Source organism: Primulina tabacum, chromosome 1, assembly GCF_025594145.1.
Source record: "Primulina tabacum isolate GXHZ01 chromosome 1, ASM2559414v2, whole genome shotgun sequence".
NCBI lineage: Eukaryota > Viridiplantae > Streptophyta > Magnoliopsida > Lamiales > Gesneriaceae > Primulina > Primulina tabacum.
The window spans coordinates 8580981-8867682 of NC_134550.1; the positions used below are offsets into that span (position 1 = coordinate 8580981).

The window sequence follows — 286702 nt, forward strand, 5'->3', positions numbered from 1 at the left end:
GTACTCCAATGCTTGTTAGATCATTAAACATAGAAAAGGATCCATTCCGTCCATGTGAAGATGATGAAGATATTCTTGGTCCAGAAGTACCATATCTAAGTGCTATCGGTGCTCTTATGTATCTTACAAATTGTACGAGGCCCGATATATCTTTTGCCGTAAATTTGTTGGCAAGATTTAGCACATGTCCAACAAAGAGACACTGGAACGGAATTAAACATATATTCCGTTATCTACGAGGAACGACAGACTTGAGACTTTTGTATTTAAAAGATGCTAATCCAAGTATAATTGGTTATGCCGATGCTGGATACTTATCTGATCCACACAAGGCACGTTCCCAAACTGGATATGTATTTACTCGTGGAGGCACTGCAATTTCTTGGCGTTCACAGAAACAAACGCTCGTAACAACTTCATCAAATCATGCCGAGATTATTGCACTACATGAAGCAAGTCGTGAATGTGTGTTGTTAAAATCAATGACCCAACATATCCAAATCTCATGCGGATTATCATTCGACGAGAAGCCTGTGATACTATATGAAGATAATGCTGCATGTGTTGCTCAAATGAAAGAAGGATACATAAAAAGCGACAGAACTAAACATATTCCTCCTAAGTTCTTCGCATTCACCAAGGAGCTTGAGAAGAATAAATGTATTGATGTTCGTCACATTCAATCAAGTGAAAACTCATCAGATCTCTTCACAAAGGCACTTCCTACGTCAATATTCAGAAAGCATATATATAATATTGGGATGCGAAATCTACGAAATTTGTGAAGAATTGTTCGTGTCAACATGAGGGGGAGTTTACGTGACTGCACTCTTTTTCCCTTGATATGGTTTTTATCCCAATGGGTTTTTCCTAGTAAGGTTTTTAACGAGGCAGTATAAAAACACGTAATGAAGACAATCATTATGATCATCATCACAAGGGGGAGTGTTGAAAAATAATATTTAAAATGTGTGTATTGACTTGAATGTTGAAAATAAGAGTTGTAAATATTGAAAATTAGTGTGTGATGATGTAGGTAATGATGTATTTTATTTTTGGATTATTTGTAAAGATTTCCTATAAATAGATATCTCATTTGTGAAGAAAATCACAATTGAGTAGAGAGAAAAATATTATAAAGTGTGTAGTTTGGTAAATTTTGAGAGTTTGAGATTTTTACTTTTTACCATAAATTTTTACTTTTTCACAACAATTATTAAATTATGTAATATAAATATTTAGCTCATGTTTTAGAATAGTGTTAAATTGTTGATGTGCTATATATATATATATATATATGTGTGTGTGTGTGTGTGTGTGTGTGTATGTGTGTGTGTACATGCTAATACGGTCAGAACGGTTTAGCGGGGTGAACCAACATGTTATTTTGCGAAAAATAATCAATCCAACTTATTTATTTTATATGACAGAATAGACCGATCGGACGAAACTAGCTCGTTTTGACCTTTTTTAATCTAATGCATTCCTATTTATTTATATTATACTTTTGATGTAGTTGTGGGTCATATTAATCATTTAACTTCGTTAAATATTAATTTGATCTTAGAAAGTATATTAAAATATAGAATCAAACAAATTCTTTGGATGCTGTTCAAGATCCACAGGAATATGGCTTTGCTGCCACAATCATTTTAGAGGTTTATGGTCTCGAGTCAGTCTATCATTGACTAAATTTTTCAAATTTTTATCGCCATATATAATTTAAATAACTTTTCGTTCAGTAATTAACTTAGTTTTCCGAATAAAACAAGTGTGAGGATAGGTGGGATCTCTGACAGAATCCTAAGCAGTGTCTTATAGTATTAGAAAAAAAGGCAGAAACCAAACAAATGGCGCTCAGACAAAGTTTTACGATGCTGCCGGTTTGCAAAGTATGCTCAAACAATTGAGAAATTTGAGATAGATGTGGCCCTCTTGCAAACCACGCGAAAGAGAGCCAGCTTTCGTGCTCGAATTCAGTTCGAATTAGTCTGAGTGACGCTATAGTGTATTTATGAATCAGCCACATGGACTCATCCAATAATGATATTTTTGAAAATATAATTTTAGAACTAATGATTTATTGTTACTTTTATTTCATAATTGAAATCCATAATTTTTAAAATTTATATTTTATAAGTTACGAGACTAGTCATGTGTGTATATATATTATATGCACGTATATATATTTACAAGATAACAATTTTTAAAAAAATTTCTCACGGAATTTAATTTTGAACTAAAAGCCAAGAAAAGCGACAGGAGCGTGGAGGCGACGTTTCCAAAAATTTTATTTTGTAGTAACGTGTGCTTAATATCGTAGGAAGAATTTTGCAGCACACAAAGGACAATGTCGGAAGAGTCGCTTTTGTATTTTATGTCGCCAAACTTCCAAAAATTCAAATATATATATATATAGAAAACATGAATATTAATGATAATATTGTAATTTACTCACGATTTATTTTATTTTTATTGTATTATATAGTTTCATGACACGTAGTAAAATAAATTAAACAACACCTGCACTATATAAAATCCATTTTATTGACAGCTCTCTCCATTCGTAATGGATTCTAGCTCAAATTATTATTACTCGTGATTCATTTTGTGGACCATGTTTTTTTCTCATGGCTTTTTCAAATGTCAAAATTAGGGAGTATTTATATTTAAAAAAAAATTAATTCTTCAATTTTCCTTTTCCCCAATTTCAAAATTTAGAATCATTATCGATAATTAGATATCTAATGGTATACGTGGTGTTTAATCGATGATCTCACGATTTAAGATGCATTTAACATATTTAAATAATCATACTATAAAAAGATAAAATTTGAAATTGCAAAATTGCCCTCGAATCATATTTATGTTATTCCATTATCTACAAATTTAACAACATATCCCACTTCTTCAACTATTTGCATCCGTTTACGTACCCTACACCCCACAAAACATAGATTATATACATATATTTTTTTAAACATTATTTCATGCCTGTAGATCAAACAAAACTAGCGATCCCTAATTGAAAATCAAACTTTAACTTCTGATATATTAATAAACCCTAACTTGCTAGGGTTCAAGAATTAATATATCAGGTCCGGATCGTCTTTTTTTCTTTTTTGCGTTGTTCTTGTTGTCGGATCCAAACGGAAAAATTGTTAAGCGTGTTCATGTCGGCTCTGTAGTGTTTCTGCGTAAACTCGAGGAGGTTTGGCCATCTGAAATCTGGATATATTCTAGGATAATTGGAGTCCACCAATTCAGGTGGTGGGCACACCACCTTATCCTTCTTAGGACAGAGGAAAAAAGCTAGAGATTTCCTAGTACATTTGCTGTTCACCACTGCCCTGTGCAAGCAACTTTTGTATCTCCCATTTGTAAGTGCCTGTCCCGAAAAAACCCACAATTCTTTTTAGGAAAATGATCCGTTTAACTTATATTCGGGTGGTCATATATTGTAGCGAGTACATTAGAGCAAGCTGATCAAAAGATGAGTCAAATGAAATTCTAGAAATCAATCTTGATTACCATGAAAGTGTCACCTATGTTGACGACGAAAGCATCGAAGTTCGGAGTGATCGATAGCCATTCTTCGTCGACGAACACTTGGAGTCCACTGACTTTGTCTTGGTGAAGAATGGTTAGCGACGTGGGGTCGCAATGAGGTCCCGTGCCAAGGGTCTGATCTGGTTTTTGGCACGGAGGGTAGTAGTTTAATCTCATTATAGATTCATTTTCTTCGAAGAATTCTTTGAAATGGCTCTGGCTCACTCCGAGGCTCATCCCCAAGAGTTCCACAATCCCTAGAGAAAGTGTGCTCATGGCATTACAATAGTCTTGGTATACTTTCCTGAAATTATATGTTCAACACTTTAATGATTGAGAATTTTGATAGAAAAATAAACTTTAAAAAGTGTTGGGCACGTGAACGAAAAAGTGGGAGCATATATTGAATGGTCTTACTAATTATTGTGAGACAATAATTATTAGTCGACGCTGGTGACATATATCAATCATTTCCTGTCTTAAAAGAAAATTCAAGAACTTAAAAAAGGCAACATTCTAACTCACCCCAAGTGTAAGAAATCGTCGCCCAATGTCTCTTGAAAGTAGTCTTCCACAACCTGCGATGACTCCTTGTCCGCGGAGTAGTGAAACGAGAGTGTTTCTTTCCATGGTAGCTTCGACGAAAATCTTCCCGTGAAGCTACTAGCATAACCACAATGCTCGCCAAGTTTCCTTTGAGCCCTTTGCTTCTCATGAAGCGGTTTCTCGAAGAAACAATCCATGTAACGGTGAGCATCCGATATGAGTTTAGGGTTAACTCCATGATTCGTCACTAGGAAGAAACCGTGCTTTCGGCACGCTTCTCCCACGATCTCGGATGCTTTGGTAGTGGCGATAGGGTCACCGGAGAGGAAGCCTCCGAGGTCGATGAGGGGAATATTGAGCTCCTGGGGATTCGCGCTAGGCTTCTCATGATCGGGCCACACGAATTGCGACGGTATGTTGGATTGTTGTTGGAGCAATGATGCATCGAAAATGAGTGACTTCCCTTGCTCGTCTCCGTGTTTGTGGGCAAGCTTATTCTCGATCACGCACTCTATCGTCATTGCATAAGTTTCGCGAGTACCTTGAAGAACCGGAACCGTTATTTAACGATAATATATAAAGAAACGGAATCACAGAGAATGAAGACGAGAACAAGAGAGGGAATGAAAGAAAATTTAAGAGTTGTGATAAAGGAAAAGCCAAGGCCGCTCGTAGGTGAGCAAATCTTGGAATCTTTATAGTCTCCCTCGTCGTGTCCCCAACATATACAACAAAAGTTGGATACTTGCAAGGAAGGGCTTGGTGAGATTTTTATTCCAAAAAGAGACCCCAGATTTTCAGAAAATTACGATTTGGTCCATCGTGCATTAACTATTTTGTAAAATTTTGGAAGATGATCATTCCTTGATGGCTTTTGGCGTTTCCTTTGGTAGGGAGGAATGATTAATTAACTAACCTTATATTGCAAGGGACACTATAGGAATAATTAATTTTTTTAATAGACATTATCAAAATATTTGAAAAATGTATTTTAGCTGATCATTCATAAAATTGATCTAAATAATAAATTTTTTTGTGAGAGTATCGAAAAATCATGTTCTTAACTTGAATGAAAGACAATTGACGAAGATAAACATTACCCCCGGCCATCGATATTCGAGCAAGCTCGGGATGATATTTTGATATTAAATCTTTCTAACTTTTAATTAGCTTGTAAGCCTTCTAAACACTCTCAATATATGATTGAATTTTTCTTTGAAGATATGTGCTAAAGGACCCCTCAAATGTCAGTATTTATAGACATACTTATTTACTATAGTCAATTAAAATCTGGGATTGTAATCAATCAAAAAAAAATAAAATTATGAATTTGAGGAATCAAAAATAAAATTATAATGAGATTATGCATATGAGGAGAGATTAGTGATGAGATTATGTAATGAAGATTAGATTATAACAAGATTATGCCTAGAAAAATCTCCACAAATTTTAATAGAGTCAAAAAAAATAATGGATAAGATTAGTGAGTTTGGATAAAATTTGATAGGGTATTTGAAGGGATGATTCGAAATGACTCTGTATTGAGTGAATTTAAGATTCACTGTAATAATTCAAAAAATAAATAGTTAAAATCTGAAATTCATAGTAAAGAGATTTTGTCAAATTAATTAATAGATTTAAAATCTCGAAATTCTAATTCGTTCATTTGAATACAACCTTAGCATACGCGCGTGATACATATATTATAAAAAAATGTATACATGTATTTGGATCTAACGTCGACACATGTTATATTATCACATATTATTTCGACGATCAATTTTTAGCTTTCAAAGTCACGAGTATCGACATGATGAACTTCAAGTCATTCATGAAAAACGTAAAATATCAAGTGTAATAGGTAAGCCACACGAGATCCATAAAGAATTATTTAATTACAATAGATATAAATTTCATATGTTATGAAGATGGTTGACTTTGACTAGCTAGGTAGGTAGTAGGGTATTTGGAGATATTTTGTGTTCCGAATGATGGATGGTATTTTCAACTTCCCATGTTTGTTTCCCCACAATGCTACAAGGTTGTACCGTTGGAGCATGTATGTTGCCAAAACACAAAGGAGGATTGAACAATGTTTCCATCAATCTTGTCGTGGATAATGTTATAAATTTAAACCCCAACTTCTATACTGTCCTCCAAATATCGCATGCCACAATATATATATATATATATACACACACACACAAACCAATCTAATCTTGAATTGCAAATTTTGCTTCAAAATTTGCAATTTATTTTGGGAAAATTAAATTTTTGGTCCAATATTTGTTTTTGTTTTTTTTTTTCAATTTTGGTTATTTAATATGTTAAATTTTAGTCCTAGCATGTTGCATTGTTTTTTTTTTTTAGTATTTTAGTTATTTTTTCCAACGTGAAGTGATATTGACCTCACGTCGAAGCGACGGTCACGTTTGCGGTTGCATATCAACACTCCGATCAAAGAAAATTAAATTGCAAAAAAATAGAAGAGACGAGATTAAAATTTAATTTTGACAGCATGAAGGATCAAAATACAAATAGACAACACTTGAATCATAAATTTCTAATTGAACAGTAATTAACTATAATATTGTATTTTAGTTGGTGCATAATATTCCTTGATTTAAATATAGTTAATTTGGAACCATTTAGTGGAACTCTTAGCATTACCCCACAAACAAAACGAAGAACACAAAATATAAATGAATTTCATTAAATATGATTCCTTCATTATTGTTAGGTAGTATGCTTTAAACCAGCAAATTTGGTTTGCTTCTGTATTTAAGAACGCTGGACAACAAACAAATTCAAAATTAACAGAATTATTCCTTCTTGTAAATACATATGAACCATCTATTGGAATCAACCACCTTATTCAATCTACTGAATTAAGTGCATGATTAGAAACTAAATTCTTAGCATTGATCTAAACGAAACTTGTGTCGAGCGTTGATCGTCAAAATTTTAAAATTCCGGTGGCGGTGTGGCGGCAGCGGTATGGGAGAAGGGGTTTCAGTCTTTGTAAGAGGAGAGAGGGAGAGAGAAAAATTGTTGTGTAACAATTGTTGTGTTTTTCCAACTATTGTTTACACACACACACACATATATACATATATATTCTCTAAACTCTTCTAGAATTGTTACATAAGAATTTTGCGCTTAATAGTCACTACTACTAATTTGTTATTTAATTAATATCTTCTAAATTTATGAAATAAAAAATTGAGAACTAGCTCATTTTAATCACGATCGATAATCAGCCAGAGTTGATGTATCCAAGGTACAAATCTCGTTCACATAATGAAAAATAAAAAAAATTCACTAATCCATTTTAGCATCTACTAGGTTTGTGAACTCCTTCATTAAAACAGCCAGATCCACTTTTCTCACTTAACTAACAGTTAAGCTAAATTCTACAGCTTTCATTACATGGAATCAATTCATAAATTCTTTTATAAGAAATATGAGGATATCCATCAAACTGCATTTGTCAAATTTAACTTCATGAATTTGATTATCTCAATTGGAACACAGAATATAATAATTGTCTGATCCCTAATGGTTCAAGGATATAGTCAGTCGTGACTTCATAACTTCATGTGATTCAGAGCAACATTTGTTCATATTTATCTTAATTAGCCTCAGTCTTTTCATCAACCCCTTAATCAAGAATGTCAGAAATGAAGTTTGGTTATATCCATCGGATCATGATAAGGAACGTATAGTAGCATCATCTCATGTTCCCTTAGGTGTCACTGATAGTGTCTGCAAGAACCTTAAGTTATGGTTAGTGTATAATTTGCTCTCTTCAACTGTATATCCCGGTCGAATCTGAAATCAATAGTATACCGAGAGTTGCAAATGAATTCAATAACAATGTGATGTATCTTTGAGTAATAATAGTGACATGGTATGTGCAACTGATGAAACCTAATTCCAAAATGCACATGTCTTAATTTGAACAGATCTTTTACTACACTATTAACTTATCAGACTACATATGATATTTTCACCCGTAGATGAGCGATGAATCCCCAATTACAATACAATGACTCCTACGTATTTTGAAATTGCACCTAACCTCACCGCTTGATGACCCTCAATGGAATCGGTAAACTTATCAAAGTGTATGTTAGTACATAGAACCTCCGCATTGTCTCAGGTCAAAAGATATATACAACATAACCGCGGACTTTTTCACTCGATAAGTAATAACCACTTAGAAATTTCGAGGGAGAATTGTTCAGTACATTACCAAATGATCACTTATCTGTATGAATGAACATTTTCATGCCTTACCAATTAAACGTGACATTCACATCACAATGTTAGTCTCAGTATCGAGTGATCTTGATCTTTATTTTATGCGACTGAATCGACTAGAAACCAGTTTAGAGAAATTTTGATCTTGATACATTTTCTTGTATCATTGTATCGGGAAAAAATCTCAGAGACTCATTCGTGCAGTTGGTCTTAAAATAAATAAAAGATATGGAACACTACAATTTTATTTTTTATGTTTGATTTTATGCGATTTTGATCATCAATATATTATAAAATCTCAATTTAGTATGCTATATTTGTATAGATATGAATATCTAGTGTTCTAAAAATAGACAAGAAACCTTGAAAATCATTCTACTTACACCATATGAATGTGAAACTCCACGGTTTTGAAAAGGGCTCCACATATTTATTATGTTGAGTACTCTCCGAATATTGGGTGGACATGATTGATGAATTAATACAGTGGATATGGGGCTGATATACAATATGTGAAACCCCGATTTTTTTTTGGAGATAAGAATTTTGAGACTGGAATTTTGTCCCATCACTTTAGGCTTCAGAATCTAATCTCCAACGTTCAAAATATACTTTCCTATGTTTTGAAAAACATATCCACAATTCAGTAAAATCCAACAGTTAGTTTTTACGATATAGTCGTTTCAAAAATACTGCTCAAATTCTACGTCGGAACAATATATCTACGATTTCTTGTCCATAATATGGTGCAAAAAAAGTCCAAACACAATCTATACCCTTCATATTTTAAATAACTTACTTTAAAACGTGATGTACAAGTTAGAGCTCGATCCAACGGTTCATTAAGTCGCAAACGTGCCGGAAAATTGGCTGATTTTTGGGAGACAAATTTCAGCTTGTTCCTTCAATTTTTTCTTCAAGCAAGATCTAAGATAAATGAGTTTTTGCTATATTATAATTTGCATAGTTGTCCTTCGTAAGTTGGTTTTTGTTATATTATAATTTGCACATCGTAAATGGGCTTTTGTTATGTATATATTATTTCGTAAGTGAATTTTTGTTTGTCTCACTTATTCTTTGAATTGGGAATGCGTTTAAAAAAAATTATAATTTGTATACGAATCTCCTTTCAGTTTTTGAAAGTTCGTCCGAGCATAATTCCTTGTTCATGATATATTTTCTTCAATATTTGTCAAATTATATGTTCAAAGCACTGTTAGGATTCGATTGGATATGGGAAAAGATTTCTGAACTATGACTCTTATACTGTGGGATAGTAACCGTTGTATGGTCTCACTCCATAGAGGATTAACATATTGGACATGACTTCACACCTTAGAGGATTAATATATAGGAAACCGATATCGAGAAACCATGGAAATGAGATGACTTTCAGTGCTAAACGAGTATGTTATACGAGTATGATATGTTATGATTATGAAGTATGAATATTCGTTATGGTTCAAGTTATGATATGCTATGTAAAATTTGAATTCAAGTATATGTATATATTGCCATATGTCTCGAACGGCCCGCACTTGTTGAGTATTTTCAAAATACTCACCGCCTTAATCTACCCTCCCAGATAAGTCAGAGGATCAATTAGATGAGGAAGAACAAGACCAATTTTGCGGATGATAATGATGAAGTACTGAAAAAGTTTAATTAAGTTTTACGTTTTAATTTATTTTAATTTGTAAAAAAACGCTTCCGCATATTTTTATTAAGTTGTAAAGACAATGATTTTTAATAGACTTGTTTTGATTTATATCATACTACGAGACTTGTTGTTTGATGATTATGTGATCGTTGAACAACGTCGATGTCGAATAATCCCGGTCTCGGGGCGTGACACAATATGAGTTAATTTATAAGTTTAAAAAGATGTTTTGTGCTACTTTTTTTTTTATATAATTTTAAGAGATATACGTTTGTTATTTTATAAAAAAAATATACTTATTTATAATTGTTCAATTTCAATTTTATAAACTATATAAATAGTCTAATGGTCATAGTTTGATTGTTATCCTAGTTGAGACAATTATTGCACATTCAACAATTCAGTGCACGAAAATTGAATATGTCATGTTGGTTTTGATATCAGTTGTAGGACCGATAATTTGTCGATCGACCAAAACTATATCTAATGATAACTATACAATTTCAATATTTTAAAGATTGTTTTCTGAGCAAAGACAATTGTTAAACTCAACAACATCGTTTTTTGTTGTGCTTTATATTACATTTCTTTGAAAATAATTTTATATTAAATTTTTAGCATATGAATGTGTGTGTGTGGGGTGTAACTATTAAATCAATAATCTTATAATTATCTTCTCATATAATAAATAAATGAGTAGGTTTTTGTAAGTCAATTGCACGATTTTTTTATTCGTAAAACGAGTTGATTTGATCAACATTTATAATGAAAAATACTACTTTAACATTAAAAAAATATTTTTTATAAATTGAATCACAAAATTATTTTATGAAAGGATTAAGTGAGTTTTTATATAAATAATAATGAGTGTAAGATTTAATATCAGTTGTACACCCAATAAATGCATGATATCAAGTAGTCATTTATACGCAACCCGATAAAATAATGCATGAACAAATTTATATAAAATATCTATAATATTCATAGAACTTAGCCAAGTTTTTACCCAATCAATCAAAATTGAAATCTTTACAACAAAAAATATTCAACGGGTTCCCATTGAATATGGTCTAATATGATCACAACACATATCAATTCGATTAGACCACCACTTCGAGATCTTCCTTCCAAAAAAATTTATATAATTTGATAAGAAAAAATGCACTTTATCTTTACATAAATATTATTCCTTTTAGGTTGGTAGGCTTTTTAATCTCAATCTTTCTTTTCTTCTCACACATTATGCATAAATACATATTTTTTTTAAAAAAAAACCTAATTCGATTAATGAAAAAACTTAACCCGGACTCAAGCTTGAAGTACGGACCCGTATGGTATATGACTTACTCGACTCGAACTCGGTTAAAATCAAGTTCAAATAGAATTTTGATCGGTATAAACTGTTTGGTTCGATAATACCCATACAAACAGGCAAAATTATTGAGGAATATGATTATTCATGCTACAATTTACTTAATGTGTTGCTGCTTTGCATACATTTTTCACTATTTTTGTGAGTCTGATTCTTTACCTATTTTTATATTGTCTTTGAAAGGACTTGTTGTATTAGAAACACAGAGATAATGATACCTCAAATTAAGAAAATAGTACTATTTTCTCTTTGTTTTTTTGACACTATTCCGGACAAGGTTGAGAAGGTGAAAAATAAAGTGTTATGCAATAATGCAAACTCCGTTTTTAACTCCAAAAAAAATAGTAGATATCTTGTGAGACGGTATCACGAATCTTTATCCGTGAAACGGGTCAACTCTACTGATATTCACAATAAAAAGTAATACTCTTAGCATAAAAAGTAATATTTTTTCATGGATGGCCCAAATAAGAGATCCGTCTCACAAAATACAATCTGTGAGACCGTCTCACACAATTTTTTGACCCAAAAAAAAGTAAATAAATATGTACACACTTCTGCGGTCTAAAAGGGAAAAAAAAACCTTGTATAGCTCCCAGAGTGAGTTTCAATATTATATATTTCATGTTCAGTAGGTCTCTTGTGAGACGATCTCACAAATTTTTATCTGTGAGACGGGTCAACCCTATCGATATTCACAAGAAAAAGTAACACTCTTAGCATAAAAAAATAATATTTTTTCATGGATGACCCAAATAAGAGATATGTCTTACAAAATACGACCCGTGAGATCGTCTTACACAAGTTTTTGCCTTTCACGTTTTGACAATTTTAGTTTTTGCGTTATTGTCATAGTTCGCCTTTCATGGTTGCTGAGGACATCACAGAGGCTGTTGTTATAGTTCCAGTGACATTTTGCGAATTGTTTTGATTATTGTCACGGTTTTTAAATATAACGAACTAAAAATGAGATTTGAACATATAGTTAACCAAAATCGACAAACATACAAGATCAAAATAGACATAAAATATAGACTTTCATTAAAGAAGAATAAACATACAAAATCAAAATAGCAATTATCCGAAATTTAAATAAGATCCGAAATAGTGTTCAGAGACAAACAAGGAAGAGGTCCACAGGTGCAAACAACTAACATGGTGATGGAACGGTACCATCCTCTTGCAGATCAAAGGTGGGGCAAACGAGCACACACGATGAATAAATCCCAATTAAATAAGATCCCAGTCTCACATCGCAAAAGCAAAAAATAAATTTTTTTAAAAGATAATTTTTTCTATAAAATCCCGATAAAAATTTTTTATATATTATTTGAGAACTTACAGACTTAATTAAAGTCGTAGGTCTTGGGCTCGAACGAATGGCATGCACAAGATTTGATCTAAGTACCAAAAAATTCCGATTATCGTTATGTGAGTTAGCCACACACACACACACACACACACTGTCTTTTTTCCCTTTTTTATGCTATCAAAAGCGGTCGGATTAGGTCGAGCTCAAGCAAAAATATCTTTCGAATAATATTACAATATCTTGCACGCGTTTCACCTAAGTTAACAATGTCGACAATTAATTTAAATATGTTCAACACGTGCCTCAACTTGAGCCGTTAAGGCGCGGTAACCTGTGCTTAATTCACATCGCTGCACGCTTTACTAGAGACAGACTTGGACCGATATGAGTCGAGTGAGTTCGTCGTCAGGCCTAGGTTTAAGAGAAAGCCCAAAAAAATTTTAGTTACAATATACTACATGTTTGCGTTCTCTTCTCCCTTACATTCGTGATAGCCTGATGAAAAATATTTTAAGTATATTTTAAAAAAATTATTATGATGATATTCATGAATAATACATATTTATATATAACGTGTTGTTAGGTATATATTTGATAAACAATGCCACTATATCATTATTTGTTTTCATAATTGAGTCTTACACTCCATAAGTTTAGTTATGAAAAATCCTATTTAATCACAAGGAAAAAAAAAGCACACTTTATCGGCTCGACTCAGCTCATGGAAATATCAAGTACGACATTGAGTAGAGACTAATGCCTTTTGCGGATTGAGCTCGGTTCAAGAAATATTAACTCAGTTATACAAAAGATTGTCGCTTGCATAAATGACTTTAATTAATAGAGATTGATTGAAAACTGAAACAAGAATATTAAATTTATAGTTCGAATAAGTTGTAAAACTGGCATGTTTCTTCATTGCAAGTGATATGATGAATAATAGAGCTTGTCTAGCTAAGTGTAACCCATTCACATGGCAAGTGACCTTTTGGAGGGCTCACTATGATTCTTGAAAATCCCCTGGCTTAAAGACAAGGAAATGACTTTTTGAAAAACAACTTAACCCGGCCAGCTTTCATTAATAGTCGAAAAGGGATGTATCCAAAACATATGAGGTGATGGTGATGATCCTTTTTATATCCGAACTTAACGATACCCCGAGAAGACATGAAAAACATTGATTAAATTGTCTCTTATAGTCCAAAATCTTTGGTTCGTCCCTGGTTTGAACGAAAGAAACTAATCATCCGGTGTTGGGGGAATGAAAAGATCTGCCTATTATCTGTCAAATAGAATGGTGAATTAAGTACCATATGATAGAAGGGGATACAAATAGGCCCATTCAACATACTTTCAAAGGTGTGGCTACAACTTGGAGTTGAAGGTGACTGAGATATTTGACTCATATAGTTCAAATGTGTCAGATTTTATCAGAATATGTTACTTAGGTTGGACACTATGTATAAAGATAATGAAAGTGACATTATGCCAAAAAAAAGAGGGGACACTTGAAGGACATATACCCTAGAATGAGCATGACTGTCAAAGAAATTGTGCCGACGAGTATCCTAAGTAGTATGCGGCCCCCTAGTTAGTTAGTCATATAACATAAAAATTACACACATTGTTAGAAATTGTAATGGTTGAAACATAAAATATATCGATTCTAAGATCGATCCAATGAATTCATTGAACTTTCGATGTTCTTGATGTCAAAAAGAGATTTTATTCTTTCTTGCACTTTACAGTGACACAGTACCATAATATATATTACACGGAAGGCTTGTTCTAAGGAATATATAATCTAAGGCTATAATTATGGGTGACACTTTAATTTAGGGATTTACAATTATATACTTTCTATAAGTACTAGAAGATTCTAAATTAACTTGTATGACAGCTCATGTTTACACTCCCCCTCAAGTTGGTGCATATATGTCTTTGATGCCCAACTTGTGAAGTGAGATGTAGAAGTTTCTGCTGGACAAAGCCTTTGTGAGGACATCTGCCAGCTGGTCTTCTGACTTGACAAATGGGAACCGAATAATTTTCTCTTCAAGATTTTGTTTGATGAAGTGCCGATCAACTTTCACATGCTTAGTTCGATCATGCTGGATTGGATTGTGAGAGATGTCAATGGCTGCCTTATTGTCGCAGAACAAGTTCATTTCTGAGCTGGGGCAAAGCCTATCTCAGTTAGTAATCTTTTTAACCAGAGTAGTTACCTCGAAACTCTGCTTCGGGACTAGATAGAGCCACAACCTTTTGTTTCTTGCTCCTCCACGTAACAAGATTTTCTCCTACAAATGTGAAGTAACCTGAAGTAGACTTCCTATCAGAGATATTTCCTGCCCAATCTGCGTCTGTATACCCATCAATATTCAAGTGATTATTATTTTTGAATATTAGTCCTTTCCCGGGAGAGAACTTTAAATACCGAAGAATCCTAGTTACTGCATTCATATGTGCTTCACTAGGACAGTGCATGAATTGGCTCACTTACGCTTACTGCGTAGGCAATGTCTGGTCGAGTATATGACAAGTAGATAAGCTTGCCAACTATCCCTTCGTACCTCTCTTTATCAGTGGGCACTTGATCGGCATACATTCCAAGTTGATGATTTTGGACAATAGGAGTATCTGTTGGCTTGCACTCTAACATCCCCACCATCTGATAGTAAGTGTAAAATATATTTTCTTTGAGATAAAAATATGCCTTGTTTTGATCGGGATACCTCGATTCCCAAGAAGTATTTGAGTCCTCCTAAGTTCTTCATCTCAAACTCAGTCGACAATTGTTTTTGAAGCTTGGTGATTTCTTCTTCGTCATCCCCTGTGATGATCATGTCATCTACGTAAACAATCAGTGTGGTCACCTTTCCTGATTGGTGTTTTAGGAAAAGGGTATGGTCTGAATTACTTTGCTGGAATCCATATTTTTCATCGCTACACTGAATCTGCTGAACCATGCACGGGGAGATTGCTTCAAACCGTACAGTGCTTTTTGTAGTTTGCATACTACTTTCTAATCAGGATTTATCGAGTATCCATGTGAGATGTCCATGAAGACTTCTTCTTCTAAATTACCATGAAGGAATGTGTTCTTCACATCAAGTTGATGTAGTGGCCAATTTAAATTAGCTGCAACAGATAATAACACCCTAACAGTATTTAATTTTGCTACTGGTGAGAACGTTTCTTGATAATCTATACCATATGTCTGTGTGTAGCCTTTCGCCACGAGCCTTGCCTTGTACCTGTCAATGGATCCATTAGCATCGTATTTAATGGAGAAGACTCATTTGCACCCTACTGTTTTTTTCCCTTCGGGTAATGGGACCAACTTCCAAGTCTTGTTTTTTTCTAAGGCCTTCAGCTCTTCTTTTATCGCTTGACTCCATTGTGGATCGCGTAGTGCTTCTTCTATATTTTGAGGAATATAATCTGAGGACAGTTTATGTGCAAAAGCCTTGAGTGGTTCGGATAGCCTATGAGTGGACACATAGTTGGCTATAGGATATTTGGATATTCTATCTTCTACCTCCGGAGAGTATCGGCTTGGTGGTTTTCCCCGGTTATGTCTGTTAGGCAAGGAGTATTGTACAATACTATTTAAATTATCAACAAAAGGAGATATGGCATGGGAACTTACCTCAGTGATATTCTCAGGAGAAGGGCCTTCGGGTACTAAAGGAGGGGGGCCATCTCTAGTTGGTTCTTCAGCTGTAGGATGTTCTTCAGTCAGCCTTCCCTCAGTATTTCCATCATTTGGTTGTTCTGAGATCCCTTCCGATTCTAGCCATGTTGTTGCTAGCCAATTCACCTCTTCATTTGGAGGCTCCCCTTGAAGAGATGACTTGGTGGCAAGCGATGGATAGAAGGTATCTGCTTCAAGAAATGTGACATCCATGGTGATGTATGTACGTTTAGTGATGGGATCGAAACATCTATACCCTTTTTGATGCATAGCGTAGCCTAAGAAAATACAACGGATTGCACATGGATCTAACTTGGTTCGCTGATTTTTATGGAGATGAACGAAGGCAACACATCCAAAGATTCGAGGTGAAAGCATTAACACCGTGGGTAGAGACGTATGGCTCGAGAGAGCCTGCAGGGGGGGTCTGAAATTGTAGGATTTTGGAAGGCATTCTATTAAGCAAGTAGACGGCTGTTGTAACTGCATCACCCCAATGTCGAGAGGGCACATGTGCTCCAATCAACAAAGCTCGTGTTGTTTCTAATATATGTCTATTTTTTCTCTCAACGATGCTGTTTTGTTGAGGAGTATGGGAACATGAAGTTTCATGAATGAGACCGTGGTGCTGAAAGTAAGTATTTAATTTTGTATTGACATATTCACCGCCATTGTCGGTACGTAGGATCTGAATCTTTGCTGAAAATTGTGTTTGAATCATTACATGAAAAGATTGGAACACACCAAACACCTCTTCTTTCCGTTGAAGTAGATACAACCATGTCATTCGAGTACAATCATCAATGAACGTAACAAACCATTTATTTCCAGATTGAGTAGTAACATGAGAGGGTCCCCATACATCCGAGTGAATTAAAAAAAAAAAGGCATGTCTCTTTTGGTGTGGCTTATTAGGTACGGAACTCTATGGCTCTTGGCTACAATACATGTTTCACATTTAAAAGATGATGGTTGTAATGTAGAAAATAGGGTAGGAAAAAGGTGCTGCAAGTATCCAAAAGACGGATGTCCCAAGCGTTTATGTAGAAACCAAATTTGATGTTCTTTATCACTGGTGTGCTGAGTGTGTTGCGCTTTCCCTGAACTGAAGTCATCCATGTAGTACAGTCCCCCTTTCTTAGTACCACGCCCAATGATCTCCTTGGTGAGAATATCCTGAAGAAGACAGAAATTGGGATACATTAACACAACACAATTGAGATCAGTTGTAACTTGATTGATAGAGAGCAATTTATTTGACAAAGATGGAACAAGTAAGGTATGGTTCAGGGAAATAGATGAGGATAGGGCCACTGTTCCAGCTCTTGTGACTGGGTATTGAACTCCATTGGCATTTGCAATACAAGTTCTCCTTTGTTGAGTGCTATGTGAGAAATTATGGGAATCAAAAGTCATGTGATCAGTAGCCCCAGAGTCTATAATCCACTTGCTTTCATTGTGGTCATGACATGTGACCAACGCTTGTCCGCAGTTACCTTGATCCCCGAGGACGGTAAACATATTTGTTGATTCTGGTTGAGTCGTGAGAGAGGATTGAGAGTCTGCACTTGCAATTGCTGCCCTTCCCGTGTCTTCATTTGTATCAGTCCCCTCACATTTTTTCCGAGCCTGGAACTCACTCCACCACTCAGGGTACCCATGTAACTTAAAGCACGTTTCACGGGTATGCTTTGGGTTCCCACAGTGAGTGCATTTCAGAGCTCCAAATTGGGGTTTTGATTTTTGTTTTCCTGGTTTGAATCCTTTTGATGCCATAACCGCGCCGGGAGCAATGTCACTACTTGATGTCATGACTGCTTGCCTAATGTCTTCACGTCGGACATGAGCATACGCCTGCTCAACTGTAGGGAAGGTTTGTAATTGAAGAACATCACTTCGAGTCTTATCTAGTCGATCATCTAAGCCATCAAGGAAGACATAGACTCTATCTTCCTGTAAGATGGAATTATACTTCTGAATATCTCCTGGACATTTCATTGGATTAGGACGACGAAAGTCAATTTCGCGCCATAAGCCTTGAAGATCATTATAGTATTTTTCAATAGAGCCACCCGCCTGCTTCATGCGAGTTACACGCCGTCGAAGGTCATATACTTGAGACGTATCAGTGCCATCAAAGAAATTTATAGCGATTGAGTCCCATACCTGTTTAACAGTTGGGAATCGAATAAAATTACCGATCAACGAAGGGTCCATCGAGTTGATCAACCATCCTTTGACAATGGCATTTTCAGTTCTCCATTTCCGGAATGATGGATCAGTTTCGAGCGGTTGTTCCGAGTCACCGGTGATATATCCCAGTTTGTCTTTTCCTGAGATATACATCTCAACGACTTGAGACCACAAGGCATAGTTGGAACCATCCAACTTAATGCCAATTGGAGCATTGGAGAAATTAGATGGGGTTTGAGGTGAGATTTGAACTTTGTTCAGGGCCTCTGTTATTTTAGTTGTCCAGTCCTCGAGACTGGAGTCTGCCATGGTTGCTGTATGTTAGAAGTTTGGATCAGTGGGTGGAGGTAGCAACGATCCTAGGGACCTGCTTTGATACCATGTCAAAAAGAGATTTTATTCTTTCTTGCACTTTACAGTGGCAGAGTACCATAATATATATTACACGGAAGGCTTGTTCTAAGGAATATATAATCTAAGGCTATAATTATGGGTGACACTTCAATTTAGGGATTTACAATTATATACTTTCTATAAGTAATAGAAGATTCTAAATTAACTTGTATGACAGCTCATGTTAACACTTGACTCTATGCATAAAGTAAGGGTTACAGGTATAAGCATTTAGAACAAGGATTAAAAATGTAGTACTTCTTCTTTACAAGAACTCAATCTTAAAGTCTGTGTTCTGAAAATGCAAACTGCACAAGTCAAGGATGGCTAGAGCCATCTTGCTCCATTTCTTTCAAAGAAAACAGTGTCGTCGGGCTAGTTGTTGAAGGTAAACTGATGACTATCGCGTAGATACATACAAGGCTAAAAGCCAAAATCGAATAGAACGGATTGATGAAGAACATGGTTGACATATTTAACCACAAAAGGATAGTTTTAATCGAGAGATTTAGTATATAAAAGCAAAAATGGACCAACTGCTGCTAATTATTGGCAGTATTTATGCATGTGTTTGATCTTGTAGGAAATGATATGAACACTGCTCCTAGAATATCATAACCCCGCGCCACGCTTAACCCCGCGTAGCGTACAACGTTAGATGTAAGTAAAAAAAAATAAAATTGTGGGCTTTAATTAATGTACTTACACATCTAACAATTTATATGTTATAGATACATTAGTTTTCTCGATGCAGGATAAACTTGACCATGTGTCAATTTAATTGAATAACATGGATAGCTCTTATTGACTAAAATTTACATCCAAATTGTTACATTATTGTGCGTTGAAGGAATTCATGTGGATTGCTTGGTCATAAATAAATAAATTCGTGCTCAAGCTGCACTCGATGTAGGTTGAGTCCAAAGCATATATTGGGCCATTAGCCTAGAGTCCTAGAACTGACTATCTACTCTCTACTCTTGATATTCTTATTGGTCTCAACACAAGTAAAGAATGAGAAATTATTTTATTTTGTCCATTAACTTGTCTCGATTTTTGTTATTAGTTCACTTAGTATTTGAAATTTAATTTTGATATGATAACTTTAATTTTTTTGGCTTTTACACATATTTCGTCGTAGTACTGACGTGAGACCGAAAAATGCTTAGTGTCTAGCACCATCATGTCACCATTTTGGCCAAAATAATTAGAAATTAAAAGTTAATCCACCAAAACCGAAATTTGATAAGTTAATGGACTAAGCCGAAAATGAGACAAGTTAGTAGATAAAAAAACCATCTCCACGATACGAAAAAAGTGGATTAGATTTGTCTGTGTGTGATTTTTCAACTTATAGATAAGTGATTATAATGTTTTGTGGCTCTTGTATAATACAGAGAGAGATTAAATCTCTTTCAAAATTTCAAGATTAACCCATTGAAGGAGTTGCATCTTCGAACTTCTTTTTTGCAACGTGACCGGCCGGTTCGAGTATCGGTTCGAAGATCTGGCTGGCTATAGATGCATGAATGCATATGATCAGTATCTTGTGTGTAAATATTTGAACTGCCATACATATAAATCACTGGCCGTAACGCTTCGCAGACCAAGAAATTTATTAGATTGCTGAAATTTGTACAATAATTTGCGGATTTTATTGCTGAGTACTGAGGCATTTCTGCAGGTGCTTGCAATGGTAAATATTGAAAAACATCATTAACTATCTTGTTTCCAAATTGAATAGTTTCTGCCATTCACATGGTTTATAGGTGTGGTAGTAAATTTCATGCATCTTCAGTATTGTCCATACATTAATTTCCAGTACTTTTGTTTGGTGAATCTATTATTTTCTATACTAGTTGGTAAAATAATATATGCGATTGAAATGTAAGCACAAATGGGGAAAGAGGGTTTGATTTATTAGGACATCCTGGGAAATAAATTGGTTTTCCATAGAGCAGGTTGACAATAAGAAAAATATCCGATCGATCGGCCTTTTCACATATGGCAAAATTGATCAAATAGTTCGATTCACCGATCCAAGAAAATACGTTACAGGATCGTTCGATATCCCTATAAAGTCTCTCTGATGCTCAAGTCATAAACGAAATTCAAAAAAAAAAGGCATCTATGAATCGTAATCGTTTGCGTCAAACACTTGGGGATGAGTCAGGGAAAATCTTGGATAGCCCATGCATGTTACGGACAAAAAATCCAAGTTAAATCGGTCCAACATTCTATTAATTGCTCCCCTCCTCCAAATTCTATAGTTTTCCCTTGATAGTGACCAGTTCTTGTTGGTACATTTTGTTTCGTTTATTTTTGCTATGGCCAAAACTTTGGAGAGCTCTCGCATTAATATATTTTCTGAAAGTAGACCCAACTCCCCAAATTTTCGGCATAATTTCAAAGCCTGCAGAGGAAAGGAAACATGAAAACTCCGAGTTGGTGTCCTCACACTCGCCTTATTCTGCAAATTATCCAGTTTTAATGAGTTACTTTGGGTCTATCCTCAGGCTACGTATTACATTCAGATATAATATGTTTGTGTCCATATATATAATAAGGAATTTTCACAAAATTTTCCTTGAGCTCGACCGATCACGTAGCCGGTCTGTATTCAAATTCGACTTGTGTGCATCATGCTATGAAATGGCTAGAACTGACTTTCCTCGAGGTTGATCGAGTGGTCAATTTTTGGATTCATATTCGAGTTGTAGGTGTGTATCATGTAAGAGCTTAAATAACTTATGAAGTTTTTGTTGATCTTTGCTCGTATGATTATAGTCTATAGATGCATGCTAATTTGCTATTTTTTAATTATTTGGATTAAAATTTCACATTTTTAACCTTAAAAAACTTATGGTATTGACTTAATTTTTATTAAAAAAAAAATTGGAGATGCTTTAAAATATAAAATTTTATTTATATATGAGTTTTTAAGAGTTTTGAATTCATAAACTCGAATCATATTTTATTACAAATATTTATTTATAAAAAAATATGTTGTATTTTTTTATAATTTTCATTTCTAGTTTTTTTTTATACAAAATTTGCGCATCTGTACAGATTGGCATTTGTTTTTTATTTTATTAATTTTTTTGTAAATTTTCGAGCACTCATTTTATAACAACAGTAAATTAATTTTGATATAAAATATTTAAAATATAATAATTATTATATAAATACATTGTTGATATTGCTTGTACCCAAATTTAGATAATTGAAAGAGATTAATATTATATAGGTTAAGAATATCGTTGTCGTTTTACTAAAAATTAATCTCGAAAGAAATTTGATTTCAAACATACAAACAAACTTTATCTAAAATTAGTTTTTAACATTTATTTTCAAAACCCCCCAACTTTTGATTTTCACTCATTTCTCTCCAAAAAAATCACTTCAAAATAAGTATAAATTCTTCAAAACACTCCTTTATGATGCCGTAAAGTTTAAAATATCATAATTATATTATCGTCGTCGACTATAACTTTTGATAAAACACACGACGAACTCTCGATCCTACTATTTTTATGACTTATAGGTCAAACGACTCGTATAGGCAAATTCTTCTCATTAATAGTCCCGAATTTTCGTCTAAGTTTTTTTTTTTTTTAAGGTGATTCAACTTGGATATATGATGATGGCCTTTCCCAAAGAGCCCGAGTATTATTGAAAAAGTCAGAGCTTTCAGTTCCTGGTTCTCTTTTTAAAGCATTAATGTTAATCCATCAACCAATTTATTATTTTTGGCCCAACAACCATTGGTAATTGATTGCCTCACTAGCCTTTCCAACCCACATTTATTTCAAGATTCCACCACAATTTTTTTTATTTATTTATTGGATCGAGATCATCGGTCTCCGATCCAATGATTTTTCCACGATGGAATCACCATGACTTGATTATATGTTGTATTTAAATTTAAGAAAATAATTTCAACTTTTGATTTGAAATCCGACAAAGTCAAACATATCTAAATATAACGAACCATGGATTTTCCGATTTTAGAGAGCTCCCATCATTCCATTCAGACTTAATCTCAAGTTACTTCAGGTCATCTTGATTGTAATACGATTACAAGTCTTGGATTCGATCGGATCACGTTGAGTGTATCCGCGAGTAGATTTTTCGAGATGACGAGTGATATATTGAGTGTGCTCAACTCGGTCAACGGGGGGTTTTTCGATCCTGTAGAGTGTTTTCTATATTTAAGAGACGATTGATTAATAATGCATGACTTTGAGATTTCAACATCAAATAATTGAAATCAATTGTGATTCAAGAACATGGTATTATTTTGGTTTTTTCAGTGTTGTCAAGAGTTGAACAATAGTTTTTCGTTTTGTCAAATATTTAAACAATGAAAATAGATGGAGAGAGGCTGATCGAATTGATTATGTCATGTAAGAACAAGGTTGCAAATATAATTTTATTTTTTATAGAAATTTTGGCACGCTAAATACGGTTAGCCTGTAGCTCAAAGTTTTTGGTATACATATAGATTAAGGTATACATAATCTATGACAAAACAAATTGTTGAATATATGTTTAGAAATTTATAGGCAGAGATCGTGGTCCATCCGAGCCAACCCATTATGTCTCGCCCCCGATTCAGAAATTAGGAAAACACTATATTTTCGCTTTCAAAACATCGATATTTTTTGGTTGGTGAGGTTTACAACATTAAAAGAAATGTATTCATTTTAAAAAAAAATGGATCAAATTTAATAGAAAAAAAGTTATTATTTTTAAAAAATATATATATAATAAACCCTTAATTCAGAAATAGGACCAGGCTATCTGAAAAATAGAGTGTGTATATGTATATATAGTAATAATATATTGCCGGAATCACTGCAGTTTGTGTCTGGTGGCCTTATCTGTAATTTTAAATATTTCTGCTTATTTTTCCCTCTTATATTCCTCAATTCAAATTAGAAACACTCCACGGCTTTAAAAATCTGTATATTTACAATATTTTAATTTTAATATTGTTAATATAATCGGATCTATGTGTGTGTTTAATTTTATTTAACTATTATACTATTTTATTGTCTTTAGGCTGTATCACTGCAACTTTGAGATATCGTTTTAGTTTCTTTTTCTTAGTATTTGAAGTGTATATCCAACCGCGGTTCGATTCTTGTTAAAAATAGAGAGCGTAAACCGAAATCGGAACTAGAAGTCTAGAACCATGTTGGGACGTGTCACTGGACCAAGAGGCTGGTGTCATGCCCCAAACTTGAGACGTGCTAACGGTGTTGTTTTCAAATAAAAAACAACAAGTTTCGTGTAACAAAATTTAAACTAACCGTGTATTAATTTATGATGAAATATGCTCTTACATCCAAACTTTAAAAACATAATTTGTAGTCAAAGTGTTCGAACTCAATACATCAATGGAAGCTAAGACATAACAACAGTAAATTGAAATGACAGAAGAAGCTCTAAAATTCTCTTATTGATCTGTCCTAAACATAGGTTTACTCTTTATCTTTGAGTTCCTCTTCACTCTTATCTGGAGATGGAAAGTAACAGGTGAGTGCTTGCGAAAACACTCATATGGGGTCGATTGAACATGATATAATAACATATATAATTTTTGAAAAACATAAATATATTCGAACAAAAAATATAGCATCGTTGTTTCTTACATAATAATTCAGAAACGAAATCGACACATACAAGCACTGAAAATTTTCTAATTTCCTCTTGGAACTAGGGATGTAAATGAACCAAACTGTTTGTGAGCTATTCGAAGTTCGGTTTGATAAAAAGCTCGTTTGAGTTCGTTTGTTAATCATATCAAGTCAAGCTCAAGCTCGATTTTGAGCTCGAAAATTTAATCAAACCAAGTTCAAGCCTAAAGATATTCGGCTCGTGAGCTCGCAAACATGTTTGATAATAGGCTCGCGAGCTCGAGCTCGAGCTCGGCTCGTTTAGGTGGCTCGTAAGCTTGAGCTTGACTCATTTGTTGAGTTGACAAATAATAATATTAGTAATAATGTCAATGGAAGGAATTGAACATAAGAAAAATAAAAATATTGGTACTAATGTTATTATGAACTTTGCAGGATACTTGACTAGTTGTTATTGAAGATGATTTTGTAATTCCTGATTTTAATGGATTCTTAGACGTCCTCTCTACTTTCTCACTAAACTTAGTTGAAGTATTAAAGGGGTGAAATTATTTTATTGTTATTTATATGTGATATCAGTGTATGATAAATATTCTAGATGTATTATTTTGGAATGTTCAATAATATATTGATTTATGTTTTTTTAGCTCTTATTTGTGTCTTGGTTATTTATGAATGAATTTAAATTTTTATGTTTGATTTAAAATTAGTTTATAAATATATTTAATTTTTAACAAGCTCGAATCAAGCTCAAACTCGAGCTCAATTCTATGCTTTACGAGCTCGAAAACGAGCCGAGCTCAAGTAATGCTTGTTAAACATGTTAAACGAGCTATTAATGAATCAAGCTCGAGTCTGGCTTAATTAACATGCCAAACGAGCTTTTAACGAGCCGAGCTCGAGCTTTTCTCGAGCTTGGTAATTTCAAGACAAATCAAATTCGAGCCTGATAATAAAAGCTCGAATCGAGCTCGAGCTTCAAACAATCTTAAACGAGCCAAGTTCAAGCCTAATAATATTTGATTTGATTTAATTTGGATCGTTTACGTCCCTAATTGAAACAAAGATACAATTTAATAATTACAAGGAAAATATTGCTTCCTTTCGGGGGGAAACACGTAGAATAGAAGAAAATTTATATACTAATAGAATAAATCCCCTCGTGTGGACCTCCCTAGTTCCACTCGCTTTTCACTGTATCCAAGGACGGGCTTCCCGGAAATCGGGGTCCGATAAAACCAAACGATGGCATCTCGCCACTTGGAAGCCGCCACATGAGATCTGCCACTATTTGTCTAGATTCCTCCGTCGTACCGGAACCCACATCCGCCACCGTCTCACGCATCAACCACTCCGTAATTTCACCAGCGATCTCACACATTATGTTATCCCCTTCTTCCTCGAAGGATCTTTGCAATGGTAAATTACAGAAATCTCTCTCGATCAAGCCATCAATATCTTCAAGAATCTCGCATTTCGCCGCCGGGAAACCCTCGATTTTCTTACACAGTTCATCGACCAGGTAGGAATGATCGTTAATGGGAGAAGCCAATTTCATAAAACCGAGACGGGGTCTCAAGATTTCGCCCAAAAGTTCATCTACCAGCTGAAAAATAAGCTTCCGGTTGCTGCGGCGGCTTAAAACGGCAGCGGAGATGGTGCCGGTGGTGGGGTGGAACAGTTCAAGGTAGTGGAAGATTGTCGGGTCTAGGGGATGTGAACAAGAGTGCCACTTTTTGCGGGTGCGTCTGAGGATTTTCTGTATGTAATTTTCGTACTCGGCGGCGGCGGAGAGAGCGGTGGCGCAACCGTTAGTGCTGTCTGGGTCGACGTTTTCTAGGACGTCGAATATTTTATCTGTGTGCAGCTGCAGCTTGTACGAATGGCTCGGTGTACTAGATAACTGTGCGCGCCTTTTCGATGCAAGAGCATCTGATACCTGTGACCGCATTTTCACCCATAAGAAAAATATATATAATTTTTTTTTAATGTCAAACAGATGACAATGACGCAATTCTAGATCACAAAATCATTGATTTTATCTTCAAGATAAAATGGGTTTTGAATATTTTAAAATAATGTAAAGAAAAAGAAAGTAGAAATCACGAGTACCTGTTTTTGAGGTAATTTTGTGACCGGGGGAGATGGATCAGTCTTGACTGGTAAAAGAATTGGGGCACTGATATAAAAAACATCGCTTGAAAATGGAGTTTTCTTGCACTTTTTATCAGTTAGCCTGGCTATACTTTTAGCCGGTGAACGCACAAATGGCTCCTCTCTCTTGTTTTTGATGCCATGATCAGAGCCTTGAGGGGGCAAACATTTCTTCAGACTTGATGATTTACATCTTCTTCTACTAGCTACTTTCTTGCAATCCTTCTGTCGGTGTTCTTGAAATGTTTGAATCTTTGGAGGTAACGAATTCGAAATCCCTAGTGATGATGGATTATAATTAGAAGATGTTGAGTTTCTTAGAGTTTTGGTGTTTGCCACTGCGAGTGGTTTATTCTTGGTGGTTTCTAAAAATCTTAGCTTTGGGGAACAAGATGGAGTTAAATCATCTCCGAATCTTGAAAAAATGGTGGGATTACGTTTATTCGGCTTGAGAAGCACGAGATTTTCATCTTTTCTAATTGGTTCCGATATGTTTCTGTTAGTGATATCAACCCCAACTCTTCTGCTCACATTTTCTTTAACTTGCTTCACAATTTGCTTAGCATAGTTACCTGGACTTATAGCATTCTCGTCCAGCACTTTGAATCGTGATCCCTTTCTTGTCCTCCCCCGTTCAGCCGAGTTTCCAAATTCATCACTCGCATTCTCTTTATTTAACTGAAGGGACAACCTGTGAATATCGGAATCAGACCTTCTGGATGATGAGGTTCTCGGTGTCTCCGGCAAGGACCAGGCAGTGCCAGTACTCGAGTCATCATCGAAAACTGTTCTATTCGACCTGAACCGGAGAAGGACTGTCTCTGTTTTTCGGAGGTTTTCGGGGAAATGGGATTTTGTTTTCAGCTTGGGATTCGAAGGAGAGGTGCATTCTGGGAGCAAATCAAGTCCCATAAGCCGGGCTACAAGATTTGGAGTCTTTGTTCCCGGGGAATAGCTGCTGCATTCTGAAGAAACATCAATATCTGTTCTTGATTTCAATGCAGATGAGGGGATTCTTGATTTTGGTGTTTTGATTTTAATTCCCACCTGAACAACATATTACATTTCCATAATCAAGAAAGTTGGCAGCGTAAACTTTATCCATAATTTCATAAAAAATGAAAAATAGCAGTTCAAATTTTTCTCTCTTTTATGTTTATGCAATGAAGAAGCTAAATGCCCACAATAAAACAACACTTTTAAAGTAAAATTAAGATCTTAAACAAAAAAAAAAACTCAAACCTGTATCCTACTTATTTACCTATAATTATAATCATCACGATGAATTTGGAATCTTGTCATCTAAAATTCATTGTAATTAGTATAATTATTATGTTAATATAAGTAGGAATGTATTTTAATTCATTTTGTTTAAGTTGTATAAACAATAAAAATATTTTTTAAACTCATGCACTCAACTTAAATAAATGGATAATAATATAACCACCATTACTTACAGGGAAGTTCAAATTCTCTTCTTCTTGTTTCATAGCTAATGACAGAGACATCGAAGCAGCTTTCATGGCCGCTGCAGGCTCTTCTAATTCCAAGCTGTTTCTTGGAGCTTCCACTCCTATATCACATCAAAGTACACAAAAAAAAACTCATCACCAACTCAATACCATTAACAGTAGTAAATTCACCTAAAAAAAGTGATCCAAAACTTAATATATAAATGTATTTTATTTTATTCTGAAACCTTTTGATATAGAAGCTTCTTCTTGAAGAAAGGAGTCGTCAGGCTTAAACTCAGAGTGATGCGTAGTCAAAGGGAACTGAAAATTATTCGAATCAAACAGCTGAAACACAGCACACATGCATCCAGCAGAAGCTGCCGTCGCCGCCGCCGCCTCCTCCATTCCTTCGGCCATTCTTCCTCTCCTTCCGGCGGATCCACCACCTCCACCGACCCAAAACAGCCATTCTTTCCCCATACCTGCTCCTCCTCCTTCACACCACTTGTTTTATAACACAATCAACAAGAAAAAAAAATCTTTAATAATAATCCCTCCAAGAAAAAAGAATCACCAGTGAAAATAACGCAACTGGTACTGTTGCTTCTTCACAAGATGAATCCCTGAAAAGGAGTCAAGAAAAAGCTGAAAATCAATGGTCCTATGAAAGCGAAAAGCGCGGTAGACGAAGAAAAATCAAATTTAATTATTTTCTTCACACAGTAACACAAAGAATTCATGAGAAATTTCGTCCCGCTATATCATCAAACAGTTTGATTACGATCACTCACTCCCAAGAATTAACAGAACATGGCAACCAAATTCTCTCTCTCTATCTCTCGGGAATGGAAAGGATGACGAAATGACGACGCTCTCTCTCGTTTTTTTATAACAGTGTTTGTCCACCATGTTACCCTCCTGAAATCCGAAATATGGCCTTTCTGCAGTTAAAAATATTATTCAACAAAAAAAGCTTTTTTTTTTATTACTCCCTCACAAACATTTAATTAATTTAAATCATTTTTAAAATTAGTTAATTAAATTAAAAAAATTTAAGAAAAAATAACTTTTTTAGTCCACAATCTTGTCCCATTTTGGATTTAATCCATTAATTCATCAAACTTGGATCTTGTTACGCTAAATTTTAATTTTTGCTATTGTGTATTAATTGCCGACATAGTACCAAAAAATTCAGCATTTTTATGTTACTACATCAGCACAAGTGGATATTTGCAGATGCCAAGTCTGTATTCCAGTATCACGTTAACATTCCGATAAAAATAGATTAAAAACAAAAAAAATCAAAATTATTGTAGCAAAATCGAACTTTAAATACTTATTAGTATACTATAACCCAAAATTAGACAAGTTAGTAAACCAAAAAATTATTTCCATTATCCTAAAATATTTTGAATGTTATTAATTCTTATCATATAAGATTTGAATTTTTAAGTTCTCTAAAAATCTTAATAATTGATAAGCTAGATTTCAATAATCATAAAATTAAAAGCTAAATCACGTGCTATAATTAAAAAGATATAACCCTAAAAAATAGAACCCTAAAAAATAGAATTCACTTTCATACAATATATCTATATTATTGTGAGACTCCTCCTATAGTTAATTTTATTTCTCTCTAAAACATATCAATTTGTATCATATTATTATCGATATGCATTTTTTTTATCATCGTACGTTTGATAAACATATTTATATCCACTATGTTATGCAATTAATTAGATATTTTCACATTTTTGACAATAAATGGGTAATTAATTGACTTTTTGGTCTGTTTAGGTTTTGTTTCATTAAACATTCAAATTTTGATTAATGGGCAATAACTTTGGATTTTTTGTCCAATTTTACTAAAGTGCTGACGTGACACTAAAAAAATATTGACATGATATTGAAAATTATTACACCTGCATGGAGAAATGTCAATGTGTTCAGCACCATGTCCACGATAGGATTGTAATAGCCGAAAATTAAAAGTTATTTTTCATTAAAAACAAAATTTTGAAAAACTAATTGATTAAAACTCAAAATTGAATAATTTCATGGACCAAATAAATATATTTTTTATTATTTGAAGAATTTTTTTTTAAAAATGAATTATTTGAAGAAAATTCATCTTCTATATATACATATATAATTACTAGGGATCTCTGCAATATCATTGCAATGTGATTGTGACTCCTCATGTATATTCGTGATGTGACATTATATTATTATTCTTTTATTACCATTTATTATATAACCATATACAAAAAAATATTCCCGTAACCCAATTTGAATGCAGGGTGAATTTGATTTAAATCCTCCAAATCAAACTTATTTTTACATTCATTTTTTCTCTTAAAAAATACGTGTTTACAATTTTTTATCCAAAAAAATTATTTATGTATTCACCGGGTTGGCATTTTTTTCACTCCATAAAAATCAGCATAGAATATTGAAAATATGATATCAATATATAATATTTTAGTATCAATTGTTTTAAATCAAATACAAAATATAAGTTTTGAGTATAAAATTGTAACAAATTTATTAATATAATAAACATTTGTTATGTTAAGATTGAAACTTGGACTAACTCGACCCCAAAAGCTAGCTCAAGAGGGAGGATTGTCTAAGTCCATATATGGTATTTTATCCAACTGACGTGGGACAACAAACATATCCCTCTCACACCCAATAATGAACATATGAAGCGTGAAGTTTACAAATGACCCAACTATGGGCGGAACAAGTGGCCCAACTATAGGCAGCCCAACACATATATGTGGAACCTGAGTTTTGATATCATGTTAAGATTGGAACTTGGACCTAACTCAACCTCAAAAGTTAGCTCAAAGGAAAAGGATTGTTCAAATTCATATATGCAATTCTCATGTATTTTATCCAATCTATTTGAGACACGTGACGGAAGACTTACAAAAATCATTTAATTAATTAATTATGTGTTGGGCCATCGGAGGATGTGATAGTCAAATTTTGTCATTAATAAAAATTGAATTCTTATTCGTATGAATATACACGTCAACCACTGTAATGTATTCAATTATATCATTTTTCAAATAATGAGATCATTTACACCTATTTAATTAATATCATGATGATACCCCGGGACGTCCCGGGTCATGGATAATACCCGAGATGTCCCGGGCCATTGGTAGTGCCCGGGTCTGAAGGGTAGATTATTCCCGGGTCAATAAGAAGATAATTTGAATGGAGGCCCAGATCTCTAGCTGCCCGGGACGGTGACAGTGACAGTGACTTAACATGGGAAACTTTATGGAAAGGCCGAGTTATTGGAACACCCGGACTTAAACTACCCGGGCTATGAGATGCCCGGGCTCTCATGTAAAATGCCCAGGAGGCACTTACCCGGGCCACTTCGATAAACATGCCACATTTAGTTACACCGACAAAATACGGTGTGTGCGGCTGACCTATCTCTGACACTAGTGCAAGTGGTTGACAAAATCAAGTAGGCTGGATGTGAGTAGTATGAGATTTGACATGTCAGAACAATAGGGTATAATCAGCCGTCCTACCATAATTAATGCTCAACACAAAGAACGAGGTCATCGTTACATCTCCTACTATAAATATCAGGTTCACTCTTTGCATTTTTACTCTCTATTTTCGGATATTAAACACTCATTTATTGTGCATTTACTACACTTTCCATACCAATCTCACAACCATCACTTGGTTACATTGGTTTCTTGTTTGAGTTTCTCACTGACTTAAGCATCGGAGTGGTCATGCCGGACACCCCTCCGGCGTCCATTCACGTGGTTATACTTGGTTGCAGATCTTCACATCTATTCTGGAAGCAAGTTTTTAATCCAGACGTCTTGTTCTTATTTTCCCCAACATCTTGATAGTAGATTCGGTGGAACACCCGAGCCGGCTCGTTCGTTTTACCCGGATCACATCATTGGCGCCGTCTGTGGGAAATTCTGAGTTATAAGGCATTGATATAGCTCCTACTAGGAGAGCAAACCAAGACACCTCCCGGATCCAGGAAGAGAACAACACTCGTCTCTCTGATATAGGTGGTCAACCACCCAATGGTCCCCAGCCGACCATCCATTTAACACCCGAGGAGTTGACTGAGATTGTGGCTGATGCTGTTAAGATAGCCCTGGTGAAAAAGATCCCTACTCATCATTCCAGCCACCCCGAGCAGGAGCGTGAGCAGCTGCGAGAGGAAGAGAGAGGAGAGGAAGAGAGGGAGTCAAGTGCAGGTTCTAAATCCCCTACTGTGGCAGAGGAATTAGAAGAATTGAGGAAGAAGGTGAGAATATTGGAGGGACAAGTTGGTTCTAAAAGCATTGCTCAAATTGCCAAGGGTTGCCTGTTCTCTGATATCATTGTGCGGGAACCACTTCCTGGGCACTTCAAGTCAGCCAAAATCAAAGATTATGATGAGAGCTCTGACCCTGAAGAACATTTGGTTCGATTCGAAAACATGGCTATGTTACATTGCTATGGAGATCAAATCAAATGTAAAGTATTCCAGACCACCCTGGTCGACTCGGTCCAGAGATGGTTCGAAGGGCTGGCACCTCAGAGCATTCATTCTTTTGAAGACTTCCAAAAAATATTCTTGCATTAGTTCAGTAGCAGCAAGAAATACAAGAAGACTACCTTCAGTCTGTTTGAAGTAAGGCAGGACCAAGATGAAACTCTAAGAGCCTACATCAAGCGATTTAATCGAGTAGCTTTGGAGGTCCCTGCATGTGCTCCAGAGACGAAAGTTACAGCTTTTATGCAAGGATTGTGGGAGGGAGATTTCTTTCGATCCTGACCAAATAGTTGTCCGGGAACTTCGAAGATCTCTTGTCCCGGGCAGAGAAATACATCAACATGGAAGAGGCGCAGAACCAAAAAATGGAAGCCTTGAAAAGAGCCAGAGGAGACCGGGTTGTCAGACCCGAGGAGAGAGCTCACAAGAAAAGTGGTCCATGGCATTTCTCCCACGTCCCTTTGAGAATTGCTCGAGATCGGGAAATCCAAGAATGTAGCTCGGATATGATTCCTCGTCCAAATCCAGTAGCACCACCATCAAGATCAGAAAAGAAAGGGTTCTGCACCCTTCACAAAGAATGTTCTCACAATACCAATGAGTGTCGGACACTAAGGAAGGAGTCTGGTACGCGTCCTGTGCCAGAATCTCATCCCCCCCGAGATAGGTCTAGACAACCACCTTGGTTGTCTCGACGTCCCGGACCCAATATTCCCCGGAAAACAGCAGATAGCCCGAGTGGAAGTGGGAGAGAAGAAGGAAGTTCCCGGGAAGAAAGAAATAGACAGTCGGAGAAAAGAAACACCTCCCCAAGTCGAGGAGTAATAAAGATGATTTCAGAAGGATCTACATATGGTGATTCCAATCGGGCTCGAAAAGCAAGAAGTAGGAGGAAGTGCCTGGAAGTTGATGGGAGAGGGAGGAATGAGCCATTTATAAGCATTGGTCCAGAAGACCTCAGAGGAGTCAGTCTACCCCAGAATGATGCTCTTGTTATCCAAGCCCGGGTGGCTAATTACGATGCATTAAGAGTATTTGTTGACAATAGCAGCTCTGTCAATATCATCTTCAAGGAAGCATTGGTTCAGATGGATTTACACGAGTATCAATTAGAGGCGGTTGAGACTGCCCTATTTGGCTTTGCGGGTCATGCAGTGTACCCTGAAGGGGAAATAACCTTGCCCCTGACCTTGGGAACTGGGGATTTGAGGAAGACAGTCATGACAATCTTTACAGTGGTGGATGTCCCGTCCTCGTACAACATCATCCTGGGGAGGCCGGCTATGAATGAGATGAGAGCCGTGGTCTCCACTTATCATCAAAAAATTAAATTTCCAGTACGAGGGCAAGTTGGGGAAGTCAATGGAGATCAGCCCTCTTCTCGGAAGTGTTATGGGGAGATTGTCCGAGTAGATCAGAAGAAGGCAAGGAGAGAAGACAAGGGGAAGGTAGTGAATCAAGTGGAGGAGGCGGCCGAGGAAAGGGAAGTACATTTTGTTGCAGAAGAAGAGCAAGAAGCGTTGCAGATTGAGCCACGGAAAGCTTAACCGGGTGGCCCGGGATCTTGAAGTTTCCACTACGGGTAAGACTCTTGAATTGTTTAAAAACTAACATTAATGTTTTCGCCTTGTCTCAACAGGAACTCGCCGGGATCTCGCCACAGGTGGCTGAGCATAAATTAAATATCCTCCCGGGATCTCGGCCCGTGAAGCAGAAAATAGGCATTTTGGCCCGGAAAAAGATAAAGTCATTGATGAGCAGGTGGGAGAGCTGCTACGAGCCGGCCACATTCAGGAGGTTCAATTCCCCACTTGGCTCTTGAATGTGGTTCTTGTTCCAAAAGCTACTGGAAAATGGAGGATGTGCGTATATTTCCGGGACCTGAATAAAGCCTGCCCCAAGGACTGTTATCCATTCCCCCGGATTGATCAATTGGTGGACTCAACGTCCGGGTGCGAGTTATTAAGCTTTCTGGATGCTTACCAAGGATACCACCAAATCCCTTTAGCTCATGAAGATCAAGATAAAGCCAGTTTTATCACTTCCGGGGGCACTTTTTGCTACGTAGTTATGCCCTTTGAATTGAAGAATGCTGGGGCCACGTATCAATGCTTGATGAATCACGTTTTTCAGAAATAGATAGACAAGAACAGTTGAAGTGTATGTGGATGATATCCTGGCAAGACCCGGGAAGTCTCCTGCTTCATTGATGATTTGGCCGAGACCTTCACCACTCTGAAACAATATGGAATACAGCTCAACCCGGCAAAATGTGTGTTTGGGGTCAGGAGTGGAAAATTCTTGGGTTTCCTGGTAACTGATCGGAGAATTGAAGTAAACCCAGAAAAGATCAAAGCAATAGTTGACATGCCTTCCCCCCGCTTCGTCCGAGAAGTACAAAAATTGACGGGGAGAATTGCGGCCCTGTCACGTTTTATCTCCCGGTCCGCCCATCGAAGTTATCCATTTTTTCAGGTTTTGAGAAAAGCACAAAAATTTGGCTGGGACGAGAAATGTGAGCAAGCTTTCAAAGACTTGAAGAAGCATTTGGTCGAGTTGCCTGTTTTAGTGAAACCAGACCCCGGGGAAAAACTATGGATTTATTTATCTGCTACTGAGCACGCCGTTAGCTCCGTACTTATCAGGGAAGAAGAAACCAACCAAAAGCCCGTGTATTATGTCAGTCATGCCCTTCGAGGAGCAGAATTGAAATACAGTGAAGCAGAAAAAATAGCCCTGGCCCTGGTGATGACTGCCAGGAAACTGAGGCCTTATTCCTCTCACATCCAATTGTGGTTCTGACTAATTCTCCACTCGGGAGAATCATGACACATGCTGAAATCTCGGGAAGAATGGTTAAGTGGACTATAGAGCTCGGGGAATATGACATTGAATATAAACCCCGAGTTGCTATAAAAGCCCAAGCATTGACAGACTTCTTGATAGAGATGATTCAATCGGGAGGAGAGGAAGTATGGAGAATTTTTGTTGATGGGGCATCAAATTTGTCGGGGTGTGGAGTTGGGGTGGTTTTAATCGCTCCATCAGGAGAGAAAAACAAGTTGGCTCTAAGAATCGATTCCAGGGTCACCAACAACGAAGCTGAGTATGAAGCCGTTCTGGCAGGGTTGCAAGCTGTCCGGGAAGTCGGTGCTTCCCGGGTCATTATTTATTCTGATTCTCAACTAGTCACCCAGCAAATAAAAGGGATGTATGAGGCCAAGAATGAAAAAATGCTCAAGTATCTAGGGCTCATCGCGGCCCGGACAGCATCTCTAACCGACTGGAGCATTGAACAGATTCCTAGAGAAGAGAATAAGGAGGCTGATACCTTAGCCAAATTGGCTGCCTCTATCATGGACACAAGCACCCGGGAAGTCATGTGTTTTACCCTGTTAGTACTTTCTGTTGATGAGGAAGCACCACCGACTCGGAAAAGCTCATGGATGACCCCTCTAATTGAGTATATGATCCATGCCAAGCTCCCGGACGATAAAACTCAAGCTTGAAAAATAAAAAAAAAGCACCCAGGTTTGTCCTTTTGAATGATGTTTTGTACAGGCGATCATATCAGGGCCCTTTGCTCAAATGCTTATCAGAAGATGAAGTAGAATATGTCCTCCAAGAAATACACGAAGGGTGCTATGGTGAACATCTCGGTGGAACTGCCCTGTCTCGAAAAGCTATATTAGCTGGATTTTGGTGGCCCTAGATGATTCAAGATGCTGCCCGACTTGTTCAGAAATGCAAGAGCTGCCAGTACCACTCTAATTTTCATCATCGCCCAGCTGTCGGCATGCAACCCATCTCAGCATCATGTCCCTTTGATCAATGGGGATTGGATATCGTGGGCCCATTCCCAATAGCCCGGGCACAGAAAAAAATTCTTTTTGGTGGCTGTAGATTATTTCTCTAAGTGGGTGGAGGCCGAGCCATTAGCCAAAATTACTGAGGAAGAGATCATGAAATTTCTTTGGAAAAATATTGTTTGCAGATATGGCATCCCAAAAAAATTGATTTCAGACAATGGAAGGCAATTCCAGGGAAATAAAATCACATCTTGGTGTCAAGAAATGAAGATCATTCAATCCTTCACCTTAGTGACCTACCCCCAAGCCAATGGTCAAACTGAAGTGAACAATAGAATCATTGTACAAGCGTTAAAGGCCCGACTCCATGGAAAAGGAAAGGACTGGGTGGAAGAATTACCAAGTATATTATGGGCATATCGAACTACACCCCGAACAACTACCGGGGAAACTCCATACATCTTAGTCTATGGTTCAGAAGCAGTCTTATCTGTGGAGATCGGACAATCTTCCACTCGGATAGAATCTTATCCCAGCAACAATGATCAGACCCGGGCCATTGAGCTTGACTTGGTTGAAGAAAAAAGAGACCAGGCAGCCATTCGAATGGAAGCTTATCGCAGCCGGGTAATGAAATCCTATAATAAGAATGTTCGATCGCGAGATTTTCAGGTTGGAGACCCAGTCATGAAAAAATCAAAGCCAGTGGATGACGTGGGAAAATTAGAAGCACGGTGGGAAGGACCCTTCAAATTAATTCAGAGAGTTAGCTCGGGGGCGGCTTATTATCTAGAAGACTCTCAGGGACATACCCTTAAAAGGCCATGAAATGCATTTCATTTGAAGAAATATTATATCTGAAGCTTTTGTATATATTGCTTATACATCAAATAAATAAATTGCTCAAAGAAGTGTCTATCAAGTCCAGGGACCCGTACCCTGGCCCGGGGACTCACACCCCGGTCATATATCAAGTCCAGGGACCCGTACCTTGGCCCGGGGACCCGCACCCCGGTCATTTATCAAGTCCAGGGACCCGTACCCTGGCTCGAGGACCCGCACCCCGGTCATCTATCAAGTCCAGGGACCCGTACCTTGGCCCGAGGACCCGTACCTCGGTTATCTCCTAAGCCCAGAGACCCGCACCCTTGCCCGAGGACCCGCACCCCGGTCATCTCCTAAGTCCGAGGATCCGTACCCTGGCCCGGGGATCCGCCCTTTGGGATGACTCCAACTCCGCTCGAGTTTCAGCCATCTCTGTTTGAACCAGGTCTACTTGTTGTTTCAAGCCAGCCTTTTCTCGGGCCAAGACATGTTCATGAAGCTCAGTTAGCCGGCCTACGTCCTCTTGCAGTCTGTCATGCGTCTCCCGGGCAGAGGTGGCTTGTGTATGGGCTCTTTTGGCAGCCTGAGCCACTCGCTCAAAGGCTGACATAAACATTTGCATGCCCTGAAAATATAAAGAAGGTCAGAACCGATACATAATTAAAAAACGAAACAAATAGAAAGGAACTTACGGAGAAAGACCGGGCCACTTCTTCGCACAACATCTCGTTGGGATGGAGTCCTTGAAGATGCGTCACCTCATCAGGGCGCAGAAGACCCCGGATCATCTTAACGAGATCCGAGATGATCTCATCCCCAAAGATATTGGGAATAACCCAGGACCTCCCGCCCTGAGGACCAGCAGATGAACCGGGAGGAAATGGTCGGACAAGATCCTCAGTTTCGTCCTCCACGATAACTGTTTCGAGAACCGGCTCTGTCACGGCTTTTCTCTTACGCTGATTCAGAGGGTCCGAGTCCTCCTCGTTGGCCAGGGAAGTGGTCTCTTCCCGAGCCTTAGCCTCTGTCTCTGCCCAGCGCTCCTCTACTTCCCGGGCTTCAGCCTCCGCCCGGGCTTGTCACTCTTCCTGCTCTTGGGCTTCCCGGGCCCTCTTCTCTGCCCGAGATTGTTTTTGCTCGGCCTTCTTTTTAGCAGCTGCTTCAAGTAGGCTTGCCTTGATCATGTCTTCTTCTACTGCACCAAAGTAAAGGGTTAGAAAAATAAAATACAAATAGTAGAAGAACTAAGGAAAGGTAATTTACCAGCCCGTGACCCAGTCTGGCCAAATTCATCTATCATCTGGTCCACAGGGTCTTCAGGCCGGTGCCCGATCCCATAATAAACCAGATTATCCCACCTATCAACACTGAAGATAGAAAAGATTGGCTCTCTAGGGCATCTCGGGCCTGAGTAAAAGGGGAAAGAAGTTTGAAATCGCGTGGAAGCTCGGGTTGCGTGGGCATCGAGGGCAAGAAGCCGGTTGCGCACGTAAGAGGAGTCGGAAGTTGTAAAAAGAAAAATTTCGTCTTTTACCCTTTCAGGGAAGAAGGGATGTCAGTTAAAAATCGGTGATGCATCCGGGCCATGAAAGAGAAGACCCCGTCATTAAAACGACACGAGTAGAAATAATGAAAGATGGGAGAGTTGATGAGGATGTTTTTCATGCGGAATAGAATGAAAGTAGTGGCCATGATTCGAAAAGCGTTGGGATGAAGGTGATTGATCGGGAGCCCGAAGAACCGAGCAATCCCTTCGAAGAAATAGTGAAACGGGAACCGTAACCTGCTCTTGAGTTGTTCTACGAAGAAAGTTTGAAAACCCAGAGGTGGGGTGTCCGGCTGATCATCTGGTCCAGGTATTTTAATCTTGTAGGTAGAGGGAATCGATCCTAAGGACCTAATTTCATCATAGGACCCGGGACGAAGAGTAGAGGTCACTGTAGAGACTCTGTCCTTCTCTTTCCCTCGGGCACTAGTGGCTCGGGAGGAAGTAGTGGTTTCTTGGTTCTTTGTGATGGATCGAAAAGCTGGGATAGGGATGGCTACGGGAATATGGACAGAAGTTTTGGAGGGGGACGGGGAGATGTCCTCCGACAGACCCTTGGAATTTCGACTAGAGGTGGAGGAGGTGGAGTTTGACATGATGAAAAGAAGAGAATAGTTTAAAAAGACTTACAAGATGAAAGGACGACGAGTGACTGGAAAATGTAAAGATCGCCGAAGAAGAACGTAGCGTGTGGAAAAGCTCGAGAGGGAAAATTGCAAGATTTCGGCCGCCTTTTTGATTTTGAAAATGGTTTTTGAAAAACTCTTGTGCTACTATATATAGGTGGTAGGAAGTAATCTTGATCGTCGATGGGAGGACACGTGGGCGGCTCAGATATGCCTCGGAAGTTGTACCGGACAGTCGAAAAGACAAGCGCGGGATTCGAGGCGCCATGATATTTATCTTCTCGGAAAGCGAAAAGTCTCTGACAACTTTAATGCTAGGGCTTACGTCAGCATTGATAAGGTGACATCATCCCTATCATCTCGGGGAAATTAAACGACAAATATTTTTCCTGACCGGGCACACAAGATTAATCGGGACAGCAAGTACGACTCTAGCCCGACTATTTAAGGAGGGGGTGATGATACCCCGGGATGTCCCGGGTCATGGATAATACCTGGGATGTCCCGGGCCATTGGTAGTGCCCGGGTCAGGAGGGTGGATTAATCCCGGGTCAATAAGAAGATAATTTGAATGGAGGCCCAGATCTCTAGCTGCCCGGGACGGTGACAGTGACTTAACAGGGAAACTTTATGGAAAGACCGAGTTATTGGAACACCCAGACTTAAACTACCCTGGCTATGAGATGCCCGGGCTCTCATGTAAAATGCCCGAGAGGCACTTTACCCGGGCCACTTCGATAAACGTGCCACATTTTTAATTACGCCAACAAAATAGGATGTGTGCGGCCGACCTATATCTGACACTAGTGCAAGTGGTTGACAAAATCAAGTAGGCTGGATGTGACTGATATGAGATTTGACATGTCAGAACAATAGGGTATAATCAGCCGCCCTACCATAATTAATGCTCAACACAAAGAACGAGGTCATCATTACATCTCCTACTATAAATATCAGGTTCATTCTTTGCATTTACTCTTTATTTTCGGATATTAAACACTCATTTATTGTGCATTTACTACACCTTCCACACCAATCTCACAACCATCACTTGGTTACATTAGTTTCTTGCTTGAGTTCCTCACTGACTTAAGCATCGGAGTGGTCACTGCCGGACACCCCTCCGACGCCCATTCACGTGATTATTCTTGGTTGCAGATCTTCACATCTATTCTAGGAAGCAAGTTTTTAATCCAGACGTCTTGTTCGTATTTTCCCCAACATCTTGATAGTAGATTCGGTGGAACACCCGACCTGGCTCGTTCATTTTACCCGGATCACATCAATAATATAAAATAGAATTTATACATAATATCAATATCCGGAATTTCGATAGCAAGTGTTTATAAACGAAATTTGCGAGTCCATAGGCTTTATATATACCGATATTTAACTTCATGAATATACTAAATATTATTTGTATTAAATTAACAAAACTGAAAAAAAACAATAGTAAAAATGAATGCTAATGCCTGGAGGATTCCCGACAGCACAGGCGCTCCATGAATGGACATATTCGCCCCTGCTACATGAACCATATCCCCGGAATTTTTTTATTTTTTTTTCAACCTATTTTAAATGCATATATTTTCTAAATTCATTATTGTGTTTTGACTTACAAATAATTAAATTATTCCAAAAAAAACTTATGTAAATAAAATAACATAAAAAATTTCCATTACATCGTCTCACAATTCAATTTTGAGATACATGTCTCCAATTCGATCTAATCCATAACAAAATTAATATAAATATAGATCAAGTTAACTCATCTCACGTATACGAAATATGTTCCATAAATAATAATAAAAATTGTATAATTTTTATTGAAATAATAGTCATTGCCGTACGAGGTATGTCCCACTATATTCTCGAATATCTCGTATGGTTGATTGGGGATCATTTTCAATTCTTCCTTTCATAAGCACATTTTTTCTCCTTAAAAATAAATTTACTGGAAAAATTTGTGAGAAAGATGATTAATATAGAGGTTTTTTTTTAACTCGGGAAGTAATTATTAATCTAGTAAGAAGTGGGAGGATGATTGAAATGTGATATAATTGAGTTTTAGCACAGATTTAAAAGGAGAAGATTACATTTTTGATTTTATCTTCACATTTTTCATTTTTTATCATTTTTTTTACAATTCACCGTCTTAGTATATTAATTTACAATTTTTTTTCGATTTTAGTATTTTTTCATCGGAGTATTGATGGAACGCTTAAAAATGCTAATGTGGCAAGTTGATATTGCTGATATGTCTGATACAATGTCGGCTCCTATGAAAAATGACTGAAATAAAAAAAAATTGCAAGTAACAAGCTAAGGAGCATTATTATGGATCGATAACAAGATAAAAAGTTATATGATTAAAAAAAAAATCCTCAATTAAAAAGAATTTGAGTTGTTCAACTAAGATCAACATTAATTTTTAGAAAAACGTCAAATTCATTACTACAATTGATATCCGAGTCAATATTATGATTTTGATTCTCATAAATTATAAGCTAGTGCAACTATTGTGAAGGACATTATTTAACAGCAATAATTAGTTATAATGTGAATTCAATCGAAACATGATATTTTAATTGTTCTACAATTAAAAATTTTGAGTTGTATTATTATTATCGATAATAATTTTTTAAAGCGAAAAATGCTATATTTTATTTGTTATTAGTTATTAATTAAAATAATATATGGAGTAAATGACTATAGTAATACATATATTTTTTACATAGTAAATATAAATATGATAGAAATGAAATTCACGTTTTTTGACTATCGTAATATCTATATGTTGCGATAAATAAGTCCTCGTTTATAATAGAAGAAAGCAATCAATATAATGTTTTACGCAAGTGAAAACTTGAAGGGAAAAAAAATTCATTATAAAATTTAAAGAAATTTTAATTCGATTACATAATTTTTTTTAAAAATATTATAAACTAAATTATTGGGCGAAAAAAAATATCGATAAAATTTAAAAATTTTGTTGTTGAATAATATTTGTTGAAATAAATGCCATACACAATACCAATTATAGCTAAAATTACATTTAAATGGTACCATAATATAAAAAATTAATTGATCCTTGAACTTCGAAATTAGGTGAAAAACCATAATTGATCGATCATTCATTCGATCTTAGTTTCTGTATATTTGAGTGTTGATTTTTTTTTTCTTGAGTTGAGACTTGGAGGAGGGATTGTTATTATTGGGTATTTGACTCAAGATTTCGTCTCAGACGTGGAATATTGATGTCAAATGGACTATAAGTTATCAAAAGTACGAAGTATTTTGGTATTATATAATATTGATGTCAAATGAAAGTATTTGATTAAAAGTCTAGATATATTTAAATTAAGTTGATGAATTAGGGAATATATATTAAATTAAGATGTTTTAACCATTTTTATTTTTGACAGATGAAAAACCATAACAATATTTTAAAATAAATTTACAAATTTGATAATTTATATTTGTCTTTATGCGATTTTGGTCATTATATGTTATCAAATTTCAGTTTTAATAATTTTAGGTAGTGTTTTCAAATACTTAAAAATAAATTGTTGTGAAATTTTCCATTACAAATTTGCAAAACTTTGTAAAGAAAAAGTTCGTAATCATTTTTTCAGAGTATTTGAAAACACTGCCTTAGTCTTATTTAATTCTATGTGGCTTTGATTAGCTCGATGACATGTAAGCACTTCCATGAAAAAAACTACAATTTCAAAACAAAGCATCAAAATTGCCAAAAGAAATTGAAAGATACGTAACTATAACAACTCAATTCTGACAACGTAACTAATCAAAATCACAAAGAAGCAAATATAAATGACGAAAAAGCAATTATCTTGAAAATAACCTTGGACTAAATTTTGTGAAATTCTCGTAATCAAAATACAAAAGTATGTATAAGTATAACATGTCTACTGTCCAGATTCAAAATTTCAAGTTAAGAGTTCTATCCTAGTGACAACGACCTACGAAAATGTCAATAATTCTTATATAGATATGTCCAAGTTATTATATAATTTATCATAATTAGCTATAACTTTGGTTAAATCATAAATCGTTTGATCCCACGATTGACATCGAAGTAAATTTCAATTATTCGATTTTCTTAAATCGTACATTCGTGTAATTACGGGAGAATGATATATATATGATCGGAAAGTGATAAATATATCTTCCAAAATATCAATTGAATCAATCTTACCGTGATATTTGGTCACCATTAAATGAAATTCCACTTCAAAATTTTATTATTCACTTTTGTAATCAAGTGAAATTTGAATTTTGAAGCAATTTGTGTTCCCATGCTGCAAGATGAGTGGATTGAATCATTGGCAGCTATTAACGACAACTTTTTTAAATTTTTATTTTTAAAAAATAATAAAAAATAGTGTTTTGACAATAGGGAGTTTCTTGAAATGAAACCTTGATATTATTTAATTTCGCATTTAATCTATATATCAGTGGAAAATCTAATCAGACATGGTATTTATATTTAAAAATTAATAGAATCGAAACAAATCTGAATTTGTACAAAAGAAAAAAATAAGTTTATTCGATAATAATATTTAACAACTGAATGTTATTTATATTTTAAAAAAAATTTGAATCACTTTCCAAATGGGTTTAAATCAAATTTCAATTTCTTCTCATTTTTCGATGTCACGTGGTAAATTAACTATTAACATGAAAAAAATGGATAATGTATAATTTGTAAAGCCAGAAATATAAATACCCTGAAAAATAATAAAGCATCCCCTACTTTGCCCCATGGCCATAACCATTCTCTTTTTCGAGCATATATTCTCCGTTTTTGGATTTCTTGTAAATGAACTTTTAACCAAACTTTGTAGAATATTTTTGAGACTTCAATCTCCATCAACAAAGATTTTCATCCTTAATATCCCTCTTGTTATAATTTTGGTCATGTTCTAAAATTATGTTTTAAAAATTTATATTTCAATTCTTTTATAATTTTAGTTATTTTTCAACAGAAGTGCTGATGTGACACTGCATACGTGAGGAGCCCGAACTAGATTGCCGCCAAAAAGAACCAAAATTGGGAAAAACAAAAAAACAAAAAAAAAAAACAAATATAACAAACTAACACTTGAATTTGACAATATTATCACTTTAACTTACAAAAAGTAACGAAAACGTGTACAATCATTTAATTCACAAAAGATAACAAAAATATGAATTTAACAGAAAATTCATTGCCTTGCTAAGCCAACATTTTCATTTTCACAATTTGCATCATATTTAGAGTTCTGAAATCATATATATGAAATTATAATAAATAGAAAGAAAATTTAGGTTAAGTCTTTAGGGACTTGGTGAGAGAATAAATTGATCTTATATATAGTTAACAAATCAAACAATAATATATTAGTTCAGTAATTCAACATGAGATGATATGTGTACCAGTATTAACATATCGTTATGAAAATATAATGTTAAATGACATCAAGTGACTGTTCAGGACTTTGAAATGAATATCGTTGTCTAAAAAGGTGACTTCCATCAACGCTCGTTGTAGCACTTTTCCCTACATACTCAAGTAGGATCCGTATAATCAATCATTCACAAGCCAAAGCGAACTCATATTTTTGGACTAAAATCACGTTGTTCAGCTGAACCATATGTCTGATTTTAAACTCGTTGTTCATTAGAATCATATTTCTATTTCGAAGCCGCATTGTCCAATGGACTAGCAATCCAGTACATAAATCGTTGTTCAGGATCAGTTCATTCAGTCATTCAATTAGTAGTCGCTGAACGATAACCAGTCAAGAGCCAATAAATCCAAAAATCCAATATAAAATACAACATGACCGATAAATTAAGAAATGTATAATATGATATAATATATGACTGAATCATTAGTATATGAACTATAAATTTCATGTCAGATATCAAATATCAAACTCTATTGTTGAATAAATTGATAGAAATCCTCACGTAGTTAGCATAATTTCGTTTCGGTTTAAATATCAAGCTAAGATAATTTCTTATAAATATAATTTGTGTGATTTTACATGGTTCGGACCGGTAGTAGACAATAGAACCTTTAAAAACTCTTTTTGTACAAAACTTGTACTGGTTAGTTATGAATAAAGTTTTAAAAATTTATATAAATTAAAATACAAATCCAAAAGTCAACAATCTTTCCAGGATTCTTAAAAATACGCAGAAGTGGTCGGAAATCAGAAATCAAATTAAACTCGTCAGTGCGTGAACCACATGCTCCGGCTGCCACGCACGGTCGGTAATTTTATAGAAGATGCATCAAGCCATTTCCAAAAACTTTTATGTTGAACACATTTCAAAATTCGGAACCAATTAACATCAGATTTTGTAAAACAAAAATTTCTCTCAAGCTCATTTTAGATGGCTAAAAACAGTACCTCCGACGACTGTGAGGATGATCGGCCGACATATATGTAAACTAAGAAACATTTTGGAGATTGTTTATTTTATAACCGAAGTGAAACTTGTTCAAGAAAAAAAGAATAAAACGAGTTAGAAATGGCTACCTGAAACACATGTTTTTAAAATCTTCCAAAAACTCTTCTTCATTATTCTGATTTTTTGGGCGGAAGTGGTTGATGATTTTGTTACACCACCTATGTGAGAACCTGAAATTCCAGCAGTAGCAGCAGTTAGCAAAATTCCAGCAGCAACTCATATTTTAGAAGATGGTATTTTCCAGCAGACCAAAATCCAGCAGACAAAATCCAGCAGACGGAACCCAGCAGCAGAAGAGTTCAGTAGCGAGATTACAGCAGATAGCTACTGTTTCTGCTCAGGACTTGTAACTGAAGCATTTAATATGGAATAAAAGCTGTTAATGGCAGATTATGGTCATTAATTGGAAGGCTAATAGTCAGATTTTGGCCTATAAATAGCACCCTCAATCTCTGAAATAGTTGTTACCAAAATCTTGAGTTATCACTTAAAATTAGAGCTAAGAGAGTGCATTTTTCGAAGCTGTAATATCCAGTAGCGAGGCAAGCAGATTTCCAGACTTCAACCGAAATTCTTTAAGCAAATTAAGGTAAGTGGACTTATATATAAATATCTTGAAATCCGTTTGATAATTCTGTTTTAAAGTTCAGTTTCTGTATGTTTGATTTCTGATATATGATTTTGAAGCACTGAAACTCCCTAGTGAACTATGGTAGGAATATATATTCTGAACATTTCTGAATTCTGATTCTGATTCTGGCCTCACCCCTTAGAGGAAGAGAACATATAGGGGACTGATATCAGTTTAGCCATGAAATTCACTAACGTGCTCAGTGCTTACTAATTATGATTTCTGTTCTGAAACCTCTGATTTCTGAATTCTGATTTCTGTTCTGAAAATAAGAGTTTTCTGCATATTACTGTTTTACTGTTCTGTTGAAAATGATTTCGAAAATTGGGAGTTATTCCCGCCCCTGCTTACTGAGTGACAACCATATCACTCACCCACCAAACCCATCTCAGATAAGAAAGAGGAAGAAAAATTAGAAGAAGAAGAGCAGATCCAGTTCTGGGACTGGTGTAGAAGATTATTGTTTTCAGTTTATTTTTATGTTAATTTCGCTGTATCTGTTAATACACTGTTAAGTTTGGTTTTACATTTCCGCTGTAAAACGTCAGTATTCGAGTTGTAATAGACAATTAATTTATTTCGTATTATGAATAAAAGACTGGTTTCTGAATTCTGTACTCTGAGGCTGGTTGTTTTCGAATGTAAATTTGAGAGCAACGTCGGTGTCAACCAACCCCCGTCCCGGGACGTGACTTTGAAGTGGTATCAGAGCGAAACCGGGTTTCATAATCTGGGGAGGAGGAACTAAAAATAATAAGTTCTAATAGACTTCCGAAAATAGGCTCTGAAAGTTACTGAAATTAACTACTGTAATAGACTTCTGAAAATTTACTACTGTAATAGACTACTGAAAATATAGACTAACTACGTACAGTTGAGAAAAATCAGTAAGGGAAACAAATCAGAATACAATAGAGCTCTGAGTGTTTCAGTAGCATGTCTGAAATGAGTAGAAAAAAAAAATTCAGTAGGCCAAAAATCAGTAGTGTTTAACCAGTAGACCGAAAAACAGTAGGATCAAACCAGTAGTCTGAAACCAGAACCAGAAGATGGAAACCAGTATATCTGAATGCAGAAGACTGGGTCAGTAGACTCGGAATGCAGCAGACTGGTTCTATCAGTGCTGGAAAGAAGCAGACAGTGCTGGAAAAGCAGCAGACTGATTGCAGTAGCATCAGAATTGCAGTAGAAAGTGTATTCCAGCAAGAGCATGCAGTAGACTTGCAAAATGGCATGGAAATTGAAGTGTTTTTCGCGCAAATTTCAAACGGCCATAACTTTTGATCCAGGAGAAATTTTTACTATTAAGAGTAGGCGTTGGAAAGCTCTCAACGAGGAGAACCAAACCTAGAACGACGAACCCCAAAATCCTTCGTTAAGATAGGGATATCATCATTTCCGTAAAATTTTCCAGATTTTTGAAACTTTGAGGAATTTTAATTTCCAAATGGCTTAGCATTTTTACACCAAACTTGGAACCATTCATGTTCTTGATGTGAAGGATTTTTAGTAAAATTTTCACGCCATTCTGAGACCAAAAAATTTTTGAGCCATTTTCTTCTACTAAATGTTATAGGCATATTGATTCTGTTCATTCCAGTAATTGTCTATAGTTCGACTTGTATTCTTGATATCGTTTCTGAACCTTCACTCTCATGTTTTGGATGTAGGATATGGCTGACCAGAGTAGCTACATTAAGAGCCTAGAGAGAAAGCTAGAAAAACTCAAAGAACATAACTACTGCCTAGAGCTGGACAAAGATGAATTAGAGCGTCGAACAGAACAATTGAGAAGTGATGTTCAACGTTATGCTCACTATCTGCATGAAGCAGAAGAGAGGAGTAGGAAGGCTCAAGAAGAGTTTGAAACCTCCCAAGAGACTGTGGCAGAATTCATCGAGTTACGTGATACACTAGTTGAGAATATCCAAATACTCAAGGATCAAAATCACCAACTCGTGCACCAACATAATCAGTACAGTGAACAGAATGATGCACAGATTCATGAGTTGCAGAGTAGCTGTTGAAGTTCTTAGTGACCAGGATGCAGTTCTGCATGGTCATATTGAACACCTACAAGCAGTAATAGCCAACCAAGACGAACCTGAGGAGGATCCTGAAGAAGAAGAAGACATCGAAGAGGATCCTATGAATTTGGGATTAGGAGAAGTGATAGATTAGGACATTCACTAGTAGTCCTTTGTAATACCACGTGTTCCATTTGCATTTATGTTCTCATTTTCGATGTTTCGTTGTAATTGCACTTTCTTGAGGAATCAATAAAAATATATTTCTATCCATTGGTTCATATTTAATTTTTGGAGCAATTACTTGATCATTGTGATTCCTTTGTTTAGTCTATATTCTGCCATCAACCCTAGAACTTTCTTAATTGTAGGAAATGGACGAACGACCAATTAGAAACAATCACAATCCTCGCTATGGCAACCGCAACAATAACCACAATGATGAGGATGCACAACAACAACCACCACAACCACCACCAGCAGTTGGCTTCAGTCAGGTGGACTTGATGGCTATAGCCACGATTGTGACAACCACGCTGCAAGGGTTAGTGAACCCTAATACTAATCAGCCACCTCCACCACCTCCAGCTCAAAATGGGGCGAAACAGCACTATGAGGCTCTCCGAAGAGCAAGAGTCCCAAACTTCGATGGAAGCTCCGATCCCGAGGTCGGACATAATTGGATGAAAGAGGTGGAGAATCATCTTCGACTACTTGAAGTTCCACAAGGGATCAGAGTAGATGTGATTATTCCTTTTCTTGTGGATAAAGCAGCCAAATGGTGGGAATGAGTCTCACCAGCTATGGTAAGAGCGGGACCTATCACCTGGCAAAGGTTCCGAGAGGCATTCCTGAGGCAGTACTTTCCGACAGCAGTTCGAGTGCAGAAGCTGTCAGAATTTGAAAGCTTGGTTCAAGAACCAAACATGACAGTGGTGGAGTATTCGTCCAAGTTCCACTCATTGGGAACTTACTCCCCAACCATCATGGGAGACGAGGCCTTGAAGATGCATCGCTTCAAGAAGGGATTGAACAGCCGTATTCAATCTTCTCTTGCCGTTATCGAGCCCAATAGTTTTGATGAATTGATGGGAGCCGCCATCAGAGCTGAGAATGACATCAAGAGGCGTGAAGGCGAGAACAAACTCAAACGTCCTCAGTCAAGCCAGTACCAATCGGGCCAGCAATTCAAGAGGCCTAGGTTTTCAAGCAACCAATTCACCAGTGCTCCATCCAAAGGAACCACTTCTTCTCAATCAAGCAAAGAAGGAGTCAAGTGCCAAACTTGCGGATTCACACACACTGGTGAATGTCGTAGGAATTCTGGAGCTTGTTTCCGTTGTGGAAAGATGGACCATCGCATTGCTCAATGTCCTCTTCCAGATCCAATGAATGGACCAGCAGGAGGAACAACTCCAAACAAGCCTAAGGAGAACAAGCCAAATGCTCGAGTTTATGCTATCACTCAAGAAGAGGCTGACAACTCAAGTGATGTCGTAGCTGGTACCATTCTAATCAATAATATACCTGCTTATGTGTTAATTTGATCGTGCTGCTATGCATTCATTCATGTCTAAGAGATTTGCCAAGAAGTTAGAAGCTAAGCCTTATAACTCAGAAGAACCATATAGAGTAGCAACTCGAGCAAATCGAATTTTAGAAACTCGCACTCTATATCGGGATATTGATGTTCTCATAGATAATCAGAATTTCAAGGCAAACCTGATTCAACTAAACATGGTGGAATTCGACGTAATTCTTGGAATGGATTGGTTAGCCAAGAATCATGCTTTAGTAGAAAGACTTTTATTTCATGGCAAGACAAAAGAACGAAAGACTCTTCTTTCTGCTTCTCAAACGTGGAAAGCCATGAAAAGTGGAGAAGAAGTTTACTTAGCTATGTTAAGCGAGGTAAAGAGAGAAACCACACTTACACTAGAAGAGATTCCGGTAGTACAAGAATTCCCGGATGTTTTTCCTGAAGAACTCCCTGGCGAACTTTCCGACCGTGAAGTGGAATTTGAGATCAATTTAGTGCCCAATGCTACACCAATCTCAAAAGCACCATACCGAATGGCTCCGGCAGAGTTGAAAGAACTCAAAGAGCAACTTCAAGAATTGTTGGATAATAAGCAAATCCGACCAAGTGCATCTCCGTGGGGAGCTCCTGTCCTATTTGTAAAGAAGAAAGACGGAAGCATGAGGATGTGTTGATTACAGAGAGCTGAATAAGATCACAATCAAGAATAAATACCCACTTCCGAGAATAGATTACCTGTTTGACCAACTCAAAGGAGCTTCAGTCTTTTCCAAGCTTGACTTAAGGTCAGGCTATCACCAACTGAAGGTCAAGACAGACGATATTCCGAAGACAGCCTTCAGAACAAGATATGGACACTATGAGTTCATGGTAATGCCATTCTGGTTAACCAATGCTCCGGCAGTATTCATGGATCTCATGAACAGGGTGTTCAAACCATTTCTTGACAAATTTGTTGTGGTATTCATCGATGATATTCTGGTATATTCGTCAAGTGAAGAAGACCACAAAGTACATCTTCATCTCACCCTCCAGACACTGAGAGAAAAGGAACTGTACGTCAAGTTCAAGAAATGCGAATTTTGGCTAGAGAGCGTCACATTCTTGGGACACATAATATCAGCAGCGGGAGTATCTGTGGACCCTAAGAAAGTAGAAGCAATCTCAGATTGGCCTAGACCAAAGAATGTGACAGAAATTCGAAGCTTTTTGGGACTAGCAGGCTATTATCGAAAATTTGTTGAAGGATTCTCGTCAATATCCATACCCCTCACCAAGCTCACACCCCTCACCAAGCTCACACAGAAGAACTCTAAATTTCAATGGAGTAAAATGTGAGCAAAGCTTCGAGACTTTGAAGATGAAGCTTACATCCACGCCAATGTTGGTATTGCCAACTGAAGGCAAAGACTTCACCATCTACAGTGATGCATCTAAAGAAGGTTTAGGATGTGTACTCATGCAAGAGGGAAGGGTGATTTCATACGCATCAAGGCAGTTGAAGCCGTATGAACAAAATTACCCAACGCATGACCTCGAACGAGCTGCAGTGGTATTCGCACTAAAGATTTGGAGACATTATCTTTATGGAGCCAAGTGTGAGATTTTCACCGATCACCAAAGTCTCAAATATTTGTTCACACAAAAGGAACTAAATATGAGACAAAGACGATGAATCGAACTCATGAAGGATTACGACTTGACAATAAGCTACCATCAAGGACAAAGCCAACAAGGTAGCAGATGCTTTAAATCGAAAGAATATGAGTAAGGTGATCCTGACATCACTTTCAGCACAACCATGTCTTCGAGAGACAATCAAGATAAGTCAAGATAGAGATTCCGCTTTGGTGAAACTAAAAGAGCAAGTTAAAGAAGGGAAATCACCAGATTTCGAGACGGATAACAAAGGAATCTTGTAGATGAAAGGACGATTGTGCGTACCAGACATCGATAACCTTCGACAATAAGTAATGTCTGAGGCACATAAGTCGAAATTTTGAGTCCATCCTGGCAGTACCAAGATGTACAGAGATTTGAAGAAAAATTTTTGGTGGAGTGGAATGAAGAAAGACGTGGCAATATTTGTTTCCAAGTGTCACGTGTGCCAGCAAGTCAAGGCAGAGCACCAAAGACCTGGAGGACTTCTGCAACCTCTAGATGGGAGCATATTTCTATGGATTTCGTAGTGGGTTTACCAAAGACGAGACAAGGTCATGACGGAATATGGGTAATCGTAGATAGACTCACAAAATCTGCGCATTTCTTACATGTCCGCATGAATTATAATTTGGACAAGCTAGCCACCTTGTACATGAACGAGATCGTGCGATTACATGGAGTACCGGCTAGTATACTATCAGACAGAGATCCTAGATTTACATCTCGATTTTGGAAGAGCTTTCAACAAGCTATGGGGACTAAGGTTACTCTTAGTACGGCATATCACCCTCAGACCGTTAGCCAAACAGAGAGGACAATTCAAACTCTAGAAGATATGCTGAGAGCATGTGCTCTATATTTCAGTGGTAATTGGAGCGAACATCTGCCCTTAATTGAGTTCGCGTACAATAATAGTTACCACAGCAGTATTGAAATGGCACCATACGAAGCTCTGTATGGACGAAAGTGTCGATCGCCACTGTATTGGGATGAGGTAGGGGAAAAAGCCATTGTTGGACCCGAAATGATCCAAGAAACAGTGGATAAAGTCGCTTGGATCAAGGAGAGATTAAAAGCTGCACAAGATCGACAGAAAAGCTTGGCTGATCAGAAAAGACAACCCGTGGAATTTGAAGTTGGAGAAAAGGCATATGTGAAAGTGTCACCCATGAAGGGTGTAATCCGATTCAATAAGGCTGGGAAACTGAATCCCAGATACGTCGGTCCATTTGAAATTCTTGAGAAAGTGGGAACACTTGCTTATAGATTAGCACTTCCACCCGACATGTCAAGAATTCACAATGTATTCCACGTTTCGCAGCTGAGGAGATATATTTCCGATCCTAGTAATATCCTTGAAGCTGGACCACTGTTGGTTGAGGGAAATTTAAATGAAGGACTGAAATATGAAGAGATTCCAATTCGAATTGTGGATAACAAAGACCAAGTACTGAGGCGACGAACTATTCCATATGTCAAAGTACAATGGTCCAACCATACCGAAAGAGAAGCTACTTGGGAGTTGGAAGAAAAGATGCGAGCACAATACCCTTATCTCTTTGAAGATCATGCATAGCCAAGTTTCGAGGACGAAACTTCTCATAAGGAGGGAGGGATGTGAGAACCTGAAATTCCAACAGTAGCAGTAGCTAGCAAAATTCCAGCAGCAACTCATATTTTAGAAGATGGTATTTTCCAGCAGACCAAAATCCAGCAGACAAAATCCAGCAGACGGAACCCAGCAGCAGAAGAGTTCAGTAGCGATATTACAGCAGATAGCTACTGGTTCTGCTCAGAACTTGTATCTGAAGCATTTAACATGAAATAAAAGCTATTAATGGCAGATTATGGTCATTAATTGGAAGGCGTTAGTCGGATTTTGGCCTATAAATAGCACCCTCAATCTCTGAAATAGTTGTTATCAAAATCTTGAGTTATCACTTGAAATTAGAGCTAAGAGAGTGCATTTTTCGAAGCTGTAAAATCCAGTAGCGAGACAAGCAGATTTCCAGACTTCAACCGAAATTCTTTAAGCAAATTACGGTAAGTGGGCTTATATATAAATATCTTGAAATCCGTTTGATAATTCTGTTTTAAAGTTCAGTTTCTGTATGTTTGATTTCTGATATATGATTTTAAAGCACTGAAACTCCCTAGTGAACTAATGGTAGGAATATATATTCTGAACATTTCTGAATTCTGATTCTGATTCTGGCCTCACCCTTAGAGGAGAGAACATATAGGGGACTGATATCAGTTTAGCCATGAAATTCACTAACGTGCTCAGTGCTTACTAATTATGATTTCTGTTCTGAAACCTGTGATTTCTGAATTCTGATTTCTGTTATGAAAATAAGAGTTTTCTGCATATTACTGTTTTACTGTTCTGTTGAAAATGATTTCGAAAATTGGGAGTTATTCTCCGCCCCTGCTTACTGAGTGACAACCATATCACTCACCACCAAACCCATCTCAGATAAGAAATAGGAAGAAAAATTAGAAGAAGAAGAGCAGATCCAGTTCTGGGGCTGGTGAAGAAGATTATTGTTCTCAGTTTATTTTTATGTTAATTCCGCTGTATCTGTTAAGACACTGTTATGTCTGGTTTTACATTTCGCTGTAAAACGTCAGTATTCGAGTTGTAATAGACAATTAATTTATTTCGTATTATGAATAAAAGACTGGTTTCTGAATTCTGTACTCTGAGGCTGGTTGTTTTCGAATGTAAATTTGAGAGCAACGCCGGTGTCAACCAACCCCCGTCCCGGGGCGTGACAACCTAAACATCTTTGTTTATGTGTAGGAAATGGCTGCTGTATAAAAATTTGTGAATTTTTGGAAATGGTTTGCTATTTTTCTTTATTTTCCTTCTTACTTTTTCCTTATTTTTGCTCTTTCTTCCCCAAAAATCTTATTTCTAAGACCCATGAATTTTACAGAATTTTTGTGACAAAATGCTTCATGAATGGTCTATTTATAGTGGAAAATTTCCTTTTACTTAATGAAACAAATATTCCTTCAAAATTAATTAATAAAAAAATTAATCAATATTTTAATTTTTAAGTTTTATTTAATATATCTATATATATTGTTTTGATTTATTTATTCGACTATTTAGATTATATTATTTTAGAAGTATATTTTTATGTATTTGTAGTGTTAAATTTATTTGAATTTCATCTGTAGGAATATAAAATTCATTAAATTATTATTATTTTTAGAAGCATTTTTATTTATTTCTTTCCAACCCTTTTAGACAATAAATAGATTAATGTGTATGATAAATTTATCAAATCTTTTAATTTTCTAGACTAATCCGTTTTATTTATTATTAATTAATTATTATAATTATTGTTATCAAAATTATTTTAAATTTTGACAATTAAACACCCCAACATAAATAGACAACTCTACGAAAATAAATTTGAAATTTTCTCATATGAAACAAAATTCCACTCGTAGTGTGTATCTTAATTAAACCATAATAATAATTACAATAATAATAATAACAATAATCATAATCATCATCAAAATTATTCATCGTATGTTTGTAATAATTGGACAAAACAATCAAGGCCCATTTCGTGTAAGTGGGGGCCCAATAAACAAGTCAGTCACAACCTCCGTGCTTACTGTGCTTCGGCTGCCACTCCCCATTTCTTTATGCTTTCCTTTTGCCTGCCTATGCTCCAACCCAATCTGCAATTGATATGTTTTGTCAGAAATTTAAAAAAATGTCATCCTCTGAAAACATAGTTAATCATATTAATCAATATAATTCTTTTTCTTTTTTTGCGATTTCAGTCGCACATATTTTCAAATTTCAATTTTAGTCTTTTATCTTTGAATTTTTTTATGCCAATTTCAATCTTTTTTCCATATGATGCCGACGAGTCAGTGATTTGACATCGACATAACCATAATATATGTAGTGTCAAGTTAACACTTCAGAGAAAAAATTAATTAAAATCGCCAAAAATTAAAAGATAATTGACTAAAACTTAAATCCGTCGATATAGAGCTCGCACAAAAATAACAAATAGTCAAATATATAAAGCCAAAATTAAAAATTTCCCCAAAAAATAAAAAAGGAAAAAAAATTTGACTGAAAGCTCAGCCTATATAAGAACACAAGGGCTGCATGGCAATTTTACTCACCTTTTCACATAATACTGCATTCTCTTCCAACAGAAGCTTCTCCTGATGAATGGTAATAAAGTTTCAATTAATGACCAATACATCCAAAGCTATGATACTAAAACTAAAGCGATGAGGGGCGAAACCAGAAATTCAACGAAAATGGTTGAGGGAATATTGCTAATTGCTAAATGCTAAGGGTGCAAATTACATATAAAAACTAAACTTTTAGGGCGACTGCCTCCTCCTTTGCTAGGTCGTCACCATTGTACGAAATAGAACGCTTGTTGCTAAGCCAAAAAATATCGAGCTAGAGTTGGCAACGAGCGTATTCAAAGACTCGATTGAGACGTGACAATTGCATGATTATAAACTATCATATGTCGTACCTTCAATTGTAATTTTTCATGTTCCTCTTTGTAGAGTTGATCCTGGAAAACAAACAAGAAAATATTATGACATTGTTTATGTTTCAAATCTTCGTATTTACATCTAAGGTAATGTCTTAAAAAATGGATTATTGTGTTAAGATATAGATTGAACTCGAGATCTAACTTAATGAGCTGAAAAAATTAATATTCGAGCTCGAATATATAAATTTGATTATGAGATTTTTAAGACATAAAAATTGATAATGAAATTTTTTGCATTTTGTTAACATTGTGAAAAAGAGATTTGAAAAAGGAAACAACAAAAAGTTTTAGATATTTGATGATCTAAATTTGTGAGCAAAAATGTCAAAATGCTCTTATCAAGAAAATGTCAAAATGCTAGTCCTGGATTAACTCGAGCTCGAGAAAAGTTGGTCAAGGTTGAATCTAACTGTCTCGATAAGCCCGATTTGATTCGAGCCAAACGAGTATTCGAAGGCGACCAAGCGGAATTACCTTTCTCTCCCTGATGTTCTTTAGACTTTTTTCCAAATTACTGTCAATTTCTTGAAGCTCCTCCAATGAACTTGTTCCCAGATTATGCCCCAAAATCTTTCTATCAAACCATAAATTCAATCAAATTTAGAGGGAACAACACATAGATGTTCATGAAACTAACGATTAGTTATTAAAAAATTAAATAAGAGGACCTTTGGGCATTCTCAAGGAGCTCTATTTTCTTTGAGATGAAGGCTGCTTCATGCTTCAAGTGCTGCATGAAACGATTATAGCTTCTTAATTAATATAAACAGCCTTGATGATATATTTTTAGCGATATTATATCGAGGCGAGTTTGAAGAATTCGTCACAAAAATTATATAAACACGATCGGTACGGTATATTTAATATTTATAAATATAACAAAGTTTTCGACTCATTGCACGAGTTCTTCATGTGTCGAATATTTTCCTCGTATAATATCGGTAAGTTAAGTCTGATTTATGAGAATCAGAGACAAGTTAAATAATTATAATCCTATCTGAGAGTACAAGATTTTGGAGAAATAATGAGGTTATATCCGCTTATTCATGTTTCTGGGGTGCTTTCATCGTATGAGAACAATTTCCTATGGAATTTACATTTAAATTGAGTAAAAGAGGCCGATGACTTATAACTCATCTGTCAATCATGTTTCAAGTTTGGGACGAAATCTCAACCTAGAGACTCGAAAAAAATAAATAAATATATCGTGTAAAATTAATAAAACATAAATAACAGCACTATAAATTAACCTGTTGTTCTTCAGCTCCAGTGGTAATATTTATGTCTTCTTTAGCATGCTCCAGGTATCTCTCTATTATATTTTGCATGCTGAATCAATTCAATCACATTTTATTCAAATAATTAGCCACCTAAAAAAAATTATGGTAATCAATTGTACAATGCTGCAAGTTTATGAAAATGTATCCATAAATGTATAAACGATAATTAATTATATATACACATTAATTTTCCGATCGACTATGAATTAAATGTTGGAGAAAATCATATTATCAGGTAAATGTATATGCACATATAACACACCGATTTGTAGCTAGAACAAATATATTGAGAATATCAATCGTACGATGATTTCTCACACGTACACACGCATATGCGCGCGCACATATACAAGTTTATTTAATCATCATCATATAATCAATAATTAGCTAGAGATATCTAATATTTATTTCTTAGCTTTTAATTTTTTAATGTACGTCAAATATTATTTAAATCAGCCTAAAAGAAGATAATATAAATCTAATGCGAAATTACCAAACCATATAAAAGCATAATCGGTTTGTTATATAATTCAATTAAAAACCGGACTTCTCGATCGATTAGTTTTTATGAAATTATTTGTAGAATGAATAATAATAATAAACCGCAGTAAAAACTTAATTATGACAAAAATAATAATTAATTATGTGTAAAAACTTAAAATACACACTCACACAACCTAATTTCCAATTTCTTGAGCAATAACTACACACCAAAAAATCAAAGCTTTGACAAAAAAAATATAAAATAATTAAAGGGTGCCAAAGGTTGCAAATAAAAAAAAATTACTCATAGATTTGTATAAAAGAAGAAACCGAGACCAATCTCCAAAGAATATAGGGTACAAGTTAGCTCGTTTTCCAAGTATCCAACAAGCTAGAAAATGGAGACAAATCAATGATAAAGTATCTGTTCAAGAATCAAAGGATATAGGAGGAAAATACCCTAAATTGATTCATATCTTCTGATCAAGAAATTAGTGTTTTTAATGAGTACTTCGACATGGTGCTCAATGGCCAAAGAGTACACACACAAAGGCTTCCAAAAAGCCTCCCAAGAATCAGTACTACACATTGAATAAAGTGAAACTTGTTGATTAAAAAAAGCTATTCAGATGGGATTTCATAGAGATTGATTAAGAAATATGATTGGATTTGCGAAATCCGCGAAAATCGGATTATTTTTAATCGAAACATAATCACCTCGAGCTTGAGAATTCATAGAGTCTCCCCTTCTGAGAAAATATGATCAAAGCCACTTCTGCATCACAAAGAACTGAGAGCTCATAAGCTTTCTTCAAGATCCCATTTCTACGCTTAGAAAACGTTACTTGCCGGCTCGTCGAGTTCTCGATTCGTTTCATTTGAACCTTCCCTCTCACCATTTTTGTTCTATTTTAGCTGCAAAGAATCTATCCGAAATTAAGTCCCTTTTACTAGATTAAATTGAATATTATATTCAGCTCATAACAAAAAAAACCCCTTATCAAGAATAACCATAAGATAACCTCAGAGACTTCCTAATCTTACCAGAGCGCAATTAATATACTTCAAGAATCTTGATCAATAAGATGTAGCTAGCCCTTCGGCTCAGAATCTAGTAACTTGCCAAACTTAAAATAAAACAAAATAAAATAATCTTCTAGAAAAGGAGAAATCTTGAAGATTTGTATTGATAAATCCACAACACCCCAAAAAGAAAAAAAATATATAATAGAGAGAGAGAGAGATTTTAATGCCTGTATGTAGTGCTCAGATTTATATCCAATCACACCAGAAAACCCCCCACAAAACCTAGCAAAATCTAGTGCCAAAATTTCAAATTTTCACTTAATTTAAATAAGGAAAGCTGCAACCTACAAACCCTAGCTAGCTAGCTCTCAAGATTTAATTACTCTAGAAACGGCAAGATATTAGAAAAAAGATGATAAACTAAAGAACCCAGAAAAAATCTTGAGCTCAAAATTTAAATATGCGTGCGTGTGTGTGTGTAAAGAATAAGATGAAGAAGAACCAGGGATCTTTTTATCTTGAAATGAAACAGTAATTGATGCAACACTCTCTTTATTTTCAGGCCACATAACCCAAAATTACCATATTGATCACAAATCTGTTATTCTCTGGCTTTTTTCATCGAGTCTTACCCACAAAAAAGGCAAAAAAAAAATGGCACGCACAAAAGTTTTAACTCAAAATAATCATCATCAAATTTTTTTTAAAAAAACACTAATTTAGTGTTATTTCTTGTTCAAGAAATTGAGAAAGATGGTTGCTGAAAAGGGTTGAAGACTACAGCTAATACAGAAATTATATATTGAGAAGCGCCGTCGGCATAAGAGGAATTTTTTAGATAATAATAATATTTAGAGACATTATATTATTATTATTATTATTATTATTATTATTATATGCTCCAAATTTGTTCAGAACTTGTGATGCGTCGTTTTCTAGTACCCGATTATAATGCCAGATCGTCGTAATATATTTTAATATATTAATCATTTCTATATTCGTCACATGTATAATAATTAGATTATTTAATCAGAAAAATTACATCATTTTCCACTTACGTTTGTTTTTTTTCAATTGAGTATTTTATGTTATCGAATTTCAGTTTTAATAATTTATCTTCCGACTATGATAAATTTTATTTATTTTTCATTAGGAACGCTAGTGTGACACTGTCACACCCCGGGACGGGGGTTGGTTGACACCGGCGTTGCTCTCAAATTTACATTCGAAAACAACAAGTCCTCAAAAGTATAAAATTCAGAAACCAGTCTTTTTATTCATAATACGGAATGAATCAATTGTTTGTTACAACTCGAATACTAATGTTTTACAGCGAAAATGTAAAACCAGACATAACAGTGTCTTAACAGATGCAGCGGAATTAACATAAACATAAACTGAGAACAATATTCTTCTTCACCAGCCACAGAACTGGATCTGCTCTTCTTCTTCTAACTTTTCTTCCTCGTTCTTATCTGAGATGGGTTTGGTGGGTGAGTGATATGGTTGTCACTCAGTAAGCGAGGACGGGAATAACTCTCAGTTTTCGAAATCATTTTCATACAGAAACAGTAATACGAATAATATACAGAAATTCAAATTTTCAGAACAGAAATCAGTATTCAGTATTCAGAAATCAGTAATCAGTATTCAGTAATCAGAAATCAAGAATTTAACAAGTAAACACTGAGCACGTTCGTGAATTTCATGGCTAAACTGATATCAGTCCCCTATATGTTCTCTCCTCTAAGGGGTGAGGCCAGTAATCAGTAATCAGTAATGATCAGAATATATACTCCTACCATTAGTTCACTAGGTTTCAGTGCTTCAAATTTCAAATATCAGAAATCGATCATACAGAAACTTTGCTTTAAAACATAAATCATCAAACTGGATTCAAGATATTTATACATAAGCACACTTACTGTAATTTGCTAAATATTTCGGTTGAAGTCTGGAGATCTGTTTGTTCTTGCTACTTGTTTCTACTGCTCTGAAAAATGCACTCTCTTCGCTCTAATTTCAAGTGATCTCAAGATTTTGGTAACAACCATTTCAGAGATTGAAGGTGCTATTTATAAGCCAAAATCTGACTGTTAGCCTTCCAATTAATGATCATAATATGCCATTAACAGCCTTTATTCATGTTAAATGCTTCAGTTACAAGTCCTGAGCAGAACCAGTAGCTATCTGCTGGAATCTCGTTACTGAACTCTTCTGCTGCTGGATTTTGTCTGCTGGAAAAATATCCATCTTCAGAAATATGAGTTGCTGCTGGAATTGGTAGCTTATACTGAAATCTGCTAGCTGCTGCTGCTGGAATATGAGATTCTCACAGACACAACATATGTCAGGTCTGAGTATTAAAATTAGCAAAAAAAATATATATATATCGGACTAAGATCGAAACTTGACAACTTAAATAACTAAAATTTCAACGAGACAAATATACAATAATTATATTGTGTTTACCGAATGCGACCAATTATTTATTATGTTGATGCCATGAGTTTGAATATCTTTTAGTTATAGTTTTACAAGTAACTTCGAGTATGATATTTTATATTTTAAAAAAAATAATCATTAGAAAAAAATATTTTTAGGACATAATTAGTCACCTCCCCAGATATAAAAAAATAAAAAAATTCATATATTAATAATTTCACATTTTGAATCCATAAAAGGGATAATATCAATAAAACTTCATTGTGATTTGCTCATTTTTTTGACCAAATTTAGTTAATCGTGTGAATAAATTGGAATCCTAGTGTCAACATCATCGTACCGAGGTGACGTGCCCACAAATGGAGTGGAGACAACACATACAGCTTTTATTAGACAATATTATTTACCTCGACCAATGGGATTGCCGCTTATTATAGCACAAATATTATTCACTATTATTATACAGAATAATGCACAAAGTTTTTATGCAATTTTATTTATATATATTAGGTGAATTTGCCCTTAAATGTTTTATTTTTATATATAAGTAATAATAAGTGAATTTAAGCCGTGTGGTTGTATAGAATTATTATTTCCTGTGTTGCGAGTGAGCCTTATTGCCCACAAAATTTATTGACAAAAGGAAAAGTGCGAATTCCCAAGATTTTCAATTTTATTTTGCTTACAATTACGATCAAAATGAAGGGGAACGCGTTAAAATCACCGGAAGAACATGCATAAACGGAGAGGGTAGAAGCCTCTTGAGTATTAGGGTCGAGGAAAAGAACTAAAAAGATTGTCGCGAGTAAAGAAAGGCTCGTTTGGATTTTCCTTGATCAAACCACATAATAACTATATTTTTTGTCATGTAATTTGAATATTTTTTTTATTTTTTTATGTGTTTTTTCGTTTAATAGACAATAAGTGTATCTGCTGATTTTTTTATTTTTGTCTTTTTTATAACTTGAGCACTGATGCTACAACAGATGTGTCAATAATATCTGACGTCACACCATCAATATTTGTTGTTGCATCTTCATTTTTCGGTATCACGTCATCATTTTCTAACAACACAAAAATACTATGGTGGAAAAAAACTAAAATTGAGAAAAAAAAATGCAGTCTTAGGGTTGTTTTTCGTTCCTTTATTTATAAATAACTGGGTATTTTATTACACATTTTTTAATTAAACTGCTATACATATTTTAAAAATTATATTCTCGATGGTATTTTAAAATTTAAAAAATAAAACTAATAAGAATATAGTTTCACTTGAGTCAATAAATTCGGAATTTGAAAAGTATTAGAAAATACTATTTATGCATTTATGTGTAATGCATGTGTGTGTTAAATTAATTATTAACATTATTTTAAAATTAAATGATGTATTTAATTTTACCATTTCTAGATTTGTGTGCGCGCGCGATTTTATTCTTTTTGAAAAATTGGCAATAATATACATTCCACAAAATCTCTATGCAAATATATATGGTAACATTAGTTTTTTATCTTCCAAACACGATCTATTAATCTTCGTGTCAAAAAATATTTTAAGAAAAATACACCTTTTTCTCTAAAACACTCTTGAGTGATAGTAATAAATATGAAAAGAACAAATTATCGTTTACGAAAAATATCTAATTTTATCGAAAATTATTTTAAACATAGAGGATAAATTAACACAAAAATTCTTATGAAACCGTCTCTAGGGTCAATTTTATGAGATGAATCTCTAACACAAATCGATCCATGAAAAAATATTACTTTTTATGTCAAAAGTTTTACTTTTCATTGTATATATAGATCGAATTTACTCATCTCATAGATTGTCAGACCATCTCATTTTAATTTTTAATATCATTTTGAAATATCTCATTTTATTGAAAATATTCAAATAAAATAAACGATGTAATCAAGAATTTAATATATTTTTAAAAATTTAACTCTTCAAATTAATTTGAAAATAAAAATTGTTTTCTTATTTATTTTATCAATTGGTGGAATTTTTCCCAACTTAAATACAAGATTTTTAAGAATTTGAGAAATCTCTAATATATCTATATATTCTTATATATATAATAGTTCCATAAATTTATTTTTCATAAAAAATAATAATATCATATAAATAATAATAATCATGCATGCTTACTTATATAAAAAAATTTCTGAAAAATTATGCAACAATCCAACAATTATTAAGATGGCAAAGGGAGATTTTGGGTTTTTTTTAAAAAAAAAAACCTATAATATATTTCAGATGTAGCTACAATTTATCTTATCTTGTTTTTGTACGGCATTTATTCTAAAATATTGAACAGTGAACATATACAATTGACTTTGTACTAAAAAAGCCTAGCACTATATAAAAATAAATATTAATTAAAAAAATATATTTATAACGTACGTGATGCTAGCAAGTCGTAGCACGTGCACTACAAGAAAAATTTCAATCAACAACACTCATACGACAACGGTTTTTATTAAAATCGATGTCGTATTTCTTTTAACAACGGTTTTAACAAAAATCGTTGACGTAGCCTAAAAAACCCCGCTTATAGACAATGGTTTTTTAAAAATCGTTGTCTTTTATGTGTCTACGACAACGGTTGTTAAAAACCGTTGTCTTTGATGTGTCTACGAAAACGGTTTTTTAAAAACCGTTGTCTATGAGCATTTTTTTTTTGTTACAACAACGGTTTTTAAAAACTGTTGTCTAAGAGCTTTTTTTTTGCTACAACAACGGTTTTAACAACCATTGTCTATGAGCGGTTTTTTTTAGGTTACAACAACGATTTTTAAAAACCGTTGTCTTTTAGATGGTTTTTTTGGGCTACAACAACGTTTTTTCAAAAATCGTTGTCTATATAAGATTCTGTCAAGGGTCAAAGACAATGGTTTGTGTAAACCGTTGTCTTTCGGATGATTTTTTAACTACGACAACGGTTTTTTAAAACGTTGTCGTTTCTTAGTATTTTATTTGGTTAAAGACAACGGTTTTTGAAAAAACGTTGTCATAGTTTCTAATTTTTTTAAAAAAAATTGGTTAATATTTAGCGACGGTTTTAAAACACCCGTTGCTAACTTTAGCGACGGTTCTCGTCTGTTCGTCGCTAAAATTAGCGACGGTTTTTAGCATACCGTCGCCGATTTAATTTAGCGACGGTTCGTAAAACCGTCGCATTTTTAAATTCTTGACGTTTTAAATTAGCGACGAAACAACCGTCGCTAAGTTAATGTGTGCGACGATTCTTTAAAACACCGTCGCTCATAGCGACGATGTAGATAATTGACGCAAATAGCGACGGTTCTATTACAGTAGTCGCTCATAGCGACGGTTTATACAAAAAACGTCGCTACTAGCGACAGTTTACTCAAATACCGTCGCACACTGTCTATAAATATCTGTGTCCTTAGTCATTTTCCTCACACACTTAAGTCATTTTCTTAGTCAGTTTCACTTTTCAATTTCTTTTTTCTTTCACGATTTTCCTTAAACTTCAATTTTAAGTTAAAGATTATAAATATATTAATTTAGTAAGATTATTAGTTTTTTTGTTAGGTTTATAAAATTATAACCGTAAATTTTTTTTATTTTACGAAAAACAATAGCGACGGAAATCATAACAAAAACTGTCGCTAATTAGCGACGGACAACCAAAACCGTCGCTAACCGTCGCAAAATTTTGTTTTACAATGATTTTTCAATGCTACGACAACGGTTTTTCACCGTTGTCTTTGAGCGCACTCTTTTAACCACATGGCCTTTAACAACGGTTTTACAAGACCTACGACAACAGTTTTTCACCGTCGTCTTTGATGTCTTCGAACAACAGTTTTTCACCGGTTGTCTTTGAGCGCACCATTTAACAACATGGGATTTAACAACAACTTTTTTTACCTACGACAACGGTTAAAAACCGTTGTCTTTCGCTTTTTTTCTTGTAGTGGCGCTATGCTTATGGTATACATAAAAAGTTGGTAAGGAATTTTTATATTAAAAAATGAAAATAAAAGTTATTAGTTTTTGAAATTTAAATGATAGGATAGAATATGAGAAAATTAAATAAAATTAAAATATAAAGTTGGATGATTAAAATTTATTTTTGGAATTAAAAAAATAATCAACATATAAAAAATAGTTACGATACGAAATTAAATTTAAGATTAAGTCTCTTATGTAACAATATCATATATTTATATTTTTCAAAAAACTAGAAACGATTCATATCTGTAATGAAAAATAATATTTGACATAAAATATTATATTTCTCATTCAAATCAGCATAAATTGCACATATACTTTTGAAATAAAAAATAATATTTTTCACTCAAATCATCATATACTATACAATATTTCTTCATAACATGACTAACAAAAAATCATAATATTTTTGTGGTGAAAATGATACTTTTGAACATAAAAAATAATATTTTCCATGGATCAGGTCGGATTGGAGATTTTTCTCAAAAAAACTTGCTCGTGAGACGGTATCACGCGAGTTTTTGTGTAACTTTTAATTAATAAATGTGTAGATTATGGTTGAGTGAGACCAATTTAATATATTTTCAGTGCAAAATTAAATTCTTTAAAAATACATTAAAATTTCAAATTTAAAAAAAGGCAGTGGCCCGCACTCTTATCTAGCCGGGTTCCATCGTTCCTAAAAAAAAAATAAAACTTGGGACCATTTAGCCTAAAATAATGTAGGTCGGCCGAATTAATAAAATTTAAAAATTATGTAAAAACTGTACTTCCCCTAGACTGCTTAGTTATTGGTTTTTAGATTTCCCATATTTCGATCAATACTAGATAAAGCATTTAATATCTCTCAATTTAGTTCCATCTTTCATTAATTGATAACTAACTTTCCTATGAAAAAAAAGTCCATTTGTATAGTTGATTCGAGCAATGTTCAAAATAACACTTCATCAAATTTTGGGAAACTTAGAGCAATGTGAATGGTCTCAGAGAGCAACCTGATTAGGAGCGTTCGTAGATCGGTTCGATAGGTGTATAATACAAAAATATAAAAATAAAAATTTTAGGTTTTCGGTTACTTTAAATTTTTCTCTCTTAAAATCGAAAAACCATAATTTTTATATACTCAAAACCGAAACCGAAGAAACCAGATTGAAAAAACTATAGTTTTTGGTTCAATGGGTTTTTTCGGGTTTAACCAAAATATTTGAAAAACTCTCATAATCGATTGCGTCAGGCTGACGACGTTGTTGTATGATTTGATTGCCGATGACCTTTGTGAGACGTAAAAAAGGAACATGGATTTTTATTAATAGATAGTTAAAACTAAGTTTTTGTAGAGATAATACTAATATCCAGCAAAGATAATACTATTTTTTAAAGATGATATTAGACAAGAACAACAGAAAAATGCGCCCTTCTCTCCGATATCATGGACACAACAATCCGACATATTGACATCTAAGTAAGTATAACAAACATCTCACGTCAACTCATCGCTTAATATGAAATTTTGTGCTGCCACAATACGAAGATATAAAGTTCGATAGTAACAATGATTATTGTATCCTTGTCTCAACTGCTCGTCTAATAGAGAGACCATTATGTTTACAGCTCATTCATTTGTCCGAGAAGAATTTTGCTTCCTTTTTTCGTTTCAAAATTATTTTACTTTTAATTTTCTTATATATATATATATATATATATATATATATATATTTAAATATTCGATTTTCTCATAAATTGACACACACAAAAAATTTATGTTAAAACAAATTTTAAAAAATAGGACAGATTGGTCCGTGTGAAATAAATTGCAGTAAATATGCCCTTAATTAAAAAGAAACTCATACCATATTTCCTCTTCATTTTATGTTGTCAAATAGAGTTTATTTTGACTTGTTTGGTATATAATTAATTTAGTTAGTTTCTTGTAACAGTTTTCCTCATGGAATGAGATTTGGAAATATGTATAGTATATGAACGATAAATCAATATATATGAAAATAAATGATTTATAGTTTTAAATCATTTGTAGAACTCAAGTAGTACGTTGGCTGAAACAAATATATTCAATCAACTAATGTATCATCATTCGAACCAAACTGATAAGTGATTCACGAACGCAGTATGTAAAATAAAATATCAACATTAGTATTATAAACATTCTACATACGTAATGTATACATATATACGTGTGTGTGAGCGGGCATATTTAATAGCTACAAAATTGAGGACCAATCTAGTAGAGTGGCAATTAAAACGTAGAAGCCCCTCTTTGACATTTAATATGTAAGGAAATAATATAATATATATAATATAATCTTGGAGATATTCATATTTCGAACATTATAATATAGAAAATTGGCCTCTTTTATGTTTCTAAATCAATTTGTATTTGTGGGTATTCTCAAAAGCCAAGTCCAATAATACACACAAGAAAAGACAATTAAATATCTAAATAAAGGTAATTAGAGGGAGCTATATAACATTTAATATAAAACGGTTCTTAAATGGAACCCATTGGAGGATATTTTGTAGAGTCTCAGTGTTTGACGTTTTACCAAAAATTATAGATAGTGGTAATAATACAACTCAAATCTTTTAAACCTTACAGAAGATCAAGCATCACGTTTCTATTCCTCTATCTTCCATTTACAATTATTGAACCCAATAATATCTACAACAATAATTGCACTATTTGCAATTAATTGGAATCAAACATGTGACATTGACTCCAATGCTAACTGCAAGACCAGACATTTGTCGTTTTACCAAAAGTTATAGTTGAGGGTAATAATGCAACTCGAATATTTTTAAATCGTACAACTCAAGCACCACGTTCAGATTGATCTGTACGTCATGAACAACTATTGCATTAAACATATTATTTTGTTTTTGCATGTGAAACTACTATGATTAACAAAAAAACTCTCATTAGACTGTTTCACGGGTTAATTTTGTAAGACGAATATCTGATCTTACAGTGGTAAGTATGTAATTCAGATGTGTGAGAATCAACTATGTAATATCTATATCGAGAATTTAAGTATTGTATATGTCATTACTTCGATTCAACCCATTAAAAAACATTGTTTATATCTTAAAATTATTATTTTTCATTGTAAATATACACCTGATCAACTCGTTTCAAGTATATATATTTGTGACATCATCTCACTGGAAACCTACTCTGTAAATAATAATGATTTAGGACTGGGAATTTTTCATGAGAAAGTTGCATTTTTTATTCTTCAGTTTAGCCTCTTTGCGATTTCGGTTATATACGTTGTCGAATTTCAGTTTTAATTCATCATCTTAGTTTTTTAGAAAATTTTAAATTTTTTTCGAGCTGATACTAATCCTAATCTAATTGAGAAGATCCCCAAACTCCATCGTTTAAAAAGTTAAGGTATTATATATTTATTAGGCATGAATATAGTGAATATGATTTTGAATAGGTCCACTGAGTTTTCGCAATTATATTGGATCGAATTCTATGTTCGGTAATGAATATTTATTACGGTTTTAATATTTATCTCGAGTTTGTGCACTTCTATTTGATATAATTAAGAAATTTACATCCGTCGCCACACTAATTGGATTAAATCATTAAATATAATTTTTTACCTCTAGTTATTGAGTTGCCCTGGTTTTATGGGGAATTTATATTGTTATTATTTTGAATTAATTATTTTTTTTGTACAATATAAATATAGAAACTCATTTGAGACGGTCTCCGTATCAACTTTTTTTTAGACGAGTCTCCAATCTCAACCGACAATTAAAATATCACTTTTTGAGCAGTTTTTTTGTGTCACAAATACAGGTTGAGCTGATCTATAATTATCATGAAAAATAATAATTTTGGAATAAAAAATTATACTTTTTCACGAGTTGGATGGAGCCGAAAATATGTCTCACATAATTAACATGTGAGACGGTCTAACAAGAATATTTTTGTTACTTATTATGTCAGAAGTATTAATTTTCATTGCATTTATATATTAGATCGATTTGTCTCACAAATATAAATCGACGTAACCGTCACATAAAAGATCTAATTCAATTATAAATTATGATCAATTTTTAAATATTTATAGACCGCGGTTCACTAAACGACAAAGTTTAGTATATTGATATTACTTTTTAATATGTTTCAAAAGTATTTCACTTACTCCAAAAATTTAATTGTGTTAATTAAATATAATAATTAATTGTGTCCCTAACCATTATGTGTAGATAATCTCTCTAATACGATTAGGAAAAAATGTGACATATTTAATAAAATAATAATGTTTTCGGATCCAGACGGATAAATTCAATAATTGTATTTAAGGCCCAAAATATGATTATTTAACAGCTTCCATGAAGGCCCAAATAAAACAGATCCAGTGAAGGCCCAATGGAAAAATTGTTATTACTAGCACACATTTCTTCTTTAAAAAAGAAAATCAATTTTATTTTGTACAAATAGGAAGTAAATACGATTCCAATAATTTTCAATTATATGGTGAGCAATATCAATATGGAAGTCCAATATTAAATATGTAATTGAAAATTTGAATTCATGCCATTCCATCATAAATAATCATAAAGCCAACAACCAATATAAAATCACAGAATAAAATGAGATTAGTTAATTAATTAGAGCATTTGATTTAATTTTTTTGATGATGATGATAATAATAATAATAATAATAATAATTGATTGTGTTATGTAAAAAAAATGAAGTTGTTTTTTTTAAAAAGATTAAAAGTAAAAGTTATAAATTTTTGAAATTAGAATTGTAGAAAATAAAATATACAAAATGATATTACAATATAGTAAAATCATGTAGTTAACTTAATAAGATGGATGGTGTTTTAGGTCAATCTAAAATTACACAATGAATCCATATAGTTACTTATTATAAGGTGCTTTTATATTTTATCGAGTAACATATATGCTAATTAGAGATGTCAAAATTGTTTACTTCCATCGGATTGGTCATTCCAGTCACGTGAAATAGGCGGATTGAGTTAGTAATTCATCTGCCCATCAAATAACATGTAAAATTGGGCATGTTAGATGGGTTTGCTCGCTCTGTGGCTTAAAATAAATATATTGAATTGACAATTTCCAACTGTTCAAAAAGACATGTCAAACTAGGGGTGGGCATTTATTATCGGATATCGGGTATCCGACCCCACCCGACTCGGACGGGTCGAGTATTATTTTTTCTTTTTTCTTTTTTTATATAAAAACGGGTTTGTCGGGTACCCGACATTATCGGGTTCGGGTAATTATACCTATACCCGATCAGGTATCGGGTACCCGTTTTTTTATGGGTCTATCCGTCTATTCAATAAAAAAATACATGTATTTTTTTGTGCCTAGTCATAACCCTACATAATGACAAATGACTAATTATAAAATGATATAATGACATGATATTTTGTGAAATGGGAAAAATACATGTGTTTTTTTAATTTATCAGCCATAATATGATATAATGACTAGCCATAACTCGATATAATGACATGATTTTTTGTTAAATATGAAAAACACATATATTTTTTCAAAAAAAAATTAAAAAATGTTTTTTTTCTGGTACTCGACTGCCGGGTAGCCGAAAATTATCGATAATTTCTTGTTCCCGAGAACCCGACCGACGCCCACCCTCTATTTTGTCCGATATATAATATTGTATCATTGTATAATCAAATATTAGTGAGTTATGACACATACCATGTGTTTTCCATTAAACAAAAAAGATAATGATGTCATTTTATTTAAATGAAACTTATTAATTTTTAATAATTGAAATGACGTGAAATAAAATAAAATGTTTAAAATTAAAATATATATAGTTGAATAAACTATTAAAAAAAACTTGGCAAACACGTATCAAAATTAGTTACTAAGTTAATATATAAATAATATAGTTTTTTTTTTCAAAAAGATAGTTTAATTTAAATTTAAATTAAATATTTAGCTGCAGATCCAGGCTGGTATCTTGTCCCCACCGTCGATACACACAAAGAAGCAGCAACCTGTGGGGACCATCACGCTGTAAATATCGTGTGTCTCGTGGGGTCCACACCCCGAGGAAGAAACAAACTCTCCCCTTGTGTTTGATTCTATTATTTAAAATAAATAATAATAATATTTAAAAATTAATTATACACCAAAATATGAGTAGGTCTCTTGTGACTGTCTCACACTGTCTCATATACCCTTCGATCATTCCCTTTTATCATATTTAAAAAATCACAATCTTAATCAATCAAAGTAAATATGTTATTATATATCCATAATCGTTCTATGTCACATCTAATTATTTTAACAATCGATCTATAAAATTATATCTCAACAATCATATCCGCGAAATAAACGTAACCTTATTTTTTAAATAATTTTAGGCATTGATTCAAGTTTCGGATAAGATAATTTATTTATCTTATCTCTTGTTTAGTTTGTCATGTTATTTATCATACTACTAATTATTTATCATACATCAATCAAATTATTAATTATTTATTTTACATCAGTATAATTTATCATTTCATCTCAAATTTAATCAATCAAATCAAAAAAATTATTGTTTATCAATCAAATAAAATATTATATTAAATATCATTATTTATTTATTTTTTATTATATTAGATTATTAATCTATAAATTATTATCATATATTTAGCTTCAAAGGATGCCAAACACTTTCTTTAAGACCCACGCACATTGTAAAGAGCTTATAAGTTCATTAAACGCTCTTTTAGTGAAAATGAACAATTTCCTTCTAAATCAAAACTAATTTATTCCCAATCTATAAAAAAAGGAATTGATTGAAATATTATAATTATTGATTGAAATATCTTAATCTTAAAAACAGTATCTTGTCACATGTTATCAAAGTAAAAAGATTGTATTAATATTTAAAAAAAAATCAATATATACATTTATATTTTAGTTTTAATTTACATTTTTAAATAATTTAACTAATGAGCATTTAATTTTTAAAATGAAAACAGTAACGGTTGTTTTAATTCAAAAAATTGTTTTAACGGCTGCTTTGAAAAAAAAAAAACAAATATTCACGCATTATACAAATTATTTCAAAGAGCAAAACACATTATTTTATATCATAAATCATTAACAAAAATCTTCTATCTTCTATTTTCATGATCTCAATTTCTTTTAAAATTTATTTCTTTAATCCTAGTTTGTTCCGAAATGGATAAAAATTCCGAAATACATGACAAATTGGTACAACGATAAAGGCAACGAACCCGAACAACTAGTCAAGGGCTCAAACTGAGGATTTCATGATTATTTTCGAATAAATTTCGAAATACGTGACAGTCATGTGCATAACCAACTTCGTGTCGACTTATTTGAATATATTTGGTCACAATACAACAACAATAATTGAATTAGTATTTTGTAGTTTCTTATACTTTTAATTAAGAGTAGATCTATTGTGAGACGGTCTCACGAATTTTTATCTGTGAGACGGGTTCAACCATACCGATATTCACAATAAAAAGTAATACTCTTTTTTGACAGCTGAAATCTTGTAATTTTTTAAGATGAAGATAGGTCCGTAATTACAAGTTTAATCAACAACAAAGGAAAAGATCCATGCTCCCGAACAAAAGGAGAGGAGGATGAAAAAGCAAAAGCAGCAACCGAGTGAGCCACACGGTTAGCCGATCTCCTAACATGAATAAGATGAGACCTATCGTGAGCCTCCATAAGTATGCTAATATCCGCTGCAATTGAACCCACATAACTAAGATCCTCTTCTGGCCTTGTGACTGCTTGCACTGCAAGAAGAGAGTCCGAGGTGATTTGATGAATCTGAATGTTGCGCTGCCTTGCGAATTTCAAGCAAACCTTGATGGCAAAAAGCTTGGCTATTGTAACAGATTGGGGCTTATCTATCAATTCTCCGAAAGCCAAAAGCGGTTGTCCCTCATGATCAAGAATCACACCACCCACTGCACAACTAGGAGATCCCTCTTTATAGGCTGCATCAACATCCAACAAAATTGGTGAACTAACGGGGCAGACCAAGTTCCTGGAGAGCTGATCGAAGGTGACTCTGTGCCGCTCATAACTGCAACACGTGCGACACGGTATTCCCTGAGCAGATTTTCACACCAATCAGCATCCAAATCTCGAGCCTTTCCACTACATTAATGAAGAAAGCGAAGCCTCTCATTCCAAGTGGCGCAAGTGCGCATGGCAAACAACTCGAAATCAGGTTTACTCAGCTTATCCTTCATCCCTAGAAATATATCAAACACATCCAAGTGGCGGAGCTGCTTAAGAGACCCTCCAAATCCATCTTCGTTTCCAACAAGATTTCAAAGCCGGGCAAGAGAATAGGGCATGACTGGAAGTATCCCATTTAAACTGACACATTGGGCACCTTCCAATAACCGGAACATGATGTGCAAGTAGGTTTTGTTCCGTATGGATAATATTATTAAGCGTTCTCCACCAGAATATTCTCACTTTTGGAGGGATCGATAAAGACTACATGAACTTCCACCAGCCCTTTTGGCGAGGGGCCGAGCAGGAGGATGACTGTTCATAGAGGCCTAGGGCGGCCTTATATCCATCCCGTACCGTAGATACCCTACTGGTCATATTTCCAAAATCTTGCATCCTTTCTAATAGTCCGTGAGATGGGAATATAGGTGATTTTCTGAGCAATAAGTGGAGAGAAAATATGTTGGATCAGAGGCACGTTCCATTTCCCATGCACCATGAGGGACTTCACTTTAGAAAATGAAGCATAGTCAGGAATCGGTGCTAGGAAGATTCTAGGACCCAAAAGCCAAATATCCTCAAACGTATTAATACGATCCCCAACTCCCACCTTCCAACACAAACCTTCAGCAAGTAAAGACCGGCTCCACATCAATGCTCTCCAGATGGAGGAAGGATTGCTACCCAATTCGACATCCATAATATCCTGATGGCGAAAATACCGGCCTTTCAAGACTCTGGCCACCAAAGAATCAGGTTCCGAGATAATACGCCAAATCTGTTTAGCTAATAGGGCCTGATTGAAAGTCTCCAGCTGTCTGAACCCCAATCCACCCATGGATTTCGGTTTACACAAGGCTTGCCAATATTTCCAATGCATACTTTTTTCCTTGCGTCAACTCCCCACCAAAAATTAGATCATGCACGCTCTATCTCTTTACGCACAGATTTAGGAATACGAAAGCAGGTCATGGTATAAGTAGGGATAGACTGGAGCACCGATTTGATCAGTGTTTCTTTACCCCCTACCGAGAAAGTTTTGTTTCCACATCCTTGTATTCTCTTCACTACTCTCTCCACCAGATATCTGAATTGCATTTTCTTACTACGTATAGAAACAGCCGGGAGGCCCGAATACACTGCATGGGCGTGAACCACTGGGATAGCTAACACAGACTTAATGTTCTCAGCAAGCTGCTCATTTGTATTCGGGCTGAAGGAGAGAGAAGATTTTTCAAAGTTAATAAGAGATCTGTCTCCCAAAATGCGACCCGTGAGACCGTCTCACACAAATTTTTGCCTTTAATTTATATGTTGTTTTTTTTATTTTATACAAGTGTGATTTATTTTTATATATTGTACTATTTCATTTCAAGTTTATAATAAAATTTTAATTTTAAATAAATGGCACCCATAAAATAAGGTAAAATAATTTTTCGTACTAAATATGTATATAAAATATATATATATATATATATATATATATATATATATTATTTATAAAATAATAATAATTTAAATTGCGTAAATAATTTGAAATTGAATTTATTTAATATAAAATAAGAATAAGACGAATGAGTAGACAACGTGACTTATAAATAATGAATGTTAATATTAAAATGAATATGATAAAATAAATATGTTAATATAATATATATGTCATACAGACCCCACTATTTTTTGATTAAATGATAAGTATTACAACGATAAACGATCGTCGATGCTCTTAAACCTTAGATAAAGTTCATCTTCACCGACCTAATCGACGATCCAATCAAACAGCGGACCACACCACACGTGTGGGGTCCACTTTTCACGTGCACCCCAAAACTCACGTGCAATTATTAATTAATTTCTCCTCCTCGGTCACTAAATTATATTATCTTTAAATTTATGGGCAAAACCAACATTTCAGACCTAAAATAAAAAAAAAAATCAACTTTTCAGACCTTCTCAAGTCAACCCGTCGAATTGGTTGATTTTCGAATTTTCCATTATAGCTCGGCAAGTAACATGAGACTAAGTAGATATGTGATTATCCAAAGATTTAGGAAAACCCAACTGTACGTATAATTTGAATCCAAAGATATATTGCAACAACATCGAAAATCACAAGACTCAAAGTATACACCAAAATCATTGTCCTCTTTCAGTGGTATCGTTAGATTAATATCATTGACCCAAACCCTCTAAACAATCTTAAAAATCTATATCCTGATCACACACTCATTTTTCCTATTAGAACTCTCCAATTTTCAGATAATATCGTCGAGATGTTTAACAATTTGAATGTTACATAGAGTCTCTATGTTGAGTAATCCCCGACACCTCTAACATTTGTTCATGACATAGGTGACAACCTGATTCTAGGTTTTTAATGACTTTTTGAAATTTAAAAGTTTAGAGATATTCAATATAAACTTTTATATACTGTAAGGACCGTGTATCGTATTATCGTAAATCTTATATGATTATCGATAATTCATGAAATTGTTATGTGATTATGTAATTGATGTATATTATGACAATGAAATTGAGAAAATGAATATTGAATATGAATTGACGTTGTAAGAGCTCGAGTGGAAAAGCCGGACGCCAATATAGTACAAAAATTTATATTTGTACAGAACGTGTGGCGCCCGGGCGGTAGATATGTAAAATTTGTGTTCGGGCAGAACACTCCGCGCACGAGCGGTAATATTTGACCGCCCGAGCGCGGCACAACTCACACTCGGGGCAGAATGTCTCGCGCTCGGGCGCGAGAATTCTACCGCCCGAGCGCGAGAGCGGTGGGAAGATAAGAACAATTTTTGCCGTTCGTTTTCTTCATTTCATTTCAGAGGCTTCGAGAGAATACGAGGGAATTCGAATTTCTTTCGTCCGAATCGACTTCGAAACGCTGTCTAAACGCGAAACAAATTATATATTTGTGATCTTCGCGTTGAGGGCTTCTGACTGAGGTAATTTTCTTCTAGTTCCAGCAGCTCTAAATATCAAAGTGCTGGAATAGCCTGTATTTGAAGTTGAATTTCTGATATGTAGTAGAATAACCGACAAGAAACTTGTATTCGAAGTCGGAATTGAATTATGATATGAATTTGATTTGATATGAATTTTTGAAGTTTCAAATGATATTTGAAACTCATATTAATGATTTTGGAATATGTTATTGATTGAAATGAGTATGTTATTGATGTAGATAAAGTGTAATATCAATATCTTCAGGCTACATCAACTGGAAACGAAGAATTGAGGTATGTTGCGACCGGGTAACATACGACAGGTATCTGTATTATATGATATATGTCGGATTGATTTGATTGATTGGAATGAGATTATGTGTCTATATGAATTATTTGTTGATTGATGTGGCATACAAGACATTGAGATTGAGATATCGATGTATAAAATAAATGTTTTGTTAACACACATCATTTTATGCATACATCGATACATGACATGCACGTTGAGCTATGATCCTTGGATACCCTGATATGATTTGATTGGATTTCGGGGTTTTTGAACACAATCGCTATGCCGGTATTATATGACCCGTAAAGCATAGACAATTGTGGCCCCATATGATTGGATATGAGATTTGGGATTTGATGGCGCTTTGCCGACGCTATCATACGAGTATCCTATATTGGCCGGTGTGCCAGGTCGAGCATTGATTTGATAGCGATTCGATTGATTCTGACATGTGCTCAGTGGATGGGCATTTGACCTGATACATCCACGACATACATGCATTGCATACCTTATATCATTGTTTAGATACTTGTGGTATATATGATTGGTTGTTCCATACGGAGCTTTGCTCACCCCCAAGGGGGGCTGTTGTTGTCTTTGTGTGTGGACAATGGCAGGTACTCCAGGATATCAGGAGACCGGAGAGGGTACTTCTGGAGGGAGCCACAGCTTGGGCTGATGTTTTATGTTTATGTCTTGTTCCAAGTATATATGTATATGTATCTATATACCGGGGCATGTCCCGAGGATATGAGTTGTTTGTATGTGATTGGTGTTGATTACGTGTGGGTGTGTTTATGATGTGAGATGAAATACTATTTTTTGTATTCAAATAAAATGATTTGGGCTCATTGTAAAGAAATTTTAAACTCGTTTTCCGCTGTAATTAGTTAACCATAATCAAAGTGCATTGTAATAACGATTAGGAGCTAAGGGCCCCACACAGTATGGTATCAGAGCATAGATGGGAATGTCGATTGAGTCTTGTGTACACTTGCATAGGCACAAATGAATTGTGCGCATGTGTTTGATTTATTTGTATTACTTGCTCTTACTTGATTTGATTCGAGTAAGTATTTGATGAGATTGATGATATGAGATGATGAGATTATGAGATTGATATTGATTTGTGACATTCATCAATTGATTTGTAGATGGATCCCACAAATGAAACTGCGAGTAGCAGTACTGAGAGAATAGTTGGGCAATTTGAAGGATTGTCCATGGATGTGATGATGGCTCGATTCCAGGATCTGAAACCACCGAGGTTCTTTGGCACTGAGAGTGCTGAAAGAGCTGAAGCCTGGTTAAAAGATATCGAGCATTTGTTTAATATTGTGGAGTATTCCAAGGCTCGGAGACTGAAACTTGCTCTCTATCAGTTGAAAAACCGAGCTAAATCTTGGTGGGAAGCCGCTGAGATTGGATTGAAAGAGGCCGAGATTGAAGTCACATGGGATGTCTTCAAGGCCCAGTTTTTGGAGCAATATTCCCCTCCATCCTATTATACTGCTCAAGAGAATGAATTTAATAATCTGCAGCAGGGAAAGATGTCTGTTGCAGAGTATGCTTCGAAGTTTTCTACTTTACTGAAGTATGCACCTCACGTAGCTGGGAATGCGAGGGCAAAATATAACAGGTTTGTAAATGGATTACATCATGTCTTATATACTTATGTTGTTTCTGGATTGCCTACCAGCTACGCAAAGACAGTTGAACGTGCCAAGGCAGCCGAGGCTGGACTTAGGAGAGGAGGTCCACAGTATACTCCTCCATCTCTGGTGTCAGCTCAGCAGCCTACTTTGAGGCCGAGAGGTAAGAAGTTCAAGAAGACTGGTTTTGTTTCTTCGTCTTCTTCGAGTTCGAGTGGATCACAGCGAGGGAGTCCTGTGATTGCTCCTTACTGTAGCCATTGTGGAGGTAAACATACTATCGAGCAGTGTCGAGGTATGTTTGGTACTTGTTATCAGTGTGGACAGGAAGGCCATTTCTCTCGAGTATGTCCGAACAGGGGTACGACTTCTGCTCAACCCCAGCCAGGATTTAGAGGTGGCCCTGGTATGATTAGACCTGCTGTTCCTGTTCCATCTTTTCAGCAGTCGAGTGTCCGACGATATTGAGGACCGGGCGGTCAGAGTGCCCAAGTTCCTCCCCAAATGAGAGTGTACGCCATGACTGAGGATCAGGCGAGAGAAGCTCCTGGAGGCGTGATTGCAGGTATTTGCACGCTTTGCGATTATCCTGCACGTGTTTTATTTGATACAGGAGCATCTAATTCATTCATATCTCATGCATTTGTTGCATCTCATGATATTGAATGTACCCCGTTGTATGATATTTTGTCGATAGTCACGTCAGCAGGGAAGATTATTTTGTCTGAAAGAGTTGTGCATAATTGTGTATTGATATATGAGGATAACGTGGTATTTCTGAATTTGATTGTCCTCCCAATGCACGACTTTGATTGTATTTTTGGCATGGATATCTTGATGACGAATCGAGCTACTGTGGATTGTTGTCATGGAGTGTTTCGATTTCGACCGATTGATGGACCCAAGTGGAATTTTTATGGCAAAGGTTCCCAAGCCAAAATTCCATTGGTATCTTCCTTGGACATGTCCCGATTGCGAAGAAGGAGTCTTCTTTATCTGAGATTCCTGTTGCGAAAGAATTCCCGGATGTATTTCCCGATGAGATTCTTTATTTTCCTTCTCATCGAGAAGTCGAGTTTAGTATTGATCTTGTGCCGAGGACTGCACCTATTTCGAAAGCTCCCTATCGCATGGCACCATTGGAATTGAAAGAATTGAAAGAACAATTACAGGATCTTCTCGATAAGGGATATATTCGACTGAGTGTATCACCTTGGGGAGCTCCAGTTTTATTTGTTCGAAAGAAAGATAGTACGATGCGAATGTGTATTGATTATAGGCAATTGAATCGGGCTACTATGAAGAACAAGTACCCACTTCCTCGTATTGATGATTTATTTGATCAGCTTCAGGGTACTTCTGTATACTCGAAGATTGATCTTCGTTCTGGGTATCATCAAGTACGTGTTCGAGACGAAGATGTGCCCAAAACTGCTTTTCGTACGAGGTATGGCCACTATGAATTTTTGGTTATGCCTTTTGGTCTCACGAATGCTCCTGATATTTTTATGGATCTAATGAATCGTGTCTTCCGAGATTATCTTGACCGATTCATTATTGTATTTATTGATGATATTCTTGTATATTCGAAATCGAAAAAGGAGCATGTTGAACATCTGAGACTGGTACTTCAAACTCTTCGTACTAGTCATTTGTATGCTAAATTGTCCAAATGCGAGTTCTGGATGGACAAAGTGGTATTTCTGGGCCACGTCATTTCGAGACATGGCATATCTGTTGATCCTGCGAAGGTCGAAGCTGTATTGAATTGGCCGAGACCTACGAATGTTCCTGAGATCCGTAGCTTCATGGGTTTAGCGGGATATTATCGACGTTTTATCGAGGGATTTTCGAAGATAGCTAAACCTATTACTCAACTGACACAGAAGAATCAGCGATTCATTTGGTCAGATGAATGTGAAGCTAGTTTTCTTGAATTGAAGACGAGATTGACCACAGCACCTGTGCTTACTATTCCCTCAGGTACCAGAGGATTTGTGGTTTGTACAAATGCGTCTGGTAAAGGTTTGGGCTGTGTTCTGGTGCAACATGGCAAAGTGGTTGCTTATGCATCTCGTCAATTGAAATATCATGAAACACATTATCCTGTTCATGATCTTGAATTGGCCGCCATTGTGTTTGCTTTGAAGATCTGGCGCCATTACTTGTACGGAGAAAAGTTTGTTATCTATTTAGATCATAAGAGTCTGAAATATCTCTTTTCTCAATCTGATCTGAATATGAGGCAACGCATGTGGATGGATCTCCTGAAGGATTTTGATTGTGAGATTCAATATCACCCTGGATCGGTGAATGTTACTGCGGATGCCCTGAGCCGTAAAGTTCATGATTCTGTGTTAGATTCTGTCAATGTCGCCAAGGTACATGAGGATATATGTACTTCTGGCTGGACTTTTCACTCGAATTGGAATTTTGTCACTGTCTCAGCATTGCAAATTGAGCCGAATTTGATATCGAAGATACGAAAGGCCCAACGAAGCGATGCTCAGATCCAAAAGTCGAAAGAACTTGTATCTGCAGGACATCAGTCTGGATTTCAGATTTCGTTTGATGGTTCTTTACGACTTAATGGTCGGCTGGTAGTTCCTGATGATTCTGATTTGAAATCTGCCCTTCTTCGAGAAGCACATTGTAGCAAATACAGTATTCACCCTGGAGGTCGAAAGATGTATTTGACATTGAGACCTCAATTCTGGTGGAAACGTATAAAGAAGGACATTGCTGAGTTTATTTCTAAATGTTTGGTCTGCCAGCAAGTGAAAGCCGAGAGAATGAAGCCGGGAGGATTGCTCCATAGTCTTGAAATCCCGAAATGAAATTGGGAACATATCGCTATGGATTTTGTGACTCATTTACCTCGTTCGCCCAAGGGCTGTGATTCTATTTGGGTGATTATTGATCGGCTTTCGAAATCTGCGCATTTTATTCCGTATGAACGGACTTATCCTTATAAGAGAATGACCCGTTTATACATTGAGAATGTTGTGAGACTGCATGGTGTGCCAATCTCGATTGTATCTGATCGTGATCCTAGATTTGCTTCTAAATTCTGGGGTAGTTTTCAGGAAGCGATGGGTACGCGTTTGGCTGTGAGTACTGCTTATCATCCTCAAACTGATGGCCAGACCGAGCGAACGATTCAAACGTTAGAGGATATGTTGCGTGCGATTGTGATGGACTTCAGAATGGGATGGCAAGATGCCTTACCATTGGTTGAATTTTCTTATAATAATAGCTTTCAGACGAGTATTGGTATGGCACCGTTTGAAGCTCTATATGGGAGACGATATAGATCACCGTTATTCTGGGATGAGATTGGTGAGAGACAATTGACTGGACCTGAAATGATACAGGAAATGAATGATAAGGTTCAGTTAATTCGGCAGCGGATGAAAGCTGCTCAGGATCGTCAAACGAGTTATGCGAATAAACGAAGACGACCCTTGGAATTCCAGAAAGGTGACAGAGTGTTTTTGAAAATATCTCCCTTTAGAGGCACTGTTCGATTTGGCATGCGAGGGAAACTATCTCCTCGTTATGTTGGTCCATACGAGATTCTGGATCGAGTTGGTGATCTTGCGTATCGATTGGCATTGTCACCAGCTCTATCTGCTATTCATGAGGTGTTTCATGTTTCTATGTTGAGGAAATATGAACCCGATCCATCACATGTACTTGCACCTGATGAGGTTGAACTGGATCCTTCTCTTTCCTATGTTGAACAACATGTTCGCATTATGGATCGAAAGGAAAAGATATTGCGAAATAAATCGATTCCGTTGGTTCGAGTACAATGGACACGACATGGTGTGGAAGAGTCGACGTGGGAATTGGAGAGCAAGATGCGAGAATCATATCCGCACTTATTTGATTCTATTCCACCTGTTCCATTGTATTCAATGTATTCTGATATGTTTACTGATTTTAGTTTTAATATGTACTATAACTAGTGACATATGTATGTTTGCCAATGTTATGTATATAAAGATGTTCGAGATTTCGAGGACGAAATCTTTTAAGAGGGGGAGAAATGTAAGGACCGTGTATCGTATTATCGTAAATCTTATATGATTATCGATAATTCATGAAATTGTTATGTGATTATGTAATTGATGTATATTATGACAATGAAATTAAGAAAATGAATATTGAATATGAATTGACGTTGTAAGAGCTCGAGTGGAAAAGCCGGACGCCAATATAGTACAAAAATTTATATTTGTACAGAACGTGTGGCGCCCGGGCGGTAGAAAATGACCGCCCGAGCGCCAGGGTATGTAAAATTTGTGTTCGGGCAGAACACTCCGCGCCCGAGCGGTAATATTTGACCGCCCGAGCGCGGCACAACTCACACTCGGGGCAGAATGTCTCGCGCTCGGGCGCGAGAATTCTACCGCCCGAGCGCGAGAGCGGTGGGAAGATAAGAACAATTTTTTCCGTTCGTTTTCTTCATTTCATTTCAGAGGCTTCGAGAGAATACGAGGAATTCGAATTTCTTTCGTCCGAATCGACTTCGAAAACGCTGTCTAAACGCGAAACAAATTATATATTTGTGATCTTCGCGTTGAGGGCTTCTGACTGAAGTAATTTTCTTCTAGTTCCAGCAGCTCTAAATATCAAAGTGCTGGAATAGCCTGTATTTGAAGTTGAATTTCTGATATGTAGTAGAATAACCGACAAGAAACTTGTATTCGAAGTCGGAATTGAATTATGTTATGAATTTGATTTGATATGCAATTTTTGAAGTTTCAAATGATATTTGAAACTCGTATTAATGATTTTGGAATATGTTATTGATTGGAATGAGTATGTTATTGATATAGATAAAGTGTAATATCAATATCTTCAGGCTACATCAACTGGAAACGAAGAATTGAGGTATGTTGCGACCGGGTAACATACGACATATATCTGTATTATATGATATATGTCGGATTGATTTGATTGATTGAAATGAGATTATGTGTCTATATGCCTTATTTGTTGATTGATGTGGCATACATGACATTGAGATTGAGATATCGATGTATAAAATAAATGTTTTGTTAACACACATCATTTTATGCATACATCGATACATGACATGCACGTTGAACTATGATCCTTGGATACTCTGATATGATTTGATTGGATTCCGGGGTTTGTGAACACAATCACTATGCCGGTATTATATGACCCGTAAAGCATAGACAATTGTGGCCCCATATGATTGGATATGAGATTTGGGATTTGATGACTCTTTGCCGACGCTATCATACGAGTATCCCATATTGGCCGGTGTGCCAGCTCGAGCATTGATTTGATAGCGATTCGATTGATTCTGACATGTGCTCAGTAGATGGGCATTTGACCTGATACCTACACGACATACATGCATTGCATACCATATATCATTGTTTAGATACTTGTGATATATATGATTGATTGTTCCATACGGAGCTTTGCGCACCCCCAAGGGGGGCTGTTGTTGTCTTTGTGTGTGGACAATGGCAGGTACTCCAGGATATCAGGAGACCGGAGAGGGTACTTCTGGAGGGAGCCACAGCTTGGGCTGATGTTTTATGTTTATGTCTTGTTCCAAGTATATATGTATATGTATCTATATACCGGGGCATGTCCCGAGGATATAAGTTGTTTGTATGTGATGGTGTTGATTACGTGTGGGTGTGTTTATGATGTGAGATGAAATACTATTTTTAGTATTCAAATAAAATGATTTGGGCTCATTGTAAAGAAATTTTAAACTTGTTTTCCGCTGTAATTAGTTAACCATAATCAAAGTGCATTGTAATAACGATTAGGAGCTAAGGGCCCCACATATACTATATAAAAAAGTTTAGTTGTATTCAACGTAAAATTTTGCAGAGTTTTTAAAAGTCATGTGATATTTAAACTCGACTTTTAAAACTCTATGTACAAAGTCTAGAAGTATTCAAAATGTCCAAAAAAAAAAAAATCTATTGAATTCTATTAAGTACATGAATTAAAATCTAAGGTACAATTATAAAATATCAAAAAATATCTTTAATTAAACATAAAGATCTGGATGAATACTTAATTGTTAATATATCAAATTCACATACTCATTTTCATTTTTATTAAAAATAGAAATTATTTTAAATTTGATTATTTATTAATATTGAAAATTATTGTTATGTATTTTTAAAATACGAATTAATTAAATAAACATGTTGAATTGACTTGAATAATTGAAGTTTAATTGCAATAAATTTAATATTTAATTATTTACTGTCGTAAATTAAATCAATAAGTAAAAATATTTATATTGATAGATAAAAATATTTAAAATAGATAAAATGTATTCATGTTCGACTCTTAATTCATAGAAATTTTTTTAAAAAAATTACAATAATAAATTATAAAATCCGCAGGATTGTGTCGAAATATTAGAAATCTACGAGATTATGCAATAGTGAGTATAAATTTATAACTCCACAAAAAATTTTTAAATAGCAAATATTTACAATGAACACATCTCTTTTTAAGTTTGTTGTTTACCGATCTACATATATCTAAACCTCTCTATGACTCAGATCTTCCAGCCTGTTCTACAACATTTGAACAATCATATATTTTTTTATACTACATTAGGTGTGATCCACCCCAATCCAATTATAGGTAATAACACACAAAAATAAGTTATTCCAGTGCAAAATAGCATATATCCTTCTAACATGATTCATTTTATGTTCTAAGACCAATATTTAGAAAATGGAAGACTTTAGCATTGATTTGATGTTTTCATTTTTAGGCGGAGAGATTTATGGTAAATCTCAGATCTGACATTTGCGCAATTAGAGATGCAGACAACGTTTGGCATATGTTTGATTTTTTTCCCCAAAGGTTGGCTAAACTCAAATTCATGTATAAGATATTATTTTATTTTTTCATGAGTGCATTAATTTGATGTTTGAGATGAGACTTGTATAAAAAATTACACATCTCAATGTCCTAGTTTTAAACGTTTTAGATCTTAACAACACTACAAAAACGTAATACGACAACGGTAGGCTATTTAAAACCTATTGTAATTGAGGGTGTTGTTGAAAGTGCGGTCAACGACAACGGCTACCATTTGCAACGGATTAGTGCATTAGCGACGGTAAAGGATTTTACCGTCGCTAATTATGAAATACCGTCGCTAAAATTAGCGACAGACATCATAAAAAACTGTCGCTAATTAGTGACGGGTTTTTATAGAGTCCGTCGCTAAAGATAGCGACGGTTTAACATGATGTCCGTCGTTAATTTTTTCAGTAAAATAAAAAAATTTACTTCTAATAATTTAATAAATATTAAAAAAAACTTACAATCTACAATGCTAACAATATTCATGATCTTAACTGACATTTAAAAATTTACAAAAAATTGAAGCGAAAAAATTTACCCTAAATCGAGACTAAAATAGTCTAAGAGAGAAAAACTTTAAGTGTAGTGAAGTGGTGTGGATGAAAATAGATCAAAAATGCGGATATTTATAGAAAATTTGCGATAGTTTTTGGTGAAACCAATAGCAAGGGTTAAACAAATACATTGCTATTAGCGACAGTTGTTTATTAGTCCGTCGCAATTAGCGACAGTTAAGCAAAAACAGTCGCGATTAGCGACGGTTAAGCAAAAATTGTCGCTATTAGCGGCGGTTTTTTATTAAACCGTCGCTAATTTAAAAAATACGATGGTTTTGCTTACAACCGTCGCTATATACAGTAAAATTTGCGACGGTTTTGCTGAAACCGTCTCTATATATAGTGACTGTTTGGCAAAATTATCGCTAAATTTAAACCGACGGTAAATATGGCAACATTTCAATAAAACTGTTGTGGTTTGTCCAAAAAACACGCTAAAATTATTGTCGATTGTCCAAAAAAACACGCTAATATACAACGGTTTATAGGACCGTTATCTTTGACCCTAAAAAAACGCTCAAAGACAACTGCTTTTAGAAAAATGTTGTCTTTGACTCTCAAAAGACAACGGTTTTCTTAAAACTGTTGTCGTTTGCTAAAAAAAAAAACGCTATACAACAACAGTTTTCACTTAAATAGTTGTTAAAAAGCATACGATAACGGTTTTTTTTATAGTGTAAATTTGATAAAATATAACAAGGACAATATTATTAATCTACACTATTTATCGATGTTGTTTATTAAACTTGAACTAATCGATTTAGTTAGTCATTGTGACATTAAAACTAAATTTTTATATATAACCATCATACTGCAACTAAACTATATACAAATATTAAAGAGATATTTAAAAATTCAATGCATAAATTTCAAAAGCCAAATTTCCAAAAACCAAAATTTACCTCATACACAAATCGTGTGCGTCTCTATCATTAATACAGTAATATTATTTAATCCTGCAAGGAATGTATGCATAGAGTGTATATCGAGCAGATGTTGCATAGGCTTTACGCAAAATATAATGGAAATGGCAAGAAAAGCAAAACATCAAGAACAAAAGAGTCTTGAGAACAAGTATCCATGGCACCCCTGCACAAGATCAAGCAAAGGACACACCTGACACGCCTCGTCGACGGCCCGATTCATCCATTTTTTTGACAATTCTTCAGCTACCGGAGCGATCCGATGCTGCAACACAGCAGCACCCAGCGGTCCGACCAGATTCAGCCTCGTGGCAGCAGATATAATGTCTCGCATTGTAACAAACATGTATGCTCTTTGAGCAATCTCGGGCCCGAATCCAAGAAGCGCACATACGAGTCCAAAAATGGGAGCGTGGTGGAAAGCAATGACCCCAGTTGCCAAAGCAGAACTCCTAAATATTTTAAGCAAAGGTACTTCGGAGAAAACTGCTGCAGCTACTCTCATGAGGGCTGATCCTTGAGACATTGACGCCTTACGACTAACATCGTTTGTGAGGGTGGCATTCAGGAATTTATCAAGTTTATGCCATGTTTGTTCGTCTGGTGAAATGGTTATGGCATATATGAAAGGAAGAAGTAGGCTTCCGGTGTTTTCAAGTACATGGATGACATAAGTTTCGAGGTCTTCGGGAAGAACGACTAATCGTGCTTGCGCGGCTGATTCGAGACCGAAAGAATGAGCAAATCCACCGGTGGGGAGTACGGAATCTAAGAGTTGCCATTGACTCCATAACTGAGCAAAGCCTGTGGATGGAGACGGCTCCACGTATCGATCGTTTTCTTGACCTTCAACCTCCATATGAATGCCAATTTGCACTAATCAATGATTTAGGAAAGGATCCTAAAGCCGGCATGAAGCTATGAAAGTTCTCCAGATCTCCTCTATTTTTTACCAAAAATTATAATGATTGAAATTCAAATCTTTTAAATGCAAACGATCACACTACGTTTCGATGCTGTGCATAAGCAATCGTTGCTACCAAACAATTGTTCTATCACTGCTGCGGTCTCCTAGCTTCGAGTTCACTCATCTATGGCTCACCAAGGGGCCGTTTGGATTGGATCCACAAAAATGAGCTGCATCACATTGCTTATTCACAAAACTGATCCAAAAAAGTCAAACAAACTGAGAAGAAAATGGGGAAAAAAGCAGCAGCATGATAATGAAATTACCCATAACCAGAACCAGAACTTAATTTTGTGATTTCGCCTTAAACAATTGAAGATAATGTGTTTCTGGGAGAAGAAAGATTTGCGGGTTCTGTGTAACAAATTATACATATCCAAGAATTAGAGAGCTAATAACATCACCACCAAGATTAAAAATCAAGTCTTTCACATGTAGTCAGATCAATAATTTATTGAAATCATAAGAGTTATTCTAGCTAATAATTTTTTTACCTGATATCTGCTTCTCGCGGGTTGGGGATTCCAGCAAGGAAAATGTAAAAGGAGGTGAAAAAATGGAAGAATTGAGGAAAAAGGGATATCACGTTGACCCTGAATGGGAAGTTTAGCAAACTGAGAATTCTTTAGGTGAGAGAGCCAGTGAAATGAAATTGGTTCGAGAAAGCTATAAAATGGAACAAAGTTTTATAATATACATATATACATAAATATTAATAATTTGCGGAAGAATTTTTTTTGGATTTTTTGGAAGGACGTTGAATCGGGGTAATTTACCTGTTATTTTTGTTCTGGAAAATGATCAAAAACTTATTTGATCATTCTTGAATTAGTTACGTTTATCTCCGTGACTTGCGCAACTGCAAGGCTCTTCGGCATTGTTAATTACATGTTTGGTGAAATGCCTAAAAGAGAAGTTGATTCGTGGAGTAACAGGGGCAGGGGCAACATAGCTCTTTCAAACAAGAAAACTGTTTGAATTTCACGAATCCGAAATAAAAATTTTGCCTTAAAAGTATTCTGTTTGATAAGTAGCCGATGTTGAATGTGCAAAATTGCGCTTTGAATTGTATGTATTCCTTGGCCAGTATTGCAATATGATCACTTCAATATCATTGTGAAGTATGCATTTCTTGGCATTCTTGTCATGTATCAGCTTCAAAACTAAGATAGTGCAAACAAAAAATTGAACTTCACGCTGAAAAGGTATAGAAAATTCGTGCAATGAAATGATCCCAATCCACCACTTGGATCGGGTATAAATTTTTGTTGTCTGCTCCAATTTAACAATCCAATTTCATGCTCAAACTTCAATGTTTCTGATTCAGGGCCGTGTACCTCCACCGCTCCTTTTCTACAAAATCTGCATCCAAGAATCTTGCAATGAATGCCCAGACCAAATATACATCTTTAAAGTTGGTCAAGAAAGTGAATGCAGCGGTGACCACAGGAATTCCGTGTTTCACTTTTGCAGTCCTTGATTCTAGATGTTTCTTTTTCTTCGACGTTTCTTGATGCTGTGTTTATCCTCTTCATACTTATTCTGTAACCAAATGTGGCGCAAAAATCCATGGCTTAGAGAAATCTAAAGTTTGTCCACGATCAAATTTTACCTTCGGGCCGTATATTGTCACCAAAGGAAAGTTTTCGAGCCTATTAGGATGCTGAAGTTTCATGAGAGAATTGACTAACCAATTGATGAGATACCTCCCTCTGCTACTTATCAGCATTAATGCTAATGAATCCACCTGATCCAAGCATCTGCATTCTATTTTTTAGCTTTCACTGTCCTCAGAAATTTTACGGACAGAATCTTGTTCTGTTCAACGTTTCGATAGTTTTTTGAGCTCTGTATCTGTGCCTGAAGAATCTTCGACGAAGCTGAATAGATCCTTTGATGGAATGATAGATACAGTTCCAGCACCAGTTGAACCTTCCAAGATTTGTGCCGTACTTCTCTTGACAAACAGGCATCCAAATCCAGTTGGGTTTTCCCCGAAAATTTTGTAGAATGAGCAAACGAGGAAATCCGGTTGAAAAAGTGACAGCCCGGAGCTATCCATTTCTTTCGGCCCCAAAGAACAGGCATCAAAAAAGACATGCCATCCATGTTCCTGTGCCATTGTCATCCACTGGGGAGAATAGCCAACTCCTGTCAATCTTGACTGAAGAGGAAACACGAATAGGCCACTATTTGTCTTTTTCATCTTCTTTCCCACGATCATGTTCTGAAGTTTAACCCAGCGGATACTCATCCTCGGCCATTTGAACTCTGCAGCCGTGACACGAGCCCCTCTCTTCTTTGATACATTGATCATCCCCCTCAAGTGCATCGCTCTCATGATCATATACCGCGAGTAGTTTTCGACTAGATTGAAAAGGGTAAGATTCTGCCACAAGTTTGTAAGCAGAAGACATATTAGCTGTGAAAACCATATAATAATCATTTTGAGAGATTTAAAGAAAATCCATTATTCTTCTCTTGAATGCAGATTCAAGCTCGGTATACTGACTTGAAATTCAAACAGAAAAATGGAAAACCAGACTCTTGAGTTTGAGAAGAAGCTGCAGATTCAAATTCGACTGGCTTAATCTGAGACTGCAAAAAGAGGCCAAAAACGATTAGTCAAGGCACACATGGTTAGAAACATCGAGTTCGCCATACTCTTGGGGTCAAATCTTGTCAATTCTAACAGTTTCTTCATACTTTGGATACACTTTAACGAACTGCATGTGATTCTTGAAAAGAAGGGATGGATTCGTGGTTTGTAAAATGTGAGCTCGGGAAGAAGGAAAACTTTGTCACGGCTCCAAAATTGTGACGGCATACTGAAGAAGTTGTGCTTCGAACTTTGTGGCGTGTTCTCGTTGCGGTTCCCGTGTATTGAAGATGGAATTAGGACAGCAACCTTGAAGGCATACTTGTGTTGCCTCCTTCAATCTGGGTCGATTCATTTTTTCTTTGTTTCTTGAGGTATTTTTGGTCATTTTGGTTCATTGTTTTAATGTAGTTTTGATGCTTGCTTTTGAAGAGAAGTGTGAAAAAAGTATTGTTTTCCAGTATTGATTGGAAAGGGTCATTCAAATGATTATATTCAATAGCACAAGCATTGACTTCTTCTTTTGAACTTGTTTAATGCTTGACTTAGCATCATAAGTGGCGGTGACTTTCAATTATAAACTGCAAATGTTACGTTGCGTATTTTTAAAGTAAATTTTAAAAATTATAATCGTTACATTAAAGAAAATTACCATAAAATCCAAAATTTATTTGTGTTATGATCATGATATAAAATATTAAGAAAAAAATTTCGAGTTTTTTAACGTAGATCCTAAAAGGAAGAATATTTACCTCGAATTTCTACAAAATTTAACGATTTCTCATCATAAAAAAGTCGAATATCTTCTTACCTCTCGTTAAATCTAAACGTACGACGCGATTCCTGATATAATCAAATTAAAGGGTTCTTCCCTTATGGACCAAAGGCAAGAACGGCAGTATGCCATTGAACCAAAAGGGAAATGGTAAGCATCCAAAAATCACAGGGCAACTCTCCTTTGGCAGGTATATATGTAACTGGGTCGAAATTGAATTATATATATATAAAAAATCCTTTGAAATTCATGCCAATTAATTTGAGGTATAATCTGGTGAATCCTTTTCATGGACTAAAAAAAATTTCCTTCAAATGATCAAATCTTTAATGCACTTATGTAAAGTCCATACCTAAGTGGGAAAAAAGTAGAAGTGGAATACATTGGCAAATGGAGCAATATATCTTGATACAAGAATTCTCGGCCCGCATTTATCAGGCGAAGCAAATTTTGAGCGAAAGTATAATAATTTATGAACTCTTTCCCGATACTTTTTGTTCTACAAATACAATAAAAATAATAATAACAAATTCATCTCTCGGTCAAAATCTTCAGCCCCATGTACCTTCAACAATGATAATAAAAAGAGTTAATTAATATTAATCCAATTCTCAAAAACATTAATAATCTTAATTTAGTCAAATCGAACTCACTGCTTTTAATTTCTTACCTTCCAAGCATCATAACAGTAGCCTGAGGATTAGTGCCCGGAGAATTATAAAACGTCGATCCGTCGATCACACGTAGTGCATCGACACCAAGAACTCGGTAATCTCGATCGACGACCCGATTCACTTGGCACCCTCCATGATAATGCCATATGGTCATCACAGTGTCTATACAAAACTGTTCCATCGAATATGTCGATGCAATGTGTTTTCGCCTCAAATTTATCGGCACTGACAGCATGAAATCGATCAGGGATTGGAATGAAGCGAAAGGGTACCGAAATGAGGAGAAAGAACGAGACTCGACGACCCGCCTTATGATCTCCATGCCTTGGACACACCTTCGCAGGTCTCTAGGGTCTTGGAAGTAGTTAAAAGTGACCCGTGGATTGTCCTCTGGGTTGCGGGTCTGGAGCTCCAGATAGCCTGTCGAGAATGGTCCTATTACCTTTTCTAAGATGACTCCGGCTTGTAAGTTTCTGCTCTGGGTCGGGTCAGGCTGTTGGATTAGTTCTTGAAAAATACTCGAGTAGTTGGTTGGGAGCGTTAATGAATCTATAGACTGCATAGTGTTTACAATGAATAAACATAACTCAAGTTGAATTTGCTTTAACCTTAAAATATAGACAAAAATTTGTGTGAGACGGTGTCACGGGTTGTATTTTGTGAGACGGATTTTTTATTTGGATCATCCATAAAAAAGTATTACTTTTTATGCTAAATGTATTACTTTTTATTGTGAATATCGGCATGGTTGATCCGTCTCACAGATAAAGATTCGTGAGACCGTCTCACAAGAGACCTACTCTAAAATATACGCATATATACTTACACTTAGAAGCTCGAGTCCGAGCTCGATACAAGTTTCAATAACAAGATTCACGAGTTATCTAGAGATATATCGACTTAATCGTATCATTTTGACTATTTCTTGTTATACCGATAACTCAATATATTCATTAGTCCGAGTGGCATAGAAAACATTATTTATTTATTTTAAAATAACGTACAAACCTGGTTTGCCAACTTGGCAAAATCTTGAGCGATTCTATACGCCCAAACCACCTCAAAGAAACCACTAGCAGCTTCAACATAGCTGCCTAATTCAGTAATTCCCACTACTTCAATAAGAGATATTTCAACGGGCCGGGGCGAAGGAACAAATACCACATTCATTGGGTTGTCCGACATCCCTTGGCCCATCATGTGCTGGTCCAGTATCAAGCTTATTCCATGGGCTTCTAGCTGACGGGCTGGACCAATACCACTCAACATCAACAGTTGTGGGCTGCCCAGTGCCCCAGCCGAAATAATGATCTCGTTCTTGGGCCCGTAATTCAAATACGCCACGTGCCGTAGACCTTTTGAATCTCTAAAGAGAACCCCGTTGGCTTTTGGTCTTCGTCCTGCGAATATTATTTAATCACATTATATTACAATATAAGCAAATATATATATTTTTTACTTTAATGTTATATGATGCAAATTTAACTCGATATAACATAAAATGGACCAATTTAAAAAGTTAAATCATATCGGACCCGAGCCTTTTCGGTTTGCATCTCATGTCACGCCTCGAGCCAAGTCATATATATATATATATATATATATATATAATTCCATTATTTGATATGAAAATTGTCTACACACACGAGAGTATATATATATATATAATTCCATTATTTGATATGAAAATTGTCTACACACACGAGAGTGTGTATATATATATTTTCATATCAAGTAATGGAATTAATTGGGAAAAATTTGTTACCTGGAGCAGTGCTAAACAAGACTTGGTGAACAGTTGCATGCAAATACACACGTATCTTGGTTGAATCAGCATACTCCAGCAAATCCGCCGCCGTATGCCTGTATCCATTTTCGTCGAAAATGGACCCTCCCACCTTCGTCCCGTGCAGGTGCTCGAACGTGAATCCCCTGTAGGGCAAGATCCCGGCGTCGAGAAGGCCGTCCCTCACGGCGGCTTGCCACGCCGCCACCGTTGGCTCGAACGCCACCTTCCTCTCGACCCACTCGTAAGATTCGTTCACCATGAGTGGGTCCCACCCCACCTCCCGGACGTACTCCGCGCCTGCCCTGGTGAAGAACCCCGCGTTGATGGCGGAGCTGCCGCCAAGGACACGGCCGCGGTGGTTGAAGACCCCGTCGGTGGAGATGAATTGCTGCGCGGCGGAGGTGGGGGAGGTGTCCGCGAGAGAGAATGCGAAGCCGCTTATGTTGGTGACGTTGGGGTTGTTGTAAGGCAAGCCGCCTCTTTCGAGGACGAGTACCTTCGCGAAGGAGGAAAGGGTTGCGGCCAGCGCGCATCCGGCCGTTCCGCCTCCGACTATTATGTAGTCGTAGTACTCCGCCGGCGGAGCCGATGTAGCATCTCTTGCAAAAGAGTTGTACGGTGCTAACATATAGAAAAAAATCCATATAGACATGTATTGTAAGATTGATGGACATACAAACTAGAAAAAGGAAAGAAACAGAGATTCTTAAAGTATGACATAAATTTTGTAAAAATATTTGGACAAAAAAAAAGTCCAAAAACATCGTAAAATGTTAAAAATTGTAATCACTATGATATATAACACAACGTAATTAGCCCATTATTTGAAATTATTTCAATTAGAATTCGATATATAGTAGATTTAACTTGAATAAATGCATGCAATTCATTTTCATCAACAGATATATATATAATTGGTTATATTAAAAAAAAAATCTATCATTTCCGTAGGAACATACCTTTTTCTGCAGAACAAGAAGCAATGAGCAAAAGAATCCGAAAAGCCAAAGCAACACCGCAAAACAATCTTCTTGAAACCATATTATAAATCTCAATAATACTCAAACAAAAAATTCAGAAATAACCATATAAAACTTTGGGTTGGTTTCCGCACTAAACACATGAAGAACCCTATTCTTTTTATAAACATTTCAGCAATTTAATCGCCAAAAACATTCATTCTTCTTCATCTAAGACTGAGAAAAAGAATTGCAGTTCACCGGAACCTTAATGGCACAAATTTTTCATATAAAGATTCTGTTGTGCCCATTAAATTAAAGAGTTTGTTGAGGGATTTATTTAATGCATGTGGGCAGTTTGTTTCTTTTACCTGTTCATAACATTTGGCAAATCTTTGGGGAAAAAAAAGGGGTGGGAGTGATGATACCTATTTAATGCTTTCATTAATGTTTTTTCTTTAGGTTGGAATGTATTTTAAATGGAAATGTTTTGTCAACTAGACATGCCTGTGGCATATACAAGATTCGATGTGTCTTCTTTCTCTATTTTTTCTTTTTTTAAAAAAAAGAAAAATAAAAAGAAAAAACTGGTCGGACTTTTTCCCTAATGTCATTTGACCTGTGGTTTGATAAACATATATTAATTACAAATCATTATTTCATCGATATAACTTTTGCATCAACATTATTTTTAAGGAAAAATAGACAAAACAGTCCATTAAGTTTGATTATTTTGTGTTTTAGTTTTGCAAGTATTAGATTTTGAGTTCTAGTTATGTAATTTAGATTATGCTTTTGATTTTGATCCTATTTTGTCGGAATGGTTACATGGTATCGAAAAATACTGATATGTCGAAAAATATTAATGTGCATGACACCACGTTAACATTCCATAAAAAAACTAAAAACCAAAACACATTATAACTTACATTACCAAAACACAAAATAACCAAACTTAAAACACAATTTGGCTATTATCCATAATTTTAATAACTTAGCAAAAAATAAAAATTAATGTTAATAATTTGCATGGTACATGTTCATAGAAAAAAAACTCTCATGAGACCTTCCCAATAATCAACTATCAGAAACAATTTTTTTATATGACCCGACCAATGAAAAATATTATTTTTCTCTTTAGTTATGAACCAGATCGGTGTGTCTCACAGATCTCACACAGAGCCGTACATGTGTTCGATGTGGTCTGAAGCGAAAATTTTAAAATGAGTTCTCTTGTTACTATAAATAATCCTAAAATTCGGTTAACAAATAATAAATACAATAAATACACAAGAAACAATATATTACATAAAAAACAAGTCAATGAATATTTGAAATAATTACATAATAATAACCGTCTAGCTATTTTAAAGGAAAAAATATATATTAAATTTGTATAATCCAGTTTTCGGATCATTTCTTTGTCAAATAAACAACACAATTAGCTCATTTAGTACTATTTTGTGATATCATTGATCGAAAATAAGTGTTTATTAACTTCAACTTTGATAAACTTCTTTCTGCTTATGCAACTGTCACTAGAATGGTTAACAAAATCTTATCAACAATATAAGTATTTGAGAATAAATCATTCAGTTTTGCCAAACACTGTAAAATCTTAAAAAATTGTTGAAACTCTATACAATACTTCATCAAGCTAGTTAAAGACTAACTCGTTAGCTTATTCAAACTCAATAAATGCCCAAAGTTTCTTGATATTGTTTAAATTGTTCAAACCGAACTTGAAGAAAAGATCGAGTTTGATCAATTATAAACAAAAAATACTCAAATTATTCTTCTTTTTATTTAATATTGGGCAAAAAAAAATTATTTCATTAGATTATCAACTCAAAATATATATGTTAGACCTCCTCAAGAACCGGGCCTTAAGGCGGTAGCATCCTTGGCCTCGTAAAAGATCCGACCCTGATTTAACGAATATATAAATTCGTGATAGCGTCTCATAGATTAATTGGGAAGACGAATGAGTCACATATTTGCGCCAAACCACACATATTTTATAAAATATATTTTGAAAATTTAGTAGATTTTATAATTTGATCGTTTATGTTGATGTGATTTATGTGATTCTCTTTACCTTTAAAGTTTTTGCAATATTTGTTAATAATATTTTAATTCTCTGTTTGTGTCTGTGTTTTTTTTTAAAAAAAAAATAAATACCCTTACTTGCAATTTTTTCCACCAAGCTACATTATATTTTAATATTTAAAAAAATAAAATTACTTACATAATCACATGTATACAATTAAATATATTGCTAGTATAACACTATACCGTGACAGAGTAAAATTATTTATTTGTATTATATTTTTTAAATTTTAATTTTAATTTTAATTTAATTTATGACTAGCATTCTTATTTTTGTTCGTAAAATAAAATATAAGTACTGAAAATGGAGTGCATTAATTAATATGGTGTGGGATTTCTTGGCCCCGTTGACTATGGAGGCATATCTTAGACCAATTTACATAATGATCTCAATAAATAATTCGCTGTTGAAAAATATATTTAAAATATGTGTATTGAATATTTGAATGTTGAATATTTGAATGTTGAAAATAAGAGTTGTAAATATTGAAAATTAGTGTGTGATGATGTAGGAAATGATGTATTTTATTTTTGGATTATTTGTAAAGATTTCCTATAAATAGATATCTCATTTGTGAAGAAAATCACAATTGAGTAGAGAGAAAAATATTATAAAGTGTGTAGTTTGGTAAATTTTGAGAGTTTGAGATTTTTACTTTTTACCATAAATTTTTACTTTTTCACAACACGTTATCAGCACGAAGCTCTAAAAGTCCTCCATCCTTTTCCAAGCTCCAAACAGAAGAAAAAGGTAACAAAAGTAATAATATTTATTTTACTGTTATTTATTTATTGTGTATATATTTAATATATAATATAATATTATTATTAATAATAAAAATAAATTTTTCAAAAACTTGTTATAAATCCTGGGATGATGTTAAGACGATATCTCACACTCCCGGTAAGGGATACGACAAGTATAAAAGCCTATAAGATTTTTAAATAAAATATCTTATGACACATCATTATAATAATATGATATGATATACATAATTATTTAAATATGTCTAATATTATATACACCATATTATTACCATAAAATTATACAAATACATACCTTTATTTTTTTTATACACCAACTGTCATAAACGGTAACAAAACGGCTAGTTTTTGCTCTATAAATATGATCTCATAAACACATTCAATCACTTCAACTTTCTCTTCTTCTCTAAAAATTATTCTTCACTAAATTTTCGAAGAAAAAAGAAGATGGCTTTCTCAAGATTAATTTTAATTATTTTGGTTATCATACTCACGAGTCTTTTATTTATCGGAGAATATCCTCCTCGTGTGTTTTCTTTATTTTTACAAATGCTTGTACTTGTTGTTTATCCATTACTTTGTATTGCAATATTCATTAACTAATAAAATGCATCGTAATTTTTTTTAGTACCACTATGTCAAATTTGACAAAGCTCGAATTTGTTGCGCTCGACATCACGGGAAAAAATTATATGCCATGGACTCTCGATGTAGAAATGCATCTTGAGTCATTGGGTCTAAGTGAGACAATAAAAGAAAATGGCATATCGACATCACAAGAAAAGGCAAAAGCCATTATATTTTTGCGTCGACATCTCGACGATGGATTGAAATGTGAATATTTAATTGAAAAAGATCCCATGGCTTTGTGGAAAGGATTGAAAGAAAGATTTGAACACATAAGGGAAGTTATACTTCCGACCGCCCGTGATGAATGGAATATGTTAAGATTCCAAGATTTTAAGAAAGTCAGCGATTATAATTCAGCGATGTATCGAATAATCTCGCAGCTAAAATTTTGTGGACATGAGGTCACAGAATCGGAAATGCTTGAAAAAACATTTTCCACGTTTCATGCATCAAATATTACTCTACAGCAACAATATAGAGTACGTGGATTTGCGAGATATTCTGAACTCATCGCCTGTCTTCTTGTGGTGGAAAAAAACAACGAGCTATTAATGAGAAATCATCAGTCCCGACCCACTGGATCAACAACATTTCCAGAAGTAAATGCTGTAAGTAAAAATGAATTTAAACCTGGAAACCAAAATCAAATTCAAAGACAAGGTTTTGGTCGAGGTCGAGGTCGAGGTCGAGGTCGTGGACGTGGACGTGGAATTGGTCGTGGTCGTGGTCGAGGCCGTGGTTTTGAAAACAATAGAGATAGTTATTTTTATAATTCATCTCAAAAGAGCGTCCCAAACCATCCACAGAAAAGGCATCATGAGAATACAAGTGTTAATGAGAATCAGTCAAAAAGATATGAAAGTTCTTGTTTCAGATGTGGTACTCCAGGACATTGGTCCAAAATTTGTCGAGCCCCTGAACACCTTTGTAAACTTTATAAAGAATCATTAAAGGGGAAAGAAAAGGAGACCAACTTCACTGAACGCAGTGACCATTTGAGTGATTCAACTCATTTTGATGCTGGTGATTTTATGAATGATTTCTCTGGAAATGATCAATATGTTGGTGGGATAGAAATGAACAATATTGATGCTGCAGATTTTCTCAATGATTTCTCTGAAAAATGAACAATATAGTGGTAGAATATAAATGTACAATAATTTATTTTTCATGTATCCATATAATTTTTATTGTATAATTATGATATGTGTTATATTTAAATATATATTGCCAGTAATTTTATTTCATTGCATATTTTTTTGAAGTTCAAAAAATGGAAAATGCTATGAGCAAAGCTGAAGTTTGCATACCCGATAGTGGTACAACGCACACTATCCTTCGAGATAAAAGATATTTCTTGGAACTAAAACCAACAAAAACAACGGTGAATACAATATTAGGTCATGTAGACTTGATTAAAGGATGTGGTAAAGCACAATTTTTGTTACCTAATGGTACAAAATTTTTGATCAATGATGCTTTATATTCACCACAATCGAAAAGAAATTTGTTGAGTTTTAATGATATATATTCCCATGGGTATGATACTCAAACAATGAATGAAGGGAATAAGAAATATATGTGTCTTATCACATATAAATCAGGAAAGAAATATGTGATTGAAAAACTACCAATGCTCCCTACTGGATTGCATTATACACATATAAGTCCGATTGAATCAAACATGGTAGTTGATAATTCTTCAATATTAACCAATTGGCATGATCGATTGAGACATCCTGGTTCAACAATGATGCGAAGAATTATAGAAAATACACATGATCATCCGCTGAAAGACCAGAAGATCTTTCAGAATAATAAGTTTCAATGTAAAGCATGTTCTCTTGGAAAACTTATTATAAGACCATCACCAGCCAAAATCCAAACTGAATCACCAATGTTTCTTGAACGTATTCAGGGTGATATTTGTGGACCAATCCATCCACAATGTGGACCATTCAGATACTTTATGGTATTGATTGATGCCTCCAGCAGATGGTCACATGTATGTTTATTGTCAACTCGAAATGTTGCATTTGCAAAATTACTTGCTCAAATAATAAAATTGAGGAATCAATTTTCCGATTATACAATCAAGAAAATTAGACTTGATAATGCTGGTGAATTTACTTCCCAAACTTTCAATGATTATTGTATGTCTATGGGAATCATTGTTGAGCATCATGTTGCTCATGTACATACACAGAATGGATTGGCTGAATCATTGATTAAACGTCTGCAAATGATTGCTAGACCAATGATTATGAAAACAAAGCTCCCTATTTCTATATGGGGACATGCAATTTTACACGCTGCTTCATTAATTCGCATTAGACCAAGTGCATATCATAAATACTCCCCATTGCAGCTTGCATTTGGTAAAGAACCAGACATTTTTCATCTGAGAATTTTTGGATGTATGGTGTATGTGCCTATTGCACCACCGCAACGAAAGAAAATGGGACCTCAAAGAAAGGTTGGAATTTATATCGGTTATGATAATCCATCAATCATTCGATATCTTGAACCTCAGACAGACGACGTGTTCACAGCACGTTTTGCTGATTGTCATTTTAATGAGGAAATCTTTCCAATGTTAGGGGGAGAACAGAAACATACCGAAAAGAAAATTACATGCCATGTATCATCATTGTTACATCTGCATCCAAGAACAAAACAATGTGAAAAAGATGTACAACAAATTGTACACTTGCAAAGAATATCCAATCAAATACCAGATGTATTTGCTGACACAAAAGAGTAATTAAATCATATATACATGCTGCAAATGCCCCTGCTCGAATTGAAATTCCAAAGAAACAAATTGAAGATACTCATGATGTCATTAAACGCCTGAAGCGTGGAAGGCCAGTTGGTTCCAAGGATAAAAATCCTCGAAAAAGAAAATTTATAGAGAAACACGATGATCACAAAATAAAGAATGATGTTCCTGAAGAAACACATGATGATCACAAAATAGAGAATGGTGTTCCTGAAGAAACACATGATGATGAAAATATTCTGTCAGAACCACAAACTGACGAGAATCATGAAATCTCTATCAATTACATTAATACTGGAAAAATATGGAACCGAAAAGATATAGAAGAAATTGATGATATATTTTCTTATAATGTGGCAATCGACATCATAAATGATAATGAAGATCATGAACCAAAATCTTTTGGTAAATGTAAAAATCGGCAGGATTGGATAAAATGGAAAGAAGCCATCCAGGTTGAATTGGATTCGCTAAATAAACGTAATGTTTTTGGACCTATAGTCCTTACACCTGAAGGTGTAAAACCTGTTGGATACAAATGGGTTTTTATTCGAAAGCGAAATGAGAAAAATGAAATAGTGAGATATAAAGCTCGACTTGTTGCACAAGGTTTTTCTCAAAGGCCTGGAATTGATTATGAAGAAACGTATTCTCCCGTGATGGATGCAATTACGTTTCGGTATTTGATTAGCTTGGCGGTATCTGAAAATTTAGAAATTCGTCTTATGGATGTTGTTACAGCTTACGTATATGGATCACTTGATAGTAATATATATATGAAAATCCCTGAAGGATTTAAGATGCCTGAAGCACAAAGTTCAAAACCCAGAGAATGTTATTCTGTGAAATTACAAAAATCATTATATGGGTTAAAGCAATCTGGTCGAATGTGGTATAATCGACTAAGTGATCACTTGATGAAAAAGGGATATGTAAATAATTCAATATGCCCTTGTGTTTTCATTAAGAAAACAACATCCGGGTGCGTAATTATTGCTGTATATGTTGATGATTTAAACATCATTGGAACGAATAAGGAAATTCAAGAAGTTGTGTCATACTTGAAGGAAGAATTTGAAATGAAGGATCTTGGAAAAACCAAGTATTGTCTGGGTTTACAAATTGAACAAAAAGAATGTGGAAATGTTTGTTCACCAGACAAATTATACAGAAAAGATCCTTAAACGTTTTAATATGGATAAATCAAATCATTTAAGTACTCCAATGGTTGTTAGATCATTAAACATAGAAAAAGATCCATTCCGACCATGTGAAGAAGATGAAGATATTCTTGGTCCAGAAGTACCATATCTAAGTGCTATCGGTGTCCTTATGTATCTTACAAATTGTACAAGGCCTGATATATCTTTTGCCGTAAATTTGTTGGCAAGATTTAGCACATATCCAACAAAGAGACACTGGAACGGAATTAAACATATATTCGGTTATCTACGAGGAACGACAGACTTGGGACTTTTGTATTCAAAAGATGCTAATCCAAGTATAATTGGTTATGCCGATGCTGTATACTTATCTGATCCACACAAGGCACGTTCCCAAACTGGATATGTTTTTACTCGTGGAGGCACTGCAATTTCTTGGCGTTCACAGAAACAAACGCTCGTAACAACTTCATCAAATCATGCCGAGATTATTGCACTACATGAAGCAAGTCGTGAATGTGTGTGGTTAAAATCAATGACCCAACATATCCAAATCTCATGCGGATTATCATTCGACGAGAAGCCTGTGATACTATATGAAGATAATGCTGCATGTGTTGCTCAAATGAAAGAAGGATATATAAAAAGCGACAGAACTAAACATATTCCTCCTAAGTTCTTCGCATTCACCAAGGAGCTTGAGAAGAATAAATGTATTGATGTTCGTCACATTCAATCAAGTGAAAATTCATCAGATCTCTTCACAAAGGCGCTTCCTACGTCAATATTCAGAAAGCATATATATAATATTGGGATGCGCAATCTACGAAATTTGTGAAGAATTGTTCGTGTCAACATGAGGGAGAGTTTACGTGACTGCACTCTTTTTTCCTTGCTATGGTTTTTATCCCACTGGGTTTTTCCTAGTAAGGTTTTTAACGAGGCAGTATAAAAACACGTAATGAAGACAATCATTATGATCATCATCACAAGGGGGAGTGTTGAAAAATATATTTAAAATGTGTGTATTGAATATTTGAATGTTAAAAATAAGAGTTGTAAATATTGAAAATTAGTATGTGATGATGTAGGTAATGATGTATTTAATTTTTGGATTATTTGTAAAGATTTCCTATAAATAGATCTCTCATTTGTGAAGAAAATCACAATTGAGTAGAGAGAAAAATATTATAAAGTGTGTAGTTTGGTAAATTTTGAGAGTTTGAGATTTTTACTTTTTACCATAAATTTTTACTTTTTCACAACATTAGCAACTTTTTTTGGCTTTCTACCTGTTTTAAATGGAATATATCTGGAATAGTGAAGTTTTGAGTCAAAAATATTGTTTAAACAAAATAGGATTTTATTTAACAATTTTTTTTACTATAATTCTGCAGCTTGGACAGTGTGTGGGCGCTGGGACGGTCAAATTTTACCGCCCTAGCGCGCCCACCTTTGAGAAAATTCCTAGTTTCCTAGTTTAGAGTTCAAAATATTTGGCAACTAGATTTTTGAGTATCTTTTGTTATGTAAAACATATTTCGATGAAAATTTTGACATTTTTTTAGATTATTCATTTGATAGAATACAAATTTTTGAGTCTTTCTCTCAAACTTTTCAATGCTTTTGCTTTGTGCTTAAAATCAAACTTATCAAAGTTTTAGTTTGTGGCGTTTGTCTATTGTGCCTTATGCGGATTGTCAAAGACGAGTTCTTTGAAGGTTTGTTTGAGTGTCGATTGTTCTTTGTGATCATTTATTACTAAACCACGTAATTTAGGGGTGAAGATCGTGCATTGCTTGAATAAAAAATCGGGACATCACAACACCGATCATTGTTCGTTGTTGAATTGATTACACAATTCAAATTTAATCGTGTTTGTCTTTCATATGTTCGAGGATTCATATCAATTATAATCAAAATAATATCATGGTTTATGATAAAGTAACAATTTACAATGTCATGTAAGTATTTTTTTATGTGTACATCATTATTCTGACGACGTAAGACTACAAGCTCGAAAAAAGTCAAAGTTATTCTACCAAACTATAAATTTTTTTTATTACAACACACGCGGGGAGCAAATTCGAATTCGGTGTGCCAGCTCATCTGGCAGAGGGTGAGACCACTGGTCTACAAGCCCGGTCTTAACTATAATTTGAATACTTCAATATTGTTTGGAATAAATCGTAGGAAGTACTTCCTAGATTATATTTGGATGAAAGTTTTCTGGGCTGTTCATAAATATATGTGTTAGGTGCAATAATTGTCCCTACTTGGTAGAGCGATCGAATCCTGATACTTGAGCTGCTGTGCGGTTTAAAAGATTTGAGTTGCACCATTACTACCAGCTATAGCTTTTGATAAAGCGGTAAGCATTCGGTCCTACAATTGATATCAGAGCCAAGGTCACATGTTCGATTCCCATTGATTGCAATGAGTGCAATTATTGGGATAGAGATTGTTGGGTGCAATAATTGTCCCTGCTTGGTAGAGCGATCGAATCGTGGTGCTTGAGCTGCTGTGCGGTTTAAAAGACTTGAGTTGCACCATTACTACTAGCTATAGCTTTTAGTAAAGCGGTAAACACTCGGTCCTACAATGTGTTTCTATTTCAGCTTTTATAATTTTTTATTAGAAGTAAGACTAAAATAATTTTTTTTTTTGCATTTTGTTTTTTGTTAATTATTTAAAGTTATGATTTGAATTTTTATCTGTAAAACTTATAATATTATACAACCGCCCTCAGTTTTTATAATACGTTTTGGAGATTATTTAAAAACATAAAATTTTATTTATATATGAGTTTTTAAGAATCTTAAATGACATTCCTAAAATTCAAATCATATTTTATCACATCATTTGTTTTTTAAAAATATTTTATATTTTTCTATAATTGTCATTTCTAGTATTTTTTTAACAAATTTTGTGCTTTTCTAGAAATTTTTTCATTTGTTTATTTTATTTTTATTAATTTTATACAAATTTTAAATAATTCATATTATAACAAAATAAATTAATATTGATACAAAATATTCAAATGTGATAATAATTATGTAAATACATTGTTGATGATCTGGTTTCAAAATTAAGTTAATTGAATGACATAAATTATAAATTAAAAATATTATTGTCATTTTACCAAAATTAAGCTTGAAAGCCATTTTTTTACAAATACTAAAACATCTACGGACAGAGTTTTTATCTACGTTGAGCAACCCACATTTCCCATCTGGAGTCACATGCTTCGTGGGTTCTTTCAAAGCGAGAGTTCCAAGTGCGCGCTCGATATATTTGATGGAATGCTTGGGTCGGGAGTGCTTGGGGATAATCTCACTTTTATATTTGCGTGCAAATCACGTGGTGGGCTGTCTGATGTTTTATATGGGAAAAGAATTCATGTTCATGTTTTGAAACTTAGGTTTGGGTCATATCTTTATGTTTGTGATGCTTTGATTCATATGTATGGTTGTTGTGGGGATTTGAGATTTTCAAGAGAAGGGTGGGTTCGACGAAATGAGTTGATACCCTCAGAGGAACTCGGGTCATCTCTAGCCCGGGTTTTAGGAAGTCAGGAAGCCAGGAAAACAAGAAAAGGAGTCGGGCTCTTGGCTAAGCTCGGACAGTATGAGCTCGGATAGTATAAATAGTACGCAGTGGTCCACTTTGCGATCATCCACCCAAGCACCCATGTACAGCTATCACTTCCGGTTCTACAGGTATGGGACGTCATGCCTCGATAATCATTGGAACGTAAGGAGTGATGTGACTATGTTAGAATCAGAATCAAAACTGTGGGTATCTGCGGAAGTGATATTCATTATCTCAAGGTGAAACCCTTTCCCTATCCAGGGAAAATATGATTTTTCGGTCACGCTGAAGGCAAATAAAAAATCCAATTTGCGCGCGCACATAGACTTGGGGTCTGCCTCTGTATGTGACTTGAATATAGACTTTTGTCTTTTTGATGTGTGAATATCTGTCTTTGTGATTGCTCTGATTGAGGGGGAATCGAATTTTGTTTGTATATTCATTAAATTGTTTTACACCGTTTATTTTTCTTAAAGGTCATTATTTTCTCATATTACAGGAGATGAAATTAGCAGATTTCATTGTGAAAGAGCCGATTGAATTTGGGCATGAATGTGCTGGTGTTATCGAGGAAGTTGGGACTGAAGTGAAGCATTTAGTCTCCGGTGATCGTGTGGCGGTCGAACCGGGAATCAGTTGTTGGCAGTGTAATCTGATGCGGATCTTAAAATGAATATCTGAAATAAGAGAATTGATTGATCTCGTGCTCCTGTGAATCAGCTAACAAAAAGGAAATCCTTCTCGAGGCTGTCACCTGCTTCACGAACAAACTTTAGTGGCATCGGGGGTTACCCGACGAAAAAGCCTCCGACGATCAAGCCAGCAATCATAATCTTTGCAAGGAAGGCCGGTATAATCTATGCCCCGAGATGAAGTTTTTTGCTACTCCCCCTGTTCATGGCTCCACTGCAAACCAGGTGTATTGGACGTTATAGTCTTAGATAAAGTTGTTTCCATTTTATTCTTTCAAATTGAATATACAGTAGTGGTGAGTAATAATTGCCCATGTGTTTTTTTAAGGCGGTTTATGTATTAGACTGTTATGATTTAATGTTTTTTGCATTTCACTGCTATTGCAATCTACAGCCTCTGTTACCGCAACAAGCGATTGGTCCTATATACAGTATCAAATAATCTATTGCAAATGAACCATTGAATTAAGGTTTCTGCTATCTTTTTGTTCAAATTCACACTGAAATGGTGGAATGATGATGGTAATCTTTGCGTTTTGACCCACTGCAGATTGTGCATCCTGCAGACTGATGTTTTAAACTCCCCGATAATGTGAGTTTGGAGGAGAGAGCGATGTGTGAGCCCTTGAGCGTCGGGGTTCATGCGTGTCATCGTGCCAATGTTGGTCCCGAAACCAATGTGCTGGTGATGGGAGCAGGGCCAATTGGGCTTGTAACATTGCTGGCGGCACGTGCTTTTGGATCTCCAAGAATCGTCATTGTAGATGTCGATGATCATCGGCTATCTGTTGCGAAGGAGCTTGGAGCTGATGAAACTGTCAAAGTTTCAACTAATATAAATGTTAGTATCTCTTGCTGTTTTGCAAATGAATTTTGTTTATTCAAGAATAAAAAATGAGCGGTTTCTTTTTACTTGGAAAATGTCAATTACATAATGTTTGGTGGCAATTACGTCATCTACTTGTGGTGTTTATTTGTCAAAAATATTGAAACATGAATGTTCGGGAGGTTATATAGTTTAAAAGATTTGAGCTTACATCGTTATATCTAGATTTTGATACAATATTAGTCGTGTGATCTACACATACATTCTATTAGAATAACATAGGATAATTGATCTGCTCAAGTTTAAAACTTACAGGGAGGTGGATGTGGTGGGAATATTTCGGTACAAGAACACATGGGCCTTGTGCATAGAGTTTCTGAGGATCGGAAAGATAGACGTGAAACCATTGATCACCCACAGGTTCGGATTTTCTCAGAAGGAGGTTGAAGACGCCTTCGAAACAAGTGCACGTGGGGATATATAATGCTATCAAGGTCATGTTTAATCTGTAGAAAGTTGTATAAAAATGGTGTCAATAAGAGAGTAAAAAAAACTATACTCCATCTGTAATGAAGCTTGGTTTCTCCCTTTTGTCTTTGTATAAGCTTGAAATAAAGTTCAGATTTCTGAATGTGAATTTTCTTGGTGCTTTGGAAATCCAAATTTTATATTCTTCTTGATTCTTATGCAGATATTGCCTTTTCCTAACGTGGGTATTTCCAAAAATTTCCAAAAATTACTATCTTTTGACCTAGAATACTTATTTACGGATAAAAAATATTTTTATATGTTTAGAATAGAAATTACAATTTTAGATCCATAAAATGATTTGTTTTAAGTTAAAGTCTAATAACTTATGAATGTTTGGTTTTCATCCAAAAATTTATCAAAATTTGTGTGTTTCTCTTTATTTTTTCTTAGATATATGAATATATATAATGCAATGTTTTATTCTCGTAATTTGAATCATATAAGAGAGCACAATGTCCAATAAATAATATTTAATTGATTAGTTGCTTCAAGCGAAAAAAACCAAAAACTCCATCACCTTAACAAATCGAAAGAAGGGGGCAAAACTTGAATTTTTTGAGACCATTGTGTGAAATTTATTCATACTTCTTGAAAGGAAACGACCGTTTGGGGTCATCAAACATTGGTATTGAGACGAAGATAGAAAGAATAAGACGAGCAAAGCATCAATTATTCATAACTAAACATTACAACGGCTCAAGTTCATAAGCCTGAATGAGACCACATACATTCACTATATTCACCTATTTAGGTAACATAAAGTTTACACAACCATCCTCTAGTCAAACTACCAACTTTAGGACCCAAAAAATGGAGAAAAATGGAAGCAGCAATCTTCTCATCTAGCGTTTGTTTTCTGGAACTTGTACAGAGAAAAAATCAAGGCACCAAGACAACATTAAAGCGACTCAATTAATGGTTAATCATTTGTATCTCATGATGCTACAGCTGCTGGTTCAGTCGTCCACTTCCATACTTGCACCAGGCCGGATCCATCTCCGATGAAAAATAAACCACCAGGGCCGATTTGAATGGAGCGAACCTCTTTCTGAGAAAAGATCTTCCCTCTCTCGGAAAATCTAGTAGAGAAAAACAACCAAAATGAAAGGATAATATTGGTTATTGTTATCAAGCCTCAGTTCTTAAAGTAGAGTTGGGGTCGAATAGAATTCAGTGTGATCAAACGAAATCAAAGCCTGGATCATCATGTAACAAGAGACAGGTATCAGCATATGGGACTCACGATGGTAAATTATAAACTCGGATGCAATTGTCATTGCCAGAGCACATCAACACTGGCTTGCCTTCTGAATCATGCATCCCACACAGTGTGAGTAAACCCTGCAGAAAACCATTGCAGTTAAAACCAGGTATTTTACTAGCATTGATAACAAGATTAACTAATGATTAATGATTACAAAAAATTACAGGATAATAAATTTTATAGCTTATTTATGACCAACATATAATTGTATACTAGCAAATTTTGGTACGCGATTGATGCATATATTTAAATTTATTTTAAAATTATTTTCCTTTATCTAAGTTTTTTGAGTTTTTATTTTCTTATGTTTTTTCATGATAATATTATATGCAATCATTATATGTTTTTATTGTTTTACAAATTTAAAACTAAAATGATATGTTTTAATTAGATGAAGTGTTTCGAAAAACTGGAAAAAAAAATCAAAATATTAAAGGTGGTTATCAATACAGGGGCATTTTAGGAAAAACACACCAATAGATCAAGATGGTTATTACGTTGTGCTCTTCCTTAAGAATATAGTAAAGTAATAGATTAATATAAAGATGCGGTTGCAGTTGTCATCATAATGATTCCACTCAGAAGAAGAAAAGATATGTAAACAAGTAAATAACAAACAAAAACATACAGATTCCTCTGTATGGGTATATGTTACATCCAAGTTCCCAATCTCTGTTACAGCCCAAACCTGCGCAAAGTAGGGAAATCAACAGAAAGCCAAGTCAATTATCTATTACACGTATATTTATAAGTCGAAGGATACAGATGGGAGGAGCATCAAAGTTAGGAAGAATACAAACCTTTACAGTTTTGTCCAATGAAGCTGACAAAAGAAACTGATCCCAGCATAAAACGGACATCACAACATCTGCATGCCCTGTTAAAGTTTGTAGGCATTGTAAAGTTTCCAGGCTCCATACCTGAACATAGAGCATATGACATATAACCTTCATAAAATAAGAACGAAAAGGACAAAATTTAGTAGGAAACTCTGTAGCAAAGAAACTGAATGAACTTGTGTCAGGAGGCCAACTTACTTTAATAGACTGGTCCATGGAACCAGAGTACATTTTGTTACCTCCAACAACTAGCGACACGACAGCAAGGGTGTGCTCCTTGAGAGATGCTGCTGGTTCAAAGCAGTTGGCAACTACATTGAATTTCCATGCCAATATTGCCCCATCCTGCAGTAGATAAACACAATCAGATTAATCGAGTCTAGTGGTGTGCACAAGAGCATCCCTATGTATGACTATAACGGACAATAAATCACTTTCAGTTCATGCGCATTGTCATACCTCATCCCTCTAGAAACTAAAAACTATGAGATAATATTTGTGCATGTATAACAAAATAGCTGCAGACAATTCATTAACATAATGAAAACAACAATATATTTTCTTATCCCAAAATACCTGTGTACCAGCAAAGAGGAACTCATAGCCAACGACAAGGGAATAGACTTGGCCGACTGGTCCGTTTAAACTGAGCTCTGCAGAAGTTTGAGTATTCCACGCCTAACACGGCACACAAAAAGCCAGTGACTAAAATAATAGGACATTGATGAAGCAAGTGGATACAGGCCTTGATGTAGAAAAGCAAGAGAGTAATAAACAAGTCAATATAATGGTGAGCCAAAACAAGGGTAACTGCATTTGCTGCATTTAGTTTTTTATCTCACCTTGACAAGATTTGTTAAACCAGCAAATACCCAAGGGCCTTCACTTAGCATACATCCAACAGCACCACCTAAATTCACTACGCCTGCCAGCTGTAGGGTAAAACAGAAAACGAAAAAGAAACACAAATTGATAAGTACAACTATTCTACGTTATTGAGAATCCAGTAATCAAAAGACCAAAGTAAATAGGAAAATATCTTAACTATGCAATGTAAGTTGCAATAGGAGTTGACATGAATCAACCCAATCCTACAGTTTCTGTATATTGTGTATTTATTCACCATGTGTGTACTATTACCTCCCAATTTTACTTAGCATGCCAAGTAAATTTTTTTTTTTGTTTTAAATTGTGAAACTATGTAAACAGCCATCAGCAAGCTACAGTCTACACCTCAAATATTCGGTCTCCAAACACAAGTAATATATGCATATCAACTGTTAAGAACAGAAAATTGAAATGTAAACAACCTGACCCGACTGGCAGTCCCAAAGTCTAACAGTCTCATCTTGACTCCCAGTGTACAGCTTATCTGACCCCGAGGGTAAAGTAATCCCAGTAACAACCTGATTGAATTTTTATTTTTTTTCAAGACAAAGGTAAGACAACATCTATGACATATTGCAACAAGTAATGCTGCCTCAATAACATGTAATTAAAAATTTTAATTACGAAATGCAATGAAATAAACCATCCATCATACACCAAAACACCAAAAGAACACATTATCTAACGAAAAACAGCAATATCAATCATATTAACTCAGTTATATATTTTTTTCATTTAAAACCAAGATAATCATCGTTGAGTTTGACAATAGCTTCGGAGAAATCGGCAAACCAAAGAATTCCAGGATCTAAATACACATAATAAAACATTGCATATTCTTCAGCTAAATGAAATAATTATACAATTCAAATAAAAGAAAAATCCCACAATGAAATCGAACTCCAATTCACAACAATCCAAAATCCTTTTATAACCATGAGCAACGTAGTAAAGACAACCTGCTGATGGCCTTCAAGTGGCGTCAAAAGCGAAAAGCAATCTCCCGCAGACCACTGATGCAAGTATTTACAAGTATCCCCATATCTACAGCTCCCTTGCGTCCTCCAATGATTACACAATTTCTCAATCTTCTTCATCGTCGTCCTATCACCACTAGCAGGCTGTCGCGATTGCTCTCTACCCCACGTGTTACTGTTATTACTAAAATAATTATTGTTCCCACTTCTCCTCAATCCTCCACCGGCTCGATACTTATCATCCGTACCAAACCCCTGATGCGCCGACCTCTTCCCATTCGCCGCCACCGGCAACTCGCTGTGCAAATAAGGGCACGGGAATTTCGTGCACTTCCCTTGTCTCCAAAAAATACAGACTTTTTGCTGCTTGTTATTGCTCCCACTATCGCTCGAAGACGATGGCCCGAGTCTGTTGAAAATACGTCTTCCTCCATCCACATCCATGATTAATCACACGGCAGAAGCTCGTAACTACAGCTAAAAACAGGAAATTTCTACCAGGTTAATTGAAATAAACGAGAATTTTGGATGCGCGCGAGTGGATTCAGGAAATTTGTTTGATCTGGAAACTATAAATGTAATATGTGGAATCGGAAATATGGAAACCAAGGCTTTTAGAGGATTCAAATCACAAGCCCTAATTTTTGGTGATTGCAAGATGATTTTGGACAGGAAGACGACCTCTGATATTTTAATCTAACTTTATAATTAAATAAATTTATTAATATTTTTACCCGATGGATTTTTTTAGAGGAATTTGTCAAAAAATCCCTACACATTCTTAACTTTCTCTTTATTCCCTACCTCACTGAAACTTTGTTTCAACTTCCCATTTCTTTTAAATTTCCAAATTTACCCTTATATCTATATTTTGAATAATTGGTTTTTCTTTTGTAAATAATGGCTCATCATGCTTCCGTAAAATAAATTAAATCTTTTACCTCTTTGACCGGAGTACCACCAGGTTATATCCACCGTATTTTACAGACTGCTCCTCACAGCCCAACCACGCGATCGCAACCGATGGTTACCGACGTAGATTCCTTCAGCAATACTTGGCACAACTCTAATTCGTTCCCTACCGTTAGAGTGTACAGTAGAAGATAAAAGTTTGAAAATAATACATGAGAAGGGCTAAGAGCAAAGATCTCTTTATTCAAACACCAACATTTATTAATATATAGTAACCTCCTATAGAGGAGGAGAAACTTGTTTAGCTACTAATAGTAGCTGAACTCACTACACACATATACTCGAAAGAAAATTATTACAAATGATTTAGAAGAAAAATGAAGAGGTTGATCGATGCCTTCATCTTCCTTCTGCCTGCTTATTTATAGAAGGCTTCATTCGGATTTGAAACTCGGACTTCAAATCTTCATAAGCCTTTACAGCTTGCTTGGGGACCATATAGTAGTTGAGTTGTCCTTTTCCTGCAATCTCTTTTTCTAGATTATTAATCTAGACATCAACTTTTCCCATTCTTTTATTTCACCGCACTGCCAGTAGGAATGCGTTTGAAAAAGATCAACTGTAATTTCGTTCCCTTCTTCTTGGAACGTTTGAGCTAATGATCTGAGGGCTTTTAGCTCCTTCCTTTCATGTTTGAGTTTTCTTTTTAAAACCTTCAGATATGTAAAATACATTTTCTTTAGGTTTTCTTGGTGTGATTTACTGGTTCCAATCTATCATTATTTATAGATGAAAATTTCGGGACCAGTTTTCTTGCTTTTATTCATTGGATTCCTTTTTCAAATTAGGTATTCAATGATCCTTGTCATTTTTCACCCATTATTGGTGGTCCTTGTCCTTCCACTCACATGGTGGTTTTTTTTTTTTTGCTAGTGGGCTTGATCACATGTACACCTTTAATTTTGTCGAGGAATCTTTGGTTTTCGTTGTCTTCAAGGAAAACGTGAAGGTGGTCCATCCCCACTTGTGCTTGTATCGGTAAAGTGTTTCCGATCAGATCTCGGTTTGAATCTCTTACCGAATTCAGGTTCCTTCTGGTTCTGGCATTCAAGGCAGATGTTTTCTGACCATCTTCCTATATGTGCCATGTTACAGAATTTTCGGCGAGTCTCTTTACTAGCCGACAGCTTGCTGTTCCACAAAAGATTTCTCTTTTTCTCGAATAAATCTTCTGCAAAACTTGTGGTTTTTCCTGTCATAGTGTTTAACAGGAATGATCCGTTCACTGAATGATTATAAAATTTGAACGGGAACTTGACTTTGTCCATCTCAGTGAGACAAACCCATAGACCCCAAGCTCTTCTGGTAGACATATCGTCTTCAGAAATTGAAGCAATCAGGGGTGTTTCTTCTGTCGGAGGGTCCTTGATAAATTTTTGAACATTTGTATCCGGCCTCCTTAACTTAATGAAATGAAAGGCTTCATGGGAGCCTTTTCCTGCTGGTTCTGGTGCTGCACTAAAGAAGTATAACTCCAAAACATCTCCTCTGGACAAATAATCATTATTCGCCCAAGTCTCGTGAACAGCTTCCTGGATCCACTTTGGTAGACCTGAGATTTCCGGAAAGCTAGGTGATGTAGTATAAACTGAGGCAAGAGCCCCGAATTCATACCATGCTTTAACCTCCTTTGGATATGAATTTGATTTCATCCATACCCTGGGATATTTTCCTGAAACATTAACCCTGTTGGTAGCTGGGTTAATGCCAATTCTTGTCTTTAATTTCTCCCAATTCTGTTGATAAACCTGAAATGGAGAAATTGTTGCTTCGTTAGTACCAACCTTAGATTTGCCTTTGTCAATACGAGGCCTAAGGTTGATCTCTCCCTCTTCAATCCCCAAGGTGAAGGGTTGACTTGAAGACTCAAGATAAGGATTAGGAGTCTCAATTTTTGTTTCAGCCGACTCATCTGGTGATGATCCCGACTTAACACTTGTGCAAGGGGTATTTGAATCCCCCGCTACATGTATAGAGCCATGTACTCGAAAACTCTCCATTTGGGAAACCAATGGTTTTTCAATGCCTTGGAGGATAGGCCTTTACATTACAGACCATAACTGAGTATATGCCTGTAAACAACCTGTAATTCGATCAGAGACAATTCTCTTATCAGCTTGTTGTAGCCTTCCCGCAACTTTTGCGTTAACTGGCCAACTTGTTGAACTCGGTTTGAAGCATTTCAAGGTGTTCCCTCAAATGCCTCTGCATCTTGATAATAGCATCAATGTCAATGTTGTCCATCTCTTGTTAAAAAATCTGGAAGAATATTTTCATGAGATTTTATTATCACAATATCAAAAATATAATTCTGACATAGTGCTTGCCAGCTTAATAATCTAGCCTTCTCCGGTTTAGACTCAATTCTATTCCTTAAGAAAGCTTTTACCTGTGTGTTATCAACTTTCAAAGTAAATTTCTTTGCTAAGTAAAAATAATGGCAATTTTTCAAAAGCCTTTTTTACTGCATAAAATTCTTTTTCGTTGATATGCCATCTAATGGCTTCTGCATCTGAGAATAACCCACTGCAATATCTGCATGGTTGTTCTCCATCTGGTGTGAGCTTAGTAAGAACTGCTGCCCACCAATGATCAATGGCATCTGTGTATAATACCAGATCATCTTCATCTTGAGGAATCGCCATATTTGGAAGATCTTTACAAATCTTCTTCAACTGGACAAGTCCTTCTGTGTGTTCTTTTGTCCATATAAATCTTGCCTCTTTTTTCAATAATGGACTGAACACCTTCCTGTGTTTTGCTAGGTTTTTGATAAACATCCCAGCAAAATTAACAACTCCTAAGAAACTTTGAAGTTGCTTCTTGTCTTTGAGACATTCTGGAAAATTCTGCACCTTTTCAACTATGTGATCTTGCAGAATTATTCCTGACTCATCGATTTCAATTCCGAGGAATTCAATCTTTCTTGTAGCAATGACTGCTTTCTTTTCAGATAAAACCAGTCCTTCTTTCTTGCAAACATTAGAGAAAATCTCCAAATGCTTAACATGTTCATTCATATCTTTAGATGCTATTAAAACATCATCAATGTAAACAAACATAAACTTAAAATAATCTTTAAAAAGATTATCCATTTTCCTTTGCAATATCTGGGGTGAATTAGTCAATCCCATTGGTAACACTTCCCAAATATAATGTCCTTGAGGTGTGGAGAAAGCTGTGAATTTCTTGTTTCCTTCCTCCATCTGAATCTGATAAAATCCGGACTTACAATCAAATTTAGAGAATATCTTTGCATTACGTATGCAACTAATTAGATGTTCTCTGCTTGATATGAAATACCCATCAAACTCCAGAATTTTATTAATTTCTTGATAATTAATAACTATATGGGTTTACCTCTTTTTATCTCACCATGATTTCTTACCAGGAAACCTGGACTGCTATATGGTGACATCCCTGCTTTGATTAAACCAAGGTCCAAATGTTCCCTGATTATAATCTGCATATCCTTTTGATCAATGATGTTCATTGGATAGGCTTGCAACGGACAAATTCATATTCTTTGCTTTCCTTAATCTTAAGGCAAGCTTTGAGTTGAGTTCTGTCCCACCATGCCAAGAGATCTTCGTTGTAATTTTCTTTGATCCTTTTCTTGACATCTTCCAATGATACCTTAGATTCAAACTCTACTTCATTTGTTTGTAGAGTTATCTTAAGGCATTCTATATCTTCTGGTTGGAGTACTTGATCTGCTCTTAACTGGAGCATTGTTTCTCCAAACCGTCTAGAATCCTTCATTCTTGGGTTCAAAAGTTGTCCTGAATCACCACGCTTGCTGCGAAATTGGATTGGCAATTTTCTGTAAAATGCCTCTCTGAGTCTCTGGACTATGATTTTGTGATCACATGGTGTGAACACTAATCTTATAGTCTCATTTTCTTGAGTATAGGACTTGAACATTTGTAGGAAATTATTTCCTAACAATATGTCAGCTCTTGTATCATGAAAATAAATTGGTGGTGTTTTAACCTTGTACCAAGGTGTTTGCCCAGCACCGCCAATCATGATTTCTGTCATCTTAATCCTTTACATAAGATTAAGATTCTTCTGGAAAAATCTCTTCCAGCAATCTTTGGTAACTCTTCTTCCAAATTATTTGGAAAAATACCTCTTTTTGCTGTACAGATTCCAGCACCTGAATCAATATAAGCAGCAAAGTATTCTGTCTTATATTGTTCATACAACATTCCTACTGGAATGTATATGAAAAATGGACTTGTGGTCATTGGATTTTCCACATCTTATCTTCTGCCATAAACTCCATTCCATACTCTAGACGTTTCCAAGGTTTATGTTCCTCGAGAAACTCTAGTCCAAGAATCAGTCGATTTGATTCTTTCCCTGGAATTCCTTGAATATGAACTTCCAATTCTTCGATATTAATCAGTCCTTGGTAAGTTCCTATCATAGGTTGTTCCAAATAGTATATTGAATTACTAGAAAATTGATTCCTTTGCTTAGTAATATCAAATACTATTTCGACTTCCTTCCACCCTTCTGGGCATCTAAGTTTTCCCATTGTAGAAAAACTTTTCGGCTCCTGTTGGGTTTCTATGACAGACGTTTTTTCCCATCTGTAACTTGTAATTCTATCTCCTTGAAAAGATAGTCTTCTTGATTCCAATCTAAGACTTTGATTCCTTTGTAGAATCGGTTTGTCTTGGATCTGGATATTTGTTTCCTGTATTAAAGGAAACTCGACTCTTTCTGGATAAATTGCCTGAGCAACTTTTCCGAATATCTCAGAGATTTCAATAAACTCATTTATAATAAACAATTCAGAATGATGTGTATTAGATAGAGCATATGAAATTTGATAGGTAATAGAATATGGCCTATTACCTTCTTTCATCAACCTTTTTTCCTTGAAATTCTGATGCAATGTCAAGGTTCGGCTGAAATCTCGATCTGCCAGGTTGTAGGCTATCCTTGGATTTCCTGAGATTGTTCTCAGTACTGAATCTTGTAGATTCCCCATTCTTTTATCGCATATAGCAATATCAATAGGTGAATCTATCCCTTCTTTGAAAGTAGCTTTTATTATAATTTGGATTGCTCCAATATGAATCCAGGACATAGTCCTTGCTACTTCTATCTTGAGTTTTTGTAATTCCTCCTTAATTTCTTCGGAAGGAATTAACTGCATCTCCATTCTATTTCCTGTAATTTCCATTGGGATTGCCATTTCCCTTCTAGAAACTTTATAGATTAGATGATGCTTTCTGTTTCTTAGGCCAAGACTTCCTAAGAACTTTTCTACCTGTTCTGCAGAGAATCCTTGATATCTCTGTAGGCTAGGATTTTCTCTCATGATCCTTTGGACCATATTATGAGAGATTGTTGTCTGACTGAAAAACCCAGACAAATCTTCATGTGTTTCGTGTCGAAACACCTCGTCCTTAGTCAGATTCCGATTCTGTTCCATCAGATTCTTCCTGACTTAAGACTTCTTCTTCTTCATATATACTTTCATCCGAGGCAATGTCCTCGAATCTGTATACCTGAATTAGATCTTGGTAATAAACTGCTTCTTCAATATCCGGGGTAGGATCGAAGCGTTTAATACCTCTTTTTCCATTTTCTGGACAGTTGGTCGAAATATGACCTCTTGCTCCACATGTCCAGCAATTACAATCCTTAAAACTTTCATTTGCTCGAGTATGAGCTCTTCTGAAAGTTTTCTTTGTAGGTGTTCTTCCTGTGCTTCGAGATGTACTCGATGCTTGAGATGATATCCTACTTCTTGATGGTCCGCTTCTTTGTCCAGATTTATAAGATCTGGCTTTCTGTCTAGACCATACCGTTCTTGGCTTCCAAGAACTTCTTCCACTTCTAGCATAAGGATGAATTCTAAAAATTTTCCTCTTATGCTTATGTAGTTTACTTCCAATAATTGTTGGAAAATCATTTTCCTTACAACACAAAGGAGTTCTTTTATTGATACCCCTTAAGCGTTTGTAATTCTTTTGTAATGCTGCAATATGGCACCATTCTGCCAATTTTCCTTTAAGGAAAGAGGCTCTTCTTGCCAACGTATCTGGATTTCCAGGTACGTATTCCCTTATGAGCATTTCTCTCCAGGGGCTTGGCATTTTTGCGAAGAAAAGCTGCATAGCTATATCTTCTTCGACTCCTGAATTCCATCGATATTTAGTGAATAACATAATGTATTCATCCACTAAACATATATTGTGTAATTAAAGACTATACAGAGCCTGAGTATATTTCTTACTCTTCTCTGTATCCTGACTATTAAAATAGTCTACCCCTATAAATTGTGCTTTAAATAGGGTGGCCATTTTTCCAGCTATCTCGCTCAGAGATTCTCCGGCCAGGACTGACTCTTTCATTTCTAATGAAGTCATGTCCCAAGCAATCTTCACGGATCCCATTAGACTCATTTCTAAAAGTTTAATGAATACTTCTTTGTTGAGATCAAGTTTTCCTGCTGCGATTCTCATAGCAGATGTCCAGTCATCTATGAGATCTTCCCTGTTTTTGAAATCTAATACATCAAGGTTAAGTATAACCCCGTAAGGATGTATCGGATCTAAAACAGTCTTCCCGTAGGGTGTTTGGTGCGAGGGAATTTGATTTCTCCTTGTCATAGTTCCTGCAGGGTGTGATCCTCCACCAGTATGGAAATCAGATTGAGATTCTCTCATGTTAACATTCTGAGATCCCACACTTTCTCTTGGTGGTTCCTGAGAAGATGACCAGGTTATAGCATGTATTTCACCTCCTGCTGTGTTCATCTTTAGATCTACCACTTTGAGATTTGCGAAAGATTCCGCAAGCTCTTGTAGATCCTCTAGACCAATCCTTTCTAAAGTTGTCATCAGATAAATTTCTTTTCTGAGACAGATTTAATTAGATTGATCATCTTTTCTTCTTCAGTTAATGGTTTTAACACCACTTTGGCCTTCCCTTGTTGATGTAACAAAGGTTCAGTGCCAAATGATGGTGGTAACCAACCTCCTGAAGTTCTTCTACTAGAACTTGGTTGTTCTAGTTTCTGAATTCTTGTTTGAATATCCTTTAATATTCCAAGAATTTTTTCTTGGGTTTTGAGGATTTCTTCAACCCGTTGGGGTACAAAATATAGCATGTTGCCATAATTTTGTACTGTTTTCTGGATTTCTCTAAGATCTAAAGAGAGCTTAGAGGAGTCTGGTACTATCTCCAGAAACTTATTTGCTTGAATCATAAGTTTACCTGAGAGTTTACCTGAGGGTGCTGAAACTTCCCTTTCTGCTTCAGATATCTAACAATAGTTAGATAAACTTGTGTATATTCCAAAGTCTTGGAATAGATCTTGTAAATTATTTTTCTCGAACCTAAGTTCGGATTCATAATTTTTTCGAAATTCTCCTTCTCTTACAATTAGTTACTATTAAAAATAAAATTTTTGTTTGAAATAAATCAACCTTACGCTCTGATACCATTTGGGAAAGCGCGAGATCAATTAAACTTAAAATAGGAATAAGGGTATTTTTGTCCATTTTAAAGTATTAGGGAGTTTAAAAAAAGGTTTTGAGGTGTAGAGAGTTTGGGTAAAGTTGAGTTTGAGTTTGGGGATTTATGAGTAATTTACCCATTTTTTTATGCAAATTAGAATATCCAAATTACTTCCGACTGACATATTCTATTTTATAATATATTATTAGTCGTGTACAATAATTTTTTATGTTAAATCATTTTTTGTAAAAATTTTAATTTACTGTTTATAATTTATTTTTACAAATATTTATAGTGTTTTATAATAACATTTTAATAAAACTTATTAAAATTAAGATAAGATCGAGATAGTTTTTTTTTCATATTAATAAAATTTATATGATAATATTTTTTTCCAAAATCTAATATTAAATAAAATAAAGATATATTTGGTATTAAATTAATAAAGTGGTTCGTATGTAATATTATTGTATTATAACAGAGAGAGATACAAGGAGTTAGCTTTACAAATTGACAAAATTATGAATTTTAATTTATCCTAAAATGTGCCACTAAATCCATTTTGATGGCAATATATCTAAATTAATCTATTTTTAAATGCTTATTTTTTTATTTGAGCAGTCTTTTGTGAGACAATCTCACGAATTTTTATCGGTAAGATAGGTCAACATACCAATATTCACAATAAAAAATAATATTATTAGCATAAAAAGTAATATTTTTTCATGGATGACCCAAATAAGAGATCTGTCTCACAAAATACGACCCGTGAGATCGTCTCACATGAGTTTTTGTCTTTTTATTTTTATGATGATGGATCATATTGTTATTTATCAAGTAAATCTTTATTACTATCTTATGGAACATTCAGATTTTTTTTAAAAAATTAAATTTTCAACAAGCAAAAATATAATTGATTTATAAGAAATGATTGGGTAATTATGTTTTAAGTATAATATCAATATTTTAACTAAAACTGGTCAAATAATTTAGATTAGAAATCTTAATAAAATAAATTTAAGAACAGCTCTAGTTAATCAATGTAATTACTTGATTAAGCCAATGCACTCCATCGCATTAAAAACTGAACCTATTTCCCAAAAAAAAAAAAAAAAGGAACCTGAGAATTTGTTAATCATATAATACTTTGAAGCTGAGAAAGTGCCGAAATTTTAAAATTTCCCCAGTTTTTGGAAAACCAAGGACGACAAATTTTCCCGCAGCTGGATTCTCCCTTGTTTTTTTGTGGGTTAGGAAGAACGGAATCGCATTGTCACTATTCTGCTTCTCCGTCTTTTGCTGGCTTCTTCTCGAGGTCAGATTTCTTGCTACCAGTCTCCGTGTATCCATTTTTCGTTTGTATGATTCTGAAAAAGTTCAGTTCTTCCTGTGTTCTTGGACAAATTCTGTATCTGAGAATGTTTCTTTGAGTTCAAATTTTTGGTGGGCTTTTCTGGATTTCAATAGTTATTTTTTACTTGGGGGTTCGTGGGTTGGGGAAATTATCGTTTCTCGCTTTCAATTTCCTTTTTATTGGTTCATTTTGGCCTTTCACTTGTAATTGTTTTCGTGTCATGAAACGTTTCAACTGCTGCTTTAGTTTTCCTTGTTCTTTTCCTACTGTTCTGTGAAATGGTGTTCCTTTTTCGAAGGTTACATTCTAATTTGGGAGGAAATGAAGATTCTTAAGCTATGATTTTTTTCTTTTGCTTTAGTTAGCTTGATACAATGAGTACATTAAACTTCTTCTGGTGATCTAATAATGATTTTGGATTCGTAATTCATATATGCCGGTATGAGCACATTGAGCGGAAATTAAGTCCTCCCTCTTTGAATATATTGAATTTCAACTCGAAACAGAGAAAATCATGCAATTTATGTGATAATTAGAGGCTGTAGATGATAAAAGCTAAGATTTTGATAGAATTCTAGCTTGCAGGTCTATTTTCGAGCGATCAGTTAGTCACCAAACTAGAACTCGAGACCTTGGTGTGATCAAGATAAATTTAAATGAACTTTATCTGCATGTCATTCATTCACATACATGATACACGAAGTAGACCGCTGTTTATGAATATGGTATCTATTGCAAGTCATTAAATATTGCATAGATGTATTTTATTTTTAACAATAATAAAAATATGAAAAAATATAAAGACAACGATCATATAATTTAGGTGATAGCATCTATTTTGACCGACAAATGGTGAAAAAAGTTAACTAGAAGTTAGTGCTCTTGGGGTTTTCAATAAAATGTATAATATATTTGTGCTTATTGTGTTTATTAAATTATTTAGTTCATCCCGATTACTTTCTTCCAGGGAATTCTTATTGGTTCACATCCATTTGCCAAAAATGGCAAAACTCTGTGACTCTATCTTCTCTTGGCCTTCTTGCATATGGTATAGTTCCTAAAACGAGCATTGCCAATCAGAGGCAGAAAACTTATGTTTCAGGATCATCCACCAAGTTTTTCTGAATTCGGGCTGTGAAGGATAACGAAGGGCCTTGAAGATTGATCGACATTATACGAAATATCCTCGAGGCATCAAGAAACTACTTCAGAAGTCCTTCAAGAAAGGCACTTTTCGGAGGTATATATCTTTTGGGTGGTTTCTATGTGGCGCAAACCAGATCTCTATCATTTTGGGCTCTAGGTGTGAATGATGTATTTGCTGCGGTGGTTGTGTGTTCTCATGACAGAATACGTTCTGTTTATATCCGGCTGAATGTCACTTTCCCTATTGGCCTTTTGAACAATGGTCTCTTCATCGATGCTTTCAAACTCGCGACTTGAGGCTTTATTTTGGGCAGCCGATGTGTGTGTTCGAGTGCAAGTTTATACATCTTGTATTTAAATTTTCCAAAAGGTATATGATAGTGGAAACTCGTGATTCACTCGATGTGGAACAATTTTTGCTCTACTTGATTTTTTATGCATCTGATTCGTGCAAGGAATGCATGAATCATTTATTCACTTGGTTAGTAGAATTGTAACGACGAACTTTCAAACGGAGCGAGGTATAGACTTACGAGTAGGTCTCTTGTGAGACGGTTTCCCGAATCTTTATCTGTGAGACGGATCAATTCTACCGATATTTACAATAAAAAGTAATACTCTTAGTATAAAAAGTAATATTTTTTCATGGATGACTCAAATAAGAGATCTGTTTCACAAAATACGACCCGTGAGATCGTCTCACACAAATTTTTGCCTAAACTTAATGAGTTCGTTCAGATTTTTTCCCGATGAAATCCTTTGTTTTACTTGGTACTATACTTCATGTTATAATAAATACGTGTGGTATAATTGTCCCATGATTTTCATTGTTTGGTAAGTAATTCTTACATAATTGAAATTATTATGCCATATATATATATATATATATATATATATATATATATATATGTATGTATGTATGTATAGCATGAAATATAGTGTCATGTGTAGCGGAAGATCTCGTCTTGTATTTAAATCACAACATATCCCTAATAAAAAATAGCTTCCCACTTTGTACATCATGCATGTATCTAAATGATGTAGCACATAGAATTATGATTCATTTTCAGTGTCTGAGCTTAGATTTTTGGGATATGAGTTGAACCTAGAAAATCAGGTCCTTCGAATATTATGTCACCAGTTTTTTCATTAATAGAGTTTTCAAAAATCTCGACTCAGTTCGACTGCATACTATTGCGTTAATTCGAAGGTTTACTCAGTGCACATCGAATCATAGGGACTACGGTTCTCGTGTAATTAAAAAAAACAATTAACTTATTCGCTAAGTAACGTAAGTAAAACAATTTGGCAAAATCAATTCACGATTCAATTCATCCCAGGGAAAACAAAGTTCAAATGAAGAAATTTGAAGGACAATTTCATTTTATTATGAGAAACACCTTGTTACGACAAATATCTTCGAGATAGGAATTTAGCAAATCACATGCTTGATTGTCTTAAACCAAAAATCTTATTTCGCATGAGGGTTGTGTGCTGATCGACGAGGTCGGTAAAATACCATTTCAAATTGCGTCACTTTGAGTTGTATTGGTGAGCTAATCTTCGAAGTCATTATTTTGAATTAGCGCATAGAATGTCCCACAGATACAAGACAAATTATGGGAAAAAAGAACCCTTAAATTATACTTTTTTCCAAAAATCCACAAGAATTGGAAATATTTTATTTTTTATTTTTTGGAAAAAGGAGATAGAAATGGCGACCAGTAAAAAAAATCATAGCTCGAAACTCGAATACAAACAGGATACTAAGTGGGATCTGTGTTTTTTTGGTAAACTGAGGAGAGTAGAACTGAATCTCCCCACAGGTCTCTCTCTTCTTTCTTGGTGGGGAAGGAAGAAGGGAATCACAGCTCCAACTATTCTGATTCTTCCTCTTTTGCTGACTTTTGACTATTAGCCTTTCCCTCTCTCTGTCTCGAGGTTAGATTTCTTAGTAATAGTCTCTGTTTCTCTATTTCCTCGTTGTATAATTCTGCAAAAGTTCGGTTCTTGGAAAAATTTCGGATCTGTTAATGCTTCTTTGAGTTCAAATTTTGGTGAGCTTTTCTGAATTTCTTGTTTTTTCATGTGAAGGTTTGTGGGTGGTGGAAATTTTTTTGTTTTTGTTTTTTCAAATTTCTTCTTTGTCGGTCCATTTGGGCCTTTGTCTCATAGTGGGAATTCTGGGATGTTCCACGTTTGGGGTTTTCTGTACTTGATTTAGTTGATGTTGTGTCCTACAATGTTCTAAATGCTCCAAGAGTTTGGTTATTTGAGTAGTTTAGTTTGAGTTTTTATCTTTGCGATCTTAATAATTGAGGCTTAGCTTTAGTTTTCCTTGTTCTTCTACCCTGTCTTTCTGTGAAACTTTGTTCTTTTTTCGGTGGTTGAACGCTCGTGCTCTTATGAAATTTTCAGATCCAGGTAATTTGGGAGCAAATGAAGATTCTCAGGCTTCGGGTTTTTCCTTTCGCTCTTCTAAGCTTGGTACGATGAATATATCAAACCTCTTGTGCAGAATCTAAGTCATTTCACTTGACCATATTGAATTTCTGGTCGGGGCATAGAAAACTCGTGCAGTTTAGGTGATAATTAGAGGTTTCAGATATTTAAAGCTGTGATCTTGGTAGGTGTTGTGTGATCGTTTTGAGGTTGAACTTTTGTATGGCTGTTGCCATGAGCAAAACTGAATCATTGTTTAGTTCATGTAGTTGCTATCGAGTTGCGTGCTTGAACGAAACTATTTTAGATGCCCACGAGACTGCGAATTTGAGTGATCGGTATAATCTTGGAGCGCATTTGGGCTGGGGGCAATTTGGAATCATACGGGAATGTATCGATAAGTTTAGTGGTGAGGTTCTAGCTTGCAAGTCTATTTCAAAAGATCGTTTAGTCACTCAAGAAGACGTACGAAGTATCAAACTCGAGATCGAAATTATGAGCACTTTATCAGGGCACCCTAACGTGGTTGACCTTAAAGCTGTTTACGAGGAGGAAGATTATGTGCATCTAGTGATGGAGCTTTGTGCTGGAGGTGAGCTTTTTCACAAGTTGGAGAAGCACGGAAGGTTTTCCGAGTCTGAGGCCAGGGTGCTTTTCCGACACTTGATGCAAGTGGTGATGTATTGTCATGATAAAGGTGTTGTTCATCGAGATTTGAAGCCAGAGAACATCCTCTTAGCAACAAAATCCTCTTCTTCACCGATAAAACTGGCCGATTTTGGCCTTGCAACCTACATCAAACCAGGTTGAGTGACGACTTACTTGGCTTCCCTGTAAAGTCTTGCTGATTATTTTGTTGACAAATATTTCTGGATACTTTTGTTTTTCCTTTCTCGAGAACAGGACAGAAGTTACATGGTAAGGTTGGTAGTCCATTCTATATAGCCCCAGAGGTTCTTGCTGGAGGATATGATCAGGCTGCTGATGTATGGAGTTCTGGTGTGATTTTATACATTCTTCTGAGTGGGATACCACCGTTTTGGGGGAAAACGAAGTCCAAGATCTTTGATGCTGTTCGGGCTGCAGACTTGAGATTTCAGTCGAATCCATGGGATTTCATTTCTGATTCGGCAAAGCAATTGATAATAGGAATGCTTTGTAGGGACACGTCGAATCGGCTTACTGCACAGCAGGTTCTAGGTATGTTTATGTATTCTCTCTCTTTGATTGTTACTCTTCCCTCTCGTTTCTACTATCTCAAACATTTTAGTCCTTTTATGTAGTATTTCATACTTTTTGTAGAATACTAGAGATTATATTTAGATTAGATTTTTGGAGAAGCTAGTTGATCGAAATATGAGATCTGAAGTAATTAATGTAAATAGCCTTACAGCACACGTGCACACGTGTTGCGTGTGTATAATATAATATTACGTTTTTTATGATTAATATATTTTTATTTTAAAAATAATTAGTTTAATTATGATTTTTTTACTTTTAGATAGATAAACAAATTGAAAATTTATTTATCGTAGGAGCTAGTTGAGAATTAAGATGGAAAAATTGGTGAAATATGCTAAAATTATTAATAAGTACATGGAAGGAGATCATCATATCAAATGTAATATTGGGGTAAAATCGGAAAGAAAATCGGTATCCTATGTCATACAAGAAGAAGTTATTCTAGTAGGCTCAACTGTTATAACCAGCGGTCGAAGTATAGATATGATTGTGCCCAACCTTATAATCATTTGTAAACTGTGTTCATTCTATGATGAATTTTTACAGATCATTCTTGGGTGAAAAATACTATGCCACTTTTCAGAGATCTAAGTAAAAGAAATGAGCAACATTGTGGATTGGATTCTGAGAATGACCTTGTTTCCCCATGTGCCATGACAAGATGTCAAGATATTAGTTTTGGAATTGGATCGCCCCACAGTTGTGAAATTATGTCACCAACATTCACATGCAAGTCGTCGTTTTCTTCATTCATGGTAGACCCGCCGACGCCTTTGTCGGAAACTTGTGGGTTTTCTTTCCGTAGTAGTGCCGGAACAAATACCATGGAATTTTCTATGTCTGTCATTGCGCTGCCAAGCTTTGCTTTTTTCAAACAGAGCTTTGTGGTTAAACACGAGGGTGATGATTTGGATACAGCGGAAAATTCATCAGGACTTCACTTAATGCCTCGAGGTAATTGTTTAGGTCTCTTTACACTCCGAGTAAATTGCTTGACGATACCTAAGGTTTGCTCTAATTACAACCTCCTAAGGTTGAATAATTACGACTTGCAGAGATTTTGTCTCAACACACTTAAAATTCGAGTAGCTATGCCTTATGATAATCTGATAGACTTCCTACATTGATAACCCCCCTCAAGGTTCAAACCTTAATACGGGTCTACAATCTATATGGTTAAACCAAGTGTTAGATGGTGTCGGTTTAACGTGCCCATAGACTTATTGGGGAAACAGAACCTTGTATTTGTGCTAGTCAACTTGATACTTTGGCAAATCTAGAGGAGTTTTCCTTTACCCCAATCTCTTCTTACTACTTGCAGATGGAGACATGGACTTGAAACCAGTTGAGGTCAGAAAGAGTGCATCTGATGGGGCTCGAACATTAGGTCTCCACAGCAGAAGGAACCACACAATTAGCCTCGGTGAATTCGAGCAACTTGATGTCATGGTGACAGAGTCAGTTATTCGATGGGCGTCGTGCACTCATCTCCCCACAGCCAACTCACTTAGATCCTCACTCGTTTGTTAAAAGATTGAACCAACTAGGTTTCAGGATAGCTAAACTAGGGGCAGTCGAGCCAAGATAGTGTGAGTAATGTTTCCTTTGCTGATGAAAGGTTTCCGTGGTTAAAGAAAATTCTTGTTACCGAGTAACTGCCGCATGGACAGAACTAGCTCTAGCTAGTTCACTGTAATTTTCTACGTGGTGTCAAAAACTCTTGCTTGATCTTCAATGGAGTTGGTTTTTTTATTTCCATTACTGCGTGTCTTCGATTTCGTCATGATTTACATGGATACACAGCTTCGCCATTGAATAGTGCAAATGGTTGAAGTTGGCGCAAGCAAATGATCTCCCACTTGCATAGTTCCTCCCCGTCATTCATTCCACCTAGCACACTAAACCTACTAATCAAGGATGGATTCATACATATCTAAGAGGACAATTTATATATTTTTTTCAGTGAAACATATGTAACCATGAATAAGAATAGGTCGACGGTTTCATGGATCTATATCCGTAAGACGGATCGATCTGATCTATATCTACAATGAAAAATTACTATCGAAATGATCTTGAAACTTGAGCTAATTGTGTTTTAATGCGATTCAAGACAGAAATCAAATATTGGCTCAAACTCGTCTTCGACTCGTTTAATTTTATTTAAAGTGTCATTCTTCTCTTTTCTTTTTGGACAGTGAACTAAAAATCGTGGTTTGAACTGAATCTAAATCTAAATCTCTAACTAGTGAAAGGAGTTTGTTAGCCGCAATAATGGATTGTTTTGACATTAGGAGCATTAGAGTGGTGCTTGAAATGGATTGTGATGGGTAGCCACTAATATGTGCGCAATATATAAACCACATAAATATTGTATTTTAATACCAGAAAGCTCTTGGTGATTTTTGGTCTGAAATGTCTAAATTTGGTGCACTCCATTATGATGAGGAAGTTCATTAAAGAAGCACAATGAATTGTATAATCTCCAAGTTGGAAGTTTAGGGTCAGAAATCTCTTTATTGTCACCTGAAAACTGAGCAGTTTCTTGCCCATTTCAAGTGTACAAAAGCTTTCTCCATTTTCTTGTTTTTATGGGTATTTTTGGGTTTCAAATAGAGAACAGCTGCTGTGAGAGTTCAAAGTGAAAGAAATCTGGACTTTATGAAGAATCTTCATAGGAAATATGAATTTTATTTCTCAAAAATACATTAAAATCGTCCATTGAAACAAAATTAATGAATTTGTGCTTGCATCATTTATATTTAAATTATCGAACTTAAGTGCATTTGAATGTATTTTGATACATAAATATATTCAATATTAAATAAGCTAAAAAAACGGAACTCAAATTTGAACTTTTAATCAAGTTGAATTTGAGCTTAAATTGCCTCATTATTAGAAATTCAAGGTGGCTAAAAAACGTCTTAGTCAAATATAAAAGAATAGGTAATATTAATCCATTCCATATATTTGCCAAAAACCCGTTGCCATGTTTTTTTTTTGTTTTCCACAAACCATTTCTTTAATTTGAAAAAAGTCTCTTGACTAATTCACACTTATTTGATTTGACAACACAAAAGTGAAATCATAATTAATCATGGTTGAAGCATTACATACGATTCCTAACCTTTCAACCCAAAATGCAAAAAATACAGCTTTCACAATATTAACATGACAAACAAATCTTGCCACAATTGCCATCAAGCAAGAGTATATTCATTAAAAGCTAAAAATATAATCCCCATATGTAATATTCGAGGGGAAAAAAAAGTCAGCACAAAATTTTAATAAAATACAGCATAGAATAATGAATAATGATCACTCAAATGCAAGTCTTTGAGTGCCAACCAAAGAAGCATACTGACCATTCTTTTCTAACAACTCAAGGTGTGTCCCTAGTTCAGAAATCTTCCCATCTGAACACACAGCAATTTGATTTGCACTCTGAACCGTGCTCAATCTGTGGGCGATTACCAATGTTGTTCGTCCCTTCATTAGGACATTCAAGGCATCCTGAACGAGGCGTTCACTAACAGTGTCTAAGGCACTCGTTGCCTGCAGCAAAATCGAAAAATGTACGAATAGGATGCCGTATAATCTGTTTTTCAAAGAGCAACTTAGAATAATGATACAAGAAAATTTTGGTCACAGATACGTATACCTCATCAAGGATCAAGATTGGAGCATTTTTCAGAAGGGCCCTTGCAATCGCAATCCTCTGGAACATAAAAGTGGGATTAATGCTATAAATGTTTCCAAAGTGAGTGGATGTTAAGTGTGCACAGCAAGCCTGATGATCCCTGCTCGATTAGTATTCACCAGGGCAAAAGTTTTTGTTCATAGTGAGCTTGTTTATTAGTGTTCAAGCTGCAAGACCTCAAGTTCGAAAAATCTTACGTAAGCTTGAGTTTGAGCTCGAAATGGAAACTTATAGAACCTAGGCTCTAGCTCGATCCATTCACAGCATTGGCCTAACAAGTGACAGTGTGTGCTAGAAAGAGAATGAATTAACAGTTATACCTGTCTTTGTCCTCCACTTAACAAACCCCCGCGCTCCCCAACTAGTGTGTCATAACCCTTCAGTAAAACGAAGGATCAAGAAAAAACCAAGAAATATAAATATTTACCAATGCGAGGTACCAGATGTGGCTCACCTGTGGCAATGAGATTATAAAATCGTGAACGTTTGCTGCCTTGGCAGCCTTTATCACATCCTCCTTGGAAACATATTCGTCTGGGAGACCATAAGCTATGTTTTCTCCAACAGACACAGAGAATAGAATAGGTTCCTACAGCCAGTTTAAAGTATTTTTAAAATTCAAACTAATTCAGATGCAGCAACCATAAAATTTCAGCCACCTGACCAAAATCAGATGAAACTTAGAAAATTTAACTAGAAAAGATCTGGAGAGATACTTGATTCACTATGGAAACGATACGAGCCCATTCACTTTTATCAAACGATCGCAAATCCTCCCCAGCAACAGTTATGCGGCCACTAGTTGGCTGAATAATCAGAAGCTCATTCTCCAGTTATTTATGTATATTTTCATATATAAAGTGGTATTTTAATATAGTTTATACTTTATACAGTGGATCTAACCTCATAAAAGCGAGATAAGAGCTGAACGACTGTACTTTTGCCTGCACCACTGGGGCCGACTAAAGCAGTCACTGTGCCACATTTTAACTTAAGATTGAGCCCTTTAAGTATTTCCACGTCCGGCCTTAGAGGGTAAGAGAAATGAAGTTCTGAAAAATGAAACAAAATTTTTTGAGAGTCGAACGAGTTTGAATTTTACCAGCATAAAAGTATGCTCACGTACAAACATGCAGTTATGGGTCTTAAGGAAATTTCTTGTTATTGAAAGATATTTGAGGCGTGATAAGGTGTAAATAGGGATGCAGAAGAATTGAGACAGCTCGCAAGTTCTGTAAACAAGATCAGCTATTTTTTGATTTGTATTCGAAATCACAGAACTAGAATTAAACAAATTGAGCTTGAGTTCAAATTCTAACAAGTCAAGTTGAACTCGAGCTAAGAGCAGTTCTTTTTCTGATCTTCAAACTGAGCTTCAATCAAGATAAAAATGTTTCAAGTTTGTGCATGAATATAAAAAAAAGAGTGTTCAGCTCGATTCAGTTCATTTCAACTGCAGGTGTGAATGTAGCATGAAAAACATATTGATGATACACAAATGCTTACCTTCAAGGCAGATATCACCGGAGAATGCTAGACTACGCACATTGCTAGCAGATTTTAAGGAAGACATATACCCAATGCTCCTGTTTTGTGTCATCCCACTAGAACCATTGAGCAAAAGAGTTTCAAGATTCGAGTCATGCACTTTCCTTCTCTTCAAGTCTTTTTCTAAAGCATAAGCTAGAGCTTCATCAATTTGGGCACCAGATAAAATAGAGTTTATTCTTTCTGTAGCAGCAAAAGCTCCACGAAGATCTCCATAGGTGTTTACCACCCCTTGAACCTAGAGGACATTATTGATTATCAAATAATCCGATGTCTTGGAAAAAAAAGGTAAGCTTACTCACAGCAAATGTTAACGTAAAAGTGTATCCAATAAAAGAAACCATGGTTCCCACAGCTAGTTCACCCTACAAGAAACACATCAAATTTATTAGTGTAATAACGAACAGGATGTGGCTCAGATTGACAAGAAAGGATTAAATTCTTACAGATTTTACTTTGCTTCCTCCCAGACAATACAAGGCCATTAAAGAGACATAAACAGCAACCCTGGTTAGAGATTCGTTGACAGACTTAAATAACCCTAGAGTTATACCACTACTCTCGTAATCAAGAACCTGTAGAATTCAACACATAGTACCTCAGTGCACCTGAGACTCGATATTTTTTAGCAGCATTCATAACAATAATTTGAACAGATCCTACCTGCCGTCCAAAAATTGACATTTGATGTTTTTCTCCCCCAAAGGATCTTACCTGAAGTACGAACATCGTTATTCATATCACATAACTATGTACTAGGCGCTACTAAGGGAAGAAATCAAAATAAAAACAATTCTCTAGTATTCAAAGGTATCAAGAGCGTACTGTACGTATGGCAGCAAATGTCTCATTAACACAGTCAGCTATAGAGGCTTGGACTGATCCATGAGCTTTAAATACACTTACAGTCGTTCGCTTATACACAGCTAGAAATGTCGAATCTATTAGTGAAGTGCCCGAAAAGGATATGCAAAGAATAGAAATACGAAGACATAATTTAATTCCAAGCTCTATCATTGAATACGATCAATCATTATTAATGAATATGATCAATCATTTACAGAATAGAGGTATGAACAAAGTGTCACTTTGTTCATTTTATTGGCAAGAAACTCGAAGTCCACCTAAAATTCTACATCTTTCCAAGCCGATAAAGGTAACCCTCTAATCAAAGAAAGAACCCCATTTCAGGGAGAAAAAACAGATAAACACTCACCAACTAATAAAGAAACTGAGACCATGAGTAGGCCCAAAACTGGAGCAAGCTGAGGAGAGAGAGAGAAAAGTATGCACATAGTCCCAAGGAGCTGGAAAAAGGCAATGGAAACATTTTCAAGGCTTAGTTAAAACTCCAAATAAAAAAGTTCAGATAAGTACATTTTACGGCTGTTTATTATAATGTATTTGTAGTTCTGAAATATAATCAGAGAAGTCAAGAATACTTATACCAACTCCGTCAACCAATCAAACAAAGGTAAGAGGTTTTATTTATTTTAACATAAATACCAAGTTCGACTGGGGTATAGTAGCTTGCCTCGGAAAGTGCCCTGAAACCTCGATCTCTTGATATATTTTCACTAACAATGTCATTGAGAGAACCCAAATCAGATGTCAACAGAGCAGTTAGTTCTCCGACCTAAAAGGAGTACACCAGAGTCAGCTACCGAAACAAGTGGATGGCAGTGGAAATGAAGTAAAACATGTTAAGTGGAGAAAATATTAAAACATGCAAAAGATAAAGATGAAGATATTTGAAAGTTAAGTAGTGCGCAGTGAATATCAAATATTAATTACCAAAACCACCATATTAAAGACAATAATTTTCAACAGAAAATTTTTAAAAACTTATTTTGTACAAGATCATTTGAATCACCAATTGAATAACTGAATGAATTAAAATACATGACATTGAAGAATCATGCATGTGTACCTTGTACCTGTCGAAAAAGTCCATCTGCGAGTACAAATTAAAGCATTAATGAGAAATTATATAAGATACATTATTTCATTTTTTTATTAAATACTTGAGAAAAACACTCTTCATTTAAGGAAATGCAAATGTTAGAATCTTTTTTCAGCAAGCTAATATGAACACGTGAGAGTTATCAAAATAACAAAGGATTATGATTTACCTTCTGGATCAACATCCTTTGAAATATTTGAGCTCTTAAGCTGGTCAAAACCTTCTCCCATATTGCACTCATGTTTATCACAAATATGACCGTACAAATCGGCTCAAATATGTAGAGGATTCCTACTCTACTCAGCACTTTCCAGATAGATTCCTGTCTTGCCCCTATCAGTACTTCGAAGAATCTCCCTAAAACAACATCCCATTCAACGTGCACAACATTTGTAACTTTCAATTTTGAATACCTATAGTACTCGAATCCATGCATTTCTTTTTAATCATAACAAAAAATGCAACAAAATAATCAGAGGAAACTAACAAAATAGTATTTCACACGAACTTGTGTGTTCTATTGATTTCTATCTTCTAATGATATAGAAAGCAATTATTTGAATAAAGAGCCAATATCATAAAATGCCAATAGAAGTGCCAGGAAAATGAGTAAGCCACAAGAGAATCAAGATCCTCAATATAACCGAAAACAAAAAAATGTGCCGAATAATTCATATGATTCTATGAAATATCTTAACTAAACAATCATGTGTACTAAATACCATATTTCAAGAGTCCCTTATGGATGAACAATCAAGCGATGCAGTGCCTTCTCATGCTTGCACCTCTAGCTACTATCCCCGAATAATAAAGAAAAGAATCGTCATAAATTTTTAATTACTTATCCGAACCCTAAACATTCCATTATACCTGACAAAACAGGCATAGCAAGCATGCAAATAGAGCCACCAAAAAGAGTAATAACAGAAGCCAAGACTCTCCATTTATGCCGCAGAACAAGATTCAACAGAATCCCCCAACTTATCACATAAATGGGACGGAGCTCCACAACCTCGGATTCCTCGATTCTTGGTTCATTTTCTGGCACGATTGCGTCAAATGCGCCCGAAACATAGGCGTGGCCGGTGATTCTTGACGGCAGCTTTCTTGACCTCTGACCAGATTTTGACCAAGAAATCGAAGTGGGTGGTGAGGAAATTCTCCTAGGTTTGAGATTCTCAGTGAGATTGAGGTTGATCCTAGGTGGTTTATGGGTGAGGAAGTGCTTTGGGGTGGAGTAGTTGAGGGGAGGAGCTAAGGGAGCAGCTGCCATTTTTGGTTGGTGCTGTGTTCCATGTGTCTAACGGTAATTCTATTTATAATTGTATTTTAAAGCATCTTTTTTTTTTTAAAACAACAAAACAGCTTAATTTCCACGTGAAACATAGAACTCATTTTTCTACTTCAAATTTAGTATAAAAATCCATTTTTTAAATATATTTTCTTATATACAAAAAAGCCATGGTCTGAACTAAGCAATTCAAAACCAAAATATGAGTAATTTCATTCGCTCAACGGGTAAACGCTGAACATGAAAACTGGAAAAACTCGATCCAAGAGAACAAATAAAGGATGATATAACTTCATCATCAGCATAACGAAGCCAGAGAGTCAGTTTCGAAGATTGTATATTTGTCAGTGCTGTTAAGGAGCTAACAACAAGCTTACTCTTGTTGCCAAAAGTTCTGTGACATGAACTGAAAATATTCCATATTTCCATCCAAGCACAAAGACTGTGAGTTTAAATAAAAATTATTTAATTATATCATAATTTAGTTATAACTTTTGTTGGGCATAAATTTCAATTAATGATAATTCATTGCTACAAAATATTATTTACAAAAAATCTATTAGATAACATGATACATTCATTTCTTGTGTAAGCATAAAATTATTTGATTTTGAACATGGTTTTATTTGGTGTGACAGACGCAAGACGGTCTTAAAAATCTATTACAACTTTTTTAAAAAAATATTTAAGTAATAAATCGTAATTAACAAATTATTTAGTTATTGTTATAATAATATTTATTTAATGAAAAAAGTGTACTTATGTTCGTCTATTAAAATAGACAAGATAGTTGTTCTAACAGCTGATGCATTATTATATAATATAGATAATATGAATTTATGTTAATTTGATCAAGAATACATTCAAAATAAACTCATTTAAATTTATCAAGACAGATAAAATGTATTTGAGATCAACCCAACCTATAATCGAGGATAAAAGATTTGAGAATTATTAAAACGTCACAATTTTTTTTAAAATTCCTAAGCTAGAGACGAGAGACTTGAACTTGAGTTATTTACCGAGAGAATATGAATGAGTCGGTCTCTTGAAAAAGAATCAATTTCACACCATCATCATGTATGAAATCTTTAATATTTCATCATCTCAAATATGTAAAATTGTTTTTTTTCACACATATTCAAAAATCATTGAAAAAACAAATTTTACAAACAAATTTTCTATTTTATCACTCCTTATTCATTTTATTCAAAACTTAATTAATAAGGTTATATTAGTAAAAAAACAAGAGAAATTGCTAATAAATCGTTATATATTAGAAATTGTTGTGAAAAAGTAAAAATTTATGGTAAAAAGTAAAAATCTCAAACTCTCAAAATTTACCAAACTACACACTTTATAATATTTTTCTCACTACTCAATTGTGATTTTCTTCACAAATGAGAGATCTATTTATAGGAAATCTTTACAAATAATCCAAAAATAAAATACATCATTACCTACATCATCACACACTAATTTTCAATATTTACAACTCTTATTTTCAACATTCAAATATTCAACATTCAAATATTCAATACACACATTTTAAATATATTTTTCAACACTCCCCCTTGTGATGATGATCATAATGATTGTCTTCATTACGTGTTTTTATACTGCCTCGTTAAAAACCTTACTAGGAAAAACCCAGTGGGATAAAAATCATAGCAAGGGAAAAAGAGTGCAGTCACGTAAACTCCCCCTCATGTTGACACGAACAATTCTTCACAAATTTCGTAGATTGCGCATCCCAATATTATATATATGCTTTCTGAATATTGACGTAGGAAGCGCCTTTGTGAAGAGATCTGATGAATTTTCACTTGATTGAATGTGACGAACATCAATACATTTATTCTTCTCAAGCTCCTTCGTGAATGCGAAGAACTTAGGAGGAATATGTTTAGTTCTGTCGCTTTTTATGTATCCTTCTTTCATTTGAGCAACACATGCAGCATTATCTTCATATAGTATCACAGGCTTCTCGTCGAATGATAATCCGATGAGATTTAGATATGTTGGGTCATTGATTTTAACCACACACATTCACGACTTGCTTCATGTAGTGCAATAATATCGGCATGATTTGATGAAGTTGTTACGAGCGTTTGTTTCTGTGAACGCCAAGAAATTGCAGTACCTCCACGAGTAAAAACATATCCAGTTTGGGAACGTGCCTTGTGTGGATCAGATAAGTATCCAGCATCGGCATAACCAATTATACTTGGATTAGCATTTTTGAATACAAAAGTCCCAAGTCTGTCGTTCCTCGTAGATAACGGAATATATGTTTAATTCCGTTCCAGTGTCTCTTTGTTGGATATGTGCTAAATCTTGCCAACAAATTTACGGCAAAAGATATATCAGGCCTTGTACAATTTGTAAGATACATAAGGGCACCGATAGCACTTAGATATGGTACTTCTGGACCAAGAATATCTTCATCTTCTTCACATGGTCGGAATGGATCCTTTTCTATGTTTAATGATCTAACAACCATTGAAGTACTTAAAGGATTTGATTTATCCATATTAAAACGTTTAAGGATCTTTTCTGTATAATTTGTCTGGTGAACAAACATTCCACATTCTTTTTGTTCAATTTGTAAACCCAGACAATACTTGGTTTTTCCAAGATCCTTCATTTCAAATTCTTCCTTCAAGTATGACACAACTTCTTGAATTTCCTTATTCGTTCCAATGATGTTTAAATCATCAACATATACAGCAATAATTACGCATCCGGATGTTGTTTTCTTAATGAAAACACAAGGGCATATTGAATTATTTACATATCCCTTTTTCATCAAGTGATCACTTAGTCGATTATACCACATTCGACCAGATTGCTTTAACCCATATAATGATCTTTGTAATTTCACAGAATAACATTCTCTGGGTCTTGAACTTTGTGCTTCAGACATCTTAAATCCTTCAGGGATTTTCATATATATATTACTATCAAGTGATCCATATAAGTAAGCTGTAACAACTTCCATAAGACGCATTTCTAAATTTTCAGATACCGCCAAGCTAATCAAATACCGAAACATAATTGTATCCATCACGGGAGAATACATTTCTTCATAATCAATTCCAGGCCTTTGAGAAAAACCTTGTGCAACAAGTCGAGCTTTATATCTCACTATTTCATTTTTCTCATTTCGCTTTCGAATAAAAACACATTTGTATCCAACAGGTTTTACACCTTCAGGTGTAAGGACTGTAGGTCCAAAAACATTACGTTTATTTAGCGAATCCAATTCAACCTGGATGGCTTCTTTCCATTTTATCCAATCCTGCCGATTTTTACATTCACCAAAAGATTTTGGTTCATGATCTTCATTATCATTTATGATGTCGATTGCCACATTATAAGAAAATATATCATCAATTTCTTCTATATCTTTTCGATTCCATATTTTTCCAGTATTAATGTAAATTGATAGAGATTTCATGATTCTCGTCAGTTTGTGGTTCTGACAGAATATTTTCATCATCATGTGTTTCTTCAGGAACACCATTCTCTATTTTGTGATCACCATATGTTTCTTCAGGAACATCATTCTTTATTTTGTGATCATCGTGTTTCTCTATAAATTTTCTTTTTCGAGGATTTTTATCCTTGGAACCGACTGGCCTTCCACGCTTCAGACGTTTAATGACATCATGAGTATCTTCAATTTGTTTCTTTGGAATTTCAATTCGAGCAGGGGCATTTGCAGCATGTATATATGATTTAGTTACCCCTTTTGTGTCAGCAAATGCATCTGGTATTTGATTGGCTATTTTTTGCAAGTGTACAATTTGTTGTACATCCTTTTCACATTGTTTTGTTCTTGGATCCAGATGTAACAATGATGATACATGCCATGTAATTTTTTTTTCAGTATGTTTCTGTTCTCCCCCTAACATTGGGAAGATTTTCTCATTGAAATGACAATCAGCAAAACGTGCTGTGAACACGTCGCCTGTCTGAGGTTCAAGATATCGAATGATTGATGGACTATCATAACCGATATAAATTCCAACCTTTCTTTGAGGTCCCATTTTCTTTCGTTGCGGTGGTGCAATAGGCACATACACCATACATCCAAAAATTCTCAGATGAGAAATGTCTGGTTCTTTACCAAATGCAAGCTGCAATGGGAAGTATTTATGATATGCACTTGGTCTGATGCGAATTAATGAAGCAGCGTGTAAAATTGCATGTCCCCATATAGAAATAGGGAGCTTTGTTTTCATAATCATTGGTCTAGCAATCATTTGCAGACGTTTAATCAATGATTCAGCCAATCCATTCTGTGTATATACATGAGCAACAGGATGTTCAACAATGATTTCCATAGACATACAATAATCATTGAAAGTTTGGGAAGTAAATTCACCAGCATTATCAAGTCTAATTTTCTTGATTGTATAATCGGGAAATTGATTCCTCAATTTTATTATTTGAGCAAGTAATCTTGCAAATGCAACATTTCGAGTTGACAATAAACATATATGTGACCATCTGATGGAGGCATCAATCAATACCATAAAGTATCTGAATGGTCCACATGGTGGATGGATTGGTCTACAAATATCACCCTGAATACGTTCAAGAAACATTGGTGATTCAGTTTGGATTTTGGCTGGTGATGGTCTTATAATAAGTTTTCCAAGAGAACATGCTTTACATTGAAACTTATTATTCTGAAAGATCTTCTGGTCTTTCAGCGGATGACCATGTGTATTTTCTATAATTTTTCGCATCATTGTTGAACCAGGATGTCCCAATCGATCATGCTAATTGGTTAATATTGAAGAATTATCAACTACCATGTTTGATTCAATCGGACTTATATGTGTATAATGCAATCCAGTAGGGAGCATTGGTAGTTTTTCAATCACATATTTCTTTCCTGATTTATATGTGATAAGACACATATATTTCTTATTCCCTTCATTCATTGTTTGAGTATCATACCCATGGGAATATATATCATTAAAACTCAACAAATTTCTTTTCGATTGTGGTGAATATAAAGCATCATTGATCAAAAATTTTGTACCATTAGGTAACAAAAATTGTGCTTTACCACATCCTTTAATCAAGTCTACATGACCTGATATTGTATTCACCGTTGTTTTTGTTGGTTTTAGTTCCAAGAAATATCTTTTATCTCGAAGGATAGTGTGCGTTGTACCACTATCGGGTATGCAAACTTCAGCTTTGCTCATAGCATTTTCCATTTTTTGAACTTCAAAAAAATATGCAATGAAATAAAATTACTGGCAATAAATATTTAAATATAACACATATCATAATTATACAATAAAACATTATATGGATACATGAAAAATAAATTATTGTACATTTATATTCTACCACTATATTGTTCATTTTCAGAGAAATCATTGAGAAAATCTGCAGCATCAATATTGTTCATTTCTATCCCACCAACATATTGATCATTTCCAGAGAAATCATTCATAAAATCACCAGCATCAAAATGAGTTGAATCACTCAAATGATCACTGCGTTCAGTGAAGTTGGTCTCCTTTTCTTTCCCCTTTAATGATTCTTTATAAAGTTTACAAAGGTGTTCAGGGGCTCGACAAATTTTGGACCAATGTCCTGGAGTACCACATCTGAAACAAGAACTTTCATATCTTTTTGAGTGATTCTCATTAACACTTGTATTCTCATGATGCCTTTTCTGTGGATGGTTTGGGACGCTCTTTTGAGATGAATTATAAAAATAACTATCTCTATTGTTTTCAAAACCACGGCCTCGACCACGACCACGGCCAATTCCACGTCCACGTCCACGTCCACGACCTCGACCTCGACCTCGACCAAAACCTTGTCTTTGAATTTGATTTTGGTTTCCAGGTTTAAATTCATTTTTACTTACAGCATTTACTTCTGGAAATGCTGTTGATCCAGTGGGTCGGGACTGATGATTTCTCATTAATAGCTCGTTGTTTTTTTCCGCCATAAGAAGACAGGCGATGAGTTCAGAATATCTCGCAAATCCACGTACTCTATATTGTTGCTGTAGAGTAATATTTGATGCATGAAACGTGGAAAATATTTTTTCAAGCATTTTCGATTCTGTGACCTCATGTCCACAAAATTTTAGCTGCGAGATTATTCGATACATCGCTGAATTATAATCGCTGACTTTCTTAAAATCTTGGAATCTTAACATATTTCATTCATCACGGGCGGTCGGAAGTATAACTTCCCTTATATGTTCAAATCTTTCTTTCAATCCTTTCCACAAAGCCATGTGATCTTTTTCAATTAAAAATTCACATTTCAATCCCTCGTCGAGATGTCGACGCAAAAATATAACTGGCTTTAGCCTTTTCTTGTGATGTCGATATGCCATTTTCTTTTATTGTCTCACTTAGACCCAATGACTCAAGATGCATTTCTACATCGAGAGTCCATGGCATATAATTTTTTCCCGTGATGTCGAGCGCAATAAATTCGAGCTTTGTCAAATTTGACATGGTGGTACTAAAAAAAATTACGATGCATTTTATTAGTTAATGAATATTGCAATACAAAGTAATGGATAAACAACAAGTACAAGCATTTGTAAAAATAAAGAAAACACACGAGGAGAATATTCTCCGATAAATAAAAGACTCGTGAGTATGATAATCAAAATAATTAAAAATAACCTTGAGAAAGCCATCTTCTTTTTTCTTCGAAAATTTAGTGAAGAATAATTTTTAGAGAAGAAGATAAAGTTGGAGTGATTGAATGTGTTTATGAGATCATATTTATAGGGCAAAAACTAGCCGTTTTGTTACCGTTTATGACCGTTGGTGTATAAAAAAATAAAGGTATGTATTTGTATAATTTTATGGTAATAATATGGTGTATATAATATTAGACATATTTAAATAATTATGTATATCATATCATATTATTATAATGATGTGTCATAAGATATTTTATTTAAAAATCTTATAGGCTTTTATACTTGTCGTATCCCTTACCGGGAGTGTGGGATGTCGTCTTAACATCCTCCCAGGATTTATAACAAGTTTTTGAAAAATTTATTTTTATTATTAATAATAACATTATATTATATATTAAATATATACACAATAAATAAATAACAGTAAAATAAATATTATTACTTTTGTTATCCTTTTTCTTATGTTTGGAGCTTGGAAAAGGATGGAGGACTTTTAGAGCTTCGTGCTGATAACGTGTTGTGAAAAAGTAAAAATTTATGGTAAAAAGTAAAAATCTCAAACTCTCAAAATTTACCAAACTACACACTTTATAATATTTTTCTCTCTACTCAATTGTCATTTTCTTCACAAATGAGAGATCTATTTATAGGAAATCTTTACAAATAATCCACAAATAAAATACATCATTACCTACATCATCACACACTAATTTTCAATATTTACAACTCTTATTTTCAACATTCAAATATTCAACATTCAAATATTTAATACACACATTTTAAATATATTTTTCAACATAAATAACAAAAAAATTAAATTAAATCTATATATTAACAAAAAAATTAAATTAAATCTATATAATTGGGAGAGAGAATAATTCTTGAATTAATATAGAAAACCTTCATTAAAGGTTGGAAAAGGCTGAACAGAGGTATTTGGGTTATTAAGATTAATTAATCTTCATCGACCAATCAAAACACGCCAAAAGGCCAATTGTAATGTACTGCATTGGAAGAAATGTAGAGGATCAAGTAGTAGCTGTCCTTCAATCTCCTGCAGTACGCCTCTTTCTTCGTTGATATCACGTTCTTAGACACTCAAAAAACGGAGAAATTTGTAAGATAAACTTGGTCAATCCAGACTAAAAATATCAGAGTAATCGAAAGATTCAATCTTGATGCAGTCTTGTTACAACCCTATTGGGGCGATTGATCAATCACTATAAAATCTTTGTTTTTTTTTCTGTGGAAAAAGCTCATCTTTCGAAAGCCCATTACTTTAGCGAATCAACTTTTACATCTTTTGTTTCGGTTTATGGCGCTAAGGGTGTGCACGAATCTGATGGCACGACGTTCTTTTGCTCTTTTCTTGGTATGCCTCTTTTGCTTTACAGGATTGCTCAGCGGCAGCTCCGGTGACGCTGATCCGATTTACCGGTAAGCTATAGAAAGATTGTATCAATTAGCTTCCATTTTTGTGTCTTAAAACTTGATTTTAGTTCATGTTTCGAATTGTGTACATATTCTTGGTTGGTGTACATTATTTATTTGTAGTATTGAATGTTTGTACTATTGAGTTTGGAGTAGAATCAGTGAATTAAGTGAAATAGTTTGTAATTATAAGAGTCACTGGAGCTCTCGAAGGTGGGGCTATTTCTGGGTTAGCTTGCAGCAGATTGCTTTTGAAATTGCGGCTGTCTCATTAGAGTAGTAAATTTGGAATTCTGGGAAGTAGAAATCTAATCATACTAGTTGGTGTGGCTGTTTCCTGCAAAGGTGTTTTTGATGCACTCTTAAGATTGGAATTTTTTTAAGCAAGTCTTATATGAAGGTACAACAAATCCAAAAAAGTTAAAAATAATAGTTATTCATTATTTATAAAGCACATTTTCGATTATATGTGATGAAAGTCTCGTTAAGACTTTTGGGTTCTATCTTACCATCTCAAGACACTCTACTTCCATAAAGTATGTACCTTTCCTTGTGATTAGGCTTTAGAATACCAGTATGTCTTAGTGCATCTTGCAATTATAGTAATTGTGGGTAGACGGAGTTGCAAGAATTTGAATTAACTTGTCAAGTAATAAAGACTTGTTTACAAAGCAGTGTCTTACTTCACAATGCCAGTTAAACTTTTCGATGGATTTTTGGGTTATTGACGAAGCATAAACCATACTTGACAAAAAAGTGCTTATATAAAATTTACCTTTTTGAATAACATGGCCACATGCTCACGTGTTTCGGGTAGTAAGTTGACTGGTAATTTAGATCCGGACATCTGCATTCCACATCCTGGTGACCCACTAAAATTTCTTTGATGAATTTTGTATATGTCATACATAGCCTTGTCTGCATTTTATACTTGATCTTTAAATAATCTTTCATTCCTTATAAATTTTCCACTCCTAAATTGATGAATTTACCCTTTCTCTGCACTTTGTTGGGGAATCGCATATGAGAGTGAAGGATGGAGTATTTTGGTTGTCTCTTTCTTGAAAAACAAATTCAGTCAAGAATACCTGTACAACTATGATTATGTTTATTGACACTCACCTTTGCTCAAGGCACAAACCATGCACCTATGTGTGGCTTACATGTTCTAAGTGCACCTTAAATGTTGGAGTTGCAAGCTAAGGTGAAAAGCAATTAAAAATGACATTTAGGAGTGAATTCACATGGATTCAGTAATTTTTTATCTAAATAAATTATAAAGGACTATAATAGACTTCCGAAGAAGTTTAAAAAAGAACTCCTTGTGTTCAGCTTGTGCTTTGTGGTTGTGTTGTTTGGCTCAAGATATCCATGAATACATAGGAGAATTTCTAACCAGATCAAAACTGCTGCATGGTATTTTATATTCAGTTCACAATGTGGCCTGTTCTTGCATTTCGATTTATCACTTTTGGGTTTCAGTCTTGAACTTTTTGGCTCAGGTACAAATGACTTAATACACTTATGTTTATGATACTAATAGATAATCTAGAGCATAGAACATTTAATTCTTACTTTGCATTCAGAATTAGGAATATCAAGAGCTTGTGCACGCAGCATGTGTTTGCATATTGACATCTGTTGTTCTTTATATAGCTTCTTGGAGCCATGCCTTTTAATTCTTTAAATTGAATTGAACTTCTAGGGAATGTGTTGAGAAATGTGAGAAGACTGGATGTGTGGGGGAGAAATGCTTTCAACACTGTAATTTTTCCTTTGATGGAAACAGTACTGATGGCCCATGGTATCTGCAGGAGCCACTTTATGTACAGTGGAAGCAATGGGACTGCCTTGGTGACTGCCGTTACCACTGCATGCTCTCTAGAGAAGAAGAGAGACAGAAACTTGGATACAAGCCTGCTAAGTACCATGGGAAATGGCCATTTCGGCGTATTTATGGAATTCAGGTAAATTTGTACCCCTTTTTAAGCTCCCATTACCCTCTATTTCTAGCTGATCTATTGTCTATATATGATCAGGAACCAGTTTCTATGGCTCTCTCTGCTCTTAATCTTGCTGTGCAGTTCCATGGATGGGTGTCCTTTTTTATCCTTGTAAATTACAAACTAGCATTCAGGCCAAACAAGACCACTTACTATGAATATACAGGCTTGTGGCATATTTATGCCATTATTGCGATGAATGCCTGGTTTTGGAGTGCAGTTTTCCACACTAGGTGAGCAGCATCTTTTCCTCTGTTCGTTTCTTGTTATCATGTGAACTAAGGACGAGTTTTAATTTTAAAGGGATTTTTATCTCTGAATGCATGACAAATTTGGCGAGGCAAGAATTATTTCCTTAAGCATTATTTACTTTTGAACCAGTGTAGATTAGTTATATATATGGATGTGGATGTAAACATTTATCAAGAAGTTAGAATCTAATTAAGTTCAAGCGTCCAATAAACTTTGTATTAAATTCTGTAAGAGATAAATTAATTTTATAATGAACCGTAAATTTTTTGTGGAAAAAAGCAGTGGACTGAATTATAGTTTTTGCTGAACATAATGGAAAATTTCAATAACATTAACCAAAAAAAAGCAGTGGACGAGTTAAAGTTTTACCACCACAATAATGTTAGCGAATCTTTCATAAACAACCGCAAAAAATTAAGAATAATTTCTCTCCTGCTTGAAATCATGAATTGAAATAAAATATCTCTTGGTGAATTTTGTTAGACATTTTCGGGATCTTTTTCAAGAACTTCGTGCAGTGTAGTTCAGGCATGTGTTTTCTAAGTGATTTAGGGGAAGTTGCAACTCATTCGCAGTCTTGTTCTTGATACTTTTTGGTTTGCTCATTCATGTTTAAATAACATCAAACCATATGCAGAGATGTAGATTTGACAGAGAAGCTTGACTACTCGTCTGCAGTGGCTTTACTTGGATACTCCCTTTTTCTAGCCATAATAAGAGCTTTCAGTATGAGAGTGGAGGCTGCCAGAGTCATGGTCGCTGCTCCTGTTTTTGCTTTTGTGGCAACCCATATCTTATATCTAAACTTTTATCAGTTTGACTTAGGTATGCCCACTTCAACATATCATGCATTGTTGATCCTAGTTTTCCATGCATATGCATGTGTATGTACATCACCATTTTCTTGATGGATGTAAGAGATTATAAATACCTTTACTCATTCCACTCCATACCACTAATTCTCTGGATTTGCTTTTGATTCCAAGTTGTGATTCAACGTAAATAAACACTTGCTTTGCAGGATTGAACATGATAGTTTGTGTGGCAATGGCCGTGCTTCAGCTCGTTGTGTGGGCTATCTGGGCCAGCACTACTCGTCACCCCTCACGTTGGAAGATGTGGGTTGTCGTGTTTGGAGGTGCGCTCGCTGTGATGTTAGAGATGTACGACTTTCCCCCCTACTCAGGACTCGTGGATGCTCATGCTATCTGGCATGCAACCATGATACCACTTACTTATTTGTGGTGGAGTTTTGTTAGGGATGACAGCGAGTTCCGAACCTTGGTTCTTACCAAGAAAACAAAATAACATTCCGAGTTGTTCTATAAACTGTATCAACTCATTTTCGACACTATCTTTGTCCATTTATTTAGAAGTTTTTGAATTTTTTTTTGCTCGTGTCCATGAGATCGTTTCCTTGGAACGATCGGCGATGCGGGTTTCTCTTGTTTCATGAGTAGATTGAACTTTGATTGTGGAACAAATTTGTTTGTGTCTAAGGATTTTCTATAATGAAATATTCTCTTCAGGTTCTATGAGAAAAGCATAAGCAACAAAGAAATTAAACTTACAAAACCCATTATCCCTATATTTTCAAACGAATGATATTAAAGATCAAAATTATTGAGAAAAAAAACAAAATATTATAGAGATGTTAATCAGGTGGCACCGCCAGGCTGTGGGGGTGACTGCCCACGGATTGTACCACGTCCCAAATTAGAGTAAAATTGTAATTGAATGCGGTTCTGTAGGGGGCAGGGTACAAGTATTTAATGCTGCTGTCAGTGTTCAACACGTGTGCTTACATACTTATCAACACCTTAATTATCATACTATTTTATACTACGAAACATTAAATTTTTGTGACATATTCGTACGATCATATGGTAGGTCTAATATATCAATATTATATATGTATTTTGAAATTACTATCTTTTGTTTTTTTTAATCTCTGTATTATATTATTATTATTTTCAAAAATTATATTATATGTTATTTTTTTGAGCCTATGGATTTGCAACGTGAAACATTTAACATTTTCAATTAACCATTTAAAATAGAGCAGGTCTCTTGTGAGACGGTCTCACGAATCTTTATCTGTGAGACGGTTCAACCTTACCGATATTCATAATAAGAAGTAATATTTTTCATGGACGACCTAAATAAGAGATCTGTCTCACAAAATACGACTCGTGAGACCGTCTCACGCAAATTTTTGTCTTTATACTATAATAAACGTAATATATAATAATAGATATATATGTATAATTATTTTTATTTGTTAAAAAAGAAAGTGTTACATCCAATGTATGAATATTGATAGTTTGAAATTTGGGAGACGAGGAATCCTATTGTCCATTTGTATTTTTGTGTGAAATGATTTTTGAACTGGAATTATTGGCAACCACGAAGCCACGTTTTTAAGTCTAATTATATAATAGCAAAATATAGTGGTAATGATGCGATATAATAAAATATTTGAGCTTTTATTTTAATTCCTAAATAAATATTTCACTAAAATTATATATTTTGTGTTAATTTTAATTTTGTACCTTTTTATTTAATATTTGAGATATTAATGAATGCCAAAGTGAACGAATTTTTTTGCCCAAATTTTGGTCCAATAACAAGCATGAATCATTATTTACTAAAATAAATAAACAAAGCATTATCATTAAAAATAAGGAACCCACAAAATAAAATTAATTAAGTTTTATATCGACCAAAAGTGGAATTAGGTATGCTTTCGACTTCTCATTTTGAGCCGCTTTCGGAACAGTTCTTACCCTGTAATTAACTAACCATTTAGTTTTAGCTTTGTAAAATATTTAAGGTGACAAATTTCAATGCCAATCCTAATATTACATAAATATATGGTCGTATTTATAAGCAAAATTTAAGAAAATTTAATAAAAATTTCTATCGATACAATTTAAACTCGACAAGATTTACTATGTAAATATTTTCTCAAGAATCGATTGTTCAGATAAAATCGAAAACCGGTTTCGAGAAACTAGGCATAAATAAATTGAACCTCAATAACAATCAAATTGATCTTGTTAAATTAATACAATTATTTGCTAAATTCATGTCGGCTCCCTTGTTGAATTAATGAGAAGGGCCCTTCGGTAAATATCTTGTAGAAATTATTTCATGGTGAAACCTCTTCTTTTTCTTAGGTCTAAAGTTGGTACATATATATATATATATATATATATATATATGTATATGTTTGACATTGATATGTCGTCACCAACCACGTATTTATTTATGCCGACCTCATATTACATATATATATATATCTATTAGAATGACACAAAAATAGACACTATTGATGTATATCATATCAAAATTTTGTATATATATAAAAAAAGTAGTTTGTAACTCACGATGATGGTTCTCAGTTGAATATATTATTTGAAATGAAACATTATAATTAGTAATCAGTCATTGCTTTCGGCTGTTTTTTTTTTTTCAGCAAAAACTTCGGTCTCACGTGTCTTATTTTGTGAGACGAATCTCTTATTTAAGTCATCCATGAAAAAATATTACTTTTTATGCTAAGAGTGTTACTTTTTATTGTGAATATCGGTAGGGTTGACCCCTCTCAAAGATAAAGATTTGTGAGACCGTCTCACAAAATACCTACTCTTTTCTTTAACTTGTAATTTTAGACTACGTTATTAATTAATTACTAGTTTGTGGGTTTACCCGATATATATTCTTAAAATTATTATTTTTAATGAAATCCATTTTTAATTAATTAGAAATATAGTTAGCTTTCAAAGTAATTACATGAAATAATATTGACCTAAGATTTATCTAATTTTCAAGTGCGTTGAGTTATCGAAACAAATTCATATTTGTTGTGATGATTACGTGCTAGTTTTTTGTGTTCTAACATGTTTAATTAACTGTACGATATGATTAATCATATTTAGTTTATATATTTTTTTATATTTTCTAAACTATGGGGTGAGGAGAGCACGAACTTGAGCCACTTACAGGGTGAAAGTGAGTGAGATCACTTAGGCCGAAACCCGGTCTCCATATTTAGTTCATATTGACTATTAAATAAAGTTGAATTTTTAGTCAAAGAAATTTTTAAAAGTTTTATGTCGGAGCATAACAGGCCTTTGACAATTAACCCACAACAAAACCATTCGGAAGAGATAAAAATTAATCTCTTTTAATAACTAGTTTAATTTGTTGCTTCAGTCATAACATAAGGACAATAGTGCAGGGTATATGTTACACCTGACGTTCTAATTTCGATGTGTTTGTATAATATTATTAGTCGATCATCTCGTCGTAAAATAAAAAAATATTGATGGAACTCACATTTTATGTTTTCAAGTGAGATAATCAACCAGTCATTTTATATAAAACAAAAACCGAAAATAAATCTCTCGGTATAACATAGGACAAGAATCTTATGCAGGATCCCAAAGTTTCGATTCATTTAGGACCATGAGGTCCACGTATGCAGACATAACCCTAAAACCACAAATATATTGAGATCATGAAATCTAACATTTGACAATTGTATTAGTTGGTTATTATCTCTAATGCATATTCTTTATATTATTAGATTTCAAATCTATTATCCAATCTAGTCAATTGGAATCCATGTATTTCAAATCATCCTCTCACAATTCCAAATCTTTCGATTCAAACACAAACAAGGTGGATTTGAAATCCACTACACAACAAATTATAGAATTTTGATAGTAATTAAAATGAAAGCAAAAAATACAACTTGGTGTCACGCTTATAAGGGACTTGAAATCCACTACCACTTTTTAAATTTTTTAAATTCAAAAGTTTTGAAATAAAATTCTGAAGTTATTTTTTTTAAAAAAAACTTCTTAAACATCATAAAAAGCACTCCATTTTAAATATGATTTTTAATCATTTAACTGCAAATTTTAATTTTCATAAAAAATACTTAGAAAACAATTTACTATACAGAAAAGAAAATAATGATGATGATGCTGTTGGAAGTTTCCCTTATGTCTATGCACTCCATCTTTTCAGTGAAACTATTCAAAGTTCTTGATTGGTTTAGCATTCTTTCACAATACACAAAATATTTTGTGATATGTTAGTTTGATGAATTTTGTTAGATAAATTTTTTGTTTGAGCCATTCTGAAAGAATATTTTTTTTTAAATGTCAAAAGCATTATTTATTATTATAAATATGGATATGATTGACCCGTTTTACAGATAAAATTCGTGAAACCGTCTCACAAGATATTTAATATTAACAATTAATGATTTCCACTGTTTGATTTGATTTAAATAAATAATATATTGTGCTCCCTTTCACCATTTAATTTGCACTTGATTAAACTTATAAACTATATACATATGCTGCTTTTGTACGTCATACTGATCATCCAAGAAATTTATTTACTCGGCTATAAAATGGTTAGTTCGATCTTATCCTCACGTTCGAAGGGCTAATTCAAATCTGGTGTAACACCTTGATTAACGTGAAAAATAATATTTCGTGACTCCTACTGTATTATATATTGAATGAATACTTAAGTGTAGGATCGAATAAATCGGTATGAAACTTAATTAATCAAACTATATTTGATTAATATTAATACCCAATGGTTCAACGAAAGGGACCCTTGGACTTCTCCGTTTCCACGAAGGTCAAAGGTTTTTGAAATGGATAGATCAAGGGTTTGTTGAGTTGCTCGATTCTTCCTAATATTCTGTACGAGATTGTATAAATATTAGTAACATATTTTACGGATAAACACTATAGACTTGGAATTTTTTTAATAATTTTTTCATGGATATCATCTATGTATGTGGTGTTGGGGTTAGAATTACAGCTTCCATCGAAATTATTGTTGCATGTGACTTTTCTCAAATCGAAAGTTCTATATGGAAAAAGAAAAGAAAGGTCGCATTCTTGAATCTTGAAGCTTCGTAGAAAGAAATCTTCGAAAATATATAAAGGTCCCATTTTATCCTTCGACGAAATAAGGCCCTACTTAATTTAAAGATGAGACCCAACAACGTATTATAGGTGTTGAATTTATTTTATACGAAGATTTCAGCGACTGGCTGATATATGGATGAGTTAATTAATGCATGGGGCCGATCGAGGGCATAATTTTTTTCTATAAATTTATAGAAATAAAACTTGAAGTTGAAATATAATGATATTGATTGTCAGCTTAAACTATATAAGAGTATTTTATTTAAGTTGTTCATTCAGAAGCAGTCAGTAAGTAGCAACAGAACTAGTTTCCATTGATATAATTTAGAACCTGAGCAAATGCAAACAAAGCAAGAAACCGCCGCCATAAGCGGGGGAAAAACCAATAATTCAGCTCATTTATGCTGAAAAAAACACATAAAACCAAGATAAAAGCAAAAGGTGGAATCGTCCATTATAATGGCAACTCCAATTCCACAGACACACGATACTTATATTATACATATATAGATTCTAGATAGTTGTATATATAATTTTAATTATATATTTAATTTTTTTAGGTTCTCTTAATTTGGCTCAGGTTCTTTAATTTTCTTGATCCATATTTTTGTCAAGGATAGCTCCAAAGATTGTCGTTTCCCGAACTGTTATCCGGGCATTCGTAGTCGTCCGCCGCGCGTGGAGGGCTGAGAAGCATGCCCCCCGCCATGTCCACCAGAAGCTGAGGCATGTCAAACAACTCCTCCTCATCCACATAATTGGTCGCAAAGCTCGAGGAACCTTCGTTTCCCGGAATTATCTGGGCTCCAGTCCCACCCCCAGCATCTCCAGCCCCGGCTGCAGCGGCAGCAGCCATTGCTGCCGCGGCCCTTATGTCCCCGGCCGACTGAGAAACCGGCACCGGGTACGAAGCAACCAGCCCCGGGAAATTGATCCTTGTATCCGGTCCCTTCAACGCCAGCGCCGCCACGTCATACGCCGCGGCCGCCATCTCCGGGGTGGGGTAAGTTCCCAGCCATATGCGAGTGGTTTTCCGGGGCTCGCGGATCTCGGACACCCATTTCCCGCCTCGGCAACGAATCCCACGGTAAGTGGGGTGGCGCCCGGATGTCGGGGAGGGGGCGGCGGCACTGTGATGCTGCTGCGGCGGCGGGGGAGTGGGTGAGGAGTTTTCTTGGTCGTAACTGTATGAGAAAGGAGCATTATGGTAGTAGTCTTGATCTTCGGGGTTGGGGACTACTATAAAAGGATTTATTTGACTTGGACTTTGTCTCCTGCCTCGATTAGCCATGCATTAATAATTAAAATAAAAAGGTCAAACTTTATTTTAGCACAAGGTTTATTACAATACTTTAATTTGGATATGTCTGACAGAAGTTAAGGGATAAATTTCGTTTATAAGGGAAACAATAACGTCAGATAATACGCGGACAGTTCGTGGCCGAAGTGAATCTGCTCTTCTTCTTTTGTGACCTAAGAATTAGCTGTCAGAGTTAAGGCATATGTTTAATAGGCTTTTCTCTCCACCTTTGATATTTCGCATGATAATCTATAATCATTAGTTGCCATCCAATTGTGTTCAAGTATCATTTCCTGTGATGGAAAATTCGACCCTAAAACATTGTTTTTAATTAGAGAAGAAAATGTTTATTATAATCGAATTTCGACCTCAACGTATCATCTCAGATTTGATCGAAATTTAGTGAGTGAGCAGGAACCGAGCAAAATTAGTCAAGTTCAGGTCGTTCGGCCGACTTTCTGGAGAACCGACCAGTCAAGTTCGATACATTTTTACAAATTTGAGATAAAATATAGATATCGTTCAACGATTTATTTTGTTAATGGAAATGATGTGGGGAGATTTTATTTTTGCGCAAATTGAATGTTGGACTACATTTTCGAAAGAAACTTTAGTTCCCAAAATGCCCGAAAGGTAAAAAGAAAAAAAATGGATTTAGAATTTGCATTGTTACTTGTCACAATATTTCTAAAATATTTTAAACCAAGTGATTGTAATTACTAATTTTTATTTTTTATCTCATGTCTTATGATTTTTTTAACTTAAAAAAGTATTTTTTAAAATCAATCACAATATTAAATTAAAAAATAATGGAGACTATTTTACAAAATTATATAGTTAATTTCTAGAGCATATATTAGATATTGATTAACAATTAAACTTCTGGAGTTTCTCAAAATAATATAAGGTTCCGAACAGAACATCTAATTGTTTAATTTTTTAAAGAAATTAGCCGAACCAAATTCACGAAGAAAGCCGATCTCTCGAAGGAAACTTATAACCATCTCAAGTCTATATCAGTTAGACATTTCAAGCCTTGCTAAAATATATCAGTCAGACTCTGTCAAGATAAAATCAGTCGAGCACAATTCGTATAGCTAGTCAGACTCTTATTTAGTCGCATTTATTCTCTTGAAAGATCATAGAAACAATCTTCAGCCATGCTTATGAAATCAGAAGAATATTCCTCCTACAAAATAACTTTCAAGAAATGTTAAATGTCAGAATCCATATACGCTACCTTTCTGTATTATTTATGGAAAGGAACAGTCATTTTTGGAAACAGATAAACTTGATTAAAAAATAGGCATTCATATTTGAATGTTACAAGTCTTTATAAAACAACAAGGATTTGAGGATCGGAATACATGCTTCTCGGTATGTTTTGGAGCATCGTGTCTCATTGGATGAGTCAAATTTTGTTTGCACATAAAAATTAGGGCGTGTCAGGAATGTGATCGTGCCAAATTTGTGATTAATCCTAAAGAAATAGAGAGTGAGCGAAAACTCAAGCCGCATTATTGTCAACTGAATAAAGAATACAAAGACTTATGTTTATATAGCTAGGGTAAAGTCAAAAAGATTAAAAATGACTAATCTACCCTTGAGAGCTAACAATAATATATTCTAACATCCCCCTCAAACTCATGATACTACATCTAAAAACATTGAGAGTTTGTCAGACAAAAAACAGAAGCGTGAAGCGGAATGTGCCTTGGTAAACTTATCAGCTATCTGCAGAGAAGAAGGAAAGGTAACGTTATGATGCCAAGCTGGAGATGATAACGAGTGGCGTGACAATCGATCTCAATGTCCTTTGTCCTCTCATGAAAAACCGAATTGCGTGCAATCTGAATTGCACTCTGATTATCACAATATAAAGAAATAGGATGACGAAGAAGGATACCGAAATCCGCAAGCAACCAACGTAACCAAACAATCTCGCAAGTGGTTGAAGTCATAGCACGATACTCGGATTCGGTGGAAGATCTAAAGATAACAACTTGTTTCTTACTTTTCTAAGAGATAAGAGAATCTCCAAGAAAAATAGAGAAGCCAGTGGTTGAATTACGATGCATGGGAACGCCAGCCCAATCACCATCAGAGTATGAACGCAGCTCTAAGGAAGAAGTAGAAGGAAACAAAAGACTCTGAAACTGAGTGTCCCGAAGATATCTGAGAATGCGAAGAATAGCAGCCCAATGAACTATAGTTGGTGCAGTGACAAACTGACTTACTACATGAACAACATGCACGATATCTGGACGAGTCACAATGAGATAAACCAAGCTGCCAACAATAGTACGGTATCAGGTGGGATCTGGCAAAGAAGGTCCATCCGACAGAGAGTACCGAGCATTGGTCTCAAGAGGAGTATCAACTATCATGTTATCAATTAGACGTGCACGCTCAAATAGATCTGCTATGTACTTCGACTGGGATAAAAGATAACCTTTTGGAGAATAGGAACCTCAATTCCTAGAAGAATAGGAAACCTCAATTCCTAGAAAATAACGTAGCAAACCTAAGTCTTTCATAGCAAATCTGCGAGCTAACTCAGAATTCAAAGCCTCAATATTATCAATATCATCACCGGTGATTATCAGGTCATCAACATATAAAGACAGAAGTATACGACCTACACGAGTACACTTGACAAATAATGCTGAATCATGATGACTATGAATAAACCCAAGCGAATTAATCACTACAGAAAATTTCTCAAACCAAGCATGAGGAGCTTATTTCAGACCATAAAGAGCCTTACGAAATCTACAAACTTCACCAGGTTGGTGAGCAACACAGGAGGAGGAGCCATAAAAACTTCTTCATGAAGATCACCATTCAAGAAGGAATTCTTGACATCCATCTGAGAGATTTTCCATCGACGAACAGAAGCAACAACAATTAGAGTACGAATTGTCGTCATTTTAGCAACGGGGGCAAATATTTCCTCATAATTCATGACATGCTTCTGAGAGTAACCTTTGACAACAAGACGAGCTTTGTATCGTTAAATAGATCCATCAGATCTGGTTTTGATCTTGTAAACTCAACGAGAGCCAATGGTGTGCTTTCCTGGTGGCAACAGTAACCAAATCTCATGGCCAACAGCTTCGCTATAGGATAAAAACTCAGAGAGACGATGAACAGAAGCAACAAATGAAGAGAAAGAGCTAGAATAACACGAGTAAGCAAAATCAGGTAGTTGAGTAGACTTACAAACACGAGTGGACTGACAGAGTGGAGGATTATCCGAAATGCCAGGAGATGATTGGGTTGTCGTAGGGGGATTTGGAGGAGAAGGATTCTCGGGTGTGGTTGTGGGAAAGGTCTCGTCGGTGTCGGAGGTGAAAGGGTCAATACGAATAAGATCTGCATGTGTCATATTATGTGAACTAATAGATATAGAAAAGAATGTAACATGTTCAAGGAACACAACATGACGAGAGACATACAGTTTTTGACTAATTGGATCAAAACAACGATATCATTTTTGACCAATACCATAACCCAGGAAAACACACAGAGCAGAACATGGAGACAACTTATTGCGCTCAATCTGTGGTCGGAGAACAAAACAGGCACAACCAAAAACACGTATGAAGAACAATTAGGAGCATGACCATAAATTTTTTCAAATGGTGACAAACCTGAATTGTGTGAAGTTGGAATTCTATTGATCACGTGAACAACAGTAAGAATTGCTTCACCCCAAAATGCACTAGGAACATTAGAAGACAGTAAGAAAGAACGAGCTGTTTCAACAATATGTCTATGTTTTATTTCTGCAACACCATTTTGTTCAGGGGTTTCTCTACACGAGGTTTGACGTATTGTACCATCAGAAGCAAGCAAACGCGAGAAATCATTATAAGTGTATTCACCCCCCAAATCACAACGAAAGCACTTGATGACATCTGAATGTTGATTTTTCACAAGAGCTTTAAAATAATTGAAAATAGCAAGATAATCAAACATATGTTTCATCAGATAAACCCAACAATAACGAGTGCAATCATCAATAAAAGAAACATAATATCTCGAGCCTCCCTTTTGTCGGAACATGAGATGGTCCCCACTCATCTGAATGAACAAGATAAAAAGGAGTAGGAGAAAAAGATAGACTTTTATAAAAAGATAAAGCCGAAAATTTTGCCAGTTTACAACCACCACAATCAGAAATATCATGACTTTTCAAGGTTCCTAGTGATCATGTAGATGCTAAAAATTGCAAACGAGATGCGGAAACGTGGCCTAGACGATTATGCCATAAATAAAAAAAAGAAGACGACTAACTCAAGCGAAAAGAAGAGAGATCCACACTAGATGCTGTAACATCTGGTACTCTGAGTTAATCCAAAACATAAAATCCCCATGTCTACAGCGTGTCCCAATCAACCTATGGGATTGCGGGTCCTGCACATAACAATTTGAAGAAGAAAAGTAGACTGAGTATCCAGACTCACATAATTGACTGACCGAAACAAAATTAAGTGTAAGATTGGGAATATAATATACATCAGGAAGAGATAGACAACACGTAACAAGAGAACCAACGCTTACTAATGGCATCGATGTACCATCAGCAGTCACAATTTCAATGGAAGAATTGTGAGACAAAGAAACAAAATAAGACAAATAAGGAGACATGTGATGAGATGCTCCAGAATCCAAGACCCAGATGGACGAAGATATACCTGAAATGCCAGAGGATGACAAACCTATATGTAAAAAAGCTGATATAGCATGAGGCTGTGAAGCGAGGAACTGTTGAAACTGCTAAAACAAATACGGATCCAAAGACGGTGCAACCACTACATTGTTAGATTGAGGTTGTCGATATGTCCACTGGTTTGATGGATTACCAGGTTTCCATGGAGTGTTCTGAGATGGCTCATGTTGCTGCTGTGGTTTCCATGGATTGTTCAAATATGGCTGAAGTTGTTGTTGTGGTTTCCATGGAGTGTTATGTGGTCGTTGTTGTTGCTGTTGCGGCTGTACTTTTCCTTTACTCAACAATAGTGGGCATTGAGCTTTCCATTGCCCCTTCTCTTTACAAAAAATACACTCATCTTGAGAAACCTTCGTATTTGACCTCTTTTGGTGATTAGCTTGAGGTCGTTGAAGAGCTGCAAAGACAGATGGTGTAATTGGGATTATCTCTTTGTCAACGTGAGACTTAAAACGAATCTCTTCAGCTAACAATTCGCTTAAAACCGAGTCAACAGAAGGAAGAGGGTTGCGATGAAGAATCGTCCCATACAGACCCTAAAAATCATTCCGAAGTGCCATCAAAAACTGTACCAAGCATTGTTCTTCTCTCCGAGCAATATAAGGTGAAAATGCTCGTAATTCTGTAGATTCTGTTAATGCCAATTGATCCTAGAGTGTCGACATGGCAGAATAAAAATCTTGGATACTCATATCTTTCTGCTGAAGGGCACAAATATCTGTCTCCAATTGATATTGTTTGGCAAAATTAGACAGTGTATACAAACATGCCAGATGATTTTAAACCTCCTTAGCAATCTCTTACTTTGCCAATTGAGCACCTATTGAGTGCGCAACAAAATTATTAATCCACGTAATAATCTTTAAATTATCTGCCTCCCAAACATCCAATGACACAGCATAATCAGGGTTCATATGATCTGTAGGCTTGTCTCTCACACCTGTTATATAGCCCCACATCGATTTCCCCCGAAAGAAATTCTTCATAACATACTCCAATACGAATATTTTTTCTATCCAATTGAACACTAATCGACTGAAGAGAATCGTCTTTACGAGTAGCCATGATGCCAAAACCAAACAAAATCGAACGAATAAAACAAAACACAATGCAAAGAAGAAATAGAGAGTGAGTGAAAAACTCAAGCCGCAGTATTGTCAACTGAATAAAGAATACAAAGACTTATGTTTATATAGCTACGATAAAGACAAAAAGATTAAAACGACTAATCTACCCTTAAGAGCTAACAATAATATATTCTAACAAATCCGACTTCTGCAATCAAATGATGTGGATGTCAATTCGGTTGTTTTTTTTTAGCTTTTTCGATATAAAAACTAAAATTTAAACGATGAATATGATGAAATTTCCAGAAAAAAAAAACCATGAACAATATCTAATTTATTTATGTTATTATAAATCGAAAAAATATTTTACGACTAGAATCAGAAAAATGCTGAAGGAATATGATAAGATAAATGTGATAAACTCAAAATGAACTGGAATTGAAAATTTGCATAAGCTTTTGCTGTACAGAGTCTCGTTCTGATGATTCCACCTGATTTTAGTTCGCCTTTTTCGATTGGTTTTGCCCATCTTCCACGACAATGATAGTAGATCATTTGTCAACTTCTTCAATCTTACGCAGACCAATATCTAAAACTGCCCAATTCTTTCGACTTTGTGGACTTTAGTAATCAGACTCTTAACTTTATTTGGGCTGAGAGAATTTGGAACTAATACTTGGTGTCATGTTTTATTACATAAATGCTGACAATTATGAGTTTATTATTATATATATGATAGCCGTTAAATGCATTCCCAAATTTACTAATATATTTGGTGGCAGTTATTGATAAATATCATATATAAAATTAAAATGTATTATTAGTTTATTAACTAATATGAATATCAGAAAAGTTTAAAATCAAAACATATAGGTTTGGGTAGGGGCTGTTCCGAAGAAAATCCTTGAGTTAATGAATGTGCCTGGAGTAACTAGAGAAAACGTACGAGTCATTTGCAGGTTCACACATTTCATTTCTCCGGACAATTAATTACAGTATCACATTATATTATTTCATATATTTATTATTTCATAAATAATTTGTGAATGCATGATTTCCTTGCCTCTTTGAATAACGTCCATACTATACATGGAAGGAAAAAAATCATAGTGTATTTATTTCAAGTTCATGTATTTTTATTTAATACAACAAAAATGAAGATATTTTCCCCATAAAGTAGATATTTTAATTCCATTTACGATTTTTTTAGTAACAATTACAAATCCTTAAAGTGAAACTTTCACATTCAAAGGATCATCGTGAATAATTAGTTTATTAGATCGAAATCCCATTCTCTAGCGTTTGTTTTAACGAAAAAAATCAACACACACACACACACACACATATATATATATATATCAATTTTTATCCAAAATGACAATATAATTTATTTATTTCTAGATAAATTTGTATTTATTTCAAATAATAATCATGTTAGAGTACAATATTTATTTTAAAATTTTGTTAACTAAAATGAAATTTATAGACACAAATTTATATTCATTTAGCTTTAACCAAGTTTAATAATATGGACTATTTCAATTTTATATATGGGAATATGGGATGAATCTTCTGATCATACAAATATTTTTTCTTTAAATTTGTTTATAAAAAAATGATTTCAGGGAAAGAAAATATCTTTAAATTTTTTATTTCATTTATGATTTGCTTTCCATAATAGTTTTTTTCTTTGTTTCCTGATTTACATGCATATGAAATGCAGAAATACATGATCTTCCAGAGACGGGTTTCTGATGCAAGCTATAAAATTGATTATGCCTCGGATGTTTGTTTCAACAGAAGCTTTCGATCGATTTTAACAGCATCACAAACAAACCCTTCAATTCTAATGCTCAACAATTACATAAACAAGCAGCATCAAAATCCAGGGCAATTTCCGGGAATGAACGATGGCATATTCTTCCAAAATCAGGAGGCTTCTCCCTGCAGCAATGCCACACCAAAAATCGAACGGTCCCGAATACTTTCCCATTCAGGACGTTTTCTGAGACCAAATCTCACAAATTCAAGCCTCCTGATTCAGGACACAGATCCGTCGCGCATCAGTTTTGCTAAAAGTAATAATCTTTCTGCAGCATCAGGCCTGGAAGATCTCTCAGGGAGCCTTCCCACTTGTTTCCAGACGTCACTGTTATCTTCATCCGGGTTGAATATTCCAAGCCTTAGTTACGAAGATTCACCCCGTCAAGAGATCAGTGTTTTAACCAATTATACTGTTTCTACTGACTATAACCCATCCAAGTGTTTGGCGTATCAGACGAATTACGTTGGGTTAAGGATGTCGAATTTGAAGCAGCTTACTGATTCAAGCCTGAGTAAGACAAACCAGGGAATGAAACCTTGCAGTGGAGTGGTAACTCGGAGTGGATCAGGATTCCAGGGAAATACCCTCGATACTGGTGATCAAAACTTTCCGATTGATGCTACGGGCTGCTTGGATCGATTGCTGCAGTCTATAGGGGATTCTACATGCTTTGCGCCCGATGCGAATGGAAAACAGTTGTCTGATGTAATTGCAGATTACCAAATGTTAATCGATCCTTCTACTTTAGGTAGCTTTATGAGTGGCATGGAAAATGGAGGACAAATTCAAGAATCTCTGTTTGGTCCTGATTTGGTTGCATTTGATCTTACCATGTCCTCGGAAGACAGTGGAATCAGGACTTCTCTTACACATGAAGTGCAAAATTGTGGCAAAGATACAATCAACTCTCTGGATTTCAATGCTCCTTCACAATTCAGCACAACACTTTTCTCTCCGAGTGAGGTATAATTTATTTAATTCATATCAAAATATTTTTGAATCTATATATATCTTTTCACTTGTAACAATCTCGTGTGCACGCATATAAAACTAGGGTTTTGTAACACTTTTTTTTTTAAATAAAAAAAACTCACAGCGCGAAGATCAAGAATTTCTTGCATCTTTACTCGCTTCTGACCAATTTGGAGAGGAGCAAACAACCCTCGATGGAATGTAATTAAGTTCATATGTAATAATTAATTTTGTTTTACAAATTGCTTTGTAGTGGATGACAATTTGTACAGCCAGTAATGTGTTTATTTACAATGTAACAAAGACAAGTTGACTTACAATTGGGTTTGAAATTCATATGTATTGTTGGGCTTGAAACCCAATGGTGGTACAAGAAGCCCAATCCGCTAACTCGATAACCTTTCCGATATTGTGTAAAGAGGCCGATTGTAAATTGGAGTACTGTTCTCTTCTGCTAAGGTTGATACTATAGTCTCACTTATTATTGACATTTTTTGTTTCATATATTTAATTTTTTTTACGATTTTAGTCTTTTAAGATGTCAAATTTCAATTTTATTGTCGTATTTTTCAATTTTTTATAATTTTAATCATTAATGATGTGGCTGACATGTCAGCGATACATTCGAAGGAAACTAAAGTTGAAAAAGAAACAAAGATAATAAATTAAGACTGAATTTGACGATATAAAAGATCAAAATCGTAAAAAATATAAATTATTATTATAAAAGTTTCATAATTACGAGATTTGTCCGCGTAGAACATCAACTCCATGATCTTTCTTAGACTGCATTCACTCTATGTTTTTGCTTCAAAGTACTTAATCGAGCCAATATCGTACCATTATTAGGAAGCTACTTAAATTTAAAAAAAAAATATTGATCCTACTAATTAATTTTTGTAACTAATTTACACTATAAAGATTATTACACACTACAAAATAAAATTCACTTAATACTTTAAAACTATGATAATAACGAGGAATTAATATAAGCTTTAAATCCTGAAATTATCGCGCTTGTATCGAAATCTTTACCCGAAGTAATATGTAGAAATTGTTGATACTAATATTAATTTGTTCTATGCATTTGTTAAGAATCGGGCATCTATCTTCATATGATAATTAAGAAAGTGATGTTTTCGGAGAAAATAAAGATAGTACTTGATTTTTCATAAGCAATACCATATATCGAAAGTGGTACACAACATGCAAGTCTTATTTAAGCTTCCATGTGGCCGTGCAAACCACCATCGTCATTTACATCTACATCTCCGGTAACGCGTTTCGATTTATCATTTGAACTGATCTTTGTAATGCTTGTGATATGAAGAACACTTTATGTAATTGACGATTGATATATACATATGTTTGAATATATGTGCTCATACAGCAACAAAATCATGGTTTACGACAAAAATTTGGAGAGACTATTTAAAGATAGACAAGCTACGTACATGACGACATTGCTGATAATTTGAGAAGATAATTAATATATATAATTGAACTATTTCTATCCAACAAATTCATGTAAAAATACACCCAAAAAGCTCATTCTTAAAACTTGAAATTCGTCTTATCATCGAAACTGTTTATATATTATTATTTTTTTTTCATTTTGGTCTTTTATATTGTTAAATTTCAGTCTTAGTCTGTTATTTTTATTTTTTGATAAATTTAGTCATCTTGAACTTGACACCAATGTGTATTGTGTCACATCATCACTTTCCATGAAAATTGACTCAAATTTCCATAAATTGAAAGATATATAACTAAAACTAAAATTTGATAATATAGATGACCAAAATCGCAAATAAAAAATATGTAGATATATATATGTAAATGATATGTTGTGCGCATAGAATATCTTGCGGAGTATCATATGAGTAATCATCTCACAAAATTTTTCGGTTCTCGAGATATGTGATGCATTAATACTTCCAACATGAACATCTTGCAAAGCTGAATATAAATATGAAAATTATATATATCTCAATCTTTGTATAAATACAAGCCATCTTCGAAATTATTAATAATTCATTAATCAAAGCTTGAGAACTTGTTCATTGTCATTTGATGGAAGTCCGGGAAAATGTCGTCCAAACACGGTGCCGATGCTCGTTTGTTTGGTATGTACAACAATGAAGGTACGTATTTTGAATGGTTCAAAAACATAGATATCCCGTTCATTTAATTTTATTGCATTCAACTACTGAAAAGTGGCGAGTCCATTCACAGATACTTATGGCAGGTTTGCCCTAAAGGGAAGGCAAAGGGTAGACAGAAAGGTTGTGGTCCATTAGGTATGAATGGATAGACAAGCGGGGATGTAAAGACCTGTTTTTAAATTAGACGACTAGCTACTTGATGGATAATATAAGATTATATTCGAGAATCGGTACGACGTTTTTGCTGCGATTTACGACTAGCTCGATTTTGCCAGAACTTGTGCCCAGATCAACAATTTATCTGGATACATGGTCGAATCTTCAATCTGCGGGTAATGGGCTTAAATACATGTAGTAATTTGGGGACATATATGGTGCCATACATCTTATTTTTGGTTTCATCATCAGAATTACTTTTCATCCATTCTAAATAATCCGATTAAGAATGAAAAAGAAATCCCTTTACGCAATATTTTCATGACTCTCTTAAAACTTAATTTTGTATCCACTTTAATAAATCAAAATTACATTTTTTGGTCCAGTAATTTGTAATTTTAACACTTTTGGTCATGTTAACAATGTATTTGTATTTTTAGTTTTTTAACTTGCATTTTTTTTTTCATTTTTGGTCGAGTTACGATGAATTTTCATTTTTTCACGTAATTTATATTTTTTTTTTCATTTTTTTTACTGGAGTCCATCGTATTTTTCTAAACAAAAAAGACCAAAAAAATAGAAGTTAAGGAACCAAAAAATGAAAAAATAATACAAGTGACAAGACTAACAATGAAAATTCACTATGATAGGACCAAAAATGAAAAACAACGAAGTTACAAGACTAAAAATCCAAATTTACTAGTCATATGACTAAAAATAGAAAAAATGTAAATTAAAGAAACAAAAATATAATTTTCTCATCAAAACTATTAGCCTCGACCTTATTCAACTCAAATAATAGATGAAGGAAAAATTATAATTTTAGCCATGTATATTTTCTTCTTTGTGATTTTGATATTCCATGTTATCAAATTTTTGTTTTAGTCCTATATCTTCTGATTTTGGCAATTTTTGTCGTTTTTATAGGGAATATTGATGTAATACTATACATGTCAGTGGCACATCAGTGTCGTGTATATTAGCCTCACGCCGAAAAAACGACTAAAATTTCAACAACAAAAAAACAAGGATAGCTGATTAATTGAAATTTGCAATATCGAAAAGCAAAATCTCAAAGAAACAAATATATAGCACCAACAAATTAATACTGAAGAAATAGTCATAGAAGATTTTGATAAATCAATTGATAACTGAAAAATTCTAAAGTAAATAAAGATCAAATTTATAAACTTCAAAATATCAATTCTTCAAAACTGATTTTACAATCAAAACAGAAGAAAGAAATATCCAACTTACAAAACCTTTTGAAACAATAAATTTATTTTCCCAAAATTTTACAAAAACATAGAGATAAGAATTATAAATACCTTCATATTGGATTAGTCCAAGTTGGAATAAAACCTTTAACAAAAGAATGATTAAATACTTTTATCCTTGCTATTTTAAGAGATGCTAGATTCACAAACTTGGAAGACTCTTTGTTAAGTTTTGTTGAATATACTCTGTGTACCGGACCAATTTCTTTTGATTGTAATCCAAATTTTTCAGTCTCCCTAAATGATAAAAATATTTTAAAATCTTTAGTACTACAAATAAAAACTAATAATTATAATATGATTGTTCAATTTCAGTAGCCTTAATCTTTAAAGTACATTATAAAGCCATGATTTCTGCTTTTGCTACAAAAGTAAAATTTTATAGTAAAAAATGAGAAACTCTTTTATTACAAACAGATTTAAGAAAATCTACTACAGTAATTCCTAAATCTATTCGATGGAAAGATATTACACTTCTAGAAGAATTGATTTTAGAAGGTATTGTCAAACCAGAACTTATAGAGATCAAGAATAACCCAACACCCGATTAAAAGAAATAACCCAATATTAGATGGAAGAGTTAAACTTTCTTTTGACATAACAAGTAGTCATAATAGTAGATCTGATGATTCTTATCTAGGAAGAATATCACAAATAAACTCTCTTTACAAAACCCAACCTAGATATATAACTTCATGTCTACCCAATTCTGTAATAAGAAATTTAGATTATATCTCAGAAATATCTAGACCTATGTGAATCTGAAGTTCATCATCCAACCATTTGCAGAGCTACAATCCAAAAACAAATAAAACACCCGAGATTACAAACATTAGCCTTCAAGTATAAATTAATTGAAAGATAAATGAAGACTAAAGATTATATTTTATGAACCAGATTTACAAAATCTAAATAATTAGCTCATCTTCATGTGTTGATCATTTTCCAGATTTCTATATAGATGCTCCCAATTTTTTTATTTTTATACTAGAATTTACAATAGATTCTTGGAAGAATTAGAAGACCAGAAGACAGAGAAATCTTCCACTCCTCGGAGGAAGATATTAACATTGAAGATTTACTCGATGAAGAAGGAATGCACAATTTAGACGCATAATTATTATTGAATTGTAAATTATGTCTATTGATTGTAAAATTCGTGTTAAAAAAATGATGTAAAAAATAAGAACTTGAATATGAATCTTCAAAAGATTTATAAATTCTTTAAGAACATAAGTGGTGAAGGACAAGCAATTTAAAATGTGGTACCTAAAATATCATTAAGTGGAATTTATTTTACTATTTCGCGTATATTTGTATTCCGAAAATATTACAGAATTTTTAATTTTATTGAAACTAATGATCACCTAATTAAAGTATTTCGAATAAATTTATTTATTTTTAATTAATAACTCAATTCAGAAATTACTGAATTACAAATTTCATACCCTTTTGCACAATCAAAAGTCAGAATTGAGGAGCGGTCAACACTGTGTATATATATCACGTAAACTTTTATCTGTTGTTTCATGGCCCTTATTTTGAATGTCATATTTCTTGTTTTATACCCGGAAAATGGATTTATTACGATTATGTCACGAACACAAAACCTCGTCTCAAATTTAAAACTTCGATTTCAAATAGATTATAAACCATCGATATTGATTATCTTGTTTAAACAAGAAGCATAGTTGTCTGAAAAGCATTACCTATTATGCAGCAAATTGTTTTCGTTCGAGCTAAAGAACCTTATAGATGTTATACAGATAAAATATTTTCTAACAGATAAAATTATTTAAATCTATATTTAATTTTTCGAAATCTAAATGATTTGTTTTACGGAAATTCTTCAAGTTCCACCTATTAATTTAAATTCCAAATATATTATATATTTTATTTATGCTACTGGTCGTCGTCTATTATACTTTTATTATGTCGTTTTTCTTCAATGAACTAAATTTTTTTTTCTTGCAAAGTGGTTTTAGTGGACTTGATTTATAATCTGTCGATGTATCAGATGACTTTGAAACAAGACTTGGTCCACTAAACCTTTGACTTGGTTGACTTAGAATTAGAATAATTAAACGTGAGACAAACAAATAATTAAATAAACGTGTGACAAACAAATTATAATTAAAATTCATAATTGGATATGGGACGCGGTAATAAATTTAAGAAAAATGATGTCGGGCTATACCTCACAAGTCACAAAGAAATTGTTTTTTTTTTCTTTTTTCTTAGTTATCTCTATCTCATTTTAAGTCTTAGTCCATTAATTTATCAAAATTTTTTCTCGAGACACTAAAATCGACTATTTTGTTCCAATTTCGACGTAATATTGGATATGTCGACATTTTTCGACGACATGTCTATAATTTTTGAGATTACATCGGTATTTTTTTATGTTACGTCATAATTTTATTATATCACTTCAGCACTCCAACAAAATAAGATTAAAACCCAATAAAATCCAATCGAGTATGAATTTTTTTTCAATTTATTTTTAGACAAAAATTACTAAAAGTGTTGCTTGATGATGATGCATTTTTATTTGAGAATTGAAAGTATAAAAACTTTTAAATAGGTTTATTTCATTAATAAAAATTATTAAGAGTGTTGAAATAGCTAGGTTCATGTATATTGCTGACTTAGTTTGGTTTTGTTGTACATGCGACTTGTAGGTGTAAGTTTGAAATAATTTATTGGATTGACCAAATAATTCTAGAAACTTTGATCACTAATTCTCCACTTATAAAGCCGGGTTATGATCGAATAATTGATTTATGTTACTATCGATGAAGAGTTTGTCAAATAAGTTTTAAGATCGTGCGTATGACGTATTACTAAAAATTTATAAAGATGCTTATAACATGTTTTAAATTTTAATATCGTAATTTTTCAAAATTTTGTTTTCATCAAAGAACATTGATAATTGTTTTTGGTCATTTTTTTGCCCGAAAACACTAAATCTACCAGATATTGCTTATTTGACATTGATACTTTCCTACATGGCTCACATAACATGAATAAATCTTATATTACACAAATTAAAAAATATACAAACAAAATAAAAGAAAAAGACAATTTTTTTTTCTTCTCATTTTGACGTACTGGGGGTGTTTTAATTTATTTTTTCCTTTCTTTTTGATCAGATGAATTTTAATATAAATAATATAAGCTTTATTCTCGCTACATGTGTCACATACAATAGTATTATTGACAAATAAAACATATTCGATAGATTTAGTGTTTAAAAAAAATCCAAATTACTGTATGAAATCAAACTTCCCATCTGAGGTAGCACTTGAAGGTTCAGATGCCTTCATTCAGTGAAACGAGCACGTTCAGTTTTTCAACGAGTTTTTTGACAGGACATAGTGGAACAGCCAGAAAAAAGATGTGAAGTTAAGATGAAAATTGTAATCGTTCATTTATGTTACAATTCAATTTTTTAAAAATAAACATAAACTAAAACATAAATATTTCGATCGTTTTCTCGATCAAGTATTATTCACAAGAAATCATATCAACTCGCAATCCCTTAGAATCATTCAAAGTATATTTTGTGTTTTAAGGAATTTTGTCGACTACATGGATTTGTGAAAGAAATTTGATTAGGTTATAGCATTTTTAGATTGTTTTTTTTTTCATGGTAGGGATCAATTATTTTCAAAAATAATAGACGAATATAATTGAATTTGTAAGCTATGTTATTGGGATGTGACAAGTTGACCTAAAAGAGCCAATCATAATTTGCCACAAATTTTCTTATCGACATGAAATCAATGTGCTCTTCTTAGTTGAAAGCTACGTCGAGTAAGCATGATTTCGAGGAAATTTGAGGCAAGAATATAATAGTAATTAATTACCCATTCACAAAATTTGAGGAACTTTGATGCAAGAATATTTCAAAAATAATTATTTTATTGGACAAGTTCAAAATATGCCTAATGCTTTGTCAAAATGGGAACAAATTACGCTATAAATTTATAGATAAGAGTTATATAAAAATTTATAAAACTAGGGTGCCGTTATTTTTTTTAAGAAATTGTGCATATTAAAATTTTTTTGGGAAAAGAAATCAGCTTCGAAATATAAAATATTAAAAATGTATACTAAGAGGAAATAATATTCTTAAGCTTTAATCAAAAGAAAAATAGTTTTTTAGTCCATTAACTTGTTCGATTTAGTGTTTTGGTTCATTAAGTTTTCAAAGTTTGGTTTTTTTTTTTTAAGTTGCAGTTTTGGTTATTTCGGTCCAATTACTGACGTGATATCGAAAAATACTGATATGACATTGAAATATGCTGAATGCATATCGAAAATTGCTAACTTATAAATTTGTGATATATAATAAATTTCTTTAATATAAAAAATAAACAAATGAATAGTTCAATGTGAACGGCAGATTTAACATGTAAAATTTGCTCTTCCCTTATGAAATCGAAATTTTCCACAAGCCTACAAGACCAAAGCAATACTTTTTCACCCTAAACATTTGGAGACAAATAAAATATTCATAAAATTATATATATAATTTGGTTCCCATTATGATAATGGCTCATGTTTCCTTTCCCATTTACTTTTCAACACAAAATTTATTCTTGAAATAAAAAATTAAGATACGGTCAAAGATATAACAAAGAAAAAACTGAAACAATACAAACAAAATACTTCATTAAGTGTATTTCAATCTTCGTCACCTAGTTCATGCTTGACATTAGACGGGCTTCATATTTATTTAATAACTTGCGGAGGTCCTTTATTAAATGGGAAATTATTTTATTTTTATTTCTGTATTTTGGTCCACACATTTTTATTTTTATTTTTTAATCTTAGTCTTATTTTACCTACCAATAGGTCACACTCGCTAATGTGGAAAGTAAGCTCTCATTTCTCATTCAAATGATCTTGTTTTTTGAGCAGTTTTCTTTGGATAAATGCTAACTTGAGCATCAGATATGTTTGTTCGTGACATAGGTACGATACACAAAGTTCGATCTTTGATTTTGTTCAAGTATTTGCCGATTACTACACTCGGACTCAACTGTAAGTAGTAAGTAGAGGTGTTCATCGGTCGGTTCGGTTTTCAGTTTTTTATTTCGGTTTTTTCGATTTTCGGTTTTACAACTATATAATCCGATAACCGAACCATTTTTCTTCGGTTCGGTTCGGTTTTATACCGAAATGGTTCGGTTCGGTCGGTTATTTCAGTTTTGATACAATTATTTAAATTAATAAGATAAATATATTGTAAAATATAATATGTTATTTTGTACGTGATTTCTTAGTAAAATATTTAAATATAAAGTTTAAATGAATTGCATAAACAACAATCAATTAATTAATATTATTCAAAATAATTTATCATTAACTGATATCATCTCAAAAAATATACAATCAAAATAAAATTTGAATTTTCGGTTCAATTCAGTGTTCGGTTTTTCGGTTTGGATTTTCAGTTTTTTCGATTTTATCCGAAGTTTGAACACCCCTAACTGTAAGCCTCCGTATCTTTCCAAATCGGGTAATATCATTTGTCGACTGCATCAGTGTACATATTGTATTTTGAGAATATGATGAATGCTTGAGTGCCACAACAAAAATGGAGTTGATTCTTTGGTAAATAGCGCAACCCCAATTTGGCGCAGAGGTTTGCTTCTTCTTTTTTTTTTTTTTTTGATTTTTTTATTTGTATTTATTATAAATATTTGTATTAAAAATTATAAATATTATTTAAATAATAATATTATATTTATTTTATTTTTTTAATAATTAATATTTAATCATATAAATTCAAAAATAATAATTTTTAATTTTTAAAATATTTATTTATTTATGTTAATTATTATTAATTAATGACTAATTTGATTTAATGATTTATAATTAATATAATTTTAATATATAATTTTTATTCATATTATATATATTTAAATTATATTATATAATTAAATTATAAACTTAAATATTATTATTTAAATTTATTAATAATAAAACCTTAGTCATAATTAAAAATATATTAAATGAAATATAATAATTAATATACGTAAAAAAAATATGTCGAGAATATTCTTTTTAGTATAAGATTTGAAGTAAATGGGTTGGAAATTAATGTTGTATTTGTGCAGAAATCGCACTATTTTAGTATAAAAATTGCACCAAAATAGATTTTGTGGTTGGAGATGGCCTTAACAGGCCGTTGGATTTTTTTGGGCCCACAAACGACAAATTTCGCCCCTTCGGTTTTATCTAATCTCCAACCAAAAACGTTTTACAAAAAGTTTGACTTAAATATATGTTTTTTTTAAAAAAGTGCTATTTTCTTTATTTTGAAATTTTGGATTTTAATTATTAAATTTAAAATATTAATTAATGTTTGGTAGCTTTAGTTTCTAACAAAATGTTATGTATAATTTGTTGGCATGGGATTTTAGTTGTAAATTTAATAAACCATGGTGCAACTTTTAGCTGATCAAATTCTCAAATTTGAAAAATATATACTACAAGAAAATATGTCTTCAACAACATTTAAAAGACGACGCTTTTTTAAGTGTTTTTTCTTTTAACAACGGTTTCAACAAAAACCGTTGTCTTTGATTTGTATACGACAACAGTTTTTAAAAATCGTTGTCTATGAGCGGGTTTTTTGTGCCACGACAACAGTTTTCGTAAACCGTTGTCTATATGTGTTTTTTTCAAGGGTCAAAGACAACGGTTTGTTTCAACCGTTGTCTTTGAGCTGTTTTTTTATAACTACAACAACGATTTTTGTAAAACGTTGTCTTTTCTTATTGTTTTATATGTTAAAAGACAACGGTTTTTGTAGGTTTTTACAAAAACCGTTGTCTTCGAATTTTTTTAAAAAATTTTATAGTTAATTAGCGACGGTTTTGCTTAAACTGTCACTAATTAGCGACAATATTTTTAAAATAGCTACGGTTTAAACATTTAAAAAATTTGTAGTTAATTAACGACGTATTTTGTTTAAACCATCGCTATTTTGCTTAAACTGTCGCTAATTAATGACGATATCAACAATTTTTGCTTAACCGTGTTTAATAAACAACCGTCGCTAATAGCGATGATTTTTTACTATTACCGACGGTTTAATAATAGTCACGGTTTCACTAAAAACCGTCACAAATTGTTTATAAATACTCTCGTTTTCGATCCATTTTCCTCCTTACCGTCCACATCTACGATTTTAGTTTCGATTTATGGTAAGTTTTTTCGCTTCAATTCTTGACAAATTTTTAAGTGTTAGTTAAGATTATGAATATTATTAGCTTAGTCAGATTGTACTTTGGTAGATTTATTAAATTATAAAAGTAATTTTTTTATTTTACTTAAAAAATTAGCCACCGATTATGTCTAAATCGTCGCTAATTAGCGACGGTGTTTCTCTAAACCACCACTAATTAGCGACGACTTAGCCAAAAACCGTCGCTAAAATTAGCGACGGTACATCTTAAACCGTCGCTCATTAATGAGCGACGGCTTAGTAAAACCCGTCGCTAAAATTAGCGACGGTCACAACGGTTTAGCGACGGTCACAACGGTTTTTTGGCAGCTAATCCGTTATCGTTTTGCGTTCTTATTATAGTGAAACTTCTTACGTTTCAAAATAAAAACTTCAATATCTTTTTCGTTAATCTCAAATATTATAGTCTGATGTCTATATTTAGTATTATTTTTTATGTGATTTTACCAATATACCATATTCATTACCTACTTCTAGTAAATTTTTTCATAGCCTATTAAAACATTAATTAAATAAGAATAAAATAGAAATTAAATTTATTTGTGAAATCTGTTTTTCAAATAATTTTATAAATTTGTGCAAAAAACACATAGACTATATATATATTGGATGGAGGTTGTAATATTTTGTCAGGTCAAATGATGTTATGTTTTTTTTAAGAAGATGGAATATAATAGTTAGCCGTTATCTTTCGGTGTTACTGGGTAAACTTCTAAACTGACGTAATAGGTGCATCCAAGAAATGTTTAAACCCCCTTTATACATTGTGGAACGGATGGATGCATCTAATGCTGTGAAGTCCATTACTAACCCATCACACAGTTTGCAAATGAAGCTCCTATTGTTGCTCTCATCCAGCACTATTGTAGTCGGGCTTCCTTTATCGTGCAACATTGTCTGCGGAGCCGTTCGTGTTCTGACATCTTTTGGTTTACCGTTTGGGCCATTGCTAGATTGTGCAGTCCTCTATTTTTAATCCCCTTTGCAAAATTGTGACATTTTGGGATGATAATATTAAGAATTTTCCTTAAAAATAAACACCCTTTATTAATATTAAAATCCAATTAAATCATATTTGCGAAATCCGTGTGCGCGAGAATCTTAAGTTCCTTTCGCAAGCCCGCGGGCGTGCACTACACATCACCGCCCATCCATAAAAGCCAAGCGCCAGCTACACGCGGCGATTGACCCCGTTTGCACTATATATATACCCACCCTCTGCTCATTCTTTGAAGCCCTCCAAACACACATTATAGCTGGCTATTTTTCTCTCCACCTCTCTCACACACAAACACTAAATACACACACTGAAAACCCTACAAAAAAATGTGCATCAAATGCAATAATCCTTCAGATCATCGAGATTCCGACATGTTCACTTCTTTGATCCCCAAAACCCCAACACTAATCCAACCCACACAGAAACCACACAAGCCCACCAGTCATCTCTCTCTCCTTCTTCAAGAATCCGTCTCCATAGCCAGAATAGCTCTCCCAATGATCCTAACAGGTCTGCTACTCTACTCCAGGTCCATTATCTCAATGCTTTTTCTCGGAAGATTAGGGGACTTAGCTTTAGCGGGCGGTTCTTTAGCAGTCGGGTTCGCTAACATCACCGGTTATTCTGTCCTCTCTGGTTTAGCCATGGGGATGGAACCCATTTGTGGACAAGCTTTTGGAGCCAAAAAGTACAAACTCCTAGGACTTTCTTTGCAAAGAACTGTACTTTTGCTTGTTTTCACTTCGTTTCCAATAGCCTTTCCGTGGTTAAACATGAACAGGATTCTTCTCTTCTGTGGGCAAGATGAATCCATTGCAGCACAAGCTCAAGATTATTTGTTCTATTCTTTGCCCGATCTGTTTGCTCAGGCTGTATTACATCCACTGAGAATCTACCTCAGAACTCAGTCCATAACTTTGCCGCTAACTTTCTGCGCAGCTGTTTCGATTCTTTTGCATGTACCTATTAACTATCTCCTCGTTTCAAAGATCGAATTAGGTATAAAAGGAGTTGCATTTGCTGGGGTTTGGACAAATATAAACCTTGTTGCATCGTTAGTGGTCTATATAATAGTATCTGGAGTGTATAAAAAAACTTGGGAAGGCGTATCGATGGAGTGTTTAAAGGGCTGGAAATCCCTTCTGAATCTAGCTATTCCAAGCTGTGTTTCAGTTTGTCTTGAATGGTGGTGGTATGAAATAATGATCTTGATTTGTGGGCTGCTGCTAAACCCAAAGGCAACAGTGGCATCAATGGGGATTCTGATTCAAACCACCGCATTAATCTACATATTCCCATCTTCTCTCAGTTTCAGCGTGTCAACTAGAGTGGGCAACGAGATAGGAGCCGGCAGGCCCCGGAAGGCGAAATTCGCCGCCATTGTCGGTCTCTCTGGGGGATTCCTAATGGGATTCACCGCCTTCTTGTTTGCAGTATCTGTTAGAAACATATGGGCCACGATGTTCACCCAAGATAAAGAGATAATAGCATTGACATCTCTGGTTCTGCCGATAATCGGGCTTTGCGAGCTGGGGAATTGCCCGCAGACTACGGGCTGCGGGGTGCTGAGAGGGACGGCACGACCGAAAGTCGGAGCAAACATCAACTTGGGATGCTTCTATCTGGTGGGAATGCCGGTGGCTGTTGGATTAGCTTTCTTCTTGAGAATGGACTTCCAGGGCCTGTGGTTCGGGCTTTTGGCGGCCCAAACTTCATGTATGATAACAATGATGGTCGTTCTGCTGCTAACTGATTGGGAATTCGAGGCCCGAAAAGCAAAAGAATTGACCAAAGAATACAGAATTCTTGATCGAAACGAACAAGATGAAAAATATAGATCAGATAAAGCAGAAAACAAGGGAGAGAGCCAATGTTAAATTAATCATTGATAGTTTTTAGATATGTTAGGAAAATTTATTTATATTGATGAGTTAAATTTTATTTATACAAAAATTACTTAATAATAAAAAAATATTACATATAAAACACTGAACATAATATACACAGACATGCAAAATCAGCAAGGAAACTCTATCTTACACCAGAAGTAACAATGTTTAGTTACAAACACATGGTGGTTAATTAATTATTTGTTTGCTAAAATTTTAGTCTAAATATGAAATTGGCAACTCTTGTACTAGTCATTTGAGGAAATCAAGATTCGAATCTCTCGTGGAGGGAGATTCATAAAAGTCCGTACTATAATAATAATAATATTTTTTTTTTAATATGTAAGGTACAATAGTTATTAAATGTCAACGAATACAACAATTATTGAATTGGTCCTGGCATCGGCCCCCGTAAAATTCTCTCTTTTTGGCTCTTGGTTATGTTACCATTCATGGCAAGATTTTGTTAGTACAGTGCTGATTTCCCAAAAGTGCGTCACTTACGTTACTTTCAATCTTGAATATTATATAAAAATATATTAAAATCTCACCGACTGTTTGGATCATTTGGTTACTTAGATTAAAAAGTTTGGATCTTGGATATTAAAATTATTAAATTAAAATGTTAACTTTAATTATGCTGATAATTAAGCACTAAAATTCTCCACCATGGTCATATTTTTTTAATTAAAATAAGCTTGAACTTTATGGAAAAATTCTAAGGGTATAAATTCGGGTGGGTTGGACCGGGTTGATCAATAGTATTATTCAAAAATTGCTCAACCAGAACCTGAGTCAACCCAAACCCGAATCAACCTAATCAACCCGATTTTGAATTTTGTTTAAATTTTTTTAAAGAAAATTAATAAAATACAAAACTAATATTGATATTTTAATTTAAACACATAATAACAAAATATCACTCATATATATAATTTAAATTTGAAAGTCTAATTGTAGAAAATAAAATATATTTACTAAATCAAATAAATAATGGTTTAAAAAATAAAAAATGTTCAAAATAAATATTAAATTATGAAAATTTATGATATAAACATACAATAAATATTTTTTCAGACATACAATATATAAAAAAATAGGCAATATTTATTAATTATATTTTTTAAAAAAATTAAAATTTCTAGTCAACTCGAGTCAACCCGGGTTGACCACCCAACCCAACCCGATAATATTTTCCGGTCAGCTATAAGATCCAACCCGATCTTACCCGAACTCCAAAACCACAAAACTTAACCTGATTTTTTTTGTGTTGAACCATGTCGAGTTGGTGGGTCGTGTCTGATTTTGACACCCCTAAAATTTTTATTATTTATTTGTGGGATTGCTATTACACATATTGTGTATGCTAAAATTTAGTATATATTTAAAGACTAAAATATATATATATATATATATATATATATATATATATAAAATTGCTCAATCAGAACTCGAGTCAACCCGAACCCGAATCAACCTGATCAACTTGATTTTGAATTTTGTTTAAATTTTTTTAAAGAAAATTAAATTAAATTTTAAAAAATATTTTGATTTAAACACATAATAACAAAATATTCCTCATATATATCATTTAAATTTGAAAGTCTAATTGTAGAAAAATAAAATATATTTACTAAATCAAATAAATAATTGTTTAAAAAATAAAAAAGTTCAAAATAAATATTAAATTATGAAAATTTATGATATAAATATAAAAAAATTATTTTTTTAGATATACAATATATAAAAATATAGGCAATATTTATTAATTATATTTTTTAAAAAAGTAAAATAAAATTTTCGGGTCAACTCGAGCTCAACTCAATCCGATCATTTTTTTCGGGTCAGTTTTCGGGTCCAACCCGATCCCGAAAATCCCAAACTCAAACTTCATTTTTTTCGGTTGAACCTTGTCGGGTTAGTGGGTCGTGTCTGATTTTGACACCCCTAAAAATTTCTATAATTTTTATTATTTATTTGTGGGATTGATATTACACATATTGTGTATGCTAAAATTTAGTATAGATCTAAAGACTAATATATATATATATATATATATATATATATATATATATATATATTTATAAAAAATAATATTTTTTCATAAGTTGAATCGAGTTAAAAATTATCTCACAAAAGTTTTTATATATATATATATATATATATTCATACATACTTTAATCATACAAACTATATGTTCAACTCTCATCTTGGTAGCGTGGAAGAGAGTACACCAAGAGATTTTTTTTATTGTTTTTTAAAAAATAATCAAGACGTTCTTTACAACTATTATGTATATATATTATATTTTTAAAATTTAAGAATAATATATTATAGAAATAAATTAATTATTTAATTTACATTTCCCACAAGTCGTACAACGAAAGTTCTGAGGTTGGCTTTTAAAAGAAGTGAGTGGACAACATCAAACTGAAAGGTCGTCTCGCCGTTCAATTTTAAAGGTGTTCTTTTAGTGAAGGCGCTCATTAATGAATCAACCCGGTCTTGTACTCTTGTCACTGTTTGGAAACTTATCTTGTTCGATTTCGATGTTATTATCTTCTTACATCTCGATCAAGATACATCGACTTGTGTTTATTTAATAAGATTTAACATGAATAGCGAAATTATCGACCAACCACTGAGCTTAATTATATCACATTTGTTACCGGACATTTCACGAATACTTCTACGATTTTTTGGCAAAAACTTGTGTGAGACAATCTCACAGGTCGTATTCTGTGAAACGTATATCTTATTTGAGTCATCTATGAAAAAGTATTACTTTTTATGTTTGTGAATATCGGTAGGGTTGACCCGTCTCGCAGATAAAGATTCGTGAGACCGTCTCACAAAATACATACTCCAATTTCTTTGACATTAGACAAGTGCTACCACCGATCATTGTTACGCTTAATGAGATGCTAAAAAGGAACCATGAGTTGGTGAAAATAATTTTATTCTGTACCATGTTTAACATATAACCAATTTGATACGAGTAAGTTACGTTCTCATATATCCATATCCGTGAGATGAGTTGATCTGATTCATATTTAAAATAATATTTTTTCATGAACTGAAACGAATTAAAAATATATTTCATAAAATTGAATCGCAAGACAATCTCATGATAATTTTTATGATACGATGTTACTAATAGTTCAATGAAATTTGCATTTTGGTGTGGACCAAACAATTCGAATTCAAATCCAAATTTCTAACCAATAACCATTTGATTTGACGCCATTAAATACTTTGGGTCCTCGAACACTGTAGACCACTAGGCCATGCACTTCTTTTCAGACTAAGAGAACCCATTTCGCTTTTTTTACACACACACAGAGATATATATGTATATTAAATACATAAATTTGTGTAAATAATGATTAAAATAGTTAAATTTTATATCATATTCAATATGAAAGATTTTTAGAGAAAATGTCTTCCATTTTTTTTTTTTAAAGATAACATATATGTCATTAATCACAGCCCACAAAAAAAAATTAAAAAGAAATATATGTAAATAAAGATAAAAATAAGTGCTCGATGATGATGATTTTTTTTTTATAAATCGAACTCATCAATATTGATCTATTTACCGCAACGTAATAGTAAGACGGGATGCATCCTACCAAGGAGACAGAATTAAAAATACACGTTCGGGACACATAGTCGTAAGAAATGAAAATGAAATATATCTGTACATTTAATAAATTAAATGACCATATTTAAAATGGCAACAAAGTTGTTGGGCTTTGAACAACTTGTCAAGATTTTTCCCCTCCAGATATTATTATTATTATTATTATTATCTGTGTTTCGTGGCATTCGATGTCTGTCATACTAATTTTTTTTGTAAAAATATATATTATTTTATTAAAATATGTTAAATTTACTGAGATAGTTTGAATTTTTAAATAACTTAGAAATATGTTGAAGAAAAAATCGATAAAATTATTGGAAAATAATATTTAAAATATGTGTATTGAATATTTGAATGTTGAAAATAAGAGTTGTAAATATTGAAAATTAGTGTGTGATGATGTAGGTAATGATGTATTTTATTTTTGGATTATTTGTAAATATTTCCTATAAATAGATCTCTCATTTGTGAAGAAAATCACAATTCAGTAGAGAGAAAAATATTATAAAGTGTGTAGTTTGGTAAATTTTGAGAGTTTGAGATTTTTACTTTTTACCATAAATTTTTACTTTTTCACAACACGTTATCAGCACGAAGCTCTAAAAGTCCTACATACTTTTCCAAGCTCCAAACAGAAGAAAAAGGTAACAAAAATAATTATATTTATTTTACTGTTATTTATTTATTGTGTATTTATTTAATATATAATATAATGTTATTATTAGAAATAATAAAAATATATTTTTCAAAAACTTGTTATAAATCCTGGGAGGATGTTAAGACGACATCCCACACTCCCGGTAAGGGATACGACAAGTATAAAAGCCTATAAGGTTTTTAAACAAAATAACTTACGACACCTCATTATAATAATGTGATATGATATACATAATTATTTAAACATGATTAATATTATATTCACCATATTATTACTATAAAATTATACAAATACATACATTTATTTTTTGTACACCAACGGTCATAAACGGTAACAAAACGGCTAGTTTTTGCCCTATAAATATCATCTCACAAACACATTCAATCACTCCAACTTTCTCTTCTTCTCTAAAAATTATTCTTCATAAAATTTTTCGAAGAAAAAAGAAGATGACTTTCTCAAAGTTATTTTTAATTATTTTGGTTATCATACTCACGAGTCTTTTATTTATCGGAGAATATCCTCCTCGTGTGTTTTCTTTATTTTTACAAATACTTGTACTTGTTGTTTATTCATTACTTTGTATTGCAATATTCATTAACTAATAAAATGCATCGTAATTTTTTTAGTACCACCATGTCAAACTTGGCAAAACTCGAATTCATTGCTCTTGATATCACGAAAAAAAATTATATGCCATGGACTCTCGATGTATAAATGCATCTTGAGTCATTGGGTCTAAATGAGACCATAAAAGAAAATGGCATATCGACATCCCAAGAAAAGGCAAAAGCCATGATATTTTTGCGTTGGCATCCCATGGATTTGTGGAAGGGATTAAAAGAAAGATTCGAACAAATGAATTTAGTGAGAAATCATCAGGCACGACCCACTGGTTCAACGGCATTTCCTGAAGTAAATGTCGTAAGCAAAAATGAATTTAAATCTGGAAACCAAAATCAAAGTTATAAACAAGATTTTGGTCGAGGACGAAATCGAGGTCGTGGTCGTGGATGTGGACGTGGAAGTGCTCGTGGTCGTGGTCGTGGACGCGGCCGTGGTTTTGAAAATAATCGAGATAGTTACTTTTATAACTCATCTCAAAAGAACGTCCCAAACCATCCACAGAAAAGACATCATGAAAATATGAGTGTTAATGAGAATCACTCAAAAAGATATGAAAGTTCTTGTTTCAGATGTGGTACTCCAGGACATTGGTCCCGTATTTGTCGAGCCCCTGAGCATCTTTGTAAAATTTATAAAGAATCATTAAAGGGGAAAGAAAAGGAGACCAATTTCACTGAACAAAGTGAACCTTTGAGTGATTCAACTCATTTTGATGCTGGAGATTTCCTGATTGATTTCTCAGACAATGATCAATTTGCTTATGTACCCATATGATAATGTTTTATTGTGTGCTATATTTTTGCATTTTATTGTCAGTAATTTTATTTCATTGCATATATTTTTTGAAGTTGAAATATGGAAAATACTATGAGCAAAGCTGAAGTTTGCATACCCGATAGTGGTACAACGCACACTATCCTCCGAGATAAAAGATATTTCTTGGAACTAAAACCAACAAAAACAAGGGTGAATACAATATCAGGTCCTGTAGACTTGATTAAATGATGTGTTAAAGCACAATTTTTGTTACCTAATGGTACAAAATTTTTTATCAATTGATGCTTTATATTCACCACAATCGAAAAGAAATTTGTTGAGTTTTAATGATATATATTCCCATGGGTATGATACTCAAACAATGAATGAAGGGAATGAGAAATATATGTGTCTTATCACATATAAATCAGGAAAGAAATATGTGATTGAAAAACTACCAATGCTCCCTACTGGATTGCATTATACACATATAAGTCCCATTGAATCAAATATGGTAGTTGATAATTCTTCGATATTAACCAATTGGCATGATCGATTGGGACATCCTGGTTCAACAATGATGCGAAGAATTATAGAAAATACACATGGTCATCCACTGAAAGACCAGAAGATCTTTCAGAATAATAAGTTTCAATGTAAAGCATGTTCTCTTGGAAAACTTATTATAAGACTATCACCAGTCAAAATCCAAACTGAATCACCAATGTTTCTTGAACGTATTCAGGGTGATATTTGTGGACCAATCCATCCACCATGTGGACCATTCAGATACTTTATGGTATTGATTGATGCCTCCAGCAGATGGTCACATGTATGTTTATTATCAACTCGAAATGTTGCATTTGCAAGATTACTTGCTCAAATAATAAAATTGAGGAATCAATTTCTCGATTATACAATCAAGAAAATTAGACTTGATAATGCTGGTGAATTTACTTCCCAAACTTTCAATGATTATTGTATGTCTATGGGAATCATTGTTGAGCATCCTGTTGCTCATGTACATACACAGAATGGATTGGCTGAATCATTGATTAAACGTCTGCAAATGATTGCTAGACCAATGATTATGAAAACAAAGCTCCCTATTTCTATATGGGGACATGCAATTTTACACGCTGCTTCATTAATTCGCATCAGACCAAGTGCATATCATAAATACTCCCCATTGCAGCTTGCATTTGGTAAAGAACCAGACATTTCTCATCTGAGAATTTTTGGATGTATGGTGTATGTGCCTATTGCACCACCACAACGAAAGAAAATGGGACCTCAAAGAAAGGTTGGAATTTATATCGGTTATGATAGTCCATCAATCATTCGATATCTTGAACCTCTGACAGGCGACGTGTTCACAGCACGTTTTGCTGATTGTCATTTTAATGAGGAAATCTTCCCAATGTTAGGGGGAGAACAGAAACATACCGAAAAGGAAATTACATGGTATGTATCATCATTGTTACATCTGGATCCAAGAACAAAACAATGTGAAAAAGATGTACAACAAATTGTACACTTGCAAAGAATAGCAAATCAAATATCAGATGCATTTGCAGACACAAAAGGGGTAACTAAATCATATATACATGCTGCAAATGCCCCTGCTCGAATTGAAATTCCAAAGAAACAAATGGAAGATACTCATGATGTCATTAAACGCCTGAAGCGTGGAAGGCCAGTCGGTTCCAAGGATAAAAATCCTCGAAAAAGAAAATTCATAGAGAAACACGATGATCACAAAATAAAGAATGACGTTTCTGAAGAAACACATGATGATCACAAAATAGAGAATGGTGTTCCTGAAGAAACACATGATGATTAAAATATTCTGTCAGAACCACAAACTGACGAGAATCATGAAATCTCTATCAATTACATTAATACTGGAAAAATATGGAATCGAAAAGATATAGAAGAAATTGATGATATATTTTCTTATAATGTGGCAATCGACATCATAAATGATAATGAAGATCATGAACCAAAATCTTTTGGTGAATGTAAAAATCGGCATGATTGGATAAAATGGAAAGAAGTCATCCAGGTTGAATTGGATTCGCTAAATAAACGTAATGTTTTTGGACCTACAGTCCTTACACCTGAAGGTGTAAACCTGTTGGATACAAATGGGTTTTTATTCGAAAGCGAAATGAGAAAAATGAAATAGTGAGATATAAAGCTCGACTTGTTGCACAAGGTTTTTCTCAAAGGCCTGGAATTGATTATGAAGAAATGTATTCTCCGTGATGGATGCAATTACGTTTCGGTATTTGATTAGCTTGGCGGTATCTGAAAATTTAGAAATGCGTCTTATGGATGTTGTTACAGCTTATTTATATGGATCACTTGATAGTAATATATATATGAAAATCCCTGAAGGATTTAAGATGTCTGAAGCACAAAGTTCAACACCCAGAGAATGTTATTCTGTGAAATTACAAAGATCATTATATGGGTTAAAGCAATCTGGTCGAATGTGGTATAATCGACTAAGTGATCACTTGATGAAAAAGGGATATGTAAATAATTCAATATGCCCTTGTGTTTTCATTAAGAAAACAACATCCGGATGCGTAATTATTGCTGTATATGTTGATGATTTAAACAACATTGGAACAAATAAGGAAATTCAAGAAGTTGTGTCATACTTGAAGGAAGAATTTGAAATGAAGGATCTTGGAAAAACCAAGTATTGTCTGGGTTTACAAATTGAACAAAAAGAATGTGGAATGTTTGTTCACCAGACAAATTATACAGAAAAGATCCTTAAACGTTTTAATATGGATAAAGCAAATCCTTTAAGTACTCCAATGGTTGTTAGATCATTAAACATAGAAAAGGATCCATTCCGACCATGTGAAGAAGATGAAGATATTCTTGGTCCAGAAGTACCATATCTAAGTGCTATCGGTGCCCTTATGTATCTTACAAATTATACAAGGCCTGATATATCTTTTGCCGTAAATTTGTTGGCAAGATTTAGCACATATCCAACAAAGAGACACTGGAACGGAATTAAACATATATTCCGTTATCTACGAGCAACGACAGACTTGGGACTTTTGTATTCAAAAGATGCTAATCCAAGTATAATTGGTTATGCTGATGCTGGATACTTATCTGATCCACACAAGGCACGTTCCTGAACTGGATATGTATTTACTCGTGGAGGCACTGCAATATCTTGGCGTTCTCAGAAACAAACGCTCGTAACAATTTCATCAAATCATGCCGAGATTATTGCACTACATGAAGCAAGTCGTGAATGTGTGTGGTTAAAATCAATGACCCAACATATCCAAATTTCATGCGGATTATCATCTGATGAGAAGCCTGTGATACTATATGAAGATAATGCTGCATGTGTTGCTCAAATGAAAGAAGGATACATAAAAAGCGACAGAACTAAACATATTCCTTCTAAGTTCTTCGCATTCACCAATGAGCTTGAGAAGAATAGATGTATTGATGTTCGTCACATTCAATTAAGTGAAAACTCATCAGATCTCTTCACAAAGGCACTTCCTACGTCAATATTCAGAAAGCACATATATAATATTGGGATGCGCAATCTACGAAATTTGTGAAGAATTGTTCATGTCAACATCAGGGAGAGTTTACGTGACTGCACTCTTTTTCCCTTACTATGGTTTTTATCCCAATGGGTTTTTCCAAGTAAGGTTTTTAACGAGGCAGTACAAAAACACGTAATGAAGACATCATCGTATCATGATCATCATCACAAGGGGGAGTATTGGAAAATAATATTTAAAATGTGTGTATTGAATATTTGAATGTTGAAAATAGAGTTGTAAATATTGAAAATTAGTGTGTGATGATGTAAGTAATGATGTATTTTATTTTTGGATTATTTGTAAAGATTTCCTATAAATAGATCTCTCATTTGTGAAGAAAATCACAATTGAGTAGAGAGAAAAATATTATAAAGTGTGTAGTTTGGTAAATTTTGAGAGTTTGAGATTTTTACTTGTTACCATAAATTTTTACTTTTTCACAACAAAAATATGAAAGATATACAAAAACTATTAATAAACTCACACCAACAGAATTGGATAACACATATAATAGGGGTGTCAATCGGATGGGTTGGGTCGGGTTTCGGGTCAACCCGCGAAATTTTTTTTATTTTTTTTTCAACCCGAAGAAACCCGAAAACCCCCAACCCGAACACGAACCTGTATAACCCGACTCAACCCGTCTAACCCGCCTAACCCGAATTTTATTTATTTTTTTTAAATTTTTTTAAAAAATTTAATGAAAAAAATTCAAAAAAATAAAAAAAAAATAATATTTTAATTTAAACACATAATAACAAAATTTTCGATTTAAATTTGAAAATTTAATCGTAGAAAATTAAAAGTATATTTACTAAATCAAATAAAAAATTGTTAAAAAAATAAAAATATGCAAAATAAATATTAAATGATGAAAATATACAATAAATTTTGTTCCAGTATACAATATATAAAAATATAGGTAATATTTTCAAAAAAAAAAAGTTCGCGGGTCAACCCGCGACCCAACCCGAAACCCGCCTAACATGGCACTAACCCGAATCAACCCAACCCGAACCCGAAAAACCCCAACCCGAACCTGATTTTTTTCGTGTTGGGTCGTGTCGGGTTGACGGATCGTGTCGCATTTTGACACCCCTAACATACAATAATAACAATAATAATAATAATATCAAATTAGTCTTTTTTGCAAATGGTGGTAGGTGATTTAATCATGAGGTAGGATAAGATACAATGAAGATGTGGCTTAAGTTTTGGTCCCTATAATTAGGGGTGTTCATCGATCGGTTCGATTCAGTTTTTGGTTTTTTATTTCAGTTTTTTCGGTTTTAGAAATATATAATCCGATATCAAAACTATTTTCCTTCGATTCGATTCGGTTTCTACCAAAATAGTTCGGGTATTTCTGTCGGTTGATTCGGTTTTGGTATAAATATTTAAATAAATAATATAAATATATTGTTAAATGCAATATATTAACTTTTTACATTATTTTTTAGAAAATATTTAAATATAAGATCTAAATTAATTAAACAAACAACAATCAACTAAAAATTATTCAAAATGATTCTTCATTCACCAAAAATCAAATCAAAATATATAATACAAAGAGAAATATAAACAAAATTTTTAATTTAATAAAATTTCGGTTTTAACATATATATACACTTCGATTTTAACATTTATATCCGAATTACAAAATTCGATTTTCGGTTCGGTTCGATGTTTGGTTTTTTCGATTTGGATTTTCGATTTCGAACACCACTACCTATTATGTGCTTGCAAAAAAAAGGAGAATTGGATTGCGTTGGAATCTCGAAGACACCGTTTCTGTGCAGCAGTCTTTCAAATATCTATCTATCTATCTATCTATTTTTATTTTTATTTTCAAAAGTGGTTAGTGTTCATTAAATCGGTGATACCACTACTCATATCGAGTCATCGTTCGTTTGTTCGATATCTCGATAAATAAACATCAACATGTTTGACATACCCGAGGTCCTCTCCACACCCATAAATAACCCAGCCCAAGTAGGGTGCATGCAAATATTTATCATATATATTGTCATTATTTTCGTTTTAACTTTTCTGAACATATTTTTCACCATAAACGTCGGAGTAATTTCGCAGGAAAACAGAACATGATGACACTCTAGTATGCTTGTTCGTCATCTCAAATCCTTATTGTCAGACAATCATCGAACGTACACATTAAATTATCGAAAAACATCTCAAATAAATTTCCAGGCCCGTTACCCAAGAACTAATTTGGCCCATTAGATGGTTTTAAAACATTTTACTGGACCTATATTCAGTATGCGAAAAATTTGTGTGAAACGGTTTCACGAGAGTCGTATTTTGTGAAATGAATATATTATTTGGGTCATCTATGAAAAAATATTATTTTTTATGCTGAAAATATTATTTTTTATTGTGAATATCGGTATGATTGACGAACAAAAAAAGAAAAATAAAGACTAAGCAAAACAATTATAGCATACAACTATACCAAGAAACAAAAACAAACATATTTAACTAATGAACATAAGATGAGCTACAACGTTTACCAAGTTCATAAGGCCACAAGCCATGTAACAATTCACATTTGTTACGGTATTAAATCATTAACCAGTTGAGCTGGAGTGATTGACGAAGAATCCGAGCCCACAAAATGATTCAACAACAAAAGCGTCCCAAATGTATATCCAATGTATCTGGGAAAGTAAGATCCATCCATTCCAGTTATCCCTTTAATAATAAATCCCAGAAAAATGTTGTTTAGGGATTGAAATTTGATAGGAAAAGCAAGAAGAAAACAATGAAAATGGCTCGTATAGGCAAATGTTGAACACTTTCTCCTTAAGAAGAATTTGCCCTTCACAATTTGTAAAGGTTTGTGACAATCTTATCACAAGATACAACTACAGCTTTTGGATAATGAGCACTCAAATATCCAAGTTCTATAACAAGGAAATGAATGGAACTCTCTCTTGTTGAAGAAGGAAGAAGAACAATATACAAATGAAATTATATTTTTTTGATTTTCAATAAAACAAGCATCTAATGTTTTTCATATGAAAAGACATGATCTTTCATTCATACGGGTGTCCCTTGGCCATTGTAACTGACCACAATCATCAAACAATGCCAAGAAAATAAAAAAAATGCCAGAAAAGTCCGAAGGGAAGCCTGTGTGTGCGTTCTGCGCGCGCGCGGGTGCTCGGCAGCACTCGGCAACGCCTGCCGAGACCTCTTGGCAGGCGCGCGGATCTGCACGGTGGCAGGTGCGCGCACCTGCGCGCTGACCCGCGCGTGGATGCGCGCCTGCTACTGTTCACCGTTTTTTATTTTTTTTAAAAAAAATTCGGTTTCCGTCCTTTAGACAGAGAAAAAGGAGTAAAACATACCCAGTGTGAAGCGAAGCGCTGAAAGATTAAGCATCTGCTGAGGTTTGGAATTTGCGAGCAAGAAATTACTACCCAAGATCGATTTTTGATAAATTTCGGGGGGAAATGTAACGCATGGAATCAAGAAAAGGGAAGTAAGTCCAGCGCTCATCTTGATTTGCCAGTGGAAACATGGAGCAATGGATAAAATAGATGGAATTTATGTCCACTGGGTCGATCCGGCCCAAACGTCCTTTGAGCTGGTTTTAGTGGGCCTGGGCTTTGAAGGCCAGGTCTCAACCCAATTTAAACAATGACGGTTGTCTGAACACATTACGTCCAACACGCGAATGTCCCCGTAAGTAAAATAACTTCGATAAATAAATATTAAAAAAGTATACCTGTAAATAAAATAATATATATGTGTGAAATATTTAGATTATATTAAAATAGAACATAGTGGCTAGTATAGCATAGATATGCAATAGCCGACTACTACTTGTTATGGTGAGGGACTTCAAACCAATTATATTTCGACACGTAGATAGTAAACGACAGGTGTCGGTTGAACCTTTCCTTTTCCGTTACATTAGCGAACTACCGAAGTTTCCTTTTTCTTCTCTCCCTTTTCCTTCACAAATCCTTTCGATTTCTCCCTCTGTAGCTCTGTGTGAGGTAGGATTGCGTTAATCTTTGGTCCAATTTCTTCTTCATTTCATTTTTGAAGTGGGTTCTAACTAATAATTTGGATTTTTGAGTAATATTTTAGTTTACAGAACTGTAATTTTCATTACATTTTCAGTTTGGGGTGTGTTTTCTGAAAGTTTCGATCTTGGGTTGAGTAAGACGAGCTTAATTTTGAGTATGTTTCTTGCCCTGAACAATTTGGTGAGTTAATTTGTTTAAATTCAGTAGATTTGCCGCTGATCGCTTTTTTGTTCGATTTGGAGGTTGCGTGTCCGTAGTGGTTTTATTTTTTTATTTTTCTCACAATTAGTAGTGGTTTTATTGTTTGCCTTAGTGATGTGTCAGTTTATTGTTCGATGGGTTTCATTTGTGGTTCATTTGAGCTTGTTATTGCGCTCTACTGCGTTGGAGGTTTACTTTAAATTAGGGTTTCGTTGATAACTTTGACGAATTTCTTTTTGGGGGTGGGTAGTTTTTCGAAATGTGACTGCTGTCTTTTGATCTTGTCAGTTCGATTACCTGCGCTAATTAAGTGAATTGCTGATTGTATTTGACTTTGCAGAATCCAAATAAAGATTTTCTTTGAGCTTCCGTTGTTTTGAGCGGAAAACAAATGGTTCATTCAGGAAGGTGATGGTTAAAAGTAGCTATCTTCTAATGTTCATCATATCTTGGGTGATTTTTTTCAACCGAAGTAGTTGACTTTAAGAATTTACCAGAAAAATTTCCGGCTTTCGGTCTTGTCAATTTTTTCAAAAGTCCGTAATTGTCAAGGGGCTGCGACTGGATAGTTATTTGGATCTCAGCCACTGAGCAGCTCTGCCTACAATTGGCCATTCTTGGATGGCTGGAGAAATGGCACAATCATCATTGAGTTCTGGTATCTTTTTTGAAGGAGATGGGCCATCCCGGGTTGTTGGAAATTCTCAGTTGAATTCAAATTCTAGGAACTCATTGAATGCATTACCTGGACATGCACATGGAATCATGGACCAGGTTTCTGGTGATGCTAGCAAAACATTTCTGAACAGTGTGGCAAGTTCTGGACCTAGTGTTGGTGCTAGTTCTCTGGTCACTGATGCCAACTCAGGACTCTCAGGAGGACCCCATCTTCAGAGAAGTGCTAGTATTAACACAGAATCTTACTTGCTCTTGCCAGCCTCACCGATGTCATTCTCTTCTAATAACATTAGCATTTCTGGCTCATCTGTCATGGATGGATCCTCAACGGTGCAGCGAAGCTCCAATCCAGATCCTGGTTCACAACAAGCCCAACAAAGTCAGCAGCATCAGGGGGCATCAAGTGCCACATATTTGCCTACGTCACGTATGGGTCAGGTTCAGTTCCCTGGTGGTCAGAGGGTTCCTAGTTCTTTTTTCCAGGACCCTACTAATATATCTCAGCTGCTAAAGAAACCACGTTTGGATATCAAGCAGGAAGATATTTTGCAACAGCAAGTTTTACAACAGTTGATGCATAGACAAGATCCCATCCAGTTACAGAACCCAAACACCCAAATGCAAGCTCTGATGCAGCAACAGAGGCTAAGACAACAACAGCTCTTACCATCTTTGTCCCCAATGCAGAGGGCTCAGTTATTACAACAGCAGCAACAGCAGCAGTTGCTTTTAAAACATCATCTTCAACAACAGGGAGTACAGGCTGCATCTGGAATTAAGCGTCCCTATGATGGTGGTGTATGCTCACGTCGACTAATGCAGTACTTGTATCATCAGAGACAGCGACCAACAGTGAGTCATTTAATAAGTATTGACTTTATCTAGTTAAACATATTTTATCCTGCTGCATTTTATATTGATTATTTCATACTTATACAGCTGATACGGTGTGCATGGGTTTGTTATTTATTTTTCTTTCCTTGTTCCTATGTAAGTTAGTTTTGTAAATGACTTGTAATCCTGTGTCATATTCATGTATCTTGTCAGGAAAACACTATCGCATATTGGAGAAAATTTGTGGCTGAGTACTACTCTCCACGAGCTAAAAAGAGGTGGTGTCTGTCCCTATATGATAACATCAGGCATCTTTCACCCGGTGTGTTCCCCCAGGCAGCAACGGTAATTATCTTGGCGCATGTTACTTCACAGAACATATATCTTTTGAATTAGTTGTTTTATTGATGGTTATACATCATGATACTTCTTCTTATGCTATTTTTAATTCATTCATTGTCCTCCCAACAGTTTCATCTAGAATGAGATGCTGATAAAATTGTTTATGTAATTGCTGTTGTTGTTGCTTCATTTTGTTCAGGATGCATGGTGTTGTGACATTTGTGGTTCAAAATCTGGAAGGGGATTCGGTGAGTTTATCTCAATGCTACATATGCTGATAGTCGATATTTCACATTGTTTGTTCCTTTGTTGTTATTGGCTATAAATTCGATAATTTCATTTACTGGTTTTTAATATGTAATTGATGCAATGGTTAGCCGTGAAATCGTGATTATCGCGGGAAAGAAAAAATGTCATTTGCACTATCTTGTTTAATGGAAGATCGTCTCTGATGATTGAATTGACTCGAGAAAATCAACCATTACCTTCAATATTGGTTTGAAGTTGGCAGTGCAAGACTAATACTTATTTGAGAATTATTATTTTGCATGTTAATGGTTAATACCAAATCGTGAATAGTTTTTTTTTTTACTTCTGAGCTTCATGGTTTTGCTTATTTGGTCTTCTTTTCCTTTCTTTTAGTAAATCCGTCCTTTATCAGGTTTTTTTACTGTATTTTTTGTGGCTTGTTTGTTTTACATCAAATTTAGATAAATTTAGTGCTCACATGTACTCCTGTTATGCTAACAGAAGCAACTTCTGAAGTGCTCCCTAGACTCAATGAAATAAAATTTAGTAGTGGTGTTATAGACGAACTTCTGTTTCTGGACTTCCCTCGTGAAAATAGATTTCCTTCTGGAGTGATGATGCTGGAGTATGCAAAGGCAGTTCAAGAAAGTATATATGAACAATTCCGTGTGGTTTCTGAGGGTCAGCTTCGAATTATCTTCACACCTGATTTAAAGGTAATTTTAAAAAACTGAAAGTACTGTCAGATTTGTGCTCATGTAGGGTTATCATGTATGCTGTAAAAATTAATATCTATACTTTTTCCAGATTTTGTCTTGGGAGTTTTGTGCACGTAAACACGAAGAACTCATTCCTCGTAGATTAGTTGCCCCTCAGGTAAAAGTGTGTTCTTAATTATTTTGGCTGCTTCAGTCCTTTATCCAACTAGTTTATATCTGGAAATTAATGTGTTAAACAATATATTTGGGAGCTTAAGGAATAAACTTGCATCGGCAGGTGAATCAACTGCTTCAGGTTGCACAGAAATGCCATGATACAATATCTGAAAGTGGACCCAATGGCATTTCTCCACCAGATTTACAGGCAAACAGTGCTATGTGAGTTTCAAAAATCCATTCTTTGATTAACTTTCATTTTATTGACCTAATCTGAGCGATGTAAGGATGGGCATTGTGAATGTCATTCGTCTCTTTATGTTCTGTAAAAAGGTAAAATAAGCTTTAAAACTAGAATTAATCATCAAAACTCCTATTCTTCTTTGATGATCGAGGAAATTTTGTCTTTCGGACTTTTCGTGTTCGAAGGTTATCTGCGGATGGCCATTGTAAGGAAGTTTCTCATTCTTTTTCCATTGTTTTCTTCTCGTCTGCCTTTTCATTTTTATTTAGTTATTGGTGACGTGGTTTACTCGTTTAAGTGTTTTCCGTTCCCATAGACTTGAACAAAAATTTCTGGCCAATTTACATGGTATCTAAACTCCCTGTTCTTGAACTAGACTTGAGCCATTGGCTTGAATAGTAGTTTCTGGGTTTCCAACAACTACCTACGCGGGCCCGGAAAAAAGATGACAAAACGACCCTGATGCATATCTGGATATTTCATTACAATACATATCTGAACTATTGGGTAGCTTCTCTCATTTACCAAGTCATAAGAAGTTGTCCACTCAATTACAGGATTGTCACAGCTGGGCGTCAGCTTGCTAGGAGTTTGGAGTTGCAGTCATTAAATGATTTGGGATTTTCGAAAAGATATGTTCGGTGCCTGCAGGCATGTCTCAAGCTGTACAAACTACTTATTGCCTTTGGCCATTTTCCTAGGTTTTTCATTTATTTTCTTTTAGCAGATTGCAGAGGTTGTCAATAGCATGAAAGACCTGATGGGATTTTGCAGAGAACAAAAAGTCGGGGCTATTGGTATGAATTCATTGCCACTATTTTCTAGTCAAATTCGGTGTAGTGGGAAATCGTTCCTAATCATAAAATCATATGAAAAATTTATGATATTGGTAAAATCGTATGAAGTCTGATTTTTTATTTCCAACAATTGCCGTGCAATAACATACATATAGTAAATGCCAACCTGATTTCCACATGATTTTTAGCGCATGTAAAAACATCTAGACAGCAGGTGATGTTCGTTGTCAGAAATCTAAGTTGAAACCTATTTTGCAGAGGGCTTGAAAAACTTTCCTCGCCGTATTTTATCCAATGTCCAGTTGCAAGAAGTAGAGCGGATGGGAGGTCTGCCGGATATGCCAACTGATAATAATCTAATGGTATTGCATGCTGGGATCAACGGTGTAGCTAATAACCATCCGCATATGGTTGGCAACAGAGCTTTGAGTGTCTCAGAACAAGCTGCCCTTGCATCAACTAACTACCAAAATCTGCTTATGAGGCAGAATTCAATAAACTCCATCCATAATTCAATGCAATTAGAAGCATCGTCTCCTTTCAGCATTTCCAGTCAACCTTCATCTTCAGTGACTCCAAAGCCGTCCAGTATTATGCTAGGAAACTTGCAGAGTCCACCGGTAGGTGGTCTTTTAAGCAGCCAAGTGCCACAGCAAGGCAGTTCATTGCAACAGCAAATGTTCCAGCAATTGCTTCAAGATTTGAACAATAACAAGAACAATAAGAGTGCAGTGGTACACCCACCGAGCAGAAGCAATAGTTTTAGAGATGCTTCAAATGGTGAATCTTTCGCTTCAGTTCACAATGTCGGATTCGGCCAAACAGCATCCGAATCGCCACAGAATCTTCATTCATCCACCGGGATCGTTCAAGATATTACCCCCGAGTTTTCACTAAATGACTTTTTTAACAGTGATCTTGATGACAACATGAACTTCAGCTGGAAGATCTGACTAAACCAGGTGTTTTCTTGATGTTTCAAATACTGGCAGGGGATGAAACCCTGAGGATTTGTTATTTGTCCAGGCTGTTTTGAAACGTTATCATTTCGGATTTAATTTTCTGTATCCTCGTTATGTTTCTTGTGATGTTCTGTGGTAGTACATTTGATGCTGTTAATTTATTTAGCTCAATGGTTTTATTTAAATTGCAGAGTCCTGTTTGTTGGGGCTCTTGGGTGGAATTCAACTCAACTAAAAAAATTATAATTTTATCACATCTAAAATTTCCGTTCAATTTTTCTTCCGATAATTCATCATTAAATTAAACTATAAAAATAAATATTCGTATTTTAGTGGATGTCAGTGACATACTGAAATGTCTCTCTTCAGTTGAGTCAAAACCATAAATTTTCATCGGTTTTTCCTTCAATATTTTTGTGATGTGAGCGTGTTATGTATAAATCCGTCTCATAAACTTGATTCATAAAACTATTATCATATATGTTTTTGTAACAAAATATACACATGTCAAATAATAACTGAACTTCTTGAAACTGCAACTTCTTCATTTTGTTCCACCTTAACGACATCATCTTCGCTCGAGTGAGTATATGAATGATACGATATTGTTGCAAGAGGGGAAATAATATCTCCTAGTTTTAACTTTAAAAAAACTTTCAAATATTTTTTTAAAGTAGCTAACAAAATATTTCATATATAAACAACAATATATCATTTACATCAAAATACTTTAAAAATATAAAGTATTATATCATACCATAAATAATATTCATGTATTAATATAATTTTTTTAACATATATAAGACTGGTACTAAACGTAAATCGTATATAACATAAAATATATATGGGGTTTATTCTTTTTTCCCAATAAATATATGAGATTTATTAAATCAAAGCAAAAATTTGTGTGAAACGGTTTCACGGATCGTATTTGTGAGACAAATCTCTTATTTGACTCATTAATGAAAAAGTACTACTTTTTATACTAAGATTATTATTTTTTATTGTGAATATCAGTAGAATTTACTCGTCTCACAGATAAAGATTCGTGAGACCGTCTCACAAAAGACCTACTCTTAAATCAAATAATATGTATGTATTATATACCGAGAGGACTACCCCAGATAAACACGAAAGATTGATACATGCACTGAGATTTGAGCGTTTATATATGTATACAGCATACTCCTTTATTTCCGAAGGCCAAAGTTAGGTATAAAGTATAGTTTGTACTCAACAGATTATCAAACTCATATACTTCTTCAGTTCTTCCCTTCCAAAACGGACTCGCTACGCTACTTCCCTAGGAGCCGAGTTGACAGTTAAAAGAGCAGTAACCCAACAACCCCAACACTCTTCGAACAATCTAACTAATCCAGATACTCAAAAAAAGCAGTGGAAGTTACTTGGTAGAGGACATCGCTAATCAAGATACTCATTATCAGAATCACCATCGTCCACAATCAAAGGTCCAGCTGCACGAAACGTGTTGAGTATCATTTGCTCCCAAGTCCTCAAGCTTGAACTGAACTTGTGAAACCGAGAAGGGCTGCTGCTCGACTGCAGCTCCAAAGATTTTGGAGGTAACAAAAGGTTTACAGATCCTGGATAGTGTCTCAATGTGCATTTTTGGTTTTCGTCGAGCACCTCAATATCAAATGCAGGGGAGAGTGGTATACCAACAACTTGCACATTAGTGATGCTGCAACAAGGATTTCTCGTCAGAACGGTCATTTTCACAACCTCTTTTATTAAAGAGAGCGAGAGATTATACAAGAATATAGACTGTTGTTCTTAAATATTGCAGGAGAACGAGTCGGCGGATCCAGAAGGGGCCTGAGGTGATCACTCCCCCTTGGACAAAAAATGTTGAAATTCAATGTCTAGGACATAAAATAACTCACCATATATAATATTGCCCATCCGTTTCTTGTGTCTGAACTCTGCCTAACAGTTCTACTTTCAGAATTCCACCGATGGCAAAAACAGGTTCAGGGAGCTTAAACGTTTGCAATTGATTCTCCTATTCCATCGATAAAATAAGATGATTGATCATTCGGCATTCCTCACGAAGATTAAAGCAAATACAGAGAGTGTATACGAGACGCAAGTATAATTTTTACAGCCAAGATCTGAACTTTCATGCCACGCCAGACCGTTCTTATCAGCTCATAGTTACAACTTCTCATCAACAAGAAGTCATGTTATAGTGAAAAAGACCACGCAAATTATTTCACGGTTAAGAGTGTTGCTAACAAAATAAGAATCTATTCACACAAATCTCAAAAATAGACACAAGAACACCACGCCATAAGACTGACCTGGGCCATTGGAAATTCAGGGGAAGAATGTGTCCATACAAACTTGTCGTCCGAAAATTCTTGAACACCAAGAAAGTGATCTCTATCATCATTGTCGAATTCCAATGGAACCTTAGGATGGCCCACATGAAATCTCACGGCCTTCGATGAATATATGGGGAAGCCAAACTGAAAATATGCTGTTTTGAAGACAATTTCTCAAGTTAGATTTAAAATAAACACTAAGTGCATGAAACTAACCACCGTAGCAAGGTTTATCTTCACCTTGGAATGGATGGACTTGAACTTCAGTGATCAAACACAAGTTAGCAGCCAACTGATATATCAAGGTCTCAGATACGGTAGGATTAGTTTGACCCTTGCTTGACCAATATGAAGCCCTTTGATTGACCCTGTCACTCGGCTCCAAAGTATTCTTGATGCTTTCTTCAGGGTAATTATCCGTGCTGGATGCACAAATAGCATCTAATATGCAATTTTTTCCCGTCAACGACGTAAGACATCGACTCAAGGATGCATATGCTCTATGTTCCCTCTCAAGACAAGCCCATTCAGCAGAATCATCTCTCTCAGTTTCCATAGGTTCAAACATGTTTCTAATTTCAACAATGTGATCGAAGTTGGAGGTCTCAGGGAACATTCTTTGACAAATCTCCTTACAAAGCCCATTTGAGATTACTGCATTGTAGTTCCAATTCAATATAAGTGAATAAGAATGCAAGAAAACATCAATTCTCCTTGACTAAAATCATTAAAATGGAAAAGAGACACAAATCTTCTAACCCAACTAATTGCATAATGCAAAACAAGGTTCTAATACGATGAGTGTTTAACAAATTACACGACTAGACAATTGATAAATTTTAAAGGCTACGAGTCAGAAATCCCAAATTTATTATTTCTCGCTCAAGTTAAAACCCTAAAGGTCAATGAAACGATCACAGTGGATACCTTAGATCTGCTGTTTGGGATTTCGGTTAGGTGCAGGCATCAATAAATAATATCACTCCATGAGTAATCAGATTGAAGTCACACGAACGACACTTTACGAAATAAGCTCATCTAGCATCTCTTCATATCCGTATTTACATTTCAAGATTTATTAGACTAATTTGCCATACGAAAGCATCATGGCTTCGTGTGCTCTTTCAGACTTTACTCACATCCCATCATCACAGTGTCCGTATTGATAATAGCAAGTACATCGTATCCAAATCCATGAGCTAGATCCATAGTAGCTAGCTAATTCAGAACATGTTCACTTCGTAAAACTGATAATCCAAGATGTTAAGAAAAAAGAATTTTGTTAGGTCTTATAGACTGGGGTCTCGCATGTGGGTGGAAAACGACTCTCACGAGACTAAAATCTTCACGAATTTCATGCACAATTTGCTAAACCTACAAGTTTCGTCCCCAAAATCCACTGAGTCAATACATTTACCACCTCATCCAGTCTCGCTCTAACCTTACAATTTGTGGTTGAGCTCATGTGTGTAGACATTGGGTGTCACAGCATAAGATTTGCATACACACACATAAACCACTTACAATAAGTTCTTTCACCTTTCAAAAAATAGGGGAAACAAATATGGAACTCAAGACATTCGAGGTTGTCCCGCATACTTTGAGGCTATGCCAAAACCAATTCTCCAAAGAGAAAAAATGGCACACAAACAAAAAAAATACCAATTAAAATGCCACATAGTAAAATTCTCAACAGACAGAAGACATTCTACTCACCAAATACTCGCCAAGAACTTGAAACAGCACACACGCGAACAAGATCTGAAGGGTCCTCCAAATACCCCAGAATCTTTATACACATATCCGGCTCAAGCCTCTGGATAAAATCCATGCCGCCATCCATGTCATCTGCTTTATTTCTTATCATCCCCATCCAAAAATTTTAAATCATCCAAAATCAATAGAAACCCGTCTGAATCAAACAACCAACAATTAAATAACTGAACCAAAAATCACAAAAGAAGCAAAATGAAAACACGATTCTACTAAAATTCAATGAATTGCACCACAAATCAAACGGGGAAGTTGCAAAAAAAAAAAAAAAAACTCAAGCTTTCAAACACTTGATTCATGAAAACATAAACCAAACACGAACTGCGAATCTGAGTATAAATATTGTCCAGAGATTAGAGAGACAAAAAGAAGTGAACCCAGAACCTGATTCTGACAACGCAAGAATTATCTCCGTCTGTGAAATAGAAATTTCTGAGGAGGAGAACGAAAATTCATTGGATTTTTCCTAAAGGATAACGACGAGAATAAAAGCTTCGTCAGCATACGGACTCCACGTGTCGTTTTCAGGTTAAGGTTCATAGTTTTTTCATAACTTTTATTTTCGGTTATGTTTGTTATCATTTTTTAATAATCCGATGTTTAAAATATTTGGTTAATCATTAATTGTATGAATCTCATATTAATTAATTCATTTGTTGAACGAAAAATTATATTATTATCTTTCATATATTTTTATTTATATATATATTATACTTTTTAAGTATTAAAAAATACAATTATAATTTATTATCTTATCCAAAGAATCAAACCAAAATATTATTATTCTCAACATTCACGTCTTATTTTAAATATTAATATACATCCTCATCAACTCAATTGTGTGACCCTAAACATTAATTTTTAAAATTATTTAGTTGTATAATTAATTACATATTATTTTTTGAACTAGTAAGTACTATAATCTTAGTTGGGTGACTAAGTGAGATGTATTCAATTTAGAGTTTTGATGATTTTTAATGATTTTTTCAATTGATAGACTTTTATGGATTTGATAAATTTTTATTGACTTTTACAGAATCTCACAGATTTATAAACAGATTTATGTGGATTTATGTAGACATTTTTGCAAGATTTTTATAGACTTTTGTGAATTTTTTTTATAGAATTTTATAAATTTTGTATTTAATTATAACATATTATTTTTTATTAATTTCTTTGAACCAATAATTAATTGATATATATAACATATTCAGTTTGAAATAGTTTTTCAATATTTATATTAATATATAAATTTACTTATATAAAAGTTAAATCATTTTACATATATATATATGTGTGAGTTTGTATGCATGTTTGTAAATTTTTTTTTTAAAATACAACAATTGATTAATCTGTAACCTTATTTTTAAATTGATAATATACATGTGAAAAGAATATTATTTAATACTGTGTGAATATAATTTTGTATAAAAATACCATAGCTTACATATTAATTGAAAATGCTAAAATGAATTTAAAAAATAATGGTTGTTACGAGAGTATTCAATTATTAATAATTAAGCAACATTTTTTTTGGATAATCTTATTATATTGAATATTACATTAATTTATATAAATCATAAATTAAAAATCACAAAATCAATTCTAGAATTCAAAATTTTCCGTGATATTAAAATGAAAAATTATTAAATGAAAAATCAGCCAAAAAATGTAAATTTAAAAGAAAAGATGAAAATATATATAGAGATACACTTCGAAAATTTGAGAGAGTGATAGAGATAGATGAGAGGAGAGAAGATAAGAAGAGAGGTGGTGTGAAGCGACATAGAGATAAATAAATACCTTGTGTATGAGTTAGAAGTTTTAAAAATCCATCCAAATCTTTGGGTTGAACCAAATACAATTTTTTTACAATTTATAGTTTTACCTTAGACTTTAATGTTTGTATGTTAATGAATTCCATGAACTTATTAAAAATCTACTGAAAAATTTGAATACCTATAGACTTTTGAAAAGTTTTTAAAAGGCAATGTTGAATATCACTTGACTTTTTAAAACTCTATGAAAGTCTATTTTGAATACCACTAGACTTCTATAGAGTATGTAAAAATCTTAATTGAATACATCTAGACTTTTAAAATCTACAAAAATCATTAAAAATCGATAAATCTTCTATATTGATTACACCCCCTAAGTTGAAAAACTTCTTGAAGAAATCATGTCCTCCGCAAACACATTAGATTGCAGATCATTTCTATACTAACACGCTTCTTTTAAAAAAAAAAAACAAAAAATAAAAAAAAACAAAATTGATTATAATTGGTTATATATACTGACACATATATATTGTTCGAGTAAAAATAGCTTTATAACTTTAAAATTAAATTCAAAATACTATGAACGATTAAGAAAATAAATACATGTACGGGAATTGAAAGAATAAATCAAATTAGTTTGATTATAATTATTTGTTATTGTTATATATATAAGGGAAAAACTAGTAAATTTATCGTTGAACATAATCTGTTAAAGGTTTAAACAACGACAAAAAGAACTTAATATTCACCCAAATGAAAGATGAAGGTGAATAGTATTTGTTGATCTACAAGTATAAATGAAATCTGAAATCAAAGGCCCTGCATGCACTTGTTTAGTTCTTTGGCACATACCCCAATGTATCAAAGGTCTTCCTGAATAGACATGACTGCTTGCACCGTTAATAATGAATATGTGGCTACCTGAACACTGTTGAAGTTCTTTTCATGGATAAGCCTCGATCCCCTCTCGGATGGCTAAATGTAAGTGAATGTGTAAGGACACAACAAATATCTTATATTTATAGAAGCATGAGAGGTTGATGACCTTATTGGAGTAGAATCCTTTTTAGGGTAGAATTCTGCCCAAGCAAGAGATCTCTAAGGGTAGGACTCCGTTGTTATGGCGGCTAGGACTCTTACTAGATTTGGTGGGTTTGGTCTTATCCCTGAATTTTCATGATTTCTTCCAAGAACACCAAGTTGATGGTCTTATATTGTGTTGGTCCCACGTGCGGAATTTGAGATAACAAAACCCAAAAATAAAGAATAAACTGGACACCGAGATTTACGTGGAAAACCCATAAAAATTATTAGGGTAAAAACCACGGGCAACATGAAAAGAATTCCACTATAATATTTTGTGGTGTACAACTCACTCACTGTGTTTTCAAAGAGAACACACACTCTCTTAATACAGGAGAACAAAACACCTCACGAATATTATAGAACTAAGCATTCAAATGCTTATAAGATGAGAAAAAACTCGAAGAAGGGATGATTTCAGAATGAAGGGGGGAGTTCTATTTATAGAGCCTCTGTCAGTGTGAATACGTGTTAAAAACGCGTATGAAAATTCATCTTCAAAGTTTCTTGCGGCCATCCCACATTTCTTTTTTTTTTTATTCAGCCCATTCAAAGTATGCTACCTTTGGCCCCATCTCATTTAATTTTTTGCCAACATTTCTCCCACTTGGAGATTTGATTGAGAACCAAACACATCTCCACACATCGTTTCAATCTTGCCATTTCCTGCTGCTTACGTTTCCGCTAGACCACTTGAGGATCTACACCACTCAAACTTATCAATATTCACTTGCTTGGTCAGAAAATCAGCTATGTTATCTTTTGTATGGATTTATTGCATATCCACACTTCCTTCTTCTACTACTTCTCGTACAAAGTGAAATTGGACTTCAATGTGTTTCGTCCTGGAATGAAAGGCTGGATTCATTGCGATGTGCAAGGCACTCTAACTATCACAAAACAAAGGAACATTCTCTTGTTTGTGTCTGATTTCCTCCAATAACCTTTTAATCCATATTGCCTTCTTGCAAGCTTGAGTAGCTGCCATGTATTCTGCCTCTGTTGTAGATAACGCCACAACTGTTTGCAGTTTTGAAACCCAACTTACTGCTCCCCTCGCAAGTGTAAACACATAACCAATAGTAGATTTCCTCTTATCAGGAATCACCTGCATAATCTGAATCGACATAGCCTCTGAGTGTAAAATCTAAACCTCCATAACATAATGCAGCATTCGAGGTACTCTTAATGTATCTAAGGATCCTCTTAACAGTACTCCAATGCTCTCGTCCAGGATTCGCCATATACCGACTAATTGCTCCCTACTGCTTGAGCAATGTCTGGTCTTGTACAGATAATAGCGAACATCAAACTTCCCACTGCTGATGCATATGGTACTCGAGACATCTCCATCCTCTCTGCTTCATTGCTAGGACACATCTCGGAGGATAACTTGAAATTAACAGGAAGAGGGGTCGATATTGGCTTACTATCTTGCATGTTGAAGCGTTCCAAGACTTTCTTCAAATAATTTTTCTGGGAAAGCCAAATCTTTCTGTTACTTCTGTCTCGGTGAACTTGCATCCCTGGAATCTTGTTTGCTGGTCCCAAGTCCTTCATATCAAATTCCCTAGCCAACTGCGCCTTCAATCCTTGGACCTGATCTTTGTTGGGGCCTGCTACCAACATGTCGTCCACATACAACAACAAAATGATATAATCATCATCAGACCTCTTGAAATATGTACAAAGATCTGCACTTAGTCTGTTGTATCTAAGGCTCATCAAAGATTTTTTTTCCTGCCATTATGTCTACAACAATTTTAGTAGACTGAAAAAAATAATCCCGCCTTAAATAAAAAATCTCAAAAAATCTTTTCTGATGTGGAAGATCAGTCTAGGCTGCAACCACATAGCATACTCAGAATTTTAAGATATTTTAAACCAAGGCTCTGATACCACTTGTTGGTCCTACATACGGAATTTGAGATAACAAAATCCAAAAATAAAGAATAAAATGGACACCGAGATTTACGTGCAAAACCCCTAAAAATTATTAGGGTAAAAACCACGGGCATGAAAAGAATTCCACTATAATATTTTGTGGTGTACAACTCACTCACTGTGTTTTCAAAGAGAACACACACTCTCTTAATACAGGAGAACAAAACACCTCACAAACATTATAGAACTAAGCACTCAAATGCTTATAAGATGAGAGAAAACTCGAAGAAATGATGATTTCAGAATGAAGAGGGGATCTCTATTTATAGAGCCTCTGTAAGTATGAATACACGTTAAAAACGCGTATGAAAATTCCTCTTCAAAGTTTCCTGCGGCCAACCCACGTTTTTTTTTTTATTCAGCCCATTCAAAGTATGCCACCTTTGGCCCCATCTCATTTAATTTTTTGCCGACATATTGTGCTGAGCTGGTCAATATTTCAAGAATGCCTAGTTAATGGACTTACATCATGCTAGGCTGGTCCGATTTTCGTGAATGTCAAATTCATGGACTTACATTATGTTGAGCTGATCGAGCTTTCATGAATGCCAAATTCATGGAATTAAATTTTTCCAAGTTGGTCAGACTTTCATGAATGCCAAATTCATGGACTTACATTATGTCGATATGTTCGGGATTTCTTGAATGCCAAATTCATGGACTTACTTTATGTCGAGCTGGTCGGGCTTTTGTGAATGCTTACATTATGCCGAGCTGGTCGGGTTGGTCGAACTTTCTTGAATGCCAAATTCATGCACTTACGTTATGCTAAGTTGATTGGACTTTCGTGAATGCCACATTCATGTACTTAAATTATGTCGAGCTGGTCGGACTTTCGTGAATGCAAGATTCATAGACTTACATTATGCTGAGTTGGTCGGGCTTTCGTGAATGCCAAGTTAATGGACTTATATTGTGCCGAACTTGTCGGGTTTTTTTTATGGAAGACCAGAATAACCTCTTTCCATAAAGACCAAAAAGTCTTATATTTTTTTTTTGAGAAAATACTAGGAGTTGTTCGGAGGAATACCAAGATGAGCTCTTCCATTAAAGACCAGAAACTCTTTCGGGAAAGACCAGTGGCTCTTCCATAGAAGACCAAAAGTTGTCCGGAGGAAGATCAAGGGCTCTTCCGAGGAAGACCGGGATGAGCTCTTCCTATGAAGAACGAAAAATCTTTTGAGAAAGATTAGAAGCTCTTCCATGGAAGACAATAAATTGTTCGGAGAAAGACGAAGATCTCTCCAGAGGAAGATCGAGATGAGATCTTCCCTTGAAGACCAGAAACTTTTTCGGGCAAGACCAAAAATTCTTTCAGGGAAGACCAGGGGCTCTTCCGTGGAAAAACATAAATTGTTATGAGGAATACCATGAGCTCTTCCGAGGGACCAGAAACTCTTTCGGAGAAGACCAGGTGGTCTTCCATGGAAAACCATAAACTTTTTTGGGGAAGACCAAGAACTCTTCCGTGGAAGTCTATAATTGTTCGGAGGAAGACCAGGAGCTCTTCCAAGTAAGATCAAGATGTGCTTTTCTCATGAAGACCAAAAACTCATTCGGGAAAGACAAGTGGCTCTTCCGTAGAATATCAGCAACTCTTTAGGTGAAGACTAGTGGCTCTTCCGCGGAAGACCAGAAATTGCCCAAACATTACTAAAACCAATTGAGTGATATTGAGAGGCATAAATTCGTTCAGATGATCCATGCGTCATCGAGGTTGTTCTTATTTGTGGAGCTCATTTTCATCAATTTTCTGCTGACGTCGAATCATCTTATTACGTTCTCTTTATTTGCCATCTTTATCTCTTTTTTTTTTTTTTTCAAGTTTCCACATATGACGCTAATTGATGTGACCAAAATTTTACATCGGGTTTGAACTGGTGAGTGGATTTTAAAATCTTCCAATTTTTGGGTAGGGTCGGTAAAATAGGGTTTACACAGACGAAAATAGGGTTAGAGGCGCCAAAGATATTTCTAGCGTGACCCATATGATACTTAAGTCAGTACTCTGATTATAAATTCAAAGAGCAAAAAACGTAATATAATAGTGCTAAGATAGCAAGAGAGTGAAAGTAAGTGATGTGTAAAGTTACAACAAGTACATGATACTTATAAGAGTGAGATGGGTTAATTATTTTTCTGGAGTATAATCCTTGTTGAGGTAGAATTATGTCCAAGATAGGAGACCTCTAACAATAGGACTTTCTCATGGCGTCTAAGATTCTTATCGTATCTGGTGGATTGTCTTATCTCGAACTAATCGGGATTTCTTTTACATCATTAGAGATTACCAGGTGTTTTCTATATTTACGAGATACAACAAGCCTAGGGATACTTTTAGTTAATGGGCTCGGCCCTAATTCTTGGGCTCGGCTCTTTCACCCGGTCCATATGGCCTCAGCTACATATTCATAGCAAGGTTTGAGCATTTACGAGATAGGGTCTGATTGACCATCAAAATATATATTATCACGAGTAAAGTTTACAAGTCTAATGACATTTCCTGGATATTATTTCGGTAAATGCTTTATCCTTATAAAACACATTCATGGTTGTGAAGAGGTATAAGTATGACAGACTCCTGACGAATTAATGGCGATTCATATAACAAAAGTACAGAGTTCTTGACGCCGCATTTTAACTTATATGTGTGTGTATATATATGTATATATATTATTACATTAATTATGTATATGCAGTTAAGCATAAAATCAATCCTTTCTAATATCAAACAATTTTCAAATCCAAAACAGATGAATAAATAATAGATTTTTGTGAAACGGTCTCACGGAATTTTTCACATGAAACGAGATAATTTTGCTCATATTTACAATGAAAAGTAATACTTTTAAATATTTATTTCACAAAATTGACCCGTAAACCTGTCTTAAATGAGTTTTTGTAATAAAACAAACCGATACATTGCATAAAAAGGATAAAACTATACATTGCATAAAAAGTAAAAAGGTCTCCTCTCACTCCACAGATTAAATTACAAATACAGAGACTTTATTCATGAACCTTAACCATGCATATCTTTCAGATATCATCTCGGATAAAAACTCAGTCATTGACATGACGTCCACTGATTCAGTAGAATAAGGTGACTTATTTTGGGATGACGGAAAAATATTTTTTAAAAAATGTTCTCTAGATATGCTTTTTAAAATCAAAATATATACTTTTTTTTAATTTTAAAAATATTTTTATAAAACAGTTGTCCGAACATATATTTTTTAAAAAATATAAATGTTCATCCAAAGAGAGCCACGATAACCAATAGTTTGTTACAACTATGCTACATATCAAAAGATTTCCAAAACAAAATCATTTTCATCGGATTAATTATTGAAGGGCGGTGAATGGGCCAAGGTTTTTGTAGCAAAGTATTTCTTAATTAAAATCAACCAGGAGTTTGATATGTTAATATTTTTTATGTGTAATATATATGCTATTATTTTAAGTAACATATTAATTATTCAAATCAAAATATCAAGTGAAGTATTTAGGCCGGTAATATGGACTTCCGAGAATTTAAATTGAGGAATACCCTTTTCAAAGATCCACGTTTTTTGCTCGGAGCCAACAATTTGTTCAACCAATCTTCCATCCTTTGGGGAAATATCAAGTGAATAGATCTTTGAAGTTCTGGATGAAATTGAGGATAAGCCGGTGAATTCCTGTCCTTTGATATATTTATTAATGAGTCACATCTTGAATTTGCATGAGTTACTTACAGGTTTTTTGTACCAGTTGATCGATAAGATAACTGTGACAAGTATTTGTCGTTTGGATGCAATAAACTCACGATGGATGCAATAAATTGACAATAATATATCTGTTGTGAAAAAGTAAAAATTTATGGTAAAAAAATCTCAAACTCTCAAAATTTACCAAACTACACACTTTATAATATTTTTCTCTCTACTCAATTGTGATTTTCTTCACAAATGAGAGATCTATTTATAGGAAATCTTTACAAATAATCCAAAAATAAAATACATCATTACCTACATCATTACCTACATCATCACACACTAATTTTCAATATTTACAACTCTTATTTTCAACATTCAAATATTCAACATTCAAATATTCAATACACACATTTTAAATATTATTTTCCAACACTCTCCCTTGTGATGATGATCATGATACGATGATGTCTTCATTACGTGTTTTTGTACTGCCTCGTTAAAAACCTTACTTGGAAAAACCCATTGGGATAAAAACCATAGTAAGGGAAAAAGACTGCAGTCACGTAAATTCCCCCTGATGTTGACATGAACAATTCTTCACAAATTTCGTAGATTGCGCATCCCAATATTATATATGTGCTTTCTGAATATTGACGTAGGAAGTGCCTTTGTGAAGAGATCTGATGAATTTTCACTTGATTGAATGTGACGAACATCAATACATTTATTCTTCTCAAGCTCCTTGGTGAATGCGAAGAACTTAGGAGGAATATGTTTAGTTCTGTCGCTTTTTATGTATCCTTCTTTCATTTGAGCAACACATGCAGCATTATCTTCATATAGTATCACAGGCTTCTCATCAGATGATAATCCGCATGAAATTTGGATATGTTGGGTCATTGATTTTAACCACACACATTCACGACTTGCTTCATGTAGTGCAATAATCTCGGCATGATTTGATGAAGTTGTTACGAGCGTTTGTTTCTGAGAACGCCAAGATATTGCAGTGCCTCCACGATTAAATACATATCCAGTTTGGGAACGTGCCTTGCGTGGATCAGATAAGTATCCAGCATCAGCATAACCAATTATACTTGGATTAGCATCTTTTGAATACAAAAGTCTCAAGTATGTCGTTCCTCGTAGATAACAGAATATATGTTTAATTCCGTTTCAGTGTCTCTTTGTTGGATATGTGCTAAATCTTGCCAACAGATTCACGGCAAAAGATATATCAGGCCTTGTACAATTTGTAAGGTACATAAGGGCACCGATGACACTTGGATATGGTACTTCTGGACCAAGAATATCTTCATCATCTTCACATGGACGGAACGGATCCTTTTCTATGTTTAATGATCTAACAACCATTGGAGTACTTAAAGGATTTGCTTTATCCATATTAAAACGTTTAAGGATCTTTTCTGTATAATTTGTCTGGTGAACAAACATTCCACATTCTTTTTGTTCAATTTGTAAACCCAGACAATACTTGATTTTTTCAAGATCCTTCATTTCAAATTCTTCCTTCAAGTATGACACAACTTCTTGAATTTCTTTATTCGTTCCAATGATGTTTAAATCATCAACATATACAGCAATAATTACGCATCCGGATGTTGTTTTCTTAATGAAAACACAAGGGCATATTGAATTATTTACATATCCCTTTTTCATCAAGTGATCACTTAGTCGATTATACCACATTCGACCTGATTGCTTTAACCCATATAATGATCTTTGTAATTTCACAGAATAACATTCCATGGGTTTTGAACTTTGTGCTTCAGGCATCTTAAATCCTTCAGGGATTTTCATATATATATTACTATCAAGTGATCCATATAAGTAAGCTGTAACAACATCCATAAGACGCATTTCTAAATTTTCAGATACCGCCAAGCTAATCAAATACCGAAACGTAATTGCATCCATCACAGGAAAATACGTTTTTTCATAATCAATTCCAGGCCTTTGAGAAAAACCTTGTGCAACAAGTCGAGCTTTATATCTTACTATTTCATTTTTCTCATTTCGCTTTCGAATAAAAACACATTTGTATCCAACAGGTTTTACACCTTCAGGTGTAAGGACTATAGGTCATAAAACATTACGTTTATTTAGCGAATCAAATTCAACCTGGATGGCATCTTTCCATTTTATCCAATCCTGTCGATTTTTACATTCACCAAAAGATTTTGGTTCATGATCTTCGTTATCATTTATGATGTCGATTGCCACATTATAAGAAAATATATCATCAATTTCATCTATATCTTTTCGGTTCAATATTTTTCCAGTATTAATATAATTGATAGAGATTTCATGATTCTCGTCAGTTTGTGGTTCTGACAGAACATTTTCATCATCATGTGTTTCTTCAGGAACACCATTCTCTATTTTGTGATAATAATGTCTTTCTATTAATTTTCTTTTTCGAGGATTTTTATCCTTGGAACCGACTGGCCTTCCACACTTCAGGCGTTTAATGACATCATGAGTATCTTCCATTTGTTTCTTTGGAATTTCAATTCAAGCAGGGGCATTTGCAGCATGTATATATGATTTAGTTACCCCTTTTGTGTCTGCAAATGCATCTGGTATTTGATTTGCTATTCTTTGCAAGTGTACAATTTGTTGTACATCTTTTTCACATTGTTTTGTTCTTGGATCCAGATGTAACAATGATGATACATACCATGTAATTTCTTTTTCGGTATGTTTCTGTTCTCCCCCTAACATTGGGAAGATTCCTCGTTAAAATGACAATCAGCAAAACGTGCTGTGAACACGTCGCCTGTCTGAGGTTCAAGATATCGAATGATTGATGGACTATCATAACCGATATAAATTCCAATCTTTCTTTGAGGTCCCATTTTCTTTCGTTGCGGTGGTGCAATAGGCACATACACCATACATCCAAAAATTCTCAGATGAGAAATGTCTGGTTCTTTACCAAATGCAAGCTGCAATGGGAAGTATTTATGATATGCACTTGGTCTGATGCGAATTAATGAAGCAGCGTGTAAAATTGCATGTCCCCATATAGAAATAGGGAGCTTTGTTTTCATAATCATTGGTCTAGCAATCATTTGCAGACGTTTAATCAATGATTCAGCCAATCCATTCTGTGTATATACATGAGCAACAGGATGCTCAACAATGATTCCCATAGACATACAATAATCATTGAAAGTTTGGGAAGTAAATTCACCAGCATTATCAAGTCTAATTTTCTTGATTGTATAATCGGGAAATTGATTCCTCAATTTTATTATTTGAGCAAGTAATCTTGCAAATGCAACATTTCGAGTTGACAATAAACATACATGTGACCATCTGATGGAGGCATCAATCAATACCATAAAGTATCTGAATGGTCCACATGGTGGATGGATTGGTCCACAAATATCACCCTGAATACGTTCAAGAAACATTGGTGATTCAGTTTGGATTTTGGCTGGTGATGGTCTTATAATAAGTTTTCCAAGAGAACATGCTTTACATTGAAACTTATTATTCTGAAAGATCTTCTGGTCTTTCAGCGGATGATCATGTGTATTTTCTATAATTTTTCGCATCATTGTTGAACCAGGATGTCCCAATCGATCATGCTAATTGGTTAATATTGAAGAATTATCAACTACCATGTTTGATTCAATCGGACTTATATGTGTATAATGCAATCCAGTAGGGAGCATTGGTAGTTTTTCAATCACATATTTCTTTCCTGATTTATATGTGATAAGACACATATATTTCTTATTCCCTTCATTCATTGTTTGAGTATCATACCCACGGGAATATATATCATTAAAACTCAACAAATTTCTTTTCGATTGTGGTGAATATAAAGCATCATTGATCAAAAATTTTGTACCATTAGGTAACAAAAATTGTGCTTTACCACATCATTTAATCAAGTCTATAGGACCTGATATTGTATTCACCGTTGTTTTTGTTGTTTTAGTTCCAAGAAATATCTTTTATCTCGGAGGATAGTGTGCGTTGTACCACTATCGGGTATGCAAACTTCAGCTTTGCTCATAGCATTTTTCATATTTGAACTTCAAAAAAATATGCAATGAAATAAATTACTGGCAATAAATATTTAAATATAACACAAATCATAATTATACAATAAAACATTATTCTATGAATACATGAAAAATAGATTATTGTACATTTATATTCTACCATTATATTGTTCATTTTCAGAGAAATCGTTGAGAAAATCTGCAGCATCAATATTGTTCATTTCTATCCCACCAACATATTGATCATTTCCAGAGAAATCATTCATAAAATCACCAGCATCAAAATGAGTTGAATCACTCAAACGGTCACTGCGTTCAGTGAAGTTGGTCTCCTTTTCTTTCCCCTTTAATGATTCTTTATAAAGTTTACAAAGGTGCTCAGGGGCTCTACAAACTTTGGACCAATGTCCTGGAGTACCACATCTGTAACAAGAACTTTCATATCTTTTTGAGTGCTTCTCATTAACACTTGTATTCTCATGATGCCTTTTCTGTGGATGATTTGGGACGTTCTTTTGAGATGAGTTATAAAAATAACTATCTCGATTATTTTCAAAACCACGGCCTTGACCACGACCACGGCCAATTCCACGTCCACGACCTCAACCTCGACCAAAACCTTGTCTTTGAATTTGATTTTGGTTTTCAGGTTTAAATTCATTTTTACTTACAGCATTTACTTCTGGAAATGCTGTTGATCCAGTGGGTCGGGACTGATGATTTCTCATTAATAGCTCGTTGTTTTTTCCGCCACAAGAAGACAGGCGATGAGTTCAGAATATCTCGCGAATCCACGTACTCTATATTGTTTCTGTAGAGTAATATTTGATGCATGAAACGTGGAAAATGTTTTTTCAAGCATCTCAGATTCTGTGACCTCATGTCCACAAAATTTTAATTGCGAGATTATTCTATACATCGCCGAATTGTAATCACTGACTTTTTTAAAGTCTTGGAATCTCAATGTATTACATTCATCCCGGGCGGTCGGAAGTATAACTTCTCTTATATGTTCGAATCTTTCTTTTAATCTCTTCCACAAAGCCATGTGATTTTTTTCAGTCAGATATTCACATTTCAATCCATCGTCGAGATGTCGACGCAAAAATATCATGGCTCTTGCCTTTTCTTGTGACGTGCATATGCCATTTTCTTTAATGGTCTCGCTTAGACCCAATGACTCAAGATGCATTTCTACATCTAGAGTCCATGGCATATAATTCTTTCCCGTGATGTCGAGCGCAACAAATTCGAGCTTTGTTAAATTTGACATGGTGGTACTAAAAAAAATTACGATGCATTTTATTAGTTAATAATTATTGCAATACAAAGTAACGGATAAACAAGTACAAGTATTTGTAAAAATAAAGAAAACGCACGAGGAGGATATTCTCCGATAAATACAAGACTCGTGAGTATGACAACCAAAATAATTAAAAATATCCTTGAGAAAGCCATCTTCTTTTTTCTTCGAAAAATTTGATGATGAATAATTTTTAGAGAAGAAGAGAAAGTTGGAGTGATGGAATGTGTTTGTGAGATCATATTTATAGGGCAAAAACTAGCCGTTTTTTACCATTTATGACCGTTGAGGTACAAAAAAAAATAAAGGTATGTATTTGTATAATTTTATGGTAATAATATGATATATATAATATTAGACATGTTTAAATAATTATGTATATCATATCATAATATTATAATGAGTGTCATAATTTATTTTGTTTAAAAACCTTATAGGCTTTTATACTTGTCGTATCCCTTACCGGGAGTGTTGGATGTCGTCTTAACATCCTCCCAGGATTTATAACAAGTTTATGAAAAAATTATTTTTATTATTTCTAATAATAACATTATATTGTATATTAAATAAATACACAATAAATAAATAACAGTAAAATAAATATAATTATTTTTGTTACCTTTTTCTTTTGTTTGGAGCTTGGAAAAGTATGTAGGACTTTTAGAGCTTCGTGCTGATAACGTGTCGTGAAAAAGTAAAAATTTATGGTAAAAAAATCTCAAACTCTCAAAATTTACCAAACTACACACTTTATAATATTTTTCTCTCTACTCAATTGTGATTTTCTTCACAAATGAGAGATCTATTTATAGGAAATCTTTACAAATAATCCAAAAATAAAATACATCATTACCTACATCATCACACACTAATTTTCAATATTTACAAATCTTATTTTCAACATTCAAATATTCAACATTCAAATATTCAATACACATATTTTAAATATTATTTTTCAACAATATAATCCATTAGACAAACAACCTTTTATGATGATATCTTATTTGAATTTATAACCTAACAAACTATATATATATATATATATATATGTTGATGCATGAATATGGGAAATAATTACTTTATTTATTGCGCATTCTATGTTTGACCAGTATCTTGGATTAATTTAATTGTTATCATCACATTGTTCAAAACTAGTCAAACATTTCACTTGTTTAGAAGTTTCCCTATTTTAGAATATTTTCTTATAAACGGGTCCAAACCAAAAGTGCCCTGAAATTGATGTATACTTTAACTTTTTATTTCATTAATCCAGCCATTTTTAGTTAATTCTTTAAACAAGAACCAGAAAAGTTTACCTTTTTCTCTTTAATTGTACAAAATGTAGATAATCATTCTTGAGCATATTAAACGTGCTTAACATAGTCATTAATCATGGGTTGACTGCAATTTTTTGGGGGTCAGAAAATTTTGTTTTTTTTTGTTTTTAAAATAAGTATTGTACACTAGTAGTCTTATTTAGATTAAAATTTTCTTTATTTTTGAATGAGGCATTATTGTTTTATGTAAATCATTATATCATCAGTACAATATATTTTCTTGCATAAGTAATCAAGTTCGACAAATTTTTTTTAAAAAAAATGAGCCTTCTCTCAGACTTGGGCCTGAGACGATGAATTCACTCGACTTATATCAGATTCGGAAATACAGTGATAATCACTTCAGTGATACTTGACAAATACTTAATTTTAATTGATTTTCAAAATAAACCCCATTTAAAAACTCGATTATCGAAAATTATGAATTCGATCGAGTCATTTTAACATGTTGGTGAAATGTGACATGCATGAAAATTAAATATTTTACACGATTTTCATCAATAGAACAAAATCGTATGTCTAATAAGTAGAAGTTTCAAACTTCTTATGTATTCACAATCGATGCCTAGTAGTTTCAAGATTATATTTTATTAATTTAATAACAATTTATATTAGTAAATATAGGAGACTTGCTTATTATTTAATTTTGAAAAAATAAATATATTTTTTAATTAAACATTGTGACATCCTTTGGGACATAAGATTCGGAATGGCTTGTCCAAGCTTTACCAGTCTTGCCTTGGCTGGCTAGATTCTTCTTCCCCTCATCTTGGAGTATTGATCGATGCTGCAGAAAATATATCACGTGTCATCTAAATATGTATTATTTATCAACTCAAAACTGTAAAAACATCAGTAGTAATTTATTTACTGTAATAATAATTAATTATATGTTATAAATCCTTATTGATAGCAGACTTTTTCATTGTAATTGACTTCATCGTTAAAAATATGAAGTAGAATGATTGTATTTAATTTTAGTACATTTCTTGTAAGATGCTATCGTGCACGGATTTATATCCGTCAGATGGGTCAACTCGACTCATATTTATAATAAAAAAAACATAACAAAATAATATTTTCTCGTGTATTTGATCGAATAATAGATACGACTCTCAAAATTGACTCGTGATATCTTTAAAAAAAAGTTTTTGTACTTTAATTTTCTATTTAATTTGAATAACATTGATTGGTTGAACAAATATACCCACACTCAAAAAAATTTTATTATACCAATCTTATAAGTATCTTGGTTTTCATATTTCACCTTATTTTTATAAAAATCAATCATATTAATATGTTACTCTCTCTGTTCTTTTATATAACATGTTCCTTTTAGTACATAGTCAAATGTTTTTCAAAAAAAAATTTAATCTTATAATAATATTAAAATTAGGTGAATTAAAGGGATATCTTAAAAACACTTTGTCATGCAATATATCATATTCTCAAATAGCGAAATGGCCATAGACTAGAAGCACTTAGTGTGTGCAAGAGTTGGAAAATCTTGTTTTCGATCTTACTATTCACAATCAGTATTAGGATCAATGGTGAATCCAAGAGAAACGCCGCAGAATCCAGGTAAGGTGGCTATGGCGGTGGCGTTAGGGCTGTAGGTACTTATCAGCTCCATCAAGCACCGGCAGACAGTGCGGATGTTGTCGCCGGAGTCCGCCAGATTGTTTAGGCTGGTCATGGCCACACAGCACGGTGAACCTGGAATCGGGTCTGGGGAACCGTAGGTCACGAAGCTGGAGCAAGCAGAGACCAGCGATGTCACGATGGTGCAGTCGGCAGAGAATGCTATCCGGAACCAGGAGAGCACAACAGCCACCACTACGATCGCACAGGCTGCGGTGCGAACAGAACTGATTCGCACCATTTTGTTATGTCGATCGCTCATCGTTCAATTAGTTTGTTCTTTGAAATAAAATAAATTTAATCGAATGAGGTAGAAATATTATATAGTGCGTGCGAAATTAGGTGGGCAAGGTTTGGTGCAAAATGCGTAGCGTGTGCCAATTGCATTGAAGTTGCATGGGATGATTACTATACATGAGTACGCTACTTTCAAGCTAGAGCTCATGTTCCATTCAAACGATATAGCAATTTAAACATATAAATTAAAAAAATGTTCAAAATTCACAAATTATGAATCAAATCAAATTCAACTCTTTTGGCCTTAATCTCAAGATCTTAACCCGCATTCCCGCCCTTCATTTAGACAAAAGGTACACTTCATTTAGAGAAAAGGGCCATTCCATTTTTTTAAGATGATAGATCGATCGATCACATATATACATGAATAAAAAGTATATAGTATTCTAAATATAAAAACTAATATTTTTCATTGATATGAGTTGAACAAAAATGCATCTAAAAATATTTACGTTCTCAGAAGATGTTTTGTATAAAGAAAATGTTGCTCTAGAGAAAAACATTCAGTGGACATAACATTATAATCAACCCAATTGTTAGATGTAAATAATATATAGAGTATGTATCTTGTGACGCTCTCACAATTCTATTTTCGTAAAACAGATCAATCCGACCCAACTCGTATTTACAATAAAAAGTAATATTTTTAACATAAAAAATAATATTTTATCATTGATAGAGTCGAATTACATATTGATTTCATAAAATTTCTCAAGACCGTTTCACACAAAATTTTGTGTAACATGTAAATGTCATTTAGACATAATAGATTCGATCAAATCCTCATAAATGAAATAAAAGTATTTTTATTCAATATCGAGATTCACCATCTAATATTTATTCTTTAAATAAATTATATATTTCTGTATGTATATAACTTGGTCCAGATCAAGTACCATTTATTAACAATAAAATCCATAAACCTAAAATTAAGTTGGAGCTTAAAATTCACAGTATCCAAAACCCTGATGCCCATGGTTATAACTTTTCATGTTTCACTCAAATTTTATAACAGTTAGAATTAAACAATAGTTTAATTCAATTTATTTACATCATTCAATCATCCAAGCCGAACGATTTCGTTCGGTCCATCTAAAGCTCAAATCAATTGGTTGCTGCCAGCTCAAATTTTTCCTAATGTTTATTTGACTTTTAAATAAAGGGAAATTGCACTTTGGACTAATACTGGTCAATAACTCTAGCTAGATAGCAAAAGAAGGTTCTATATGTAAAAAAAACTTTTAGAGATTGGAATTTTCAGCACAATAAGGAGGGGATCGATGAAAAATTAATCTGGTTATCATCATCTATGCTAATCCCCACCGTAGGCCCAAACAAGACATCAATTGCATACCTTTCTCGAGTTGCTCCTCTTCAACCAAGATGGCGGCTCATCCAACGGCTCGGATTTAATGTCCCTCCCCGGCTGCTGGAGCCGCAAATCCGTGCCACTTTCGCCTTCGCGCCCGCGTTTTAGGCAGACTGGCACTCCGAATAATCTCGCGCTTAGTTCCTCCGCTGCGGATTTCATGTCATTCACGGATTCTTCGCCGTTTGATGGCTCAGCTGCGGCGGCGATGTCAGTTTCCTCGCAGAATCTAGTTGTTGGGAGTAGGTCCAATGGCTTCACCGGATGTTCTTCCCAGCTTAATCTACGACGATAGTCTCGCCGACCGTTGCTGCTGTTATTGTTCGAAAACTTGGACATTAAATTGTAGATACCGTGGCACATGTTCTTCATCTGGCATAACTCTTTGTTGAGCTGAACGTTTTGCTTTCTCAATCTCTCGTTTTCGCCGATCAGCTCCGCCTTGTTGCAGTTGAACTCTCGGACGAGTACGGGCGAGTCAGAAGAGGAAAGCACATGTTCTTCGCCGGAGTCCGACGGAGACACCTCCAGAGGAGTTACAGCTGGTGTCGGTTGCACGAAAATCGCAGGTGATGAAGGGGTAGCCGCCGTAGCCGGTGACGGAGTCGCGATTTTCCGTCGATGTATATCGCTCAAGAGGTTCATCTCACCTCTCCGGAAGCAATCGTTGGAGAACTCCCACCGATCAGGTACTACCTTCCTAAATCCCTGTATTTCCACGAAAAACAACTCAACAAATCACCCCAAAAACACACAAAATTCCACACCATTGAAGCTTACGTACGTAAGTGTTGAGTTGACGAACGAAACTGGAGAAATTGTTGTGCTTGAAGTACTTGGGAAGCAAATCTCTGCAGAACTCGGTCTGATTCCACACGACGAAACTAGATCCGTCCTCGCTCCACGAAATGACGTCATCGATGGTGTGATCATCCACCAGATGATACGTCTTAGTCAAGAAAGGCGTAGGAATCAATCTCACCGTCGATTCACATCCTCCCCGCCGCGCCATGCAGCTCCGCTCTCACCTTCACAATTCAACCACGAAATATATTTTTTTAAAAGAAAAATCATTAAAAAAAACACTAATTTCAGTTAGAAAAAATCAATTAACTTACCAGAAACTATGAAATTCAGAGGCAGATCTGGCTGAGAGAGAGATCGCAGCGGAGCACGGCTGTAACTCCTAGAAAGTTCTGCTTCTACGGCGGTGAGATGTGGAGGAGTGCATTAGTTGGGGAAAGAGCGAGAAGTTTCGAGGTACGGGGATTATTAATATAAAATTCATAAGCGGGGGTGAGACTGTAGAAAGTTAGAAACTTTAAATAAATAAATAATTTTTATGTCTTAATTTTTTAATATAAATTTGGACACGACATATATGAACATAATATTAAATTTAAATCTATGTATGATTCAACTTGTTATATTATTGTATAATAATTATATTCAAAATATTCAGTTTTTAAAAAGGATATCCAGTTGTTTCCAAGATGATTCAAATCTGATTTTGCAAGTCAAAGTTGCAGAGTAGTAATAATAATAATAATAATAAAATTAGTCCAGGTAAATTATACACGTTGAATCTGGTGGTAGATAAGTGTCATGTGTGGCTGAAAAGTGAGGGAAGATATTATTCCCATCCGAACATGGATTATGGTCCCCCGATCAATTTGCATGAATTTATCTATATGTGTTTGAGTCCAAGAACCAAGGAGAATGACTTGCGGCCTTAATGGAAGTTGTCCTTTCACTACCAAAGTGTTCACACTTTCATATCTAATTAATTTTGCCAAAAACAAAAAAAAAAAAAATTTAAATTTGCTATATCCCATATACATGGTCTGTTGAATGTAATATTTATTAAATATAAATATTGTTGTTCTAATATTATTTAATAACTTCTTACAAAATTATTTTATTATTTTTTTTACAAGGAACCCGCGTTCTTATTCGTCGGATGCGCACCTTTAAGCTTAACATAATATCTTGTAAACTACGCAAGTGGAGTAATCCACGCTAAGCGAGTTCGGTGGAACATACTCGATCTAGAACATATTGGCAAAACGAGTCGAACTCGTGACAAATTTGGATTCATCTTCACAAATCCATATGGCAACACAAACAATTGTAGATTTCATTTATTAAACAGTAGGCAAAACTGAAAGTTTCACGTTATAGGAAAAAAAAGCACAATTCCAAGCACACATATGGTGAATAGCTATGTTGCCAAATTTAAGGCAGATGTGAATGCATAAATACACAGTTACAAAACTAAATGCACGAGTTCCAGAATCACATGCATTATGGCAGCAAACCCTGGTGAGGACAGACACTTGAAAGAGTTGTATCGTGGTGTCCGTAAACATATCTTTAGATCCATTAGCAGAGGGCGAGGGTTCCTCAATGTCGATGTCTTTTGACTCCATTGATTATTGATGGTGTCGAATCAACATTTCCAGCCTTGTATCTATTGTAAGTGTGTTCCTCGTCGGACACTTCTTCGAGAAAGGATCCCTTAAGTGGAAGTTCTTTAACCTTGCGGAACTCATCGTAGTGAGCTTTCCTATGCTCCCTGAAGCTCTCGCGTCTCTCAGAATCAGATCCTAATAGGTTGCAATAGAACAAGAATAATTAATAGATGCATGGGCAAACCTAGGGCCAACTTTGTGGTGCTGAGCTGGAATGAAACCTATTTTAAAAAATTATAAAAAACTTAAATTATTTTTTTCTTGATAGCGTCCAGCTTCCAAATGGTCTGCCCATAGACATGAAAAATTAAATTGAAAACAGACAAGAAAAGAACCTTCTTCATCTTGTTCCATCGCATCAATTTCATCTTCAGAAGATGTCCAGCCTGAGCGAAGCGAGTTAGTTTTGCTCGAGGAAGCTACGTCATTTAATGCTGAACGAATGGCTTCTGCATGCATGGCCTCTTCAAAACGATCCTCGGAACTCCCTCGAATAGGCGATATATGGCAGTTCTGCTTTTGTGAATAAAACAGTGAGGAAATGTCTTAGCATATTTACATCATTTCGATAATTAATAACTCCTTAAAATCAGATTTTTACATAAAGGTTCTCAAATATTGAAACTAGACATGTGAACAGTGTTTGCATGGCACATAGCTAGGAAGACCAAACGGGAGTAAAAGCCAAATATAAACAAATAAAATAACTACTTAATGGGTCAGTGAGGACGAACAGAAGTTACATGTCTTACATGCTAATTCAGTGTTTTATTTATAAAAAATAAAAAGCTTTCCAACTAGTAAGAAAGTACCGTAGTAACTTGGATCGAGTTTCAGCTAATTGGCAGGACGAATGAAGCCCATCAACGGATGGAATATGTGAGAATGTCTCAAGCTAAACAAGAAAACAGTGTGTATTCATTTAATATGCAATCATAAAAAATCCACAAGCCATTCACAAATGGAATGCCTAATATCTAATGCGGAAGCAAATAGCCCCCAAAATGTGCTGCGCTAATGCAATAAATTACATCAATTACCTATATCTCTAAACAGCCATAAAACACGGTTTCCACCAATGGATATAGATATTATGTGAGTTTTGTGGATGTTTATAGTAGATACATTTGGCTTTTTTCAAATCTGATTCTGAATTTTTCCAAGTGTTCAAAGACTTTAAGGCCCAAATTGAGGTTCGATTCAATAAGAAATTAAAAACTCTACAAATCAAATTGGGGAGACGAGTTATCTTCATTTCTTAAGCTTCATGGGATTTCTCATCGATTGTCTTGTCCTCATACTTCACAGCAAAATGAGGTGGTTGAGCGAAAGCATAGACACATAGTTGATATAGGGTTCTCTTCTTGCCCAAGCATCCATGCCTCTTGATTTTTGGGACAACGGTATTTCTCATTACATAATGCTAACACCCGTCCTTCAAAATGATATGCTTCTTTACTATTTGTTCAAAAGACAACCAGATTATTTATTGCTTCGAGTGTTTGAGTGTACATGTTGTCCTTTTCTTCGTCCTTATTACACACATAAATTAAGTTTTTGTTCTACTCCATGTACATTCATTGGTTACAATGAAAACACAGAGTATAAATGCTTAAGTCCTGATGGTCTGGTTTACATTTCACAACGTGTTACATTTGATAAGTCTTTCTTTCCTTTTGCTCATAAATCTGTTGATAGTGATCATCTTTGTATCTTCCTTCACTCACTTCTTTATCCCCTATTATCTCATCCCCATGTTGCTAGTTCTCAAGAGTTGAAAATTCCTGTATAACTTATGTTAGTCAAAATCTATTCTTGAGCTTGGGCTTTACAAATGTTGAACCTAATTTTATTTTTGATGCAAACTCTATCCAGAGACGGATGCATGTGAGGGCTATATAAGCTGTATCCCAGCCCATTTTTTTTTAATACTTATTAAAATATCAGCCCACCCACCAATGTCCTAGTCCAGCCCAGCCCATTTCCATGGGTGAGACCAAATTTAGGGTTTTCCAGCATAACGTAAAGAACAGAAGAACAGATAGCCCACAATAGCTTCTCCTAAATTTCTTCGAAACATTAACTTTTTCACGCAATCTTCACGAAACTTGGGATTTGTTTTTGTTGGCACACCGTAGCGAGATTTCTTCATCTTTCATCATTTTTCATTTCTAATTCCATGGGTTTTTCATGCAATAGGTTGCGATAATTTCTTTGCTGATTTTTAAGGTAGAAGAGGGATGAATAGTTCAAGGCATGTGTCGTCTCGAGACTCGAATAGTAACTATTATTCTTCTTGCTTCAGCTTTTTTCACCACTGTGTTCTTGCGTGTTGGTGTGTGTAATTAATTGATGGCACAACACATAAATATATAATCGCTTGTTCTTCCTAAGATTCGGTCCATCAGGAATTGACAAACACAAGATTAGACACATACGAGCAATTAAGAATTGTTCAGTCTTCATTGAGAATTGTTCTTCCTAAGATTCGGCACATAAACATATAATTGCTTATTCTTTCTAATATTTATTGTTATTTATCATTCATTTCTTTATAACATTCGTTATTCATTAAGTAAACTACTAAAGTTGCCCAATAAATTCTTCTCGCGCAAAGTTTGAAAGATCAAGCGGCAATTCTCAGTCTTAGAGATAAAAGATAATTTTGAATTATGATGTAGAACTTGAAATTATTATGGTTATTTTATTATTTATGATGATAAATAAAAGTTGAGTTTTCTCCTAGAATTTTCAATTAAAATTTAGATTATTGCGTGGATATTTCATGAATTTTCAATTCTCTTTTATCATTTGATAACAGATTTCTTGTTATTCGAATTTTTTAAATCATTAATTAATAGGTCAATTATGTAAAGGTTGTTATTTTGAATTGTGTATTTATTCTGTGTCTAAGTGTAGTATGTAAAATTTGTTGTTTTGTGGAATAAATTTTTTGAGGTAAATAAAGAAGTAGGAATCTTTTTTACAAACACGAAAACTTATGTGAAATGACGCACATATCAATTTGATGAGTCATTAATTGGTTATTGCTTGAATATTTGTTTATGAACAATTGATTCTTGAGTCTTGATTGTTTGTTGTTGAGTCATTGATTGAATATTACTTGTTCATTTGTTTGAAAATTATTTTATTACTTGTTTAGGATTATAACTTGAACTATTTTAAAATGGAACATATATCAATCTGCTGCAAAGAAAGGAAAAATATTGATATGCTCTTTCTTTAAGAAGAGAGATCGTCTATCTAATGAAGATACTTCAATTCCTACAGTCCTTACAATGCAACATCAATCCAGTGAAAGTCTTCCGTTTTCCAATATCCAAATTCCTTCATGTTCCTCTCCTAGAGACGATCATCAGTCATCATCTACTTGTATTGAACGAGATCCGGGAAAAAAAAAATAGATATGTGAATATCATATTAATGTACGAGATGAGATAAGACGTTCATATCTAAATATGAGGCCTTATTTGAAGTATCCAGGTACAAAATTTGGAAGCCAGAATCGTCGTTTTCAGAAAAAATGGTTTCAAAAATTTTATTGGTTGGAGTATTCGCCTTCAACAAATAAAGCATATTGTTTCTATTGTTTTCTTTTCCTGAATGATGTTAATTCATCTAATATCTCGGCGTTAGTCAATGAAGGATTTGACAATTGGAAAAGGGTAAACCAAGGAAAAAATATACTTTTCTTGCTCATATCAGTTCTGTAGCTTCTTCGCCTCATACTATGTGTGAGAGAAGGTCTGAAAATTTGATGAGGTCATCGCAACATATTGATAAAGTGATGAATGCACAATCTAATTAAGAGGAAAAAGAGAAAAATCATATGTGTTTGAGCACCTCAATTGTAGTTGTTCGTTGGCTAGCTCTTCAAGGTTGTGCATTTAGAGGTAACGATGAATCTCTATCTTCATCTAATCGTGGAAGTTTTCTTGAATTGGTGAAGGCTTTTGCAAAAATGAATACATAAATTGATGAAGTTGAGCTTGAGAATGCTTCAAAAAATGCCCAATATATCGCTCCAGAAATTCAGAAATAGATTTTACATATCATGACCAATAGAGTACGACAGATAGTTCGTGAAGAAGTTGGAGATAAATACTTCTGTATTCTTGTTGATGAAGCCCGTTATATATCTAAACGAGAGCAAATGACCATTATCTTGAGGTTTGTGAACAAATCATAGGATTTTGACAGAAAGATTTTTTGCCATAAAAAATGTTAGTGACACTACCTCAATGAATTTGAAAAATGAGATATCAAATGTTCTTGTTCATCATGATCTCCATGTTAAGAAAATCAGATGCCAAGGATATGATGGTGCTAGCAATATGCGTGGAGCGTGTAATTGACTTCAAGCATTATTTCTCAAAGATGTTAGTGTTATTTGATAATTCTTTTCTTATTTGGACAATATTAATATTGTCACTTCTTCTACTAAACGCATTGCTGAATTACATACTGCACAAAGAAATGAAATTGAGTAAATGTTGTCAATTGGAGAACATGATTCTGGAAGTGGTGCAAACCTGATTGGTAATTTGCGATTGTATGAATTATAAAGTGAATATTTGAATGAGTTATTAGATGGTCTAAAGTCATTTCTCATATCATGATCATAGGATATTGTGATTCTGAAATAAGATTACTTAGACTTATGTATCTTAGCCAAGAGAAATTCACATTCTATACTGAAAAAGTTGTATCTTTTGGTTATATATGTTGTCTTTTTATTTTTCAATTATTTGTAATTTTAGTTTTTCTCATCGTAGATGCTGATATGATATTAGTGTACGTCGCATTTGTGTGATGTGTCATATTATATAGTATCACGTTAGAGAAAAAAATTAAAATTGACAAAATGGAAACGGATTAAAACTAAAATTTAAGAAAACGAAGAACAAAATCTCGAATAAACTGTACAATACCAAGAATGCTATTTTCCTTCATATGTTTGATATCAGATTTTGTTTCATTATTTGCGGATGACATATTAATCCGAATAGAAAAAACTGAAGACAGAAATAGTCCATTTAAATTTAGAAAACCATCATCTGAATGAATTTGAAAACTCCTCCGAATCAAAACAATTCATAATTCCATGAATCACAAATTTCTTGGATAAGAAAAAATCTGGTCTACTAATCTCCACCCCATTAATCTCCAGAAACTCCAAATACGTGTTGATCTTGAGATCGTAACCCGGAACCAGCGTTTTTAGAGATGAATTCCCCGCAGCTAACAACTCCATATGAGTAAACCTCCGTGGAAGAATGTGAAGTTTCACAATTCTGTCCAGAAATGGTGGTGGCGACGAAATAAAGCCCGAATTCGGGGAAGCAAAGATAGTGACAGAGCTCAAATTATTATAATCTTCAAGAATCCCGTCAAGAATTGAGTTTAATCCAATTGCGAAAGAAACAAATCCGTGGGAGCCGAGTATTCTGACAATTATATTCCATTCAATGTTATCCGTAGGATTGGAAGCAACAAGATTGGTCTGATCAGTGGAGACATTGCATACAGCTGATGAAATCGGGTCGAAAGGCCCGAGAACGCCGTGCACAGCAAACGGGCCTTCGATAAACAAATCAGGGTGAGAAACCAGGACGTTGTTGATCATGATCGAGCCCGTCTTCGCATCGTTATTGGTGATAACCAGGTTCTTATCTTGAAGAAGGGTTTGGAAGCAAAACCCGGGAGGTTTCTTGAACAGCTCCACCTTGGGGAGAGTGCAGGGAGTGGTGTGGTAGCGGAGGAGCTGCCGCATTGCCCACGGCGGGATGGAGAGATTGGAGATGGCAGAATCTTGGACGGCGAAGAGAGTGGATTCGGGCTTGGAGATGAATAGCTCGGGGGATATTTGTAGAAGAGTGGCGATCGTGTTGAACCCGCCGTGGGCACGCAGGGCCCTTGAGGCGTTGAAGGCCAACATGTGGCCGACGGGGATTGGTTATCGGGCCCGGAATGGTAGGGTGTTGATATGGATATGAATACGAGGGTTAAAGACATGGCCAAGTAGAATGGAGCGTGCCACCAGTGCGAACAAGGGGAATCCGCCATTGTCGGTGGCTGGAGAATTAGCTATTTCGAAATACAAATCACTGTTGCTGGAAATGAGGGAGAAGAACAATAATGGAGGAGTGCCAAGTTTCAAAAGTTTGTTTTTGAAAGTACATCTTTTTATTAGTTCAATTTTTATTATTGTTTTCCTCATTTATTTAAGTTTATATATGTTTTTAAATATATTAATTAAATTATTAAAATAAATAAATTTTACAGGAAAATTTCTTATTCCAAACTTATTTATAATGATATAAAATTTTGTTAGAAATACAACGGAAAAAAAATCAATTCAGAAGGTTGGCAACAATGATACAAATTATTTTCTTTATATTTCTATATCTGACTTGTTTTACATTTCTATACTTAACTCGTTAATTATTAGAGTTTTCATGTCAGAATCCACCAATTAGCGACTGTTATTTGGTCATTAATTCATCTATAGTATGAAATAATTACGCATAAACGACCCAAATCGCAAGAAGCCTGGTTGTAAATAATTAGTGACAGAGAAAATAGGCGGCTTTCTAATTTGACAAAAATTTGTTTGCAACGATCTCACTGATCGTATTTTGTTAGACTGATATCTTATTTGGTTCATCCATAAAAAATATTATTTTTTATGTTTAGAGTATTATTTTTTATTGTGAATATCGGTAGGATTGATCCGTCTCACAGATAAAGATTCGTGAGACCGTCTCATAAGATACATACTGGTCTAATTTTGAGATTGATTTGAACATGTAGAATGGAAAATAAATTCCAATTAATCTAACTTTTCTTTTAAAAAAAATTTAAAAATACACAGTAAAAAAGAACATAACACCGATGACTTAAATGAAAATATTTAATTATAGACAAAAATTTGTGTGAGACGGTTTCACATGTCGTATTTTGTGAGACGAGTCTCTTATTTAGGTCATCTATGAAAAAATATTACTTTATATGATAAGAGTATTACTTTTTTTGTGAATATTGGTAGAGTTGACCCGTCTCACAAATAAAGATTCGTGATACTGTCTCATAAGAGACCTACTCTTGATTATATTTTTTAGAAAATTCCATATGCATTGTGTGTGCGTTTGGCCGCTAGTTCACACAAGTTTCCAAGTCCTAACAAATCAATGTTTCGTTTTGATAAATATTTATAAAAAGTTTTATATATGGGTCTTTTGCTAAAAAAGAAAATTAAATGTTTAAAAAGTTGTTTCGAAAATAAATATGTGATTGAACAACTATTCTATATAAACGTTTTTGAGTTAAAAAAATGTTGGAAAAACTAAAAAAATTTATATAGTTAAAAATAATCAAGAAGATGTTTGGAGAACTATTTGATAAAAATATTTTAATTCTTGTGAACCCGTATTTTTATTCTAAAAATATCAAAAAAAATCTCTTAAATATTTTTTAAAAATAGAGAATATTTTTTGAAAATATATTTAAAAAATGTTTTACAAAATTTTATACAAATATGTACACGAAAAACATTTTTAAATATTTGTTCAAACATAGTCCAAATAAGTTCTGTTAATTTACTTATGATAATTATCTTATCTGTCATCTTTAAATTCACAAAAACTCACATGAGATCGATAGATCTTCGACTCAATCCGATCCATGAAAACAATACTTTTTTATCACTAAAGTATTACTTTTCACTATATATATGGATATGGTCGATTTGTCTTACGAACATAGATCAGTGATATTGTCTCATACTATTTCAAACTTAAGTAGGTCTTTTGTAACGATCTCATATATTTTTTTTATGAAACCGGTTGACTCTATCTATATTTTGAGTGAAAAATAATATTTTTGATATAAAAATAACATTTTTCATGGGTCTGATTTGATAAAATCACAAAATTTACTCGTGAAACGGTATCATAAGAATTTTTTGTGTTTAAAGTTTTGTTAAAAAAAATGGTTAATTTTATTTGTATATCAATTAGATTTTTTTATTATTAAAATCTATTTTTATTTTTTCTCTAAAAAATCGGATACAAATTGAAATAATCAATTTTAATTTTTAATTCATTTCGGTTTCCCAATAATTCGGTTAATTCTATTAACCAACTTAATCAAACCTAATTTTTGAATTAAATCAATCATGTCAGCCATTTGGCTTTCGGTTCATACTGAGATGTATTCATCTCTAATTTTGGTAATATTATTATGATTTTTGTTGTTAATTTAAAAATTTTATCATTATATTACCATAAATTTTTTTTATCAATATGATACGTTTTATTATTTAAATAATATAAAAACAATTATATATTTAACAAATTTAAAAAATAATTATAAGAAAAAATTGAGGTTCCTTGTGATTTTTTTTTTTTACTATTGTTTCGGGAAAAAAAAACCCTTCTCATCTTTCAACCTCCATCAGCAGTGGAAAAGAAGAAAAAGTTCTGCCGGATAAAGAAATGGGCGGCGGCGTAGAGCATCACCACGTGGAAGGAGCCCACGGGCACGACGGCGGAGACTTCAGATCGAAAGTGTGGAGCCTGACGGGTGGGCCCAACTGCCGCCCCAAACACTGGAAGCGCAACACCGCCTTTGCAATGTGTGGCATCGTTCTGATATGTATTCCGATCGCAATGAAATCTGCGGAACTTGAGGTAAGAGCATAACTAGCGTTGGGTTAACTTATTTTTAAATTTTGATTCTGATTTTGTTGTATTGTATCTAAATGGATTGGGAATTTCGCGGTGTTCGCCATTATTAAACTCAATTTTTAATCATTCTTAAAATTTAGTATCTAGATTTCAGCTTTATTTTACCTCATTTGATCGTTCTGATTTTCGAAGTTTAGGGTTACTGAGAAATGGGATTTTAATAATTATTGCTACGATTGAATACATTTTCGAGTATTTGAGGGGTTGGATTGTGTTCTTCCTTGTCGTCGATAAAGTTTTCAGCTTTTTTTATTTTCTTGGTTTAAATTTATTTTGTTGGTGTTGTAATTTTATCCTCGTATATTTGCAATTTTTAATGTAGTACGAAATTTAGCACAAAATAGAGCATATGATTGATCTATTCCCCCTTACATGACCCTTCCAGCACCATCCAATTACAAATCGTCGAAGTTAAGAATCTTGAAGTCCTCACGACAAAAGTCATTGAAAAACATTGCCATACTTGCCGAGCAGAGTCACCGATCTAGAATTGGTGATTAAAATGGGATAATTTGAAATCTTCCTCCAAAATGATATTTTTAAAATTCATGATCTTTTTCCAACCTAAAGTATATACATACAGATGATCATATTTGAATTTTAAAATATCTTCAGAGAGTCAATTTCCAAATTTTCAATACTTGGTGTTGTGTTGGGAACATTACAGGAGAAAATATGGAAGAAGCACTTATGGGGATACACAAAGGAAATGTGATGATAACACGTTGATTTTAGACAAGTAACTGTGGGATGAGATTTTTTATTTTTATTTTTATAAAAAGTTTCATGTGACATGCTAGTTTTTATATATATATACATATATGGAGTTTGAATCCTCCCATGGCGCATATATATATATGGAGTTTGAATCCTCCCATGGCGCTTATATATCTAATACAGTATAACGAGTAATTTGGGAAGACTGTTATTCTATCAATGGTGTGGCTCATAATTACGTTATAGGCTGGATTAAGTTATATGTACTATATATGATAGTGATAAGCTCTGTAAAGTTGACTGTCTTTGGAATATCTCTCATGGGGTGAGCCATGTTGTGATCAAGCATTATTATGTGATATATGTCAGCAGTAAGCTTAGAAAGTTATCCCAATTAATGGACTGTAGTATTTCGTTTTGAACTCATTCTTGGACTTGCATAGTTGCATACTAACAGAAAACTCTTCAATTATATTTTTTTGTTTTTATGAAAATCGTGTGACAAATTTTAAGGTTTTCTCTATGACTGCAAGACAATAAGGAAGCTTCATCTTCCGTGCTTTCCTGACCCAAACCTTCGCTTTCAAGTCTTTAAGATCCTATCTCTGCGTTGTAGGGAACGCCTGATGTAATTTTGTATTTGATGGGATTCAGGGAAATTTGTGGAAGTCTACTAATTGTAAATGGGGGATGTGTCTGGGAACTTGTAGATGTAGCATGTGTTTTGACAAGTGCGGATGCAACTTTTACCTTGTTTTCAGTCTCTCCGGTTAAAATTGTATTTCATCTGAATTTGGAAATTTGTCATCTAGGGTTCACCGAGATGCCTTTAATCAATGTGAGAGGATTGACACCTGTGTCTTCTCTGCGTCTTACACCTAGACTCACAACCTTAGAGAATATATATATATATATATATATACCCATTGCTAGAGCCAAACTCGCCCATCCTTGGAACACCAGGATGCGAGGTTATAGTGATGAAAGGGGAGAGAGGGTTGTGAGATATGGTTTCTCCATAACTCTTACATGTTATTGCAAAACCCCACCAATTGTGCATTTTCATTTATGATATGATTATAATGAAGAATAGAAATTGATGTATGTGAATTTGAACATATCTCTTAGGTTGCATTCGGATTGATAGATTTGGAATCCATTGATTTCTGTTAACCGGAGAAACAAATGATGATATCTTAGATCTATATCTTACTTATTTACACAAAGTAGAATGAATTTCAAATCATTCGATTTTTATGTGAACTTGAAATACATCATAATTAACATAAAACACTCTATGAATAGGCAAAAATGGATTTGCAATTTATGATCTTGTTACTCCAAATTTACAAAAATATATTTGAATATATTTGAAATCAATGAATTTGAAATCCATAAATCCAAATGCAACCTTAGTTAGTCTTAACTTGATTGTGTAGTTATCAAGACTTTGTTTTCCTTTGCAGCAACGTCCACATCTTCCAGTTCGGCCTATCCCCTCCCAGATTTGGTGCAAGAATTTTGGGAACAAGGACTACTAGGTTGTAATAAAGTTTTGAGATGCAGCTGCAAGTTCTGTAACAGATTCTGGAAGGTGTGTTCTAAGATTCCTTTTATCTCAAAACAATCCATAAACGTCTGTGTTTAATGAAGCAACAAATGACTAGATTTGTGATTCGGTGTTTCAAATTCGGTACACTGAGAAGAAGAAATAATGGCTCTCTTGGTGCTATAGTTCAGGAGATGCTGCTACCGTTTCTAAGCTTAAGATCAAAGAAATTTGAAACCTTGGATTTTGAAAACGTGTCTTTATCTTTGTGAGCTGCAGCTATTGTTGATGCTTGAGTTCAAATATTCGCAAGTGAAACCATATGATCTTAGTGGATACATGTCCGATGCAGCACAAGGGCGAAAAAATTGAACACCATGCAAGCCACGTAGGGGTGAGCATGATGACCTGACTAAAATGAGCAAAACCGAATTTGGACGAATCGAATCGGCCAGACTTTTTTCCGGTGAACGAACCGAGTTGAATAAAACTATCAACCTAAATTTTTTGGACAAATCGAATAAATCAATCTTTTTTTTAATAATCAAAACCAAATAATATAATTACATAATTATAATTGATTCAATGAGATATACATGATTAAAAATATCACACATCAATACATACTAGACTACTATTGACACTTTGCCTAATTACAATTATGATTCTATAACTTGCTAATATATGAGCTTTGTTTCATTTATTTTAAAAAAGAAAAAATTTGTGTAAGACGGTGTCACGAATCGTATTTTGTGAGATAGATCTCTTATTTGGGTCATCTATAAAAAAATATTACTTTTTATACTAAGAATATTACTTTTTATTGTGAATATTGGTAGGGTTGACTCGTCTCACTGATAAAGATTCGTAAAACCGTCTCACAAGAGACCTGTTCTTTTAAAAAAATATTATTTTTCATCCAATTTTTTTTCTTTATATATTTGGAGAGTTTACGTGAGTTTGATCTCGATATCTTATGTTAATATTTCTTAGAAATTTCTAGTCCTCCCATTCAATTATAGCAACTTAAGTAACAATAGTCGAAAAAAAAACATTTGTGACTCTAGGTTGTGTTTGGATTTGAGGAAATATTTGAAAGTATATTCACATCACAATAATTCAAAAAATAATCAATTGAGATTGAAATTCATTGTAAATTAGATTTATTATTAAGACAAACGAATTGAATCCATTCGTAACAAATCCTTTTCAGCTTAAAAAATAAAAGAAAAAAACAAACTCGTCGTTGGATTCGAACTTTTAAATTGGACGTTGGGTAGGTTATCAGAGTTTCGTCGTTGGCTCGGTTCCGGTTCGGTTCATTCTAAGCTGCCACGCTCAGTCCACAAGCTTCAATTCCTCCCTCTCGGCCACCTTTCTTCAGAAAAACAAAAGTACAAAAATTTTATTGACAGGAATCTTCTCTAAGATCGATTGAAGAAGAAACGAAGATTTCGGAGAGAGAGGAAAATGGTAACATCAGATTTAGTGAATACGTATCCTCTGTCCAGCTACACTTTCGGTACCAAAGAGCCGAAAATGGAGAAAGATACTTCAGTCGCTGATCGTCTTGCTCGTATGAAAGTCAAGTTCGTATCTGGTTTCTTCTTTTTTTATTTTTACTGTGTATGTAAAACCCTTTATCAAATTTATTGAATGTCTAGGGTTATGAGATTGACTGTTATAGGTTAGTTTTGTTCGAATTTTACAGCATTTTTTTGTTTTTTTTGGGTTGCAGTTACATGAAAGAAGGCATGAGGACTAGCGTCGAGGGGATTCTGATGGTTCGTGTTTTTTGCCCTCGGTTTGGATCTTTTTAGGATGTTCAATTATTCTGATGTTTTTGCGTACACTTTTCGAGATTGTAAATTCAGTCTTGAAGCGGTCCTAGTTTACAAACATGTGAGGTACTTGGTTATTTAGTTAAATATATTTCTCAAACTCTGCGTTTGGTCCAAAGGTCAGATTGGGAGAAGTGGATAGTAAAGTTTTGATTAATCGAAACTGAATTCACTCAAAAGTAAAAAGTTTCTTTCTTTAGATGTTTTCTTAACAAATGTTGATAAAAATGGTTCTAGAATTTCTTCCTTAAACATTCCTTTGAAAACATGATTGTTGGTGTTTTTTCACCTTAAAAAATTCTACGTTCACACATTGCACTGTAATGCTTTTATTTTGTAACATTATCTTAACGTTCCATCTCTCTGAGAATCACACTCAAGTAATGCTCACTTTTGTTTTCTTACATTTGGTTGGGCATCACTTCTTGACCCGATTATACTGACTCCAAAATTAAATCAAGTTGTTGCTATTATTCATGCATTTTTATTAAGTTTCCAATCAGCTTATTGTTATTATTTATGGTTGACATAGTTCTTTGAATTTTCTATAACAATCTCCATTTCATATTGTGAAGTAGAGGACTATATGCTTGGGACTAATTTGCTTTTCCAGAATATATTAATAGAGGCGCAGATAGCCTAGCATTTTGTTTCTTGATTTTTATTTTTAATTTGGGGGTGGGGAAGACTCGAACCGGAGTCTCTCTCACATATGTGAGAATATGGTGCTACTAAGCCGAATTGGCTTGGGCATTTTTTGTTTCTTTTGTTGATTTCATTTGTTTCTACGGCTTGATTAAGTTCCCAACATCTATTGTTTGTGCAATGGACATTACCTTCGTAAAATTGAATCCAAATTGCCATTTGCGAGGCTAATTTCTTCGTTTTTCCTCCATCCTTTTTCACTGTTTTTTCCCTTCTAACCGCCTCTATGTGGTTGAACGGGGGTGGATTAATTTTCACTCTAATAATTGCCTAGGGGAACCAGAATGAATGTCATCTGAATGAGCAAAAATGTAAATTGCCTACCAATATAATGAATACTGTAGAATGTAGATGTTTGAACCCAACTCTACCTAAGGATGCCACATCATTTCTGCACAGAAGATTATCATGAGCTTCCATGATATTATTGGGTTCTCCACAATCACACCAAACGTGAATCGTAGAAAGATAATTCATCTATCCTTCTTGTATCATATATACGGAACAGGACTAACAGAAGAATGATAATGAATACCTGGTATTAAGAAATGCGGTCATCTCATAAAATGGTGCTAATATTTCTTTTTCTTTTATCATTCCAAGGAAATATCGCCAGAACATATCCCTCATTGTAGTTCATGTACCATCCGTAACATTTCTGGATCACAACTGAAATTGGCATATTGATGTCATTTTCATAACGTGATAAGGCATGGTCCTAAAAGTGCTCTGCATTGGTTATTTCATTGTGGTCTTTCTGTCTGCAGCAAATTTATTCGTGAATTTCTCGCATGAAAGTTATTTTAACAGAAGGATTAAATGCATACCACATACTAGGATGTAAAGCATTCACGAGCTAACAGTTTAATCATCTTGTTTTTCTAATTGGAGTGAAATATGCCTGAACTTTCAGGTACAGGAGCATAATCATCCCCATATCCTTCTTCTGCAAATTGGAAATACTTTCTGCAAGCTGCCAGGTGGAAGATTGAAACCAGGAGAGAATGGTATGATAATTACTTCATTTTTATGGTCATTGTATTCTGTGAACTCAGAGAGATATTTCCTTCCAAGTTCCAAATTCAATCTTTGTGTTATTCATTTTTCTTATACTTGTGTTTTTTCTGTTCCTTTTAAACCAATTCACAGAGATTGAAGGGTTGAAAAGGAAACTCTCGAGCAAACTTGCTGCTAATTCACCTTCTTTACAGCCTGATTGGCAGGTACTGTTTAAGGAACCATTGGTATATAACCGAAAATATCAAGAAACCAATGTGAAAATGGAAAGTGGAGAACTATCTATTCTAACAAGGATCAGTATCAGAAGCATGGAACTTATTTTTTATATCATTTCCAAAACTTATCTAGTTGTTACTTCATATGTGCATCTGAAGGAAAAAATGTGAGTTCCATGTTCATTCCTCTGATATATCATTTCAGTCAGAAGACTCATATGTGTGCGTATACGTTGTTTCTTGTTGCTTCTTGTTCATCAGCTTGATGTTGGATAGACAAACAGTTAAATTTTTGCTTCGGAGATGCTTATTGTGTGATGCAAAATTTCATACAGATTGGCGAGTGCGTAGCAGTCTGGTGGAGACCAAATTTCGAAACCATTATGTACCCTTACTCGCCCCCACACATAACAAAGCCTAAGGTACCACGCTGTGTCTTGTAGCACGTTATATCTTCATGTGCTTTCAATAACACTCACCGCTGTCATTTGGTAACACAGGAGTGCAAGAAGCTTTTCCTGGTTCACCTGTCTGAAAGAGAGTATTTTGCTGTGCCTAAGAACTTGAAACTTCTTGCTGTTCCATTGTTTGAGCTATATGACAATGTTCAGGTACGAGTAGAACAACTTCATACACACTTTTTGTCAGCATTTACTGGAGATTCATCTTAATATAGTAGCCATGATATATATTCATATATCTACAACCACAATAATTTTTACAAAGCCTTCTGTTGATCTATGTCAGAGATATGGACCTGTTATATCTACCATCCCACAGCAGCTATCCAGGTTCCAGTTCAACATGATCCATGCATAGATCATTTTGATGAACTTGATTAATTCGTAGATCATTTTGTGATGCATCCTCCAAGGTCTCGCAAAACTTGAACTTGTTTTCTCATTTGGCGTTTTTAAACTCTCGAGAGGCTAACCAATTGGGTTTCTCAAGGCTTAGGTTAGGCATTGGTTTAGCAAACTTATTTGACCACATATTTTTACGTTATTTCAAGGTCGTGTTTGGATTGATGAATTTCAAATATATGGATTTCAATGTATTTTGTTGTTTAGAGAAACAAGACCATAAACTTCAAATACATATAGTATTTCATATTAATTAGGATGAATTTTAAGTTTATCTAATAATGATATCATTTAAAATTCATTTTAATTTGTATCACTAATTTGTAAATAAAAAAAGTGTGAATTTAAGATTTGATTTTTTATTTTATTGTAAATAATAAAATTATATTCGAAATAAATGAATTTCAAATATATCTTTCAAAGTGTGCTCAAAGTGTTTTTTTTCGTTCATGGAATTGAAAATATTGCAATTTTAACCCATTTTTAATTTTCACCCAATATATATATGATTGCTTCTTATTTTCTTTATTTTTTAGTCTCTTTTCATAAGAATGTATTTTGGTTATTATATATAGCCAGATCGAGTAGAGCAAAAAAGAATCAAAATACATTCTTATCAAACGGGACTTTAAAAAAAAAAAGAAGAAGAAGCAATCAGGGTATTCAGGTAAGATAGTGAAGAAATTTGTAGGGATGTAAACGAACCAAACCGTTTGTGAGCTATTCGAAGCTCGATTCGATAAAAGCTCGTTTGAGCTCGTTTAATGAGACTCGTTAAGGTAAACAAACCAAACTCAAGCTTTACAGTATTCGGCTCGTTAGCTCGTGAACATGTTCGTTGGTAAGTTTATAAGTAATCTTTTAGATGAAAAAATAATAGTTTTGATATTTGAATTATTGATTTTGCATATTATTTATGAAATATATAGAAAAATCTATTAAATTTATTTATTATAATAAATTTACAAATTTTAATAAGAATAATATATTTTTCTATATATATAATTTAATTTTTAATTAATTTAATGAAAATTTAAATGTATAATTCATATTTATTAAGCTTGTTTAGACTCGATAAAGGCTTGAATAAGTTCGTGAGCCATGCATATATTCGTTAAATAAAGCTCGAGCTCGGCTCGATTATAAACGAACCAAGCTCGAACATTCAAGAGTTCGGCTCGGCTCGACTCGATTACATCCCTAGAAATTTGCAAGGAAAAAACTTAAATAAAAGCCAAAAAGTCACATTCTGATTTTTAAAAATTGTTTTTTAAAGACTTTCTTTATATATTTTATTCAATCATCTTTTTCATATATATATATATATATATATATATATATATATATATATATTAAGAAAGTCTTTAAGTTTTTTTTTTAAAAAAAAAAAATTCGGAATGTAACTTTTTGGCTTTTATTTAAGCTTTTCCTTGCAAATTTCTTCGTTATTTTACCTAAATATCGTGATTGCTTCTTATTTTCTTTATTTTTTTAAAGTCCAGTTTGATAAGAATGTTTTCTGGTTCTTTTTTGCTCTACCCCAATAATATTAATAGAATTTAGAACCAGTGATATTATACACACACATATATATAAATACTCGTATAATATTAGTGTTATTGAGCATTTGTCGGAAAGGATAGGGCCAAGATTTTTGAGGGTCAGGATACAAAATTTTAAATTATTCTACTATTTCCACGTATATTTGTGTAAAATATTGGATAAAACATAATTTTAGTATGATAAATTTATTTTAAATTTCAACCATCAAAGTAAATGAAAAATCTATACATTAGAAAGATATAAAATAAAATTATGAATGATAGATTATTATAAATAATTTAAAAAATAAATATTAATTTTTATTTAAAATCAGAGTGGAGGTCCAAAAGTTAAAATTTATTTATATATTTTCTTAAAAAAATAAATATGCTGCAAAATCATGAAAAATTTGAAAGTCGAGGGGTCACTTGATAAGTCGATCCTTCTCCCAAGTATGTTCGACACATGGTTGCTTGCAAGTAAAATATATACATATCTGAATCAAAATATTTTGAATCATTATAATATTATTTAATTAAAGCATGATTATATGGATTGTTAGTGTGTGTGTGTGTGTGTCTATATATATATATATATATTACATTTAATTAAACAAATTCCTGGAAACCAGATTCAGTGTTTCTTGAAAATATTTGGCTTCTGGTTTATAATATCTATAAATTCAAATTGTTGACATTCCATGTTTGTACCGACAATTCATTGCTTCGTTTTTTAAACATGGAAAATCAAGTAAAAGGAAGATATTTTAATATGATAATAATTTTTTTAAAAAAATATGTATTATAAAAATGGGTTTGGACTATACTTGGCACGAATACATTCAATTGCATTGGCTGGATAATATTTAAAATAACTTCGATTCATTTACCTTTGCATTCTTAAACTACGAAACTTTTGAATTGAATGAGTAGTGATCGACACCTTAATATATTTTCGGATTAGATAAATGCATAGTATTTTAAAAGAAATTGTAAAAAATTGAGTATATATATATATAGAAAATTGCAATCTTCTTGGTGTATGTTTGTCTCTTTGCAATTTTAATTCTCTATGTCGTCAGAATTCAACGATTTAATTCATTTTTCAGTGGGTTGCGCATCAAACATTTGAGCACCACGTTTTGACACCATATTTGCACCATGTCAGCGCCATGTATTAACATTAGTCGGAAATAGGACCAAAGCTGAAAAAAAAAGAGAGACCAAACTGAAATTGAAACTTGATAATATAAATTACTAAAATAAAAATTAGAGAAATACAGAGAAATAAAATTGTAAATTTCCCTATACCTTAATTACTATGAGCAATAAGGATTAAAGTTTTATTTGTTTACTTTATAAGAACTACACTTGGTTCCAAAGTTCGAATCCCACGAATCTTCTCCGCCTGAGCTTGTCTGTAATCTTTTGCAATTTTACCTAATATTGTGTATTTTACAAGCTACTGCACACATCAAATGTCAATCACTGCATACCCCAAAAATAGTGACGACGGGTTTCTCGTCATAAAAAAAATTAAAAATCAGGACAAACCAATAAATTTTTAAAAAAATATATAAAAAATACCATTACATCGAATAAAGTAGCGTATCAAATTTTCGAATAGGATTAGACATTGGTAAATTGTTTAAAAATTAACACTTACACACCTGTTTTTTCAAAATTCAGTTTTTCACTAGCATTGAAACGTTAAAACTTTTTCGCTAATCCTTTATGATTTGTTTGAATAAAGTAATTATTAGATTTGGTTAAGGTTTAATATATATATCATTAAAAAAATGACAAGGTTAGCTACCAGAGTAACTAACCTTGTTCTATTAGTGTAATGTCGACCTTCCATTTCATCTTAATTCGTTGTTTATTGTTTTAAAAAAAATGGTATATAACGTAACGAACTATTAATTCTTGAGATTAATTAATTTGTTCAGGTCCGCTTATGTGTATAACATATAAATTCTATTTTTTTAAATAAAATTATTATGTGTTGTACCATAAATGCATATAGAAAGAAAATTGATTTTAAGTCAATGTGCAATTTTTTAAAAAAATACTTCATTTTTTTATTTTTTCTAAAAAACAAAGGTTATTATTATTAAAAAGAATGATGTAGTAAAAAAATTAACACAATTGTCACCTTGACTTCATATTATATACAAAATAATAATCCCGCATGCTTATTGGTAATTTAAATAATATTTCTTTAATTAAATCTCAAATCAAATGCAAACAAAATTTAATATAGTTAATTTACATATTTTTTGCGTCATTGACTTTCCGAATTTTAATAATTGAAGAAATCCTTTAATATTTTCTTCAGTACACAAAAATTCCACTTGGCTTTTAAGTACATGCCAAATCATTATTTATTAATCATAAGTCAGAAATATTTGGTGCTAAAAATTATTTTTTACTTGATTTTACAGATAATATATATATATATATAAACAATAATATATGCCCTTCGGCAGGAAGCACAACCAAGTCTAAGGAATTAAATAAGGATGACGAAAAGCCTCAAGAAGTATTAATTAGATCAGCACCATAGAAAATATTATTTACTATCATCCACTCTTCATTTCCATTTGCACAAGTTTTATATTAAATTAGATTACTTAAAAGTTAATTGGAATACAAAATTAACCTATTTTAAAAATTAAATCAATTCGGTTTATTTGGTTTTATATTTTTCTAAACCCTAGAGTTGTCGATGACTTGTAGGTTGTAGCTCATCTGACATCAAGATCTCAAATTTGGGATAATGTCTTGAGTTCGAGACATATTTGTAACAATCTCCTCTCTTGGTCGGTTGGCATCAGTGGCGGAGTCAAATACATGATCACCCGGGCTTATTTTTAATTATATATATATATATATATATATATATATTAATTTTGGGTAAAATTGATATTCTCTTGGATATCTCAAATTTAAAAATTAAAGGATTTCAGAGTTTAAAATCTTAGTCCCGATAAATTAATAAATCTGAATCCACTACTGGTTGGCAAGACCTCTCTTAGCGAGAAAAGAGACGCTCAGTTCGAACCCGAACAACTTACACACACACACACACACACACACATATATATATGTGTGTGTGTGTGTGTGTGTTAATATGAACTCCAATGTAATATATATTAATATTGCATGCTACAAAGTTTAATTTTCATCCTCAGCCTAATAAAAATGTTTAATGTAATTTTTTAATAAAGGTTAACTGTGCTTTCCATGAGGATGCTTGTGCCTACATATTTCGAAGACTTCTGCTAATTAATAATGATTAAGTTATAAGCCCAAATGAAATACAATATAATCCAGCTCTCAAATTATTAGTTTTTTGGTTCATTATAAAATAACAAATCTTATTCATTTTTTATACAAATGATTGCTAATTATTGGATTTTGTCAAAATGGACATGAAGATTCGACACGCCAAGAAGAATTTATTACTAATGACCAAACCAAACCAAACTTTTTAAGGACGAAGATACCATACGTAAATCACTTGTCAATATTAAATTAAATTCTTAATTCTTTCCCTAATTGTTGAATCTTAGGCTTGAAAATCTCCTGTTACTATCAGTGTGGGAATTAGGGCAATGGGTTTCTGCATAAATATCATTTAACAGAGGGCAAAAACTTGTGTGAGACGGTCTCACGGGTCGTATTTTGTGAGACAGATCTTTATTTGGGTCATCCATGAAAAAGTATTATTTTTTATGCTAAGAGTATTTCTTTTATTGTTAATATCGGTAGGATTGACCCGTCTCATATATTAGAATCCGTGAAACGGTCTCACATGAGACACACTCTTAACAGAATAGTTTTTTTTATTTCTTAAAAGTTAAAAAAAAAAACAGAAGTAAAATACACACATATATCCTTAAAAACCGAAAAATCATATTATCATCACACCATGGACCAGACCGACCTGCGCAAACGCGATTGCACAATTGGCTCATATAGAAATTAATTCAAATATGTCGTCACTCTATAAAATCCATCTTTGCTCAAGAGTACTGCTCTATGAACTTTTTACTGGTCAATACATTAATTGATTGTGTTTACACTTGTTAATGTGAAATACAATTGTTTGCCAACAATATATTAAAAAGTGCATAATTTTTTTAGTATCATTCCTAATCAAACAAAGAGGTAGGTAATGCCATTGTTTCCCATTTTTTATTATTTAAATAAACTTTTCCTACTAATTCCAACCTTTAAATTTCCATGTTCCAAGATTCCTAATCTCACATCAAAACCACATTATCCCCAAACTCCATTTCTGGTACAAATATATTACAATAAACAACTCACATCTGCAGAAATATTTACATAAACTTGGATCCTACTTGTTCAAGAATGGGTTGCAAGCCATTAGATCACAAGCCAAAGAAGAAGCACAGAAAGGGGCTATGGTCTCCGGACGAAGATCAGAAGCTAAAAAACTACATCATGATGCATGGCCATGGCTGTTGGAGCTCGGTTCCTATAAATGCCGGTAAGTTAAATAACGTGCTCGCCCCATATATGATATATACTTGTATATAAACAGATCATGCTCATGCCTAGAATCTTTAAAATAATGCGACGATAAGCGTAAATGGAAGACCGTTACTGTACTGCCTTATTGTTCATCATCGACATCGTCGTTAGGCACTCATGTAAGAATGAGAAGACATACATGTGAAATTCAACAAGTGGGAAATAGTTAGAAGAATAAAGGCAAACCAAATGACTTTGAATGGTTGTTGATCTGTTGAAGATGATGTAATGAAACTAGGATGAATCACGAACACATTACATCAGATTTGTTAAATCTTAATTAATTCAGTAAATATATAGAATAATATTTGAACCAGTAAGCTTGCTACCAGAAGTCAACAACATTAGAAATATATGTTCTAAGTTCAATAAGATTTAATCATATTGTTTATAAGGATGTAGATTGACAGTAACCATCTAAACATCTTAATCTATAGCCTAGATGCTGATTTTTTAGTCGTTCATCGACTCTGGCCTTTCTTCAATTGACTAGATCAAGCCAGCAGGCCGACGCTCGTGGCGAATATTCAGCTAGTATTGCATTTGATGTAACAGGAGCTATAGCCGGAGATTTGAAATATATGGTCGTTTTACTTGGCAGGTTTGCAGAGGAATGGGAAGAGCTGCAGGTTAAGATGGATTAATTATTTAAGACCGGGACTAAAGAGAGGAATGTTTAGCATGCAGGAAGAGGAAACAATCCTGGCCCTTCATCAAATACTAGGCAACAAGTAAGAAATTGAGTCCTTCCAAATAATACAGAAGATTATATTATGTGTGTGTGTGTATTCATATGTATTAATATATGTTCTGACGGACTCATAATTCAGGTGGTCACAGATAGCACGTCAATTGCCTGGAAGAACTGATAACGAAATAAAGAACCACTGGCATTCCTATCTGAAGAAAAAGGTGGCAAAGAAGGCCGAAACGGAAGCTCGGATCAAAGACGAATGCACGAATAACCAACCTTTAAAACTAGAAACATTGCCTCCCCTCGAGTCAATCTCTCAAAATTCCATCGCTGAATCGTTTGAAATCAAGGAACGACCGATTATAGAAACAGACCACTCGTGGGGAGTTCAAAAAAGCAATTTACCAAAAGTTTTTTTCACCGAGTGGCTAGCTTTAGACCAGTTTCATGGCCAGGACCCGGTGAATTCTTGCAGCGAAGTGGATTTCAAGAGTACCATTGATCAGTGCGATAATCCAAATTTCGACGACAGTTTGCTTCATAGTTTATTTCTGAATGAAGGGCCATTTGAAATGCAATCCAACGGCATTTCGGTTGATAACATGATTCGATATCAAATGCCATTCGGTTTCGAAGATCACATCTCAGATAGCGGTCTGATCAATACTTTTCCTCGTGAATTCGACTTGCTTTGTGATGATATTTACATGTAAATGATGCATAGAGAAAGTTCAAGAAACAATGTACAGAAAAATACAACACGAAGAATAAGACCGAGAGGAATGCAAGCAACAAATTTGTTTGATATATTGTTTACGATATTAATATTCTCTTATTTTCTTTTTACTCGTCGTGAAAAATTTGTTATTTTTGGAATTTATGTTCGATTTTTTGCATTTTGACTATCTATATTATCAAATAACAATCATAGTCTCGTATCTTCTCATTTTTGACCACTTTGGTCATTTTTCAACGGAATGATGAGGTGTCAGTACGGTACATATGTTGGTGTTACATCAATATAATATTGTTGTTATATAATGTTTTATCAAAAAATACTAAATTTTTTAAAAAAACAAACAAAATAACAAAATAAAAATGGAATTTGACCGCCCAAAATATAAAAAAAAAATCACAAAAGAAAGATATAGCGCCACAAATGCCTCTTCAACGTACATTGGAATGATTTCTGTTGACGTGCATCTCAGAGCTATTCTCTCGGGAAGAAGAAATTATCAGAAAAACAAACCAGCGAAGCATTCCAACTTTTCTTGATAATGAAGCAAAGAAATAATATTTAACATGCAAATTCAACAACTAAATAATTATTCTATTTTGAATTTGGATTTCAATTCATATCAATATTTGATTAACTGAGTTGTCTTTCTTTTTCTACTTGATCTAAATAATTTTTTTTAAATAATCTGCCTTATATCTCTATTTTTCTCTTTGAGTTACCTAGCTAAATAAATTTTTTGACCAAAATCTCAATATAAATAATAAAAAAATAGAAAATCCCGTCCGAATCATCTCGAACCTCCTCACCAAAATTTGAGTTCTTGATACGGATAGTCCAATTCAAATCAGGTTGCATGAAATTAATAGGAGCAACCATCAAAACCGGCTTTCAAAATCCTGTTTTTCCGTACTAGAATCAACAAACTATACTAAAATCTAACATCTGATAATTTCAAAATATTGACAGTAAGATATTGATTCGTCTTGTGATAACCCAAAACGTATTAACTTTATATATATATATATATATATATAAAATTCTTCGACAATATTCCCATAACAAAATCAAACAAGTCTTCACATCTCTAAAGCGATGTCACTATAGTTCAACACTTCATTTTATGATATGACACGTGATAAAAAAAAATTAAAAAGAAAAGAAAAATTCTCCTGAAATGCAAATTCATCAAATTGTCCGATACACTTTCCATTAAATCCTTAAACTAGAAAATAGAATCAAAAGTAGCAACTGTTATTGATTCAGGCTGTGAATGGGGCTAGATCTTCCCAAAGCATGACAGATCAATCATTTCTACCAAAAAACCCTCGTCAAAACATGATGCTAAGGTAAAACATTGGTTACAAACTTGCATTTCTTGTTTTAACAAATAATGGAGTCGTCACTAAAGAGAAATTTGCACACAAAACTAATGAACAAACAAACAAACAATTCTACAACAAATTTACCACACAATACATGAAAACATTGCAAGATTTAGACATCCAAACGGAATAATAATAACAAAAATTTACAACCAAATACTTCTGTAACATGTCTTAGACTAGACATTTCTTCATACTTAAAAAAACCCAAGTAGTTTCTTGGGACTGGTTCCAGTTGCTCGGTATTTGGCCGCGATTTCCTCTGCCTTGAGAAGATCTTCTCCCCGTTTGGCTTCGATAATTGCTCTTTTTTCTTCAGCAGCCTTGTGTAAGAGAGCAATCTTGTTTTTGGTTTTCTCAATGTACTCTGCTTTCTTTTTCTCCAGTTGCTCCTATGGAAAATCAATCGTGCATTTAGTCGACCATAGCTAGTTCAAGGCTAAAAGTTTGCTGGTGACGATTATGAATCAGCAAAGACATATAGTTTACCTCGATTTTCTTGAGCTCGGCTTCTAGGCTCGCTTTCTTGCAGTTTTCCCAAGCTCCAATTGCGGATAGTTTCTTTTGAGCCCTGCAAATGAAGCATAGATACCACTAAAACCTTCTGATCAAATAATAAAATAAGCTTTACAATTTCCATTGTTATGCCTCATAACATGAACAAGAAGATATCTCAATGCGCTGAGTTTAGGCCATTTCATGTTTAAGCAAGGCACAAAAACCTTACTGCTGTTCATTATAGCAGAACAATCTCATCCAAGATTTGAAGTTTTCTTTGCTTTTTCTAATTATGTACGTTTCACTCGTGGATCCACCTTTGGAATCATGCAGAACAATCTCATCCAAGATTTAAAATTTTCTTTGCTTTTTCTAATGCTGTAAGTTTCACTCTTTTGGGAATCATGCTGACTAGGAAAGAAGAGCTCGATCCAAGTGACAGACAGAAAAAGCACGAAAAAGTTCAGGAAACGTAGACACCAATTTTTTGTTCCAATTGCAAAGTCGAATCTCCCAACACTCTTTCACAGAGACTTGTACATAGTTATCAGAACAACTAGACATTTTTCGATCTTCCATTACAACCCTTCTTAATCCTCTCAAGAATTGAACAAAGAACAGAGAGCACTCACTTGTTTTCAGCTTTAGATTTCTCACTTTCTTCCCATGCTTTTATTAAAGATATTCTCTTCTCAGTTGCGACCCTCGCAAGTACAGCATCTGCAGATACATACAAGAAATTAGTATTTCTTGAAAACTCTCATGTTTTCCACCAAATTATTCCTGCATAAAAAAAACGAATAAAGAAAGAAATATTTCACAACAGTAATGATTACCTCTATCTATAGAGTTCTCAGTTTTTTTCTCCTCCACAGCTTCTGGCTCTTTGGAAATCACAGAAAAACACTTGAGAAGTGTGAAGATTTTCGAACGAAGGACTTACTAATCAGCTAACAAATATGCAGGAAAAGTGAACTTTGAAATTACTCAAGTCTTACATGGTACAGATAAGACAGTGTGTGTGTGTGTGTTGGCGGGGGGTGGGGGTTGGGGGTTGGGGTTATCTTACTGAGCAAAATAACAGGCATATATTTCCTTTCAGAAAATTTGGAAAAAATAAAAGAAGTATCGATCCTGGCACTCTGGCATTCCAGCTCAAAACAACTAACAGATGACAGCAAAAGTAAGAAAAAATTACAAATTTCAGTTACTTCAATCATCAAAATTATATATTTTTCCCACACAGAGCAGAAACAATAAATTTTCAATTCTTGAACCCCACCAATATTCAGAAACAATATACAGAATCATCTCCAGTGAACTGGAGTAAGTTGCAGTACAAATTCCCAATTCAAGAATCAATTTTTCACACAAACAAAAAGAACTCACTCTTTTTTTAAAAAAAAAAACCAAAACTATACCATCAAAACACACACAAACATAACCCATAAACACGCAGACACATTACTTTCAACAACAGCAAGAGCCTTGCATTCATCAGCTTTCTCTTCGGCGGGAGGAAGAGGCGCCGGTATAACGGATTTCTCCTCAGCCACGTCTTTCGGATCTTCCACCGTATCCACTGCCGGCGGCGGCTGCTCGACGCATGCCTCGGGTTCTACTTTCTTGGCTTCCTCAGCCATAACTTCAGCAAACTTAGCTATTTTGGCTTAATTTAGCTCTGTAGAGAAGAAAACTGAAAGAAGAAAATGGCTGCGAGGATAGGAAAAGATTATATAGCAGGAAAATGAGAGTAAACCGAGTTGCGGCGGTGGTTGAGGAAGGTAAGTGTCGCTTGGAATTGAACGGACAGCGGAGAGATGGATGATTGATACAGATAGGACACGTTTGGCTTGTTATGAGTTGGCTCACAATGCCCCATAGCTTTTGTAAAATTAATATAGAAAACTTCGCTCCCAATACTAATATTTTATCATATATAAATTTTGATATACATACCAAATTTTGTGGATTTTGATTAATTCTTTCTTTTTATTTGAGAAGACCATAAATTATACAAAACAATTTCAGCTGTTGAATTATACATATCATATTAATTTTGCATTTGTAATCATTTCATTATTAGATATCATATATATTTTAGGTCCCTCCTACTCTTAGGGGTATGAGAAGGCCGTCTTTGAGCCTCGTCCTCAGGTCTGACTATGTATATCGTATCGATCAAAGAATTTCATTTGATAAGAATTTGATTTTTTTAAAAATAAGGAATAAGTTAAAATAACAGTTAAATGATCTCAAATTCATGTTTAGGAACTCCACAAACAAATTTAGTGTATCTAATAAGCAGTATGTCTCTTGTGAGACGGTCTCATGAATCTTTATCTGTGAGACGGGTCAATCTTACTGATATTTAAAATAAAAAGTAATATTCATGACATAAAAAATAATATTTTTTTATGGATGACCACATTCTTCATCCAAACAAATCGTTAAATAAATCCAAAACAAATTTTGCATATAAATATATCAATTGTTTTATTCATCCACATGCTCGAGACACCAAAAGAGCTAGAAGCATGGGCCTTCTATAAGATTGATTGGTGTATTTCAATTCTTGACAATGAAACCCCACCTTATTTATTAAATACAATAATATATAAATTCTTGAGTGAAAAATATAAACAAAAAATTAAAAAGACCCATTTTTATTTATTAGTTTTTCCAATTATATATATAAATTTTTAATAAAAAAGTTATTAAAAAATTAGAATAATTGATGTTTCCATGTGGAGTTAAGTCCAAGAGATACGTTTGCGGGTGTGGGGGGGTGTGACCTTATTTTGTCCCTAAATGTGTACCTAATAAACGTGGTTCACAAAAAATGCGATTTTTTACTTGCGTGCACACTTTTTGGTGTCACTTTTCCTTTTAAAAGCCAAAGTTAACAGTTACTATGTGTTTTTGGTAAATTTCTTTATACCTGCTGCTTTGCATTTTTGGTCAGAGAAATTAAAAGTAGTTCAGTACCATATCCATTTTTATATAATTTAAATTATTGTAATTTTTCAATATCTATAACTAGAAATTATATTTTCTCAAAATTGAAATTGAAAATTTTAATTATCAGTGAAATTTTCTAGTATTGTTTTTTTTAAAAAAAAAATCGCAGAGAAGTTCCTACCATTATTCTTGATACACTTTATTTCATTTAACTCGCTTTTGTTCATACTTTATATTATAAGCATCAAGATATTGATTCTAATTAATATCAAGATTTTATGCATTAAAGTGTGATAAGACACAATAATAAATAATATAAATATCCCCAAAATGTGATTAATTTTTAGAAAAAATCAGGTCACAACATATTGTGGACACGAACAAAACATATTTTATTTTTCATTAAAAATTATATATTTTCATCTAAAAATACACTAAAAAATTTATTTTATTACTTTTTTTTTTTATTTTTGTGGGGTTGTGGGGTTCCATAACACCTAACCAACCACTTTAGAAACCATTAATTCTTTGCTTTTTTTTTTTCCAGAAAACATCAATTAAAATTTCATTATTTGCAATTAAAAGGTCCGCAGAAAAGCATGCAACAAAGGAAATTATGTGATCATGTGATCACGCTTTAAAGAAAAATTACACACATTTCATTAAAGAGAAAATAAATTTGCAATTAAATATTAAAAGTTGACAGCTCAAATATTCTGTTGCTATGGTGACAAATTTGACGACCCATCTCCCCATAATTGGAAACCAATTCAAATAAAATAAAAAAAAATATTTAATTAAATATTTTAAGTTGGACTACAAGCGTAGGTAATTTCATATATATATCTAATAATACAAAAAATAGGTAGACATATGTGACAAAAATGATATCTCAATGTTTTATTATATATTTTTTTCATATATTTAAAAGCAACCAATATTTGGTGTTTTTAATTAGGATTAGAGTCGAATTGGCGAAAAACAAAAAACACGAATAATTTATATAAGATTTATAATGGTTCGGCCTCAACGTTCGACCCAACATTTACATATGTTCACTCTATGATGTCATAATCCGACAGCATGGATGGATAGGATAGAAATCCTATTCTAAGCATCGAAAGCGAGTTGGGATTTAGAAGTTGTATGTATGTGTTTAGGTCCCCTAAAGGTTAGGAAGATACATTATGATGTTATTGGTTTAAGTGACCCTTGGTGACCAATTTCATGCAGTGGTCACACTTTAATGAATGAATGTGGTCACGACTCAATTTCTTCAAAAATAAAAATAAATAATAATAATAATAAATAAATATATCAATTTTTTTTTTTTTTTTGTCTTTGGTTTATGATGGATTCGCCCCCAGTGGGCTTTATCACAGCCCAACAAATACAAATGATTACTAGCTAAACAAAATTGAGAGGCCCACGCGTAATGATTCTGTCGTCTAGGCCCATGAGCTTGTGGGAGTCGTCGAGATGCCCGTTAGCGAGAGCTGAATACAAAAATTTTAATTTTCTGACTTGTATATTTATTTTTCTATTGGAGTTACTCGAGCTATAAAAAAAAAAAAAAAAAAAAAAATTGGACCAAAATCTAAAAGTAAAAAATAAAAAACGGAAAGTCCAGCCCGAATCATCTCGATCCTCCTCTCCGAAATTTGACTTCTTGATACGGATATCATGTGTTAGCCAATTACGCGAGTGAACAGTAAGATATTGATTCGTGCATGAATAGCTTAATTAATTATTTGTGAAATAAAAGTTTAAAGTAAATTAATCTGAAACACAGCAATAATGAAGAGAGATGCAAATGAACATGGAAAATGGGCCAAACAGCGTAATGAATGAAAAAAAAAACATGGAGGCACGTGGGAACCTTAATTTCCAGATCCAATATGGCAGACACACACACACACTGGCTTATTATTATTATTATTATTTTCAACGAGTATTATCTGGATAATGTGGATTAAGGATCTTCCCTGCAAAAATTTCTATGAGATTGTGTATGCGACCAATCTCCGATCTACTTCGATTTTTAAAAAAATATTATGTTTTATGTTAAAAATATTACTTTTTATTGTATATATAGATAGATCAGATCGATCCATCTCACAAGAGATCTACTCATATATTACATGGAGGAAAAATAAAATTATGATTTCTAATTTTAAATTATTTGTTCTCAATCATTCCATAATTCTCGTACGCAGGAAATATAAGAATTATATGTTTGGCTTTAAATTCCATGCAATAGTTATCGTCCGTAGCCAGTAGGACATTTTTCATTTGTTTGATGGAACTAAGTAGGGCATCGTTATTAGAGAAAATTGTATTTTGGTTTTATATTTTTGTCGTCCTGTGATTTTGAATGTATATGTTATCGAATTTTAATTTTAGTCATTTACTTTTCAATTTTTGATAATCATAATTATTTTTCTTTATGGTTGTTGACGTGATACTGAACACATTAGCGCAACTTCGCAAAAATGAATAAAATTGTCAAAAAACAAATATAGTAGGCTGATACCAAAATTTGATAATATAAATTACAGAAATCGCAAAAAGACAAATATACGATATGGAAAAAAAATTCCCCTCATTATTATGACTATAGTACAATTATTTCCCGTTTGAATTGAAACAAATATTTCATAATGAATCTTACAATTTTAAAATGCAGTGAGAACGTCAAACTTGAAATAGTTATGATAAAGTTGGGTCAACTCTATCGATATTCACAATAAAAAGTAACATTTTTTCGTGGATGACCCAAATAAGAGATTCTACCCACGAAATTGACTTGTGAGACCGTCTCACAAGAGTTTTTGTGATTTTTTTAAGGATATTTTGAAAGTGTTTCTAATACTAAATAATTGCTTTATCTAGTAGTTAGGCTTATATCTTTCCTCACAACTAGAAGGAATGCTAAATAATTATTAGTTTAATCGATTATTCTTTTTTTTAGTGGGATATAATAATGTAAAGTACTTGTTAGGGGCACAAGTTTCCTCTTGCTGTCGATAAAATGGTATGGAAAAAAATAATGAAAGTATAAACATCAACATTTAAAGTATATTGGTACATCAACCATTACAAAGTTTGTAAATGCAAGAACATCGACGTGTAAGGTTCAATCATATATGGTGCATATATATATTTAGAGGTGGTCGGTACGGTATAAATATGGTATGAGAAAAATGATATCGCCATCGTACCAACTTTTCGGTGACTTACGGTATCGGTAAAATACCGTCATACCGAAAATTTATATAAAAAAATTCATTCTCTTATAATTCCAAGGTAAATGATTACCAATAATAAACAAATCTCTCAAGACAGTCAAGTAGACCAGGAAAGATGTACGCAAAACAAATCCATAAAGACAATAAATACCAACCGCAACATGCGTCGAAGCTCAGCATCCAGTCCTCTAGCTAGCTGTAAGGTTAGGCTAAAGAGATAAGACTTATTAGCAGTTTAAATTCTCAACTATAAATCGAGTTGCTTCACTGAACTTTGATTTGAACTATTTCAACATGACGAATCCAAACAGAGTTAATTTTTTTTTTATTTTGGTACGGTATCAATATATATCGTTTTATACAAAAAATACCTTATATTTTTTTAAAAATTTAACTTTATTATTTAAAAATATTATATAATTTTTAAATTATATATATTATTTCGGTATATACCGAAAATTTCAAATTACATACTATTATCATACTGAAAATATCGGTATCGATATCATACTGTACCGAAAATTTTGGTATACCAAAATTTCGATAAATTCGATATTTTTGGATATGGTAACCTCGGTATACAGAAATTTCGGTATTTTTTTCCACCCCTACATATATTATAGCAATATATAATTTTTTTCCTCAAAATAAATAAATACATGTCACATGGTTGAACTGTAATCAAATAAAAGAATATTTGAAAATTTAGTTCCTTAAATTCTTGATCCAATAAATACTCAGAAACGGTACATTGGTGTGAGAAATGTGACGGGGAAAACATTTATAAATGGATGAACAAAGCTAATTACAAAAGGGAGATGGAGAGGCACTTTCTAAAGTGACAAGGCTGGTATAAATGCTCCACCGACAGCCTTATACAGCAAACTGCTGGTTCCTTGGATCCCCAACCCACCATATTTTTAGTTAAATATACATATCTCAGTTTAATCTCTCTCTCTCTGCATTCTACCTTATTCACTCACGATCCCATGATTTGTTTATTTACACAGGGCACGTCATTTTCTTGCCACTAATAATGTATTGGTACCTACCAATACATCCAATTTTTTATACTGCCAAATATGTAACAAACTTTCTCAATAGAAATTTGAAATTCGCACCATAGACATTAGCAGCAGATGCAATGCAGGACAAATCCTAAACAATCCAACTCAAAAGTCAAAACCAAGATTGACTACCTATGCAACTACCCTCGCTTCTTTTTTTTTTTGAAAAAAGTACCCTCGCTAAATTTCTGAAATATTTATACAAAGAAACGATTTTTATTCTATTCATTTAATTCTCCTCCGCCTTTCAACTACCAAAGTTTTCCACAGTAAATTCGATCCTTGTCACTTGATGCAGCAAAGGCAACACACAGTCTTCCATTTCTCCTAATTCTCACACAGCAAGAACTGAGGGATTCTTTGAATTTGAATCCTTAATATCCAAGAAAAGATGTTCAAAAGAAGCGAGAAAAAGATCAAAGCTGTCTTCAAGATGCAATTTCAAGTAACGCAGGTAACATTGGATATTTTGTTCAAGAAATGCAAGATTTTGGAAAGCAGTTTCTCACCAGTAATGTTGTTCCAGGTTCCACTGATGAAAGCAAAAGGCCTTATGATTTCTCTGGTTCCAGTAGATGTCGGAAAGGCAACGGTGAGGTTGCCAAAAGCTTTAATCGCTGAAGGAACCTGTACATGGGAAAATCCTGTTTATGAAGCGGTGAAATTAGTCAAAGAGATCAAAACAGGGAGAATTAGAGATAAATTTTACTACTTGATTGTGTCAACTGTAAGTGACATTTTCTGGTTTTTTCTTCCCAAGATTCACAGATGGGGAAAAAATATAACGGTTTTATTTATTTTATTCCTCGAAGGGATCATCAAAGTCAGGTTTTCTGGGAGAAGTCTCGATTGATTTTGCAGATCTAGCAGAAGCAAACAAACCGTTGAAGTTAACTTTGCCACTGCAGACTTCAAAATCTGGAGCAATCTTGCACGTTAGTTCATTCCCTCCATCTCTTGCGCAATTAAAATCCTGATTCTGTCACTGCACACAACTTGTGCACACATATTTAGAGGCAAAGCTGCAGAGAAAGTAGCTTGCACCAGTTTGTTCTTCTTTCCTTTGTTTTTAATAATTATGAGGTGGTAAATTTGAAAAATTGTACCATCAGTAAAAATATTTCCTAAAGCTACTATTGAATACCAGGTTACAGTTCAGAGGATTCAAGAAGATCCTAATTCAAGGTAACAATGTCGACCAACAGCAGTAATATTCATCTTCCTTTTCTCTGCATAACAATGTTGAGTGATAGTAAAAATTGAAACGATAATTTTTTGTTTTCACTCGGAAGCTCAGATATATCGAAGATGATCTATCACCAATGAATGAATCTGACGAATGCTTAGATACGGAATTGGATGATTGCTATAGTCAAGGAAAGAGAAACATACATTCTTCTGAAGTAAGGTCTCTAACTATCAGCAAATACTGATTAAACGAATTAATATGACACATACTTTATCTGCTCTATAAACTAGAACTGACTTCATTTGTTCGATAGAGTGAGGGCTCAAGTGAAGCAACAAGTCGCGAACGAAGTGGAAGCTTAGGAGATGCCAAATCGGATAATAATGATTATAAATCAGCAAACGGGATGATAGAAACTTCACATGATAAGTTGGGGCACTTGAAAAACCAAATGAAGATGTTAGAAAGGAAGGCAGAGGTTGCAGAAATGGAAGCACAGTCCCTTAGGCAGCAAATCATTAAGGAGAGCAAGAAAGGACAGAAATTATCTGAGCAGATGGTTGACCTTAAACAAGATAGGGATGCACTTAAAGCAGAATGTGAACGACTCAAGTCCTCATCAAAATGTGAGAATGTGGAAGATGAACCATTTTATGTACAAAAAGAGACTACAAATATAAGAAGGTCACTAGAAAATGTCAAGCAAGAGCTTGAAAATGAGAAGTGCTTGAATAAAAAAATGAAGTTACAGTTGCAAGAGACAGAAGATTCAAATTCTGAATTTGTTCTTACCTTAAGAGATCTTAGTAAAGAGTTGGAGCAGAAAAACATGAAAATCACTCAACTTTCAAGTGAAATTAAAACCCTTAAAAGTGCACCAGGGACCCTTGCAGCAGTTCCGAAGAAAAAGATGGATCAAAATGAAGATATGAAAGCATTGGAATACCTGGTAAACAATCTTGGAAATGATGCTGAAGTACAAAGGTTGAAGCAGGATGTTGAAAACCTCATTTTCGAATTAGAAATCCAAAAGAGAGAAAAAGCAGAGATTCATATAGACTTAGAGAGGCTTAAGTTTGATTATGAATGTTTAGAGACGGAAAACAAGGAAATATACTCCACATTACAGGAAAATCAAAAAGAAAAAATGGAAATGCAACACCATTACACTGAATCTTTGGCCACGGTGAAGCAGTTGAAGCTCCAGGTAGCAAGCTTGGAAGAAGAAGTCAAAACTCAGGAACTTCAGTACTCCGGATCTTTGAATGCCATTAATGAGCTTGAGATTCAGGTCGAGAACCTGCAAAAAGAACTGGAAAATCAGGCACAAGCATTTGAAGAAGATTTGGATGCAGTAACTCAGGCAAAAATAATGCAGGAACAGAGAGCCATAAGAGCTGAGGAAGCCTTTAGGAAGACAAGGTGGAATAATGCAAATGCAGCAGAGCGACTTCAGGAGGAATTCAAAAGGCTTTCTGCTGATATGTCGTTAAAAATTGAGGAGAACGAGAAGTTGGCACAGATATCAGTTGCAGAAGCCAATGATTTGAGACATAGGAATGAAATTCTTGAAGACCTGCTTCAGAAATCTAGGGATGAACATCAAATAAAGAGTGATGAGTATGAAAGAACACTTCATGACCTTCAAGAACAAAAGAAAGGGACGTGGGTAAAGGAAAGTGAAGGTTCAGAGAAAGAAATAGAACCAGAGAGAAAGGAAGCAGAAAAATTTATTTTAGAAAATATTTCTTTGAAGTCTCAAATAGATCAGGCAAAGACAAAAGAAGAGAACTTGCATTTAGAAGTGAAAAAGCTGAGACAGAAGAACAGTGAGGTGAAGAATAATTTATTAAAGGTTGAATCGGAGAAAGAAAAGCTAAAGACAGAGGTCTCCAAATTACAGATTGACTTACATAATGAGAAGGTAATAATCACCAATTCAAAGGAAAACCATGAAATTTCCAAAATGATAGTACTAAGTCAGACATTGAAGAACTGATTTCTAGTGCATTTGTTACTCTTGCTTATAAGTGACTCAACTAACTTTGGTTAACTTTACAGGAAGAGAGAGCAGCACTACAAAATATTATCAGGTCTCCAGTGAAGGCAAAGAATCTTATGCATAATACCGCGGAAGAAGAAGAGAGCAACACACAGACAAACCTTACAGATCAGTTAGAGCAGGTTGGCACACTTATGAAAATGTAGCATAAAATAACCTAAATTCGACAAAACCTCTCAAACCTGAAATCTCTATGTGCATGGAGCCACTATGCTCTGAAAAATGTATCAAGTGAACTAACATTGCTTTCTTCTTTATGTTAGTGAAATACTAAAGCCTGGATATCTACTAACTCCCGTATGATGTAAAACATTGTGCTTGATGAAGAATCAGTGATAGCTTATACAAGTTTAAGCAACAATAAATCTCACTTCAGTGATGTGTATAAATTTAGTTACCCATTTACCAAATTGTAATGATAAGAAACGATAAACTGACTACAGGCGAGTGCACCTGCCAAGGACATAAATGATAGACTGCTTCAAGAAAGAAGCAAGGGTATAGACAACCTTCCAACGACAGGGGAGCTGGACACAGAACATATCAAAAGGTAATATTTGGCACTGACTTGAGCCATTAGTATCATAATATTTAACATGACAAAATAAGTAATGATTCCATTTATTTTTCCAGAGGAGCAACTCACCAAACAATGCTGGAACAGAAGAGTGACCACTTCAGTGGTAGTTGTGATACTTCCAGCTTGTTGAGTGAAGTAGTATCACTGAGGGACAAAAACAAAAACATGGAAAAAAGGTTGAAAGAAATGCATGAGAGATATTCAGAAATAAGTCTCAGATTTGCAGAGGTAGAGGGTGAACGGCAACAACTTGTTATGACCCTTCGTAACCTGAAAAATGGAAAGAAAAACTAGATACTTGGGATAATGGTGAAGACCAACTGTTGAGCTTTTTTGTCGAGCAGACATGGCATGTATATTAACAATACATTTTCAACTGCATCTTTCTCCATTATTTGTTCTATGGCTGAAGCAATAAAATACAGTTATTCTGTTTTGTGAAATTTTGCATTAAACATTATTAGGCTCTTGCACTTCACTTTCTAGCTAATGGATCTCTTTATAACATATAATACTACCATAAAAAAGGACAAAGAGAAAATAAATAATTGATCAAGTGAAATGTAGAATCTCAGAGTACAAAAATGACAGAATTAGTTGCCCAGAAATTTAGAAGATGATAACCAGCGGAAACCAATTTCATACCAAAAAAAGATAACACAATAAGAAAAAAGAGGAGCATCATTTCGAGCAGATTAAAGCTTTAGCCGGTGGTAAGAAACACGTGCCAAATTCATAAACATGTACCGTGAGCTCAAATCATGAGGTGTTAGATCACAACCATGAGCTCCTACATGAGTTCATGAGATCTGCATACATAATTAAGACTGATATTTTTATATAATAAAATAATATTACATACATAATAATATAAATATTATCGATAAAATATATTAAAAAAATAAATATTCACGTACACAAGTCTGAAGCCATATATAACTTCTGCAAACTCCATACAACAAAAACTTGGGCCTAAAATCTTATTTTTGCAGTATGAGAATTATTATCCTTCCAGACCAGCTTACTTTGCCCGCCACTTCCTTTTGTTGCAAAAGATAGCACCTGCAGTTGGGGAAAAATAAATCAAGATTCAATGTAAAAAATTACATGAATATCTAGTAAGACTTTCAGTTGCCTACTCGTCTTGCCCTCTTATCAAGTGGTGTCCATGACGGAGGGCGAGTGGTTGAATTATTCTCGTTCTTCATCGAATTGGGTGGTTGTGATGATCTCTTTTGTCTCTTTTGTTCACCATTTTTCTTTGAGGTGCTACCTACTTCATACTTGTATGATTCAAAAATTGAGGGACTCTTTCGTTTAGCATCATTTGATGTGTCTCCTGAGGAACCAAAGCAAGGGGGGAATGAATTACATGAAAGAGACTGTTTGGTCTGTCTACTTTTGTCACTTATCCTGTTGAGAAATTCAATAGTCTAGGGCGATCCCTGCTGCAGTTGAACCGAGTGAAGCGCATTGGATAGCAGTGTGCCACCAATAGTGTTCGTACGATTTTCTTGAGAAGGCAGTGTGCATAAATTTTGGGAGTTTCTTCTATCATATTCACTTTCAAAGGCCCATTTTGGAGTGCCATATAAGTATTATCACTAATCATGGTATCAAAATGTGGTTTTGTTTCTTCCCTAATAATTTGTCCATCTTTCTAGGAATCCAGGTATCAAAGGCAGAATCTGTATGAATGGGATTTGTGGCCAGGTCAATATTATTTGCACTTGAAGACAATTTACTACTCCTAGAATTTCTTGCTGCATAATCTTTCTCCATGTCAAGTAGAAAAGGTGAAAAGCCACCTAAATTTGCAAACAGTAAATCATCAGCAAATTCTGGAGTACCCTCTACACCAATTACTTCACCCTTGAAATTTTCCTGTGAATTCCCAATTCCCTTGGTACTTCGATCTCTGAATCCATTCAATTCTGTTGCAGCTGATCTCCAATCTGGACCGCAATCTATGTCATCGGAGGAAGACTTTTTGACACTGGAAAATCACAAAGTTTTGGCATATTAGTAGACATATTAATTGTATCCACTTGAAGTTCCCGGGTTCATCATTTATCTCAGCTGTTCCAGACATCCAAGAATTACAAGAAACAGAAAATTTGGGATGATTAAGTTCATCTGGGAGTAGCTTTAGCGATTCCAAATGAAAAAAGCAATTTGAATGCTCTTCAGCAGGATATAGGTTGGGAGAATATCTTGATTTCTTCCTCTCGGATGAACTTTTGAGCTGTACATTTTCTGAGTCAAGAACTGAAGATACTGAGGATCAGTCAGTCAATCCAGATTTAGAATCCTCCCGCTCCCCAAATCTGCTTATTGCACTCAACAAAGACACACTTTCTTCAGGAACCTGATATTTTTGAAGACTACAAAGTTTATTCTCATTTGAAATCCAATAAACTTGCCAAGTACGGTATCTGAAGATAATTTTGCATGAGCTGGAAGAGGATTTATCTATATGCCTACAAAAGTGTGAACAGTAGAAAAGTTTTCTCATTGTGAACGGACATTATTACCCTTCACATGTTTACTTATTTTCATTATTAGGTAACATAAGTGGTAATTTCATATTTATTCTATTAATTAATAATTAATACTAACTAACCATATTTTATGGTTATTATTTTGTGCTTTTGACTTTCTTTTCTATGTTCTTAAATGTTTGAGCTAATTTTAAATAAAAAAAACTATTAAATTTACTTACTATTAATATCAATTATTTTTTTTATTTTAATAATTTTCGTTCTAAATTTAATATTGATAAATGAAAAAACAAAAAAATTTAAATAATCAGTATTATTTTTAAACTAAATAAAATGAAGAAACAAAAAAATTAAAATAATCAGTATTATTTTTAAACTAAATAAAATGAATTGAATTGAAAATAAAATTATATTTAATCAAAATTTTAAATTTATTTTGTCAAACTATTAATTTTTAAATGCAAAAAATTCAAAAATTACAAAATCATAACCATAAAATTCAAAAATACAAAATCATAACCATAAAATATGGTTAATTAGTATTAATTATTAATTAATAGAATAAGTGTGAAATTACTACATATGTTACTTGATAATTAAAATAAGTAAAAAAGTGAAGGGCAATTACGTCCTTTCACAATTGGAAAGCATTTTAAGTATCCACACTTTTATAGATTTATAGATTACTAGCATGATGCACGTGCGTTGCACGTAATATCAATTATATTATAAAAATTAAAAAAAATTGATTTTCTAAAAAACAATTTAAATCATTTTGTTATTTATTTGGGTTTAATTTCTTATCATATTAAATGATTTATAAGAACTTATATAACTTAGTTTCAAAATTGTTTCCCAAATTAAAATTTAACAAATTAATTCTATATTATATAATAAATTATAATGAATATAATATATAGAACAAAATGAACTGAAACAAATTGCTAAAAAAAAATATATATTCAAACACCACGTATAAAGCATAATAACCTAAAAATCAACCAAATTATGGATTTTATCTATATATAAATCATAATCTACAAAAGCGAAGCATACTAAAGACAAATAATTTTCAATTTAAAATCACTGTGACTAACTCATAAAAACAATATTAAAACAAATGAAATAGTAATATTGATAATAAAATATAACTCATAATATTTAATTTAACATCCTAAAGAATTTTTTTACTTTTTATTTTTATAATTCTATATCATGGATAATAAATTCTATATATCGATCTTTCGTAAACTAACATTGATGACTATTAATTTCTTGTTAAATAAGTTTTAAAATAATAAATAAATCAACATATGTAAAGAAATGCACATTCAAATAAGATTATATGGTAAATATCAAATAAACTCATATAATAATTATTAAATATAGATTTTAAACTACTGGTATGATTTTCACCGTTAAAATTTGAAATATAACAAAAGAAATAAACTTTCATAAAAAATGTTATTTTTGTATCTATTGAATTAATTAGTTTGATTTAAAAATAATTAAATAAGTATATTAAATTATATCATATATAAAAATTCTGATACTTTGACAAATGTTAATAAATGATCATTATAATTATATTTATTATAAGGATTATATCATATATTGTTTTACAGTATAAAATAACTTAGTGTCTTTTTACTCATTAAATCTCTTTTTATGAATTACATATTCAAATAGTACTCAATCATAACAATAATGTCATGACATTTTATTTGTATTTGTAGAGTTATTTACATATAAGTATATAATGACAATTATATTGACAAAAAGGTAAGCACACATTAAATAAAAAAAATCAATAAACACTTAATTTGAAAAAATAAAAATAAAAATTTGAGCTTATTCACAAATGTTATCACAATTGATACTTTTTCAGCTTATTTTTCTTAAAAAAAAAAAAATCAATGACGGTATCTATTATATGTAGAAAAAAAGTAGAGTCAAATGGTACATAAATAAAATTATTATAAAATTGTTTTAAAAAATGACACAAATGAGTCAAAAAGAGTAAGAGCAAGATGTTCCAACAAATAATTATTAGTATAACGTTAACATAACTAAATTGGAAGTTATGTTGGTGTAGAGTAAGTCTCTTATGAGAATGTCTCACGATTTTTATATGTGATACAAGTCAACCCTACCGATATTTACAATAAAAATTAATACTCTTAGAATAAAACTTAAAATGAAAAATTGTTGTCATATGTTCTTAATTATTCCAAATTATAAGTAAGTACTATTTTAGATTTTCAAGATGTAATTTTTACATTTTAGGAAAATATTTATCAATTAATTGATGTAATGAGTAGATAAATATCAATATCATATACTAAAATATTTTCTTCCACTCTTATATTGCTTAATTAATTAAAATATATTCATATAATTCTGTTTACACTCTTATATTGCTTAATCAATTCAAATCCTTTCACTTCATTGTATTTGTATTGTTATTTTAGTTCAATTTAGTACTTAATCTGATAAATCATTATTCCAAATTCTTATAATTTGTTTTGATCTATCTTTTTCCTAACGAAATGTTGTTTCATGGATTTGATCACGTTATGCAAAGATTAAAAATATTTTGAATATTAATTTATTTTTTAGTTATTCAGAATATGGGTTCACGTGCAGATGCACGTGCTTTTTTTGCTAGTGGAAGGAAATGTACTGAGGAATGATTCTGCTAGACTTTCTGATTCAGACATTTTTGGAAAGTGGCCCCTGTTCAACTTTGATATTTTGTTGATGCAGGATAATATAATTTCTTCAGTCATGAGCAGAAGATCTGTACATCAATTCCCAAGCTAGCAGCGGCAGCATAGAGCTCATCTGATGATCCCATTATGCCACCAAGGAAATTGCCTTCTCCCTCGAAGATCTGGAAGGCAATATCAACATCTAACAAGCAGTGGAGTATACAAAAACTACATACTGTCAGACTACTTAAATTCTTAAAACCATTATAATGCCAAAAATTAGGTTCATCCAGGCTTTGATTAAAAAGTATAATCCGCAGATAGTAGAGTTCAGATTGTTAAATCACTCCATTGACTAGCCAACTAGGCAAACTAATAGATTGATAAATTCTTCACTAGTAATTACGGCGCACCTAAGTCAATGTAATCTATTTCTTAATAGCCTATTACATAAATAAAAACCTTTCTGAACCACCACAGCAACTTGACTACAGACTGAAAATACATTTAGACAAGTTTTGAATCAGTATCTCACCACCAAAGAGATGTGCAAAAGACTCAACATTCCATTACTCTTCATTTATAAACAGAAGAATCACTGCCTCAAAGTTAAAGTACAAAGGAATAATGGGTCCATTCTTAGAACTTGCAAGTAAGACAGTTACCAGGATGCAGAAACCAAAAGAAAAACTCAATGACGTCAAAGTACTTGCTACAATGCTTTCAACCATAAGGCAAGCATGAAAAAGGCCTCGTTAGGAGCTGAAGCTTTCTTTCCAATATTTTTGCAGTCGTACCAAGTGAGGCAAACTTTGAGCACTTGCGATAATATCTATTGGAAGACTTATGTCGCGTTCTACAACTTGTGCCCCTTCTTTCTACATTTCAAGAATTTTTTGATGTGTGCTTCTCCTTGAAATACCATTTCATCGTTGAAGTTTTGGGTGTTCACAATTATGACAGTATCGGGGCAAAAAGACTTGCATGAGTCATTAGTTTTTGACTCCAAGCCTGGTTGCATGGATGGAATCAGGATCACAGTGCAAGATTTATCTTCATATATAGCTTTCACAGGTTGATTTTCATCTTTCGTTGTCACTGGTACAGTATTTAACATCTCTTCCATTTTCGTTCTCTCTCTTCTTCGGCTGATATGGACTCTAAATCTCCTTTCTGAACACATTTAAATACATAGAAGAAAATTTTCAGAGGTTGATTGTGAAGACATCAAACAATTAAACTGTAATCAATAGCCACAAGATGATCCTTGAGACAGATATACAGGTACGACAACCATAAGTTCATCCGTAAAGTTTGAATTATTCAGAAGTTTTGCATGGACTAATGAGCAAACCTTGTCCCAACTATAAACCACGAAATGTAATGCTCATAAAAAATGATTTAATACAGCTACATTTCTTGAAAAAGTTGAAAATCTACTTTCAGATGGTATATTAGCAAAAGTAATCAAAAGAATATCCAATCAGCAAAAAGCAACTGAAGGATTTTCCCATAGTAACACAGAAAATTATCAACATTAAACTTACAATTAAAACAAAATATGTGACTTGACATCAATTTCAAAAAAAAAGAATGTATGCAGAAGTATCACGAAAAAAACATACAAAATTTTGCATAGTTAAAGGAATAAGCATTGAGAATCATGCATATTTGAATTGATCATTCAGAGACCCATGCTTTTGGGAAACCAAGCAATCAGATGCTTTTGAAGATTGATTAATTTGGATTGCTACTCAATCAGGAGAGGAGAAGAGAAGAAGAAAAAAAAAACTGCTTAATATCTGAAACTGAAAGCGTTCAACAAATTCAATACGTGCACTTCCTGACATGACAGTTCTCAGTTATCTCTTGCCTTAGCCCTATTATATCATGGTATAATCAAATAACCACAACCTTCAAATTGTTCCATCATATGATTTCATACATATAAAGTTCAAGTGATTTTTTTCCAAAATTAAATTATTGATCATTCTTGATGCTTGGCATCAGAAAACATACATAAGCATGTCATATCCAGAAACATTATATCTGCAACAACTATATCTAACTTATTCAATTACAATTACACTATTAATAGATTTCTATTATGTTGGATAATCGATTTTCTCGTGTCCAAAATGCAGCGGAAGTTTTAAAGTTTTATTTTGACATTCAAAACTTTGGACACTCGTATGGTTTAAAAGATAAGAACATATGTAGGAAGTTTATAATTTTACCTTTAGTGGTTTAATTTACTTAGCACCAACTATTCCGATATTAGCGGATATAGCTCTTGTTGAATTCTCTACAAACTTTCTTCTAAATATTCTTTCTTCGAATCTCTTAATCTGGTCCACGACTGAAATATTTGTTCATCTTCAAAATTGCACTAGAAATTTTGAATTGCAATTTTGAAGAGCTTTTAACGTTTTGAGCAAAAACCAAGAGGCGTCTCAAACCCTAAATTTTTCAGGTGATGGCCGAAATATTGGAGAGAAAAGTGGAGAGGATTTTCGAAAATTGCTCAAGGAAAATGAATGGAGGCTAGGGTTTGTTTTCTCCTACTTAAAACATGAGCCCTTGTCCTAGTTTCTTTAATTGTAGATTTAGGTTCCTTAATTAACATTAATGGGTTTAATTAATTAATTGAACTAGTACAACTAGTTTAATTAATTAATATATCAAAGTCCATTAAAAACCTTAATTAATTTGCATGTTGAACTTATATTCTTACAAGCCCATTATGTATTCTCCCAATACAATTAATAAATATTTAAAACTCAACATTTGAGTTTAATAATTTAAATTTTATAAATTCAACTACTTGAATTTATTCACTCCAAATTTCAATTATCATAAATTCAACTCTTTGAATTTATTATCTCATAATTTTATATAAATTGAACTCCTTGATTTATTCTCTGTAACTCTTAAATATCGTAAATTCAACTCCTTGAATTTATTATCTCAATATAAACAAATGATCCAGTTCTTGTGTGATCCTCAATGGTTCAGGGATACAGCTAGCCGTGGGTTCACAACTCTTTGTGATTCAGGACATTTTCCTTTATTCGCACTTACCCTAATTTGCCTCATTCCATGCACCAACATTTGGTCATGAGAATGTCAGAAATCATTTTCTGATTAAAACCATTGAATCATGGTAAGAGCGTCTAGTAGCATTGTCCCATGATCCTTAGGTATCATTGATAGTGCCTGCAAGAACAAATCGGTTATGATTAACGTATAATACAGTCCCTTCATCTCATATATCCCGATCGAATCAGCAACCATTGGTTCATCGAGAGTTGCATATTAGATTCGATAGCTATGTGACACATTCATAAAATATTCATAGTGTCATTGCATGCACAACTAGAGAACTTTCCCTAATGTATATCTCACATTTTGGCAAGAGATTTCATGCGCTATTATTTCGTTAGATCACATAGGATATCCACACCCGTAGGTGAGTGGTGAATTCCCGACTACAATGCACTGGCTCTTACACACTTCAAAATTGCACCCAACCTCACAACCTTGTGACTCTCGCGGAGTCGGTAAACGAGTCAAAGTACAATTCTAATATGTAGAGCCTCAGTGTTGTCATAGGTCGTAAAGACTAATCATGTACAAGCACAACCACATACTTTTCCTCTCGATAAATGATAACCACTTGGAAAGTCCGAGGGAGTGTTGTTCGTTACGATCATCGCATGATTGGACATCTCTATGCCCTTACCATGAAACACGATATACAACATCACATATGTTAGTCTCAAGTTCAAGCGGTCTTTATCCTTGTTTTCAGGTGGCTGAATCGACTAGGAACGAATTTAGAATATATATTGTTTACAAATAAATATCAAGATCGAATTACGATTTATTTGTATTAAAGTATAATCAATGACTTTATCTATGCTGATTGCATGAGTATACAGTTAAAGTAATAACAAATCATAAAATGTAATTTTTATTAAAATAAAGATTGTTTATTACAGCTGAGTCGAATAAATCACTTAGTTAACCGTTGGTTTACAGGACATCTACTCTAACATATTAAAATTCTATCTAACAACCATACATGATGCAATTTGACATTCCACTGCTCCTGGACCAAAGTGGCTGCTTTGGCAGCTAATGAATCATCATTGGACTAAAGCACTTGACAGTTAGTATTTGTATTTGTGGATTTGTCTTCAGGCATGATCACCCTTGGCATATTGAAGTTGAGAGGATTCAAAAAAAATTCAAGATCATTAGACATGGATGCCCTAAACAATGGAACTTTCTCAACACAACTTATCGTTCTTTGATCTCCAGGATTCATCAAGCTATTAGAATCTAATTTACCAGAAGAAGCAGGTGAATTATGGAATACAGAGACATCAGTAAAAGGTAGATTCAGCATGTCATTGTGGGTTTCTGCACTTTGTTCATTGGAATGAATTTCAGAGAGAATATAATTAAATATCAGCTTTCTGTTGTCACTAGAATCGACAGAGGAGTCAATGCTGTAAGTATCTACTTCCCACAACGTTTTCCAGAAAGAAGAATGTTCAACAAATTCGCAATCATATTCTCCAAGAAAATGCCAGTCCAGATACAGATCATCATATGTTGATGAAGACTGAATCTAACTGCGTCAATAGCACGTCTTCAATGAATGAAGGTAATGAGTAAGTAATTTTACAATCTGAGAGCATAGGTACATGCAGTGATTTGAAAGAGCTCATGACACACGATCATTTCATTAAAACTTCTAAATTTCATAGCTTCTCCAAACATGGATCATGTCCCTGCCTCAATCTCCTTTGCTGCATCTGAGGATGCCCATAGAAATTATATGTAACCAAATCAAAGAACTGAAATTCATTAAAGAGGATTGGGTTCATTGAACAAACTGAATCATCTGGCTTCCCCTGATGGAATGTAGAATAATCGTGGAAGTTAGGGTGCTCTAAAATACTTAATTTTTACTAAGTTTGAGGCCAATAATCTTTTATAGGAGCTTAGCATGGGTCCAATTTTTTTAAAAAAATTTATATGTAAATTTTGTATAATTTTGTAATAACATGATATTAGTCTGAATATATCAATTTAAAATATTAAAAGATTGTAGAGTTTTAAATTCTAGACCGACGGTCATATTTCTGGCTCCGCCGCCACCTGCATAAAACAACTCCTCAAACCAACTTCCAATTGATTTTCATAGAACTTAACTCTTGAGAGAATGATATTCACAAAAAACAGTAAAATCATGAAAAAAAGCAATTTCAAACCGAAACAAAAATCACAGTAAATATAAACTTGAAATTTTCCTTGGAGCTAGCAATTCCCCGTTCCTCATAATCAGCACCATCGACGAAGTGAGGAAACACGTCAGACAGGAAGATGGAAAGAGCATCGTCAATAGGAAGCCTGTCGATTTTCTTAGAGACAGTGAAAACTGCAACATCATTCAAGGACTGTAAGAATTCGGCAGAGAAAGGCGGAATATCTGGAGGAGGAATGTGGGGGGTGGAAGGCGGAGAGAATCTAGGGGCTGGACAGCCGCGGCGGAGTGCTCGGTGGCGAGGAAGCGAGTGCGCATGGCGTCTGATGCTTTGTCTGTCAACGGGTAGATTTCGTCTTCATTTACGAGACTTGGCGCCTATTTGAGAAGATATCGTGTGGTCTCAGCTGAAGCTAAACCTCTTCGGTCTTCTTTCCTACAATACCGTGCAGTGTTGCATTAATTGCTGATATCGCACTCTGAATTTATACAATAACACGACTTCTCTTTCTATATTTATTAATTGCTAAATAAAAGTTTTTTTTTTTTTTTGAAAAATTGGTTTGTTTTTATTTTTGGCAAAAAAATTAAGACTTTGATTTATTATTTTCTAAAAATGTTATTAAATTTTAAAAACACTAACTTCGTTCCTGTTTTTTTTTTCATTTCATTTTTTTAAAATTTAATTTAATTTTTCACTTATCCCATAAAAATTCTATTACTTATATATTAAAGTTTAAGAAACCATTACACAATCTAAAATTTAAAAATACAAATTTTATTTTAAAAAATCAATCATCAAGCCGAAATACATACAATTTAATCACTACATTAGATCTTACTTTTCTAATATCATAACCAAATGCCATTCATTCTCCAATACATTCTAAAAAAATTATTTTTTTTAAAAATAAAAAATATCACACATAACATAATCGAATTAGTATAATTCCAATAAAAACGTGCATAGAAATAATTTTCCACAATTTGTAGGCTGACTCATAATTCGTTTTTAGTGAGACAATTTAACACTGCTTATGTTTATAACAAAAAAAATAATATTTTTGGTATAAAAGTAATTATTTTTTTTTATAGATGACTCAAACATGAGGAAATCTATCTCACTAACTCATATCGAAAAACAATTATCAACATACTATATTGAAAATCTCTAATTAATTAAGCACACGTGTTGAAAATTTTCTAATTAATTAAAAAAAATTATTTATAATAATCATATTTAATCTTTTGGACTAATACCATTTGTTTCTCAAAATACTCATCACAATTATTTATTAACATATTAATCTTTAAAATTTGAGTTATGATCTATATTTTTTTCTAAAAGTTCTTAAACAATGATTTAATACATTTATTTGACACTTCAATATTAATATTTTAAAATACATCAATTTTATATGTATATTGAATGTATGCAACACTTCTAATCATGATTATAAAATTCAATAAAATTCTAAAACATGAATTATGTAGGACATAAAAAAATACACAATTAAATAAAAGATAGAAAATAAAAACTAAATAATTTATATTACCTATATATTACTAATCTCGGCTTCTAATATTGAAGTTACTGAGAGTAGAGGCTACTATTTAGTAAAATAAATCAAAAACTAATGTTTGAATGAATCATATTGGTTGAGTGTCCCTCACTGCAATGTTACTGGAGTAAAAATAAAGGACAAAATGAGCTAATAAAATATTATAATGGGCTAAGTTGAATGAAACTCATATATATATAAGTGTCTCACTTGATATAAATAGTGCATTCATCTTAAGTTTTGTCACTGCACAAAGTGAAAGTTCATACAATATAGTTCTTGATTTTTCTTTTGCTTTCAAATTTAATTTCATATTATATCGATCTTTAAATATATTTTAGAATTTTTTCTATTCACCAAATATTAACTGCGATCAATTTAACCAAATAATTATTATACTTTGTATACACAAATAAATAGATTAATACATTTGAAATAGAAAGGTAATGTATTGACAACAATAAAAAAAACGAATATTAGAATTAACACTATGCTTAATTTAATATAAGTATTAAATTTAATATCGTACATTCGAAAAGATGTTTCTTTGGATAAAATCTTTAGATCACGATAATAAACTAAAAATAATAATTTATTTTTCATTGCAATGTAATAATAATGTGATCGTTGTTCATAATCAAAAACTGATGTACTTCGAATTTTTCATTGATTTGTATAAACAATTCTCTCAATATTTTTAGTTGGATATGCATATTAAATATATTCAAATAAAATAGTATAATTTAATTACGAGTAAGAATATATTGTAAAATGAATAATTAATCCTTCGTAAAATTTTAATAAATGCTTCAGTCATAGAGAAAATATTGTCTCAATTCTAATTGAACATATATATAGAATGCGTTGAAAATTTAAAATGTGTCGATTTTTATGTTTTATTGTATTGATTTTAAGTGACATGATAACCGTTGGGTCTATAATAATTCTTTTTTATTAAATTAAAGCAAGTATTAATTCAATTTTCAATTTGAGTTTTCAGCTTTTGTCAACATGCTATGCATTTTTATTCTTGTTTTTTCCTTTATCTCTAAAATATAAATTACCAAATAGATGAAAATAATTTTTTCCTCTACTACTTATGTGGAATATCAAGTATATACTCTAGCCAAATACTTTATAAATTCGTACGATAAAGTAAATGATCATTTGCATAAACTTATTTGTTAAGTACAATAATTATTCATGCTGGGTAGAACAATTGAAATGTTACGCTTGAGCTACTGTACTGTTTAAAATATTTGAGTTGCACCGTTACTACCATCTATAGCTTTTGATAAAATTGTAAACGTTTGGTCCTTGGTATCAGAGCCAATGCCAAGAGTTTAATTCTCATTTATTACAATGAGTGTAATTATTAAGAGAAAGATTGTCGAGTACTATAATTGTCCATGTTGGGTAAATTATTGAAACATGACGCTTGAGTTACTGTATAGTTTTAAAAAAATTGACTTGCATCTTTACTACCAGCTATAACTTTTGGTAAAGTGGTAAGTGCTCAATCCTAATTGTAAAACTAGAAGAAACAAGCTGCATCAACTTTTAGTTTTGAATTAGCCCCTTACATGTTACTTGATTTTTAAATTTGAAAATATTCTTCAATATTAAGATATTGTTGTAGATTGAATGATAATTTATTCTTTTTAAATTGAAGAAAAATGCACAATATAACACATGTAAATATTAATAATTGAAAAATTAAATGAAATATTGGATTTGTCTATTCTCAAAATAAAAAATGACAAGATCGATTAGGAGGAATATCGTTGAGTTACAATAGATCGGTTCTTGAAATATTGAACACCGATGAATTAAATCGAGTTTGGTTTTAAAACCAAGCGAAAAATACTCAAAATAGTCCTTCGTAGAAATCCGATTAAATATTTTGTAAAGCATTTCAAATATATGCAAGTTGAATGAGTAAAAATATTTTGGTTGAAGCATTATATCAAATACTTGGTATACAATATTTTGGTATTTGAAGAACATATAAAATGCTTCAAAAATGCATCTTTAAAAACAATAGAAATGATAAGTAAATGCAATAAATAAATAGACACAAATTTTTTTATGGATGTTTGAAAATTAATAACTCCTATGTCACCCCTTCTTCCCCTTAGGAAGGATCCACTAGAAGATTTTGATTTATACAACACATTGTACAAACACATTTCAACTTAGGACTTATCTCTTGTCTAATTGAAACTCCCAGCACACTCTCGATTGTAGACCGCAACCTCACAATTCGCATAATGTTTAACGTCTCTTATGCCAAGACTACAAACACAATTTTTAATTTCTTTGTCTGAAGATTCTTTCAACTAATTTTTAAAGTTCAAATTTCTTGTATATGTGTGAGTGATTGTGTGTGAGGAATTTATCTTTTACAGTGTACATCTCAAATATTTTCTCACACAAGAGCTTGTGCTCTCAACTAGCAGATTTTTTCATGCTAACTGCCCATGCTTTGAATCTTCTTCAAAAGCTCTTGTTTGATCTTCAAGATGTTGTATTTATTGACCCCAACAATGATATATACATTAGACACATGATATGACCGTTTGGAAAGTTTCTGTACTGTTTCTAAAATTGCAACGGTCAAATTCATTTTTCTGGTCATTTTCCCGAGCCTCAATTGGTCAATTGGTTAACTTTGGTCAACTGGTCAGCGGTTCAATCTGGTCAGCATTTCAATTTGGTCAGCAGTTCAACTGGTCAGCAACTCAACTGGTGTGCTGATAGCTTTCATCATCATTTATCAGCATCTTAAGCTTCGATTCAGACTTCGACTTTTGAAGATGATTTGTAGATCATCGTCTTATCTTTCCAACGCATACTGAGTCGCTTCATTCCAATAATTGAGCTGAGAGATATGACCAAAATACCACAACTACTCATACCCAACTGATTGTTGTTTTTGTGCAATCAGTTTGGTCATTCAGCGAACTATTTGACCTAGATGACATCCGATTTTCGCAACTTGACGTGACTTGTCCCAAATTGAGTTTTATGATCGGTAAAATTGGTGGATTGTCATTTGAATCATCTAGCTGAGAGATATATCAAAACGTCAAAACTCGCAAGAAATTCAATTTGGCTAAATTTAGTTTCAGTTTTTTTCTTGTGTTTGCAACTTCACACGTGAGTAAATATATTAGAAAGACAATAAAAAGTGTTTTTAAAATCAAAATCAAGATTCCGAAAATTAAATGTTCCAACAAAAAATAAACAAAGTTTGATCCTTGAGTGAGAAATTAAATATTTAAATAAAGTTATAATCTCCACAATGAAATAATACACCTACATGCATTTATCGTTGTAATTTTACAACTAAAATGTCAAAAAAAAAAATCATCTATTATTTTTATATCATATTATAAATAATTATGAATCCAAATTCTCATTATTTTGATTTAGTCTTTATTATGAAAAAAATCATTATGAATAAATTGAATTTAAAAATTCTTATATCTAGATATATCACATCTTAATATGTTAGCCTAAGTCCAGGTAATGAAAAACTACAAAATACTTTTAAACATCTTTAATACCACAAATTATATAGATAAGATATATGTCGATGAAGACAATGCAGTAGAGTATATATTCATATATAAAAATATATATAGACAAGACAAACAATAAATAAAAGTATTTTCTAGACATGAATATATATTTTTTATTTATCTTTTTACAATTAAATGAAGAAAATAAAATAGAAAAAATATTATCTCTTTTGGGTCACACAAAAAATAAAAAGGGAGGAAGAAGCGTCGTTTTTTATTCAATGAATTATGTTTTCAAATTAAATGTATTATACTAGAAAATTATATTCAATATTCAAACTTTATAATGCAACCGAATTTTCTCAAAATAAGGATACACAAATTATCTCGTGAAGCTATATAAACAATTAAGAAAATTAAAGAAATTATTATTTGGAGATAATATCAATAGACATTATTAATTTAATTTATGCTCATTATGCTAATGAGTATCTGATATGAAATATTAAAAAATTTCATAAAAGTCAATAAAAAGATTATTTATTGTCAAAAATACTATTATTATAAATTACAAATAAATGATAACATTCAATCAATATTTTTTTATCAGTATGTTATCAAGTATAAGCGTCTAATAATAATAAATTAAAGGTGAGTAAGAAAGTAAAACATCTAGTAGCAATGATTGTCACTTTACATAAAAAAGAATAATAGTCAATATCATTGTAAAAAAATTGCATATTATTGATTGCCAAAAAAAATATAATAATTGAAGACTATAATAAAATATATGCATTATTCGAAAGAATATGACAAATAACAAAACAAAACGATATGAGAAAAAAATTGAGTTGTCCAAATCTTTTTAAAAAAAATTAAACAAATAATTTTTTATCCAAATTAGTTACATATGAGCAATTAACATGAATTGTCGGAATTTACAATAATATCATCATTATCTTTTGTTGAGTTAACTAACTTTGTTTCGAATTCTAATTACTCCAAATTATTTCTAGTATAAATAAACTCTCAAGAAATACTTGTTACAACCAATGAATTTACTATGATGTTCATGATTTTCACAAGTTGAAAATAAAGATTTAGAAGAAAACTCGTGATTAAGAACTTATGGATAACAAAACTTCAAAACATTTTTAATAAGAACGAAAAAAAAACATGATAGAGCTTGATTATTTATTTTCTTGTGGTTTCTTATTATCCATCCCCTTTCTTGTCTTCCTTTGCTGGCCCAACAGCCAAAATGTCGACTTTCCCCACTTTTTTCAGACTCTTCGCCACAGCTACTGCATCCATTTCTCCAACCAGTACCGTCAGCTTCTGATCTTTTAAATAAGCAGCAATGGAATCCACCCCTAGACCATGTTTAAGATCAGATACAATGTTCAAAATCTACCTGTTTGTGCATGAATAATCCCAGACCTTAGCAGGAAAGGATGTCTTACTGTGAAGAAACTAAAAACCGTATGTGAAAAACACTTGTCTAAGGGGGATATGAATGCCGTATTTATCGGTATAATCCCGCCCATTTTTCGGGAGATGTTATGATCTTCAAGGCCTTAGTTATTTGCTAAAAATATAGGTTTCATCACTAATGTGTATAAAAAGTTAGGATCGAATTCGATGGTACCAAAAATATCAGCAACTGCCTCCGTAGCTTTCTGCTTGGTCTTCTAATCACACATGGTCATGACTTTGAGAACCACCTTCTGTTGCATGAAAATTAAACGAAAAAACATATTTGAATCTGCGTGTTAATTTTGATCGAAGCATACCTGAGCAGCCATTCAAGGGGAGGAGCAATGGAGTGTGAAATTTTAGAGGAGAAAAACAGTGTGTTTGATCTTAAAGATTTCAACATATGCGTTGTGAGACCAGGCCTGTAACCCAATGCTCTCATCCCTGTCGAATTAGTCGATTCCCCGGGTTCGATCCCCCCCTCCCCGCGAGTTGTAATAAAAAAAAACATATGCATTGTGTGCATATAATTATTATATTTATAAAGTTCAAATTTAAATAAGTAGTTATATAATTAGCTTAAAATAAATTAAATGAGATTTGATAGATAAACGAACAAATTTAAGCAATTGTACCATCAAATTAGAATTTGGTCATTGATGCTATCACAATCAAATTGAAGGCAACAAAATATACATAGACATATTATTTATACATCTAACAGATATCAGTATTAAGTTTAATGGCCAATTTGCAAAACTACAGAATAATTTAATCATGGAAAAATTCATGAAAAATCAATCAAAAACTTAACTTATTTGGAAAAATACATTTTCAAGCGATTCTTGAGGAGGACAACCACAAGATGTACATGGTCTTCTGCAACACTCGTCGTCTTAAAAAATGCATACCTTAATGATTTATTTGCTATAATTGTTCCGACAATTCCCCAGAAACCAAAGATAAATCCAAAGGCCAGACTGATATAGAATCCTTGGGTGATGAACTCGTTCTCTTCGTGCTCCACATTGTTCATTACATTGTTGAAGTCCAAATCTCCATGAGTTTCATCGTCCCCAGGGCAGGATATGTTGAGTATAGGACGCCCACAAAGTAAAGGATTCCCCATATAGCTTGATTCATCAAACTTCAGCATCTGAGGTGGAATTTTCCCAGACAAGTTGTTGTAGGACAAGTTCAAGACTCCAAGGGAATCCAAATTTGAAAGACCGGTGGGGATACTACCCGAAATGTGGTTCCATGAAAGATCGAGCGACTGTAGGGAGTTTAAGAGAGCTATGTTATGGGGAATATGCGAGGTAAAGTTGTTTCTTGACAAGTTTAGTGCATGCAAACCAACAAGTTTTGTTAGTTCATCAGGTATTTCACCGGATAATGTATTGCATGAAAGATCGATGAGGTTGACTAACAGGGCGTAAGAGTTACTGTACTTGACCTCATTTCCTTTCCACCTTAAATACACACTATTTAAGTATGTTGACATAGATGCAAAGTTACTGTAGTCGTCCCCCATCACTGAAAGAGCCAGAAATTCCAAAACATGACTCGAATATAGATCAAATCCGTGATCTTCGATTGTCATCGCGCTGAGATTCCATATGCATTTTGGTATAGCTCCGGAAACCTTGTTTGATGAGAGGTCTAAGATTTGAAGTTCAGTTAAGCCACATAAGCTTAAAGGTATGCAGCCAGTGAACTCATTGGAGCGTAGGCTTAGAACAGTAATCATTCTAAAGCTACGTCCTACCCAAGTTGGAATATTGCCTGTTAGCCTATTTTGCCCAAGATCTATAATCTGCAAGCTTGTGCAATTACTCAAAGCTTTTGGGATGAATCCTGATAAACTATTATTCCTTAACACCAACCATTTTAGACCTTGTAAAGCGCCAAACAAATAAGGAATCGTCCCGAAGAGATGATTGTTCGCCAAATTTAGGTATTCCAACTTTTCAAAGCTTGCATAACAGTTAGGAAGCTTGCCTGATAACATGTTATCCGAGAGGTCAATCAAACTCCAACTCGTAATATGGCACAAAAATGTTAACGAACTCGATATTCTGTTTCTTGAGATATCCATAATCACACCAAAATCTAGAGACTCGATTGGCAATAGATAAGCTGAAACTCCAGGCTTGTGGGTAGAAACAGATATGTTTGGAAAAACGCCATTCAATTGGTTATTTGATGCGTTAAGATACAATAAATTTGGAGATAACTCACCGAACCATTTAGGGATGGTGTCGCTAATATCCGTGTTAGATATGTCCAAATATATGACTTCATTCTGTGTTCTTAGCCATGTTGGAAATCGTGGCCCAATATTGCATCGTGTTAGCCTGATGCGCTGTAGTTGGAAAGGAGGTACCCACAAATGGTTGAACTTTATATCAAGAAACAAGTTAAAAGAAAAGTCCAGTACTCGTAATCTAGATAGATTGAGCATATGCGCCTCTGTTATTACTCCTTCCAAGCGATTGAACTGTAAGGACAAAACCTCTAATTCGGATAAGCGTCCGATGCTTTCAGTCAAAGTTCCATTGAACATATTTTTGTAAAGATATAATTCTTTCAACGACGAGCAAAACGAGAGATCGGGGACAAGGCCCATGATTTGGTTATCAGACAGATCAAGAACACGAAGATGTGGAAGTTGTAGGAGATCTTTCGAGACGAATCCGCTAAGATAATTGTTGTTGAGCTTCAACTGTGTTAGAAATGAAAACCTTGACATGTCAGGCAACGATCCATTTAGCATATTAGCACTTAAGTCAAGATATCGTAATTTGGTTCCCAAAGGCCCGAACAAGCTCATCATCAACTGAGAAAGCTGCCCAACAAGGAGATTGCCTCGCAAACCGAGGTATATTAAATTGCTCCCATTGCCAAATGGATGAACATGTGTATGTGGTGTCATATGCACCAAATGATAGGGGTTGGGATTGTCCAAGTCCACGTTAAAAGAGAAATCAATCCATTTAAGGCTTCTGCTGTAATTTGGCAGCCAGTAAATTAACGAGGTGATATTATAAGAGAGTTGATTCAAGGAGAAGTCTAGGATTTCAAGAGGAGCGGAAGCATTGATTGTAGGTAAAAAATATGGGATATCATGAAGAGAACAATTGATCAAGTATAATTTTTTTATGGAACTTAATTTGCTAATTGGTTGTAACCAATTGGTTACTTCATGGAGGTCCACAAAACTGAGGTCAAGATATTCAAGTGAATGAAGTTGAACGACCCAATCAAGACTTTTACCGTAGAAGCCATAAAACCCACTAAGATCGAGGTATAATAACTTGGAAAGGTTTCCAACACACTGAGGGATTGGTCCCTTGAAACCAGCTTGGGAAAGATTGAGATAGTGCAATTCTGTGAGTGAACATATGAACTCCGGGAAACGGGGGTCGAAATAATTGCTACTCAAGTCTAGATAAGTCAAGTGCTTCAACTCAAGCAATGGTGAGCTAATCTTACCTGTAAGGGGAGCATCTGGATAGTACTGGAACTTATCTTTCAGGGGTGCATCGGCAGTCGCATAACTAATTGATGTGGCTGGACCTCGGAGATTCAATCTGACGACATGATTGGTCCGGTTATCGCAACGAACCCCTCTCCATTTGCAACACTCCATTTTGTTTTCTCCAGTCCCCCATGAAGATATTCTTCCGTAAAAATCAGTAAGCTCGCTTTTGAACTTGAGAAGGGCTTGTCTCTCCCTCTCGGGACAAATATTTACGTTTCTTCCATTATTATGTCCAGAAACACTCTCCAGGCTCACAGAAAGCAGAATGGTTGCTAAAAGAAGAAGATCAAAGATTTTATTTTGAGGGATCATTATGTTTTTCATGATCACAGTGATCATCTCATTATGAAGTGATCTTTTAGCACCTCAATGCCAACTATATAAGCGTCAATGCATGCAAGCTACCCCAACTGCAAAGTCCTGAGAAAATAATGCAGAAGCCCAATCAAGAAACACATATATTAATTAAATAGTGAAGACTTGAATGAAATTATTGTTGAGGACAACGATTTTAAAATAACTCAAAAATCTAAAGAAATAGTCCAAGTTGTCCAAATTTGGGGAAATTAATATTAATTAATTAATATTTCAATACACAAAGCCGTCTCAAAGACGTTGCAATAATAAAATTGACGAAGTTTGTTGCTAGCTAGTGGAATTTTGTGGGTGGAGTTTAGTGACTTGTATCAAGAAAATACTAGAGGAGAGGGGTACTCAATGTAATAATACACAAATACCCCTTCTTTTTTCTAATAAAAATTATTATAATAACCTATTTTAGTAAATTCTAAAAATAACTAAATGATTTGTTATTTGTAATCAATGATTTTAAAAAATATATATTTACATTTAAAATTTGTGCACATGAATTATCGTGAGTGTAAGTTGCTAGAATCTTACCATAGTTCTCATTAATAAGAGTGAGAAAAATACCGAATTTTCACTATACCTGAGATTACCGTACCTTAAAAATATCGAATTTAATGAATTTTCGATATATTGAAGATTTCGGTACGATATAAAATTTGAAATTTTCGCTGTATACCGGAATACTAGAAATGTCGAAACAATATATAAAAATTTAAAAATATATAATATTTTTAAACAATAAATTTTAAATTTTAAAATATAAGGTTTATCTGGTATAAAACGGTATATCAATATCGTACAAAAATTTCGGTATACCATACAATTTAGGTATAATCGGTATACTAGTTACATACACCGAAATTTTCGGTACGATGTCGATATAAAATTTTCTTATATCGTAATTTTCGATACGATATACAATATACAATTTTTGATACAATATGGTAGAGTTGACCAACCCCACTAAATAAGGTGACGTTTCAAAGGTAGTTTATAATAATCATGTGAAAGTCTTTGTTGGTTTGGTGCTAGTGTACTACACTCATCTTTTCGGAATAAGAAAAAACTGTGAAATTTTATCCTCAAACTTGTTATTTTGGCAAATTTCAAATAAATCTACAAACTCTAGTTTTATTTAGATTTTACTATATTCATCATCAAAGGTTAGTTTAATCTCCCTACTTTATTTAAAATTTTGCATAATCAATTTTGAGTCTCCCTTTTCGGTACGTGACGTTGTTATGCCTATCGAGCATGTCCAAAAGCACATGGCTTCGTAAGATTTTCAGTCTATATATCATGGATATGAGGGTTTATATATATAGCCCATCATGTTTCGTATAATAAATTAAATATTTTACCTCTTTGACCAGAATGACATTGTGTTGTATCCACCGGGTTTTACAAATCAATCCTCACAGCCTAACCACACAATTGCAACATATGGTTCCTAACGGAGATCCCTTCAATAGCATTTAGCACAACCCTGTATCGTTTCTTATCTCATAATTTATAGTACAGAAGTTTAACTTTGAAAATAATAAATGAATGGGGAAGTAAGTCTTGGTTCTTTTATTCAAATATACGACATATTATGTAACACCCCAAACCCTAGCCAATTAGATTTCGTAAATATATGTATATAAGAATCTAACTAAATAATGGGCTTACAAAATAAACAATAATTAGTTGTTGGCCAATTATCTTACATAATGTATACACATATATTTATAAATAAAGAAAGAGAAAGAGAAAGAGAACCCTATCCAAAGAAAAATCTCATTAGTGCCGTTAAAAAAAAAAAAGGGTTTCTTCACCAAACAAATTGACCGACTCCTACTGCCTAGGTTGTGCGCACTTCTAATTCAAGATTTTTTCATTACTCAAGATTCCCGATTTAGTATTCACAATTAAGTTAAAGACATCATGTGCGTACACTCCTATTCCGAAATTATTTCGCAAAAACTCCACAATAATGAATTTGGATGCACATAATTGTTATTGATGCTTTATTGTTCCTTATTTGTTGGAATTCTGTATTTGGTTATGTTCTGGTGATATCCTGGATGATATGTATGTCATGTGAGCCACCTCTTGGTTCCTGCGGTTCAAAGTGCTGCATACGGGATACATGTGAGCCACCTCTTGTTTCCTTATTAGTCAAAGTTCTGCATGATGGGGTCTCATTGTAGATGTTGTTTTGTTCTGTCTGTCATGTGAGCCACCTCTTGGTTCCTGCGTGTCAAAGTGCTGCATGTGGGGAAGCATGTGAGCCACCTCTTGTTTCCCTATTGTCAAAGTGCTGCATGATAGAAATTCTTATCTAGGTTCTGTCATTCTGTTATTATCTCATTCTGTCATCCTATTTACATGTGTATTTATTATTTATTTTTGTCAAAGCTTATGTCGTTATCTTTGAAATCGAATTAGTAGCTGGATACAGGAGTGCACTGAATAATTTTGATTTCAGGTAATAATCTAACTGAGAAAGATGAATACGTAGAATATGTAGAAGAGATCATTGAGGATGATGATGATATGGAAAATGCTTCGTAGACTTTGGAGACTTGAATTCTTTCATTTGAATTCTTTTAGGATTTGTGGATTATTTCCTTTCATATACTTTGGCTAGTTCTTTGGAAGACTAATTTATTTACTCTTTGATATGATTTAGGGATTGACTCACTGTTTTCTTTTAATAAATAAATTATGATTCTTTTAAAATTTTAGGCCTTATGTTAATTATATAGGTTATCAGTACTTTAAATAAGTCTTGATCTCTACAAATAGTGTGTGGATTTGGGTGTGCGAAATCCGAGCCTTACATATTATTATACAGTAACCCTCGGTAGATGAGGATAAACTTGTTTAGCTACTTATCATAGTTGGAATTAAACCACACATAAATTGAAAATATTACAAATTTTATTTTGAAAGAAAAATGAAGAGATTGAATGAAGCATTTCAAAAAGTTACCTCATATACCTCTGCAATTTCATGATGACATCGCTATAAGCATTGTACATCTATTGTTAAGAAATCTGCAAGAATATTTTCATGAGATTTAGTAATAACAATATCAAAAATATAATTTTGACACAAAGCTTGCCATCTCAGTAATCTAGGCTTCTCGGATTTAGTTTCAATTCTATTTTTCAAGAAAGCTTTTACCTATGTATTTTCAATATTTAAGGTAAACTTTTTTGCAAGTACAAATAAAGGTAATTTTCAAAGACCTTTTTACTACATAAAATTCTTTTTCTTTAATATGTCATCTTACGGACTCTGCATCTGAGGATAGTCCACTGCAATACTTGCCTATTGTTCTCCACTTGTGTGAGCTTTGTAAGAATAGTTGTCCACCTATGATCATTAACATCTATATATAATATCAGATCATCTTTATCTTGAGCAATAACTATTTTTGGGATATTTTTGCAAATATTTTTAATTAGATTAATCTTTTTGTGTGTTCTTTTGTCCATAAGAATCTTGCATCCTTCTTTAGTAATGGACTTAAAAATTTTCTCTTTTTGTCATATTTTTTATGGACATTCTAACAAAATTAACAACTCGTAAAACATTTTGAAATTGTTTCTTGTTATTAATGAGTTTTTTTGGAAAAATTTTCACATCTTCCACGATGCGTACTTGCAGAATTATTCACGACTCATCAATTTATATTCCAAAGAATTCTTTGCGATTACTGCTTTCTTTTTCGATAAGACTAGTCCTTCTTTTTACACATCTAAGAGAAAATATATAAATATTTAATATATTTCATTCATATTTTTATATGCTATCAATATAAACAAACATAAATTTAAAATAATTTTTAATAAATACATGTGTTTATGCAAATAAATGAAACGGTTTTTTTTCATTATTTAGGCCAGAGATTAAAATAGAACCATGGGAGGTTTTATCCAAGGGTATAGCAGAAGGGAAAAAGAGGAGAAGCTGGATGGAGAAGGAACCATATGCTTATTGGAAGGAAAATACAAAAAAAATGAAATGCTATTGAATAAAAAGTCGAAGATTTAAATGCAAAACACTTTGCATATCATACCAAGACTAGGCATTTAATGTTGCCACACTAGGGAAATCCATATCGGACCATCTGTAATCGATTACTATAAATAAAAACTAATAGCTAAGAATCTGAAACATTTAGTAAGCACGTGCTTTGATGATATCGAAGCTCATCTCACTTGGATCTGTTGCCTGCAACTCGACCTGAATCCCATCCAGTTCCCTCTTCAATCTGTCCTTCGAGCTTGCGTACACCATCTTCATTCTCACTTTCGACATCTCCTGCGACCTGAAATCGCTACATAATCAATATGTAACTTCAAGTTATATATGAGGACGACTCGGACGCCCGTAAATGTATACATACCAAGCGATGAAGTGAACCTTGCTCCTCTGGCAATTTTCATTGGTGATGAAGTCGAAATCGTAGACAGCATAGCGGCACTCATTGGGCGGGAGCGACGCAGTGAAATCATCGTAGCTGTCTCCCCGGGGCTGCCGAGCTTCTCCACGACCACCTGCTGCCCCTCGATCTTGAAGATTATGAAACGGTGGTTTCGCTTTGCTTTTAATTCCAAGAATTTTGTCTTACAGTCATCGTGCACCGCCCTCCCAGACGCAGCATTCGCCTACAAAGAAATGATCTTTGATTTCATATATATGTGACATTTTAGACCAAACTTAAAAGCTTGCCCTCTAATTTGTACATTTCCTCTCTAAATCTTCCCATTTGATATCATATAGGTTTGTAGACCAAACTTATAGCTCGATGGATGAAATAAATAAATAAATATATATATATATATATATATATATATATATATATATATTGATGCCCCGAGATATCCCGGGTCATGGATAAGAGTGATGATGCCCCGAAGATATCCCGGGTCATGGATAATATCCATGGTTAAATGCCCGGGTCAGGAGAATAAAAGATTCTGATCATACCAATAAAGTGATCGAACGGATCGGCACCCGAGTCATGAAATTACCCAGGATAACGAGAAAGTGGCTGGAAGAACCCACGGAAGGGCCGGTCAATCAGAGGTCAGGACACGAGATCATCCGAAGCAGAACCCCTCTGAAAAGTTATACATTTATGTCCTTATAAGGAATCCCAAGGAATACCTCACCCTGATCACTTCGATATGAGTGAAGTATTTAATGCCGCCGATCAACAGTGTTTATAGCCGATTTATCTCTGACATTATTACAAGTGGTCAATAAATCAAGTGGCCTGGATGTGACAAGTGTGCGATTTGACATGTCAGAACAATAGGGTATAATCAGCCACCCTATTATAATTAATGCTCTCACACGAAGAACGAGGTCATAATTGTATCATCTACTATAAATATCAGGTCCTTTACTTGCATTTACTATCTTTTAGATATTGATTCACATTTAATACTCTCATTTACTACACACCAATCATCACAGCCATCATTTGGCTACATTGGTTTTATTGCTTGAGTACCCTGCTGACTTAAGCATCGGAGTGGCCACGCCGGACTCCCCTCCGGCGCCCATTCACGTGGTTATTTTCTTATTCACAGATCTTCCAAGGAACTCGAGAAGTTATGATCCAAGCCCGGCGTCTAACTCCTATTTTCTTCAATATCCTGATAGTTTACCCGGCAGAGTTCCTGACCCGACTCGTCTGTTTCGCCCAGGTTGCATCATTGGCGCCGTCTGTGGGAAATTCTGAGTTCTAAGACGTTGATATGGCTCTTACCAGAAGAACAGCAAATCAAAACAACACTAATGTTCAAGGAGAAAACAACACTCGTATCTCTGGTGCTGATGGTCCTCCCCCTAATGGTCCTCAGCCTACCATTCATTTAACCACCGAGGAATTACAGAAGATTATAACTGATGCTGTTAAAATGGCCACGGAAAAGAAGGACTCTTCTCACCATGCCAGTCATCCCGAGCAACAACATGAACAGCCGCGAAGGGAAGAAAGAAGGGAAGAGGAGGGGGAATCGAGCGCGGGTTCTAAGTCTCCCACTGTTGCGGAAGAATTGGAAGAATTAAGGAAAAAAGTGAAAATGTTAGAAGGGCATGTTGGTTCTAAAGGCAACGCTCCGGTTGCAAAAGGTTGCCCATTTTCTGACATCATTGTTCGGGAACCATTATCCGGGCATTTCAAGTCGGCTAAAATCAAGGACTACGATGGGAGTTCTGACCCCGAAGAGCATCTCGCTCGTTTTGAAAACATGGCTATGTTGCATTGTTATGGGGACCAAATTAAATGCAAAGTATTTCTAACCACTCTGATTGACTCGGCTCAAAGGTGGTTTGAGGGTTTAGCTCCTCAAAGTATTCTTTGTTTCGAAGATTTTCAGAAGGTGTTCTTACATCAGTTCAGCAGTAGTAAGAAATATAAAAGAACCGCCTTTAGCCTATTCGAGGTAAAGCAGCGCCCGGAGGAAACTCTAAGGGCTTATATCAAAAGATTCAACCGAGTAGCCTTAGACGTGCCTGCTTGCGCTCTCGAAACGAAAACTACTGCCTTCACGCAAGGATTGCTAGAAGGGGATTTCTTCCGCTCCCTCACCAAAAAACTACCCGAAGATTTCGAAGATCTTTTATCCCGGGCAGAAAAGTACATCAATATGAAAGAAGCCCAGCACCAGAAGAGAGAAGCATTGAAGAGAGCAAGGGGAGACCGGGCTGTCAGACCTGAGGAAAGAAATAACAAGAGGAATGGTACCGGGCATCTTTCTCATGTTCCCTTGAGAACTGCCCGGGGTATGGAAGTTCAAGAATGCAGTTCGGATGTGGCCCCACTCTCTAGTATCACACCCCGACTGGTCCGCTCAGAGAAGGTCAGATATTGCACCCTACATAAAGAATGCTCCCACAACACGAATGGATGCCGATCCCTAAGGAAGGGATTTAGGAAGCATGCTGAGCCGGAATCTCGCCCTACTCGGGAGGAGCCCAGGTCGCCGCCCTGGGTATCGCGGCGACCTGGACCGAATGTTCCTAGGAGATTGGCTATCTCCAGTGGAAGCAGGAGAACAGAAGGGAACTCTTGGGAAGAAAAAAGCAGACAAGTGGAACGAGAAGACCTTCCCCCTATCCGGGGAGTGATCAAAATGATTTCGGGAGGATCTACTGATGGTGACTCCAACCGAGCCAGGAAAGCTAGGGGTAGAAGAGTGTGTTTAGAAGTTGGTGGGAGAAATCGAAGTGAGCCGGTTATTAGTTTTGGCCCGGAAGACCTCAGAGGAGTCAGCCTACCTCATAATGATGCTCTGGTTATTCAGGCCCGGGTCGCTAATTATGATGTGTTGAGAGTTTTTGTGGATAATGGGAGTTCTGTTAATGTTATTTTCAAGGAAGCCCTGGTCCAGATGGATTTACATGAGTATCCGCTGGAAGTAGTTGCGACGGCTCTATTCGGCTTTGCCGGTCATGCTGTATATCCTGAAGGGGAAATCACTTTACCCCTAACACTTGGAAGTGGAGATTTGAGGAAGACAATTATGACAGTTTTCACCATAGTAGATGCCTCATCTTCGTATAACGTAATCCTTGGAAGGCCAGCTATGAACGAGATGAGAGCTGTAGCCTCCACTTATCACCAGAAGATCAAGTTCCCGATACGAGGGCAGGTGGGAGAGGTTAAAGGAGACCAACCCTCATCCCGGAAATGCTATGGTGAAACAATCCGAGTAGACCAGAAAAGGGCAAGAAGGGAGGACAGGGGAAAGAAAATGGCCCAGGGAGCAAAGGAGGTAGAGGGAAATGAAGTAAATTTTGTGGCAGAGGACGAGCAAGAGGTGGTCGAAATAAAACCAGGAAAAAGTATCCGAGTGGCCCGAGACCTGGAAGACTCCACCCGGGTAAAACTCCTAGCCTGTCTAAAAACTAACATCTCCATTTTTGCATGGTCCCAACAGGAACTTGTGGGAATATCACCCAAAGTAGCCGAGCACAAACTAAACATCATCCCCGGATCTCGACCTATAAAACAGAAGAAGAGGCACTTCGGGCCCGAAAAAGACAAAATCATAGAAGGGCAGGTGAAGGAAATGTTGGGAGCCGGCCACATCAGGGAAGTCCAATTTCCCACATGGCTCTCTAATGTGGTCCTTGTCCCTAAAGCCACAGGGAAGTGGAGGATGTGTGTAGATTTTCGGGATCTGAACAAAGCTTGCCCGAAGGATTGTTATCCGCTTCCTCGAATAGATCAGTTGGTAGATTCAACTTCCGGCTTTGAGTTACTAAGTTTCATGGATGCATATCAGGGTTATCACCAAATCCCCTTGGCCCGAGAAGATCAAGATAAGGCCAGTTTCATCACTTCTGGGGGTACCTTTTGCTATGTGGTCATGCCGTTTGGATTGAAAAATGCCGGGGGCCACATACCAACGCCTCATGAATCAAGTCTTCCAAAAGCAGATAGGCAGGAATATTGAGGTATGTGGATGATATCTTGATTAAGACTCGAGAAATGTCTTGTTTTATTGATAACTTGACAGAGACTTTTGCCACATTGGAAAAGTATGAGATTAAGCTCAACCCGGCCAAATGTGTGTTCGGGGTCAAGAGTGGAAAGTTTCTGGATTTCATGGTTACAGACAGAGGAATTGAAGTCAACCCGGAAAAGATAAAAGCTGTGATTGACATGCCCTCCCCTCAATCTACTCGGGATGTACAGAAATTGACCGGGAGGATTGCTGCTTTGTCCCGATTCATCTCTCGATCTGCTCACCGGAGTTATCCCTTTTTCCAAGTCCTCAGAAAGGCCCAGAAGTTTGGTTGGAATAAAGGGTGCGAGCAAGCTTTCCAAGACTTGAAAAAACACTTATCCGAGTTACCTGTTTTGGTAAAGCCGGAGCCGGGGGAAAAGTTGTGGATTTATTTGTCTGCTACTGAACATGCTGTCAGTTCTGTTCTCATCAAGAAAGAAGGGACAGATCAGAGGCCCGTATATTATGTTAGTCACGCCCTCCGAGGAGTAGAGTTGAAATATAGTGAAATGGAAAAAATAGCTCTAGCCTTGGTAGTGACTGCCCGAAAATTAAGGCCATACTTTTTGTCTCATCCGATAGTGGTCCTCACCAATTCCCCACTCGGAAGAATAATGACACATTCGGAAGTCTCAGGAAGAATGGTGAAATGGACAATAGAGCTGGGGGAATACGACATCGAGTATCAACCCCGGACCGCTATCAAAGCTTAGGCTCTGACAGACTTCTTGATAGAAATGATTCAACCGACAGAGGAGGAAGTGTCGAGAGTCTTTGTTGATGGCGCTTCAAATCTATCCGGATGCGGAGTTGGAGTGGTCATAATAGCCCCGTTCAGGGAAAAGATAAAATTGGCCTTGAGAATCGATTCCCGGGTTACAAATAACGAAGCTGAGTATGAAGCTGTTTTGTCAGGATTACAAGCCGCCCAAGAAGTTGGAGCCTCCCGAGTAATTATTTACTCTGATTCTCAGTTGGTGGCACAACAAATTAAGGGTGCTTACGAGGCCAAAGATGAAAAAATGCTCAAATACTTGAAACTCATAACAGCCCGAGCTGCCATTTTTACCGACTGGAGCATCGAACAAATACCCCGGGAAGAGAATGAGGAAGCCGATAGTCTGGCCAAGTTAGCTGCTTCTATGTCCGAAGTAAATACCCGGGAAATCATGTGTTTTACCCGATTGGTACTATCTGTGGATGAGGCATCACCTACCCAAATAAATTCATGGATGACTCCCCTGATTGAATACATAGTCCATGCCAAGCTTCCGATTGACCGAGTTCAGGCTTTAAAGGTAAATAAGCAAGCACCCAGGTTCACTCTATTAAACAACACTCTTTACAGGCGATCATACCTGGGTCCTCTGTTGAAATGTATCTCAGAAAGTGAAGTAGAGTACATCCTCCGGGAAATTCACGAAGGGTGCTGTGGAGAACACTTGGGAGGGATGGCCCTGTCTCGGAAAGCCCTATTAACAGGATTTTGGTGGCCCCGGATGGATCAAGATGCCGCCAGACTAGTCCGAAAATGCCAGGGTTGCCAACGCCATTCCAATCTTCACCATCGCCCAACTGCAAGTATGCAACCAATCTCCGCCTCATGCCCTTTTGATCAATGGGGTCTAGATATAGTGGGCCCCTTCCCAATGGCCCGGGCACAAAAAAGATTTCTCCTAGTAGCTATTGATTATTTCTCCAAGTGGGTGGAAGCTGAGCCATTAGCCAGGATTACTGAAGACGAAGTTATGAAATTTCTTTGGAAAAGCATTGTTTGCAGATACGGCATCCCAAGGAAGCTAATCTCCGACAATGGAAGACAATTCAAAGGAAGAAAGATCACCTCCTGGTGTCATGAAATGAAGATTATTCAATCCTTCACCTCAGTAGCCTACCCTCAGGCTAATGGCCAGACGGAAGTAACTAACAGGATCCTCGTGAAAGCACTGAAAACCCGGCTCCACGGAAAAGGAAAAGATTGGGTGGATGAATTGCCAAGTGTTTTATGGGCTTACCGAACTACTCCTCGATCATCTACTCTGGAAACACCCTATAGCCTTGTCTATGGGTCAGAAGCAGTCCTGTCAGTGGAGATCGGGCAATCTTCTATTCGGATAGAGTCTTACCCAAATCACAATGATCAGTCCCGAGCCATTGAACTTGATCTGGTTGAAGAAAGGCGAGACAGAGTTAACATTCGAATGGAAGCTTATCGTAGCCGGGTAATGAAATCCTATAATAAGAACGT

General features: G+C 34.1%; 26 protein-coding genes, 1 long non-coding RNA gene and 4 pseudogenes across 49 annotated transcripts; 12 read left to right on the forward strand and 19 right to left on the reverse strand.

The window, feature by feature from the left end:
- Positions 1-2906: 2906 nt before the first annotated feature.
- LOC142517683 (gibberellin 20 oxidase 1-like) lies at positions 2907-4982 on the reverse strand. Its single transcript, XM_075620066.1, has 3 exons — positions 4075-4982; positions 3532-3853; positions 2907-3388 (listed from the first exon to the last, which is right to left on the reverse strand). The coding sequence occupies exons 1-3, from the start codon at positions 4614-4616 to the stop codon at positions 3095-3097; spliced, it is 1158 nt and encodes a 385-aa protein (XP_075476181.1). The 5' UTR covers positions 4617-4982; the 3' UTR covers positions 2907-3094.
- Positions 4983-14621: 9639 nt separating this feature from the next.
- On the reverse strand, positions 14622-18901 carry LOC142504306 (uncharacterized). Its single transcript, XM_075617191.1, has 7 exons — positions 17473-18901; positions 16047-16677; positions 15790-15959; positions 15438-15583; positions 15202-15373; positions 14928-15065; positions 14622-14872 (listed from the first exon to the last, which is right to left on the reverse strand). Exons 1-7 carry the CDS (start codon positions 18899-18901, stop codon positions 14622-14624), a joined length of 2937 nt encoding a protein of 978 aa, XP_075473306.1.
- A 6786-nt stretch (positions 18902-25687) lies between these two features.
- On the reverse strand, positions 25688-29126 carry LOC142539677 (uncharacterized). Of its 3 annotated transcripts, XM_075645301.1 has the most exons (5): positions 29027-29126; positions 28481-28858; positions 28239-28354; positions 26734-27828; positions 25688-26566 (listed from the first exon to the last, which is right to left on the reverse strand). In XM_075645301.1, exons 2-5 carry the CDS (start codon positions 28713-28715, stop codon positions 25802-25804), a joined length of 2211 nt encoding a protein of 736 aa, XP_075501416.1. In that variant the 5' UTR covers positions 28716-28858; positions 29027-29126; the 3' UTR covers positions 25688-25801. The 3 variants fall into 3 exon arrangements, with proteins under 3 accessions (XP_075501416.1, XP_075501426.1, XP_075501409.1); XM_075645311.1 differs by having other exon boundaries at positions 26740-27828; positions 28481-29100; XM_075645294.1 differs by having other exon boundaries at positions 28481-29100.
- A 7719-nt stretch (positions 29127-36845) lies between these two features.
- LOC142504316 (uncharacterized) lies at positions 36846-37409 on the forward strand. The gene has a single exon (XM_075617200.1). It carries the CDS (start codon positions 36846-36848, stop codon positions 37407-37409), a length of 564 nt encoding a protein of 187 aa, XP_075473315.1.
- A 17944-nt stretch (positions 37410-55353) lies between these two features.
- On the reverse strand, positions 55354-60046 carry LOC142539700 (MADS-box protein SOC1-like). 4 transcript variants are annotated; one of them, XM_075645362.1, is made up of 8 exons: positions 59763-60046; positions 58952-59149; positions 57722-57800; positions 57140-57201; positions 56946-57045; positions 56448-56489; positions 56080-56121; positions 55354-55620 (listed from the first exon to the last, which is right to left on the reverse strand). In XM_075645362.1, exons 2-8 carry the CDS (start codon positions 59131-59133, stop codon positions 55492-55494), a joined length of 636 nt encoding a protein of 211 aa, XP_075501477.1. In that variant the 5' UTR covers positions 59134-59149; positions 59763-60046; the 3' UTR covers positions 55354-55491. The 4 variants fall into 4 exon arrangements, with proteins under 4 accessions (XP_075501477.1, XP_075501468.1, XP_075501459.1 ...); XM_075645353.1 differs by having other exon boundaries at positions 59605-60046; XM_075645344.1 differs by having other exon boundaries at positions 55355-55620; positions 58952-59160; positions 59279-60045.
- A 27113-nt stretch (positions 60047-87159) lies between these two features.
- LOC142539733 (urease accessory protein F-like) lies at positions 87160-89415 on the reverse strand. 5 transcript variants are annotated; one of them, XM_075645422.1, is made up of 3 exons: positions 88681-89411; positions 88453-88540; positions 87160-88356 (listed from the first exon to the last, which is right to left on the reverse strand). In XM_075645422.1, exon 3 carries the CDS (start codon positions 88076-88078, stop codon positions 87344-87346), a length of 735 nt encoding a protein of 244 aa, XP_075501537.1. In that variant the 5' UTR covers positions 88079-88356; positions 88453-88540; positions 88681-89411; the 3' UTR covers positions 87160-87343. The 5 variants fall into 5 exon arrangements, with proteins under 5 accessions (XP_075501537.1, XP_075501545.1, XP_075501530.1 ...); XM_075645430.1 differs by lacking the exon at positions 88453-88540 and having other exon boundaries at positions 87160-88095; positions 88681-89415; XM_075645415.1 differs by lacking the exon at positions 88453-88540.
- Positions 89416-89509: 94 nt separating this feature from the next.
- Positions 89510-91140, reverse strand: LOC142504321 (uncharacterized; annotated as a pseudogene).
- An 825-nt stretch (positions 91141-91965) lies between these two features.
- LOC142539724 (protein HOTHEAD-like) lies at positions 91966-95277 on the reverse strand. Of its 2 annotated transcripts, none has more exons than XM_075645382.1 (5): positions 94983-95277; positions 94000-94644; positions 93243-93634; positions 92231-92712; positions 91966-92125 (listed from the first exon to the last, which is right to left on the reverse strand). In XM_075645382.1, the coding sequence occupies exons 1-5, from the start codon at positions 95062-95064 to the stop codon at positions 92092-92094; spliced, it is 1635 nt and encodes a 544-aa protein (XP_075501497.1). In that variant the 5' UTR covers positions 95065-95277; the 3' UTR covers positions 91966-92091. The 2 variants fall into 2 exon arrangements, with proteins under 2 accessions (XP_075501497.1, XP_075501489.1); XM_075645374.1 differs by having other exon boundaries at positions 92231-92790.
- Positions 95278-106458: 11181 nt separating this feature from the next.
- On the forward strand, positions 106459-108177 carry LOC142517690 (sorbitol dehydrogenase-like; annotated as a pseudogene).
- Positions 108178-108713: 536 nt separating this feature from the next.
- On the reverse strand, positions 108714-112724 carry LOC142539758 (zinc finger CCCH domain-containing protein 48-like). Its single transcript, XM_075645439.1, has 9 exons — positions 112022-112724; positions 111485-111580; positions 111017-111106; positions 110751-110852; positions 110373-110519; positions 110136-110255; positions 109964-110023; positions 109315-109412; positions 108714-109150 (listed from the first exon to the last, which is right to left on the reverse strand). The coding sequence occupies exons 1-9, from the start codon at positions 112481-112483 to the stop codon at positions 109006-109008; spliced, it is 1320 nt and encodes a 439-aa protein (XP_075501554.1). The 5' UTR covers positions 112484-112724; the 3' UTR covers positions 108714-109005.
- An 11971-nt stretch (positions 112725-124695) lies between these two features.
- On the forward strand, positions 124696-128435 carry LOC142539764 (calcium-dependent protein kinase 26-like). Of its 3 annotated transcripts, none has more exons than XM_075645461.1 (5): positions 124696-125050; positions 125412-126240; positions 126339-126635; positions 127224-127631; positions 127999-128435. In XM_075645461.1, the coding sequence occupies exons 2-5, from the start codon at positions 125658-125660 to the stop codon at positions 128205-128207; spliced, it is 1497 nt and encodes a 498-aa protein (XP_075501576.1). In that variant the 5' UTR covers positions 124696-125050; positions 125412-125657; the 3' UTR covers positions 128208-128435. The 3 variants fall into 3 exon arrangements, with proteins under 3 accessions (XP_075501576.1, XP_075501567.1, XP_075501585.1); XM_075645452.1 differs by having other exon boundaries at positions 124696-124934; XM_075645470.1 differs by having other exon boundaries at positions 124696-124934; positions 125418-126240.
- A 1414-nt stretch (positions 128436-129849) lies between these two features.
- Positions 129850-135189, reverse strand: LOC142539780 (ABC transporter B family member 28-like). Of its 2 annotated transcripts, XM_075645483.1 has the most exons (16): positions 134759-135189; positions 134058-134245; positions 133856-133879; positions 133460-133561; positions 133142-133232; positions 132751-132851; positions 132589-132639; positions 132372-132500; positions 132228-132290; positions 131884-132163; positions 131281-131429; positions 131094-131183; positions 130832-130966; positions 130698-130754; positions 130339-130395; positions 129850-130232 (listed from the first exon to the last, which is right to left on the reverse strand). In XM_075645483.1, exons 1-16 carry the CDS (start codon positions 135159-135161, stop codon positions 129996-129998), a joined length of 2157 nt encoding a protein of 718 aa, XP_075501598.1. In that variant the 5' UTR covers positions 135162-135189; the 3' UTR covers positions 129850-129995. The 2 variants fall into 2 exon arrangements, with proteins under 2 accessions (XP_075501598.1, XP_075501607.1); XM_075645492.1 differs by lacking the exon at positions 134058-134245 and having other exon boundaries at positions 134759-134870.
- Positions 135190-142924: 7735 nt separating this feature from the next.
- On the forward strand, positions 142925-146958 carry LOC142539790 (uncharacterized). Its single transcript, XM_075645504.1, has 5 exons — positions 142925-143319; positions 145019-145280; positions 145353-145549; positions 146206-146393; positions 146590-146958. The coding sequence occupies exons 1-5, from the start codon at positions 143198-143200 to the stop codon at positions 146874-146876; spliced, it is 1056 nt and encodes a 351-aa protein (XP_075501619.1). The 5' UTR covers positions 142925-143197; the 3' UTR covers positions 146877-146958.
- Positions 146959-151817: 4859 nt separating this feature from the next.
- LOC142517700 (ethylene-responsive transcription factor ERF027-like) lies at positions 151818-152901 on the reverse strand. The gene has a single exon (XM_075620088.1). It carries the CDS (start codon positions 152817-152819, stop codon positions 152139-152141), a length of 681 nt encoding a protein of 226 aa, XP_075476203.1. The 5' UTR covers positions 152820-152901; the 3' UTR covers positions 151818-152138.
- Positions 152902-160768: 7867 nt separating this feature from the next.
- Positions 160769-161791, forward strand: LOC142517709 (uncharacterized). Its single transcript, XM_075620100.1, has 2 exons — positions 160769-161418; positions 161552-161791. Exons 1-2 carry the CDS (start codon positions 160930-160932, stop codon positions 161630-161632), a joined length of 570 nt encoding a protein of 189 aa, XP_075476215.1. The 5' UTR covers positions 160769-160929; the 3' UTR covers positions 161633-161791.
- Positions 161792-173503: 11712 nt separating this feature from the next.
- On the forward strand, positions 173504-175478 carry LOC142539795 (protein DETOXIFICATION 49-like). 2 transcript variants are annotated; one of them, XM_075645519.1, is made up of 2 exons: positions 173504-173974; positions 174068-175478. In XM_075645519.1, the coding sequence occupies exons 1-2, from the start codon at positions 173613-173615 to the stop codon at positions 175161-175163; spliced, it is 1458 nt and encodes a 485-aa protein (XP_075501634.1). In that variant the 5' UTR covers positions 173504-173612; the 3' UTR covers positions 175164-175478. The 2 variants fall into 2 exon arrangements, with proteins under 2 accessions (XP_075501634.1, XP_075501630.1); XM_075645515.1 differs by having other exon boundaries at positions 173505-175478.
- A 12853-nt stretch (positions 175479-188331) lies between these two features.
- On the forward strand, positions 188332-193877 carry LOC142539809 (putative transcriptional regulator SLK2). Of its 2 annotated transcripts, none has more exons than XM_075645532.1 (10): positions 188332-188477; positions 189052-190241; positions 190437-190568; positions 190765-190813; positions 191316-191530; positions 191622-191690; positions 191811-191911; positions 192491-192584; positions 192661-192730; positions 192989-193877. In XM_075645532.1, the coding sequence occupies exons 2-10, from the start codon at positions 189333-189335 to the stop codon at positions 193681-193683; spliced, it is 2334 nt and encodes a 777-aa protein (XP_075501647.1). In that variant the 5' UTR covers positions 188332-188477; positions 189052-189332; the 3' UTR covers positions 193684-193877. The 2 variants fall into 2 exon arrangements, with proteins under 2 accessions (XP_075501647.1, XP_075501656.1); XM_075645541.1 differs by lacking the exon at positions 188332-188477 and adding an exon at positions 188599-188690.
- Positions 193878-194768: 891 nt separating this feature from the next.
- Positions 194769-198331, reverse strand: LOC142539823 (F-box protein At4g00755-like). 3 transcript variants are annotated; one of them, XM_075645560.1, is made up of 6 exons: positions 198195-198331; positions 197754-197949; positions 196278-196691; positions 196014-196192; positions 195597-195715; positions 194769-195394 (listed from the first exon to the last, which is right to left on the reverse strand). In XM_075645560.1, exons 2-6 carry the CDS (start codon positions 197908-197910, stop codon positions 195115-195117), a joined length of 1149 nt encoding a protein of 382 aa, XP_075501675.1. In that variant the 5' UTR covers positions 197911-197949; positions 198195-198331; the 3' UTR covers positions 194769-195114. The 3 variants fall into 3 exon arrangements, with proteins under 3 accessions (XP_075501675.1, XP_075501683.1, XP_075501667.1); XM_075645568.1 differs by lacking the exon at positions 198195-198331 and adding an exon at positions 198044-198061; XM_075645552.1 differs by lacking the exon at positions 198195-198331 and having other exon boundaries at positions 197754-198171.
- Positions 198332-214515: 16184 nt separating this feature from the next.
- On the reverse strand, positions 214516-214896 carry LOC142504334 (putative non-specific lipid-transfer protein 14). Its single transcript, XM_075617215.1, has one exon. The coding sequence runs from the start codon at positions 214894-214896 to the stop codon at positions 214516-214518; it is 381 nt and encodes a 126-aa protein (XP_075473330.1).
- Positions 214897-216104: 1208 nt separating this feature from the next.
- Positions 216105-217612, reverse strand: LOC142539841 (heat stress transcription factor B-2a-like). The gene is made up of 3 exons (XM_075645582.1): positions 217419-217612; positions 217085-217328; positions 216105-217008 (listed from the first exon to the last, which is right to left on the reverse strand). The coding sequence occupies exons 2-3, from the start codon at positions 217310-217312 to the stop codon at positions 216274-216276; spliced, it is 963 nt and encodes a 320-aa protein (XP_075501697.1). The 5' UTR covers positions 217313-217328; positions 217419-217612; the 3' UTR covers positions 216105-216273.
- An 801-nt stretch (positions 217613-218413) lies between these two features.
- Positions 218414-220185, reverse strand: LOC142504341 (protein phosphatase inhibitor 2-like). The gene is made up of 3 exons (XM_075617221.1): positions 220078-220185; positions 219107-219284; positions 218414-218906 (listed from the first exon to the last, which is right to left on the reverse strand). The coding sequence occupies exons 1-3, from the start codon at positions 220183-220185 to the stop codon at positions 218704-218706; spliced, it is 489 nt and encodes a 162-aa protein (XP_075473336.1). The 3' UTR covers positions 218414-218703.
- A 3660-nt stretch (positions 220186-223845) lies between these two features.
- LOC142504349 (fasciclin-like arabinogalactan protein 21) lies at positions 223846-224890 on the reverse strand. Its single transcript, XM_075617230.1, is given in 2 exon segments — positions 223846-224736; positions 224739-224890. Coding segments are annotated over 2 exon segments (1011 nt in total). The 5' UTR covers positions 224859-224890.
- A 2285-nt stretch (positions 224891-227175) lies between these two features.
- LOC142539860 (uncharacterized) lies at positions 227176-230094 on the forward strand. Its single transcript, XR_012818982.1, has 2 exons — positions 227176-227482; positions 229723-230094. It is a non-coding gene; the product is annotated as an uncharacterized LOC142539860 (long non-coding RNA).
- Positions 230095-231063: 969 nt separating this feature from the next.
- LOC142539850 (pre-mRNA cleavage factor Im 25 kDa subunit 2-like) lies at positions 231064-234603 on the forward strand. The gene is made up of 7 exons (XM_075645593.1): positions 231064-231394; positions 231544-231589; positions 233265-233358; positions 233501-233574; positions 233922-234008; positions 234087-234197; positions 234334-234603. Exons 1-7 carry the CDS (start codon positions 231276-231278, stop codon positions 234403-234405), a joined length of 603 nt encoding a protein of 200 aa, XP_075501708.1. The 5' UTR covers positions 231064-231275; the 3' UTR covers positions 234406-234603.
- A 5681-nt stretch (positions 234604-240284) lies between these two features.
- On the forward strand, positions 240285-242019 carry LOC142517718 (transcription factor LAF1-like). The gene is made up of 3 exons (XM_075620111.1): positions 240285-240509; positions 241155-241284; positions 241384-242019. Exons 1-3 carry the CDS (start codon positions 240371-240373, stop codon positions 241958-241960), a joined length of 846 nt encoding a protein of 281 aa, XP_075476226.1. The 5' UTR covers positions 240285-240370; the 3' UTR covers positions 241961-242019.
- A 1309-nt stretch (positions 242020-243328) lies between these two features.
- Positions 243329-245738, reverse strand: LOC142539866 (remorin-like). The gene is made up of 5 exons (XM_075645610.1): positions 245335-245738; positions 244703-244750; positions 244499-244586; positions 243858-243939; positions 243329-243760 (listed from the first exon to the last, which is right to left on the reverse strand). Exons 1-5 carry the CDS (start codon positions 245507-245509, stop codon positions 243566-243568), a joined length of 588 nt encoding a protein of 195 aa, XP_075501725.1. The 5' UTR covers positions 245510-245738; the 3' UTR covers positions 243329-243565.
- Positions 245739-251292: 5554 nt separating this feature from the next.
- LOC142539876 (uncharacterized) lies at positions 251293-255416 on the forward strand. 2 transcript variants are annotated; one of them, XM_075645627.1, is made up of 10 exons: positions 251293-251596; positions 251669-251869; positions 251955-252077; positions 252290-252327; positions 252440-252545; positions 252645-254255; positions 254393-254421; positions 254494-254515; positions 254837-254943; positions 255027-255416. In XM_075645627.1, exons 1-10 carry the CDS (start codon positions 251534-251536, stop codon positions 255265-255267), a joined length of 2541 nt encoding a protein of 846 aa, XP_075501742.1. In that variant the 5' UTR covers positions 251293-251533; the 3' UTR covers positions 255268-255416. The 2 variants fall into 2 exon arrangements, with proteins under 2 accessions (XP_075501742.1, XP_075501736.1); XM_075645621.1 differs by having other exon boundaries at positions 251297-251596; positions 254393-254515.
- Positions 255417-255563: 147 nt separating this feature from the next.
- On the reverse strand, positions 255564-266329 carry LOC142504355 (protein SHORTAGE IN CHIASMATA 1-like; annotated as a pseudogene).
- A 5229-nt stretch (positions 266330-271558) lies between these two features.
- LOC142539891 (receptor-like protein EIX1) lies at positions 271559-276007 on the reverse strand. Of its 5 annotated transcripts, none has more exons than XR_012818991.1 (3): positions 272934-276007; positions 272195-272273; positions 271560-271919 (listed from the first exon to the last, which is right to left on the reverse strand). XR_012818991.1 is itself a non-coding variant. In XM_075645656.1 (2 exons), exons 1-2 carry the CDS (start codon positions 275903-275905, stop codon positions 272252-272254), a joined length of 2994 nt encoding a protein of 997 aa, XP_075501771.1. In that variant the 5' UTR covers positions 275906-276007; the 3' UTR covers positions 271559-272251. The 5 variants fall into 5 exon arrangements, 2 of the variants coding, with proteins under 2 accessions (XP_075501771.1, XP_075501755.1); XR_012818988.1 differs by having other exon boundaries at positions 272853-276007; XM_075645656.1 differs by having other exon boundaries at positions 271559-272273.
- Positions 276008-280103: 4096 nt separating this feature from the next.
- Positions 280104-280697, reverse strand: LOC142504361 (actin-depolymerizing factor 7-like; annotated as a pseudogene).
- A 997-nt stretch (positions 280698-281694) lies between these two features.
- On the forward strand, positions 281695-284400 carry LOC142504366 (uncharacterized). The gene has a single exon (XM_075617242.1). It carries the CDS (start codon positions 281695-281697, stop codon positions 284398-284400), a length of 2706 nt encoding a protein of 901 aa, XP_075473357.1.
- Positions 284401-286702: the final 2302 nt, after the last annotated feature.

Bases quoted from the DNA above. Each gene is read 5' to 3' on its own strand.
- LOC142539758 (XM_075645439.1), bottom strand. From the start codon at position 112,483: ATGGATGTGGATGGAGGAAGACGTATTTTCAACAGACTCGGGCCATCG. The intron at 111,107-111,484 runs GTTGTTTACATT...TTTACCCTACAG, and splicing joins GGGACTGCCAGTCGGGTCAG to CTGGCAGGCGTAGTGAATTT. The intron at 109,151-109,314 runs GTGAGTCCCATA...TTTCTCTACTAG, and splicing joins CGAGTTTATAATTTACCATC to ATTTTCCGAGAGAGGGAAGA.
- LOC142504306 (XM_075617191.1), bottom strand. From the start codon at position 18,901: ATGGCAGACTCCAGTCTCGAGGACTGGACAACTAAAATAACAGAGGCC. The intron at 16,678-17,472 runs GTGATAAAGAAC...GTATTTTCTTAG, and splicing joins GCAACACACTCAGCACACCA to GCTACGCTATGCATCAAAAA. The intron at 14,873-14,927 runs GTAACTACTCTG...GCCCCAGCTCAG, and splicing joins TCCCGAAGCAGAGTTTCGAG to AAATGAACTTGTTCTGCGAC.
- LOC142504366 (XM_075617242.1), top strand. From the start codon at position 281,695: ATGGCTCTTACCAGAAGAACAGCAAATCAAAACAACACTAATGTTCAA.
- LOC142539866 (XM_075645610.1), bottom strand. From the start codon at position 245,509: ATGGCTGAGGAAGCCAAGAAAGTAGAACCCGAGGCATGCGTCGAGCAG. The intron at 244,751-245,334 runs GTAATGTGTCTG...TGATTTCCAAAG, and splicing joins GGCTCTTGCTGTTGTTGAAA to AGCCAGAAGCTGTGGAGGAG. The intron at 243,940-244,498 runs GTGAGTGCTCTC...CTTCATTTGCAG, and splicing joins AAATCTAAAGCTGAAAACAA to GGCTCAAAAGAAACTATCCG.
- LOC142517683 (XM_075620066.1), bottom strand. From the start codon at position 4,616: ATGACGATAGAGTGCGTGATCGAGAATAAGCTTGCCCACAAACACGGA. The intron at 3,854-4,074 runs GTGAGTTAGAAT...ATATAATTTCAG, and splicing joins GACGATTTCTTACACTTGGG to GAAAGTATACCAAGACTATT. The intron at 3,389-3,531 runs GTAATCAAGATT...TTTTCGGGACAG, and splicing joins ACATAGGTGACACTTTCATG to GCACTTACAAATGGGAGATA.
- LOC142504316 (XM_075617200.1), top strand. From the start codon at position 36,846: ATGAAGATCATTCAATCCTTCACCTTAGTGACCTACCCCCAAGCCAAT.
- LOC142517700 (XM_075620088.1), bottom strand. From the start codon at position 152,819: ATGGCTAATCGAGGCAGGAGACAAAGTCCAAGTCAAATAAATCCTTTT.
- LOC142539823 (XM_075645560.1), bottom strand. From the start codon at position 197,910: ATGGGGATGATAAGAAATAAAGCAGATGACATGGATGGCGGCATGGAT. The intron at 196,692-197,753 runs GTGAGTAGAATG...ACTACAATGCAG, and splicing joins AAGTTCTTGGCGAGTATTTG to TAATCTCAAATGGGCTTTGT. The intron at 195,395-195,596 runs GTGAGTTATTTT...TCCTTGTTGCAG, and splicing joins GATGGGCAATATTATATATG to CATCACTAATGTGCAAGTTG.
- LOC142539724 (XM_075645374.1), bottom strand. From the start codon at position 95,064: ATGGTTTCAAGAAGATTGTTTTGCGGTGTTGCTTTGGCTTTTCGGATT. The intron at 93,635-93,999 runs GTAACAAATTTT...TAATATTCGCAG, and splicing joins CTTGTTTAGCACTGCTCCAG to GACGAAGACCAAAAGCCAAC. The intron at 92,791-93,242 runs GTTTGTACGTTA...AACACTATGCAG, and splicing joins TTGCCAAGTTGGCAAACCAG to TCTATAGATTCATTAACGCT.
- LOC142539780 (XM_075645483.1), bottom strand. From the start codon at position 135,161: ATGGCAGCTGCTCCCTTAGCTCCTCCCCTCAACTACTCCACCCCAAAG. The intron at 132,640-132,750 runs GTACGCTCTTGA...TTCGTACTTCAG, and splicing joins CATTTGCTGCCATACGTACA to GTAAGATCCTTTGGGGGAGA. The intron at 130,233-130,338 runs GTATACGTATCT...ATTTTGCTGCAG, and splicing joins CAATCTTGATCCTTGATGAG to GCAACGAGTGCCTTAGACAC.
- LOC142539677 (XM_075645301.1), bottom strand. From the start codon at position 28,715: ATGGGGAAAGAATGGCTGTTTTGGGTCGGTGGAGGTGGTGGATCCGCC. The intron at 28,355-28,480 runs GTTTCAGAATAA...GATGTGATATAG, and splicing joins AGAAGCTTCTATATCAAAAG to GAGTGGAAGCTCCAAGAAAC. The intron at 27,829-28,238 runs GTAAGTAATGGT...TATGTTGTTCAG, and splicing joins AAGAGAATTTGAACTTCCCT to GTGGGAATTAAAATCAAAAC.
- LOC142539891 (XM_075645640.1), bottom strand. From the start codon at position 275,905: ATGATCACTGTGATCATGAAAAACATAATGATCCCTCAAAATAAAATC. The intron at 272,274-272,852 runs GTATTTTTCCAA...TTCATGCAACAG, and splicing joins CTCAAGAATCGCTTGAAAAT to AAGGTGGTTCTCAAAGTCAT.
- LOC142539790 (XM_075645504.1), top strand. From the start codon at position 143,198: ATGGCGCTAAGGGTGTGCACGAATCTGATGGCACGACGTTCTTTTGCT. The intron at 143,320-145,018 runs GTAAGCTATAGA...TTGAACTTCTAG, and splicing joins GACGCTGATCCGATTTACCG to GGAATGTGTTGAGAAATGTG. The intron at 146,394-146,589 runs GTATGCCCACTT...CTTGCTTTGCAG, and splicing joins CTTTTATCAGTTTGACTTAG to GATTGAACATGATAGTTTGT.
- LOC142504341 (XM_075617221.1), bottom strand. From the start codon at position 220,185: ATGAGAAATACCGTTGTCCCAAAAATCAAGAGGCATGGATGCTTGGGC. The intron at 219,285-220,077 runs GTGAAGTATGAG...TCACAAAAGCAG, and splicing joins CTCAACCACCTCATTTTGCT to AACTGCCATATATCGCCTAT. The intron at 218,907-219,106 runs GTTCTTTTCTTG...GCAACCTATTAG, and splicing joins GATGGAACAAGATGAAGAAG to GATCTGATTCTGAGAGACGC.
- LOC142539876 (XM_075645621.1), top strand. From the start codon at position 251,534: ATGTTCAAAAGAAGCGAGAAAAAGATCAAAGCTGTCTTCAAGATGCAA. The intron at 252,078-252,289 runs GTTAGTTCATTC...ATTGAATACCAG, and splicing joins AATCTGGAGCAATCTTGCAC to GTTACAGTTCAGAGGATTCA. The intron at 254,516-254,836 runs GTTGGCACACTT...AACTGACTACAG, and splicing joins TTACAGATCAGTTAGAGCAG to GCGAGTGCACCTGCCAAGGA.
- LOC142539700 (XM_075645362.1), bottom strand. From the start codon at position 59,133: ATGGTGAGAGGGAAGGTTCAAATGAAACGAATCGAGAACTCGACGAGC. The intron at 57,202-57,721 runs GTTAATTTATAG...CGTTTCATGCAG, and splicing joins CTGGAGCTGAAGAACAACAG to CACTTGAAGCATGAAGCAGC. The intron at 57,046-57,139 runs GTCCTCTTATTT...ATGGTTTGATAG, and splicing joins CTCCTTGAGAATGCCCAAAG to AAAGATTTTGGGGCATAATC.
- LOC142517709 (XM_075620100.1), top strand. From the start codon at position 160,930: ATGTCGAATTTGAAGCAGCTTACTGATTCAAGCCTGAGTAAGACAAAC. The intron at 161,419-161,551 runs GTATAATTTATT...AAAAACTCACAG, and splicing joins CACTTTTCTCTCCGAGTGAG to CGCGAAGATCAAGAATTTCT.
- LOC142504334 (XM_075617215.1), bottom strand. From the start codon at position 214,896: ATGAGCGATCGACATAACAAAATGGTGCGAATCAGTTCTGTTCGCACC.
- LOC142517718 (XM_075620111.1), top strand. From the start codon at position 240,371: ATGGGTTGCAAGCCATTAGATCACAAGCCAAAGAAGAAGCACAGAAAG. The intron at 240,510-241,154 runs GTAAGTTAAATA...TTTACTTGGCAG, and splicing joins CTCGGTTCCTATAAATGCCG to GTTTGCAGAGGAATGGGAAG. The intron at 241,285-241,383 runs GTAAGAAATTGA...CTCATAATTCAG, and splicing joins CATCAAATACTAGGCAACAA to GTGGTCACAGATAGCACGTC.
- LOC142539850 (XM_075645593.1), top strand. From the start codon at position 231,276: ATGGTAACATCAGATTTAGTGAATACGTATCCTCTGTCCAGCTACACT. The intron at 233,575-233,921 runs GTACTGTTTAAG...AATTTCATACAG, and splicing joins CTTTACAGCCTGATTGGCAG to ATTGGCGAGTGCGTAGCAGT. The intron at 234,198-234,333 runs GTACGAGTAGAA...GATCTATGTCAG, and splicing joins AGCTATATGACAATGTTCAG to AGATATGGACCTGTTATATC.
- LOC142539809 (XM_075645532.1), top strand. From the start codon at position 189,333: ATGGCTGGAGAAATGGCACAATCATCATTGAGTTCTGGTATCTTTTTT. The intron at 190,814-191,315 runs GTGAGTTTATCT...TTATGCTAACAG, and splicing joins AAAATCTGGAAGGGGATTCG to AAGCAACTTCTGAAGTGCTC. The intron at 192,585-192,660 runs GCATGTCTCAAG...TTCTTTTAGCAG, and splicing joins GATATGTTCGGTGCCTGCAG to ATTGCAGAGGTTGTCAATAG.
- LOC142539841 (XM_075645582.1), bottom strand. From the start codon at position 217,312: ATGGCGCGGCGGGGAGGATGTGAATCGACGGTGAGATTGATTCCTACG. The intron at 217,009-217,084 runs GTACGTAAGCTT...GTGGAAATACAG, and splicing joins TTCGTCAACTCAACACTTAC to GGATTTAGGAAGGTAGTACC.
- LOC142539733 (XM_075645430.1), bottom strand. From the start codon at position 88,078: ATGGAGGTTGAAGGTCAAGAAAACGATCGATACGTGGAGCCGTCTCCA.
- LOC142539764 (XM_075645461.1), top strand. From the start codon at position 125,658: ATGGCTGTTGCCATGAGCAAAACTGAATCATTGTTTAGTTCATGTAGT. The intron at 126,241-126,338 runs GTTGAGTGACGA...TCTCGAGAACAG, and splicing joins TGCAACCTACATCAAACCAG to GACAGAAGTTACATGGTAAG. The intron at 126,636-127,223 runs GTATGTTTATGT...GAATTTTTACAG, and splicing joins TACTGCACAGCAGGTTCTAG to ATCATTCTTGGGTGAAAAAT.
- LOC142539795 (XM_075645515.1), top strand. From the start codon at position 173,613: ATGTGCATCAAATGCAATAATCCTTCAGATCATCGAGATTCCGACATG.